At 42.8% G+C, this 211636-nt stretch overlaps 11 protein-coding genes across 12 annotated transcripts; 4 read left to right on the top strand and 7 right to left on the bottom strand.

The window, feature by feature from the left end:
- Positions 1–11492: 11492 nt before the first annotated feature.
- ZCCHC8 (zinc finger CCHC-type containing 8) lies at positions 11493–25242 on the bottom strand (the record flags this gene model as incomplete). The annotated part of the gene is made up of 14 exons (XM_082007519.1): positions 11493–12307; positions 13060–13174; positions 14025–14108; positions 15214–15329; positions 16082–16224; positions 17001–17143; positions 17614–17674; positions 19613–19678; positions 21455–21558; positions 21870–21947; positions 22658–22763; positions 23269–23343; positions 23956–23993; positions 25033–25242. The coding sequence occupies 14 exons, from the start codon at positions 25240–25242 to the stop codon at positions 11493–11495; spliced, it is 2154 nt and encodes a 717-aa protein (XP_081863645.1).
- A 1320-nt stretch (positions 25243–26562) lies between these two features.
- Positions 26563–41276, bottom strand: RSRC2 (arginine and serine rich coiled-coil 2; the record flags this gene model as incomplete). Its single annotated transcript, XM_082007482.1, has 10 exons — positions 40804–41276; positions 37981–38137; positions 37329–37372; positions 34530–34720; positions 33395–33538; positions 29572–29694; positions 29392–29471; positions 28554–28786; positions 27255–27344; positions 26563–26742 (listed from the first exon to the last, which is right to left on the bottom strand). The coding sequence occupies exons 1-10, from the start codon at positions 40807–40809 to the stop codon at positions 26563–26565; spliced, it is 1248 nt and encodes a 415-aa protein (XP_081863608.1). The 5' UTR covers positions 40810–41276.
- Positions 41277–41523: 247 nt separating this feature from the next.
- Positions 41524–81962, top strand: KNTC1 (kinetochore associated 1; the record flags this gene model as incomplete). The annotated part of the gene is made up of 63 exons (XM_082007635.1): positions 41524–41655; positions 41757–41877; positions 42261–42376; positions 42786–42858; positions 43485–43562; positions 44091–44125; positions 44373–44483; positions 45381–45474; positions 45825–45877; positions 46124–46236; positions 46954–47008; positions 47274–47372; positions 48527–48570; positions 48684–48749; positions 48846–48921; positions 49567–49692; positions 49786–49875; positions 50425–50490; positions 50975–51036; positions 51445–51556; positions 52280–52423; positions 52651–52707; positions 52790–52891; positions 53952–54068; positions 54565–54708; positions 55010–55108; positions 55533–55636; positions 55799–55904; positions 56630–56764; positions 58362–58481; positions 59279–59348; positions 59424–59491; positions 60068–60360; positions 61097–61269; positions 61463–61560; positions 62508–62649; positions 63577–63633; positions 64148–64311; positions 64855–64959; positions 65804–65932; positions 66663–66779; positions 67179–67288; positions 67562–67772; positions 68478–68567; positions 68892–69063; positions 69467–69525; positions 69681–69897; positions 70445–70518; positions 71472–71682; positions 71790–71899; positions 72559–72608; positions 73004–73082; positions 73733–73851; positions 74904–75039; positions 76033–76128; positions 76978–77034; positions 77508–77562; positions 77642–77705; positions 78763–78892; positions 79876–79965; positions 80493–80638; positions 81541–81631; positions 81903–81962. The coding sequence occupies 63 exons, from the start codon at positions 41524–41526 to the stop codon at positions 81960–81962; spliced, it is 6693 nt and encodes a 2230-aa protein (XP_081863761.1).
- Positions 81963–83741: 1779 nt separating this feature from the next.
- VPS29 (VPS29 retromer complex component) lies at positions 83742–87125 on the bottom strand (the record flags this gene model as incomplete). The annotated part of the gene is given in 5 exon segments (XM_082007777.1): positions 83742–83859; positions 84157–84392; positions 84869–85060; positions 87089–87109; positions 87111–87125. Coding segments are annotated over 5 exon segments (582 nt in total), but the record flags the coding sequence as incomplete, so codon positions are not given.
- On the top strand, positions 86314–96581 carry RAD9B (RAD9 checkpoint clamp component B; the record flags this gene model as incomplete). The annotated part of the gene is made up of 11 exons (XM_082007727.1): positions 86314–87973; positions 88883–88953; positions 89853–89999; positions 90528–90642; positions 91619–91718; positions 92645–92751; positions 94384–94490; positions 94966–95030; positions 95599–95700; positions 96109–96349; positions 96462–96581. The coding sequence occupies exons 1-11, from the start codon at positions 87940–87942 to the stop codon at positions 96579–96581; spliced, it is 1209 nt and encodes a 402-aa protein (XP_081863853.1). The 5' UTR covers positions 86314–87939.
- A 4459-nt stretch (positions 96582–101040) lies between these two features.
- PPTC7 (protein phosphatase targeting COQ7) lies at positions 101041–119945 on the bottom strand (the record flags this gene model as incomplete). Its single annotated transcript, XM_082007637.1, has 6 exons — positions 101041–101099; positions 102456–102585; positions 104598–104721; positions 106950–107148; positions 109869–110048; positions 119744–119945. The coding sequence occupies 6 exons, from the start codon at positions 119943–119945 to the stop codon at positions 101041–101043; spliced, it is 894 nt and encodes a 297-aa protein (XP_081863763.1).
- An 8177-nt stretch (positions 119946–128122) lies between these two features.
- TCTN1 (tectonic family member 1) lies at positions 128123–142510 on the top strand (the record flags this gene model as incomplete). The annotated part of the gene is made up of 14 exons (XM_082007726.1): positions 128123–128303; positions 130037–130157; positions 132235–132365; positions 133172–133338; positions 133718–133805; positions 134712–134821; positions 137795–137815; positions 138242–138367; positions 139391–139516; positions 139877–140002; positions 140310–140434; positions 140715–140871; positions 141901–142026; positions 142367–142510. The coding sequence occupies 14 exons, from the start codon at positions 128123–128125 to the stop codon at positions 142508–142510; spliced, it is 1749 nt and encodes a 582-aa protein (XP_081863852.1).
- Positions 142511–144105: 1595 nt separating this feature from the next.
- On the bottom strand, positions 144106–148392 carry HVCN1 (hydrogen voltage gated channel 1; the record flags this gene model as incomplete). The annotated part of the gene is made up of 5 exons (XM_082007725.1): positions 144106–144171; positions 144515–144627; positions 146798–147029; positions 147513–147617; positions 148192–148392. The coding sequence occupies 5 exons, from the start codon at positions 148390–148392 to the stop codon at positions 144106–144108; spliced, it is 717 nt and encodes a 238-aa protein (XP_081863851.1).
- An 8240-nt stretch (positions 148393–156632) lies between these two features.
- PPP1CC (protein phosphatase 1 catalytic subunit gamma) lies at positions 156633–171664 on the bottom strand (the record flags this gene model as incomplete). The annotated part of the gene is made up of 7 exons (XM_082007557.1): positions 156633–156722; positions 157170–157304; positions 157792–158015; positions 158984–159088; positions 160684–160914; positions 162163–162294; positions 171610–171664. 7 exons carry the CDS (start codon positions 171662–171664, stop codon positions 156633–156635), a joined length of 972 nt encoding a protein of 323 aa, XP_081863683.1.
- Positions 171665–182928: 11264 nt separating this feature from the next.
- On the top strand, positions 182929–199792 carry CCDC63 (coiled-coil domain containing 63; the record flags this gene model as incomplete). Its single annotated transcript, XM_082007724.1, has 11 exons — positions 182929–183170; positions 183943–184084; positions 193765–193928; positions 194080–194269; positions 195365–195484; positions 195973–196154; positions 197161–197342; positions 197786–198006; positions 198483–198557; positions 198895–199087; positions 199419–199792. 11 exons carry the CDS (start codon positions 182929–182931, stop codon positions 199760–199762), a joined length of 2055 nt encoding a protein of 684 aa, XP_081863850.1. The 3' UTR covers positions 199763–199792.
- A 548-nt stretch (positions 199793–200340) lies between these two features.
- On the bottom strand, positions 200341–204910 carry MYL2 (myosin light chain 2; the record flags this gene model as incomplete). Of its 2 annotated transcripts, XM_082007480.1 has the most annotated exons (7): positions 200341–200439; positions 200568–200616; positions 200699–200774; positions 201978–202082; positions 202983–203058; positions 203741–203830; positions 204797–204910. In XM_082007480.1, 7 exons carry the CDS (start codon positions 204908–204910, stop codon positions 200341–200343), a joined length of 609 nt encoding a protein of 202 aa, XP_081863606.1. The 2 variants fall into 2 exon arrangements, with proteins under 2 accessions (XP_081863606.1, XP_081863607.1); XM_082007481.1 differs by lacking the exons at positions 202983–203058; positions 204797–204910 and having other exon boundaries at positions 201978–202125; positions 203741–203824.
- Between the last annotated feature and the right edge of the window lie 6726 nt (positions 204911–211636).

Raw genomic sequence — 211636 nt, 5'->3', positions numbered from 1 at the left:
ATAAGCTAAAAATATAGACAGTAAGATTATAAAGATGAGGAGAGCTGATCAGCTTTTAATGGTGTTTCTCCTTGAAACAGCAGAGTGAAGACATGTCCTATAAATTAAAAGAACGTATGATACTATTCACCCCAAAGTCTTCTGTCTCAGTTCGTTCAAACAACTGATGAGACATTCCCGGTGGAAAACAGTTAGGTGGGTGCTAAGGTAGAAACTTGTACAGCCTGTTCTTAGATACATATTCCACAGCCTTCCCAGCCTTTCGGAGGCCAGGAGCTAGATATCACATTTGTCGGTATTTCTAAGGGTCAGTTGTACCACTGTAAGTCATGCGAGTGCAACGTCGCTCTGCAAAATTAAACATGTGTAGAGGACAGACACCTGGGCGAGCACAGACTTATTGGTAGATGTTTGAAATCATCAGGGACCATGCTGCTGACAGAGCTGGCTTCAGTTCTGCTGGTCCAGGAGAACGAAAAGGTTGCTCCAGCAGAAACTGGCATCTAGCTAGGGGCAGCTGAGATTACAGCTAACGCAGTATATAATTGCCTTTCATTGAATAACAAACCACCATCCATCTGAAGCACTTCTAAACATGCCAGTCCAATAAGGATTCCAGTGCATTACTTTTTATACATGCCAGCAGAGCCAGTAGTCCCTAAGGAATGCCAAAAGATTAAACAAGAGCTGCATTCATTCATGGTCATCATGTTCAAACATTAGAAAACTTGCATTCAACATACGGAGTTAACATTTGACCCGAGTGTTTTAGAGAGAGAAAGAAAAGCAGTTTTGAAAAATCTTATTGGCAAGACAGATCACTATTTCTTTTGAAGGAAGATCTATTTTGAAATACTCTCAGTCACTCCCAAGAAAAACTTTAACAGGGCTAAAAGGATAATGGGAGGAACACTAAAGGAATAAGCAAATCTGTACAAGCTAAGTAAATAAAGACTGCCCTGGATATTCATATTCAGAAGATGACAAGCAGACACAGCCCATAGCTCAGACAGGAAACCTACAGGAGCTCTAGCAGAAGCCATCAGCATATACAAGCACTCTTGTTCCTACAGTATAATCACATGAGGAAAGAAGGTGTTTATTTCCTACGGTACACCTCTGTGATGAGGATACAAAACAGCCGCTTTTCTGCCCCTCGCTAGAACGTTGAGATCTTCTCTTTAAAAGAAACCATACAAATTATATAAAACGAATCGTTTTTTGCCAAATAAAATCTCCCTCTTGATCCCTAAAGATATGGACGCTGGCAGTCACACATCCAAGCTCTTCTGCTTCAGGCAACGCATCCCTCTCTCTTCAATACACACAAAGCTTTAGCACAGGCAGAAAATCTTCTAGCACGTGTAAGGACTGGACAAGAAGAGAACCCTGAAGTCTCGCAGTTTTAAACCAAGAACTTTGCACATTTTTCAGTCATTCTACATTCAGCACGTAAATGAAGAAGTTTTGTACCTGAACAGTTATACATTCCTTAGACTAAGATACGTTGCTGTTGGGGCCGGAGCAGGGGGGGAGTTACTTATTTTTCCTTCACAGTATCCATTTTGCTCTCTCATTACATGTGGTAGCAGGTGCACGCAGACGCACACTTAAGAAAAATCACTCCAACATGGCTAGTTTCGGAATTACACGCATATTTCTGTTCTTTAAATAAAACTCTTTGCAAAGCGACAGGCACAAAGGCATTTCCTCTTTTATACATCTTTTCTTTCTTCTTCCTACATATCAATACAGGTATCATGTTTTAAAATCTTTCTGCTCAAAGATCTCAAAGCAACCTGTGAACTTCCATAAAACCCTACCCACGCAGCACACTCGGTAAGTAGGTGAAGGGGTGGGGAGGAAAAATTCTTCATTTCACAGTCATATTTTTAATCATGAACATATACAGTCACAAACTAAGTTTTCTCCCCCATGCTATGTTTTGGAAAAGATTTTTTTTCTGGTGTTGACTTTTGTTTAGGGTTTTTTTAATTATTATTCTTTAAAGCACATACACAAAGATGTTACAATGAAAGGGAAAACTAACTCCTGATTTAATGCAGCAGGAGCCACATTAACACGTGAGTAACAGCAACAATTACCTTGTGCCCCATGACAGCTGAGGCACAGAAAAAGAGAACACGGAATCGCCTTAGGTAGCAGCACGAGTGATACAGAACAAGGCAGGAGGGGCCTAGAGCACAGCCTTTGCCTGGGCATCCCACAGGTCTAACACTGGCCGTAAACATGGCAGTGAACTCTGGCAGAGCCACCCGGAACGGCGGGGCAAAATATGAGCAGCTCAGCTGCAAATCAGTAGCTTTGGAAACAACTCAGGCATAGGGAGCAGCCGGAAAACCAAGAAAAGCTATGGTAAATTACAAGGCAAATCATTAATAGGTAAAATCCCAGCAGGTAAGTGTGGGATGCTGAGAACCGCTGGTCAGCATTCACCATGAGACACTCGGACCCCTTCCCCAGGACCACCCACTCAAGCCACCAAGAAGCGCGGCGCTACATCTCCCAAGGGTAAGACAAGAGCAGAGAGCGCATTCACCACCTGCTCTTCACGAACCACCGAGACACCCGAGAGCCCTGCACGGCGGGAGAAGAGACCGGGGAGGCCCCCGGCGCCATCCAACCGGGGGCACGGAGGCGGCGGGGGAAGCCGTACAACAGCGGAATGAGCTCGGCAAGCCCAAGAACACGGCTCGGGAACCAGCCAAACCGGCTGCTGTCACCGCGGCCCCGGCAGGGAAACGCAGGCACGTGTGGCGGAGGCTAAACAGCTCCCCGCGGCGGGGGGTGGCCGCCCGCCCCGGCTGCCGGGACCTCGCCCCAGCCAGCCCAACATCGCCGCCCCACTGAGGGCCCCTCAGCTCCACGCGGGTCCCTCAGCTTAAGGGCCTCCAGCACCCCACAGCCCCCCCCCCCCCGCCCGCACCCTGCCGCCCCCGCGCCGCCTCGCCTCCTCACCGCCCTCCGCGGGCCCGAGCACGGGCACAGCGCGGCGCCCGCCCGGGCGCCCTGACGGGAAGCGGAGGCCCCAAGGCGGGAGGCGGCCGGCGGCTTCCCCCCCGCCCTCAGACGGCGCCGGCGCCGCCACCCTCCCCGCACGGGCCCCAAACGGCTGCCTCACCGCTGCCGCCCTCGGCTCCGCTCCGCCGCCTTCCCCGGCCGCCGCCAGCGCCGGGCGCAGCTCCTGCCGCCGCCGCCGCCTCCTCCCCCTCTGCAGCGGCGGCGGCGCCGCCCCGGCTGAGCAGGGGGCGGGGCAGGGCGGGCGGGCAACGTCTGCGGCCGGCCGGGCCCGCGGCAGCGCGAGGCGGAGACTGCAGCAGCGGGAACGGCGCCTCCCCCCGCGCCCCTGCCTCGCTCCCCGCGTTCTCTCCTCGGCCCCTTCTCCCTTTGTCTCCCCCCCTCCACCGCCCCGCTTTGTTCGCCCCGGGGCCGCCCGGGTGCCCGCCGCCGGGCTGAGGCGGAAGGAGCGGCTCTCCCCGGCTCCCGGTCGCTAGCCAGCCAGCCAGCCGCCGCGGGGAGGGCAGGCCCCGGGGCAGCCACCCGGCCCGACAGCCCGCAGGGAGCCGGCGGAGCGCGGCCGTGGCGGAGAGTCGGCCCCGTCCCCGCAGCGGGGAGTCGGCCCGAGGGCCGGTAACGCTGGCCCTGCGGGGAAGGCGCTGCGGCAGCAGGCAGGCGTGACTGGGGGGAAAGGGTGTGGGGAAGAGACGAGGCGGCATGAAGCACATCGCTCTTGGTGGACGAGTAACTTTGCTGCTTTTCTCCATTTTCCTTTCGTCCTGATGGCCGGAAATATATCGCTCCTCCAAAGTACTGAGTATTTTAATCTTCATAGTGTTCGTGAAGCAACACATTGGAACCCGGCGTTATCCCACTGCTAAAGTTTAAACAGCTGCAGCAGTAGCTCCATCATCAGCAATTTAATACCAATTTTCAAGGCTGAATGAAACAGCGCTGCTTCACTTCTTTACCTCTCACAAAGAGGAAGAGAACCCAGCCAGAGCTGGCCCATAACTGCTGAATTCATCACAAAGCAAACTGCCGTTCGCAGTCTCACAGATCATTTAGTTTCTGCATGATGCTATTCGAACAAAAGGGTGATGAGAAAGCAGTTCCATTGCTGGAGACTGATTGCAATTTGTGTTTCATTTTGGCTTCATTCTTTGGCATTAATCCAGCATGGTAAAGCACAAAATGGTGTGACGCAGTCCCCCAAATAATAGGTTTCAACTAGATCAGCATTTAGCAATGTTTGTAAGAATTTCACTTCCTAAATGTTAAATAGAATCTCTTAACATAGCCATCAGATGCTGAAACAGATACTCGAATCCATGTACAGCCACTCTTCTTTCTCCCTGCAGAATTTGATAAAAGTTTTGCTGAATAAGGACTTCAGGATTTAAATATTTGATTTTATTTAGAAGCACAGAGCCAGCAAATGATTGTTTAAAACAAAAAATTGACCCTGCAGCCCCAGGCTATGGAAATAATCCTTAACAAAAAAATTGCAATTAGGGTAAAAACTAGAGAGTCAGACTAACTTTACAGAACACTTGCCCAAAAGATCTGTTGGCTTGAGAGCTACAGTTGTGAGCCTTTGCACTGTTTCTGGTATCGTAGATGTGAGCTTTCTCTACCAATCTGATGCTAATATAGAAGGTGTTTTCCTTTTAATTATATTTTTTCCATTATTTTCCTTCATTAATTTGATTTTTTGGTCTCACAGTTAATTTGTTACCATGTAGGTAGATTTCAAGAGTATGCAGTTCAATGCACAACATTAAAAGTTTTTGTAAGCAGTATTAGACTGATGTCTCTAGTAAAGAGCAGAGCAACTAGAAGTCAGCTTACTACTAAAGACAGAAACTAAGAGTTGCAGCTTTGTGCTGTTCTTGTAGAACTTGTAATAAAGTACAAGCATCAAATAACAGCGGTGAAATAACAGACAAAATACGGTTCAAGTGTGTAAGTAGCTTTACTCCCTTGCAAGGCTAAAGCTAAAAGTGTCCTGCTACTAAAACAAGAATTGAGAAAGATGTCACATAGATCAAAAGCTTCTACCTATAAAGTGCATGTGCCATTGGTTTTTCATGTAATTTCCTAGTGAACAAAACCATAGTTTCAAGACCAAAGTAATCTTGTAGGAAACGAGGGAGTTCGTTATCCATCATTCAACCGGTATCAACCTTCATACCATGAAAAAGTGGCTTTAGAGAAACTCTACCTTACGTTCATCCCCATTAGAAATGGTTGGCTTAGCTTCTGTGTACCAGTCTACACTTAGATGGAGATACATGCAGACTGTGATAACAATAACATCTAGTATGTTCACATCCAATTTGTAGCAATTATTATAAAAAAAAATGCTGGTACTATAAATCACTGTACTATAAAGGACTGAATATGATTGAAAGCCAGAATATCTTTGATTCCAGTACCAGTGGCTCTCTTTTTTGAACTGCATGATCAGATCAGTCAACACATAATACATAGACATTTTCATAACTCTATGAAAACAGGAATTGCTGAATGCTCCAGGGAAATTCAGGATGCTGACATAACTACTGGCATACTGGCCACAAGTATAAGGCCTACTTAAGAATTAAAATTGTTTTCTTCAATAATGTGGGAACACCAGTTGAAATTGTTTCTGCCCTTTTTCAGATTTGTGAAGGGTCCAAAATTATTGAAGCTTTCAGAATAGCTAAAATGTTGTTCTTTAAAAACTGCACTTAAGGATATCCTGACTTAGGAGGATCCATTTTTATGTTCAATGGGACATATCCACACAACTATGAACATTTTGAGTATAGGATTTTTTTTTTTCCTCTGAATGATCTCTTCAACATGTACCTTCGGCAATTCCTATAGAGAACTGATGGCCACACCTGCTTCAGTAAGAGCAACTAATTGCTTTTGTGGTTTGTTTTTTTTTTTTAATCACAGAAGTGCTGCTTCAAAAATCCCAGCACAGAAACTTGCACTATTATTTTCTGTAGTTGTTTCTGGCTGTGCAAAAACAGAAACCCCTCTCCCCTTTTAATACTGAGTGGTACATTTTGCTCATCTATTTACAGATATACTGATCCTAAAGAGATTTAGTGTCCTGAAGCCTCATGCTTACTCTTATTATTTTTGTCTTTATGTCACTAAAACTGGCAGCTGTTGACTGATAGGTTACACTAGATGAAAACCTGCCCTTTTTACCCTTAATTACCATGTATACAACAGTTCCAAAAAAAATACTGCAGACTTGGTAGTTATTGTCACAGCTTAGTGGATTGAAAGGCGGCACGAAGTCTTTCCATTCTTAATGTACTTACCGTTTTCCTTCCCCAGGTCAGCCATAGTGCACAGCAGCAGTACAAAAAAAACCTCTGCAAGTTCATGTTCTTTGTTGGTATCCTACACAAGACAAACTTTCATCCAATTTACATTAATTACTATACCCAACATGGGTAAAATAACAGAGAACAGTCTTTAAACAGACAGTATTTAAAGAATCCTTTCTGCATGCTTGTTTAAACAAGGTGCTTAATTTAACAATAATGTTAATCTTGATTATGAGTGTTTCATTTCACAGGGAATCAAGAAACCATAGTCTATTAAAAAAGATGGACTACGCAAATCATTCTACCGCTTTTGTAAATACCACAAAAGCTGAATTCTCACCTACAGAGAAGCAAAGCAGTTTTTTTGTTCCTATTGAGACTGCCGAGTTCTAAAGAAAGGGTAAATAAATTTTTACTCAGTCATTCGTTGACAGCTAAATATATGCTGCAAAAAATCTTATGTCAAATCATTGTTGCTTGTAGTTAACTAACGTTTAGGAAGCGTCCAACTGTAACACATTAATTACCATGTTATTAAATCCATCCTGTTTGTACACTTCTCCAAGGATCAAGACCAATTCATACCTCTGCCTCATCCCCTCCCACCCCCCCAAAATGTAAGTATGACTCTACAACATATTCTTAGGAACAGCATCAATCTTCAATGGCATTTACTTACCAGAGGCAATATAGCCGTGTTACAAAATGAAGGTGCTATGGAGTTCCATGGCAACTACCAATGCATTTGAAACACTTCAATTATATTTGAGTTTCTTCCTCCTCTTCGTTTGTTTTTGTTTTTTTCCCAGCAATCCTCCCTTACAAAGTTTGTGGTAAAAATAATTCTTCTTAGCAGCTAACACATCTTTCAGATATCTTCTAGAATCTCAGCTATTTTTCTTTTCATGACATTTTAAGCACTCTGAATTAGGTTATAAAAATGTAAGTTAGAAATTCCAATCTTTTAAAGAGACAGCTAGCCACCTGACTGATACTCTGAATATCTGGCACAGATTAGGTATTTTTAGATGTGCATAAGCATTCTAAAATACTTTTGCTGTTCCAAATGCTGTAAACATGAGTACTATGCCAACAGGAATCTGTGGGAAAATCTGAGTGACGCCTGCTCCACACTGTTCCCACCTCATTACAAATTTTATTACTCATTCATTTTAGTAAACTCTAATCTAGGTTATTATGCCACACCCATCACCATGGGAATGTGACCTGAAAGTACCAGAAATACTTTGCTATTCAGCTTTCTCGGACCTTGTAGTGTGATCTGATTGCAGTTTCAATATACAAAACCAATTTGTGTAGTTACACCTGCCAGATTCAAGATATTCAATAATTACAAGCATCTTCAGTGCAGCAACAATATATAGCACTTGATAGGAAAAGTGAAGCTAGATAAATAGCTAAGAGATGAAGATGAATTACAAGTTCCTAACCATGAAAGAAAAAGCAGGATAACTCTCCATCCCTAATTAACTGTATGTCTTACAGCAGAGGTAAATACAAGGAAAAGTTTTACTCATTGGTTCTGCTTGGTCTTCTCAGAGCATTATCCATGCTGACCACGACCTCCATAGAAAGGACAATTTAAAAGATAAGATTTAAAAGAAAAGTTTAAAAAATACCTCTGAGTGGCCAGGATTTTGTATGATTACTCTTATTTCAAATCAATTACGGAAAGTTAAAAGCAAAAATTACAGTTCCTGCCACAGGCTGTCCACTTTCTGGAGATCTAAACATACACATTACAAACATCTTATTTTAGGAAAAAAAAGAAGTGTTACAGGAACTTATACAAAGTTTTCTTTATTCTTTTGCCTTTCAAATTGTAACAAATATAAGTATTCTATTCCCAGCAATGTTTTGCTTTACCAGTTAAGAAAATTTTAGGTTAACAGGGGCTAAGTTTTTTTATTTTAATATACGGGTTATACAGATCATTAGTGAAAAAACGTTTGGATTTTGGCACCCTCAGGCCTGAAACTAAACACCTACAGATGTTTAAGATGGATAGAATAAGAAAACAAGGAATAAGAGTTCTCAATATATGGTATAGGTGGTCTAAGTCTAATAGTTCATGCTCTAATTTATAACAGGATTCAGGAATAGCCTCTAAATACCATATCCAGACAGCCCAAATGCCAGGCAAGGCCTCGTAACCCAGTGCTTTCCACTGACTCCCTCCAAGCAGCTCCCAGCTCAGTGTTTTCTTAGTCCCTTGCCAGCAGTCTACTGCAGTGCCTGCCTTTGCCCATCAATATCCCACTTGTCATACAGATTTTGACTATACAGGAAAACATTCATACCACCTATTTATTAATTATATTGATATCGTTAGAAAAGAACGAGCACTGGTTATCAAATGACACTTGACTTACCCCACAAACATATTCAAGACAGACAGGGATAATACCAATAAAACTGAGGAAGTCTAAAACATCTGCCAATGGTTTTGCAAAAGCACAAAAGCAATATAAAAAAAAAACCAAGATAGTTAAATGGGAACAATCCCAATTGTAGGAATTTTAATTCAAGCATGTATGCAAGTGTGACAGCATGGGGGACATGCTTCCAATTGCAGCAGACTACAGGTGAAGGAAAAAAAAACATATGCTGACTTGAACAACTAGTCAGTCCAGTCACTTTGGACAAAAATTCCACTGAATATAGAATGTGGACCCAAACACAGTCCATTCCTGGCCCAAGCCCACCCCAATAATAGGTAACAGCAGACATCATCTTCCAAAAATGAAAAAAAAAAAAGATCTGTATCTCCAAGTACTTTGTGTGAAGCAAGTAGAAGAGTGGCCAAAGTGATAAGAATGCTGAACAATTTAAAATTCAAAGCATTATAAAACTAAGGATTTAATATATTTAAACTAGAATTTACCATTACATTAAAAGCTGTGTGCTGAAATGACTGTACCCTTACTCTAACACCTTCAGTATAAATCTTGGAAGCAATAAAGTTTAACAGCTACTTTAGTGAGAAGTCTGGGAATTAGTACAAACATTGAGGATTTATCTATTCTGATCAATTAGGTGGAAGGGTGATTTATTATGAATTTATTGTGAACACAGAGTGCTAAAGGGTACTAAGCATATAAAGATACTTTCAGCTTGTGGTTTCTGTAGGAACACAAGTACTCCTATGAAGTTTAGGCTACATGTCCTGCTAAAGCAGCATTTCATAAGAGCTATTAAAAAACGATCTTCTAAGGTGTGGAAGGAGAACTGCATGTTTAAAATATGAGCACCTCAACACACCCAAAGGGTGTGTACACTTGAAATCATTACCTCATGCCCTGCATCACATTGTTATCCACATGTGAACGAGGCAGCACACAGCACGTCATGGCTTGTGTAAGCTGTCATTACTAGCTCTTAACTCCATGGGAGGAAGAAACATGGAGAAAGTACAAGATCTCTGTATGCTTCCCAATAGAAATTTCTTTGTAAAGTGTGTAGAAACTGGAAGCAACTTACTATTTCATTATCCATTCCTGTTACAGAAAGTAATACTACTTCTCCTATAAAAGATGGATTTTTTTTTTTTAAGTGCCTTTCATTTTAGCACATACAGTGAACATTTACCTTGACCACTGCTTTCCAAGTGCAACCAGATAAACTGAACTTGTATATGCTGCAAAAAAATTTGTTCAGCCCCTCGGAAGACAAGCAGTTCATATATAAAGACACTTGGGGTTTCCCTTCCTGTAAAGTTTAGAGAAAAAAAGGAAATAAATATAAAAGCTTTAACTACAAAAAGCCCAAGGTTCTCTTAAGCGTTCAAATGCAGGGTGTACTAGTATCATACATTATAAGGACCTCTGGGAAATACCTACCATCTGTAAGGCTGAGAATTTTAAAGAGTAAGTTGTCTCTGAAGTTATCTTATCGAAAACACCTTTAAGCATCCCCACTTCACAAGTCTTTTCTTAGATACTTGAAAACACTTTATTTTACTATGCATCTTACTAGGCTAGGAAGACCTTTTTTTCCTGCATTTATGTAAGGACAAATGTTTTACCAGCTCCAACGAATACTGTTAGGTCAATCTAGTACTCCCTCTGTTGGCAACGCAAATAATGTACAGTCATTTCACCTACAGGTCCCTCTGAAGACAATTCAAAGCAGGGAAAAAGTGTTAGAACAATTAATTAGCAGAATTATAACACTGTTAAGCTTTCAGAAGTAGGCAATTCTTCAGATTATGAGAACTGAATGGTATGGCAAGCTTCTATTTAAGTAGCTAAAATAATTTTAACAGCTTCTTGATTTTGAAAACCTGAATCTATTAGTTGTGACCCTTCCTAAAATATTTACCTTTATTCATCCTCATTTTAATCAGCCTGTTTTTCTAATTATATTCAGCAGCTAATTTTCAAACATCAGCAGTTTGATGGTTTAGGTCTCAAATTAAAAAAAATTCTTTATATAAAAGCTCATTTATTAAACCTCTGTACACAACAATGAACATGTATGTACAGCAAGTTTACATGAAGGATGATGTTACAAAAGATACAGTGGTAATTAAAACTGACCCACATAAATAATTTATAAAAATATTTGAAATGGTGAAGATAATGTTGGTAATCCCTGATTATGTTCATCTGATTGCCAGGATTTTAATGTGGGAAATCTTAATGTTAGACCTTTTAAAAAACATTCAGAATATATTAAACTTATCTACAGGATAATTAGCAAAATGTATAAAGTATAGATTATTGTACAAAGGACAGATATTAAAAAAATCACCAATCCACCTGAAACTCAAGAACAATATAAATCTTAGCCAAAGTAATGAACAGCAAACCACAAACTCCTCTTTTTAGAGTTTCATGTATTGGCAAGTAAATTGCTCTTAACAAATCAGTAGTCCTGTTATTCCTTAGTGGAAGGATGCAGTTTGGGAAAATTATTCTGTGTTTTCTGGCTGCATTGGTGGTCCTGGTCAATACAGAAGCCCTGCGCTGACTTGAGTTCCAAGGAAGAACGGGGCAGAGCTGTATTTGTCAAGATTTTCTCCTTCCCACAAAAGGACGAGGAAGGTTGTCAGTTTGTAAAATTGGAGGAGGAGAGAGAAGGAAGCAGGGATTTGGACATAATGAAACAAAAGACGACCAGTTAAGATGAAATCTTTTTCTTTTGCTGGTTTCTTGGGGAATTTTTTAAAACGCTTCTTATTCGTAGATAAACACCTGTTGATTCTGCCATATTTTCAAATTCAAATGGTGTTATGCCTGCAGCAAACTTGCTCATATCAGGAACAAGACTGGAGTTTTTTGCAGATGATTCAATGCTTCTGACCACTTTATTACCACCTGTATTTTCTCCATCGTTAACCTCATGGCTGGGAGCAGGCATGGTGCCATCCAGCAAGCCTTCAGAATCTGTATTATCAGGATTTTCCTTTAAGGTAAGTAAACTATCTCCTGGATTAGGACTAGTTATAGAATGTTCATTTTCTGGTATCTGTTCACTGATGTCAGAAAACCTAGTTTCCACTGTAATCACCTTATCAGATGATCTTACTTCTGCAATGAGATCTACTTCGTTCCTAGATGGTGATGATGTAACAGAATTTCCAGTTAAAGGTGTATCAACAGGAATATCAGAGTCACTGTTTGTGCTTTCTGCCTGCTCTAGTGCTGCCCAGATTAATCGCTGCTGTTCCTCTAGCTCTTCCAAAGTCAGAGTATCCTCATCCATGATCGAGTCCACTATTTTTGGCTGAGGAACATCACCGGAAGGATTCAATGGTGGAGTAGTCCTAGGAAGAGGAGGGCGGGTGGGTGTCGAAGGTTGAGCTGATGTATGATTTAGTGGCGGTGTTCCTCGTGGTAAAGGAGGAGGAGTTGACATCGATGGACGTCCAGGTGGCAGTGGAGGTTGGAACTGAAAACTGTTATGAGTTTGAGATCTTTGTGACAATTCCAGATCTAGAAGCAGATTGAAAGACATCTATTAGAATCTGAAATCTGACTAGGAAAAGATTTGAAGTGCCAATGCTCTGATTAACTAGAAGACTTGTATCTCCTTATCCTTCGTTTTCAGCTAAGATAAACTTTTTGAAGGTTTTAATATCCACTGAAACTATGGTTTTGGGGATTTTAACTCTACTAGCCATTCAAACAAACAAAAAAGGAAGATAAAATACTCTTGAACGTATTGAGAACAAACTTATTCCACACTGAGACACACTGAAGGATTTCCTCATAGGAAATCCAAAAGGAAAGCCAGAAGTTTCTCCAGCTATTCCAGTATTTTAAACAACACTATAAGTCCTCCTCCTCATTTTTAAGAATTTGTGAGCTTGTAACATCCTACGTTATTTCATCCAAATATTTAAGGATTTGGAGGTCTTCAAAACAGAAGTTTCTTTAGGCCACACCTGAAGTAAAGAGATCAGAATTTGTAGCCTAACATTCCAATTGCTCTGAGCACACTTGAAACCTCCTGCCTGGTACTGAAAGACGTGACAGTCACAGCAACAGAGAATGCTTATTGTAGAGAGGCCCAAATGCAACTGTAATAGGACACTGCTAGCATATGTTAGCAGTTACATTAATTACCACCATAATGAATACTAATACATTAGTTTCTCTTTACAAACACTGACATTTCAATTCAGAGCAAGTTATTTTGAAAATAAAAATTGAAACTAGGAAAAAAAACTGCAGAATAACTATACCAGAATCTAGGTCCATGTCAGCTGCTGGTACCTCGAAAATGTCTTCTCTTGGTCGTTTTGAATGATGAGCGCTTGACTGAGATGCAGCCCTTTTATTGCTAGATTTGGGACTTGGCTGAAGAGAAATTATCCAGGAAAACAAAATAAATTAGTATTAAATTGTACAAGGTAACATTTCCAGCTGTAAGAACATACTTAAAGCGATTTCGTAACTATACAATCGTTTGGTGACCCAGTGAGTAAACTAGACTTCAATAAGTTTGAGATATTTAATGGAACTGAACAGAACTCTAGTCTTGTTTAAGTTTAAGCAGCAAAAGAAAAGACAGTCTTCATTCCCAACACAGGATTACCACCAAGTTTACACCTGGACACCTAGATCTTATGAAACGATCACAATGCAAGTATTGCACGTCCCTTTCTGGCAGGCTTAGAATTTACCATTTAATTCCATATAATATTATACTTTGGGACTGAGAGCACAGCATATATCTTCCATCCTTAACTGGAAGTATTCTGCAGTAGATAACACTAGGCTAGAGTCACATTAGAGAAGACCCAAGAATGATACAGGACAGGGCTACCATGTGTTTTCTCAAGTCATCATCATCATAATACTAATACTTTAAATCATGACTATGGCAAGTAAGCTTTTCAGTTATTCGGGAGGTCTGCAACGAAGACCATTTTCAGGCTGTAAAAGTTTATTGCAACCTTTCTTCACAACTTATCAAATATTGCACAATTGGGATCTGCTTATATTAATTGAAATAATGGAATTTGTTCTACAAATTAAGCTCCTTTTTGTTAGAACAGATAAGCCAAGCATCAGCATTTCACACCTAGTAGTGTCAATGAGAAAGTTTATATCTTCTTTTTTTCACAAGGGGATAAACAAGAGATCATTGGCTACATTAACTGTAAGACAATTTTTTTTTTTTTAAATGACAATGAGATATATTCACCGCATGAAAATTAGAAAGGTAGTTGGCAAAAACATCCTTCTGCTGAGATGGCTGCATGGGGATGGAACCAAATATCTGCCACTCCTACAGCAAAAAAGAAAGAGAGAACTAACATTGCATATGGTTGCCTAATAACGTGACAGAGAAACACAGAGATTTAACAAGCCAAGATGAATTCAAGTTCTCATCAAAAGCCTCATTTATCAGAGCAAACAGATCTTGGGTAACAACTTATGGCAAACCAAAGTACTCTCACCTGTGAATACAAACAACTGATACAATGCACTATGACTGGGTAGTAAGAATAATAAAAAAAAAAATCATCACTTTTACAAAATGTCGTTAACCATTTCATAGCAACTACTCTTCAACATTAGTAACACAACTATGAACTTCCCCTTGAACTAACTGTTCAGACAAAAAAGGCTTACTTTGAAAAACAGTTAATTTTTAGCGAAAACTGAAAAAAACTTGAGGACAGAACTTTGGTTAAGAATACTGAATAAAAAAACGTATTTGGAAGCCACTAAATGGGCAAATGTAAAGCTGCAAAAGAAAATGTACAAGTACTTCTTTTTAATGCATAGGCATTAACACCAGTGATGAAGTTCACTACTAACAGCAGGTTAACATGCTTCTGAAAATAAAAGTTCAGCAGCAGCAGCTACAGGAGATTACTTGTGCGCTTTATGCTTAAGACGGCACCCACTACATGGGTCTTCAGATACGACTTGTTTTGTTTAGCTGTTACAAGCTTCCCAGAGATTGCGCAGTGGTCTGATGTAGTTTTCTATAGTTGAAATTGTATTTATGGTAACATCCACAGTAATTTTCATATTCCAAGAACATTCAGAAAATTCAGATGTATGGAAGAAGCAGGCATTTGTGTGTCAAGTTTTGTGTTAAAAAAATAAAAAAAATTGAATCCTTCCAGGCTCCTGTTGGTCTCATAATGGAAATAATCACCATACACCACACTGTCAGACACTACCCACAAGAGCTGTGACAGGTATCAGATAGATGGATGTCATGCCAATTACTTCAACAGCCCCCAGCCCCAATCCAGGGCTTAAAAATAAGAGCCTGTTGAAAGAAAATTGCCAGATGCAGAATACAAAACATTAAAATTAGATAAAAGCAATTAGTGTTACTCAGCATGTTGTTTAGAAGGCAGAAGACAGCCACTTACATCTGGGATGCCACTTGGAGTGGATATATTAAAGCCTGGATAGTTTATCAACTTAGAGACATCATAAGTGATGCGTTTTGGTTGATGAGATCCTTCATCTTCTGTTCCACCATCATCTATAATGAAAAATAATTATTATTGATCCTAATTAAGGTTACTGAAAATCCACAAGATTTGAGAACAGGATTTTAGGTTTTCGAATGTAAGTATTGATAGAAGGCTTTGTAATCCACAAAGGCACTAACAGTGACCAAATCTATCAGATACATTCATGAAGCTTCCCCAGAAACCTCACTGGGTATTCATAATACTGCTACTTTCTGTGCACCATGACTAGCCTCAGAATTTGGCATCAAGACTGTTCTCTGAGATGCAGCACAAATGTTGGTCATTAGTAAAAAGCTGGTAAATTACTTGGTAAGTTGAATTTCAAGAAATGTATTCTTTGCTTGCTGGTGGTCTTCTTACTCTTTATTGTGTAAGTTACTGAACTTTAGAAAGTATTACAGTTTCTTTCATAAAACAGAAAAAGAGAGGCTTATTAAAAAAAGGAAGAGGGAATTTGACAATAGGCTATTTGCAAGTCCTCCATGTTCTAATAGCAAGGGTTGATTAAAGTGAAATCACACTGACAAAGACTCTTCATCTATGCAATCCAATCATTATAAAAGTTGTTTCATCTAGCTATGATGTGACAATGCAAGAGGAGTACATGACTTTAGAGAAGAAAACTTGATTTACAACTTTCTCACTCTTCCATGAGGAAGATGAAAGTTTACAAGCTACGTACTTTATTGTCTCCTGAAGAGGGTGAAGCCAGTAAATAGCCTGCATACGGAAAACCGCATTCCCACAGCACATTCCTTACCTTTCCCATCATAAAGCGCAAGTCCCGAGTGCTCCATTTCAGCCTCCTTGAGCCAACCTGGAGGATAACCCAGCTGACGCATGCGATATATAAATGGAGGAAGACTCTTATCTGTGACACCAAGCGCATCTTGAAGTTCCCCACTAAGTTAAGAAAACAAACAGAAAACAAAAAGTCCTCCAGTAAAATCCATAATTGAGTTTTGACAAAAGGAAGTTACTAACATTTTGCTGAATTTTAAACTATCAAGCTAAAGTAACTTAGTTTTACCTCAAATTATGTTGCCTGACAATCCCAGATAAAACAATTTTAGATCAAAACCAGCTCTGATGTTAAAGATACAATTTAACGCTTTCATTTCTCGCTACAAGTGTACACATGCCTAAACATTTTATGAGAATTAACTCTACGCTGAGAACAACTTACTCAACTTGATACTGGCCTTAACTGTAGCTATCATGATAAGGAGGGTGGAACTTAATACAACACTAAGTATACTAGTGATTTCTTTGGAGACTGCTACAGCCATATTATGATTTTTTAAAACATTTTGAGTAGAGAAAAAAAGTAAGGGACACTCAAAGCTCAACATTTTCAGAATCTTGTATGCAGTTTTAGTTTATTAGGGACATAAGGTATTTGCAATTTGAGTAAAAAGTAAAATTTGTCTCCCTACATTAGGGAAAGTGCCATGGGAAAGGGTAAGACTATTAAGCTAGCAAGAAGTTTTCATTTGAAAAATATCTGTGCAATTTATTCAACAAAGTTGTATTTAGCAAACAAATTTGAGCGTAATACACCCATAGTTAAGAATAGCACATGGACTTATAGAACTCTGGAAAGTGATGTCTGGCACTCCAAAGGCAGAAAAGGTATTCCAGAAATGTAGTGCAACAGCTAATGGAAGGAAAAGAGATACCTAATTATTCCCGGTTTAAATTTTCCAAACCTCTCTTCTACTTCTTCTGCATGGTAACGCTGCTGAAAATTCTGATTGCTCGCTTCACCACAAGCTTCCATAAACTCCTTTCTCTTCTCACTTATACGAGCTGCATTTCGTGGCTTAAAGATAATACAAGTAGGAAGTTTAGATTTGGACAATTTACAATTTATGCACTCCTTCACCCAACAAAAGCTGGTACTCCTTGCCCTCAGCATGCTTAATCGTTTATGATACAGCCATCTGATACAACTACAGTTGTAATGAAAACTACGTAGCGAAAACCCACGACTATTTGCATTGGATCTAGTGGAGCTCTAAACAGCAGCTTAAGACTTTTCAAACTGAAAAATGTCCCTCCATAAATTAAAGGAGACATTCAAAACATTATGGTACAAAGTTAATTTATGTTCTGATTTAGTATGTTAAAATTTATGTGTCAATTTAATAAGTATAATCTAATCAACAGAGATGAATAACCATTTGTACATCCTGACCCTGATGAATCTATTATTTTTGTAAGTGGTGCAGTTACACTGAAACATTTATTGGAGAGTAGCAGCAGTCTTTTGAATACTGATGTAGACTTTACCTTTGGACAGTCTTTCATTTGATGGTCTTCAGAACCACAATTGAAACAATGCGGTTTTGGCCTGCTTAAAAAATGCACAAGAAATTAAGCCTGAAAATAATTCTGCAACGTTAAATGCACTGAATTATTTTAAATCTTATTAGATTTTTAGCTTTAGACTCAGAAAGAAAAAAATGGAACCATTGCTTGCTGATTTCATATGCTCTCTTCTGCTTCTCTTAAATTGACTGCTTAATGTCAGTCTTTGAAATAGAGGAACAGAATACTGTTTATTTCACAGTCTAAGGAGAACACAAGAAATGAGAAAACACACAGACACAGCATTGGGGGGGAAGGGGAAGAGAATACATGACAGCATGTGCAGTGGAAAGAAAAAGAAAGAACTAAAATTACAGTGTAAAAGTGGTACTTCCAGGCAGAAATGGAGCTTTTATATCCCATATAATAGAGATCTATTCCTTTAAGAGGAAATAGAATAGTCATAGAATAATTCAGGCTGGATCTCAGGAGATCTCTAATCCAGACCCTTAATCAAAGCTGCATCAGCTGTGAGATATCAGACCAGGTTGCTCAGGGCTTTATTCAGTTGGGTCTTTAAAATCTCTCAGGATGGAGACTGCATAACCTCTCTAGGCAACTTGAGCCAGTAGTTTACTGTCCTAGAAGTGGAAAAGCTTTTCCTTATATCACGCTGCAGAGAGAAGAGTATTCACTGAAGGATTTCGCCTTCTGATCAAATATGTAAAAATTTTCCAAGATAATGCCAATAAACGAAACCAAAACCTACATGCTAAAGCTTATGCTATATCCAGAGGAAGGAAAGTGAAGATCTTAATACTTTTAACTCTAGAGTACAGATAAGGAACCCCTCAATTTAATATGCCTATAGTACATTAATACCTCTATTTCTCTTTTAATGCTTGTATCATTAGAGGTCTGATCCTTGTTACAATACTGAGAATCAGTTACTAATAGAAACAAGTAGGAGAGCATGACTACTGCTTTAGAAAATCCTGGTCCACAGTTTGAACAAGTTATGCACACTGTAAAATCGTGCACTGAAAAGCTTCAGTGAAACTGCAGCTGGCTTCAAGCTTAATTTTCCTTGTAAATTCATACCAAACATTCATGGCAAACATTTTCAACATTACAGGGGGGAAAACCCCAATCTCTTACAAGATTTTAGAGAACAATTTATTTTCTGAACATTCATTTTTACCAAATTAGGATGGAAACCAGGAGTGGAGACAAAAGGGTGACACAAGGATGAGTGCCCAGGGTAACACACACACATGCACACACTCCAACCTCTTGAAGCCTCTAATTAGAAAAAGTGAAGCACATCATCTACTTCATCTTGACATAGTATTCAAATAGAAAGCTTCTGCGGTGATCCAAGTATTTTATCACCATCCCGTATCATGAGCACAACCCTTACATCTGCTTTCCATTCAGACGGTACTATTTCTAATCAAACCACAGTTTAACTCAGCATGCCTCTCCACCTTTGAAATCCCCACTAAAAGCTTGCCTGGTTGTCATTACATCTGAAATCAGTGACTTTAGATGCTATGAAGACCACACAAGCTGTCAGCTGGAAACTCTATTTGCTTTACTTCTTACCTCCCATAAAAACTATACAATCAACTCTAAGATCAGTCTGTCTTAAAAGCCTGTAAAATACGTCAGACAGGAGTTGTTCCACAAAACAGTAAGAATGATAATAGTACACTAGTACATGGATGACAAAGCAATCACTGAAAAGGCGAGCAGCAGCAGAACTGAACATAAACTTCAGAAAGTTTTTACATGTTGATTTTGGGCCATTCCTAAAAAACGTCAATGAACAAGAGACCCACTGACTGTGAACCTCAGCACTGGTTTACTTAATTTAAACTCATTGCTCAAGTTTGTTCAAGGGTTTAGTATACTGGGGAATAATCACAGTGTACATCTGAACTTTTCAGCTCAAAACTTTATATTTAAGAGTAATACAAACCTTTTGGGTTTTACTTGTATTTCTTGTCCATCTAGGGAGAGAATCTGGCTGAAAACTTGCTGATATCTTTAGATTTCAATAAGGAACTGCTACTGGATGAAGCAAAATTTCAATCTTGTTTACAACATCAGTGAAAACCTAGTAGTGCTTTGAATAGAATACTGACTCTTCTGGATTAAGTTACAGATGGGTCCTTGATATGAAGTCCACGGTATAAACTACAAAATTGCATCTACTATAAACTATTTGCTAAGATGGGCTTACATTGTTTCCTCCTACACAATTTCTATCCAATTATCAATTTTGTTCTTTATCAGCACTTGCTAAAACTACAATCCTCTTGTCTATAGGCAGAAGTTTCAAATTAACAATTCTGATACGCTTCACAGCAATCTTATTAGTAACATATTTTGATAGAGTTTCAAAAAATACAACTCACTTCTCAAGTAGGTGGAGACAGGTCATATCATACTACTTGTGTTTGCTTCTGGACTGCAATGCGTCAGCTGCTCTGCCCATCTGTCTAAAAATGTATGAGAAGACAAGAGGGCCGCAAGCGAACTGGCATGGTAAAGACTAACAGGTTCAGCAGAGTTCAGAAGCACAGCAGTTTCCAGAATCCAGTAGTTGCTTTTAAAAAGAAAAGGAGATGCCAGATACTAGTTGAACTGAACTGTTAATTGAGTGCAGTACTTCAGTCATTTAGAAGCACGGTACCCGATATACCATTTCACTCAGTAGTGCTATTTTAGGCTTAATGTCATCTATGGGAGCTCTGAAGAAAGACGCAGGAAGTACATTTAAAGAACAATATCAAAGCTAAGCTGGCAGACATGAAAGTTTAGCCGCACTTAACTTTGCATTGTAAGAGAAATTCCCCTGTTAGGCATCTACTTCCTTCACCTAGAAGTTGAGAAATAGTACAAATATAATTTGGACAATCGATTGACTTAATGCACTGTAACAGAGACAGCTTTCCAAACATAAAATTACAGCACAGTGTACACACAGTCAAAGGCAGGCACAAGAAAATCCCAGTTAGCAGGCTTATAAATTTGCAATTTTTGTTCAGATAAGTGAGATTTTTTTTAACACTAGGAAATGACATTTATTACAAGCTTGATAACCAGATATTGCAGAAATGAACCGTGTCACTGGTTCCTGTCCTGACTCTTTCTGCGGCACAGCAATACTGGAAAACTGGAGATGAAATTAAGTGAGAAAACTGGAGAAATTTCTTGTCCAGTTTCTTTTTGTCATGGAGGATTACAATATTAAAAACCACTTTTTTCAGTATTTCTCTCAATCACACCTTTCAAATACTGGCTTTTAGAAACAGCAAAGAACCAACTTTAAAATGGATGCAGGTTAAGAGCATTCCATAACTAAATTTTATTAATTCGCACTGGCTCCCACATTTGGAAAAAAATCACTGTAGAGCATATTTGAGTTTGCCAAGCCCTTTTCTTCTCCCAAATAACAGATTTTATAGAGGGACAATGCTTATTCATATCTGGAATGAGCTGTTATTCCAAACTTGATTAAAGACTGGCCCAGGAAATTCCTAAAGTCACAAGATGTTATTTACGGGGATAAGGCATTCACTCTTCCCAAGCATAAGCCTTCTAAAAATCAGTGAGCCAATCATATCAAAATATGTGTATGTTTTGAGTAAAAAAACCGATTAATTACTCATTAAAAATTTTCATCTTTGATTCTGTGACTGCTATAGTTTTGATAGAAATGTACAATCTACTGAACAAAATTTGAGTTCAATTTACCAACTGGCATTCTTTGGATTTGACAAACTGAAAAAATCCCTTGTTTTAGTAAACAGGATACTTAGGTATTTCCCATCCTTCTGTCAGCTGTGGATTCTCATTTAATATAGGCTGTCCCAGTTTATCAAGACAAAAATTGGTAAAATACAGAACACTTCCTACAACCTGTAGAAAAAAAGTCAGAAAATTGTCAGAAATGTGTCAGTATTTAGGGCAGATCGGTAGCATTTGTATAAATTTACACTTTGAAATACTTCCAGGTTTTTTTTTCCCCACTCTGTAAGAATTTACCAATACTACACACCCACACCTGTCCAAGTATTTTCCCCATTGATGTGGCCAAAACATGCTGAACTTAACTGCTATTACACTGATAAATTAAATTTAACAAGATCGTATTTTAAAGGCAGTGTATATTGAATACATAGAATGAAGAGTCAGACCTACCATTGAAGAGTATATAGTCAAAAACTTACACTAAAAGCTTCTTTAATCTTTTTAACAGAATTCGAGCTTGCCGTTTTACAGTCCTCTTCCAAAAGAACACTGGAGGGCTGTAATGAAAAGCACAAATGCAAATAATTAATTTAAAATAACAGTAAAAAGAAGAGCTCATAAATTCCTAAAGTACTCTATTGTTCTATTCTAAAGCTTCTATTCTTTCATTAAAGATTAGTTAAACAGTAGGATAGAGATTTCTACATTAGTTATAACGCTTTCTGCAGTCAAAAGTATGACACAGGTAATTTCCAGTGTTTTCTCTGATGAGAAATATGCTGCGTAAGAACATCTTAGTATTCTTATCTCAAAAGCTAAGAGATATGTGTCATTTCACCCTTTTATTCAAATTGAATGCTAAGTCAAACTCAAAATTCTAAACTAAGAGAAGAAAGTGGAAATTTCCAGGTTCTGTTGTACTTCTATGCTCTTAGATATACTCAAAGTTGGGCCAAATACTGTCAGAAGAGGATACATTAAGTTTGTACCTTACAGTCTTTTTTCAAGAATTTAAACCAACTTATTACTTTCACTAGGAACAATTTTAAAGAAGCATTTTCATGGGCAGAAAGGATATTTTCTTTGCCCTGGTTCTTTATTTTGGAAAAAATAGTTATACAACATTTGTTTGATACAGTTACCTGATTTGCAATTAAGCAGGAAAAAACATCTAGAATTCGGCTATTTAGTAGTGTAGTATTTCAATATTCCCACTGTACGGATACAAGAACAGGAGCACCTAATAACACATTGAGGTTTAAAGTACCTGCGGCTTAACATTGAAGTGCGTTTTTTCTTGTTCACCTCTCTTCTGCTCTTCATATTTCTGAACTAAATTAAAAACAAAATCTTCAATTTCTTGATGATACTGCCTGTAACAGAATAAAGAGGTATACAGAGACAAAGACATGAGCAAGACTGAAACATATGCTAGACATCTTTCTTTTTAAGCACTTATAATTTACTACCTCTTAAGAACTTAGAAAAGGGGCAGTCAATTTCTCTCCTGTGCTCCTCCGAACCCCCACCAACAGGAATGCAATCTATTATTAGAGAGCACCCTTATATTAATGTGGCAAAAAATCAACTCAGAGGCAGGGAAAATTTATTTACTCACAACACTCATGAAACTCAAACTGCTATCCAGACTCCAAGTTCCTGGAAGTCACACTTCATTTCATAATAAAAACAGATACTGCTAAAGAAAGTAACAGACCTCCTGACATATTGCTCATTACCCTTTCTCTCCTTCAAGCTTAACAAGCTTATGCTATTGAATAAAACATATATCCATACTTTGGGCAAACAACTAACATATCCAAACAACAAAATAAGTCTGTTTTCAGTCAGGATTGCTTTTTCTTGGAAAGTACTTACTTAGAAATTACATTGTTCATAAATAAAATCTGTAATAAAGGTCCATCAAATTTGGAGTTGTCCACTGAAATTCCACTAGAAGAACAGAACAGACACACAGACAACAGTTACTGTACTAGCTTTAGTGTAAATATTCCCCATATGTTTTTATCACAGCAAAGAGTCTGTAGTCCACAGAGAGGGGAAGGATTGGTCAATACAAGTTCTGTCCTTTTAAGAAGTTCCTATTCACTTAAACAGAAATCATCCTCTTTCAAGTAAAGCAGGTTGTCTGGTGTGATATGGGAAGAAAATAAGAGAGAACACCAAACTACAGAAATTTTCTTCTAACTACTGTAAACTGTTATAAAATCTTATAAGATCTCTTATTTATTCAACCCTTTTAATGTACTTGTTCTCACTGCTGAACTTCACAAAAAATTGTTTCCCTAAAGGCCACATAAGTTTCATAAACAGATAAACACAAATAAAGTTACAGCAATACAAACTAAGTTCTTGATATTCAATTCTAAAAGACTTTTCAAGAATGATAACGGCATTTTAGAAACCCAACATGCAAGCAGGGACAGGGACATAGAAGCAAGGTTTCTAAAAGATGTGGCAGCTCAGGCAGCTATTCTCTCAGATAAACCCTTATTTCAAACATATATAGGTCATACAAATTATTTTAAGTCAGCATTAACATACCTAGGCCGAGTCAGAATATTCAGCTTCCTTTTAAGTTCCTGATGTTAATTTACTGTTAAGGAACATTACTTTCTTCAGAAGACACAAACCTATACCTTAACTAGTTAAAGAATCAAAACAAATAAGAAAACACCTAACAAGAATTCCACAGAATAACAAATGTTTTAGACTTTCCTTTTCACTGCAGAGGATTAGTTACAAATCGACCTGTTGCTGAAGAAACACAGCAAAATAAAAAAAAAAACCCAAACAAAAAACCTCCACATCCACAGATAGAAAAGAGGACTAGCTGTGACAATCCGAACAGCATAATTCATTACATGCACTATGGTTGAACCGCCAGATTTACAGGATTTCATTTTAAAAATACCTAAAACCATCACCAAAAAAAGTCAACAGTAAGACACACATACTTGTGAAAAGAAAATAAGCTATTAAAAAAGTATTTCAGATTTCACTCTGCTGGGGTATTGAACCCAAAAACCTTTTAGGGAACCAGTCACAATTTAACTGTTTAAAATTATTTCTATATATGTTAAAAATGGATTTTCGAAGTGAACGTACAGCTGGGTTTTTCTCCTAGAAAGCCAGAAAGAGGGGGTCCAGCGTCAAGTGTTTTAACAGTAGTCCCAGCACTGAAGAACTTAGCTACCTCCTTTGCTAACTGAAGGGAAGCTAGCACGGACCCGGACGCTCTGAGGATAAAAGGTTTCAGAGAAAACTTCCTCTTAAGTGACGGAAGCAGAAGGCAGGATAAACCAGCCACCACACCGAGACGCGGGCTCGCAGCGGCACAAGGAGGGGAGCCCCCGGGGGGAGGCTGCCCCCTCCCCACCAAGCTCAAGTCTCATCGTCCTTCAGGACGCGCCAGGGCCCCGGCGGCAAGGCGGAGACCGACAGGGCCTTCCCCCCAAAGGCACAGGGCCCCACCTCACGGAGGTCCCCGGGCGGCGGGAAAAGCCAGAGCCCCCTAAGCCGGAGGCAGCCGCCCGCCCTGGGAGACCAGGCGCCAAGGCTGGCCCGGAAGGGAACCGGCGGCAGGAGCGGCGCCCTGCTTTCCCCCGCCCCGCAGCAGGCCCTGCCTTCTCTCGTCAGGATATTCTCCGTCCGGAGCCGCCGCACCGTCTCCTCACGGTCCCGCAGCCGCGCATACAGCTCCTCCAGGGCTTTCTCGGGCCTCTCCTCCCGCTCCTGCTCGAAGCCGAGGCGAGGCGGTAGCGGCGGCCCGTCCTCTTCCTCGAGCTGCTCGAAGAGCTCGCGGTCCCCGAAGTCCACCTCAGCCGCCATCTTAAGCTGCAGCAGGATGGGAGGGGCTTGGGGGAAGGGGGAAGCTGCCGAGGGGGCAAAGGGCAGGAGCCGCCGCTCGCCGCGGGAAGCGCCGAGTGGGCGGGCCCTTGCCTCAGTTATGGAGACGGAGGACCACAACTCCCAGCATGCACTGGCCGCAGACCGCCCTGACAGCGCCCAGCTTAGGGCACTGTGCATACTGGGAGATGTGGTCTGCCGTCTGCGGGCGGGCGCAGTGCGTGCTGCGTTGTCAGTGGCGCACGGCACGCTGGGAGCTGTAGTTCTGCGGAGAACAAGTGCCCCCAAAATGGGGGACCAGCGTCGCGGACGGACTCCTGCCTCCAGCACCATCTGCTACGTTTGTTGTTTATTTTTTTCCCCTTCCTCCGGGTGAGGGCTGCAGAAAAATAGGGCAGCAGCAAGGAGTAGGACAAGAGTATTTTTAAGTACGCCCCATCCAAATGGCATCCTGCCCTCGACTGGAGTCACGTTCCTGGCTGGGCAACGCCTCGTGCACTTAATGCACATAGATACAGGCAGTCTGCTAAAACAAGCTTATGTAACCTACTACAAAAAGTTAACATGCTTTCCACTACTTTTAAGCACATAAGTATTAGCAAAGGGCTCTAACATCCCACCTTTCTCACCACTGGCTTTGCTATCCTTCTCTCTTTACTAAAATTTGCGAGTATCAAATTGACCCCCAAAAAATAAAGAGTTCAGTATTCATCACCATCCTACTTCAAGATAAGCAAGCCAAACCAAACACTCTATTTCTGACTTTAAGTTTTCCTGACATCTCTTAACTAGTTTCCTTAGAGTTCAGCCCAAAAGACAGCTTAATCAACATAAAATAAAACCTTAGAGAAAAAATGTCTTTATTATTAACCAGGTTTTTTGCACTGGATTATGTGCCTATTGGCCCAGACTGCTAAATAACATCTACACAATGTTTTCTTTCATGTTTCAAGAATTGAAAATAACTGTACAAGGTTAAAGTACAAAAGTACACAAGACAGTGGACATGAAATATCCATGTATGAGTTTATCCCATCTGCTGCTTGGTTTGAAAAGTAGAACTTTAACTAAAAAATACTGCCCTTCTATAGCTCTGTCAAGTTTAATGGAAGTGGGTATAACCTGATTACAACACTAACACCAGTATCACTGATCTGATATTTACAAAAAAATTGTATTTTTCAATAAATTAAAGTCAATGCAACACCCATGCAAGCTAGAATGCTAGCTTTTTGGTGAACAAGGACCCAACATTTGAACAAGAACCTTCCATAGTCCCAAACTTTAAAACTGATACTCTTTTCAAACTGCATCCATTCCTCGCATCGAAGATGTAAACCCCAATCCCATTCCTCTTTGCGTATGAGTCTGTGATCTTGCCATTTCATACTGTGCATCTAGATTTCTGAAAACCTCTTCCTGTTGTTTCAGCGTTTTGTAACTCTCTTCATCAACTGAACTACAGCCAGCTTCATCCTCACTCTAGAAACCAGACAGAAGAAAACAAACATTAGCTGTGTAGGAAGTGGTGTCTTCATATACTACAGGTGTCCTAAACATAACAATTTTGCTTTGTTGTTTTCAAAGGCTAGGAAGAGTTCAAGCATTTGGCTTCATTGCTGGAACACTCTAGTGTAGCTTTCCACTCACTGTCAAGAAACACGTAGAGGCCTTCACCCAGTTCCTTTTTCTAACTCATTCAAATAAATGTCTCCAATTAACTTATCTATACAAAATAATACTGTTTATCATATTATGAATATTAACAACAGTGGCAACTGTAACCACGGATCATAACAGCAGCCTTGTTAGCCAGAAACATAACAAAATACTAGAATTTGAATCAAATTCAGATTTAGATGCTGCTTGTGAACTTTAATGAGAAATACTTAAAAAGCTCTTAACTATATTGGGTATCAGCTTAACTTAAAATACAAAAAAATCACTATTCTACAATTAATGACAAATTTAAGTACACATTCGGAACTCTTTACCTTAATGCCCATCAGTTTTCTGAATTTGACATTTTGGTCCTTGTTTCCAAAATTTAATTTTTCCCATATTTCTGCAGACTGCGATTTATCCTGTACAAGTTAAAAAAAAAAAAGTATCACCTTTTTACCTACATTTCTGTTAATATTACAATACAGCAGCAAGCAAAAAAAGCAGCATTAAGAATGAGCCCATTGTGCAGCGCTAGCACAGCTGGAAGTAAAAGGTTTCCAAGTCACATCTGACATGCCTGCAGCATCCTCACAGAAACGCTTTGTGAGGGAAGTCTACTTAACCATAGGTTTCAAAAAGAAGCTCTACTTCTTACTTAGGTACATTGCACACATTTCCATACAGTTTGGAAACCGTGTTAGAATACACGCTTAACGTGAATTATGGAAAAAAGAATTTGTTTATTACAATAAAGCAATATACAGCCCAATTCAGGAAGAACTGCTTAAATAGCATCCAGGTTTCTCCTTCCGTCCATTTTGCCTCCCATCAATGCCACATGAACCAGTTTCAGCTTTTCACTGATGTGAAAAGCTAAGTGAGCTTTTTACGTAACAGACACCTGATGATAAATAATCCCATGTAACAAACACACTTCCATACTAGTATAGTGTTGAAAGAAAAACAATTTTTCCACAGTATCAGCAGGCAAAACCTGTACTCAAATCCAGCAACTTCCTGAAAAAGCAACTGCCACAGGAGGCTTTTTTCGTGGCCTACACTTTGCTAATTGCAAGAGCATTTATTTGACACAGCGTAAAAGTTTGAAAGCTTATTTGTATTTAAAGCTTTTGTTTGTGTTAGTAATGCATTACTCTACTCCTGAAAAGTTACTAACAAGGCTTGCAGATTTGTTTTTCAAGTCTGGAATAGGACAGGATACAACAATGGAATGAAAAATTTGTACAGTCCCAGAAAGGAGTAGTCAATTACAGTTTCTTTAGCTTAGCCATCACTTTTCAGTAAAAAGAGACCATCTGCATCCAGTATTTAGTTGCAAGTTGTAGGCAAACTGACAAAAGTAACATTAAAATTCAATTATACCTCTTAAGTTGTATGACATTAGGGGTTTTCCTAAGGCTTGTGTCACAACCATTTGTCACTTGAAGGTCTAGTTATCTTAGTCCTTTCACTCCTAAGGTTTTACCTTGGGCTGCTGTTAGTTGGGACACTTTGTAACAGGTATGACAGTAATTCTGCTGGAAATGATGTTAATAAGCATTCTTAAGCTGTCTGAGTGCAATATGTTTCCAAACAAGTTTTATGGAAGTAAGAAAGGACAACATTACCCCTTCCTTTTTGCCTTGCCAAAGCATCTTTCGCTTCTTCTCTTGCTCAGCAAATTTCATTGGATTCACTGCTGCTGGGTTATAATAGCTAGGTACAGCTATTCCAGTCTCTGCTAGTGCTTTTGCTTGTAGTGCTGCCATTTGAGCTGCCATTGCTATTTGAGGAGTTACTTGTGTTCCCGACGCCAGAAGAGCAGCAACATTAATAACAGAACCTCCAGTAGCTGCAGCAGCTGAAGAAGAAAGGTAAATTGCTATCAGACACTAAGTTCAGACTTTTTTGGAAAAGAACAAAAAAAAAAACCCACCAAGCAAAACCAAAAACCCCCAAACACCTCCCTTCAGAATTAAGTTGAAAATGTCTGAGTAACAAATGCATAATAAAATACATGTTATTTGTAAATTAAGAAACAAGTCCCAATAGTTTCATGAAATCAGAATTAAAAGTGAAACTAATGTACTTCATGCACTAAATACCCCTGAGCTGGTAACAGCTTTCAAACTCTTGCTTAATGATGCATAAAGGAAGGGTCCAATGACCATCACTATATCATTTACCAGCCTAACATACAACATTTTTGTTAAAAAGTCATCAATACTTGGTAAGTGGTAAGAAATCCTGATTGTTTTTGTTGGGAGGTTATGTTTGTTGTTGTTTTGGTTTTGTAAACATTACCTAGTTCTAGTTGTGGTTCTTATATATGGATCAAGTTAATGATTTTACAAAGACAGAAAACCCGAATGCCTGTTGCGCAGGACTGTAACATTCAGCACATAAGCTTACACTATCTTTCGCTCACGCTATTGTTTAGAAATTAATAGAATATACATGGACTACCTGCAGCCATTTCCTGTTGCTTCTGTTTTTCAACCATTTCTTTCTCTCTCTGTTCTTGCAGTTTCTTTGCTCTTTCCAGTCTAGAAGTAAGTACATGAGAATAAAAATATTTAGACATGCAAAATCAACACCAGGAGCTTATTTATGTCACATATCATTAAAATCCTAATAATTTCTCACCTTCTGGCTAATGCTTCCTGTGCATCCATAGCTGTATTTCGTCCCCGAAAAGGTGGCGGACTTGGACTCCGGCTATGACTCCTGCTGAACCTTCGGGGCTTTTCAATTCTTTTCTTTCGCTCTCTGTAACCAGATTTAACAGAGTTGCTAAAACAATGAAGCTACATATATACCTTAATATTTAATAAAGTATTTGATCACAACTCTGAAAAATCACTTAATGATTAATTTGGAGAGCTCTCAAGAGCAGCTTTCACAGAGATTATAGAACAACAGCGTAACAGTCACACTTGCCTGAAGATTTCCAACTGCAAGATGTAACAGAATGTGTAATTCTGGGTATTCATTTACCCTGTTATACTTAGTGTTTAGAACAAAGAGATCTGCTCTACAGATTCATACTAAAACCTGGCAAGAAAAAACATCATGTAACTTTTGGTAAAGTCAATCGCAAGAAAACTGTAAGATGGATCAAGTTACAAGAATATTGTAAAACCATGAAAGACCTCACAGCACTGTAATTATGTAAAAAATGAGCATTTTGAAGAGGCCAAATTTAAAAACTGGAACAGTACTCAGGGAAATTAGTATTTCTCTCCCCTCTCTATGCTCTTCACTGAACGTGCTTTGGACAACTGTTTGAGGGAGGCTATTGAGCTAAATGGGAGAGCGGGTTTTAACACGTGATTTGTCTCAGGTTTGCTCTTGAGCAGGACAGTACTGTGCACAGAACTATGAGGCATGATTATCTGTAGCCTGACAATTTGAAAAGAACCCAGATAAAATATGTTTTTAAGCAAAATATGAAAATATACAGTTCAATTCTCCTTTAGTAACTTTCTCCCCACATCCTCCCAAGAAGTTGCTCTTATGACATACACATCTAGTCCCATCTAAGCAACAGCCGCTCAAAATACACATATAAAGTACTATTAGCAGTATTTCTCCTTGCCATGATCATTAATATCTACATTACAAGAGATAAGGGTTTATCCCTGTTTAAGGCTCTGACACTGATGTTTTAAACAAAGTAGTTACAGATACTGGAAGTGTCCAACAAAGCTTAAATTACAGGAGCGATCACTCACATTTTTCCCAGATTTGCCATAAACAGTAATTTAAGATAGACAAAGATGTTTCTGCAATTTTATGCTTAAATGTTATTATCAACCATTTGAGATAATAGCTAACTTGACAACAGCCCCTTTAAATGGCGTTCAGATATTCTGTTTCTTCTGTTTGCAACTTGGGCAGCATCTACAGACATCATGAAACGTAGACTGAAGTTACAAAAAGAGATCCTTGTTTACATGACAAATCTGGTAGAATACAAAGGAGGCGAGACTTATCTTTTCATAGAAGATGACAAGATGCAGATTCAGGCACTGGGAAGTGACAGATCTGCATTCCTGAGATAAGATGTAATGCATGTTTCAAAGATACCTTCATTTTTCCCGTGCTGACTATTGTAGTTTGGTCTTGTCTTTGGTCTGATGCTTTATTGCACTGGTAAACATTAAGGAAATAAATATTTGAGCTTTTGTATTTAAGTATTTCCATTTGAAACAAGTAGATGGTGTCATGGTTTTTCACCTAGCATTTAAAAATCAGAGCAATGCCACAGAAGAACTGCCAGGAGGGTTTACACGCTCACAGAACAAAAAGATAGTTTAAATGCTAGTGAGGACTGATCACTTGAAGCTGTGAGCTTGAGATTATGCAAAGAACCATCAAGAGAATGTCAAGATCTACTATTTACAAATGCTTCTGTCATAGCTTGTTAACTGTAACAAAATAAATACTGTATTTCATGAACAAGGGAATTCATTTCACAGCTGCGTTTAAACATGGTGTCAAAACCTACCCTGTTCATCTGGCTTGTGAAGAGTTTTCCCCCAAGGCTTGCCCCCTAATTCTTTCCAAAGGCTTTACCTGAGCCCAGAACTTGATGAAGAGTTCTAGCTACTGTTAAAAAAAGACTTACACCTCACTTATTTTCCTCCTCTAGGATGTGCGAGACAAAACCAGTACTTAAATGGATTCTTGCAGTATGTCCATCACTATCCAACGAGGCACATTTCCAGTGGAAGAAATTCCTAAGCTATAACTATCCCTCACTTTTTCTTCCCTCATTTGCTGTTCAGGTAATTTGAATTCCACTATAGAAGCAAAACGCTATTCTGCAACGTGAAGTTTTCAGGGAGCCATTAAACACAAAATGTTCAAACCGACTTTTAAAAACAGTAAGTGCACAATAACGAGGAACTGAAGCCTTCCAAATCATGCTGAAGATGGCTTACATACCATGAAATGCAAGTAACACGTATACCAGTTGAAGACCCAGCTCTACTCACGACAGCTGAAAGTTTGGTAGAAAGCGCACGCCAAAATAAAATAGGACACAAACCATGTACTTCAACTAGTTCTTCAAAAAGGTAAGTCTTCTTAACCGTTTCACAAGGGATGTTGTAGCATTACACGAGCGTGCCAGATTCTTAAGTCTCCAATGATCCACTGTAAAGTTGAGTAGTCATAACCAACTTCTACACCCTTTAAATACGCAATTTAAAATACTCTAGTGAAAATACTACTAAATGAACTGGAACACTGGCAACACTTTCTTGGGAGCTCTGAAGGGACACCAATTTGCATTCAAACTACGCATTTTACTTTAAACAAGTAGGAGGGGAAAAACAGAACTGTAGTAGTTATTAAGTCATATTTCATCTTACTCATTCAGAAAACCCCACAGGGCATTAAGAATGCACGGGTGACGTATACAAATAGACTCATAACTCTACACCAAAATACTGAATGATTCATCAGTATTGGAAAACATTAACTTCTATACAGTGATGAAAACGTCAACTTTACCATATTCCAGGTAAAGGCATGGATCTCAACTCTGTCAGACAGACACAGAATAAGCCAGTATATGTCTAGCTAGAGTGTTTCAATCTGTGCTTCTAGAATTCAAGGAAGAAATGGAAGCACCCAAGATAGGAAGAAAAATCAACACAATAAATATTCTCATGTTGAACTTGACAAAAAGGAGTTGGTAACCACTAACACAGAATAGTACATTCAGATCAGAAATAGTCCATCTGACTCAAAATTCACCTTAACGCTACACTAACTGTGCTAGTTCACAGACGAGAAATTTTTAAGTAAACTTTGTGGAGCTGATCAGGATTAGCTTCTGACCAGTGTATCTGCTCTGACAGCCAGTTTCCACCTAAGCTACCCTTTTATGATATATACACAAATAAAAAGACATAAATACAATAGTATTTTTAAAGTTGTGCTTTGCCAACCACACTACTCTTGTATCAACACAAGAGGGTTAGTTGTATCCTGTCCTTCAGTCTTTCCCACTTAAGTATCATTTAAACAGCCCATTTAAAATAGTAAATTCAGTTGTGGTATAAGAAACCAAAAGAGAGCTTAAACTGTGGTAATCATTACTAGTTGAAATATTATTTACTTTCCTTCTACTTTATCAGTCAAAAGTTCTAAAATGGTCGTTTTGTAAGACACCCACAAAATAACTAGTTAAGCACTTTTAATTGCTAACAGGAAGTCATGCTATGAAGAGCTGAGAATCTGAGACACTTAAGCTGTCTAGGACAAATGTTTCTGTAAGTGTATGCAAACTACCCAGTCCTTAACCCACTGAATCAATACAGCTGAGAAAAAGCCAAAACACCCTTAGTTACACTGAACAGACATGAACTGGCAAACCCATCATTCTTCTATACATCAGCCCGCCACAGAACGTTCACCCAAACACCACTGCTAAGTGTACATGGAAGTTAACACTTACCTGCTTCTACTCCTAGTTCTGCTTTTACTTCTACTTCTATGTCTGTGTCTAGATCTTGATCTAGAACGAGATCTTATACGTCGTTTTCTCTCTCTGCTGCGAGATCGGGATTTTTTCCTATCACGACTTCTACTACGATGACGTCTGAAACACATGTCCCAAATTCTTACATATATTCCCATGTTTAAATTCACCTTCTACTTAAGGACTTACATACAGGTTCGTCACCACAGGGCAAAAAACATCAGGCAGGGTGGGGAGACTGCAAACTATACATGAAAAAGTTCACGCCTGGAACAGTTTAAGTTCTAAGACTAGGAGATGAAATGGGAAAGGAACCAAACACCATCACCATCCACAACAGACAAGTGAGTTACACAGAGTTTATGTAAACAATTGTACTCATCAATATAGCTATTTCTAGTTGTACATTAAAGTTTACACCTCAAAACAAACACACAGCCAAACTAATCTGATGCGGGAATCTTAAATTCAAGGCAATAAAACTCTCCTCCTCCCCATGGTATTCCAATACCTTAGGGAAGACATGCCCAAATTTCAGCTTGTGAGTCACACACAGTGCCTCAAGCTATTATCAGCAGAAGCTTGTTCCTTGCTGCCATGTTTACTACAGATCCCTCAGCTATGAGCAGAGCTGGCTGAAAAGTTCTGCTGGCAGCAACCTATTTGTCCCAAGCAATTCTCCTACATAAGAGTGTGCTAGGTGGCCTACTGTGCAAGGAGGCTTACACAGCACTGTGTCTGGGCAAGTTCTTGATTTAGGAGGTAAAAAGCCATGACATTGCTGAAGCCTATTTTCTTTCCTGTCACTGACAACAGAGAACATTTAATACACTCTGTTTGTAAATTTTCTATGCTAATTATAAACATGAGTCAGACTACCTATATTAAGCTGTGCACATATTTTGTACTTTTACACAGAACCAATCTGAAAAAACCCCCAAGTACCAGCAAATGCACTACCCAATGAAAACTGGAACATGCAATATAAATTAATGCTTTAGAGTTAAGTTAGGTCAGTAATATAATTGAGTTTTTACTTCAGATGTCTACACGAATTCCAAACATTGCTTTTGCAAATGCACTTTAAGAATAATCACGTAAAACAACTTACCTTTCACGAGACCTGGATCTTGAATGACTCCTCCCTCTTGATGATTTTCTCTCTTTGCGTTTATGTCTATCCTCACCATTTTCCGATGAATTTAAGCTATCTCTCCCTTTGTCAGAAGAATGTTCTTTGTCATTGTGGTCTTCAGATTTGTGCTTCTTGGAGGACTTCTCTTTGGATTCATGTCTTCTTGCCTGTTTTAAGAAGAAGTTGGTTCTTTCAGGAAAATAGTGCAACAAAGAGAGTTAGTATGGGTATCAGAAGATAAAAAATGATAAGTTGTGATGCAACATTAGTAACCTTAGGAGTGTGACTCAATCATGAGGGATGTCTATTTTACCTAATGCCACCAACTATGCAAAGTTGCAAATGCACGCTATAATTTTTCCCCCTTTTCCCTCCTCCCCACTGTCTAAAGGATTTCTAAAGCATCCATCAAGGTATCTTTACAGTGTTTCCACGTAAGAGTTTGCAGCATTTTAACAAAAAACCCATCATTCTCAGTTACTGTCTCAATTCCAAACACAAAATAAGTACCTAACTTTAAGTACTTGACACTTTATGAATATGCATATATATACACACTCACATTTGTAGTGAATATCTAGTATTTGCCTAAGCCTATCATGTAGAAAGTTACTAAAATCCATACACAGTTGCAGACATATACTATTTTGCTTTTAGAACTCCATTTTCTATCCACCATTAGATAATTAATTTTTAGAGCAAAACTCTCTTCAGTCAGTAACTTCCAACAGTTTTTAAAAAGCAAAGTAGTAAGTTACATGGTTGATATCCCATTTTTAGTATTTAAAACTAACATGCATCACTCTTGAGAACTCCCACAGTAGTTTTAAATTAAAGGTATGCTGCTCCACTATACCGCAATTTCTTCCTGCAGTGCCTCTTAAAAAAAGATTCCTTTTTATAGCTGCAGTGCCAAAAATACTTAGCAAGGTCAGGCTTGATTTTTGCCAGTGTTTTCCTTAGAGACTAAGTCATGACATCAACACCTTTTCTTAATATATCCAGTTTATTTTGAAATCTTTCTAGCACAAAAGCATAGCTCACTTACGTTTAAATCATGTTTTGTTTCAAGTCACAATTTAAGCGCTATACATTCATTTTAGACTAAACCCCAATTCTTCAGGTTTTTTTTTTGCTTATCTAAATCTGTTAACTACTCATAAAACCTCTCCTATAATCATAACTCTCTATCAAAATAAACAACTCTGGAGAACATGCTATAATTAGCTTATACCCACTTATCCAAGCCTTTCTAACTCCTTATTAATATATATCCATTTCTAAATATATTTGATTATAGTTCTTCAAGTATACAATGTTAGATATTTTCCTGCTTTTACAGTATTTCATTCTTAACTCCTTGAATCATCAGTTGTTACATAAAAACACATCTGAAGTTTGAGCTGTTACCTGTACACTAAGTATGTATTTACGTAAGTAGTTGTTCTGATATACATATTAAATAGAATCGCTTATATTCAGTATTTAGTCTACAACGAGCTTAATCTTGCAAATGAATGAAAACAGTAAATCTACTGTGGGACATTACTCCTCATCTGTTCACTCTGTGAAACTACACACTGCTAAATAAACTGTGTAAGATTAGATCCAACAGCATGGCAAAACACTAGACATAATTAAGCGAGGACTTTTTTTTTTAAAACATTAAAAAGATTTTTTTTTAAATCACGTCTTCCAGACACACACTCAGTAAGAAAACACCATTATATCCCATAACGGATTTAAGATATTTTTAAGGGAAATATGAGTTTGAATGACTAATAGTTACCTTATCATGAAGTAGGCTTATAATTTTGCTATCTGAGTCTGCAGCGTCTTCAGTTCAGTCTCTTCGCGCATTAGCACGCTGAGTATGATTTATTATAGAAATGTTATCATGTGAGCTAAACAATATATTCAATTTCACAAAAACTCTCCTAGATTATTTTTCTTTTCCTTTTTTTTTTTTTCCGTCTTTTTTTAAACAGAGCTTCCATTGGAATGGGGGAAGGAGAAGTTCCTGACCCAGGTTAAAAGTTAAAGTGTCCTTCATCTGACCCAGCCTGCTATTGCCCCACATGGCTTAAGCTTCTTTGTGACTATTTCGATGCTCCTGGTTTACTCATTTCATCTCTTCCCTGGTGTGTAAGCCAGTTATTTTCAAGGTATTATTGATGCTGTCTCTTCTCACTCCCCTATATACACACACACATATTTATTTATTTAAAAAAAAGAGACAGCCCTCTGAAATGTTTGCTGCTACTGTCATGTTTCCAGCTGACTCAGCTTGTTTGTCAAACTATGACAGTCTTTACAGTTAAAGGATGCAATAAACAGAGCTCAGTCAGATGGAGAAATATTTTTAATATACTTAAGTAGATGAGTATGTATAACTGAAAGTCCTGAACATTGGCCAGGAATAAAGCCACCCAAGGCTTTTGGTTAATGGAAGCTCTGTGAAAATCATCAAGAACACCATTCTAGTTCTCCACATGAATTCTTTCTTTTGGCTGTTTCCACCAAAAAAAAAAAAAAAGCAATTAAGTTACTAGTTTCTGAAAGCATTTTTCTATAAAACTATTACCTTGTCAACATGATGGCTGCAATCATGCTTCACTATGAAAGGATCTCCATATCCATTTTTAAGCTTAAAGTTTCCAATTTCTTGTACTTACCATAAAGTCATTTATATAGGTTTACACATATGTGCATTACTACAAGATACTTTTTAAGATGTATCGTACAATTACCTAAACGCTACAAAGTATTAATTACCTCTTTGCTTCTGCTCCGGCTTCTGTGTTTTCTTCCTTCAGTATCTGGAGAAGAAAACATTTATTGCTTTTTCACCAAGTTAAAGAGGAGATCAGCTGGCTATAATCTTTCTAGTTCCTTTCAGTTATTCCACCCCCCAAAGTCAAGAATAGAGATTTAGAAAACAAACAGCACTATTCAAATACCTACTGCAGAAAGCAAACTCTAGCTGTTATTCGCAGTTGTTTGCATGTATTTAAGCTCTGACAGTGAAAAAATAGCCCATGTCATATTCCAGTCACATTCTTCAGCCAGGTAACCTTATTTTTGTTACAACCATGCAAAAGTATCCCAGTCTAAGCATATGTTATCAAACTGATGACAAAGTTGTATGGTTTTCTGTTTGGTGTTGTACCCCCCCATCCCCTCAACACTGACAAGACCATTTTCCTTAGCATTTCTATTGTTAAAATGGCAAAGTTTCAATATAACACATTTAAGATACACAGACAAAATTAGTACCTTCATTTTTACTTAATTCTAACAAGTTACTAGAACTAAGTATATTTATTTCTTCCAAAACAGCTTTAAAGATCTTTCTTTAAAGAGATTTCAGTTCTAGAAACATACACCAGAACATAACTTGCCTACTTTGCTTATACGAAGACCATACCTGACTTCCGTCTTCTCTCCCTTGACCGTGAGCGTGATCTCGAATAATGATGCTTTGATGTTCTGGGAGAACTAGAGGCATCTGATTGTTCCTTTTTCTTCTCTCTTTCTGGAGAGGACTTTTCTGCGGCTACTCCATCGCGTTCTGTATCACTACCCTACACATGAAGGCAGAATGTTTAAAATGCAGAAACTTTGGACTGAAAAACAAGACAAACTATTTACATGACCAAGATTACTTAGGGCAATACTACCCCAACCCATTTAAGTCACCTCACAAGTCAGGGCATTACTGAGGCATAAGACAAAATCCTCATGGTATTATGAAGTACAGAATGAACTTTGAAGAGAAATGAAATTAGGTATATTTTATTAGACAGCTAACTTTTGAATAAGGAAAAGACTTCAAGAAATATCTCTGTGCAAAAACATGTATTTGTATGAGAATACATATAGGTCACATCCACCTGTCCCAACAATTTCTGTATCACATTTTTCTTAGATGACAAAAACCAAGACATTCCCTCCATCCCTTCCAAACCTTGACCTAAGAGGACTAAACACAGACACTTATCTTGTGTAGAGCAGTCAAGACTGCTTTGTGATTCAATGCTGGGAGAAGTAAATGTCTACAACTGGTGTACAATGCCATAAAAGGAACAGAATGGAAAAGGTGAATGCGCTTTCATTAATGCCTTTACAGATTCATTGGCCTCTCTTGTTCTGATCATGTAAATGGCAGTCATAATCACACCTTCCGAACATCGTGCGGCTACAGAAGATTTCACTAAGGTCATAATTTGGCCCAGAAATGCTATTCATGAAGACAATTTAGCGTAGCTGGGGACTCGAATCTGCAGGGTCTTCTACCAGCTGAAGTTTTACTCGCAAACTAAACAAGACACATGAAAACCTCTCAAATGCTGATTTATATATATTGCTTCGAAAACAAAGCAGCTAGTTCTTCTTAAACTACAACACAGACTGTCATTAATATACTGTGTATTAATGGTAGACTTTCTTCATAAAATGCTACAGGTAAACCCTTGGATTTATATTTCAGCTACTATTGTTCAGTCTTTACAATTCTTCAGTAGTTTGCATTTGTACAAAGACACATCTTTAGTAAAATCTCTTAAGGAGTGAGAAAGCAGCTTCTCCATTTGCATGCTATACCGATATCTAGTTCAAAACACACCAGCATATGGACAAGGGCACTGACCACTTAAGATTGCATTGGCAGCAGAGCTTTAGCTATAATCTCAGTGACACTTCTCAATATTACTGATACCCCACCCACATCCTGAAAACTTTAGAACATTATAAAGAGTAGGAACTGACTCCCCTATTTGTGGGAGCCATCACAATCCTTGGCACTCCATATCTATCATCTGCTTATCTATACTTCCACCCCCCCCCACCAGTCCCTCCCTTATTCATCTAATGTTTCCAAAAGACTCAGCTAGAAGATGTTTCACAGGAATTTTTAGATTTCTGTAAGTTTACATTTCCATGTTACTCGAGAAGGGTAAAGAGAATACCAGCTAACAGTCTAAGTTAACTGGGTTTTTAAACATAGTACCCCAATGAAATTGAGCCTACTAGTCTCATTATTTATACATATTGTTGCTCATTAATGCCTTTGTGCAATGCACCTTAGAGAAATCTCTCAGCTCTACAAAACCAAAAAAGGCTGATAGACTTGAAAGAGACTGTTCTCTGATCTCAAAAGGCTCCAGGTTCACAGTTTCATTGAACAATCCCCTCACCTACACTTTCAGGGGACCTTCAAAGATAGTGCCTCTAATCTAAATGCAAAACTACAAGTCCATAACTCTTCAAGTCCTTTTATAGAAAAAAAAAAAAATCTTATTCTTAACTAGTTAAGTTATATAAACAAAAAAAGCATCAGAAAAAAAGCAGGGGGGACACACTAATTTTCTCCAGAAGTTTATTGTCCTCTTGTTCTGTTTCACCACTGGTCAAACTTTCAAGATAAGAACTTAAAGTACCAGATTAAACACCACAGAGTACTTAAGTCAACTTGAAAAAGTTTTATCCCTTTAGAGTACGGTTTGTTTGTTGCTTTTTTTTCAATCAAGACTATTTAATAACTTTCGAAAAAAATTAACCACATCGGGTTCGGTAACTACTCTTACTGGTTCAACTCAATTATGGCAAACACCTTTACATGCTACCAGGCCACACAAATTTTAAAGAAGCTACACTCTTAGGCCATGTATGAACATAAAGGACAGTGATAACTACGGTAAAGGCGTTTCGATATTAACCATCAAAACAGGAGAACGCGGGCAAATAGTCACCAAGTTCAAGGAGACGCTGAAAATAGCAGGCCTGTGACGCAACACAAAGAAAAGTAATAGGAGAGGGAAAGCTACGTGAATGAAAAACTGAACATGGCCCAACCACCAAATCGATCCCCTTCCTCCTCTCTTCCCAGGCAACTTGCGCCCCTCAGCCCCTCCAAGAAACGCCTGCTCCTGTAGCCACAATACTTCTCTCCCCAGCCAGGAAACGACAGGGCCTCGATTACAAGGCCTCTTCGCTTCTCTCCAAGCCCTGAGAAATGAAACAGAAACTTCTGGAAACCGGGAGAGAAATAATGGGTGAAAAGCTGCCACCCCTCCCCGAGGCCCATCATGGCGCCGGCAAGCTAAGGAGCGGCGGGCGCCATTTTGTCTCTCCGCGCACACGGCTTCCCGACCCAGCCCTCTCTGTCTCACGCGCTCTTCCCTCCCGCCCCGTGGCAGCCCCCTCCCCAATTCGGCTCCCTCCAAAAACCCCGGCGGCGAACGCCACTTACTGCCATGACCGAGCGCCCGGGACGCCGCTTCCCCCCTCCCCGACAACTCCTCACAAGGCGCTCAACGTCCCTCAGCAGCCGCGGCCGTAGCGCTCGCGAACCGAGGCGACACGCCCCACCCTCCCTCTCCCTTCGGGCGCCCGGATGTAACCATGGGGCGGGGGAAGGCGGCAGGGAGCGAGAGAGCCGCGGTGCCTTCTGGGCGCAGAGAAGGATTAGATGGTGTCTTAGCAACGGTGGCGTTCGCGTTTGGAGGCTTTTGGCCTAAGCTGCGACCCGTAGCGGAGCCGGGGCTCCCGCCAATTTGAAAGCCTGAAGCTGCTGAGGGAGCGCGGTAGTGGTTTGTCAGCGGCCTCCGGGGCCGCGGTGAGGAGATGGGAGGACGGCTCGCGGTCTCTATGAGCAGGGGTGCCTGCTGCGTGGTGGGGAGGGCTCTGGTACTGGGTATCGTTCAGCCTCGGGCGCGAAACCTGTCCTCGCCACGCTGCGTTCAGTCGGGCCTGCTGCCGACGTCAGCTGGGAGCCACATTGCTCTGGCGACTTAACTTTGTCTTTTCTAAACACACAGTTTACCTTGAGGGGGCTTATTGTGCCACCCTTTCTCCTAGACGCAGAATCACGATAGAATAATACAATCAATAATTTGTGTGTGGTCATATAACTTTTTTTTAAGCTTTCTGCTTTACGGTATTGTTCCTTAAACGTCTGCCATAGGTAAACATGTGGAATGATATTGAACTTCTTGCAAATGATGACACAGGGAGTGAGCAGCTCCCTGTAGGTTTAGGACACGAATGTGGAACTGCATTGTACCAGGTGGATACGCTACTTCAAATCACATCTTCAGAAAAGGTAGAATTCATTAAATCTGTGTTGTTCTTTTCCTTAATAGTTACCAGAGCTGCTTTGTCATATTTTCTAAAGTGTTTCAGTAACAACCTTTTTGTTCTTAGGTCTCCGTTAATCCACAGTTGTATGCCTGCAATTCAAGGCATGGCAGTATTATTGTTGTTGACAGATCAGTGGCACTTCTTGACAGTACTGGACAGTCTCTTCAGATGCACATTCAGTTTGGTAAGCTTATCCCTTTGGAATTCCACTGGAAGTTAAAACTGACTTTTACTATACATACGTTGGTTTATATAGAAAAATATAGCAAGTATCTTGCATATCTAACTGCCCTATAAAGGGAAGTATTATAACAAATACCTATAATAAAAAACGATTGCTGTTTCTGTATACAATTAACTAGCATTTCTGTACAATTTAACTAGAATGCTCAACAACTTTTCACTGAAATGGCCTTGTATGCCCTTTCCTGTACTTATTGAAATCAAAATAAATAATTTGGAAGAAATCTGGGACACTGTATTGTCCAATTCCTGTGTTTCAAGTATGAATGTCTATTAATAAAAACCAAATTTTAATATTTGACATTTTGGCACGGAACGTTTCAGATACTAATGTGGATGTAGTTGGTATGTGTCAAGAAAAACAATTTCTTGTGGTCGGCGAGAGAAGTGGCAATTTCCATCTTATTCACATACCATCAAAACAAACCTTGCTAACCAAGGTACAGTAACTTTCCTATTCTAATTTTGCTGAAAACCTTTTGTTCTCAGAATTTCTTGAGTTGTTTTTTTCTTTCTTCCAAATATCAAAATACAAACATTCTTGTGTTTTAAACACATCTTCTAGTTTGGACAGAACAACAGATTAAAGGGACAATTTTGTTCCCATAAATTTTGTTCCAAAATAAGCAAAATATATTTAGGAATGGCATGTATAAACAAGAACCAATTCTGCATGAAAGAAAAAAGGTTGAAGTTTGAAATGATCAGTATTTCAAAGAATTTGGGGTTTTGGGTTTGGGTTTGTTTTTTTTGTTTTGTTTTGTTGGTTTGGGGGGGGCTTGTTTTTTTTGTTTTTCAGATAAAATACAGAATAGTATTTTAATAGCCTTTATGTTGATTCTATTTTAGCTTTTGGTTGAAAAACCTTCAAATGAAAAGACTTACTTAAATGTCTTTATTGAAAAAGATAATGTAGATGCAGGTAAGAGTTTGATTTTTTTATTGCTCCTTTGTCTTAATTTTTGTGGTTTTGTTCCTCTTTAACATCTCTCAGGGAAAGATACTACAAAATAAATATTCAGATACAGCTTTACTTTGCATTGTACACATTAAATGCACTTTTCTTAATGCTTTTCTGTAAAGATATTTAGCTCTCATTAATTATTTCATGAATGTCAGAGAAAACCACAAACATTCAGAACTCAATACCTCTTTCTTCTGAGACTGTGCTAAACATATGAAAACGCTCAAAAGTAAGAATTCCTTCTGTCTCCTTCTTCTATCAGACTTCACATTTTAGTAGTTACTGCCCTATAAGATCCCAGTCTTGTTCTATCACAATATAATGTAATTAAATGTAGTTTTGTCATGAAAACAAATTGCAGTCTGATGGATGCATACAAAAATCATAATTTCAAACAAAACTCTAAGATGTACAAACTTAATCTAGTTAAAGGCGGCAAAATTTTTCCTTAAAAATAGTCTAATCTATTGGTCAGATTAAATTTTTTTTTGACAGTTATTTCACTGTCCTATTTGTAAGCAAGTAGTCTCTTTACAGCTATTGAATACTTAAGTTTGAAATACTTGTATCGGGGGTTTTTTTAGGTGTTTGTCATATGTTCATTCTCACAAGCAATGGATTCTTCTGCATTATGTGTCTCCCACTTGCTAAAACGCAGGAAGGTAAGATGATCTACAAACCACCTGGGATTTCCATTTGACCAAGAAGAGCTGTATTAAAAGAGCTTGTCCATGCGGCTTTCTAATGGGAATAAGATATTGAGTTGGGATTTTCTGTGTAATCTTAGTTTGTTTTTAAAAAGAAACCAATATACAACTAGTTCTGTAATAGAATTATTTTTGTATTCTTCCAATAATTCCTTTAACTTATGTTTCTCTGCATCACTGCTTTAGGGAGAGTACTGAATACTGCGGAAGCAGGATTTTAAGCCATAAGCAGTCTTAGCTGTCTTGAAGAATATTGGGAATAATTTAAATTTGTAATGCTGTATGAGTATAGTTATTAGTTAACTTTCTGTAACCTAATACTGTGATCAATAGAAATAGACCCTATCAAAGATCCTTGCTAAAGTGTTTTTCAGCATAGTCAGATTAGGGTTAAACTATCCTGTGTGGTGTTTAGTGGCTTTTTTTCAATTTTGGAAAAGTTTATATAACACGATATTTTTTTTTTTCTTTCTTTTAATGTAGCAATTGACAAGATGGATATGATTATGGCAAAGAAGGTAAGAAATACCTGCTAACTCGTAACATATGCATTTAACATACGTATTAAGTGCAGAGTTTGTAACAAAACTTTGCTCTGTACATTTCATTGACTACTTACCAGTTTATTATTACAACTCATAATTGTGATTATTACTTTTTCTGTACGTAGAGAATTGAGCAGTTCAAGGTTTTATCCACTGATTGTATAAACTACTTTTTTCCTTCCCCTTTTGTTCGCTTTCCCTTCATCTTCCACCCCACAAGTTACAAGGACAGATAAAGACAGCTTTCATTTCCACAGAAGAGTATCACAGCCTCGGCTGTCATAATTTTGTGATAAGTAACTCAGTGAACAAAATCCATTTGATAATTGGGGTAAGTACTAAGAATATATTCGTAACAATTGCTATCTGATCAGTGATGACATTTTTTGATCTGCAACCAAATTTATCTCTAGCTGCTTGAAAAAGAAGATAATAAACTTTTTGCACTAAGACTTTTTATCTTTCGTTTCCTTCACTGTAAATTTAAAGATTATCAGTTATGCAGTCTGTCTGTAGTTTTTCTCGTAAGGAAGTAACTGTTGTCATTTCAGAAAAAAATATTTTCACCCTTGTTTCATGACCTTAGTAAATCACTGTGGTTCCTAGCCTGTGCAAGCTAGTCTATAAATAGCCTTGTCCTTGAGCTCAGAAACAATGCTAAAATTGGCAAGAGTCTTCCAATCAGGTTCACATTCAACAAAGGCTTGCCAAAGTAACGATTAAGGTCCCAACTGAACAAAGCCCTTAAGCCTGAATTAAGTACAGGAACTAATAAAAAAATAAAAATATAGACATATTTTGAAATATTATTCTGGACTAGAAACAAGTTTTCTGAGTTCATTGACTGAAACCTGTTGAATTCAGTGTAATTTTTCTCAGTAGGTTCAGTGTACATTTTATTCAGGTTTTATGTTCTGTGAGAATGGAAAGCAGCTGTTTTGAAATATAGTGTGTTTTTAAAAGAGCCAGAAATGTTTGGGGATGCTGACTGTAACAATTGCTGTAGTAAAGGCCAGTCCTGCACTGAGAAAAGAAGTAGTCTAAATTAAAAAAAAAAAAAAAAAAAAAAAGTATTTTTCCAAACATCAACAGTAACTGGAAATAAAGTTTAAGTTAGTTTTGCAGCTTTCCAAGTGTTTTTATAAGTTAAATATCAATTGAAAAAGCACACCTGTCAATAGCCAAATTTCTAACGTTTAATCCCATTTTACTTTGCTTTTACTAATAGGGTAAAGGCAATTATGTACTCTCCAAATGGGAAGTAGACACTACTAATAACCTGGTGTCTGTTCGAAGTTTTGCTGATTCAAGTCTGATCAAAGGTAAAGAGGAGGGTTTTCTTCTTTTATAGGCAAGTGTAGAATTCATGTTTAATTGCAGAAAATGCTAAGATGTTTTCAGTTATTTCATTGTTTTTAGTAAATACACATATACCGAATTGAACACTTCTTGTAAAGGTACAGCCAAAATGTATGCTTCAAAATCATTGAGTTTAACTTAGATATGTAAATCACAATTCTGTTTAAGCTAAAACCTTTACAGACCTAGGAAGTGCCATAAAGTTAAACATCTGTAGGTTTCCAATGCTTGGTTGTACATTTTAATACATTTTTGCTTCCAATACATTCTTCAAGAAAAATAATAAATTTATGTGACTATGGATATTTTTTAGATGCAGCAAAACTTCAAGTTCTTGACAATCTGCTGTTTGTTTTAGATACAGAGGTATGTGTAATGGTTTGGTTTAGTCTTTGTTTTACAGTGTTCTTGAACCAACTATATTTATTCTATAAAATAAAGTTACTTATATTTACAGAGGATCTTGACATTACTGTGGGATTTTTTTATTCTACTTCTAGTCATTTAAGCTATGGAATGTGTTCATATTCTGCTCAAAAAAAGACAGGCAATGGCTTCTATGAAGAAAACATGTATTTCATATCTTTTTTTGTTTGTTTGTTTTTAATCTAGAATATTTTAAGCATGTGGGATGTTTATTCTCTTACTCTAATTTGGGATTGGCCTTCAATACATATTGAAGAATTTCTTCTAAGTACAGAGTCAGATTCTTCTCCAGTCATACGGTAAGTAAAGCATTATAGCACCAATTCTGAAAAGTGAAAAGTTGGCTGTTGTTACAGCACATGTGCCACAAACACTTGAATTTCTGTGGTAGTGAATTTTAGAAACCTTTGAAATCTTTCTAGTCAGTAGGACAAAATAATTGGACTGTAGATATCCTTAGCTCTTGTGTTGTAGAAAAGAACACCTTGGCACTTTCTTCTTTTTCTTGGTTTATCTGTTGTTTCTGCTAAGGAATCTTGCATGTAACCTGTATCATTTAGGAAATGCTCATCTAAAATAAGGTGTATAATACTGCTTACAAGTTTGATGTTATAAAAAAGCTAGTCTGTCTTTCGGACAGATAGTCCAAATAGTAAGGTCTTCATTCTGCAGATGGGGAAGCCAAAATCTAAAGGTGCGTGTATTGGTTAAAATACAAAAGGAATTAATGGTAATTAAGATTAGAAGACAAGAGTCTTGGCTCTTTCCATTGCTCTATGCCAGTTTAAAAAAAGCAAGAATCGGATCCATTTGAAAAGCTTAAAAGTGTCAGGTTAAATATATGTCCTCTACATACTAAGACACTGTTATTTTTGGGTGCACTATAGGGTTTTAAAATGTACCAGCTTCCATGGAAAACTAAGTTTTTAAAACTCAGAAACCAGAATATTTCACACTTTTAAGATAAGATTTATACAGTATATTTTGCTTTCTTTTTTCTCTCTCTTGTTCTGTAGGCAAGGGCTTGCCAATGTTAAACTCATAGTCATGACAATACTGGATAACAAACAGGTATAATCTCTTTATCTGTGTTCTGTTCCTCAATTGTTATGCAGCCTAATTGTATATAATGGGCCTATATAGAGAGGCAACGTCTAAAACTTCATTAAACTTTCTTGAATTGTGGAGATCTGCTTTTTCATTAAAACTTATAAAATGGTGTCTTCCATCTAACTCCATAAGAATCCAGAAATGTTCCTGCAAACATCAGTCTGTCACCAGTGTATGAGGAGAAAAAATTCTGACTTGTTTGTTTCTTTTCCCCTTTTTTTTATAGATGAGAAGTCTAATGGTTTTTGCGTTGCCCACTATGCAACTGCTCTATTCTTTGGAAGTATCTATTGTTTCTTCACTTGTTCAAAGTGGGATTGGCACAGTATGTTTAGATTATTTTTGTTGTTGTTGCTGTTCTTTCAATAAATATAGTTGTCTCAATAGGTATAATTATTAAAGACAGCACTGGGTTATTCTTGTTAGATTAGAATGAATTTGTGCTAGAAACTGCAGGAACTATACAAAGAAAGATTAAATAATGTCCCCAAAGGATGGAGAAAAAGATACAATATATAGCACACTGAACAGTTGAATTCTAGGCCCAGGTCTATTGCAATGTTGAATACTGCTGCCAGTTCTTGCTGCCGTTACAGCAGCCGTATGAAGTTTCCAGTTCTCTTAGCATAAAAAAATAGTAGGGACTTATTTGGGATTTATTTAAGTTTAGATAAGAGAACTACTTATTTTACTGTCCAAACTGCTTCCTTATAAAGACTTTAACGAAAGAAGGTCAAAAAAGATGGTGAGAAATTTATGAATTAGGAATGTTATAAAAACTGGTGGAGTGGGTTGTGTGAGAGGGTACCAAGTCGGAAGTCTAAGCGGTGGCTCTTCTTGGGGAATCATGAAAGTGAATGTAGTAAGCTCTGGATCTGATATGCAATAAAATACAAAGCTGATGAAATTGCTTAACTTGTATGAAGCAATTGAAAGAAAAGATTATATATGCAACTACATAGCGGAGAAAATAGTGGCTAATAGATCCCTTTTCTTTGATCTGAGATGATAGTCAAGGTGGGAAATGCCAAGGCATATATTGCCTCTGTGGAATGTGGCACAGAGATCAGGTTCCAAAGGATGTGAAGATGGATACAGTGCAACCTGTTATGGCTTGGACAAAATGAAAGTGTGTAATTTTGAGAAGATGATTCACTCATGTGGAGGGTGTACTCATGGTGATCAAACTGGGGAAGCAGAGTGGTTTCAGTCTATTCAGTTAAGGCCCTCAGAAATTTTAGATGGCTGGAATAACATAATTTAAATATTATAATATCATGTTTAAAATGTAATTTAAAATAATTATAATAGCATTTAAAATATCATTATAATAAAATTTTTTAAAAACAACAAACTTATCTGAGAGAAAAGCAGTAGTAGTTTGTTTCTAGATTAGGAAACACTTAATGCATTATAGTTGTGCTTTCTTATGACTGACTTCCCTTTCCACCTAGTTATTTCTGTTATTGCATTCTACAGGATACAATATACTTCTTGGAAGGAATTCATGAAAAACATGAGATGTAAGATAGTGTTTTGTTTCTTACTAGATTGTTATTATATAAAAATGGCAGATTACTTCTACATATAGTTGTTTCACAGTTGATAAACTCACATAGTTCCCTCTCATCCTCAGACCCTCTGAAGGCCCAGTTTCTATCGTTGTGATGAGAAGTTTAACTGAAGCCTTGCCAGAAAATAGGTACTAGTTTCCATGAAACACTATTTTTTTTCTTTTTTTTTTTAAATCTGTGGTTTGGCACTTATATTGAAGTAGTACACTTTATTTCACCCCTAGACTAAGTCGCTTACTTCACAAACACAAATTCACTGAAGCAGAGAATTTTGCTATTCAGTTTGGACTAGATGTTGAGGTAAGTTGTCCACTCTTGATAAATACATTTGGAGATTAATTAGTATAACTGAACTTATGATTAATGTTCTTGCCCTATAGTCCAACAGAAAGTATTAAAAATATTACAAATGTAGCGGAATGTTACTTTACAAAGCAACTCGCTATACTTGAAAGCTGATTCAAAATTAGATGACTACGTGGTGAACAATGGTTTTATTTATAATAAGTATCAAACCTTGCAATGAGAAGTGGTGAAGAAGTACATCTTCTGATCAAAATAAGTGCTACTGGATCAGGAGAAGGGACATTTGTCCCTTTAAGTAGTAGGAAACAGTGTTGCTAAAAAAAAAAAAAAAATTAGTAACACATAGTCTGGCTTCATTAACTGATTTATTCAAATGATGCCATTTGAATGTTCTCTCTGCTTTTTTGTTTTGATTTTTAAAATAAAAAAAAACAGGCTTAGCTGGTGAGATAAAAAGATACCACAATTGTTAGAGACTAATTGGTAATCCATTTCTGTAATGAAATCATTCAATGTATGTGGACACACTTTATCTCAAAAATATTGTGAGCGAAGTATAAAGTTTTCAGTTGTTGAAGACTGTCTGCTTAAAACTTAATTGCATCAAACTGAAAACGACACTTTTTTTTTTTTAAATAGCTTGTATACAAAGTGAAAGCAAACACTATTTTAGAGAAACTAGCTTCAGCTTCTGTTGGGAGTTATGGTCATGAAAACTGGCTGGATCTTGTGAACGAAGCCAAAGAAAACTTGCAAAAAATTCAGGTATGTTTTTATTTCTACCCTCTTTCTCTAATAAGGTAATTCAAATTGTAAAGGAGCTTGGAATTAATTTCAGTTGTTTCCTTATGCAAACAGGATAGCCAATTTGTTGTGGATTATTGCATAAATGCTCCATGGCCACTATATGAAACCACTCAAGAAATGTTGAACTACGCTAAAGTCAGAGTAAGGGGTTTTATTTGTTTGAATTGCTTATACTTGTCCATTCCTATTACACGCTTCTGTACAACTTCAGAGGGGGGACATCTTCCAAACAGTTACAGTCTTTCAAAAAGTAAATGCATTATAAATGGTATGTTACCAAACGTGAAGAAGCAGCAAGGCTTCTTTCAACCTCGTTCTTGCTATTGCTTAAGGGCAAAAAAGAGCTCACAGTTTTCTTTTCTCATCAGAAGGCACGTTTTAGTTTTGAGTAGTAGTCTTTTTACATACCTTTTAAATATTAATTTCAAGACTAAAAACTCAAAATATGTCACCTTTCTTGTTTTCATTATTTTAGTCTTTTCTGCCTTATCATACAGAATCAGATACATATTATCTGACTGATCCTGCATACATGTAGAAATCCAATCAGAGTCTACCATTGTAAAATAAAGACTCCAGTTTACAGAGATACTAAGTTTTTGCTTGTGTCTTTATTAAATTCATAATACTGTCTGGCATGTTCTGCATGTACTGAGTTGTCAGCCAAACCATTTCATGTATTTGTTTCAGATCTTGAAGAAAGACGATAGAACCATTGCTCCACCATCTGATGGGGCTCCAGTATCCATAACTGAGGTAAGGACAAACTTCTTGGCCCCACAATACCATATGATAAACAAGTACGACATAGAGTTTTAAAAACTGCACTACTGTTGAACTTTTTAAAAGTCTAAACAAGGTTATATTTTATAGTATGAAAGAGAACCACAGTAATAACAGGTTTCAGAAATAAGCCATTCCTTCAGTCATAGAAAGATTAATTTTTAGATGCTCTAGATATTGAAGGAAGAAGCTTTCTTAAGTACTTTAATTTTGTTTCTTATTTAGTCCTATTGCATACTGGACAGGCCTCATCCGCCTTCAAGGAGAATCAGTGTAAAGTGTTTACACAGTTGAAGTTTTAGATTAATGCTCTATTAAACAAACTTACACATGTAATTAACTGAAATTCTTGAAAAGTCTTTATTTTCTTCCATTATTCTGTGATGGTTATTCTAACTACATACTATCACTGTTTGGTAAGCCAGCTATTGACCTTATATCTCTTGTCTGCATTCAGGTATTGAGAGCTCAGGCAAGGCTTACAACTTTCTATGGAGCTTTTGGACTAGAGAAATTCAGGTTTGTTTCTGTTTGTTCGTTAAGATTTCAAGTAAATTTAATTGTAATGGTTAAGTATGTGCCACTGAAATTAAGATTATTTTTATTTTGTTTGAGTTCATTAAACTTTAAATCCTGCCTTCTCTTCCTGAAGTTTCCCATTCTCTACTGTGGAGAAGGGAGAATGCAGAGAGGTTGAATCATCCTATATGTTGCAAACATATTATATATGTTGCACATGCACTATCTTGTATAGATTTTTTTCTTTATTTATTTAACATATATAGGAGGGGGATGATTTTATGCACACACATTCTATGTTGTCTCTTATAGCATATAGTATTAGCTGGAAAAGGTTTGAGGCTCCCCAACTTCTTTAATATTGACATATAACAATAACAGAGTTTCTTTTCCTCCTCTTGCTTCTAGTGGTATTGCTTGGACAGAATTCTTGAATAACGAAGACATTTTCAAGAATATCCTTTTTCAGTTAGAAGAAGGAAATTTATCTTGTGCACAGTACCTCTGGCTTAGGCATCAGGTGAGATGGCGTAGACATCTCTGAGATTTATGGCAGATGTAAAGTCTCTTAAAATTTGCAGCCTTATTTAACAGAATCAGACCAATGCAGTTATGGAACAGCTCTTCAAAGAAGCAAAGGTCTATGGCAGAATCTCATCTATTATCACAATGATTACCTGTTCACCTAGCTCCTTAAAAGGCTGAACTTCTTATTGATTTAAGAATAAACTGGTATTTCTGATGTCAGAACACATATTTCTATGCCTGAGGGATGACAATTCTTTGATTTATTCTGTGGTGGTTATAATCTTCCATTCACTTTCTTGCAAGCACAGCTCTCAGAATTTTTAAGTGGACATTTGCTGGCTACCTTAAAATATTTTTAAAATAATCACATAGACTCCTTACTCTGAATGACACATTCATAATAGTGGCTATGGTCTATTATATTCTTTAGTGCAGGACTTTCAGGTCCATGTCTGTTGTTTTCTTAATGACAGAACTACAGAGCAAGTCCTAAAGTAATAGGATATGATCCTGCCACTGTAATTTGCAGAGAAATAGCTTCAATTAGGTGTTGTTTAACGAGACAAAGTTCTAGTTTCTCTAAACAGGGCTATATTCTTTCTAAATTTTCTCTTTGTGAAATCTATTGCTTCTTCCTATTAGTGAAACAGTTTTACAAAGTATCAGATAAATATATACTCCATATATCTGTAATTGTTCTGCTTTAATATTTTAGGCAGATTTTGAAAGCAGCTTTGATGAGAAAATGCTGGAGAACTTGCTTAATGCCATCCATTTTGCCGTTCCTTTGAAGGAACTATGTTTGTGGCTTAAAAATGTTGTGATCCCTTTCTTAAGAAGAGTTGTGCCAAAGGGACAGGTAAGACTGACTTAATAAATGTAACATGTAATTTTCTCAGGCTAAGATAGTCAGACCTACAGACTTTAATTTTTGAATGTCAGAACCTTGTTCCTCTGTCTTTTTAAAGGAATTCATTTCCCTACAGTTTATATTTTAAATGATTTCTTTTAAAACCAATTTCTAATGTCCCATTTTACTTAGCATAACTCTACTTATAACTGTTTTTTGGTTTTTTTTTTTCCCAGAAAATATTAGCAAAGTGGCTGGAACAAGGTGCTCGAAACCTTGAATTAACTGATAAGGTAAGTTATACTGCAGAAACTTTGCATGTCTTGTATTTCTAGATGTATAATATAATTTGCTAATATCAATTATTTTGGACAGGCAAATTGGCCAGAAAATGGACTCCAAATGGCAGAGGTTTTTTTTACAAGTAAAAATCAAGGTGAAATGGGACTGACAACTTTCGGCTGGTGGACTCCTTTGGTAAGAAATGTAGCAAATATAAGGATTTGCTACTAAGAGACTTCAGAACATATGCTCTGTGCTAGAGTTGGAATGGATGATAATTAGGTCACTATTGTTTTGGTGAAGATTGACTTAATTCCATGAAAGGAAGGGAGTTCTGATCTTCTTAGGTTTAAAGATTTTTAAAAAAAGTCTAAATATGAATAATATTGTTGAATATTCTGTAGTTCACAAATAAGCCTGGTACTTCACTACACTGACATTTTAGTAAAGATACTCCTTATGAACTTAAATTAGAAACAAGTCTCATCTCTGTCAGAATTTTTGGACATTAATTGCATTCAACTATGTGTTATGGCCTGGAGAAAACAGGTATTAAAAATCAGCTAGCTGTAATGTTATGAATACTGAATTTGTGCAAACACAAATAAATTATGTATGTTAAATATCCTAGGTATACTAGCGTCTATGAGAGTGGTAGTGTGAAAGTGGAGAGAGATAAAACTCAAAGCTAACCAGCTGTGCATTTTGAAAACTGGAAACATTGACATTCTATGTTAGTTAGATCTGCTGTCTTAAACTTCTGAATCCTGCGTTTGAAGTGCATAATGGAAAGAAGAAAAGTTTACCTCTTAAGTTCCACTTTCAACATGTACTTGATTTTCTTGGTTGTATGCTATATAAAGATAACAGTTCAGCATGTATATTCATAAGAACTTCAAGACTGCAAGGCATCAAAAATTGTCTGAGAGGTTTCTTGGAAAATCACATGAAAAAATAGGGTTCTGACTCCAAAGAAAATGTCAACTGTAGCTACATTGTTCCCAGCCATTTGTCTTACCTGTCCTTAAGACTTTCAGTGAATGAAATGCTCATCCCTCTTCCCTGTGCAGGCTCTACTAGTGCATTGCTGTCTTTATCTTTAGAAAGAATCTTTTCTTAATATTTTATCAGAATCTTCCATGCTGCATTGTAAGACAACTTGTCTTATATCAGAGATATGGAGAATAATTTTTCTTTAATGGTCTTGAAGATTGTAGCAAGTCTTCTAAAGTTTCACTTCTAAACACTGTTTCAGAGATGCGGTGACTGTGAAGAGGCACGTAGGTTAAAGAAGCTGGTCAATGATTTACAAGAACTGATAAATCTGTACAGAAAATACAACTGCAGGCTGGCACTCTGTGATTTTGAAAAGGTAATTCTGCAGACATTTCAAAAAGTGCTTTTGAGTAGTGGATTGTTCTGAGAAAAAGAAAAATCCTGTAGCGTGCAATTTAAAGTCAGACGAAAGAGGAATCCTGATGGATTGGGTGGTTAATCTTGTGTTCAGAAGTTGCTAAGGCTATTTGATATGTTGTGTTTGTTATAAATTTTGTTTCAACTGTGGGTATAAATATATAATGTGATAAGATGCTATGAGAAGGTATGGCTTAAACTCCATGATTCGCAGTTCGTTACAGATTGTATATTGTGGAGCGAGCACTAGCAACAGAGAAATTAATGTACAACTGAACAATAAGGGACTTTGTAAAAGAAAGCTTTTGTTTGAGCTGAGGAGGGATGCTAGTTCTTGAAATCATTCTATTGATTTCAATGGACACTGGATGTTGAATTATTTATTAGAGATGTAAAGGATTATGTACTAACATGTGTGATGTTCTAACATGGCACTGTTCTGCTTGCTGCCCAAGGAAAATGCAACAACTATTGTGTTTCGCATGTTTGATAAAATTCTGGCACCAGAGCTTGTCCCATCCATTTTGGAGAAGTTTATAAAACCCTACCTGTGTGAACATAATCTACAAAAGGATGACCTGCTTCTACAGTATATAAAGGTATCCATATTTTCTTCCTTTTGAAGAAAGCTATTTAAACATGAATAAGCAGAAAACAAATCTGATGACCATTTTTATTTACACTTGAATTTTAGGACCAGCTTTCAGACTAGCTTACTCCTGAAAGGAAGGGAGTTCATGAACTCCTTGACAGTTACTATTTCAGTAATAAGGCATTAACAGATACAAGGCAAGATAGCCAAATCAGTCCCTTAATGTCAAAAAAACTTTTTGTTTTTATTATAAGATATTCCTAGCTTCTGAATTAGAATATCCTAATATTCTTTATCTAAATATACAGGATTTGCTAGAACGTTGTCGTACACGGTCTACTTCAGTATTTGAAACTGCGTGGGAGGTAAAGGCAATAGCTGTCATTGGCTGTATCTCTGATACAGATGTAAGTATCAAGTGGCTCTAACACATCAGTTCAGAATGAAACACGTAATTTTTACATAAGCATATGAGTACATTTTTACTTATATGAGCAGTATGAGGAAGAACAAATTGTATGCTGTCTTTTTATTCTATCTTAGTAATCTTCCATGTGATGTTCTTTGAGAATTTAATAGTGATTTTGATGGAAAACTCACCAACTTCAATATGTATGAAACTCAAGGTCTACAAGTGTCGTAAATTACTATAAGCATTTTCTAATCTAACTTAACACATCATATTATGATACTGAATGCCTTTTATGCAAGTGGAGATTGGGCCAGGAAATAAAACGCGTACCTAAATGATTCAGTCACATGTGAACAATACTTCAAGAGATTACCTTGAAACTTGTTCTGAAAAGTAAGCTCTTTATGTTCCTTTCATAGCTGAAATTTGATGCAGTTCTACAGATAATGCATGGTGCTATGGTACCGTGGAGTGCAGCAGTGGAGCAGCTGGTAAAACAGCATTTGGAAATGAATCATGTCAAGTAAGACAACATTCACAGTCTACACCTCAGTTTTGTATGTACTTTCAATTAGAATTCTGTTTTGGCCAGAGGGAGAAATACTGTGTATCTGATGTAGGATAATGATTAAATCACATAGCTATACGCAGCAAATAAATCAATAATAGTCTAATTTGTCCATAGAGTAAAGTTACTGCAGGAAAGTTACCGACTGATGGAGATGAAGAAGCTTTTGCGAGCTTATGGGATAAGAGATACTAATCTTTTAAAGGACAAGCAGATGATAATGGTAAGTGATCAGCATTACTCTTATTTCTGTTAAACAAAAAACCCTGCACTTACCTGCGTGTATGTTCATGGGGTATTAGAAGCCAGACTTTCAAAAAATCGTAGCAACCAGTAGCTTCCACTTGTTATCAATACCCATTTTATTTTTCTTGTCCTGTTGGGACACATTTTTTTCTTGAAAGCCCACTCATTTTTTAAGAATTAGCCGATTAGCTTAGCCTGACCTAATTAGCACAGCATTGATAATATAGTGCTTTCTGTATGGGAGGCGGGAAAAAAAGAGGAAACTAACAAAATGGAAGGCTAAGTCCTCTCAGGATTTCAGATCCAATTTCTCCTAAGGTCACAGTGAACAATACTTGGTGATTTTTTTTTTTTTTTTTTTTTTACACATATATATATGTGTGTGTGTGTGTGTGTGTATTTTTAGCACCTCCCCTTTATTAGGCTAAAACCATGAGTATTTCTGGAAAAGTTCCATCTCATCCTGTGGAGCCAGATGAGTCCCCTGAATTTTGAGAGTTCCCAGGATAGTTCTCTTCCCTAAGCCCAATCTTCTCCCAGTTATGCTTTAGTAAAGCTTTCTCTAGATAGAGGTTTTAAACTTCTAGGTAACTTTGCTTGGTACAAGCTGTACAATTACAAATGCAGAAGTAGTGTGTATAAATTACTCCCTTTGTTATCCTATACATTAACAAACTAAAGTCCGTATCTGTTTTCTTACAGAGGCTAGTGAAATACATTCTTAAACAAGATACACCTACTTCTTTGGAGGATGCTTTGAAAATTGTAGCAGCATATATGTTGCCCGCTGTGGAAGTCTACCTTCTGAGGATGATAGACCTGATTAACAAAGAAAGGGTACTAAAATACTTCATGTCAGTTGATCTCAGAATTTAAAGACACTGAGGCCTATTTTCAAAACAGGAGCAAGCTCTACTACTTTCTGAAATCTTATACACTGTTTACATATAATTTTTTTAATTATGGTTCTATTAATTGTACACACAACTGCCTATACTTAGCATTGAAAATGAGACTTTTGTCAGAGTTTTAAACACCATAAAAAAGAATAAAAATTATGACCCACAATACACAAGACAAGTTTGGAATTGAAGTCTCTACATATTTTCACTCACTGTTTTTGCTAGAGTTGTTTTTAGGCAAGTTGCTTTCTTGCTAACAAAAAGAAATAGAAGACTCTTTCTTCTGAGAAATGCTTTCTTCTAATGCACGATACCCCACGTGACTACAGACCTGCCCTTTAGCAGTGGGAGCACCTGAATGTTTGTCTTGTGATACAGGGTCTTGAACGTTTATCTATTAGGATGAAGTTTTCTTCCAAGTTAACTTCAAATCCCAGTTTAGCAAAAACACCTGAAGTTATCTTTAAATGACATTGATGACCTAACTAGAAACATTTTAACTTTGCTTGCTACATTATAGTAGGTGTGATTACCTTTATCCTCTGTGGTTGTCCCTGGTTATGTTACTGGGACCTCTTCAACCTGAAGAAAAGGAGGCTTTTTGATTGAAAGAATGAAATGAACTCCCCCGCAAATATTGTTCCTCATGTTAACATTTGTTACGCCTTATTTGCACATGGTATTCTTGATAATCATACTGTTTTAAAAATGTTGCATAATTGCCAACGAGCAAAACTGCATTTTAATTTGTCTATTATAACCCTTAGTGAATAAGCACATAGATTTTACTGAAAGCCTCATAGATTGTGTTCAGTTTTGGGCCCCTAACTACAAGAAGGATGTTGAGGTGCTGGAGCATGTCCAGAGAGGGGCAACAAAGCTGGTGAGGGGGCTGGAGCACAAGTCTTATGAGGAGTGGCTGAGGGAACTGGGGTTGTTTAGTCTGTGGAAGAGGAGGCTGAGAGGAGACCTTATCGCTCTCTACAACTACCTGAAAGGGGGGTGTGGTGACGAGGGTGTTGGCCTCTTCTCCCAAGTAACCAGCGATAGGACAAGAGGAAATGGCCTCAAGTTGCGCCAGGGGAGGTTTAGATTGGATATTAGGAAAAATTTCTTCACTGAGAGGGTGGTCAGGCATTGGAACAGGCTGCCCAGGGAGGTGGTGGAGTCGCCATCTCTGGAAGTGTTCAAAAAACGTGTGGATGTGGCACTGCAGGACATGGTTTAGGGAACATGGTGGCGCTGGATTAATGGTTGGACTTGATGATCTTGAAGGTCCTTTCCAACCTAGTGATTCTGTGATTCTGTGATTTTGTAAAAACTATTCAGGGAGTTTAAGGAAGTCATGTCATAGTAAATGTATTTTATAAAGAGATTTAAAGTTCATCAGCAGAAGATTAATTTTACTCAATTAGCCATCAAGCAACCATTGTACCAAAGCAAGGAAGTATATATAACTTAACTTTTCCAAAAGCAAATGTCCTCTTCTTTTGATTATTTCTGGTTTACTTTTTTTCTTTTTCCCCTTTCAGGGAGAGGAATCTCTGACTTTGTTAAAATCTCTGAGTCTTACTGAAGCTGAGAAAGTTGCAGAGAGATTGACTGTATGGGGAACACTGCTATTACAGAATAAAGCTGAGAATTCTGAAGAGGTACCAAGTCATTTCACATCGTAAAGTGTTTGCACAAATTATTCTAAATACTATTCTTACCCAGATGCTTAAAAAAGATAGGGGATGTAAATGTAAAACTGTGTCTTCCAGTAAAAAGGGATGATGAACTGGTCCTGCTTCGAGCAAGAGGTTAGACTAGGTAATCTCTTGAAGCCTCTTCCATCTTGAGTTTATTCTGATCCTGTATGCCATACAATTATTTTGTGTTATTTTTAAAGGCATCTCCACACAGTGGCATGGCTATCTAAATTCAATTAATAATTTATAAGTCCTGCTGCATTACTATACCTCTAGTCCTACATATTTGCCAGTTCTTTCTTGAGTTGCTTGGAAAACATCTATTTTAAAACTGTAGGTGTGGCTTTGCCACGCACCAAAGTGGGTTGAAGTTTCACAGTTGACAGTACACATTACTGTCTTGCAACTGCAGAAGATAATTTTTCCTAACAGTTGTTTTAGGGAGTTATTCCAGGCAAGGGAAGGAAGAACAAAGGGAGAAGGGTGGGTACTGTCAAAACTCCTGTGAGAGCTAACGGACTGTCTGGAGTACATACATATGATAACTATAAAATTTTTGCTATTTCTAAAAAGGATACATATTTACAATGACTTTCTGTTCCCTTGCTTTTCAACTGGTTGTATCTTAGACTTGGTAAGAGCTGCTTAAGTCATTTGTAGAGCATTGCATGCTATCTTAATAGAGTGGAAGCCTTAAGGGTCATGGTCCGTTGCTGGCAACATTTTGACCAAACGAAACATTCTCTTTTTTCCTGCAGCACAAAACACAAATGTTTATGACTAAGACACTCGTGGAAATCCTTAAATTCCTGTTCAGCATTCAAAAAGGTAAGCTATAGCTTAAAAACTTTACATTTTGTTTGTAAGTGGAGTCAGGAAGTAGTTGTTTTTCTCCTCCAACAGACAATCCTCTGAAGAAAGATGAATGTGAAGCAAACCTAAAAATGTTTGAAACACTTGCTACCCTGCAGGTAGGTATCTTTATAATTTCAAACAGCTTTTGTTTTACTGTAGTTATTCCAGTTGTTCTTATAACATGGATGATATTAAAAATTAATTGTATTTACAGCTTACATGCAAAGGTTGTTTTTATTATTGACTTCAAAGAGATTCTAAGGCTAATCTAGCAATTTAAACAGTGCCTGGGAAAGTTCCTAATTACTAGAACTCAGTTGTCCATTTAAACCAAAAAATTAGATACTCTCCCAAAAGTCCGAAGTTCTAACGCTTCAAAGATTTCATGATAGAGTACTCTAATATTTTATTAAGATCTTATTATAATTTTTAAACTTAAATTATTTAATACAGCATTTGAGCACACAGTATCCTTCAGGGTTTTTTATTTTTCTTACTCACTGCCTAGCAAAATTCTCTAATTTATTACATAAATCAGTTATTGGTAGAAACTAGTAAAGTCAATGTTGTACTGAAAGTATTCCTCTAAGAATGAAAGAAGAAATAAGAACTTTTTGACAAACAAAAAAACCCCAGTGTTTTTAGAGGGAGTTACATGAATACAAATATATAATGTTATGTTTTTGTTACAGGAAGATTTTGACATCTTTCTTTCAGTTGAAGAATTTAGGAATCCTTCACTGACATCGAGGCTTCTTGAGAAGCACATAAAAGCTTATGAAACTGTCAGATGTCTGTCAAAGTCTAAGAAAATGCAAATGATGAATTGTAATTTAGAAGATGGTAAAACCAAGAACTGTTCTACTGAATCAAGGTTGTATAGACTGGCTTGGCTCCTGCAAAGGTCAGAGCAAGAACTGGGAGAAAAACTGGCCTTGCGAGCACTAGATGCTGGAAAAGTTGAAGATGCTGTAAAAATATGCAGGTAAAACTGCAGAGGTTTTCAAGATGATAACTTTTAATGGGTTTTTCTGTACTATTTCCGATACTTTGCAGTAGTAAGTAGATGTAGAGCAAAGGAAAAGGTTTTTTTTGTTTGGTTTTGGGTGTTGGGATTTGGGGTTTTTTTTCTTAAAAATGAGTGTTTAAGCAATGTGCTTAAATTGCTTGTTTACAATATCGAGTGTAGAGTTAAGTTGTAGTCTCTGAAAATTGCCGTTGACTTTTGCCCTAACATGATTACTAAGTAAAAAGATTCCCTATGTTTTACAATGAGAGATAAGTAAGGCACAATAGCAAATAACCATTATGAGAGCTTCTGGGCTTACACAGATAGAAGAAAACTATTGTACGCTGACTGTACATACCATGTCATGGTTTCTAGCTGGTTTCTTCTCTCCTGATGCTTAGGTTGGCAGATAATTTAAACTCTTTAAACAAATTTGAATTATTTAAATAAAGAATTTACCACCTCCCCCCAAAAGAGATCAGATGAAAATGTTAAATATGTCTCATATTCTTAATGAGTTCTGTGTGCTTAAGTATGTCTCTCTAAGGTAAGGTCCATTATATTTTTCCATTTCAGTCACAGAAGTTTTAGTTGTGGTGAGTTATATAGGTGAAATAAGAAAAAGGGAATTAAATAATTAGAACAGAATGTGGCCTTAAGTAAAATCCCTAAGGACTATATTTTTTATTTTTAACTTCCTTTTTTTTAATAGGGAGTTTTATGAAAATCACTGTAATGAAGAAACGGGGAAGCTGCTGTTTTCAACATGTCAAAGACTTTGTCATATGTTGGGAGCTGATGTCCCAATGATCACTCCTAATGATATGAATCTTCCAGCAGTGATCTATGAAATGGCTTGCCAAGCAGCTACAGTATGTAGTCCAGGTAATTACTATTACAATTTGTTTGTGTTCATGTTGGGAATCCAACTTTCCAAACAATGTTTAATAAACATGAAAACAAAGTGAATTGCTATATATGCCCCTGTAAAAATAGGTGCTGCAAAAAATTGTTTCCTTTTAGTAGAACATATGAACCTTCCATTCATAGAATGATAATGATCTTAATATTTTTACAGATTTACTACTAGATTCTCTGGAACTATGTAAATATACTTTGGCTGCCAAGGAAATTTACAGACAGTGCCAAATAGAAAACTATGGATTTACAGCAAAGGTATTTTCTGCTAACTTAAATATATTTTTTTAACATATGTAATGTCTTAGTTGACTGAATAGTGTTCACTGTACATACTTCTTTTTTTCTCCCGTATCTCCAACAATATTTAATCAGCTTGCTTAAAAAGCAAACAACAACAACAAAAAAAACCCCACACAGGTCTACAAATAAAAATTTCCCTGAATATGTGTACTTCAGTGTAAAGAGTAAACTGATTTGAGTACTAAAAGCAGTGCAGCTGTGGCGCAAGCACAGGTAGCATTCTCCACTTAGCAGGATTTATTATACTGAAATCTAATGTGACTGAAAATAGCAGTGATTTTATTGAATAGCTGCTGCCAGGACTGCTAGAGAGCTGACTTTAAAAAAGCTTTTTTTAAAATTAAAATAGGTAAAAAATGGCAGGGAGGGTTTGATTTCTAATGCATGTATTTTGTGTAGGCATTCCCAACAGATTTGTAAAACTTTAGGATGGATCAAGTTCTTGAATAGCATCTTTTTTTTGTTGTTCTGGTCAAGCAGGGCTTTAAGCTACTTGAAATGAATGGGCTTTTACAGTTTGAGTGAAATAGATCAAAGTGGCTAGGCAAGCATATTTATGCACCAAATGTTATTTTTCTAAAAAATAATCCATTTGAAAAATGTTTGCTTATAATATTTGGCCAAGAATGTTCATGAAAGCCTCCATTAAATTAATTAAAAATACATTTTGGCTGTACAACTAAATAACTGCAACATTAAAGAGAAACGTGGCCACTCTAAGTAGGAAACATGTTTAATGCTGCTGGCCATTTAACAAAAAGTAGTATAGTAGAATCCATTTTCAAATAGAAGATCATATTCTATTCCTGTATTCAAAAACTGGACTCTCTTGCAACGCTTTGTTAGTAGACTTCTTAGCTGTTCTTTTTATTGTGTGTACTTTTGACAATGTTCTTATTTAGACAACATCTTTTGGAGGAGATAAAGATCCTTATGAAGAGTGGACTTATGATGACTTCTTTAAGGAAGATGGGATAGTTCTTGATCCACAGATAGCTCTTCCAGTTGCATATGAAACTATTTCTTCTCTTCTGCCTGTTTGTGGTAAGCTTGCTTTCCTGAACATTAAGTCAATCTACAATCTGTATTTCATACTGATTTTTGTCTAGGAATAGGAATAATTCAGGATGTGTGTGAAAATTGTCACCTTAGAAATCTCAATTAGACAAATTCATGGAAGAAATATCTGTTGGGGGGGTATAGAATATAAAGATGACCTTGTTTTTTGTTCCAGTTCAGGAAGAATCTGAATGACAAATACTTGAAGACATGGAGAATGCTCTGGAGAAGTGTTATTATAAACTTGCCCTGTTCTTCTCTTCTCTAAGCATCTTCTGGTAGTCACTAATGGAGACAGGATTTTATCAAGATTAATTTCAGATTATTCTAAAATCATTGTCCTTGTATTATACCATTGAAGATACACACAATTTTTTTAAAATTTCAAGTGTTATAAACAGAAGTCTACAATGTTGTGGGTGCTGAAAAAAGACACTTTCAGCTCTCTAAAAGAAGCACTGAATATTTTAGATTTGTTTCTAATACTTCTTGATGTAAATGCTTTCTTTCCTAATGTGTCATTGGTGTATTAAAAGGCATATAATTGCAAGCACTGTTGCACAGTGCTAAATCTACCTATAACAGATATACTTATTTGATTGATTTGAATAGATTTATTACCTTCACAGATTAAGTGTTTATGTTGACTGTCTCATCAAGACAAAGGGATTTAGACACAAAGTAGTTACTGAAAACTTCTGGTTTGTATTCCTTTGTGCTTTTGAAAAGGTATTTCCTCCTATAAAATAACTTATGTTTCGGCACAGTAAAAAATAGCAGTCCTGGCTCTTGGAGTTCATGTGTCTTTATTTTATGTACTGTGCCTCAAGTGTAGTATTTTAAGGTATATCCAGGCTTCATGGTGTTGCTGAGATCTTGGCACACTGCTGATGTGTATTGTCTGTCTTTCAGAGAACAAGCTGTATCCTTTGGACTCTACGAGCCTGGCAAACTGCGCATTTATTAAAGGTATCATGATGGCATATTCACCACGCTAAAAGAATAAACCAGACCACTAGAAAATGTGAGGTTTAAATTAAACCTACATAAGCATGACTAACTCATAGTTTTTTAAATAGGTGCCTATATGTTCCACTTAAAGCCATATTCTAGGGGGATAGCTTGGTTCAACACAGAAGACACTACTTTGGATGGGAATTACTACCATTCAGCCGTATGATTTTTGGGAATGTCAAAGCCTGTACTTCAGTACATAAGTTCTACCACTATGAGCTGGGATCCATTAGAGCCTTTACAAGAAGATGACCAACTTCTGGTTTTTGAACTAAAATGGGAGTCTGTATTAAATTAAAGCCCCTCAAAATTTATGGTTGCAGAGGAAACTAAGGCTGATACTATGTCATAAATTTAATGAAGAAAAAGAGAAACTGCTCTGATATTAATTCCAAGAACAATACACTTAATATAAATATAAGTATACTAATTATTTTCTGGGCTTATTTGTTTTGGAAATATATCACAGGACAGAACCTGCTGCTGCCAGCTAGAACCCCCATCTGTGCAGTGCTACAGAACCTCATGGAGTGCAGTCAGTGCGAGTTAGCTTTGCGGCTAATAGTCTGTTCATTTGGATCCTGCCTTCAGCATGGTATCTCAAATAACATGGATTTGTCCCTTAGTGAAAAGGTATGGCAAGGGTGATGCTGAATTTTACTGAGAGTAAATCTTTAGAAGTATGTCAACTATTAGCAAGTTTAGAGTAGTTATATAAAAATTTGATAGGTATGGGAGAGGCTATCACCATGACCTTTTAAAAATTACTACCACTTGATCAGATGTTGAGTCATTTTGTGAAAGGAGCTGGTAGTTTCTTCCCTGTTTTTCATGGTTCTCTATTTCTCTTTGAAAAGTATGTTCAGAACTAAACTTCCAGTCTCTGCAGGGAGGCCAGGAATAAAATGAATGTTAATAATGGCTTATTATGTTCTTTTACGTTGTTTTATCATCGGTTAGTATGGGAAAAGTTGCAAGCAGAATATTCAAGAAACACTCTGCATTTCAAAAGCACTTGGAAACAAATCCTTTTTCCATCTAGAAGAGATCTCTGTGAGACTTTAATTAAATCTGAAAATACAATTACTGTAGTACCTCCTATTATGCTATAAATGACAAGAGAAGTTGAAGGCTCAGAATTTATTTTTAACTGTGTGCTGTCTTTGTTTGTAATAGCTACATGATGGCAATATGCTAGCTGAAACCAAAAGCTTTCTCATTGCTATGAAACAGAAGTGTACTTCAGTAATCATGACCGCTATCCTGACCTTACTACACAAGGTAAGAATGCTCTGAAAAGGGTAAGAGCAAGCCCTTTTCTTCTGCCCTATCAAGAAAAGGGCTAACCTTCCTATTGCAAAAGCCCATTCTGAAATTGTCGTGTGGCCAAATGCTACAAAACCCACACATTCTGGAAAAATCATGCACCTTGGAAAACCATAGAGAAGGTGAAGGGGAGTAGTGACAGCATTGCAGTGGTGGGAAGGGATTGGGTTCCACAGCCTCATGTCTCAGTATCTCTGCAGTCCCAGCTGCCTTCCTTCCTGCCACAGCTGGAGCATGTGTTTCTGAACAGACACCACCTTGCTGGCAGCCATGTGTAGCCCTGGCATATTTGAGCCTCTTACGGACTATGGCTCTTTGATTGTACATTAGTTGCTCTGCCTGAAAGGTTATGTACAGTGGGAGCTTCATTTTTGTGAGATCCTTTAAGGACTCCTAAATTAAATAATGGCCTTTATGATCTGTAGGTATTCTCTATCTCATTTTCAATCCTGGTTTCATTTTAGATTTGTTGATGACTTCTGGTTGAGGAGAGTGTTTAAAAAAAAAAAAGCTATCTGCAAAACCTGCAATATATCATCTTATAAGGCAGTTTAGACCAAGGGAAGTTACTTTTAGACTGGCTTCAGTACATTTAGATTTTAAGTTCTAAAATTTGAAATTAATTTTTATTCTTTTTCCCCCCCCTCTAATTTAAAGGCCCAATACACCTGTAGATTACAGAGTACTTTTTATGTGTTATACTTTATGCAGAGAGACCTAGTAAAATAAAGTCCTAATAAATTCCTAAAGTTTATAACTTTTTTCCTTTTTTTTTTTTTCTCCCCCTGCTAAAATACAGGTGTTCAACTGTCGTCTCATAGATCAGAACCTGGCATTGGGATATTGCACAGTTTTGCCCAAGAAAGATATGTTCAATAAGCTGTGGAATGTCATAAACAATACATGGCAAAATTACAGAAAAGTTTTGGTAAATTCACAAGGCAATATATTTATTCAGCAAATAGAGAACGTTAAAGAGCTTCTTTAGAAAAGGCACATTAGCAATATCGTATGGAAATGCAATTATTTGCCACTATTAAGGGTATAGCTGTTTGAACAAGTTCCTCACTTAGGGTGCCACCGAGAGAGAAACTACCTGTCTCTACCACAGTGTAAGACCGTGCACGGGCAGTTGCCGTGAACAGTCAGCATGATCGAAGTCCAAGCATTGGGTTACCTCATCCTGACTTACTCCGAAGCTTGAAATTGTTTATTTCAGGTCCATTATAATTTATACCTACATTATATATTGGAGAAATTGTTCTCTGGCAGCAGTTGTGGAGAATGGAATGAATAAATAAATAGGTCTATTAAAATATAAAGGAAGCTGGGAAATAAAGTATAACAAAGAAATGGGGAGGGAGAGTGACATAAATTTGGAGAAAAGATGATGTCTAAAAAATATGTTTTGTATTAGTTTCACTAGTACAATACTAACAAAATCTTTTTTGAAAAAGAAACTCAGTTTTAAAGTAACTTTGAACTGCCAGTTCAGGAGGTGGGGTAATCCTGATACTACCTTCTATGAGGTTTGTTTTCATTTTACACAGTTGTATGATCATCTATGAATTGTTTAAGTTCCTCTGAGGATTTTTAAGATTCCCAATTTTCAGATTATTTATCATAATTGTATTTACTTCCCTTCTCATTCCTTTTAGGCAGTAGCTCTGGTTGGAGCACAGCTTGCTAACCAATGCGGTGAAGCAGAAGAAAAAAGGAAATTCCAAGAATTGGTTACTGATGCAGAATGGGGAATCAAACTTGGTAAATTTGGTGTAAGTTTGATTTTAAAAAAATTATTATTTGTTTACTTTAGGGTTTTTTTAACTGATTAAATGTCAGTATATTCTGAGATGTACTGTGATTTTTTAGACAGATTTCCCATTCAAATGTAAGGAAAGCTGAGGTTTTGGTTTGTTTTTAATTTTTAATTCCGCTTGTCTGATTAAATAAACCTCAGAAAGAGAAATGCAATAATTGAGGGTGCTATAATAGAACTTTTAAGTGCTTAAGTATTATTTGGTGCAGGGCATAGTAAGCAAATGCACTGCTTTTTCCTTCTCTGAAAATCTCTGGATTGAAACTAAAGAAAAGGTTAACTATATAAGGAATTAGTCTTGATATTGTCTAAAAGACTTCTTTGAGAAGGAGATAAAATGTTTATTTATCTGTAGATTTCTTTTGAGACTGTATTTAGACAACCAGCGATAAGGAAGAAGGAACTGATAAGAACACTGGTACAAAATCCAAAAGTAGACACAGCTCTCCTGTTGAATTACTGCAGGTAATAATTGAAGCAAATCAATTGTGTTTAATTGTTGCTGTAATAATAACCATGCCTACGGAAATGTATTTTAGTTTAAATAGAGTTCTAATTAGGAAATCTGTTTAGAATAATGTAATATGCAAATTGGTTTGGTGTGGTTTGGGTTGTTTGTTTTTTTTCTTAAGTATTAATCAGAATACATACTGGTCTCTAGTGGATTTATTCATAAGGAAATAAGCACCTTGACGACACCAAAAGTCACAGACAAAATAATATTCTGTCCTCTTCTAGTACTTTCATGCTGGACAGTGATGCCGCACTGCAGCTTTGCATTGAAACACTTCTTCTCCAGAATGCTAATACAAATCATGTTGAAGATGACTCTGCAGAATACAGTGAGAAGCAACCTCATTCCACATTACTAGCTAGAGCACTAGAAATAATTCCTCTACTGAAAAGCACGAAAGACCTGGTCACTAGCCTCAGTGGAATATTGTACAAGGTAAAAAAAAAGAAAACAAAAGAAAAAACCAACACACCAAAACAAGCTAAAAGAATCAAATCCCTGAATCTAGTCTCAAATGCTGCACATCATTTGAATGGCAGATTAATAATTCCACAGAAATTTGAAGAGGTTATTTTTTTTTCCAGTTTTGCTAAAGAACGTAAATGTTACGCCTCAGTTTTCTACTTCTCTAGAAAAAATAATAGAACAACATATTTTTAAAGACAGGTAGAGTATTTCTTCCCAACTCCCCTTAAAAAACAACCAGAAAATAATCAAACAAAAAAGTCACTTCTAAAAATCATAGCACACTGGAAATATTTCAAAGTGCTACATTAAAAATAGATAGGGGCAAAAAGTTTATTGGTGTTTTTGTTTTGATTGGTTTTTGTTTTGTTTTTTAGGGCGGGGTGGGAGGTTTTGGGTTTGTTGGATTTGTTGGGGGGGGATTGTGGGGTTTTTTTTTTTTTTCTTTTCATCATTTCACATTTGGTCTTTCTGCAATATCCTGACAATTTTTTTAGGATTTAGGACAATGAAGTGGAAGTCTTTAAAACAAAAGAAGTATGTCATGATGCTTATATGTTTCATCAGTGATATGTCAATATAGTTGATATTAAAATTAGAAAAATTAACTCAGTTCTATGTTTTTATAAGATAAATCATATAAGATCTTATAAAACAGATTGTTATTTTGAACAGCTTGATCCTTACGACTATGAAACTATTGAAATTGTCCTGAAAGTGATTCAAAATGCTGATGAAAAGAACACCAGTATCCAGGTGAATCAGGTATGTCCAAATACGTTGCTGTTACCTTGCTAATGGCATCTGTATTGTTTTGTCTATTTATTAGTGTAGTTATTCAAAAGTCTGTTGAAATTAATTGAATTATCCTATCTACACAGCTCATTCAGAAAATAGCATTCAGGAAATAGTGATCTCTAGCTGTTTCTCAGCAATGGGTCATAGCAGGGATAAAAACTCTATAGATATGTACCAACTCCGCCAGAAAAACATGTCTCCAGGACTTAGGCGTGTTTACTGGGAGGGCAGGGAGAAATGTGGCGTTTTTGCTTTTTTATTTATTTTTAAAAAATTTTTCTTTCCCCCTAGGCTTTGAGCCTTCTCAAACATCTGGAATCTTATAAAAGAATTTCTCCACCTGTAGACCTAGAACACCAATATGTTTTGGAGCATATGATTCCCTTATCTCCAGCTGCTCAAACCAGACTGCCCTTTCATCTGATATTCTGTAGAACTGCACAGTGTTTCTGGAACATTATATGTACGTTCAGTGTTTTTTATGGCTAGATATATGTATGATTCCCTTTCTCTGCTATTTGCGAACTTTTTTAAGTTCTATAGTATATATTTTATATTAATTGTATTTCTTTATTAATGCAGTTTTCATCCCAAGTACTTCTGAAAGCACTTGTGCTCCCAAATTGCTACTGGTGAGGTAACTGGCTTTCAGTGGAGCTAAGATGATATATACAATGCAGAATTCTGTCTTCAAATTCTTTTCTTAGGATGTCTCAAAGACCAAAATAATCCACATATCCCACTTCCTGGGCCAGTGTGGGTAATTAAGATTATATTCTTTCTCTCCCAATGGAGGTCTGCATCTAACAATAAACTGGAAGTGCTTCAGTGATATTTCATTGACAGCTGTCTTTTTTTCCTTTCAGCTGCAGAGCTCAGTGAGGAATCCTTCCCAACACTTCTGTTGATTTCCAAACTAATGAAGGTAAAGTAGCATCTTGAAAGATGCTACTTCTTATTCTTTATTACTATTATTCTTTTTCCACACACACAAAAAAGAGCTTTCATCTTTCTTTTGCATGATTTTGGCTTCGCTATAGAACTTCTGACAACTCCTAATCTACTTTAATGTTTTTCTAGGTTTCACTGGATACCTTACACATGTCTGCAGCTCGACATGTCTTTGAAAAAAAACTGAAACCAAAAATATTTGAAATGAGAAACACTGGATATATATCAGTTGTCAACAAGGAAACAACTAAAACTGTGCAGACGATTCAGTCATATCTGCTGTCTATAATTAACCCAGAGTGGGCTGTAGCTATTGCTCACAAGATTGCACAAGAATTTCCAACAGGTAAGGTGCATATGTGATGACTTGAGGGGTGAAGTAATGGAAGGAGGAGAATATGTTTGAGAAAAGAAAAGCTAGCCTGGCCTGTAACCAAACATTTGTTCAGTATTCTTGGATAAAACCCAGGGAAGTTTGAGAATAAAAACGCATGCGTCTCCTACTTCCAAGTTTGAACAGTAGGCTAGAACAACAGCCAATTTATAACACAGCATCACTATTAAATCCTTTCTTCTCTCTTTGAGCCATGTTGTCTTGCTTAAAGTTTCTGCATGTTCACACCATCTTCAGCCAAGTTTTCCAGCAAAAGCAAATATTTCAGCCAAATGTAAGCTAGCTTCTCTATTATCTGAATCCAAATAGATAATATTTTTTTCTCTTTCTTAGGTACAAGAGCTTTCCTCATATTTTAAATAGCTTCTAAAAGTGTTTTTTTTTTTTAATTTCTTTGAAATAAAATGGATATTCTCTACACTGTAGAAAGGATTCATGAAAACTTACTTTATTTACTTCTTTTCCCTCCCCCTTCTTTTTTTTTTTCTCCTTAAAAAAGGTCCTGATCAGATTCAGGCATTGAAATTCTGTCTCTATCTAGCTGAGAAATGGCTAAAGAATACTACAGCTAAGGTAATGGTAAATTGCTTGCAAAACTTCTGTTTTACAGTCAGATACTTATGTCAGTGTTTTGTGTTTTGGGTAGTGGTGTGTAAATCGCACCTTAACCAACTCTGATATGGGAAGTACTTTCTTTTGGGGAAGTGACTGTGCAGGTGACCCCTCAGAAGAACCCTCTCTGTCCAGTAACATTCTCCTGTTCACAACCTAGCACAAATTAGGCTTACAGTTCTTGGAGGCTGGACAAAAAATATTTTCAGTTTTTTCATAAAACAGTTTCAAGGAAGAATAATTTGTTCTTTCTCCCGTTGTGTGCATTTTTCCTGCTGCAGGAGAATGAGTTGGAATCTGTTCCAGCTGTTAGATCAATAGCATTATTAACTTTTGCTTTGAGTTCCAAGACTCTTTAGCTATTTGTAGTAGTATACATAAAGAAAGTCTGCTTTGACTTGATTCTCAGGCTCATTTTTACATGGTTGGTAGGGAAAGGTGAATAAGAATCTCACCCTTGCTTATAAATATCAAACTTGCTATGGAGTTCTTGAGACACAATGAACACTAAATAGTTCTCTGATTATATAGTCACATCTTTGAATAGAATTGTGCCAAAATTAAACTGTCATTCTAGCAGCAAGGGTTTAATAGTAAATCTTTTTTCTTCTCCATTTTACCTCAAGATGTCTTAATTTTACATACTGGTGTGTGTAGTACATATTTTATTTGGCTTTTTCTCATCATACCTTTTTTTACAATTTTTTCAAAATATGTTTTCTTGCTAGAGCAGCATGGTGAATACTGCCTGTTTACAGAAAAAATACTTGTAAATACAGGCATGGGGACACATCTGAAGAACTGATCTTGCTAGCTAGTTCACTGTTTTAGACTATAAAAAGTTAAAATGATTTTTCTAGTGCTTTTGAGTGAAAGGAGGTTGTTTCATATGAAACTGTGGTGTTTTGCTAAAGGATGATTCACATGAAAAAGCAGAAGTCCTACAGAAGAAATTATATATGCAGTATAAGCGATCAGCAACAGAAAATGTTCTAATAACACATAACTTGAACACTGGAGAGCATTTAAAGTCCATTGGGAAACCAGCAAATCTTATCATTTTACTATACGAACACCACAGTATAGACCAAAGAATCCTAAATCCAACTGGCAGAGATTATCCAGGTGAGTATCTGTAATCTAGTCTCAGAGGAGCAAAAATAAGTTCTTTTAAAAATGCTTAGCAAGATAATACTAGTTTGTAAATATATTGTCTCTACCTATTTATGTAGATATCCATATGGCAGCTAAGGAGATAGCTGAAATTAACAATTTGGATATGAACAAAATTTGGGATAAACTGCTGGATAAATGGCTGTGTCCAAGTATACTGCCCTCAGAAGTAAGTTCTCACGGGAGATTTGGCTTTGGAGAAAAATGGCCAATTACATAAAATATGTGTATTTTTATCACTTGTTCAAAAGACTAAGATTATTTTGCACAATTTGCCTTTAGTACTCATGAATCTATTTAAGATGCATCTGAATTCAGACCACCAACAATTTCAATACCTTTCTAATATTGTTGCACACCACTGTCTGTAGTGAGAATGATTTGAAATGCTTTCCCTTCTCTCCGTACAGAGATTAAAATCTTATCTTTGGTGCTACAGTAAGGTTGTGTAGACAGCCTAAAGGAGTTGTAAATATATAAGCTTCATCAAGCACTGATTCTAGAATCAGAAAGAGAATGAATCCTCTCCTGTTGCATCTTCGCTAACAGAGTTAGTCGCTGTCTATGCGGCGTGCAGCTGGGTGAGAAAGGGCAGGGAGCAGGCATTGCCTCTGCTTCAAAATGCCAGTTAGCAGGCTGAGGAATGGTGGTGACTGCCAAGCATACAGTTAAATAAAGAAAGGACTGATAAAACCAGAATTCCTTTCCTTGGCTGCATTAGCAGGGGTGCTCAGCTTTTAAGACAGGGTTTAAGCAAGGATATGACCCAGCTATTTACCCAAATAATGTAGAAAACTCTCACAACTAGATTTTCATGTCTTTTTAAAGAAATCTCAAGAAATCTTTGGAGATGTACAGGAAGATGAGGAACTCCGAAGGTATGTGTGTTGTCTTACATACAACATGGCAAATTATTGTTAATGTGCAAGTTTAACTATATCTTGCTTTTTCAAGAAACATAACAGTGTGTGTCATTCAGAACTCACTGTTGTGTTCTTAATTTTACTTTCTGGTGACATCAGTTTTGAATCATCAAATACTTATTTAAGCAATGAAATGCCATTTACAATAACTTAGAGGTGTAAGTGCGTGCTTAAGAGTAGTTATTTGAAGGTTTTCTCCTCGTTTCCTATGTCCTTGGAATCTCTTATCCTTAATATCTTTTTGGCAGAGAAATATATTTACATTTGAATGAATGCATTGAATACATTTGAATACATTGTATTTCAGTAGCTATGCTGTAATCTTATTAAAAACAAATGCATTTTTGCAGAGTTATATATCTACTTCAGTCACGCCCAATGGATTACAGTTCAAGAATGCTTTTTGCAATTACAACATCTGCCACATCTGTAAGTTTCTAAATTCTTCCTTTAGCTTGCTACTTATGAAATTTTTACCTCTTATTGAAGTCAAGTGTTGTCTGCTTAACTGTGTGGGTTTCAACCTAAGGCTTTTGTATCTGTGTTTTGGATAGTTTTTATACCTGTATGAGCTCTATGTTTCTCCCCTCCCCACCTCTGGGGTAAAACTGTGGTGTTCATTGAATTTTGCTATTGACTGTCAAGAGCAGCTCTTGAACTCTGGGTTTTCTATATTTATTGTTGATATTATCTGAAAATAACTTCATTAAATGCTTTCTAGAATGTGCTTTAAGCTGGTGTAATACATTAGCTCACTTTGGGTGAAAGAATCTTACATTCAGTAAGTGTGAAAGACTGAAGGTTATTTGTGATACTATATATCACAAATATTTTTCTTGCCTGCATTAGTAGTCCTCAATCTAGAAAACCACCTGGTTTAGCAGTGTTCTTTGAAGTTGACAAATACTTCAGCTGGTTAGTATAAAAGTTGAATGTGAACCAGTCTGTTACTTAGCATATATTTCCACCAAATTAATAAAAAAAATCTTAGAAAGGATCATACTAGACATATATAACCCTCTTTCTCGTTGTTCAGCCGATTGTTGTGACTTTTCACTGTGTTGTTTCCCTCCCTTCAGCCAATCGGTGTTACTCAACTGACATTTGCTCACAGGAGTAGAGCACTTAAGTGTCTGCTTTACTTGGCAGATACCAACACTGTGGAATCACTCTTCAAGAAACCCATTGAGAAAGTAAAGTAAGATGAATTTTCCTTAAGGTGTTCCTTAATAATGATGTTTTGTTGGTCTTTAGCAGCCATTGGAAAGAAATATATGGTATTTGGAGAATTGTTTTTTACTAATCTGTTTTTTGAGCTTTTAAAACCTATTTCTGAAGAGCATAATTAGGTCTTTTAACTTCACTGTAATGCAGTCCAGTACATCACAGTCCTAATTTGTAAACCTGAAAATAGCATGACATTACATGGGAAATATGTTGTTCCATTTTGCATAGATTGCAGTTACTTCTCCAGTAACTGAAGCATTTTCTCCTACCCAGATATATATATAGCATTCTGTTCATCAATGTTCAGAACTGGTCATCTTGCAAAGACATAGCCCTCTTCAGAAATAAGGAACCAAAATCCCAGCAGAACAGAACTGGTCATCTTGCAAAGACATAGCCCTCTTCAGAAATAAGGAACCAAAATCCCAGCAGAATAATGCTGTTTCTGTGAAATATCTGCAGAACTAGCTTCCTTAGAAAATATCTAGAATAGAATTTCTATGCTGGTAATCTGGAATTAGGGCCTTTTTAATGGAAAGTGATGTTTTCAGAGTACATCATGCCAAATAGCTACATACGGGTTTCTGTCTCTGTGTGCAGTCTCTGTGAATATGCAGTCTCTGTGCATGAATGAAATTTTATTTCATTTATTTATTTTTTATTATTATTATTTAGTTAGTTTTAATTTTTATTTATTTCATTTATTTCAGAATATGCAGTCGCTGTGCATGAATGAAATTTTATTTTTACAAGTTACTATAACTGGTTTCTCTTTAGAGATGATCCAAGCTAGCTATCATTCAGGTGAATGAGGTTTCCCTAAGCAATTACCAGAAAGTTTTTTACTTAATCAAGATCTCCTTCTTAAGTACAAATATAGTTTACATTATTTTTATCCTTTTTTTTTTAAAGCAACACAAGAACGTTTTTCCAATATTATCCTGAGATTAATTATGTGAGTTATAATATAATAATCACTGTAAATACTGTTAACTCCTGGGTTTGGGGGGACTTTTTTTACAGGTATTTTCTAAAATGCTGCATTTATCTGTCAGAGTTTGAAATCTTGAATATTCCATATACTTATGAATCCTTTCATAAGAGTCCTAAGGAAGGAATGATTAAGGGGCTATGGAAAAATCACAGCCATGAACCCACGGTATGATTTTTAAATCCTTTGTAATTTTTTGTTTGTTTGTTACACATTGTGTGAAATGTGCACTTTCTTATGTAGCACATGCATTTCTAAATGGATGTCATATTCATACACTTCTCAGTATATGCTACCCATAATTATATTTAAAAATACCAGCAAATATGCAGTTACCCCCAAAGACTCCTCTTTCAGAGGAAAATAAAACCAAAATTAAAAAAACCAAACTATTGATGAGCTGACTACTGCCCATCACATAATTATTCCCTAGTACTCGCCCACCTTTGTGTACCCATATCTTGTCTGTTGTCTGGGAAGCAAGATCTTTTAGCCTCGTTTGGTTTGGTTTGGTTTTTTGGGTTTGTTGGTGGTGGTTTTTTTTAAGTTGCTTCGACTCATACCTTATACTTTAATATGAATTAAATATGAACAGATATACATCTTTTGAATAGCTGTTAGTTACTTATCTGACATGCTAGGGATAGGTTTTAAGTTATCCTCTGCTTAGGAATTTAACAATTACATGTGTTACAAAGTACATTTTGTAAACAGCTAACTTAACACTGAATACAAAGGCAGGTAAATGAGATTTCCAGGAAGACAGTAGTGTATGACCAAAAAAGTATACTATTCTATTAAGTCTTCTATTCTATTAAGTCTTCAATAGTAATACTTCAGATTTATAGCCATAAAATGGAAGTGATTCGTTCTTTGGTTGAAATATACACATGCTAGACTAAGATTTGAAAATGACAGCTAAAAAAAGCTTTAGCTTTCCTACAATTAGAAAATGAAGTGACATTGCATATAGGTGGGTTTTTTGGTTTTGTTTTAATTCTCCTTACCTGTGTAAAATAATTTTGAAAGTGGCTCGATTGTGGCCTTTCAGGAGTTAAAGGTCCCAGTAACGCCGTAAAAATCTAAAATTATGCTGGCAAGCAGTAAAAGTTTGAATCATGAATGTGTATTAAAATACAGCGTCTCCTTGCTCTCCTTCAGGCTGTCAGACTGGTGACAGAACTTAGTCTAGAATACAAAGTTTACGATTCCCAACTGTGGAACGGCCTGCTACAGAAACTCCTTGGTTTCAATATGGTAAGGAATTTTTAAGCATGAAGTTCTGCAGCAAGGTGAGGAAAAAGGCTTTTTTTAGCCAATGATTTCTAAAGAATGGGATAGGTACATAAACTTACTGTGGACAATTATTGATAGTTTTCATGGTTACTTTGGGTTCTTAGGTACTGAACCTTTGATGGACGCTTTGAGGAATTTGTGTTTTAGCAGTTCTGCTTGAGAACTTTCATCTTAAGTTGTTCTACTCTTATTTTTTTAAAGGCACAAAGCCTTTCAGATGTCAAGAGTAAACCCTATGATAAATTTAAAAATTTCTTCATATTATTATACATACACATATATGCACAAACTGTGCATACATGTATCTACATCCATGTATACATATACATACACACAAAAATATTACTCCTAAAATATATTTATTCTAGTAATCCTGATTTTTGTCAGAGTCTTAATTACCTGTGACTATCAAACTTTATGTAATGTTGATACAGCCTAAGGAGGTAACAGATGTACCTGGCGATGTGGTTGTATCAGGAGCACGTATTCAAGCTAGTTTTAATCTAATGAGATTTTAGGTACTAATAGCAAAGAAAGTGGGATCACAAACTTTTCAGCATCATTTATACTAAGACATCTGAAAATCTTGGATTCTTGCTGAGACAACATATACTGTTACTGCTTGTGATAATTTAATTTACTAAACTATAAATCATATTTCCATACACATCAGTTATTCCTCCCAAAGGAACAGAGGTACCTTGAGGAACTGTAAGTTTACATCCTGCAGACAAGTGTAATGCAGTTCTGTAGATTATCGACAAATCTTCAAAAACACTGTAGCATTTTGTAATGATTTTTTTTTTCCAGATTCAATATCTAAGAAAAGTTTTGATAGCAATTACTGGGATTCATTCATTATGGGAGGTAAGCAAATATTCTGAGACTCCTAATATTTTTCTTCACTTAACAAGAGTTTAGCATCCTATTTGTGTGTGTGAATGGCAGCCATCTATGGCTAACATAACACTAACAGAAGTGTTATGCATGAAAAGATTCTTTTTGAACGATTATTTTTATGACAATGCAATATGCAGATGAGTATTGTTATTATTCACTGAAATAGCATATTTTGCACTTGTGGTTCCTTCAGTAAATACTTACTTGCAGGGTTTTGTAAAGTTGGGCAGAATAATTTTACCATCAGTCAAAATACAGCTAAATCTTAGACTATGATATGAGGAAAGCAATGTTAGGGAATAATTCATCCAGGATAAAAATAAAACAAGATTGACAGGTTTCTTCCACCTACAGTGGGTCAGGATGTCTGTCTGTCTGTGTTTACAAGTACACTTAGTTAAAACTGTTTGGCTATTACTTTAAAACTTTGTTGTCAACAGATTCCCAACTTCAGTCGAGCTTGGCGAAGTGTAATTCTGTCACCACTTCTCACAGGTAGGGTTGTTACTAGCTATCGTGCTTGTATAGTAATGTGGTTATATATTTACTTTATCATGTTTTTTTTATTTCTTAGCTTCATGTCCACCGAGTCCTAAACAGTTAGAGGAATGCTGTGAGTGTTTTGTGATTCTGCTCAAGTAAGTAGGTAGTATGTCTCACATGTGTGTGTTAGAGTGGGAATGCCCTTTTGTAATTTCTCATCCCACAACCTGCCGTGGAACAAGCAAAGGAGCTCTGAAAACTGAGGAACTTGAAGCATGAGGAAGAACTTTTTGCCTCTTGTGGACAAAGAACAGGACCAGGGCATATACCCAAACAGAACTTCTGTGCTTGCCTGGAGACTGTTAATAACGTGCTGTAACTCGGTACCTTGGCTGTTTGAACTGTACTGGGAACTGCTCTCTGAATTGGGACTCTGAATCAGCAGCACAGACTGCTGAAAACCAATTTACCTTCCCAGTTGCTGCCCCTATGAGGGGTATCTGTTTCTGTCACTGACGTTTGTATAGGACTCATAGTCGACCCTAAAAGTCCAGTGAAAAATAGCCCAAAATATAGCACATTTCCTAAAACATTAACATGGAGTATAAGAGAGAAAGAATTCACTTTCCGACAAACAATAAATCTGGTGTGATAAAAATCTAATAGCTGCACATCTGTAAACAAGATTAACCTATGGTGTTAATGTTCCAAAACATTCTATACATAAACCTGTTTTGCATTGCCTTTACAACATAAAAAAGCACAATAAATCATGATCTTTTTCACCACAATGCTCGGACTTGCTCAAGAGAAGAACCAGAGATCAGAGAGCCTGGCTTGAACCAAAAATTGGTTAGGAAATACTGGAAAGGGATCCAGCTGAAGAACCTACTTACACTACTGCTTATATATACATATGTACCAAAGCATTACTCTGGACAATTGGCCAACACTTTCCCCTCAAAATAGAGCCTTGGGTATTTAGAAAGAGATATTGGAGTTGGGCTGTTTTTTTCAAGCTAGAAAATTGTCATACATTTGTGTCCTGTGAAACTTCAACTCACATAGCTTGGCCGTTTCTGAAAATAAGATGATGTAAAAATGTATTGTTCGATCTGTCTTAAAAATCTCAATGCAGTTTTGTTGACAGTACTAAGCCATCCAGTTATACATATCATAATTGAGAACTTCACTCCTAATCTTCTTCTGAAGGTGTCCTGTGCTGGCTGACTTGGATGTCATTGGAATAGCTAAACAATATGCACAGTTGGATCTTCCAGCTTTTGCTTTGGGGTGCCTGTTGTTGATTCCTCAGTCTGAGAAGCGAGAGCAGCAAATTCAGGTAAATACCAAGTTTTGTGTTCTATCTGTGCAAGGGAAATGTCTTTAAGCATGTTATGTTCAAGAGAGACTGTGAAAGATGGTAACTTACAATCTCATCTTATTTAAATATGCCACTGCTGACAGCTGCTTGGCATTTCCCACCCACAAAGCCTATTGCCCTAAATTTGTCCTTCTGAAAGGGATCATATGAATGCTTTTTTTTTTTTTTTCTTTAAAGTAAAATCAGCTAGCTTCAAGTTGTCCTCAGCAGCTTTGTCATATGACTTTGCCTTTTGAGGATGTTTTATGGCATCCCACCCATAAAAGCCACGAATAAACCCTAACAAACGCCAAGCCATCACTATATACCTGCTCGAGCAGTGTGAAGTTATGATAACATATATAATTGCCGGGAAGCTACCAGTGGACTAGTTTCACAGCAAATTGTAAAAAAAATGTTGAGTTGAAAGCTCCTGGCCTCTTAGAATGGTGCTTGATATGCATCACAATTTCTGATATAAACCTTTTGCCTTAAAGCCATGTCCTCTTTATTCATGTATCTTGGCAGTTTTCTTTCTCTCCTCATTTGTTTCTATTAATTTATGCTCTGCATTGTTCTCCCAAATGAAGCATTATAGGCTGTCCTGTATTTGTTATGACACTAGTAAAGGCATCTTAAATTCTTAGACTTCCAGTCATTAAAGTTAAGCTCAGAAAGATTTTCCCAAATTACAGCATTAGTGCAAGACATTTAGCTTGCTGGCAATTAATCAAAAAAAAAAAAATCTACAACAGCTACAGCGAAATAAGTTTTGAGAGTTAAAAGCAATGAGTACTACTCCTTGAGTCAAACTGCACAGATCCCGGTTTGCTAATTTCATATTTGTACCAGAATTTCAAAATATTCATTGTTCCTAAATAAATCAAATGCTTGCTCTGAAAGGAGGGTTTCTACTTTAATCATTCACAGAATATTAATGTTTTGTAACTTATTTTTTCAAGGGTTTCTTATCTACATGTAACACAGAAACTGTGCTGCAACAAATAGATGAACACATGGACACCGGAGAAGTAGTGGCATTTGCTTCTCAGGTAAATAAATAAAATTCACTTGCCTTTGACTTAGAGACTTTTTGGATAGATAAGTGTACACAGAAGCTTTTTTTCCTCTCTCCTGATCTTGCCAAGCATTAGTTGACATAATGCACGCTTTTAAAATATAGCAACACTTGCAGGGATTTTTTCATTTTTATTAATGTTGTGCAACTGAAAAACTTCTTGTATATAAACACAGTGCTGTGTTGCAGGCTGCCCCCATTTGTAGGACAGCATTGTTTGCAGCAGCACTACTTTATTTTTCTGAACAAATGCTTTAAGCTAAAAGGCCAAAGGACTTATGAAACTGCACTTTTAAGGGCAAGTTTCTTAACTCATTCCCCTATCTGAATCTGAGATTAGTCTTCATAAAATCTGCCATTTTGCAACACTTAAAAACAAACAAAAAAAATCCTGCTCTATGGGAGTCCAGTAAGAAAACTCCGAGTTCTTTTCAGTCAACAGTGACATTTCTTATGTTTAAAATAGTAATACTTTTCCATTACTAAAACTTAAATCCACAGATTAGATCTTTGGTTTTGGACAGTATCATAAATGAGAAGCTATATGAAAAATTCTTGAAAACTAAATATTTTCCACTGTTGAAGCAACAACTGATTAATACTCACCGAATGAAAGAGCTGGTGGATTATTTTGCCAAAAAGAACTGGTAAGTTAATAAAAGGTAAAAAGGGTGATGCATGACTGATAGTAACTACAGAAATTGAATCTTTCCTTTATTTTATTTTCATCTATTTGAAGTCATGGACATTTTCTAGTACTTCATCTCCAAGAATTTTTGAAGTATTGCTAAGTTAAAAAAAGAAATAAAATAAAAATCTCACCTCACTACTTTGAATACGGATAGAGTTTTACAGTTTAATTCAAGCCAAAGTAACAGCTCATTGAGCCTGGACTGGCAAGCAGATCAAATGCAGTTAAAATAGCAGAAGTAACCTGACTGTAAAAACAAACACTCGTCCTTTGAATCACTTCACCGTACCTTCAGATGAGCTCAGCTTGGTGGCATCATGAAGTCACAGCTTCGGCAAGAAGAACACTCTGAAAAAATAAATGAACTGCCTGTACTCAAGACTTAGGAATTAGCAGCAAAACAACTAAGTTTTTCAAGAGTTAGAAATACCTCTTATGTTCCACTTAAATAAAACAAAGGGTCTTGCCACTGCACCTACTGAAGGGCAGTTCTCAATCAGGAATCTGCCAGTGACTCACAGCACTTGGGCTCGTTGTGCATAGCTGCCAACTTTCATTTCAGACCCCAAATACTTAGTATGGCAAGTCCCTTTGTTACCAGTTATCCTGCAGTCAAAATGGCACAGAAACCAGTAAGTAACCGCTTAAATTCTAGTATATATTGGGTTTATTAACAACCACAGGTTAAATGCTAGACTTATCAAGGCTTGCTTTCCTCTACTGGGAAATGATGGGACCTATCTGACTTCAAAAATGTGGGGTCATACCTTATTTTTCTACTTCAGTGTATATAATCTAAATTCTTGGCTTTTTAGAGAGCTTAAGTTGACAAAGTTGATAGACTTTTTCCCCCTGCAGCATTGATGATGCAACAGCCCTAATTCAAGAATATCAAGAGAAATGTGGAAATCCTACTCTGGTAGACATACCATCATCTGATCTTCTGAAGGTAAACCAAACCACTTTTGTACCTTATGCAGTATCTTCTCTTTTTTCTAAACTAAGACTTGCACTCAACTTTTAGCAAAAATACTTGTTAGAGGATTTATTTTAGTAAAATATATTGTATATGATAAAATATCCCTCTATTAATTCAAATAATTCATTTTACTTAAACCAATCTGTGCCAGGCTAAGCCTTATGCTTTCAAGTACTTTCACAGTTCTTCGATTATATCCCGTTTTCCCAAGCCCTGTTGATATTGTTCTCTTACCTTCCAGCTGTATCTGAACGGACCAGAAGAGACCTGTGTACTAGAACTGTCATCAATAAGGTCTTGATTTAGCCTTTTCTTTTCTCTCTCTACTGGGATGATGAGGGCCATGCATCAAGAATGCTCATACTGGTCAAGTGAACATTAAACTAAAACCTCAATGCTCTTTTACCAAAAGCTATGCTGGAGCTTTCCACATTTTTTTTTTTTAAACTGTTCTAGGCTGTTTCTTCTCCATACTCTATCCCCCTTGAAACAGGTTAGATTCACAGCAGAGTTTCCTGTTTCTATTCAACAGTAATGTTCCTATTCAGCACTTTTGATTTTAGGAAGGATTAAAGTTTATTATTATTTCCTTTACTTCTGTATTTCTCTGTGTTCAAGTCTGCTGTCAGGATCGTTCAAAGATTTCAGTCACACAAACATAACCTTGCATAACCGTAACAGACTTAGTTTTAAAAAAAGTTATGTACTTCATGTAAAATACACATTGTAGACAAATTGTTATTTTAACTACAGTAAGCACAAATAAACAGACTTACGTATCAATTTTGGCCTTAACAGTATTCTAGAAATCATTTTTTATTATGAAGGTGTCACTAAATAGATGTTCTGCTCAGTCACTAACCTTTCTTGAGTATTTGTTACGGTTTTCCTTTCAGCTTTGTTCTTTTTCTACATCTGCAGCAGGGTAAAGCAATAGGTATGTGTTTCACTGCATGAAGTAGCAGTTAGCCAGACATTCCCAAGGTACCAGGCTGAAATGCTTTGCCTTCTTCTAAGGTAAAGCAGGTTTATTGTGAATAGGAGTGAGTTATTTTGTCAGCTTATGACACAAAAGTAAGGGTTCTAACTGATGGGAAGTCATTAGTTTAACTCTGACAAATAAAGCACAGCTTTCTGCACAGATACTACACTGGAAAAAGCCATAATACAAAAGCCACTATCTGCAAAGGAAACAGGCCACCGTTCTACATGTTCTTCTGTAGAAGACAAAACTATTTTTATTGGAAAGTTAGCAGTCATGAGAAATGTGAGCTGCTAAAATAATACACTCATATCCCTGCAGTCATGAGAACAGGACAGACAGAAGGTCCGGTCATCTTGAACATGGTTTTAGTCTTCAGTGGTAGTACAAGTGCCACGTGGAATTACACTATTTAAAACCTTTGTACATGGAGCAAAGTGCACATATGTGTAGTGTCAGATAAAAGCCATAAATAAAGAAAAGCCCTCTTCACTGTTTATAGTTGAGACAATCACTCATTAAAGCACAGGGGTATCTGAATTTGATTATAAAAAGACTAACGTTAAACTTTCTACAGTGAAATTACTACTCTAAGTTAGGAATTAATTGTAATATTTTCAGAATTTATCAATCCATTTTATTATTTTACCTTTATTGGGAGTGTTGAATTGAGAAAATCAAATAACTGGATTCTTAAGCAAACATAACACAGCCCCAGAGCCCTCAATTTTTTTGTTCAAGCCCTTTACAAGTATCTTTTAGAAGTCAGTCACCAAACCAGAGCATTAGGTATTTTAGAAGCAACTACAACTGCTGCATTTTTCCAGCAACAGTTCATAAAGCTTAGGTTTTCTTCTACGAAGTAGAGTTTATTACAACATTAAGGAACAGTATTTAAACAGTTATTTTAATGGAATATTTTACAAATCAACTCATACAGAGAAAAGCAAACACAACCTTGTTTTAAAGTTTTTACCAATGAGCTACATTGTTAATCTGTTAGCAATTAAGTGTAGTACTGTAAACTAGCAATCAAGTATTGTAATAACTTGCAGTTCAGAATGAGATAGTAAAAATACCAGACAGGCAAAGACATTTTTAAGATTTTTTGTACTCAATTCTTTCTACTTTGACATCATCTCCAATTAGTTGATAGACATATGTAACTACTGTAGAAGCCTGGATATCCATCAGCACGAATGAAGGAATGATGTTGCTGGAAAGAGGAAAAAATTTGTATTAATTGTGCATATATAATCACCTTAGCAGTGTTTCACCACTACTTGACAGAAACCACTTTTAAGAAAAAGGGATAAAGATTTTGTAAGCACAGTACATCAGATACGAAGCTTTATTTCACTCTCATCTGTTTCAGTCAAGGAGGTTTAGTACTGTCAACCCTTCCTCTCCAAGACATTTAGAATGTAAACATTAACCTTCATAATGAGTTTTGCAGTTCAGTTTTGTCATCAAGAAGAAAACCCCCCATGGGTATTTCCCGTATTTCACTTACTTCTCTAAGGCATGATAAGCTCCTGTAGCTGATCCTGGATTGATATAGAACTTGTTCTCATGTTCAAATGCCTCAAATTTGTGTGTATGTCCTGAAATTAGGATGTCCACATCAAATTGCCTCTGTAGCAGTGCCAGGCTGGCCATATCACCCCAAGGAATAACCTGATGGCCATGAATCAGCCCAATTTTGAACTGTCCAACAGTTACAACTTTCTGTTCAGGATAATTCAGGTTCTAAAAATGGAAAAAAGAAACACCACAAAAAACACAGAGAGATTAGATGTACAGATTTATATTTAAAAACTCTGTGATCACAAACACCAAGAAGGGGCTGGGGGGAAGCTTATGGAAATAGTCAATGTAACTGGCCCTACTGCTACAAAGTAAGAGCTACAAAGCTGCTTTTATGAACTCTGTGGAGAAGCGTGGTAGGATGCAAGGCATTTCAAAGATCTGACAACTGCAGGTCTTGTTTGCTGGAGTCCTACACATAGCCAAGTACAAAAATTACTTCTATTCATACTTATGACAGATAAGAACTTACTGTACAGTTCACATTATTCATTTTAACCCCAACTCTTTTGCCCAATTTCCTTTTCACGTGCTCTTAAGCTCAGTTTGCCCGCTTTTACTTAAATTACAAATAACCCAAATGTTGCCTTTTATATAAAAGATGCACAAAAAATGTCATTATCAAGAGAGGATACTACCTCATCAAAGTCCCCTCTCACAACATGAACATCCCCAGCCAGCGTCTTGAGGTAGTCATAAGTGTCCTTGGTGCAGAGGTTTCCTGTGCAGAGGATGTGTTGGATCTTTCCTGGAACCAGCAGTTTTTTGAATTTGGCTGGGAGGCTGTTGCATCGATGTGGAATGTGAAGATCTCCTAATACTAACACCAACTTACCAGGTGTCATGACAGGAAAGAAAGATCATTACAGATACTTATTAAGACGAGAATCGCTGGCAAACAGAAAGCTTTGCAATGTTTTCTTCAGTTTCATAACTTTGCATTTTGATGTAAAATCTACTAAAATAAGAATGAAATGGTGATGGAATATTGCTATACTGAGGGAAAACAAGGGCCCCTACAAATGTAGAATGTTATCCAAAGGGGGCCTTACAAACACAATGGTCTACAGATTATTTTTTGTTGTTGTTGCTGAAAGCCATTGCAAGGTATAACAAAAGAAATCACAGAATCATAGAATTGTTTAGGTTGGAAAAGACCCTGAAGACCATAGAGTCCAACCATAAACCTACTACTTGATGTATTTTACACAACTTGGGGAACTACCATAGACTATCCCAATTTTTTTGTCCTTAGACATCAAAAGAAAAAAAAAAAGACATCTCTGGCACACGTTGTCAAGCAGACATGGCTAAACTGTGGCCACTTCCCTTTAAAACTCTTCATCCAAGTTTCTTTCTGGTTTAATTAACTTCTATTTTCTTCCTTATTAAAAACAAAAAAAAAGCAGCAAATTTGCAACATGTGTTAGTAGCTGACCAGAACAGGAAGCTTGCTCACGAGTCCATATCGTAGGAACCACTGAACAACAGAGTAAGACTAACAGTTTTACAAAAAATCAACAAAAAAAACCCCAAAACAGGGCACTGCAGAGAAGGTAAGCCAATTACCAGCTCTCTATATTCATAGTTTCAGTACAACAGATGCAAGGAGAATACAAATTTAATGGGGGCTTCAAAATTAAGGATTCAGATGAAGCAAGACCATAGTTTAAAATCCCAAGCTTTACATCTGCAAATAAAGAAATAATTAATGCAAGCAACTTAGCAATAAATTAATTATGCAAAAAGGGCATGAAAAGCTCTATAAGGCATGGGTTGTTATGCCACTACACTGTAAAAACACAGGATCTAGAGACAGTCATCCCTTGATAAATAGCTCCGTATTAAAAAGAGACAGTTTATTGTCCAACCATAATGCTTTGTTAGTAAAACAGTTCCTAAAATGACAGCCATCAAATGTGTTTGTGAAAGACATAGCCCAGATAAATATATATAAAAGCAGTAGTAAAAGTTATTCCTAAAATTTAGGAGTAACTATGCTAAGAAATTACCTTTTTTAATAGTTGCTTTTTAAATTTTTAGGCCATGCAGCTACCTTCATGCTAACAGTCATCAAAAAAGGCAAAGGGAAGCTCGGTGGGTTTTTTGTTTGGCTTTGGTTCTGTTTTCAGGTTTTTTTTATTAAGAACATCTCAGTGCCATCACCAAAGCCGTGCATCTTTGGAGAATAGATGGTTGAAAGTATTGGTAAGGCAATATAAGAGTTTTTTACTGAATAAGCTACCAATTTAAAACTAACCCAGGAGAGGAGAAAAAAAAAAAAAGACAGAGTTTTGATGGTTCCCAATGAAAAACACCCTTACTAGCATCAGTCTAGAGATGATATACTTGAATACAAGGAAAAAATGGATAACAAGTGATTTTGATTATTGAAGTGGCAACTGATAGATTCTCTTACTGATGCGACTTAGATGTGCAATACCAGTTATGTATTTAACATTTAATAAAATTATACTGCCACGTAAAACGGACAACCCCACTGAAGTCAGCAGAGTTTGTGCATTCAACAAAGACCATTTCCTTTGCTGATGAGCTGGCAGGCCCCACATTTCCACCCAAATCACATCTGAGCTCCCATGAATTAATGAAAAGCTCGTTGAGCTACAAGCAAATGAGAAGCACCGAAGTGTGTTTAATAATCAGTGATATCTGCAACATAAAATAGCATCAGAGAATGTGACAACAATCTGGCTTTAACTAGGAATTTAGGTGCAATCTTGAGCATGGTTGGAACAGCAGCCCCTAATTCATACGTACCATCTGACATTTGTATCACCTAGTGACATTAACCAGCCCTTACCACCGGTGTTAGCAACAGCCAAGAGGAGTAAACTTACTCTGTGCCCAGCCTTAGCGGAATGAAGAAGTTGATTGCAGACAGGGGGGAATGAAAAACAGGGTGAAACATGATCAATGTTAAACAAAAGAAAGCAACAGAAAAGAAAATATAGCCAAATGAATAGGCAAATAATAATTAATGAATCGTTGATGTTATGAAAGAAGCGTTAAAAAAAAAAAAATTAAAAATCAGGTCCTGGGCTCAGCCCCGGCAGCTCTCCCGCCGGTGACAGCCCCTCAGCACGGCCACCTTACCACGGCGGGCCCCCAGCGGGGCTTCACCTCCTCTCAGCGCTCCCCGCCCGCCCGCCCGCCCTCCATCTGCCTCAGCCCGGCACCAGGCGGATTTCTGGGCAGCGACTGACAGAACGCGTTCCGCGACCGCACGCTCAGCACGGCCGCCGGCGGGGCCCGCCCGCCGCACCGCGGGAACCCCGCGCCCACCGTGCCGCTGACCCAGGCCCAGCGGGCCGCGGCCGGAGGAAGCGAGCCTAGGCCTCCCCGCCCCCCCGGCGCCGCGGGGCGAACGCCGGCGGGGAGAGGGCCCCGGGGCGGGACGGGACACGGGGCGTCCCCGCCGCTCACCATCCTGCTCGGCGTCGCTCTCCCTCGCACCAGCCGCCGCGGCCCCTTCCCGGAAACCAGGCCGGCGCCAACCGCCCGCTACGGCGCCTCCGACGGGCCAAACTAGCGCGGAACGCGTTTCTCCGCAGCCACCCCACGTGCCTACATCCGGGTCTCTGAGGAGCGCTGAACCCCTCCCCTCGCCCGCAGGGGGCGTTTCCCGCCCTTTCTACGGCTGTCGTGTGAGGGGAAGGGTGTGGCGAAGGGCCGGGGTCTGCGGCGGGCCATGAAGTGCGTCATTGGGGGGGCTCAGCTCAGAGGTACCCGTGGCCCCAGGGGAGGCAGGAGAGCCTGGGACAGAGGGTGTACGTGGGAGAAACAGGCACCCCGGAGCGGGGCCACCTGAGGGAGCTACAGCTTGGCGGGGCCGGCAGCCGTGGGCATGCGTGACTGGCCTGCTGCCACCCTGGGGTCCCTGGCGCTGCTCTCGGTGGGCTTCCCCGTGGGGCCTTTCAGACGGTGCAAAGCGGGGTGCGAAGCGCTGGGAGCTGCGGCCGGCCCCGCCACGGTCGCAGCAGAGCTGAGGAGCTGCCTCTTCCTCGTCCCCAGGAGGACAAAGGCATTTTTGTGGGGCAACGTGCAGCCTCAGAAAGTTGCTCAGATCAGAGAGCAGAGCTGCATTTGTGGCGCTTTGGGGTGGAGAAGCCATTGCATACCTGGGTGCCTCTCTGTGCGCACTATTCTCTTTCCAGAGGCCCCCACACAGCGTTTTCCTGTAAAATGCTGCTCTGCCAGTGCCAGCATGGGCAGAGGCAAATTTTGAGACCCATGCCTGGTTTCTTCTGTGTTTCTTAGGGCTACATCTTTACAGATGTCCAGCTGCTTACTGCTTGCTCAAACTTGTTGCCATCTACAAAATGTAATTTCTAACTTCTAATTTCTGTTAGTTGGGGTGTTTTGTCCAATTAGAGTCAATTAACTTGTGGTGGCATCAGGTCATACCAGTTGCTGCAAAGGGACAGAGGACATTCGAGGTGCACCTGATTGGAGCCAGCTTTCAAAAACATCAAGGTGTTTATGCTACTAAAAAGGAAAGAGTAATGTCATCGGGGGTTTTTTGAAACACGTCGGAAATCTGTAATGTTTCCTCTTAAATTATTCTGGAGAAAATGCAGTGTAACATTTTTAACTTAGAACACATATTGCACTGTTTGTTTTTTTCCTGCTAGTGTTTGGAAGAGCGATACACGCCATAGCACGTATTAGTGATGAATTCTGGTTTGACCCCGTAGAAAAAGGTGTAAGTGAATTTGATTTATTGTAATTTAAAAATCTTTTTTGGAAGCATAGTATTTATGTTGTTGGATATTGTGTTGTTTTCCTGCAGTTTTTACCATTCACTCTCGAGTTACCTTCTCTCTCAGCTTCCTCCGCTTTCAACATGGACAAATGCCATATTTCTGTAATTGTAATTACGCAGATTACATCATGGAAGATTCATTCCTACTCTGCCCCTAATATTCTTCGATTTTTTGTTACCCAAGCTGAAGCTTGTCCAGGACATCCGGGTTAATATCAGGGGTTTTATTTCTATTGTCATGGGTCAAAAGGTTTATGTTTCGTACCACATCAGAAGCTGCCTCTAAACAACATGTTTTTGTACTGGTATGATTCAACAGGAAGAATGCAGCCATTAATATGCCTCCGATTAATCAAACACCATTTCCAGCAGAATTAGGGGTTTCTCCAGAGGTTTCTTAGTTAAAAGTGCTCAACTCTGCTTAACTTGCTGGGAAGCTGGAAAATCAGAAGTGGAGATCATTTCTTTTTATACCTGAAGAATTTTTGAGGTGCTAGTAATGTCTTTGCTCATCGGTGCATATCATGTGGATGGGTGTAGAGGAAGATTGTTTTAGAATAAACGCCAGTCCTTCAAATGCCTCAAATGCATGCTGAGCTTTAAGTGGTTAGGTAACTCACACTTCAAGACCACTTAAATGTCCGTAGATTGGATTCCTATGTCTGTATTATCCCAGTGACCTCTGACCACTGATAATGAAGGTGGTAAGTCTGAACACGTTTATATGCATGATGCATCCATATTTATTTTGAGATGTACACATTTAAAGGTTTTGTGGCTTAGGTACGGTACCAAAGCACAGAGATGGCTTTTATAAATCATTTTACTTACATTTTCAGCTTGCCTTAAGATCAGTGAATTCTTCAAGGTCAGCATATGCATATGTCTTCTCATCTATGTTTTTTCAACATTACTGCTGGACAGCCATGTCTCAACCACATCAGAAGGAAAAACAGTTATCCCTTCCATGTAAATTGATAATAAAGGTACATTTTAATGCATTGTTATGCACAGCTTTGGAAGCAGCAAATTAGCCCAATTTCCAAATGAAATTTTAGGGGGAGGCTCATACAGGTATGTGGATGGCTCTAAACTCAAGCACTTCTGAGCAATTCTGCAAAAGAGAGCGTTAGTATTAATTATGTTTCGAAGGTGTTCCTCCTGAGCTGTGCCCTGCGGTTCCCGAAGGCTGAACCAGCTTAATCTTGGGTTGAAGGAATACCACATTTCTGCCTCTGAAGTGTTTCTCCTGTAGCCTTCAAAGGCAGTCTGAGCCAGGAGAGCTTTGAGCAGTTGTTTAGCAAACAAGTCTGTTGGCCTTACATTGGAATAGTGGGTGAGGATGGCTAGGATCAGTATTGGCTCCCTGCATCTGCTTACAAAGCCGTTTGGGGAAGCCATAAAAGCAGGAGCTTGAGATAAACTGTACAAAACTGGGGAAGTACATTGCAAAATTGCTTGGTAAGTAACTTCTGCACTGATTTTTTTTAATTTTTTTTTTTTTTTTTTTACAGTCAGTTCTTCCTGTATTTAGATGTGTAAATGTGCTGGAAAGGAATGTAGAGAAATGCAGCATTTATACAAATATTAATGATCATCACATAACTTTTCAGCTCCTCTGCAAACATGGTAGGTTACAACTAAAGTGACTTTACAGAAACAGTTTAAAACAGTGGGGCAACATAATATTTAGTGTAATTATTAGCTGAATGTTGTTGATGGAACGTTATGCCAAACACTTTCAGCCTCTTCACATCATAATTCTACTTATCATGTGCATCACCTTGTAAAAATGAAGTTATAACAGGAGTTATCAGATGAACGTTCTTCAGTTCACTAGTTAATGCATGCTATGTATTAGTTGTCAGCCTACTGCTTAGAACATTTAGAAATAGGCTAGAGTAAATTCTGAAAAAATACACATTATGGAAAGGGAGGAAAATTCTGTTTTGCCAAGTGTTTGAACTAGAGGATTTACTGTGTCTTTCCACCGCTAATACCGTTCTTCAACACGGTCATGGGTCTGACATCCTCAGTCCAGCAGAACACAGGTATATTCATCGGCATTAATCTTTGCAAACTCATACAGAACCATCATCTGTCAGTATAGCTTGCTGAGCTGTGCTGTGTAATAGGCAGTGGATTACACTATCAAAAATCTAGCTTGTATTAAGAATAATGAGAGAATATATTGCATTAGGTCTCAAAGAGAATTAAGCTCTCTTAGCTCACGCTTATCTAGAAATACATAGAGATCTGTAGGGTTTGCCTTTTGTATTCCACCACCATTTATATTATTATACCAGTTAATATTGAAGCCTTTTTTTTTTCCCCCCTGCATTTGTTGCACTTGTTGCTATTCATTTATTTCTTGTGGATTCTTAAAAAACTCAGATGCTGGAGAGGCATAACTAATAGGATGAAGGAAGTCTTAGATGGCATGTTAATTCAGTTTTCTCTTTGTGGATGAGTTGTTTCCACATAGCTAGAGTAAGTTGCTTGGTTACTTTCTCTATTGAGACTTCCTAAAAAAACGATTAATACTGAAAAAACCATTTAAAATTACAAACTAGCATTGATTCCTGTTCATATGCTTTATACTTAGGTGTTGTAAAAACATACAATCTGACATTTCAAGAATGTGATCCATTGCAGGCTGTTTTTGCAAAGCACATGTGTCCAAACATACTTAAAGTCCACTCCAGGTAATGAATATAAAGATTTTTTTTTTCTGTGGGGGGAAAAATAAAATAATACAGGAAGCAATACAGTTCTCATAGTCATTAACATAACCAAAATCTGATTAGGGCACAGTCAAAAAATGGCAAACTCCTGAATCCTGTATCCTAGTGCTTCATTTTTCGCATTACAACTTCAGAAACTTGGAGCGCTCTACCATTAATCCTACTCGGTCTAACCTTGAGAAGTGTGTAGTGTACAATCTGAATTCACACCTTTGAGCAGCTTCCACCTATGACAAATGAAGTAGTGCTTTAATTTCACAGGCAAAGAATCCAGCGGTAAAAGTACATTTTTTAAAATGCAATAAGGCAAAGTTCTGCTTTGAAAAGCAGCCCCTGGAAAATTCCAGGATTTGACTTGTCATTGCAAGCAAAGGCAAAGAACAGTGAGACTACTTTTCCTGACAGCGTTTCTATTAGAAGTGTTCCTTGTGCACAGGGGCTCTTGTCACCATAATCAACTACTAAAGCATTAAAGGTGTATAAAGGTATCTCTGTATAGATACTATGTATTTGTGTGTTTAGAAAAAGATTATGCAACTTTTAAAACTGCATGCTTTCGAATAAAGAGTTTAGGATGCTGAAGTTTGCTCAAAATCATGATCATACAGCAAGGTAGCAGCAACATATATACATATGTAAGACTGTTTGGCAGCATACACAGGCATTAAACATAAACAAATTTGCTTTCATAATTACTAGTTGTATTTTTAATTCCTTATGTACCTATTGCAATATAAATCAATTAAAAAGACACAGCACGCTTTAAGGGGTGCACATTTCAAAGGCAGTTTTGCCAAGTAGCAATTTCCATTTCTAATGTGAGTAACAGATGCTAGCTAGTAATTTGTGGCACATAAATTATTTCAATGTTGAATGAAATTTTATAGGCTGCTGGCTGATATAATGATTCACTTTCCGACCAGTCAAGAGGAAGTAACCTTATCAGTTACTCCAATGAAAGTTTGTTTCAAGAGTTACACTGAGGAAGACACTGGTAAGGAAATTCAAAATACGAAACAATATTGGGACTTTAAAACAGGTGATCTAAAGGAATAATAACTACTGCATCTTATGGCTGAATGAGATTTTTAAGAGAGGGAATATATATAGAGAGATTTTAAGTCATATTGCTATGGTCTGGTTTTAATATATTTTAAGAAAGTATGTTTTTAATAACATTTTCCTGGTATCAGTGGCAGATAGCAGGCTGAGCAGCCAACTGAAATAAATTATGCCACTTGCTGTAGGCTTGAACAGAGGTAATTACTGTGCTGCAAGAGCAGAAGCATGGCAACAGACAGGAAAAAGGAGATAATTTTATGTTCTGCAAAGAACTATTTAAATCTGAATACCATAATTAAAGAATTGATATCATTATGGAGTATATTTTAGCATAAGGGCAATACAGTGCGTTAGCTGGCCTAACGCTGTTATGCAGCGCACTGCCATTTCCAGATCTCCGTCCGAGATGGAGAGCGATCTAGATGCTTGGTGTGTGACTCAAACTAATTTTAAAGATATAATTGTGTTCTTGAAGTATATGTTCTTGTATATCATATAATGAAGGGATGCTTTTCATACTTGCTTATGACTGAAGCTGAGGATAATGACCTAGAAAAAGATGACTGCCTAGAGCACAGGGGCGGGGATTGTGCTGAGAACAGGCTAACGCAGTGGAGAGCGAGAAGGATGAAGTGGTGGAAACTGGAGTGAAACAGGGAAGAAATTACGGAAAATAAAAAGACACTAAAAAGAGTACATTTTGAATGACAAGTTTTGTTATCTTAGAAACAACGCTTGCAAGTGTTATTGTAAGGAAAGAAAGTGAAAAAAATGGTAGGTACAAATGGAATGAGATACCAAAAAAACAAACGGTTAAGGAGAAAAAGGAGGCATTACAAGCATTGTTCTTGTTGTGTAGCATGTGATGCAATATACCACCTGCAGCAAATGTTCTGTATGCACTGAAACAAAACGTGTCCTTTGAACGTATCATCTGGTGATGCTTGGGTTTTTCCACATTCAGGTTTAATTTTCAAAGAAAGAAATTACACCTTCTGCCTAGACTTGTTTTCATTTGCATGTGGTAGGCTCTGCCTTGCAGAAGCTGGCAGGTGTGCTGTAAGTCTGCATTTCCACAGTTTTAAGGAACTTTACAAGAGTATATTTGAACACGCAACAGGGCCTTGTTGAAGGCCAAGATAAGTCCACCTTCATTGTCCTCAGAGGACTGTCAGCAATTATGATTAGTCTGTTAAAGTCATGTGGCATTTTGGTCTTCCCATCTATGCAACAATAAGCAGCCAGTAATACTAATTGTGATGAATGCCTGTTGACAAAGCAGATTTGCAAAAATGACAGCAGGTATCAGGTTAGATCACACAGTAGAACATAAAATAAGTTCTGTTAAAAGCCATTTAAATCTACATAATATACTGTAAATAAATTGAGGATTTTATTTTACTTAATTAAATTTAGATAAACAAACATTTATTGTTAGTTGCTATAAAAATACAATTATTTGTTCAAATGATGCTGATGTAAAAACCTCATGGTTACAATCACAGTTTTGTTAAGTTCAAGCTTCACTCCTTTGAGTCCTTGACTTTCTTGTTATTTTAAACAGATTTTTCAAAGACGATGCTTACTGAAATACAGCTAAACCCAGAGGAATTTGACGACTTGCAAGTCGGAGTGGATTCTGAAGTGACGTTTTGCCTTAAAGAATTAAGGGTAAAGCAAGAACTCGTCTTGAAAAGAAAACATTTCCCATTAATTTGCATGACTTGACCAGGACAACACAGACTGGTCCCTGCAGAATGGCCGGGGGAAGTCTTCCACCAGGCCTCCTGCCCAGCAGTAGTATTTACCAGCTGGTTGAGGATTAGCTTTAAAAACCAAGACACTGCAGAGTCCCTCACAGTAGCCTTTGAAAGGCAAGCGAAACATTTTTTAAAGAAAAAAAATATAGTTTCCGTGCTGGGCAGACACACTGTAACTGCACTGAAGAAAGCATCCTGGCCACAGCAGTTCCACACGCAGAAGCTTCTCTGGCAAAGCTCCAGGCAGCGAAGGCAAAAAATCTGTTCTAGAACCCGTAGACTTTTACCCTCTTTTTGCCAGTAAACAACAGCTGGGATAAACTTACATTCTAATATTGATCTTCTGTTTTTAAAACGGCGCTTAACCACCCACCCCTTCTTTTCAGGGCCTACTAGCGTTTTCAGAAGCTACCAGCGTCCCTGTCTCAATCCATTTTGACGTCTCTGGAAAGTAGGTTTCAGAAAACACCTGTCTAGAACTACTGCAGTTACAACTCTGCAGTCGGGTTTTGTCTGCAGGTTACTCAATGAATATTTAACTGGAACAGTACAAGAGATTTTCGTTTCGTACCAAAAGCTGTATCTCTGATCTGCAATACAGTGTTAAGTAGTTTGTTATTACGCATAAAGCATTTAACATGAGCACCAGTATTACTAAGCTAACTAATGAGCACCTACAAGTTACCTGGGCACTTCAGGTTCTCAGTCTAATGCATGCAATGATTTTATTTAGTAGTCTAAAGAAACAATACATTTTCTGTTTAAAATATTACTTTAACAGTTACATATTTAAAACTATAATTTGACTAAGTTTAATATTGTATAGCATTTGCTCACTGGAGCATTTAAATCTGCAACAGAAAGCCATCTCACATTCTTCCGCAGCAAATATATTAGATTTTCAGCTTTTCAGAGAAGGCACTTTTTAATCTGTATGTATAGAATTGCATAAGCTGGATTTCTTCTGACAACATGTGTAATTATGCATGCCAGTTTAGTCTCTGAATATTTGCATTTAGGCCAATTGCTTTCAGCATTGAAGATATGATGCTGGAAGCCAGCTTTATTTTGGCTACCTTGTCTGACATTGAAAACGAGACGGTTTCCCAGCGGCTGGAAAGGTAACGGTGGGCGTCAGGGCTGGGTGAGGGAGGCAGACTGCCTTAAGAGGATGGAAAATGGAAGTTTAAAGTTTTCCAGCCAAGTCAGGTTTAAGGTGGGAAGTGATTTGCTCATTCTTGCAGGGTATTGGTAAGCGTTGTACAGATCCTGGCGTCTTTGTTCATAGAAAAAACGCAAACTAGATGGGTTCAGGAACGTCTTAGCATCACACACAGCAGTAAAACTTGGTGCAATGGAGAGCACTCCGTGCTAGCTTCTGCTTTCCTTTATCTCCATGGGGTTCTGTTGCAGGAGGAGGGGAAGATGCTTGTTGTGAATCTAAAGCCATAATGTTTTTCATTAGGAGAAAATAAAGACGTTCTAACATAAAAGCCAGTTACTAACCTGACCTACTCTCTCCAACCCAGCTCAAAGTCACACATGGGTAAATCTGAAAAAACCTCCACGGATGAAGACAGCAACACCGCACCAGTTCCTTCCAAAAAGCCACAGTGGAATAGAAACGCACCGAACGCAGAGTCGGCAAAACCTGCGAGTCCGTTGGCAAAAGAAGAGATTAGAAGTATTCCCAGAGTCACAAAGACAGACACGAGTGGGGCAGAGCACCATGCAATGCCAGGAGAGGTGAGAGTGTCTCATTACCAGAAGGTAAGGAGGCTCCCAATCCTGATTTTAAAGTGGCAAAAGCTGCAGAAATAACCAACCCCCACATTCTGTATCACATGCAGTTTCTTACTTCTATAATTATTGCATTTTCCAGTTTCATTCCTTGTTTTTTGGAGCAGTTTCTTATAAGGAGAAGGATGCTGTCAGTCACACCTTCCATAGTTTAGCAACAGCTAGTGACACCGAAGAGGATTTTGGCTCCCAAGTTCTCTAGTAACATGAAGTGTTTGAATCCACCACCACTGGGGGTTGCCGTGAAAGATAAAGGTACTATTTGACTTGGTAATTGTGGAGCTGTTTCTAATTTTAGAAAGAGGTCTAATCGCAGTTCTTTAGCAAGTTAGAACTGGATGGAAACTATTTGTATTCTGAGCTTGTACGGTAAACTGTGTTTCACAAATACCTGTTCAGTCTGGAAAGTGGAAATCCTCCTCACATGGTGCCCGTTTCTTTTTTTGCAAGACAGACATACAAAAAGGAGTATTTTATCAAAATGTTGAGTCCTTCATTAGTTCCAGCTGTGCCAGGACAGGTTAAGCATTTATTCGCTGTTGACGCTGACCACCAGCGCGGGTCATTCTGACTGTTAGCTGCTGTTGTAACGCAATATAAACTTAGGTCATGACTGACTAGATTGAGATTGGTGATGGATGTATTCTCTGGGGACACTGCTTTGGAGGGTCAGCTCTCCACTACCTTCTCACTGGAGAGTTCAAACTGCGTTATCGCTTCAGGCAAATTAAGCTGCTGTTGTGAAGTTGAGTGCTGGAAAAATAAACCCACCCACCCTGGCATAGCCACACGCATCCTCGCTACAGGATAGCTGGTATTTTTACAGAAAGGTTGTAGAGCTAGCATTTACCTGAATAGCCAAAGCTGTCGTAGAAATGCATTTAAAAAAATAAAAGTGATACGCTTGAAAGTATGAGTTTAAGAGGCTTTTGTGTTTCAGACTTCCATTCTTCTCTTCCCTCTCCCCACCTCGTCATTTGGATGCAGGTTTGAGAAGACTGTGCAAGGGTCTGAGCAAGAGCCCGACACCGCAAGTGCTGGTGGCGGCGCATCTTGGCACCACCAGCGACATCACTGCGTTAACAAACAGAGGTTTTGCAGTCAACTTTACTTTAAAAAACACATTTTAGTATAAATACTATATTTATTAAATATCTTTACAATTCATTTAAATGTATTTACAGAACTATTCCTGCATAAGTTATACCTCAGACATGAAATTCACATAATTGCCTCTTAGGTAAGCATAGATGATAGTCTCATTTTAACAACAACAAAAAAAGCATCCTCATTAGATACAGACTCAGAGTTGCTCCATTATTTCAGCTATCTTTGTCAGAAACTACTTCATACAGTGAGTTTCTACACACACAATCTTTTTTTTTTTTTCCCTGGGGAAAGGGTATCTGTTACCGAGATGGAGATTCCATCACAAAACCCTTCACATCTTTGCCAGACCTTCGCCTCTCCCTTCTCCTTGACTCAGTCCTAACTGCCTGGTCCCAAAGGCTGATTTTTGTTTTGGTGTTTTTTTTTCGGCTGTACCTTCTTCAAACATAAAGAAAGCACACTGAGAGGGAAACTGTATGTTGCAGGTCTCCCAAAGATAGCCGTAAAAGTAGCAAGGAACCACAGAGTTTTACCACATCTGTGCCCTGTTTTACCCAGTAATGCTGCTGCAGAAATCCCAACTCCTGCCCCTCCTGTCACATGGTTACTGGTATACAAAACTCTTCCTTTTCCTTCAGCTCACCGCTCCCAAAAACACACAGACACACACAATCCCCCTCTGCAGCAGCCAAAAGTCAGCCTGTGCCCCGCTCACACACACTTCCATGCCACAGAACCCCTTTCTTGTACATTTCTCTCATGAATAGTCACAATAATCTAATTCCTAGGAAGTGTTACTGCTTCATGCATCATTTAAAATTATTGATAGTATGGGTCCTGTCATTTCCTTTTCCAAAAAATCTGTTGTGCGCAGACAGCTTAAGTTCATAGGAAGAAATTAGGTTTGATATGTTTAGAGTGCACATCTTTAAAAAAAAAAAAACAACCCCAAAAACAATCAAGCATGTGATAAAAATATCAATTCTTTATAATACAGTATTGCTTTATAAACAGATGGAAAAGCTATAAGCTTTACTGGTCTTTGGTGTGTCTGGTGAGGGATAAACTCATGATTTGTAAATCAAAAATCCAAATTTGTTCTTTATTAACAACAACAACAAAAAAACCACGATGCGATACGAGACCAATGGCTTTGCAGACACTGCTCAGCTAGGAGCGGCTCTAACCCAGAGCGCCAGGCAGCACAGCTCTGCTGCGGAGCAGGCGGCTGCGTCTCGCCACTCAGGTCTTACGGACCCCGGCCCAGCGCTCAGAACCTCGGGCAGGGAAAGCGGCCTCACCCCGCTCCTCTACCCGAGCCATGTACAGCTCCGAGCATGTAGTTCTAGAAAGTGGGGGGAAAAAAATAACAAGGGCTGGGGAATGAGTGTACTGAGAGCGAGGGGTCAGAGTGCAACGCAGCCCAGGTCTGCAGGGGCATCATTTTAAGGTTAAGTTCAAGGGAAAGAATAATTGATCAAATCTGCTCTAATCAAGAAGCATGATAGTAAATACTGGAGAATAAAATGTAAAGACACCCAGATTTCAGAGAGGAAGTCCCCTCCCAAATGCTGGAAACAAAGCCCTGTACTGCAGCGTGAATACATTCCTTCTAACGAGACAGCTAGATACAGCTTGTTCAGTTTTAAAAAACACCACGGACTGACAGTTTGTGCAAAGTTATCCACCACTGGCTGTTCCATGGATCGCAGAACTAATTGATTTTTCTTCATCAATATAATCCTCCCCATACCCTCACCAAAATAGTATTTTGGTCAAGTTAGGGTAGTTAAGGCATTTTGACAAGTAATTACAAGGTGATTTAAAATAGATAGCTAACATTATGCCAATTTAGGAATAGCAGATAAATTACCGAAGAGCTTCCAAATTAATCACTTATAATAAATGAAATGCCTGTTACAAGCATGATGCATTGAAATATAGTAAAATGACATGTACATGGTACATGTTAAATGATCTTAAATAAAAGCTTGACATAGTTACGCAAATATACAGTACAAGTCCACAAAAATTCTTTAAACAAGTTGAGGTAACCTCAAACTTAAACAGTTTTAATACAATAAACCAGGTAGTAAAAATCTCCTTCTGAGAGCAGGTAAGATTACTTACTGACCAAGTTTAACTGCACTCCCCTAAACAGCAACATTACCCGACTTTTTATATATAAAAACATGGCTTTAATTTATTTCTACATACTTTTCTACCAGCAAAAAAGTTAATGAAAAACTGACCAAAAATATATATATCTTTACAGCTATCAGCTTTTTGTATGAACCTCAGGAAAGGAAAAGGAAAGCTTGCTGGAACAGGGGGAACGAATGTGAGCTACTGTAATTCAAAAGTAAATGCGATATTGCAAAGTGGCTGTTAGGTAACTGTAAACATCATTAAGGTTCATTCCAAAACCCCTAAATTTTAGTTACTGAAATGTAAGTTTTGCTGATTATTCATTAAAAGTTTCCATTTACGTACTTCCTGCTGCTGCCACAGCACAAGCAAAGAGGTGCTCGTTTGAGTCGGAAAGGTAAGGATCGACTGGACTTAAACTGGTGCAGCATATTCTGTTCTACCCAAGTGAGAATGGCAATTATTAACACAAATTATGTTTCATTAACAACAGAATTATCTACCAAAAGTGAAGACGTTCAGAGTTGAGGATGATCTGCCCCTTGTGCAACCTCCCACTGCAGCATTTACAACCATATCATCCCATGCTGGTGAGATGGGTTAAAATGCTGAAAGGACCTCAACTTTGGCCAGTTCGGCTTTTTGAGACTGAGTTAAAATTGTTGATTTAAAAAAAAAAAAAAAAAATTTAAAAAAGTTATCCACAGCCAAAACATCCAGATACCAGGCCCATTATGGACGAATGATCTGCAGAACTTTTAAGATCACAGTTAAGCACCTGAAATCACAAAACACATTTGCATCCATATAACTTGAACTAAGTATGTTTTTTGAAATTTCATACTAGAAAAGGCTCCTAGGCTGACACCACGTATGGCAAGAGCAGAATGTTTACAGCAGTTATAAACCTCCTGAAAACTGGAGCTTAGAAACACGAAACCTCAGCTATCACTGGAACAAGACTATGCTTATGAAACTGTGTTCTCTAACATACCCCGTAATGAACAGTGAATGTTTCTAGTAGATAGAGTAATACGCCCTCTGCTAGAGGCTTTATCTATTGAATCTAGTCTGAAAGATGAGAAACCAATTCTATTCCTTCGAAAGTATGTCACATTTCCGTGGGATTGATCCTCCTCCCTTTAAGGACAATGACTAAGCTCTGCACGACCATGCTTCAAGCCTTGAGCTTCTTCGTTTCTCGCTGACGGACAAAGGCCAGCATACTACGCGTGGTTCTTCACAAGGACTTCGGTTGTGCCTCAAGACAGGCAACGAGCTCGAGAACGGGCTGCTGAGATCAGCAGCAAAGGAAGAAAGCAATCCTGCCAGCAGGAAACCGTACGTGTGAAGCTAGGAGCACGGGGCTAACAAAAACCTCAGAAGCTGACACTCTGGGCAGATCAGTCTGTGTACTCGGCTACAATAGAAAGAAGGACGGTGATGTCATCTGGTTTTCCCCCTGTAATATAAGAAAAGTAAAACTATGTCAAACCACAGTGGGTCATCTTCTTCTAATCTGTGACATTCCCCCAGGGAAAGCCCTTTTAAAAACAGTTTTGAATATTTACACTGTTTTATGTAGACACAACAACTCTGCTTCCTCCCCCTCCTTCCCAAAACACAATGGCATTTAACACAGCAAAAGAGCGCTCTCCTTTAAAGCTACACTGAGATCACAAACTGTCAGAGGAGCACAGAACCTTGAACATTGCTGTTAGCCAGCAGAGAAGAAAGCCTGTTTTCTAGCAGACTATTTATTTTATAAAAGTACAAAACCCCTGCCTGCTTTGTTACAAGCAAGCTGCAATAAAGTCAGCATCTTCTCAGGAATTTCTACTGTAAATCAAACACCTCTTAGCATCTTCTCCAGCACTGTATTACCACATATCTTTCTAAAAGGCACTTAACATTTTTAGTAGTCACTTTTCAAACCTCAACAGCTAAAGCAATACAGTGAAATCCTACAGAAATAGCTCAAAGGAGAGGTATTTGGGTACGCAGTCCTTTGGACTCGGGAGATCTGCAGTTTCATTACTGAGTGACTGAGCTCTGTAGCAGCACGGAGCCCAAGCTTTACAGCTACTGTCTCTACCTTTAGGAAAGACGCTTAAGGGTCCTGCAGGAAATCCTGCCCTTCTGATACAGAGATAACAAGAACATCTTGACGAGCAGAATTTTATTTATTTAAAAAAGAAAAAAAAAAAAAAAAGAAAGGTGTTTGACAAGACTCTGAACTCTGCCAGGTATCAGTATCTTTCTAGAGCATAGGAAATAGAACCGGCAGAGAGATCAGGACAGGGATGCTAATGGTACAAAGGTCAGAAAAACAAAAAAAACCCCCACAACATCAAAGAGTGGGCAGAACCTTGACCACAAAGCATCAATAATAGAAGACCTTAAAAAAAAAAAAAACACCACAACAAAAACCCAAACACCACCCACACACACAAATCTAGGGAACAAGTCAAGTACAGTTCCCTAAGAGCCTGGAGAACTTGTGTCAGGCAGAATTCCTGGGGCAGGAGTGTACATAATAGATTTAAAAAAATAAAATAAAAAAAAATCAGTGCACTGCGTTCTCTGCATTCCAGCTGCTTCCCCACAGGAGGCTTCTAATCAGCCGGGGGCTGGGATGACCTGCGTCAGGAGCTGGGGTCCTTGCCAAACCCAGCGCGCCTGCTTGGCACTCTACTGCCAACCACATTTCTTAATGCTCTGTTCTCCTATCAGATTTTGGAACAACAAAACTTCACTTTGCTTAGGATTTCTCAAAGACAGCAGGAGTGGGAGGAGGAGGAAAAAAGAAAAATCTTACCTCTCACATTCAATCCATTGTCACATGCAAACTGTGCGAACGGCGACATGTAAGTGGGATCATATGCCAGCTCGTGAGCTTGCTCAGCAATGCTTCTTGCAGTCTGCTGTATGCTCTCATAGTTGGAGTTCTAAATTAAAAAGGAAAAAAGTTTATTCTTACAAGAAAGTCTACCGGTAGTTGTTTTGCTGATGCGTGTCAGTTTTATAGATCCCTGACCTCTCTCTCACAGATTAGGGCATTAGTTATCACCTCCTCCTCCAAATGGAACCCTCACCACCTTTTGGGCTTTATAAATTTGGGTTAGAACTACAAATCTTCACAACTGAAGTCCAGACCTGTTCCCCACCAGCAGCTACAAGACTTGGTTTTGGAGGATTTGCAGAAATTAGAAACTTAGAAGGTGAATACTCAAAACAGACTGAACAGTAGAAGGGAAGCAGGACATCTGATAGCTATGCCAGCCCGTCACACTGGGAGAACCATCCTTTCTGCACAAAGTAGGCTCTGTTGAAGTAATTATGTTTTACCTTGAATGGGAAGTCTTACTTCTCTGACCCTCCTACCCAAATCGACAAGAGCACACATGGGGAGAAGGGGCACTTTAAAAGTTGGATGAGGAAAAAAAACCTTCTTGAGCATGCAAACTTTCTACAGACTGCATTTTAAGTGCCATTTTTTTCCCCCCGTTTCAGTAACTCTGCTGCTTTACTCCCAGACTTTTCTTCCTCAAGCCAACATGACACAACGACCGCCACTCTTTTTGTTTGTTACCATTTTAAAATGCCTTGTCATTTCAAGAGTCTTCCCTGCAGTTTGGGGAATTAACAGGCATTTACATGATTAACTTTCGGCTGAACCTCACGGGGAACTTCAACGCCTTTCCCAAACACGCCAAAAGGTGGAGCTCAACTTTCCTCCACGAGGGAATTCCCTCTCCAGTGTCCGCCCAGGCTAACCTTAGGTCCACGCAGCAGAAGGAAGGTGGAAGCAGAGCAGACAGAGGTAGGACCTGGCTATAGCGTAAGTAACAGCCGCGCAGGTTAGCGACCAGCCCGCCAGGCCCTTCCAAACCGTGACACATCTTCAGTGCTGTCACTGCCTTTGCTAGCCAGATAAACACCGCTGACGGCTTGTGCTGCAGTACGGTCACATTTTGCATTTCACAGCTATATGCCGCTCACTTTGAGACCCAAATATTGCACCGAGAAGAGAGGAGAGTCATCGGGGGGGACCGCAGAGAGGGGAAAGCTCAAGAATCTGCCTGCTGGGCAGAGAGAGGCACCTCAGACATTGTGGCTGAAAGGACCCATTCCCTGTCTGACACCACCTTTCAGTTATGTAGCTGCAGGATAAGAGCAGGCAAATTTTTTTTAAAACCGCACTATAATTCTACATGTTAACCTTATTTGCATTTCATAACATCAAAATAGTTTCCTCAGGGAGATTATACATATTGATACCTCCTAAGTATACTTTCCTTTCTGTAAGTAAATAGCCTTAAGCTAAATGTTCTCATCCGAATTAAAATATTTTAATGTATTTTTACTAGCTAAAGAGAACGTTTGTGGCCACTAACCTGGAAAAGCTGCCATGAAGTTTTTTTACAAAACATTAAAGAATTTCAAGCACATGCAACCCACAATTCAGACAGCCCATGCTACTTTACAATTACTGTTTTATAAGCCTTCAGAAAAGCTTCAAATTATTTTTAAGTATACAGCTCACTCCCTCAAATAACCCGTAAAAGAAAGCTGTATTTTCATGTATATCATCTACAAACTGCAAGTACGGATACAACACAATGTGTGAACAGCTGGCCAGGGGCAGTGCCTGCTAGTGAGCATCTCCCCCTTCCCCTCACCAGTCAGTGACACGGTACCAGCTGCTACAGGGGAAATTTATGCCCAAGCTGCTGCTTCTGGACTCAGGCTGGATGCAGATCCAAGAGATGGCGTTTTGGGCTCAACACCCCTTTCTGCTGCTCATATGCAGTATTAACTGCAAGGTCTCCAAACGATCGCACTTTGTGCTGGGTCTTTTATATACAATAGGGAAGTTAAGTGCATCAAAAGTAACGGCAGTAACTATGAGGGATAAGCAGCACAAAAGATGTGAGAGATTCAGAATACACACCCCTACCTTCAGCTTTTTTAACTCCTGCAGAATCATGTAGTCAGGCATGTTGTCAAACAGTCCGTCTGTTGCAGTCAAAATAATGTCTCCAAGTTGGACGTCGAAAGAAGTACTATCAGCAGCATCGGGGCTGTGAAGATGACAGATATGTTAAAGAAAAGGACTCCAGCTTTCACTAAGGCACCAAGCAATGTCAAACCAGCACGCCAACAGCTTTTGTAATTCACTACTGTTACATGTTTTTCTGCAAAAGAAAGATATAATCACTAACTGTGAAGCTTGTGCACCAGGACTGCTTGTCAAGAAAGCTACAACAGAAGAACTGTGATTGCAAACAGGTACTGTTCCAGCTATTCCACAAAGGATCTGCATTTAAAATTCCCAGATGAACAATCCTGCCATCTAATCTGCTTCACAAGTGTATCTCCATGGAAACCATTAAGTAGAATGGCAGCTCGGGGCTTCCTTCTCACTCATCTTAAATATGTAAGAGAGCTATACTTGAAAGGACAATTCATAACAGGAACGGCCAAAACACTCAGGGATCCTCAATCACTTTCTAGTGCAATGGAATATGAAACATGTCTAGAAATTGCTACCAGGAGACCACAGCCTATTTAGGTCTATTTATGTCTAATAAATTACACAATACCAAGAGGAGAAAATACCCATTTTGGCATTGAATATTGCTGCAAAATCCGATTCTCAGAAGCAGCATAATGACAAACCCTTCATTTTTAAAGATTCTTCAGGGGTCTTTAAAAGGGAGAAACTGCTGCATCCCATGCCATTTGGCTATGCCAAAAAGCAGAAAAGCTGCTTTGCTCAACTGATTTGTAGCTTCAGGCAGGTTAATGGAGTTAAGATTGCCTGCCTATTCCCATATATAGACAAATGTAACATTTAACTGGGACAACAAATTAAAGAAAAAAGTACTGGAGGAGCATTTAGACAACACAGGAGTACTAATTAACGTCAAGAACAGTGCAGAAACTAGCCAGAAAGCTATAATCATGATTCAGAACTGAAGTGTGGGAGCTTATTTATCTTGCGCTTTCCTTATTATGTGATGACTCAGATTGCTTTCCTGACTTGCGCTAGACATTATCAATTATCCTTGTGCTTTCAGTTTTTTGTCTTCCCACAGATGGCATAGAATCTCAGAAAAATTAAGATTTTTATAGTTCTGGAATTTCAAACAATCATTTAATTTTAGTCTAATAAAGAGGTTAGATTATTTAAAGTTTGGATTTCAGAGTTCTACCCTAGCTTCCTCTCTGCAGTCTTATGATGAAGTAATAAAAACACATGCAAGAATGCTCAGGAGTTCCAACAACTTAAACATTTTCAAAAAGACTATTTTGGCATTCAAAGTTATAACCTTTAGAATGCTTTCAGTATCAAGGCCGATGCAGTATCCAAAACTTAAAATGCCTATTGCATACTATGGTCACTCTTTGAAGAACCCTTTCTCATCCTCCTGTATTCAGAAGGGGTGTATTACTTTAATGAGTGTACAACCATTGATCTGAGAGATGTATTTTACATCATATTTGAAAGCTGATTTTTTTAAAAATATGTATTTTATTTTACTGGTGAGACTTCACGAAGTCAGAGGATGGATCAGCCTGACAGTCTTAGGGGAAAACACAAGTACAAGTCTACCTTTGAAACGACTCATTTCTGTGAACAGATTGTCCTTTCCTAACACTCTCATTTCCCAGCTTGGTGTTCCGCCAGTTTTGGGTTTGGTTTTTTTTTTGTTTTTTTTTGGTTTTTTTTGCTCGTTTTGATCAGCTACAATATGCTGCGGGAAACACTGCGATGTGGAAACACAAGTTACAGTCACATGTCCCTCTGCTCTATTCTTCAAGGACTTGCTACCTCCCTGCCAAGATATCTAAATTAGCGTGCTCCAAACCAGTCTCAAGAGAGTACAGACAGGGACTGGGGATGAAAGCCACTGATAAGACAAGCCACTCAAGCGGGATGACCGGTGCGTACACCCGCCGCAGTCTTGTTACAGTGGCTTTATTGAGTAACGTCTTTCCATGGGTCAGAACATGCCTACTGCACCCCACAGACTATGGAATATGCCACTGTGAATGAATAACCACTAGTCCAATAAATCTGGACTGTGCAACAGCACACAAAATTTGTTAAGCACAAGGTGAGAAATGTTTGCCTTACCTTATAGACAGCAGGGCTGGTATAAGACCCTTGGGCTGGATATATACTCAAATCCCACGTGCTACGCTGCAAAGCTCTATACAAAGAACACTGTAGCAGCAAAACTGCAACCTTTCAGGAGTTGATCACCTACACAGATTAAAAATTTAAGATCCTCCTCCATCTTACCTGTCACTTAAGACAACTCCTTCTGCTTCTGGTGGAGCTATCGACAGTTGGAACGGAGTGTTGAAGTAATGCTGCTGCTCATCAGATCGATGTACTACTTCTCCTCCTCTGACTACCAAAAATCCAGAATCTCCCAAGTTGGCTGTATGTAAACGATGACTCGTTCTGTCCAGAACTACTATACAAGCTGTACTGCTTCCTGGAAGCAAACACAGCATGGTACCTGGAGTTAGCGTTACAGAAATTGCTTATTCTTACACTGATTTGAATCATAGTCCAGTTATTCAAATGTTTTTCAAAGCTTAAAAATCAGAAGTGGAAATACTCAATAATGCCAAAATAAATATACATTTAAAATAGCAAAATGCTAAAAATCTTTGCAACACAAACTATGATTTTTGTGTAGAACTTACTTTTCCTGCTTTGATTTTGGTAAACACATTATGCTGACAAATACCTGTTTTGTTCCACTTTATTTACAGCTTTCCATCCCAACATATGTCAGCACATTCTGCTATAGGACTGGATTTACAGAAGTCACATAAAATACTGAAATTCCAAAATCATTGAGATAACAGAATTCTAGAAGCATCCATACAGTGCCAGGTGCTCTCCACACATTTTCACTCATCAGCTGTAAACAAACCATGCCAAGTAAATACCTAATTGCAAGCGGTTCTTAGGTATTGTTCCACTACTCAGAGCATTTAAACACTTTTCTTCATAGTACGGCTCCGTAGAGCTATCTTCATATTTAAAAAAAAGTAATTCTGTCATATCTTCAGGATACTAACTACACCATTTTAAAGAAAATATGCTTCAGAGACAAATACTATTCCAGATTAGAGTAAGACAGAACGGACACAGATCTACTTGTCAACCGTGCTCAGAACTATCCCAGCCATGCTTGAGGGCACTGAGGAATTCTTGATTCATTCACTGGGAAGTAGCCACCAACTGTGCCTGGTTGCAAGCCACAAAAATAACTGTATTGCAAAGATACCCATCCACAGACTAAGCCCTTCACAGCAAGCAGCAATCACTTAGTTTCTGCAAATCGGACAGCACATCCACCAACAGCTAAAGCATTTCTTCTTGACTCCTGCCTCTAACGTACAGGCTGGTGAATAGTCTTCATCTTCTATCCTAACGTCCTTCCAGCAGAAGTTTCCAAGCACAGCTACATGTTGGACAGACCATAAGCTTGCCATGAGCTAAACTTATAGTCAGGCCTGCTACTGCACAAGTCCAGCTGGCATCACCTATTCCAGAAGTTTCCCCTTCTAATCCAGGGAGTTCCCTGCAATACACTTGCACTTAATTTGTTCTCTAGTGAATATACAGGGCCTTCTCTGCTCTTGGTGGATGGCAAGTCAAAGCAGTATCTTAGGAAAAATTCAGATTTTATTTATGACAGTGTCCAAGATCGTTCTGCAGTACAAGAATAGTATTGAAATAAATGGCACAGTTTCCTCCCACTTGAGTTTTACTTTAAAATAATTGCTACATTAAATTCTGATGAACCAAGTATCAAGACTTAAAGCACAACAGCAAGGAAAAGTTATTGCCTAATGAATCCTCCTGAATGAAGTCCTCTCCCTTCCCTTTATTTTAAATAAACTCTAAATGCTAATTGCTGTGCTAATTCCAGCATTCCATTTCGACTTCCAGAAATACTGTTCTCTGTTAAAGGAGAAACACTAAGGATCATTAGTTTCAAATTCTGACTCTATTAGCAGAGCGTAACTAGGAGGCCATGTGTGGAATGCAGATCTTGTGACTCAGCATATGCTGCTTTTCAGAATTTGAAAGGTCAAGCCAAGCAGGACTGCCTCCGTCTACAAAGCCGCTATGAGAGCTCTCACCAGTGGCCCACTTTGTAGATCACTTACAGCTACATCTGCTTTGCACAAATAAGCACTATTAAACACACAAAATCCTAATGTAATTACTGACCACTGCTATTTTAGTGATACTTAAGGTCACTTCTGAGGTTCGAACCTATTCTTTAGGCATATAATGCAAGAAACATCTGTTCCGAAGCTCAGCAGACAAGTTAAATATAGCTTACACAGCACTCTTCTGGCACAGAAGTTTAAGGTCAGGTGAGAAGCATGCATATCATGCAGGGTAACACTTTCTTGGTGCATAAGAGGTCACATGCCCTTTAGAAAAGTATTCTGTTTTCAAGGTTGTCAGCTGAGGCCAAATGTTGCCTCTGTATCTGCTCACCATTCCCAAGGCAGCTGGATGCCCCGTCTAAAATCAACTTTGACACAGAATATGCTAAGCATCTACTCGAGTTTGCTTTCAAAAAAGATCTGTAATGATTCCCCCCCAAAGAATTACGAAAGTAATATAGGGTACCAGTAGTTGTATGATATAAACTACTTCAGTCAACCCATTAGGTTGTTCAGTGGACATAAAAGGCAACAGGAGCAGTAGGACAAGGAATGAGCAGAACTGCATCCAATTATCGTCAGAAAATATTTTTGCTTGCATAGCTTAAGCAAAGCGCCACAACCACCCATCAACGGAGAACAGTTATTTATACATACGTAACAGTGAGCGCACATGCCATAGCGTATTCTGCTGCAGAACTCATTTTGCAAATGCTCTGCAAGCACTGGTGTATTACCGCCCTTCACACACACAGGCTCTTTTGCCTTTTATTTTTATTGTATACATACACAAACATTGCCTGCCTTACTGAATGAATCAGGACAGTTTTTAAACACACAAGAGAAAATAAGGATGCTACCTACACAACTACATTTCTGTATTTTTTGGTTAATTACGAGAAGATAACTGTCTACAAATTTGTTGTAGAAGCTGACAATAGATTTAAGCAATCTTGACCAAGTATATGTCTAGATAACATACAACACAGATCTAATGTATGGTTTTTTGCTCTCTTACCAAGCAAAGGTACTTTGTTCTGCAGCAGCTCACAATAACCTGCGGTGAGAATCCCAACAGGATTACTTGGTACAAACCGTCCTTCTTTTACTAAACGTTCACATGTTCGCATTAGAGTCCCTGAGAACTGAGAAGGGTCAACCCCATAGTCTCTCCAGCCACCTACACCATCTGCTACCCCTATAAGAAAACAGAAAATGAGAGTTATACAAAAAGAAATGGTTTCCAAAGCAAGGTTTTTAATTCTCAACATCACTTACCATATTCAGCAACTAAAAAGTAGGACATAGCACCTGCTTGAAAAACATTTTTGATTAAGAGAAAAAAATTCTGAGCATTTTTAAGATAACTTCTGACATCAGCTCCTAGACAAATCTCTAAGTATTATAATTCATCTGAATTGTTGAAGAGAAGGCAAAAGTCCAATGCTGAGAACTCTGTGAGGAGGCTGACTTCACTAAAGAACAACTAATGGGGAATTTGGGGGGAAGCAGGAGGATTCAATCACATTAATCTTTGATTAGCCCATTAAAAATGAAGAAGAGTTTCTACTGGTTTTAAATATGAAGGTTAAGATTTTAAATAGGACAGAAGTGATAAATAAACTTCTTCACTACTCAGTGGCCCAAAGTTCTTTCTCAAGCTACTTGCTCATCTGAAGGATAATGCTTTCTAATTGGTAATATCAATTTCTGCAGAAACTAAACTTCTATTTTCAAAGCATGTTCAAAAAAACCATGGGAGCAACAGAATGCTGGGACCTAGCTCTGCAAGGATAGTGTGTTGCCTACAGCTTCAGCCCAGCAAGAGAATGGGAACTGCCTATGATCCAGTCATTTTTCATGCGGTTATTTAAAACAACCTAGATATCAGAAAATTAGACCAATTCTGCCAAAGCTTGGGAAGCTTCTGAGCAACTGCAGAGGCAAATAGCGAAGATGCACATAGAAAAGGGGGATGGTCAGAGGTGGATAAGCAGCAGATATGATATTCTACTGCCCATTTGGCTAAATTATTTTGAACTTTCTCAACTAGCTTTAACAACAAAAAGTAAAATACTGTCTGAAGGTATTATTTAAGGCATAAAAATATTTCTACTTGGAAGTTTTTCCAAAAATCTTTTTGATCCTCAGCAGGTAAGGGACTAAGCATTTCAAGCACAGGTTTCTGTAACATAATAAAGCTAAAATAGTATGTTCACGACAAAAGCACAGAGAGCCAATTTCAGAGCTCAGCTTGTGCTGAAGAACAACAGTCTCACAAAAATGCTGCTATTAGCAAAGGCATGAAAGTTTGACTGAGAAGGTAAAACTAAGTTTGACTCATCTACAAATGCCCTTCACATGGGACACCATCTGAAACTGAGACGGAAGGTTTAGAGCCGACCTTGGCATGAACTATAATCTGACAGGAGGTTATAGCCAGATTCTGAACAGCCTATCAACATTAATCAGATTTCTCCCAAAAATAGTGCACAACCTTTTAGACACCTGCTTTGTCCTTTCTTAGAAGAACGCTATAGGAAGGCAAATCCCTGTATTCACCTCTTCAGACTAGATCCTGGGAAGAAGTTCATGCAAAAGCAACCCTGGCATTCTCAGAAATGCCTTTTCTGATTTCTTCAAGAACAAATTAAACCTCTCTCTTTACAGGTCGCACAACTTCGGGTTAATACTGGATTAACCCTTTGTTTTCTGCTGCCACGCAGACAAGTCTAGAATAAGATATTATTAAGAAAAAGTTCTAGATCCAGAATTTGAAATAGAAACTAAGCTGCAGTTCAGATGATGATGCTTGCTTTACATGAAGTTATCAGATGAGGGACTTTTTTCCCTTTAAGATGAACACAATCCAGATGTACTTTTGCTAGCTGACTACAGCATCGCTTCACTGACAACAGGGTTAATGCAATGAAAAGATGATGTTTGACAAGTACTGTCCAAAGATTTTGGCTCCTAACGTGGTTACAAAACAAGCTTGTCACAAGTTACAGAGCTCTCTCAAGTCATCAGTCAACCATTTTTGCATTAGTCTTTTTGGGAAATATTTAAACAGAAACACTACAGCATTAGTATACAGTACAAGAAAGCCGTCCTAGCAAGCACCTGATAGGGTTCATTATTAAAACCCATTTAAATTTTTAAAGCAAAAATAAGAGTATGCCACCTGATCTTCTTTGCTCACTTCTCACTCCAGGCAGGAAATCTGAATCCGTAATCATGGCAGCACACTTCACGCTCTAACCTGAGCCATGAAATGGCTTTGTCTGTCTGCCTTCCTATCTGCTTTTTGCAAGCTATAAACAGCTTTAAGTACATTCTGCCTGTGCCTTCCAAAACAATCATCCTCTAGACAGTCCACAAGTAGGTCCTCTGACTTAGCTTTCTACCACACTGAAGGGAACAGATTGTCTGCTTAAGAATCAGCATTCCTTCCCCATCGCCAGCACAGAAGCATACGGGACCGTCACACTCACGGGCGGGCCGCGGCATACGCTTTCACTGTAACACCCCAGCTCACTAACTCATGTACCACCACTGGCATCTATTTCTTGTCCTTGCCAAAAATGGACAATGTGGGGGGTTTTTTGCAAAGGTTTGGTTCCCCCACCCCCCCCTTTTTTTTTTAAAAAACTGTATCTCTTAAAGATGACTGGCCAATTCATTTAATTTAAGCTAAATGACCCTGTTGGCTCCCAAAGCATGGTTCATGAACACTGCCAGAGCAGGCAAATGCTTCCTCCCGCTCCAGCAATTACTGCTGCCATTGATCTCGATGGCAGCACGCAGGCAAATCACATTCAAGAAGTCCTATACCACTCAGTGCCACCTAGAAGACATCCACCTTTATTGTTTTTGCCTTAAAAGAAGATTTTTTACATTCCTCAAGATCTTCAGCCATCCTGTCCTACCTTCAGCATGGTTTTAAAATAGAAACTGTCTTTACATTCTGCATTCTCAACATCAACTAAACAGTTTTATGGGACAGGAATATCTGATTTTAAAACAGATTGAATAAACTGCTACTGAAATATATGAAATGAAAATGAGAATAAAATTTAAGAAAACTTTGTGATATTTGATATACAGCAATCAAGGAGCAAAACTATTTGTGAGTTATTTCAAAATCCAGAAATAGCAAGAACCAAAAACTAAACTTATAAATGGACTAATTTTTATGTAATACCATGTCTTCCCTCTGTCATGAAAGGAAAATTCAAAAGGTACTGCTATTGGCACTATCACTGCCAAGGAATAACGCCAAACTCTATTCATTTAGATTATCTTGTTTTCATCAAACTCAAAAAAAAAGCATATATTCAAAATAACTACTGTTTTAACAAGTGAAAAAGATTACTCAGGTTTTCATTTTCTCATATTTCACCATAAAACATTAAATATTGTCTTCCAACAGCCACCATTTCACTTAAAATAACCGTCTAACAAATTAGTAATCACAGGACAGTTAAGAAACTGCATGGCTGAGAAGAATTGCTGCAATCAAACTGTACAGTCCTTGATTTTTTCCAAGCTATTCAGTAAATCAGAAAATAAATTGTATAGAAAGAATATTTCTTTGGATATTCCCTGTTCAAGCCTACACAGAAGTTACACAAATGTCCACGTGACATAGTGAAATGCCTGTGGCTAGATGAACAACCACTGCAAATAAAGCAATTGAAAATTTCACAATAAATTACTTCAAAAGAATAAATGCTTCTCAAGTATTTAACTATTTAACTAACCTTTCAGAATCTTTGAGAGTTGGCACTCCACTACACCACCTTCTGCTGGAAAGTACACAAATACTACTGCCAGATTAAATACTCGCTGCATGTGTCAGTCCAAAAACTGGCTCTTTCCAACTTAATGACTCCGTGTATCAAGATCTCTCACAGAGGGACAGTTGTAACTAAGTTTCAAGAGCAACCACAAGTGACTGATGCTGCGGCATTGAAACTGAGGAAGATACTGACACTGAAACTTGTTAAAATTTATTTCAAAATGCTAAAAGCACCTGGGATAAAATACTAGTTGAAATGCAAACGTAAAGTTGTTTTGACTGCCAACACGTCAGGTAAACTACAGAAGCTCAGGAACAGCCAGCCGGTGCTGAGACTAGTAATATGTGCTTTTCACCACACGCTTTTCTAAGTCAGATCCAGATGTTCCATCTAGTTCAGAGCAAATACAAAATCAACAGGCTTAAGTTCAGAACAAACCCACAATACTAATCAAACCCTGCTTAATATAAATAGCATTATGAGTGGAAGTTCTGGCTTGCTGGCAAACTAACCTACCCATGGTCAGAGTCCAAAAGTATTGCCCTGTCTCAAAAATCTCTTGAAAGATGGACACTTTCAAACGTTGCATCAGCTAAGAATAATAATCACACACAGAAGCACCAGGCAGGCACAAGTGTGCCAGGAGGAATTGCTTTTGCACACAACTAACTTTAAGGCATTCAACGCATCCTGCTGAACTTCAAATTTCTTGAGATCCTTACCCAAATTAGCCACGAATCCCTGATAAAAGGGGTATCAAAAGGATATACTTGTGATTGAATTTGTTTTGCATCAAATACAGAAGAAAGACTAAAACGGTAACAAAGCACAATCTGTTGCACTACACAAGTTTGAAATACAGCACGTAATATCTGTCAACATATCAGAATTGAGATAAACTGATAAGATTTCTTGTTTTATCAATGATGAGATAAATCACACACCTAGATAGGTTCTCCATCCAAAGCAAGTTACATGCTCAAAGCCAGCACTTGCTCTCCTAGCAGCTTCACTGGCAGTGTTTATGGGATCCCAATGTTACAGCCAAATGGTGTCTGCTCCCCCTCTGCCAGGTTTTGACAAAGAAATAACCTGGTTAAATACAAATCCCTGAAGGTAGATTGTGTGTGACTGATAACTAGTGACAAAAGGAAAGGTTACTTATTCACAATATGCATTTTAAAAGTTACAGTAGACCTTAAACTACCCTTGCATTAAATAGAAAGGTACTGGAAGAATAACTGGCTCAGCGATAGCGAGGAACAAAAGGCAAGAGGCAAAGTGAGAGATGATATTGAAGAACAGACTGAAGGAGAAACAAGGAACTGAAAACGTTAAATTGTGCATCTGCTTCCAGGAAAAAGCAGTAGTTCTTTATATATATTTTTTTTTCCCCCCTGGTTTTTACCAGGTAGATCTCCAACCTACTTTATTTAAACCAGAGAAATCACTCAGTGGATTTCGGGAGCTACAGGAGAACACTAAACTATTATTTATCTCTGAAAGTTCTGTAAAAACTTCCCTACACAGTTATAACTACTTAATCTCTCAAGGTGTTGAGCAACCCTGGAACATATTTTCTTAGCTGAACTGCTACTGGCGGTTGGCACTGAAATGATGAAGAGGGATCGGTCCTATAGACAGACATCAGCCAAGCTGTACTGGAATTACTTACAGCCTGAAGAATCTCAGGCTCACAGTGTTAATAGTGTGGATAAACCAAAGTAAACAGTGGGAGATTTTTGCAACATTTCCTGCGACATAGGTATGATTAACACCTCACCTACCGTATTGTGTTCAGCTTTTCTTATTTCCTTCTGTGATTTCTGACAGAACCTGCTTTTCCTTCAAGCTCAGATCTGCTTAAGAATGGAAAATTGTCTGCTACCAAAAAGAATCAATAGGACTTACAATTAAAATAAGTGCTCAATTGCAAATTCTCATCGGAATATGTTGCGTGCAATGCCCTTCCAGAAACTGTGATAAAGAAGAATAACTAGATTTTAGTTTCATTCTCAGAAAGAGAGCTACCGCATTTCTAAGAGGTTACATTCAATGCTACTGAAGAACAGCTCTGCTGACATTTGGATTAGCTGTATTGACAAGAATGTCAGTGAATATGATTGTTAATGGGGATGTTTCTCAATAATCTGAAGTTTCTCTACAAACGACAGTACTAACACTTCTATGTTAAAAAGAAAATTCCATTTGGTCTATTACAAACTAAGACACATACACAAGTTTTTTCAAATCACTGATTACTCCCTCCAAGATATCCTGAGTTCTCCCAACAGAGTAGGTGAAAGGCTACTATGAAGCAAGCAGACAATTTGCCTCCTTTAGTGTGGTAAGTTGTGATAAGACAGCAATCTCTTTAACAGGCATGATACCAAATAAACCACTTATCATACTCTTTTTTGACCTTCAGGCATCAGAGTAAGAATTGCTTCCTCTATAGTTGCCAGAAAACCTTGACATTTCATCGACAAATCCTTTTACGCTTTGTAGTTTGCTTTTCTCAATGACAGTGAGACTAACAATATTCCAGGGGCTTCGCCACTCTAGAGGTTTACATACCTCCTACACAGGCTGTCGACAAACTTCATTTTCAAATAAAGTGCAATTCCTTTCAGTTTAGAGTAGCTGCCCTACAGCTCTACAACATCCCCACAAAAAAAGTAAAATCAAGTTTTGCAGCAGATAAAACAGTTGCCAAATTTTAACTTTGAAGTGGACAAACTACCCTGCTGCCAGACAGTTTTTTCCTACTACTGCTTGGGGACAGAAATAGTTTGGAAGACTAGTCAAGTCACACTGGCTACACCCAAACTTCTACCCAGTACAGACATTGTATAAACGATGCTGTCACGGGATGCGCATTTGTTGCTGTAATGTTTCAATAATGAGTCACACAACAGCTTGGAAAACCCATAAAAAACTAGCAAAGACATCAGGAGCCCGATAAGGCAAGAATAAGCAAGAAAAGGCAGATCCCAACAATAGAAAAAATGATCACCAGCATGAGACATCTTAAAATTTACAAACAAGCTTCAATGTTTAGTTTTGTTAAATAAGTGAAATATTTAAATAAAGTTTTTAAGTTCATTTTATGCTTCCTGTGCACTAAAAATTCTCCCGCACGCCAGTTAGGAAAAACAGAGGTGTCAGTTTCTGTAGAGTTTTGTTTTTCAGCTTTGAAAAAACAGTATTTCTGTCCTCAAAAGTTATAAAGGCATGCCTTCAGGTGTGAAGAAGTACATAATGTTTACCAAGTCAAAAGAAGATATCTGAATATTCTGAGAATCTGAACAACCAAGATACTGACAGTGAACATGCAAAAAGGTACAATATGGTACAAGCAGCAGCAAAAAGGAAACATGGGCCTGAATCATAAAGTTCTAGAGATTAATATTAGTAGTAAAGCCATTTCCTTTTCTCAGAGTGATCCCAAAGGAAACACTCTTCTTTTGAGTTTCTTGTTTCTCCCTGTGCTCAGAATGGGAAGAAAACATGCAAATTTAACAGGTACATCCCAGACAAAAGTAAAAATACAAGATAGAAACCGTAAGGATTCAAGTACACCACTAACAGGCCTTACCAAGCTTTAACAACTATGGGAGGACTGGAAATAACATGAATCTTCATAAGCTTTCTGTTGATCTTACTATGAAAGGATAAAGCACGGACCAGAAGACACTGTTACATTTTCAGCCTTTAGACTATACAGTATACAGAAATGCTAAACACTTCTTTTGTTCTGTGTATCTGCTATAAACACACTGCCCAGTCAACTTTTGTTTGACCTAAGAAAATGAATCCCCAAGCACTCATGCCAAACGGCTGGGAGTAGCTCTTTCACTATTACACCACACCCATATCAATCCCACACAGGCATGCTTAGCACACATTGGTTCTAGAGAAGACTGGCACGGAAGAATTTTAATTTAATTATCTGGCATGGCTTTGTCACTGATGTCCACTAGGGCAGACTAACTCTAAGTGATACACTTGAAATTTACTGTTCTCTAAAAGCACTCTTACTGCGTTCACTTTGGCTAAACCCACGTGAGCCTCTTCATTAAGCTAACACTGAAAAATGAAGCTTGAAAAGCAACAGTGCAGCTCAGCCAGTTTTGTTGAAGTGCAGAGTTAGGCAGGTATTGAATTAGTACAAAATTTATGAGGCTCTTTAAAAAAATCATTAAGGAATCTCAGAGTTGTGATGAGAGTAAGAGGAATTGAGGGCAGGAAAACACTGGTGCTGAAATGCTTTTTGCAGCACTGTTGAAGAGCTGGTTGAGAAAGGGAGAGCAAAGAGATGATCATAGGAGCAGAAACAAGGAGAAAACTACTATGTCTGTAAACCTAAGAACTACAGGTGAAGAAAAAGCATGAAATTAGGCTACATCAAAACCTATCCTGAGCATTACTGTATGCAGAATGTACAGTGATCTTGGATTTTTGGTATGTATATTAGAAAAGCAATAAAGAACTAACATGAAAATAGCTTTACAGGAAAAAAAACCACACACACAACCAGAAACTAACAGCTTTTCTATTTAAATTATTTTCTTCTTGGTACTTAAGACATCCTGGTCTGAAGCTTTCTTTACTGGTTGATCCTTAAGTGGAGTTACAATTCTGTTTGTTTTCAAGTTACCATGAAAATTAAGGCAAAGACCAACTTAGAAATGCCATTTTCTGTTGATTCCAGCAGGAAGACAAGACAAGCTGTAGGTCCACATATGGTAATTACCAAATATGGCCAAAAAACCCTAAACATCAAAGTGGGTCTAAATCTACCTGCTTCCCCATGCAAAGAGTACACCTATAAGTAAAGGAGATTCTGCATTTATCCTATGGGCAAATACTGACCGCTCAGTTATTTATCAGTGCTGGCCTAGTATGAACTTTGAAGGCAGCCAGCCTTAGTCACATGTTAAAGTAAGGTTGTCCAACAGCTAATTCTAACAGAAAAAAGTTTCTCTGGAACAGGCACAACAGAAAAGCTGCAGAGTATGTAAAATGCATTAACCCATTTTCCACATCTCCTTGAAAGCTGTAGCATCACCCTTAGAGTAACAGCTCTCTTGAGAATAATCAGCAATACTGTTACCTAGCACCAAGTCAGAGCTTCCTGAAAAAATGTCTCAGCTATATTAAACAGCAACCAAGTTACAATGACAGCACCAAAGTGAGAAGGAGCATCAAGCACCGGCACAACATGAGACACTGCAGTGCAATCCCACCAGTTTTAAACTAAAAACAAGAAAAAAAGAAGGAGAGGGTGTCGGGGGGGGGAAGCTTTTTTTTTTTCATGTCAAAGTTTTGGTGAAAATTTACTCGTTTCAGTTGCCTGCAAAACTAACTTTTGCATAGCGTCAGTTTGCCAAATTCAACCGTGACTACACAGGAGAAAGGTCAAGCACTGTCAAAAGCAATGCTGCTCCTAAACTGAAGATTCCACTGATTATCTATAATTATTCACTACTTCTAAAATTTGAACGCTTAAGACCCGTTTTGCACGTGACTCCAAACCAGGGAGTGTAATCAGCCTAGAACAAATACTGAAATTGAAGTTTGACATTTGAAACCAGCTTCAATGTCACTTTGCTTCCACCTGACAAGGACACAGCACGCGCTAAAATCAGGAAGCGTCCGTTTCAACGAACCTTTACGCAGAAATGCAATATATACATATGGGGCTTGGTTAGGTTTTAAAGGCACACAGAAAGTGAAATGCACTACAAGGTGTTTCCCTGGCTCTCGAGGCCACTAGGCCTTGCGGGCACCTACAGGCGAAACGCCAAAGCTGGGCCCTGACGTCCGGCACCCAAACCACCCCATCCCAAAGGCTGAGCGAGGTGGGTGTCGTGCTGCAGCAAGGAGCACAAAAGCTTTCTTTTGAAAATTTAAAAAAATAAAAAAAGTAAAAAAGAGAACTCGCGCTGACATCTGCAGGCGGAACCGGCTCCTTTGTCTGTGACCGAAGACCGAGCCGCTTCGCCATGGGCGGCACAGGGAGGGGAAGTCACCACGCCGACGCCAAAGCCACCTCGGCACCCCCGAGCAGGGCCCCGCCAGCACTCACCGAGCACATCTGCCGACCGGTGCCGGGCCACGAAGCAGGCGTCATCCCCGTAGCACATGCCTTTCTTGAGGATGCCCTTGCGGAAATCTTTGCCAAAGCCACAGCTGGCTGTCACCAAGCTGTAGTCACGGGAGTCCGTCTGCGAGAGGCCGCCCAGGACTGCCCGGGCCACCAGCCTGCCATAGGAGAGCACCGAGAACATGGCGTGGGGCGCCCAGCAGCCGAGAGCCAGGAACGTGGGGAGCCACCGGCGCAGCCGCCTCCTGACCTGCGAGCGGCCGCCGCAGGGAGCCAGCCTTCCCCTGCCCGCCGGCCGGCCTGCCTCAGCCCCTGCCGGCCCGCGCTGCTCCTCCTCGGCCCGGCCCCTCGCCCTCCCCCGCGGCGGGCCGCCTCGCCCCTCCGGGCCGGCTCCCGCCCTCGCCGACCGCGCTGTCCCTCACGCCTCGCGCGCCGGCCCCTCACGGCCGGGCTGCCGGCAGCGCCCCCGCCTTCCACGCCACCCCCCCGAAGGGGGTTCTGCCTCCTCCCCAGCCGGCCGGCGTTGCCCAGCTGAGGCCTCCAGGCGCCCTCCCGCTGCGCCGTGGGGTGGCCCGGTCAGAGCCGGCGGAGCTCGCTGCGCCGCCCCCGCACACCGCCGGCCGCAGCCGCCATCTTCGCCTCGCGTGCTGAGGCCCCGGCGCTCGGCGAGCGGGCGGCGAGGTCAGCCCCGCCCCGCGCCGCGCCAGCGCGCTTGCACAGAAGCCAGCTGCCGCCCTCATTGGCTCCCTGCCGCACCTCATTTGCATGTTGCGGGACAATAACACCGGGCGGCTCCCGGCAGCCCCCGCGGCGGCGGCTGCGGCACGGCGGAGCAGAGCGTGGCTTTCCTCTCCGCCCCTCCCCGGTGCAAGCGGCCTACGGAGCTCTGCGGCGCCCAAACCCTAAACACGGGGATGTCGCCGGGGAGACGGTTCTCCGGGTCGCTGCGGTTTTTGCCTGTAGTTATTCCAATCGCGTTTTCAACACCGGGGCGAGCGAGGCTGCGCCTAACCCAGATACTTGCCCTCCACGCCTATATCAGGCCGCATGTCTCGCGTGCTCCAAATAACTTGAAGGGACTCGGTGGCCGTTTGTACTTTCTGGCTATTAAGGACGGTTATGTGAGTCACACCACGCAAAAATTTATTTTTAAAGGGCAAGTCCTCCTGTTTTCGCCGGCAGGGTGCAGTTAGGGATAGAGCCAGCTCACTACGGCACGTGATGTCTGTGTGGTTTCTGTGGAAATCCATGAAAGTGCGGAGCATTTTGGGTAAGGGACACAAAATGCCAAACAAAACCCTCACCAGAAGGCCACAGTATGCAGTCACCATGCAAAAAACACTAAAATTATTTTAATTGCAGGTGAGCGTGATACAAAGGCAGCAAGCTGGCTTTCAGGTGTCCCCCTGGACAACTTCAAAGACATTCAAAAAGACCCGATTCCTTATCTTTTTGCAGCTCGGTTTTCCATGCCGTTTTGTGGGCATGCAAAATGGTTTGTCCCTTTGGAAGCTCCTAGCAGGTAAGTCTGTACAACATGCACAAATTCGTTTAATGCCTCCACGTACACACACGTGAAGAGGCTGCTGCTGTGTTACAGAACCCAAGACATGTAAATAACAAAACAATAGACGGGTGTAAATAAAGCAGAGGTAGGTGTGAAACCTGAACCCCAAGCTGAGTCCAGTGAAAGGAAAAGCTGCACAGCATACTCCACGGGCCCAACCCACAGGGAACATTATTGAAGCACGTCACTATAATGATGCGAAGAGATGGTAGGCATTTCACTTGCTACGTACCTTGACGGAGACAATATTCTTCCCTTTTAAACTGCTAAAGGCTTAATCAGTGTATGAAAATTTACTGCCTAAAGCTGAAATTGTATCCAAACTCATTAAAAAATTAATCTGCCTCTTAGAACGGCGAGAAGGAAAGTGCAGAGAACACAAAGAGCAGCCCAGGACAAGCCTTGGTGAATTAGGAAACTGCTGCATAGCCGAATTTGCCAACATGCTGGAGATAAGGGTGTGCTGCTGCCCAGGCCTGTCAGGGTGTGTGAGGTGACAAACAGTACTTGCAAGGTGGCTCTCCGCCGCAGCAAACGCTGCCTCACCCCCTCCCATATCTCTGGCAGGAAAGGGAAGCACATATTTTCAGAGTTTCTCCCACAGAGTCATTCTTTCCCTCCCCTCATTCTCATTCTTCCTCCTTCTTGTCCCTTCTAGGCTAAGTCCAAGCTGGCTTAACCCCTTTTTCTTTACCGCAGCAGATTTCAATACTGTCTACAGTGCCAGGGTGCCCTGAGGCAGCTACGGTTAGTGCAAGGTGATCTGTCCCACACTGGCTGAGTGCTCATTGAATCTCAACCTGTGATCCCCCACCACACTTCCAACTAAACCTGAGTTCTCCATGCCTCATCACAACATGTTTCCCAGAGCTGGACAGGGCACTCTCCATACCACTTTGCCAATCAGCCATGGCTTGCAGATTGAAAAACTCAGTACAAGCGCTAGGCTGTCAAACGCACTTGGCAGAGCATGACTGCATGTTTTGGTAAGGGCTCCCAAGCCAAGGCACGCCGTGAGCAGTTCATACTCCCTCAATCCCTGGTCACCCACCCAGGTTTGCCCAGACAGCCAAGGAAGTCTACATCATGTACATGATAATTAGTAACCTTTGCTGAACTCCTTCACTCCTGCACGATGACGCTGTACTCAGATGAAAAATTGCTATTGGTTTTCATTCAGAGGATCATTCGGCTCCTGCGAGACAAAGAACAACCATTTTTAATGATGAAAACCAGAATTGGTTTTCCCCACTATTCAGTATCAGTACTGATAGATCTCCCTGTAAATCCCTCCCAGTACATGCCCTGCTGTCTCACTCAGCATTATTCCTGTACCCTGAGGGTCGATATCCTGCCAAGTGGTATTTGTTTAAAATTCTCGAATGCACAAGTTTGGCACAAAAACTGGGGCAAAGGGCATCCCCCTGGTTACTGCAGCTGGGTGGAATCTTCCCACCTCAAAGTCCAAGATCCGTTTACATCTGTTCATTTAAGCTGCAAAACAAAATGAACTCTTCCTGCTACGCTTACTCAGACAGACTAATAAATGCAACGGGGAGCGCTAAGCAGAAGTGCTGTACAATGTAATCAACTGTTGAAGGCACAAGCAGTTTTTCAGCTTCTATTAAGAGTGATTCACTTGTAGCTGACATCAATCCTCCCTCCCTACTGTCTTAGCCTTGGGATTGGAGTATGATAAATATTACCTGTAATGCCATCTGCTGTACAGAGACAGTCCAGGCTTCTCACTATTTATTTAAGGGCTAATGTTGTGCTAGACCAGAATGCAGTTTATTGCAGCCTTATTTGACTTTGTTTTGACTCTAACTAAAAATGCCTGTCCACTTGAATCTTTAACGTGATCTGTCATAAAGAAAAACCAATGTTTGCCTTGAAAAGTCAAAGAAGTTCAGACAGCATAGTTAGCATCAAACAGGAAACTAATGTGAAAAGGACAACGATACCAGAGTTCTGGAAGAAATAAGGAAGAAATTTTTCACGAGGGTGGTGAAACACTGGCACAGTTTGCCCAGAGAGATGGTAGATGCCCCATCCCTGGAAACATTCAAGGTCAGGTTGGACACGGCTCTGAGCAACCTGGTCTAGTTGAAGATGTCCCTGCTCATTGCAGGGTGTTGGACTAGATGACCTTAAAAAGTCCCTTCCAACCCAAAGATTCTATGATTCTCCACATGGAAGAGTCAAGAGAAGATGCAGAGTCAGAAGATCACCATCTCAGGATGGGAAACTAGGATCTCCCAAACCCTACCTGTCTGTGAAATCCTGGAGAGCTGATTTATTTTGTGTATCAGTTTCTCCCTCAATTCCTTTAGAACCTCACCCAAGTCACCCAGCTTCTCTATAAAATACAAACTATTGTAGTTTAATGGTGACTCTGACTTTTGGTCAGTGGTAAAATTGGTTTGAATGGCATCAAGCTGAAAATACATATTTAGATCAAGTAATGCAAATATAATACTGTTTCCTCTCGGGATTTTCTCCTAATTTTAAAAGTTTAAAGTAACAGGAATTATACCGCTTCCTAGAGAAGCTCCTTCATGATCATAACTCTGTTGAGCATTTTCCATTACTAAAAACTTCCTAACATTAAAACCTGAGTCAGTTAAAAGCCTTGTATATGGTGTGTTCAGAAAGAGCAGCACATGTTCAGCCAACAAATAGCTTACCTCATCCATCATAATTTAGGAAGACCATGGTTATTAAGTGGAGTTAGTTTAAATGTCCAAAAATAAAATTTAGCTGTTTAGTCAAAAGGGTATGTGTCCATGGGCAGAATTTCTGTCATTGACCCGCTGCACAGAAACATGTTGACTTTACCAGTTTACTCACTCAGATTTGCATATTTGTAGCAATGTTCAGGACAGATATTGGTGCGCTCTTCTGAAAACTCTAGTGTCTTTTGTTCTGACGAACAGCAATAATTTGGTATGTTTAAAAGTAAGTAAATTATTTAAAACTCAAATGATTTTAAAAGGGAAAGGCTGTGGTGAAAATTATATACTTAAAAATTTAACTCAATTATTAAAATACGCCGGGATGAGAGAAACTGAAATATAAGTAGTGCTTTTTGCTTAGTCTTAGCATTTCATAAAAGACATCTGTGTTAGTTTTATTTGTATTTATAATCAGTTACCTCCCCTGGTTTTACTGTACTTGGTGGGACTTAATCCTGCAATGTTTGGATTGCAAATGCCATGCTATAATGCTTAAATGCACATCAAAATCTTGCTGCTTAAAATATAATTAAAATAGTAATACAGTTAAATCCCTTAACATGTTTTTTAATAGAGGGCACTCTACTGCATCTTGAACTGCTTGAATTTTCATTTTATAGGACCTCCCACATGAGGATCACAGTGCCATTTTTAATTATTCATTAACTCATGTTGATAGGATAAATTAAAATCTCTGCGATGGAGAACACGCATTATTTATTAATGTTCTGATCTTGTCCTACACACTGTGGAGTTTGCTCTTTGGAACCTGTTTCAGAAGTCTAATACAAGGGTGTTTTTTGTGGTGGTGGGATTTTTCAAATGGTTTCTCTTATACTCAGCTTTTGTCTTGCCTTTCTTCTCTGTGTGACAAAGTGGGGTTTTTTTTCTTTTTTTTTTCATTTCTTTCGGCAGGGACTTACTGCATTCTGTTTGTGTGTACATATTGCTGGAGAGGCATCAAGACTTTACTGAACTATCACAACCTACAGTTAAAGAATTCAGAGTTAGTCACTTAAGCATTAATAAAGGGGAAACTGAAGTGACACAGCAGCTATACTCAGGCAGTAAAAGATGGGCTTAGGGGGATGGGCTTAGGTGAACCGTTGATCTAAGTAAGGCTCTAACTTAGTTCTGGGGGAAAAAAAAGGTGATGAGAAAAACAGATTAATTACATTACACTTTGCTATTGAACAGTTGCCCAGTTCTATTTCAATGGTAGATGCAGTAAGAAATAATACCTCCTTATTCATCCAGCTCCTGCCCACATGCATTCAGGGTGCAATCTGTGCTTGGGAATAGCTTGCAGATCTCAGCAAGGCTTGGTTTTCATTTAGGAGTCTAGTCCCCTGTGCACCATCAGCTTTGCAAAGTAGTTCTGGATACAAAAAGAATGTATTAAATTATATTTTCCCTTGTGCATTGTCAACAGCCCTTTTTACTCATTTCAAATCCACAAGTAGGGTGCTTTAATATTAATTATCTCATCTTCTGACACTGCAGTTGAACAAGTGATACCAAAGTCAGAATACGACCAATGATGATAAACAATAAACTAAGCACCACTCTCCCTCCAAGCCTGCAAACTGAATTCCAAGTTTCAAAATTTGCAGGACTTCTAGGTAGGACAAACATCTTCATCCTTGTTAACTGACCATATGTAGTATATGAGAGAAGATTAACCAAGGAATTTCGAGGGATTGTAAGCCCCTAAGTCATCTTCTCCCAGAGAGAGATCTGATCTCAAACAAATGGCAGCGAAGGAGAGAGCAGCCACGGGCTCAAACTGTTCCTTCCTGCAGGCTTGCATCTCCCAGCTGGGACAAGCACCACAACAATTAGAAGTAAAACTCCAAAATCTGTTTTACTTTCCCTCAAGCAAGAGGATGCAGAAACTTCACTCACTTAACAAAAGTAAAGAGCTTCACTTGCCTTTAAACAGGCAGGAAAATAAGCCTCCTTTACTTCGGGGACTGTTCCCTGCCTCTTTCTTGAAGCTGCAAGACTTCTAACTCTGCTAGCTGCAAACAGGTCCTCAGCTGACTTCTGCAATCTGTGCCTATCTGCTTTATTAAGTAGGGTCAAAGACACTAGAGTTTTCAGAATAGTGCACCAATATCTGTCCTGAATACAGCTACAAATATGCAAATCTAAGTGATTAAACTGGCAAAGTCAACATGTTCCTCTGCTGCGGGACAATTAAAGATACAATTTTTTAAATATGCCACAGCTTCCTCCAAATATAGGCACATATTTTGCCCTTTGGTTGCAGCCAGTCCTGGCACAGCCTCAGCAAGAAGCAAAAGGGAGGAGTCCTATGATGCTGTTTTTACAGCCACTTTTCAAAATGGAAGTGGACTTGAAGTTACTGTTACTCTTCAAACCTGAAAAAAAAACCCCAACACTAGATTTAGGAGACCTTACTGGAAGGCAATGCATGAATGTTTCCAGGTGAATCAAATTAATCTCAGAAAGAGCAAAGAAACTAAACACATCAGTGCTTCACCAAGGAAGGAGGCAAACACAGTAACCTTGGGTTATAGTTGTTTTAACAGAAGGAACGCAGAATGGAGACCCAGACTATTATTGCGTGTAAGGCATAGAGAGGTCTGAGATACAATGGAATACACTGGTTTCTCACCTTCGTGTCACCATGTCCTTAGAAGAATGAGGTATTTCCAAGGGGAAGGATGACGCCAAGATTTTGCCACATGATACGGAGCGATTTCAAATCCATCCTAAGTTACCAGCTCTTTCATAATATCAAATGACCTTGGTAGCCTTGTACTATGTGAGGCAGACAATAGTCTGTCTCGCATAACTCATCAATGCCTTTGTGAATAATTGGCTCTTGTGCAACAGAGGATAGTGCAAAGAAGTGATGAAGGTGCTGCATGCACTGTGGAATTATTTCAGTTTTCAACAGAAGAAGCTGGAACACCTTTTAACGTACTAAATTTGCATGCCAGCATGAAGTTGGGCTGTTCAGATGTTGTGACTGGCACAGGGACCAGTCAAGTAAAAGAGAACGTGTCCTCTTGTGGTCTTAAAAGCTTTTGCTGGGCTTCCCTTCAAGACAACAGGAACGAACCTGGTCAGAAAAAATAAGAAACACTGTGTAACAATGTGCTTGTCAGTTTGATGCAGGAACAAATGTTGTAAAGTTGCTTTTGATCAGATAATGCAGGAGACAAACTTCAGCAAGTTTTATTTTAAAGAGTCATCTCTCAGAACTCATGCCTGGATGTTAACATTACTAAGATAACTTTAAGGATCCTTGATCAGTTAGTCACCCTCTAGTTCAGTTTTTTCAAATTAGTATAAAAATACCTGCATATATCACAGGATTACTAACAAGATTAATAAATGAATATGGAGACTGAGTGTTAAGAATCCATGGTATTTTCAAAAGGAGTAAGAAATTGGTAAGACTTTAACAATTAGCCTAAGAAAAGCAGATTACTAAAAACAAAGCTGCAAAAATATGATAAACAGAGGATTTTATAGCTCACAAGCAGCCATGCCTTTTTTTTTTTTGGTATGGCCTTCCAATAGCATTATTGTTCAAACCACGTACATGGCTTACGCTTAGGTCGCTACACCTTAAACCTTTTCCAGCTGCACTTGGCTTGGTACTGCAGGACCAGTGACACCCGGATTACCACCACACTGGGCTGTTTCTGAAGGGGCTGGGTGGTGTGAGCAGACACCTGAGACCACCACAGTAGGGGCAGTTAGGCAAGTGAGGCAGCCTCACAGGAGGCCACGTCTAGCCAAAGGCCCAGCATGCTGCCTCGCAGCAAGCCTCCCTGCGCTGAGGAAGGCAGAGGGAGGCGGGAGATGGCGACCAGCCACAGCACTGCCTCGCCAAGGCCCACCCTCTCCTCACCGCCCACCATGGTACCCGAGGTGCCCGACCCCCTTCCCATCCTGCCCCGCGGCCGCAGACACCCTGTTTCCCGTGATGCTCCGGGGAAGGGCGGAACACGCCCTTCCCGTGATGCTCCGCGCTTCCTAGTAACCGCGCCGTTGCTAGGGGCGGTGCGGTGAGTGGTCGCCATGGCGGCGGTGCTGAGGCTCGGGGCCTTACTCCTCCTCTTGCCGCTGCTTCGGGCAGCAGAGCCGAGCGTGGAGCCCGCCCCCGAGCCCGGGGCCAGCGCGGCGGGCCCCGCGGCGCCACCAGAGATCCGCGCTGCCGCCCGGGCTCGGACCCGCAGTGGGCCGGCCCCGGTCACGGACGGTGGGTGCCCGCTGGGGCGGGGTCTGCGGGGCATCGGCGGCTCTTCCCGGGCTAAGGGAAGCCCCACCCATGGCCTCTCTCGGGCTTCCTGTCGTCGCTGGGTCCTTGGCCCCCCGTCGGCCCCTATTGCAGCCACCCGGGGCTGGGATAAGCCTGCGCGGCAGGTGCTCTGCTTCTCGCTGGGGCTCCCGGGCATTTACTGGGGCTGTGCTGCAGCGCTGCTCTGAACACCCCTCTAGCAGCACCCCACTCCAGCCAAGGCTCGGAGCCTCTTCAGAAAGGCAGGCTCAGCCAGCTTCTACACAGCCTTTGGGTACTGGGTAAGCTGATCCTAGCATGCACAGTCCCATGAGTTGGCGTTGACAGAGGGCAAGCTCTCCTGCCCATTCAGCACCCTGCCCTGAGTCCACAGGGCAGAGCCTGGCCCCGCAGAGGAGACCCAGAGCCCCCATGTACGTGCTTAGAGATCTCCACTTGCACAACGAGCTGGGGTGTGCACAGGATTTGCCCAAGACTCCTAATTCAGCCCCAGCTCTGTGGATATATAGTGGTGCTATAGCAATATAGATCACAATTTTTTGTTACTGTGCTGCCAGAGGGTGTTTCCCACTGTCTTCTAATCGGCAAATGTACTTTTATTTAACTTTTGATTTCCCAGTGTTGTTGCTATCGGTTCAGCTTCCCTATGTTACTTGCCAAATCAAACATGTTGTCCAAGTGTGTGCCTCCTTAGGGAAAAGAGACTTAAATCCCTGATCTCAGAGACATAGCTACGCAATCTAATCATCCATGTTTAAACTTCTCTTGTTTACAAGGTGAGCTAAGGATTCCAGTGCTAAACTCAGCTGACAGAACAGTCAGAACTTCAGAGATTCCAGGAAATAGCTGGATGCTGTTCAGATGGTCAGAGAGCATCCAGGAGGCCGTAGAGAAATGGGCAACAGTCAAGTTGAAGTAAAAGAAGCAATAGTTATGAAAATGAGTCTTCTTGCCTATGGAGCGCTGGTCTCAATTTCATTCTGTGCGATTCTTGCGTCTAGGTTTATTATAGAACAGCAACTCTCAAAAACAGTTCAGCAAAGTATTATCTGTTCTTTGAATTTATAAACTTAACCTGAGAATGTTTTAAGAAGTTGCCAAATATATTTTATCAATTTTATCAATTCTTTACAGCATTGCTAGCAATTACTTTCTGTATTATTACAGTATTTCACAGTATCTAAAGACAGAGAGAAAAAACAATTCCAAAGTAGTCAACTATGGTTGTGTTGGCACATCAGGAAAATCTAACTGGACCCTGGGACATGCTCAATAGTTGTAAACATCTTGCTGCTCTACCAAAATGTTCCTCCCCCCCGCCCCAATAAGCTGAAACAAGCAGACAGGCATACCTTGTTTGTATCTTCCCCCCCCCCCCCCCCGCCCCATTCAGGGCTGAGTATATTTTCATACCTTCAAAATTCCTATTAAATCAAGTTGCTTTTTTGATTTCACAAGGAACACACTATCAGATTTTAGTATGCCCTTGGTTTTATTATTGTGTTCCAAATAGATTTGCTAAGTAGGATAAAAGTTGGCTTTTAAAAATGACTTTAAAAAAAAAAAAAGGTGAATTTGATTATAGACTTTTGACCATTGTCAAAAATGAGGCGAGGTGAAAAATGAAAGTGTTAAGGAACATGCTGTAATGTGTAAAGTTCCAATTCTAATTCTAATTTAAATCTCTCCTCCAGTTGCCAAGCTGTGTGTTTGTGATCTCCTGGTGGCACAGTGTGATGTAAATTGCTGCTGTGACCCTGATTGCAGTGCAGCAGATTTCAGTCTTTTTACTACATGTTCAGTTCCTATTGTCACGTAAGTGGATAAACAACTATATGAAATACAAAATCTTGTTTCATTTGCTTCATGAGTTTGTAAGGGCTTTATCTTCTCCTTTTACCAATTCCTAGCCCCCCTCCTGCCTGCCATCCTAACTCCTACCTACCCTTTCACCAGTCCAACCTGCACTAGGCCTGTAAACTTTTGGCCCCAGCCAGGTCAAACAGCAAATCTGCCTCCCACCCCAGTTTCTCATTCACTTACTCCCTCTTTTCTAAACTCGTGCTCCTTGCTTTTCTCCTCTCTCACTGTGCTACTGTCTACGGGCACTTAGGTGGCAATGCCTTCTGTTGGGGGAAGCATAATGCATCTTTAGACTTTCATCAATACAATGCAGTGGCTGGAAAGCTGATACCATGGGACCATCTGGCCACCTCCGTAGGTCATCAGCAATTTATCAGTAACCACTTTCATTACCATTTATGATATCATCTAGAAACTTGATCAATTCAGGGCTTAATGAAGTAGCATGAGCATCGTTCAGATCCTAGCTTTACAAGTCAATGTCCCAACCTGCTGCCTCACTACTGGTCTGTCACTTTACAAACAGTAAATTGTAACCTTATAGCAATAAAGTAATGCCCATAGCTATTTCTTTGCTATTTACACTTTATCTGAAAACACCTTCACCCAATTTCATCTTCTCAAAAAGGAGTTACAAAGGCTCACTTTGAAATTGTAATGTAAAAAATCTCTTGGTGACTTCTCAGAACACTAAGTACAGCTCTTCAACCCACCTTCTGCATAAATTATTCTAATCTGAACACTGGGGTTTATTCTTGGTGCTTTGAAATTTGAATTAGCAGTCATCCCAGACTGCCTTTTCTTATTGTTCTTGCATACAATGACTACTGCTACCCATTTATAGGTATTTATAGATATCAGAAAGGTCTAATCAATGCTTTCCTGAGCGACAGTTTAATTGTCCCAGGTGACTAGTCTGTCTGTCAACTAGAAATGCATAAAATGAAGTTGTGTTTCTTTCCCCAAATTCTTTTGTGCAAAATGTTAATTTTGCATGAAAATCCATGGGGTTTCCAATGCCTACGAATATTGTGAATCTCATTATTTACACATTGAGATTTATATACATTTGCATAATTGTATTAGATACTGAAAGGGCTTGACTGATCACAAGTGAGAGGCTATGTGGTTTCTGAAACAGAGGGAAAAGGCTGTTTGATTTATGATGTGATCCTACTAACAAATGGTTCACTTCGTGGCAAGGTTTAACTCCATGCTTAAAAAGTCATTTCACTTCTTCAGTATCTGTCCTTGACTGCTTTAACTCTGCCTAAGTGCTAGTTTCCCAAGGATCATCATCTTGTATTTCTAGCATGTAGGACACACCAGTACTCTTCATGGTATGAACTGGCACATTCACTGTGCAGCCTACTGCAGTTCTGGGCTGTTGTTGATGAACCTGTGGCACATCTACAAATACTTTTCCTAAGTTGGATGGGTTGTGTCACCTCCCTCTTTCTCACTCCGCCATTTCTTTCACGTGCATCTCAAATAGGACTTTTTCCTGCTCCCCTCCCCCAAGTGAGTATTATTCCAATATTCATAAAACTGACCTTTTTTTCTGGTCTACATGCCATCACGTTACCCTAAAGGTCATACTTCCCACTTGTGTTGTATAAATAAAAGTGCTTCTGAGCTGTGTATAGCCTGTGGTGCACCCTGCATTTGTGGTCTCTCACACCGTCTGGATCCCATCCAACTTGTTATTTTAGCTCAAATATTATACTGTCAGGCTCTTCCCTTCCCCCTGGTCTGTTTCTTACCTTTCTTCGTGTTGCTGCTCAGTTTCCTCTGCTAGGTAAAACATGTTGAAGAATTCTTTTATTTGTTGCTAAGCATGAAACAATATAAACCTTCTAAGGAGGCAAAATTGCTATACAAATGGTGTTAAAAAGAGTCACAAATGGTGTTAAAAAGAGTAATTTCTCTAGTGCTTTTTCTGATGCTGCCTCAATACACGAAAAGAACTTTAAAATATGGTCAATACTAACTTCTAGTGGATTATTGATGTTATTATTATTGTTTGCAGAGGTGACAGCCGTCTTTGTAGTCAGAAAGCTGCTATATATTCACTTGATGTTAAAGCAAATCCACCAGAAAGGATATTTAAATTAATTGACCAAGTCAATCCCAGTGTTTTCTGCATTCATGCTACAAACTGTAAGTAGAGTTGTTGCCGATATTAGGCATTGTGCTGTTATTTTTATAAGCTCTTTAGGTACCAGAAACAGACTAAAATTAAAAGTAACTAAATCTGTCAGAAAACTGGTTATTCTGTATGCTCCCAGTCCTTATGTTGTAATCCTTTCACTTGTGAAACTATGGAGTTAAAACATCTCATACTCTAAGTCTTATTCTTCTCTGATGAAAAAAAAAAAGAGCTTTTTGTTTTTTTTTTTAATAAATAATTTAGCATCCACAATAAATCACATTAAAGTTGTCTCATGGGAAACTGACTCCTTCCCAATCTGTTACTGTAACTATGTAATAGACACCATGGATACAAATCCTTTACGATCGGCTTTGAAGTAACTTGAAGGGAAGTAAGAAGTGATCAGTGCTGTCTTCTCTTAATTTAACTAAGACAGTGCAGTAGTCATCTGAATACTTAGCATGGAAACAGTAGACACTAATTGGCATGTCTTTGTTTTGGAACGTCTGATGCTGTTAGAAACCATGATTTTGAAAGAAAGGAACTTACCTCTTTCCTTAAGTTTAAGTTTGTGCTTTCATGGATCTGGGTGAAATGATGAGTTAAGATACATTAATTAAGATACATTAATTAAGATTTTCTTAAAGAAAAGAGAAAGCTTTTCTTAAAAAAAAAAAAAAGCTGCATTAGTATTTTTCTTTTACTGAGTTTTAGCAACTCCAGAAGGAAAAAATGTTAAAAAAAAGTAAAAAATATTATCCTTTATGTATCTTTTATCCTAAAAGTTATCTTATTTTTTAAAATGTTTTGACAGATAAACAAGCACTCTCCTTCAGTTCCCCTGAAATGCCTACTTCTGAGAATTTTGATCAATTGCTTAGACGGTTTGGAAGTGCTGCTTTCAGTGCTGAGCCTGACAGCTGGAATATGAACACAGACACTCAAAATCCTTCTGATGCAAATGAAACTTATAGATACAAGGTAAATAATTATATGATTCAGTTAGTATTAGATTGTTCTACAAAAGAACAAGTAAACATTGTTCGCATCTGCTTTTAAAAAATTGCAGTTCTTCTAGAAAAGAAACTTTCATTTGGTCTTTAAATAAAGAAATGTAAAAATAAGAAGTGTAGCATTTTGTGTTTCCTTATTAAAAAGTGAACTACATTTTTGTTAAGATCTGTGAAAAATATGTAGCTGTTTCGCTATTGTAAACATAAAGCTGTTAGAATTGATGCATAAAGTAGTATACAGCATTGATAGAGATAGTGGGAATAAGTACTTCTATTACTAAATGCTCTAAAACTTTCTGTGGACTGAAACACACCTATATACTTGAATATATTGTTTTATTTGGCAGTATGGTGTTCCTATACAGACAGTGGATGCATTCCTAAGACTGCCTAGTCCTGTTGTCTCCTCTTGGTGCTCTGATGCGAATCCTGCAGGTTGGAAAATGCATTTGAATTCCAGTTTATTTGCTTTAGAGTATTCTTCTCTGACTTGAGCTTAATCAGTCAGTACATTGGCACACACACACAAATGTAAATACAGATAAAGATGCATGAACAAATATTTTTCAAATAGCTTCTGTTTCTCTGGGGGTTTTTTAGACATAGATTGGATGTTGTGTTGCATCTATGTTAAACATTCAAAGTTAGATATGTTAAGTCCTTGAGAGTCTTGTTAGTGGGGTGTTTATCCAACAACAAAACAGCCTATTTGGCATAATTGGTTTAACAAAATAGTACAAGGGTGACACCATGAGGGAAGAGGGTATTACACAAAGCAAGACCTAACTGGGCAACCTTTGTAAGATGTCCCTTTGGCACAATGAGGTTCCTTTCACAGCCTGAACACAAGTCAAGTCAGACTTGCAAGCTTGAGTTCTCCATTTTAACCTCTCACCCAGTTTCCTGAAAATCTGCAGGGGCGGGGCAGGGGGAGGGGAAAAAGAGAGAAGCCACAACCAAAACCACCCCCCCGCATTTTCCAAAACCCACTGTTATTAAATACGGCATAATAACAATCATGATGATGACCATAGGAAAACTGAAGTCTCTTGTGAAAGAAAAAAAAAAAATCTTATGACATCTCAAAAATGAAGTCATAAATCTTCTCCTAGCTTTTATTAAGCTTCCATTGTTAAAAGGTAATATTTTGTCTCATAGCATTTCTGGATAATCTAAGAAAGTATCATTCTTTATAGTTCATATAAAACCTTATCTGCAATAGGAATTACATTCACCTTCACTTTTGCTTATCCTTGAGGTTCTTATACTGTTTTATATTTCTGTTTTTCATAATTACTCTTTAATATCCTTGAGTAATACTTTGTGACATTTTTTCCCCAGGTTTTTTAGTAAACCAGGCTACAAAATGCACTAGATTAGTAAGTGTGGAAAAATGTGGCAACATTCCAGCAGTTAGTATGCTGTTCTATATCAACTCCAACATTTTAGCAGTAAGTATGATTTAAAACATTCATATAGCTGACCATTGATATTACATATCTTTTTGCATCTCCAGAATTAAGTAACTTCTATTTACTAAAGGATATGGTGTTTTATTTGGATTTTTAAATTGTGGGTTGGGGAAAAATATCTCCCTATGCAACAGACTTTTATACAGAAAGTCTTTGGAAATGTTTTTTACTTCAAGCTTCAGTAACAGAAGCATTTACTGTCCTCTGCTTAGCCAATAAAAATAATGTTCTTGAAGAGACAAGCTTGTGTCACTGAGCTAATGCTTACTGCAATGGCAGCAGTTTTATGCTTTTATGCATGTGCGAGCTTATTCCAAGAAGCCTATTACCAGAGTGCATAATTTTAAGAGGTCTGAGTTTTAAAGACTTGGTAAACCTTTGTACGTAAAGAAGAACCTGTAAGGTTTAATCCTTTACATATATACTTTTCTTACAAGACTCAGTTATTAATAGTGAGGTATCTCACACATGTGTGAAGCCTTCCTTATGCTCCTCAAAGAACATGATCTTTTACCCTGCTGAGAGCACATTTGTTTGTATCCAACCTACTACCAAACCCAATCTGTGGTTATTTTTCAGAGCTAAGCTTACTTCTTCATTCCTCTTTGCGGTGGAGGATGATGTCTTGAGTATAAATAAGTGCTCTTTAGAGATATTCAAGACGACAAAGAAATCATCCATGCAAAATTGAAACTGAAATACATGATACCTTAACCTGATAGCTCCTTCCAAAAGCTGAAGGTCACCAAGAAACAGCATACTCTCCATCATTAAAATGTTTTAAATTCATATATATATTTAAATTAATTTAATTAATACTCCATAGTGAGTCACTGCTTAAAGACCCCTTCCAGCCTCACAGATTACAAAGCTGTCAACAATAAAGGAAAGCACGCTAAGTAGTTCACACTCGCACAGGTGGAATCATTCCCCTGATCTTTGAGGACCTCATCGAAATCAGCAAAGGCTTGTTCACAAATGTTAGTTGTGGAAGAGGTGGAAAAAACTCTGCCTCAGAAGGGCTTTGAGTGTTTCCACGTGCACCCAAAATCAGAGTTCTTGCTGGCTGCAGAACCAGAAAATAAAAAGCATGTGTCACAGGCTCCAAGCAGATGAATGTTTTTGAATTATTAATTCCCTTTCCTCACTAGAACAGTAGATAACATGTTACCCACGTGCTGTTTGCCAGTTACAATGCCCCAGGTTAGGAGAGGTCAGACTTGTGTCCAAAGTACATTGGAGATTCAGGAAGGATCAGATGCAAGAACCGGAGAAGCCTGGATAGATACTGGAGGTGATCTGTAGGAAAATCCCCTTCCCAAAAGGAGCTGAAGACAGGATGTGACAATAGAGAAGTGACTTGGCATTGTGGACAGGGTGGTCACAGGGCAAAGCAGGGAGCCTTTCCAGTGCCAGCAGATGGAGCTGCCGGCAAAAGAAATGGCAAAACACATCAACCCAGGGAGGCTTGCTGGGAGCCCGGGTGAGAGGACTGGTACAGCAGTTCCTTCAGAAAATGCCATCGTTATGAGCCCATACTCACTGCCAGGCTGGGCAGCTTGAGTGATAGGAAGGTCTGCAGTTGTTGCAGTTCATCTCTGCTGCCTACCCTGGCCTGTCCAGCAGACCCAGGGCGCATTGGGGTACTTGGAACCCTCAACCAGGATAGATACTCGTAATGTTGTGATGCCTCATACTACGGTTAGTGTGTACTGTGCAGCTGCCAAAGCAACGTGCTGCTGCCTGCCCAGGGCTGGTGGGAAGATGAGTCAGTGGGAGGCAGGAGTGAGGCTGGCGTCCTATCTGCCAGTGACCTACAGAAACATAATCCATCACCCCAGTCACAGATAAATAGAATTTTAGGAGCTGTGATCATTCCCTCTACCCTAGTTGGAAAGAGCATGCTTCCCTAAAGGACAAGTCTAATCTTTACAAGCACTTTTATTCACACAGCTGATTCTGATGGTTAAGCTGTACCTCAAGATCTTGATATAAATATGTGACAGTGTGTGACAGACTTTACCTGCATCACCTTCAGGTCTCCAGCTCATAAGAATGTGTTCTCTACCATGACGTTAAATGAGCAGACTGATCTCTGTATCCTGTCATAATTCTGCAGAACTTGCTTCATGGTCAGAGTCCAGTTTTTGGTCCCTTCCCAAAGATGTGAAGCAAACACTCATTGGGAAGGCACAAAAATAAAAAATTTGACAAAATGGTGCTCTGTGGGAGTATTTTGCAGGCCTGATTGATGACCTTGGTCTGACATTTCTGCCTTTCCATAAAAATTCAGTGGAAATTTATAACAAGAGGGATACTTGTTTCTCATTTCTTTGTTTAGAGACTGTGAAACTATGGACTCATTACTGTCAGAATGGGTCAAAAGCTCTTCATTTCTTTGGGTATGAACAGCCTGGCAGACTTCCTAAACTGGCAGTGTATGATAGTTACAAGTGGTTTTGCAATAGGAACAGGGTTCTCTGACGCCCTCAATAGATCAAACGATATGATGCACAGTAACAGTCATGACAAACTGAGATGCCTGTCTCGGGTGATGTTTCTGATGCAAGTAAACTTTTGCAGTGTTTCTGGGTGCTCAGTTGCAAATAGAGTGTCCAAGGGAAAATGCACTGTGTATTTATTGGGAATGCAGTCAATGCTAGGCCTGATGGAAAACTGATGGAAGTCACTAAGAAATTTTCCAGTTACTGTCAAGGGAAGAAGAGGCTTGGACTATAAGATTTTGCCTACTAGCCACAAAGAACAGCAGTTATTTTCACACTGCCTGGATACTGTAGTGTATATCCAATCACTTCCACGATGTAAAAGTTACTGTAATGATAGAGAGTTAAATAAGCAAAGCAGTTAAGCCTTAAACGCTTTACTTAACTGCTACTTGTAATAGGTCATACCTTTGCTATTGTTTCAATTTGTTCTTTTATTCTCCTCTAGGTGCCCAAATCAAGTCAGATGGTAAGTATCCTTCTTAGTTGGAACAGCTAGGGGCAAAATTCTTACTCAATTACAGTCAGTGAGAGTTTTTCACTGACTTCATCAGAACAGGGACCTTATCCTTAATCTTTAAATTAAAAAATTTCTATCATTTGCTATCAGTAATGATGCTTAGCAACTTCAAGATAATATGCTACCTGCAAACATTTAAGCCTGATGCATTCCCCTCCTATAAAACTCTCTTGTTTTAAGTGACTCTCTCTAGTTACTTGAAAATAGAACCTTTTGTTGAACTTCAATAATACATGTAATATAGCAGTTGTTCAGAGGATTATTGACTGCTGTCTCTGTGGAACAGAACCCGGCAGGGTCGCAAATATAGTAATACAGGATAAACAAAAAATAATTATACACAGTATTCAGAAATTTCATGAATTTGTTTTTCAGGTTAATATTACTGTCCAGTCCATAGTTGTCCAGTCTCTGAATGGAATGCGGACTTTACTTAATGGTAACGATGTCCTCAGGCTTCCTATGATTTTGGGTGGACTGTGCATAAATATAGTTCTTGGGGTAGGTATGACAGTTGTTTTCCTCCTCATGTTTGATGGGAAGCATGTATGCATCAAGTAATTTCTGATTCACAAATTACAAAGATGTGAGAAAGGCCTTGCACAGTTTCCATATATTGTGACATCCCCAAAGCAAATGTGACAGGAGAAAACACTGACTTTGGGATAAAAAGAGAGTCTTTTGCAACAAAATAATTATATGCAACATAACATGGAGACAGGATGAAATCCTTTTCTATTATTACTGTGTGTCTACGACATAACAGACAATAACACGAGTTTAAAATCTACGTTATGCTTGGGTGAAGATGACTTCAGGCACAGTGGTGGCAGAGACAGAGGAATACACAGTGCAAATCATCTCATCTTTTAATCTCAAATAGATGAACATTGGGCTTATGCTTAGAAGAAGTTTATCAAGAAGTCAATTTTTAAGAGGCTCCAACCCTAGATCCGTTTCCAACCGTTGCTAATCAGTGGCTCGATTTGGTAACAGTCATGTCCTTTATATGTAAATCTGCTGACACACAGCTATTTTGTGAATGTCATGGTTTTGTCTGTCAGATCAGACCACAGCTTTTTTCTTGCTCTTCTCGCAACTCTCTCCCTTTGTAGACAGGAAATGAGTGACAAACTAGAATAAATAGGCAGTATTTCCAACACATGTGTCTTAATTTGTAGGAGAAAGCTAGATCAGCATCTGGAGGGGAAGTATCTAATCAGTCCCTAAGTATCAGTGCTTATAAAAGCACATGCTACCTTGGATATAGAGGCAGGTCTTTGTGTTTTAACGGGCAGTCATTGTAAAATGACTAGCCACCAACTGAGCAGCACTTCAGTTCCTCCTGTTTTCTGGGCCCATCCTTACTACAACTGAGGATATAGCATCTCTCTACCATGTAGCTGAATGTTTCTTAAGCAAGGAAGAAAGAAAACAATACTTACATAGTTTTAAATTCCTTTTTTCTAGTTTCATACTCTTAAGTATTTGTTCTAATTAATATCTAAAATGTTTAATTTTCAGGTGAGTTATCACATTACTTACACAGATGCAGGAGAAATAATAGAAGCAGCTGCTTCTTTTGTCTTGGGGGCAATTAACAAAGAAGCACTTTCAATACAGCAGAGCTTTGAAATCAGCTTTACTCAGGTAACTGCTAGAGATGTTACGGATGACTTGTTGAAAGACATTTAATTACAAAACTTATAAATGTGAATCAGAAAAATTGTTAGCAGCAAGGTAAAATGTAACTTGCCCTGGATACACAAATGAGGCAGCATTTCAGAACTGGGCAATAAAGCTCTCCAAAGTACGCTTTTCACATTTAGAAGAGTCATCTTGTGACTCTGTACAACTGTATCCAGTGAGAGCAAAGCCTGGCCCAGTGTTGAGAACTGTTACAACCTTACAGAGCAGTCTTACTACTATCATTGACTAAGTGAACTATTTCTGTGTTTTCCAACCATTTCAGTAGAGGATAAGACCTAATACTGTACATTTGCATTGCAGGTAAATACAAAGCCAGTTCCTCTCAGTGGTAATCCTGGTTATGTTGTTGGACTGCCTGTAAGAGCGGGCTTCCGGACACAAGGATATCCTTTCCCTGTTGAAATTTTGTTTGCAGCAGTTGTTCTGGTCCATCTTCACAAACACAAATATGTATAAAATGTATCTGTTCTTTAATAAAAGTGTGCTTTTTTTGGCTATGTTTTAGAAGTAGCAAATGACTCAGTCCTGACTGCAATCTCCTGGGACTTTTTAGTGAGGTAGATTTAGACCTTCATTGTACACTCTAGTGCTTCCTCACATTGTAAGAGGAGTCTTGAGCTATTATAGCATTTTCAGATATATTTTAATAATGTTATTAAGGATTCTTTCTTCATGATATACATCAAAGTATTGAATTTCCCTTTAACTGTGTGTTACATCTGGCATCATTCAGAATTCTAACAAATACGGTCAATTTACCATTTTGCAAAGTACATCCAGCAAGGACTGTCTGGCAGCACAGGGAGCCAGAACCCCGATATTATTTGGTTATAACATGATGTCAGGCTGTAATTTACGGTAAGAAGACTTTTTTTAATTTTTTTTTTTTTATTTAGTGCTTTTAACCCTCTGACAACCCTTTCCATTAGGATCTGTTCAGGTCCTGGGACATTTATACTGCTGTAGGAGTATTTAATTATAAAAAATGTCATTTAATTAACAATGGTCTTTCTTTTGAAAAGATAGTGTACATTAGCAACTGTAGCCAGAATGCTTGAACGGTGCATGAGAGCAAGGAGAAATTATTACTGGGCCAAACCAATGATTTTGCTCTAACTTTTTTTTTCTCTCCTGGAAGAATTACTGCATCTATGAGATGCCAGCCTTTGACTCAGACCCTCCTAGATTTACTGAAGGGACAAAGCTTTCCTGAATATGTGGCCTCATTCGGAAATTCTCAAGCCCAGGATGTGCTCGACTGGGTGCTGATAACTTACCTCCACACCTCAGAACAGGTGAAAGTTACACCTCCCCCCTTCACTCTTACAGTCCTCTCTCCCAAGATCTGTACCTGTACTGCAGCATCAGCTTAGGTTTCTCAGACCTATGGGGAAAAAAAAATGCGGAAACAAACTGGAGGAAAGTCCTCCTGGAATATTCACAGATGAGGAGTTTTACCCTTGCTGTAGAAGACAGGGTTTACTTTTAATCAAGCTGGTATCCAGGAACCTCAGTTATGGATCAGGACAACATGTTGGGGTACAAAATGAGTTCTAGCCACAGTTTAGAGTCTTGTTCTTCAGCTAGGATGAAGCACAAGAGATAAGGTTGAAAGAGTGAAGTAACAGAATCAGTTTCTCCTTGGTGCTCTTATGCCAGGTTAAAGTAAGATAGCAAGAATCCTTTAAAGCACAGAAGCAGTATACTTGAGTGACCCAAACACTACATTTATTCTTACCATCTTCTGTACTAGCTCTTTTCCTCCTGATGCAGTGCAGTCAATGTTAGTGGTGGTAGGCAGTGCTGCTTGGCATGTGCTGAATGACAGCATCCCCTCAGTGACAGCTTGCATATAGGTTTCTTGTATGCTTTTGCAACTAAACAGTGAATGATTTCTGTAACCAGAAACTTGACAGTACAAGAGGAAAAACCTAAAAATATTTAAGATTGTAGGTTTCAAAATCCTTAACTCTGCCAGGGCAGAATTTTCTACTGTCCCAGCAGTATCACTGAAATAAGTCTTCCTACTAAAAAGAGCCAGCTCAGCAGTATCACTAAGAGCCAAAGTCCTGCCCTGCTCGGGTAGAACACTCCTGCCTGAAGCGCAGTTACAGAGTCGGTTTGTCACCTATGGAGAAACTGCAGGGACACCCCTGAGCCAAGGCTGCACAAGCAGCAGTCCAGGGCACAGGCATGGCCTAGTTGCTCTGGTAACCTCCCGGAGCAAGCTTTCTGGGGGCATTCTGCCAGTTTAATAAGATGAATAATTAATGTGGTTGCTTCTGTACAAGTCAGACAATGAGAGAATTTATAATACTTTTCAGAGCTCGTGCCAAATACCAGTATCACTTGAAATAGAAGTGAAGTGGACTAAATATGGATCCCTAGTCAATCCGCAAGCCAGAATAGTGAACGTTACAGCAACGATCTCTACCTCCACATTTAAGCAGGTATGTAATTAAATTATAGGACTTAGGATAAAAAGAATAGCTTGATTTGCTTAGGTATCAGCTGTGTGACAGTGACCCAGTTAATCTCTTTATCTAAAGGTAGCACTTCATCTTAGAATGTATTACACCCAACAGCTTCTGTTCCAACTCAAACACAACTGTGGGCTGCTTGCCAAAACACACTGCAGTAAAAATCTATACATCATTCATGAAAAGAAACATGGAACTGTTTATGAAAAAAGCTTTTTATGAATAGCAGCTGAATATATAACCAAGTCCAAACAAAGCAGTTGTACAAAGAGAATTCTGAAGCTAATGACCATTTATCTTTTCATTGCAGCTTCCCTGGGGAAGGGAAAGGACTATTCCTATAACAAGTTCTGTTTTTTTCACTGATATTTCTTCACCTGCAGAGCCAGGCTATAAAGCTCGGCCCACCATTAATGCCAAGTTACCCTTTGATTTTTTCTTTCCATTTGTCTAAGGTAAGTATGCATCAAAAAAACCAAAAAAGCCACCATATTTCTGCTTTTTCTCATTTTTAGTCCATTTCCTAAAGAAGCGAGGTTTATCCAGTCACTGTGATGGGCCATCAATTTCTTCTAAATTGTAGACACACTGGGTTAAAATTGGCCAAGAGAGAAAGGAGGAGCCTTGTGAGGGTTCTCGGAAGCTTTAGGGCAGAAAAAAACCCCACATTAAGTGGAAAGTTCCCAGTTATACCTCTGCCCAGAAGAGGTTGCAGTATGAACATGATGGTGGCTCTAGCCAGTCAGCACATGCACAGCCACCAGCCTTCCAGCACATCGGCTGCTCCAAAGTAGCGCTTGTCCGAGCTGCCTGCCTAGCAGTGTGGAGGCTCCAAAGGAAAGTAGGCTTCATTATTCTGTGAACAGCAGAGCTAAATTGTTAATTAAAGTAGTCATGTGCTATTAGATAAGGCCTCTGCTTTATCTGTTTTCATAGATGACTAAGCCATGTATTTCTAGCTATTTTTCCCAAGCCACTAATTAATTACCTTTCCTGCAAAAATGCGAACAGTTAAGTGATGCTTTCAGAAAAGCTCAGTGACCCTTCCAGCTGAATCAATTGGAGACGCCTGCTACAGTCAACACCTTTCACAGTTCCCACTTATTGAATCTTACTCTTCAACTGTAAAATAGTCTCTCCACAGGGACCTTCTAGTACCTGAAAAAGTTCATGTTGTATTCAAACACCGGCCTGGTCCTTTAGAATATGCTTTCTAATGGCTTTTCTGGAGTCTAACTGTTCCCAGCAGTGCACTCACCTACATCTGTTCTTACATATTCTAATTCTTTTAACGTGTTGATGTATGAGCTGTGGAAGCAGAAAGAACTTTGTAGCCCAGCGGGCCGCAAAACGAACACTTAAAATGGAAGAAGAGACCAGAGAACACTGTATCAGAACTCACATCTGCTGCTGAGAACAAGGCATTGTTTGACGTAAAATGGCACGTGCTTGCCTCTATTTTGGTGCTGATTTGATTGTCAACTAAAGGAGTGGAATGTTGGTATTTTTGACATGAACGTTATATAAATAACAAAGTGGCACAAGCAGCAACAGAAATGAGGAAACTATCAACAAGATGAAAAGAATGGTTGGCAAAGAAGAGATGTACTAATGATGAACGGTCAGCTTGTAGAGAAGAAACGACCTTTTCAGCCTGGACTGTACCATTTGTACTGCAAGTTTCTACAAGATGTTGCAAACAAAGAATGTTATCACGAAAAACTCAATTATTTAAAATAAGTGGTATTTTTGTGGATGTATAGCTTGTAAAGATGTGTTTTTATTAAATTATTTTGCAGTTTTGACTGTACAACTGTACAAAAAACATCTTATGAAATCACTGTTTACAGGGAGTACACGTGATTAATTTTCCAGCAAAACTATTTTTGCAATCCCAAGATCTAATCAAAGTATGGACAAATAGAAAATGTTTATAGACAACACTACACAAGAGAAAGCAAAGAGAAAGGAAAACCTTTCGGGTCAATCTGGTGGGTTTCAACACTGCACTCTCCAGGGCAGACTTCCCCACCTCAGCAAACCAGTCTCCTAGTTTTGCTCGCTGATGAGTCCGTGCTCTTTCAGTATCTTGTTAAGCCTCTCAATTTCTTGCTCCTGTTGGAGACAAAAGTCAAATCATTAATATAGCTCTTGCCTTAAAATAGTTTCACCAGATTCCCACAGATTTTTCCACTGCTGAAACATAGCTCGTGCTGCAGGAAAACAGGACAACCTGGCTAAAGTAGGACAGAGGTAGCTGTCATCCCTTTGCAGCAAGTAGCTAAGGGAAGCGCAGGCAGGACAGGCAGGGTTGTGGTTCTTCAGCCCAGCTTACCCCATGACTTTCTGATGAAGAAACCAAGCTGACAGTGGCAACCTTGCAAAAGGATCCCAAGCCAGCTTGTCCTGGGGAGTAGCCAGCAGGTAAACCCTCTTTAATTTAAAAGTGTTTTCTTACTTTCTCTATGCAGCTGTGTTCCAGTTGTTCAACCTTTGTTGCAAGTTTCAGGTTTGCTTGCTTTAGCTTGGACACTTGTTGTTCAGAGCGGGTCTTCACCGATAAAATTATTCCTGTGAAACAATTCACAGCGGATTCGTTTTATAGTGTAAAACAGCCACTAGCAGGAGCTTAACAGTACACAGGGTCTGTACGCAAGGAGTTAAACGTGTTCCTCTCAAGCTCTGACTCTGTCATCTTCAAACCACCCTTCCCAAGTGCTTTTTTTAATGAGGAGGGTTTTAAATTAGCCACCCCAGGGATTCAGATACCGATACTCTGCTGGGAAGAGGCAGTCTGGCCCCTGAGCTGAATTAATCAGTCAGACTGTCATTCAAATTCTGAATTTGAATTCGCTTCCTCAGCAGAGCCTGGGGGGGATGTAACTGGCAGCTTTGTTGTAACGAGGGGCTGAGTTTTAGCAGGTTTCATGTAGTCTGGACCCTTGCAGCACCCAGCACAGCCCGGGGCACAAGGCTCGTCCGCCCCCAGGGCCGATGGCTCCTGCCCAGTGTTACAGGACACGGCACATTGTCAAGTCCTTCGGGTTTTGGCTTTGCCTCGCGCAGCTGCAGTAAAGGCACACAGTTTCTCATGACAGCGGAGGTGTCAATTCTCTACTGAAATATTGTTAGGTTATTACATGTGAATACAGCCCCCACAGCAAAGGCATTTTCTTCCCACCCTTTTCTGACGGGGAGAAAAAAAAGAAAAAAGTTTGAGCATCAAGAACATCACATTCTTCCTACCCGACGGAGCTCTACCTCCAGCTGTTGACGGAACAATGTGCGCAAAGGCAGGCACCGATGCGTGCCTGTGTTTCTAGTGCTACAGGCAGCAGGCTTGGGGTTTGGGGGTTCATTTCTCTGAAGACAAAGCAGCAGTGCTGCTTATTTGCATTGATAACATCAAACAGTTCCCCACCTGCCTGTAACCCAGTCCCTTATTAATCAGCAGCAATTGAAGGCAGTGAACCGTGCCAAGACTTGGACACACAACACCCGAAGCTTGGGGTAGATTCTGTTTATCCCCTCCATTGCTCCAAGCGGGCGTGCACGGCAAGAATCTTGGCAGGGGCAAAAACAGAAGCACCCAAGGATAAGGAGATTTACTTGTAAATGCAATACTTGTTTTCTGCTGTGAAACAGCGTGTTAAGAGATGCCGAGGCTGTTGTGGCTGACGCAGCTGCACACGAATCCGGTTTCTCTCATGACTTCCACTCCAAACTAAAAAGAGCTGCAAGCTGCTCTCGCACTCTCGCACCTTCTCTTCTCCCAGCCGCTGCCACCGATCGGGCACGTTCTCCCCATCAAAATGGCAGCTGGGGCTGCAGGTGACGGGCAAGGCCCCAGCCATCCTTTTCTTTTATTCCAGCTAACAACGCTTCCAGCTGCATCAAGTACAGAGCACTCACCAAACCTGCATTCGTGGGCACAGGACAGCACTTGGGCTGAGGTTTCATGCAGGAATTAGGCATAATCTCATTGCCACTTTTTTTTTTTTTGAATCCCAAAATTCATTCTCTGAGAAGGAAGAAAATGTTTCCAGCTACACTTTTTTCAGGAGTGTCTGAATTTACATGTTTGCAACAACTTACAGTTACAACAGCAGAGTCAGTAAAGTCTGATTTGGGGACATTTTATATTCCTCTTTTAATGGTAAACCCTTTGAATCCAAGCAAGAAAGATCCAGACTGAGATTAGGACGTTCCCTGCAGCATCCCTGGAGGGGATGACAGATTCACAGCAGAACATCAGAGCAGTAAAACCTACTCTGCTACAAAAGTAGATTCAGGAAGGCAGGGTTTTACCCTGCTGCGCTGTTAAAACGTTGCCAAAAGGTTCCTACAACGCAAACCTAAGACGTGAGCCATCGCCCTCCAGGAGGGAGGGATGCAAAACAGATTACAGGTTGGTTTTAGGGGCACGTGCCTGATGCTGCTGTGCTAGAGCTGGGCAGCTCCGCTAGCCCGGGCCAGCTGCCGTGCCCCCATCACTGAGGCATCGCACCAACACAGGCAGCAGATTATTGCTGCTCCAAAGAAATTACAGCCTAATTAAGGCCACACTCCAGCAACGAAAACCACACAGGCAAAACTCTAAGTTTGCTGGGAGAGCAAGACCCCAGGGTCTCGCAGGTGGCTTTGAGAAGGGAACAAAGACGTGAGCCCAGATAATTCAGGTAAGGTCAGCAAATCCAGCCCACGTACCAGGGGAAGCTCCCAACCGGCCGCACACACCTACCGTTGATAATCCTGGCCACCCGCCACAGCCGCAGGAGTATCAGGAGCCCGACAGCTTCAAACTCGTGCTCCCGGAAGATGAGGACGACGTCGAGGATGAACGACACGATGACGACTATCCCGTCCAGCACTTCAAACTTGTGGTGGAAGAACTCCCAGCGGTAGACGAAGACCTTAAACCCCACCTCAACCAGGAAGATGGTTAAAATGGAAAGAGAGAGGTAGTGGAAAACCTGGGAAAAGACAGCACAGGTTTAAGGCCAGGAACTCCTCCTGCATGCACGCGAGCAGGGCAGGCTGGAAAACATCCACCACTTGAGGGCATGTCTGATTTGGCTCTACAAGGAAGGCTGGAGACTTCTCTTCTGCTTTAAGGGACAACCAGGGCAAGCACAGCTGAGCAGCCAGCGGCTTTGGGTAAGCCAGACCAGGAGGTGTGAAGGCAACCAGGAGAAGAGCGACAAGAGCTGTTCAGCTCTGCTGCAGCCTAAAGAAACATGAAGCCACGGCATAGACCAGCGTGAGCCGAGCCGTGTCAGGCCCGGACTCTGCAGCGCTGTCACACAAGTCCCTGCGAGACCTTCGTCCCTGTGCCTGTGACTGCTGGCTTGGCAAGGCTGAAGGTCGAGGTCCTGCCTGCCTGGTTGTCCTATCTAGTGGGACAACACCAAAGAGGGGGAAGTTATGGTTCACGGTGACACTTCCCTGCATTTTACCTTTGGGGTTATATTGTATTTGTCCGGATGGATGATTTTCAAGTCCATAAGCAATTCCCCGAGGACCAACAAGGCATCCAGGATGACCAAGCAGACAACCAGGATCTGTCGGAGGAGAAGAACTGATGTGAAACTCTCTCCTAACGCCAATGGATCAGCAAGAGGAGCCGCCACAGCCTTCAGCTAAACATGCCCCAGCGCTCACGCAGCGTGCCCGGCCAGACCCTGCCCTGTGTCCTCAATTCAGCTGGTCGCATTTCATGGAGCTTTCTGCTGCTCCTACCCAGGACTCCCACTTCTGCAGCCCCCGGTCAGTGGGTTATTCCTGCAAAGTCTCACCTGCACAAAACCGCTTGGCTCCCCACCAAACTCAGCCGTTTCCCACCGCTCGGCATGGGGGGGTCTCGGGGAGCTTGAACGGGGGAGAGCACACGCTGCTGCCGGCACTGTGACGAGCGTGCACCGAGGCTTGTCGCCGCTCAGGAAACATCTGCACCGGCTGTGGAGCGGCTTGTTTCCGACAGGACGGCCCAGCTCGGAAGCAGCAGCCGCTCTCGCAGGCACCATGAGTGCTCACAAGCTTGGAGCTGCTCCCAGCCCACATCGGGTCTGCTGCCACAGGTGCCTTTGGCCAAATCTCATCCTCATCCCCCTTTGGCCTGGGTTTGTTCTGCCTCACCTGAAACCTGCGGGAGCTGAAGATCTTTTTCATCATGTCCTGGAAGGAGACACGGCTCCTGGTGGGTTCCAGCTTGATTTCCGAATCTGGCTGCTTCTCCCCAGCCTCCTCCTCCTCCTCCTCCTCCCATTTCTGATAGTCATTGCTCCACTGCACAGGGTCGTCGCCCACCACCGTGAAGTGCTTCAGGTACCTGGACATGGCTCTGGATCAAGCTGGCATCACCCTGCCCAACGTCTGGGGGACAAGAGCGGAGCGTCACCTCCCTGCTCGGGGCTGACCAAGGGTGCCAAATCGCCCTCGTTTCACCACCGAGAGCGTGACAAGAACGTGATGCTTCGTTCAGACACAGCCGGCCGGGTGGTGTGGACGGGCCCTACTGACGGGAAATTGCTTAATGGTGGTGCCACTTGTTTTGCATCACCTCCCACGGCGCGATGTGGAGCCCCCGCCACCCTCCCCAGTGCTGTTTGCACCCTGTCGTGCTGCTCTACAATGAGGAACTTCCTCGTGAGGTATTTCCCACATCTCAAAACAAATCATCGATTACAGGAGAAAAAACCACCAGCACTTCTCTCGTATCTCATGGTGCAAGAGCCAGCAGCTGCCGATTTCCCATTGGAAAGGGCCGTTGTGTTTCTATCAGACACTGATCGATGGAGGTTATTGGTCAGAAGCTGGAAGCAGGCGATTTTCTCCCCTTTATTTGCTCTCTCATCCCCTACATGCTGGGGCGGGCTGCTGTTAGCATTGGGCCCGAGGCAAACCCTCTGCTGCGCTCCCACAGCTGCCATCGTCCCTTCAGGTGGCCGCGGTTGCAGCCCAGTGGCCCCTGGGCTAACCGGAGCCTCCTCACTCTCCAGCCACACCACTAAGCTGAAGAACAGCCATCATTTCCCTTCATTAACATCAAGGGCCACTATTATTTCAGCCTTTGCAGCCAAAATAAGCAGGTGATCCCCACATTTCAGCCTGGCCGGTGGGCGATGCTGTCCTCCCCCATCTCCTCTCTCTGCATCCCCCAGTGCCAGCCTCACTCCCAGGCATCCCGGCTTCAGCCCATCCCAGTTGGACTTGATGATCTTGGAGGTCTTTTCCAACCTTAACGATTCTGTGATTCTATTCTATTCTACGTGGGCAGCCAGCGAGGGGCAGGACCAACCCCAAACCCGCAGACGATCCCGGCTGCAGCTTGGCGCTGAGGATGGCTGCTCTCATGTTCTGCTGTCGCAGCCCCACCAGCTCACCCTTCCACTTGGGGCAACCTGGCGAGACCGCTCGGCCCACAAACCCCACGGAAAGCCGCTCCTGCTGCCAGCGGACAACCAGGTCCCCATCCCCGGCGGGACTCTCCGTGCAGCCGCCCTCGGCCAAAGCCGAGCAGCGCCGGACACGAGCCGCTCTTGGCCCCCTGGAGCTGCCGTGGGTCTGCCCGTGCCCCCGGGCTGCTCTCCCTTCCCTCCCGTCCCCCCCCCGGGGGGCCACGGTGGGACCCGCTCGCCGCGGCGGTGGCCTGTTGGAGGGCACGTGGGCTCGGGGCCACCTGGTCACCCGCCGGAGGGGACGGGGATGGCCCCGCGCTGCCCTCACAGCGGCAGCACCCTCCTTCCCCGCCGCCGGGCGCGGAGCGGAGCCCACCGGCCCCCTGCGGAGAGCCGCCCCGGCCGTCCAGCCGCCCCCGCCCGGCTCCCGTGCGGGGCGGCCTCCGGGCTGGCCCGGGCCGCGGGGCCTGCAGCCGCCGCCGGCGGATAGAGCGGCCCGGAGCGGGGCTGCGGCCGGGGCGTCCCACTGTCCCCGCCCCGCAGCGCCGGCCGCCCGCTCCCGCGGCAGGAGGGAGCCCCGGGACCCGGCGGGACCCCCGAGGGGACGGACGTGGCGGCCCCGCTGCAAACCCCCGCGCCGCCCCGGTCAGGCACTCACCGGACCAAGCCCTGGCAGCGCCCCGGCCCCGCTCCCCTCCCCGCCCCCCCAAGGCCCCGGTACCCGGTACCGTGCGCGTCCCCGCTGCGCCCGCCGCCGCCCTGCGCCTCCCCGGCGCTGCGGGGCCGCCCCCGGCCCGGCCCCGCCTCCCCCCCCCCCCCCGGAAAGGCTCCGAGTGGGTCCCGGGGCCCCGGGCTCCCCAGCCCCGAGGTCCCCGCTCCGGCATTCCTCGTTTTCTCAGCTTTTCCCCCCAGGCTCGCTGCGGGACCTCCCGGCCAGCGGAGCAGAAACTTTTTTGGTTTGTTGTTTTTAACCTTTTTTTGTTTTTTCCCCACTCAGCGCCCCCCCCCCTCCCGGTGCGGACACCCAGAAGCGGCGTGAAATGAAACCGTGAGCCCGTGCGGAGATCTGAGCTTGGGCGGGGGCACAGGTTAGTCCCACGGGGTAGGTGGAGGCTCAGGGGTCAAACGGATTACAAAAGTGTAAAACCTCGAAATTAGGCCTGGATTAACCTGCCTCCGTTTCTAGGCTTGTGTTTCATCAGGTGGCCTCTTCTCATTTAGGGTTCCCCTCCATCTTTCAAACACACGCTGGCTTTGGAAGTGCCCTGACTAAACTCAGCGGCAAGAGGGATCAGGGATGCATCTCTACTGCACCTCTGCTGGGACAAACCTGAAATACGCCCAGTTCTCCCCTAAGAAAGAAACATCTCCCCATTTCTGCACTTCTAAAGCCTAAAGACATTTGTTTCTTGGAAAGCCTTTCCTCCCAAGAGCACCTAAAACTTTTCCTGGAACTTAAAAGATTTTCCAACACCTCATTCACCCCCAAGGGCACAGGCCAGTCCCTGTCCTCCTCCCCAGGGAATCAGCACAAAGTAATGCCCTCCTGGAGCTCCGAACCCCTCGGCCGTCACCCCAAAACCACCTACTTGCAGAGAGCAGCTAAGCACCCAGGAGCAGGACAGCAAAGGCAGAACCCTGGAGCAGCAGCAGGAAGGGGTTTTATCCTGGGAGTTTCCAGCTCATTCAGGCATTTTGCTCTCAGCTGTAAATAGCAACACAATCAGCTCAGGACTGAACTGCAGATGGCAGATCTTCTCCTGAAAGCTCAACAGACAAGTAAGGAGTGCGGGTTTTAAGGAGAAAACAGCCAGCTTCTGCTTCCCTGTGAGCTGCGTTGTCCATGCTGCATGGGCTCACCTGGCCCCTGAGTGGAGCTACCAGGCTGGTCACAAACGTGAGGCCTCCTTGTCAAGACTTAATAAAATCCCAAGGATCAGTACATGCGCACGGAGCTCCGAGGGGCTGCACGTTCACCACGTCCACAAGGCACCTTGGCAGTTTAGCGGGAAGAGATGCCGCCAGCAGAGCCGCGAAGCTCTCGGCGAGGACCAGGTTTAAGGGTGAATCCAGCGTTACAGGACTGGAGTAGGGGAAGCTCAGCTGCCTCACCCCAGGCTTTCACCTCAAGCCTCTTCCCCACCTGCCGGCGGGTTAAACTCCGGATTTCTACACTTCTTTTTACAGTAACAGCATGCTTTTTCACAAGCCAAGCCTGTTAATCTCAGTCTGACCTCTCTGCTCTGGGAGGATGGGGGTCAGGACCGTAGGCCCGAGCTGCAGAGGGTGAAGCCCACAGACCCCTCAAAGCACCGAGGCGGGACCCGGAGCCTGGTGCCACCCTCAGCACCGCCAGCAGCTACTGCTCCCCCATGGCAAGACATCGGTACCAGCCTCAGGGCAGAGCTGGCCCCTGGCCGTGAATTCCAGCATACAAGGGACCGACGTTGCCAGGTGTCAGTTCCCCACCTGCAAGGGGGAACAGGGACAGAAGATGGCCAGTGGAAGGAAGAAGGGATTGGACTGCATCTGATAAAGAACTTTTTTTTTTTACCTTAAAAACAAATGCCCGTGGAAACAAGAGACCAGAAAGATGTTTTCTAGCACTGACATCCCTGAGGCTCACGACCCTCTATTCAATAGAAGTGGGAAGGTAGAAAACATGACTGCCTGGAAAGAGCTCGACCTCAGGAACCCCACAGCTGCCTGAAATCCCCAAGGAGAGCGCGCATTGTGTCACACCTTGACAGGCCACAACTTGGAAGAAGAACTGCTTTATGTGGCAGCTCGGGGGCCTACGGTGCAGCGCGCGGGTAGCTCTGCCCACCTCGAGCACCCCGCATCGGCCCCTCGCCCCCTCCAACGCCTCGGGCGCTTTGGCTGTGGGGGTCCCAATGCTTTGCAACGCACAGGGGCCTGAGGCTGCTGCACCCCAAAATGTTCGTTTCTAGATCCAGCTCCCATTCAACAATTTAATACCGTTCAGAGGTTAAACTTGGGTCTAAAGTACATTGTGCCCATCAGGGACTCGTGTGCCCAAAACACCGGTATCCTCCCATGGAGACCGTTGGGGATCAGGTCATAATGCCGCAAGCAAAATTGTTTTGTTGTTGGTTTTAAAGTACCGCAGCTTCACTGAACAAGTCAGGACTGAAAGCCACGATAGCAGTGACACATCCTAAAGCAAACCAGGAACAAAGATGACCTATGCTGAAAAATAGCCTTTCGCCAGTTGGATGGCAAAGAGGACTCCTTCCATTTCAGAGGAACTGAAGAGAAACGCACCGCTGGCTACAGCAACATCCAAGTCGACAGGTAGTGCCTCAGATTTTACCAGTCTCTTCCACCATAATCCATTCCCGTTAGACTTGGGCATGCCGCAAAAGGCACAAGGCGAGGACTGGAGAGAACTTGGGTTTATCACAACTTTCCCGCTACCTTCTGTGGAGATCTTCAGCGAGGCCTGGTTTAACTGTGGCAGCTTCTGGCGAGCCGCTGCTTTGAGCCAGTGGGAAGGGGCTGCGGGGAGAAGGGCTGAGGGAGGCTCATCTCCTGTCTTGTCCCTTCCCTGCGTACGCTAGATGTTCACATCGGCCGGTCACAAGCGGTGTTCCCCAGGGCTCGGTTCTGGGGCCGGTCTTGTTCAATATGTTTATCGATGATCTGGATGAGGGGATCAAGTGCTCCCTCAGTAAGTTTGCAGATGACACCAAGCTGGGTGGGAGTGTTGATCTGCTGGAGGGCAGGAGGGCTCTGCAGAGGGATCTGGACAGGCTGGATCGATGGGCTGAGGTCAACTGTATGAGGTTTAACAAGGCCAAGTGCCAGGTCCTGCACTTCGGCCACAACAACCCCATGCAACGCTACAGGCTTGGGGAGGAGTGGCTGGAGAGCTGCCCGGCGGAAAGGGACCTGGGGGTGCTGATTGACACCCGGCTGAACATGAGCCGGCAGTGTGCCCAGGTGGCCAAGGTGGCCAACAGCGTCTTGGCCTGTATCAGCAATAGTGTGGCCAGCAGGAGTAGGGAAGTGATCGTGCCCCTGTACTCGGCACTGGTGAGGCTGCACCTCGAATCCTGTGTTCAGTGTTGGGCCCCTCTCTACAAGAAGGACGTTGAGGTGCTGGAGCGTGTCCAGAGAAGGGCAGCAAAGCTGGGGAGGGGTCTGGAGCACAAGTCTTATGAGGAGCGGCTGAGGGAACTGGGGTTGTTTAGTCTGGAGAAGAGGAGGCTGAGGGAGCCCTCATCGCTCTCTACAACTACCTGAAAAGGGGTTGTGGTGAGGTGGGTGTTGGTCTCTTCTCCCAACTAGTGATAGGACAAGAGGAAATGGCCTCAAGTTGCGCCAGGGGAGGTTTAGATTGCATATTAGGAAAAATTTCTTCACCGAGAGGGTGGTCAAGCATTGGAACAGGCTGCCAAGGGAGGTGGTGGAGTTGCCATCTCTGGAAGTGTTCAAAAAAACGTGTGGATGTGGCGCTTCAGGACATGGTTTAGGGGACATAGTGGTGCTGGATTAATGGTTGGACTTGATGATCTTGAAGGTCCTTTCCAACCTTAGTCATTCTGTGATTCACACCAGCTTACGGAAAAACAACAGGCAATTAGCAGCTTTTCTCCTGCCTGTTGCTCCTTCTCCCTCTCTCCAATGACCAAACAACAGAGACAAAACCTGCCTCTGAACTTTTGATCGCCACCCGTAGCGAGATCAGCAGACCTGCGGCAGAACAGGAACCTTTCCACCTCCACCATGGTGCCGTGGGACTTCCTTCCCCCCTGAGCAGCCCGAGGTATGTGAACCAGCGCTGGGGAATGCAGCCAAGCAGAAAACGCAGCCCAGAATAGGCACATGTGTCACTAAAGCTGCATTTGAGGACAGAAAAAACAAGTCACAGAGGAAAAAGGTGTGACAGCGACAGGCGGAATAGTCGGCAAGCTAATGGTTGCAGAGATGGGTTAATGCATTCCTTCGGATACAAGTCAAATAAAAACTGGTCCTGCATGCACTCTGTTATTCACCAGATCAATAAAAGACATGCAGGTGACTATTTTACAAGGAGGGAGAAAAATTATAGGGCTATAAGGAAAACCACAAATGTGATTTAAAGGGTGAAAGTAGGCTTGCGAGAAAACCTTTAACAGGCAATCTCTGACACCTAATCTAATGAGCTCATCAAAAGTTACCAAGAGGTAGTTTGATCAATTAGCTTTGGGGGGGGGGGGGGGAAGTCTTCGGAGTAGGAAAAAGGCTCTTTGATTTGGCAGAGAAATACACTAACAAGTAAAATCAATGGCTGGGGACTGCCCAGAAAGCACGTTCTTGTCAAAAAAGGTCAGCTCGCTCCAGAAGTGAAGGGAATCTCCTCCGCTAAGCAGGACGCCAGGACAGCACCGGTGCTCTCAGAGCTGGGCATTTCCACGACAGAGACTCCCTCCTCACAAGCAGATTCCACCAAGCACCAGCAGCTCATCGCCGCAGCCGGTTAGGACAGGCTGCTGATACCGAACAAGCCACCTCACTGGGCTTCTAAAAATCTTGCTGTATTTTCCACAAGTCACAGGGAGGAGGCGGCAGATGAAAGAATACAGACCAACACCATGTTCCTGTTAAGGGCAAGAGAGCAGATTCCTTATCCGTCACCTTCAGGGCAACCTGCCCTAGCTGGCGTACACCAAGCCTTGCTAACAGGACAGCCAGCTCCCGCCAGGTTTACTCGATTTTCCTTCTTTGTCAAGAATTTAGTTCTTTAGTTAAGAACTAGAGGAAATGGGTCTTGTCCTCAGCTACGACCCTCTGAGACTGCAGTCCCAAAAAGCAGTACTTTTATTCAAGGCAAACCCCACTGAAAACACCAAACGATAAACAGGAGCAGAGACGAGCATGTCCTCCCGAGCCTGGGAAGCTCCAGACACAGATCTAAATCCAGTGCTCCTGTTTAAAAAACATACCTCTAGTGCCTGTAGCTTAGAGAAATCCATACCAAGAATTTGTGGTTTTTCAGAACAATTTATTTCTAAGTCAGGTCCTCTGATAGCAGTAGTGTATTTTGTGATAAACTGACACTGAGAAGATTTAACAATTTCCTCATTTAATAAGTGATTTTCACTACATGTATTGTACACTGTTATCTGTTCAAAAAAGATCAACAGTTTTTAAAAAACAAGATTCTGTGAGAGATTTATATAAACTGGTGATCAAGATCAACACCTCTGGCTGGCTCATCAAGCTCTTTTCTAGGCTGCTTTGTAGAACAAAGTCTTTAGGTTAAAACGCACAGAACCACTCAGGCAGATCTAGCAGCACGGCCGTACCTTCCAGCTTTCTGACACTGGCTGCCGCAGGACTGGTGCCACTGTACAACGGTCGACTTGATCAAACATACGGAAACTGTACAAAAATGTGTTTACTTTTGCCGTGACCAGAATAAACAGCACAGCATTTCTACGTACTATTTCAAGCCAGGACTTCCTTTTATCTCCAAGAGGAAGGTGTGAATGGGAAGTCCTGCCAACTCAGTGTGGTGGGTTGTGTACGAACAGTTTTCTAAGCGAACTTTGGCTTCAGGAAAGAGACACAAACACTTAAAATAATGGCTTTAATTGTCATTTGAAGTATACGGAGAGAGGTGTGTGTCTGTATTAAATATACATCATACCAGTGATGCTGGCAAGGTGGAAGGTTATCTCTAATGTTGACAGCAATAAAACTAACGTGTACATGACAAGACATTAAACGAAAAGCAATCCCTTTAAAACAAAATTTAACGTAAAAAAAGTTCACAGTGGTTTGTATAAACAGTATGTAATTCCTGACAGTAACAAACTTCTACTCTCACAGCACACTAGTGCCCTCTTTAGATCCTAAAGAAGAAATCAAGCATTTACACTACTCATTGTACAGATTCAGGAAGTCAGTTGTACAATTACCCATAACGACAGGATAGGATGCTGTGGAGTGTACAGCTGTAACACCAACAAAAGGAAAGTTTAAAACTCTTTTCCTGGGAGGGAGGAAAGTCTTTCATTTGCTGTTACAACCAGCAAATGCCATTCATCAAATCAAAAGGAAAACCACAAACACGTTATCTATTTTGAGCAAGCTGAACAGTAACACGGTACAGTTTTAAAAATGGAGGTTATATTCTATAATACAAGTCCCAACAAGGCAGCGCCAAAATGACTATTTCTTTGCTTGTTTTGTGATCATACCCCTGGGAGGCGTTACAGGTCTGCTGGAATTGGGTTTCTTTTTCTCTGCAGGTTTCAAAATCTGAAAAGATAGTTCAGGCGTTTAGCAGAGAGTTTTAGCTTTCCTACAGTCAAACAATTAATTCACTAGTAGAGGCATTATACAGGTCATCTGGAGAAGTCATAAATGTGCCAAGCAATGAATGCGCTTCCCACTGGGAGCTAGGACAGGGCTTAGGGCAGCTATCTGAGAGCCCCTGCCAGTGGAAGCAGGCTGACAGCAGATAGCTTTGCTTGGATTATTTAATTCCAGGGTAGAAAAATTCATCTACTGACACTGGCAAGGGCTTATCACATTTTTGAAGACATGAGTGCAGACACAGCCCTGTCTGCATGTGGTATCTGTAAAGATCTATTTGAAACAAGCATTATGGTTTTGTAACAGTGAAGTATCAATTCAAAACAGCAAACATTCAAATTTAAAGTGTGACTACACTAACTAGGAGGTAAAAATCTTCCCATACTATACCTGAAAAGAGCACATTAGAGTTTCATCCACACTCATCATGGCACCCGCATTATCAAATTCTCCACAGTAATTTGGGGCAGAAAAGAGAGTTACCAACTGCCTTTTTGCAAAGAACTCATATCCATCTTCAACAACCTTTAGAAAGAAAAGCAGAAATATTAAACTGGACAACTTTCTTCCCGCCAAGGTGCAAAGCAGCTTTAACAGAGCCAGCAGCTGAAAAACCAGTTACATCTAAGAAGCATGAGTTCCAAACTTTTACACCAAAACAAGACGACCATTGCAGGATCCCGTTCAGCAACAAAGTTTATTAGTAATGAGAAAAACAGGACTCTCATAGGCCCAAAACAATCTTGTTCAGGAATCAGAGCCACAGTTCACATGTATTAAGAAAAAAATGTTCATTACAAGGGTTGTTAAAGATTGGGACAAGTTGTTCAGAGACAGTGGAATCTCAATCCTTGCAGATATTTAAAATTTTGCTGGACAAGATCCTCAGCAACTTGGGCTGACGCTGGTTTGTCCTGTGTTGAGCACACGTGTGTAAGGTTGGACCAGATGACCACCTCAGGTCCCTCTGAACCTGAACTATTCTATGGTTCAATGTACAAAATTAAAATACCTGATGAGCTCTACATATGAGATCCAAATCATGTTTATGGAGAAACTTAGCAACCACTTCAGCACCAAATGTGAAGGACACTCCTCTGTCATTTTCACCCCATCCTAAGACGTCCTTGTCGGGGTCAGACCACAATAAATCACAAAGTAGACCTTGATCTGGTACATCAGTGGGGCGCATAATTCGCCTTATCTGCTCCATTGACTGAAGGTCTGGTGACAAACCTGTTCAGAGTTAAGACACATGCAGTTCACAGTTCCAACTTTGCTCTGCAAGACTGAGGTATTAATTCAAGACAAAAATAATTTGCATTCAAACTGATGCACCATTGCAATTTTACATAGTTCAATGGCAATGTTAACTAACATTTTTTTAACCCAATGTTTGTTTTAAAGCCTTTGTAACAGAAGATAAGTCACTTTCTGGAAGATTTACTGGAAGCAAGGTAAGTAAAGCCACTTCCACATTTTACAGGATTACAATAATCTCACTGTAATATTTTGCAAGTGTCTGTTAAAAGAGCTGTTAAGTAAGAGAGGCATTAATACTAGAAATCACAGGGTATGTTTATTTTAACAATCAGGCCTAGTAAGATGAAATACAGTATCAAACAGACCTCATATCACTGATATGTCTCCCTGGGTAACTGTAATTACTTGCAAGTGATAAAACATTTAAGGTGCAATATTTTATTACTTTGAAAAGTTGCATGAAGCAGGTAGCACACAGCATAACAGAACCCATTTCTACAAATGAAACTCCACCCATCAGGCTGGACACGGCTTTGAGCAACCTAGTGAAACATGTCCCTGCTCATGGCAGGGTGGATTCTACTAAGCTATCTTTAAAGGTGCCTTCCAATCCAAACCATTCCATGATTCTCTGAAAACGTATGTTTTCAGAATGCACATCAAACTCCTAGTCACTTAAGTCTGGAAAAAACCCTACAAGGATTCTTTACTCAAAAGGAGAGGCTATTAAAGATGCCTTCTGGTATAAAAGCAAAAGCAGATCATTGCGTATGAAGTTACAAAACTACCAGCTCAAAGATTCACAAAACTGACACTAATCAAGCTCAACCCTACGCCTCACAGATGAGCCAAGGCAGAGAAAAATCCCTAAAGTTTTGAAGCTTCAGCGACACAAACATGAAATTGCCATGATTGATACCAACTGAGGAACTGTTACTTACCCCCATGACAGCAGAATATTTTCTCATCCACAATAGCTGCAATTGGTAAACAGTTAAAACAGTCTGTGAAGGTTTTCCACAGCTTAATATTGTATCTTCTCTTACCTAGAAGACATTTTGAACAAAAAACCAGTCAGTATGCTTTTCTAACACAACTACAGTGAACCTAACATGGCTGCCTTAAGTTTATCAAAACTTGCAGAAAGTCACCATTAAAGCCTATACACAATTTATCTTCTCTGATACCCACTGACATATTTTATTACTTATAAGAAAGTTGCAAAGGTCTCTTTCGGTGTGGCAGAGCGCTCTGAAGCAGCTCCGAGGATAGCACTAGTCTGTTCAACAGAGTGACATTCTACTGTTGGCAGCCAGACTCTCCAGTCCCAACTTTGCTTTGGAAAATTATCCCTTGGAGAATTTGATCCATTTCAAAAAATCTTGCCATTTGCTGTTTTCTTCAAGGGAAGACAGCAATTCTTGGAAAGCAGATTTTCTTCAAACTTCTGCTAGCACTTTACCACATAAAGTCTCTCTATGCAATGAAACAAGACTGAAAAATTAAACCTCTAGTTTTACTTTCAAAGGGACTCTTCCCAACAGACAGGAACTCTGAACATATTTGTGATATATGACTAAGCCTGTGATTAACCTCCGAGGAGTCAACTCTGAAATACCACACATCTTTGTTTCCTCATCAAAGGAGAACAAGACATGGAGAGTACATTTTGTAAGCTACAAGTCAAGTATGTCTCACAAGTTGTGAGAACACTTCAGTGCACAATTAATTTAGCAGTTTAGCCTCCTCTACATTATCTCGATTTATTAAGTCACATCCTTTGAAATGTGAATGTACACTTCTACTTCACAGCAAAATTACTTTTCTGTTAGGGTATGGTCTACAGATAGTCTCCATCACAACAGACCTTAATGCACTCCGCAGCGACAGAGCTGGTACATCAACTGCACAGCAACATCGCGCTTGTTCAAAGGGAGTGCTCATGATGCCAAATACAAGCACGTTTCTTCATTAAGAGGCTGACGCACTGGTTCAAGTAACAACTTCTGCAGTTGAAGCCACCTACTGAAAGACCAAGTATCTTGTGCTCAATCAAAGCATGCATCACACTGAAGGCTTCACACACGCTTTGTTCCATTTGTGAGAGGGAATACTGGTTTTGGCCGAAGCAAGAGCACACGGTACAGCAGGACTGCATCCAGAGGAGAGCAAAGTCTTTTTTTTTTTTTTTACATTACAAAGTTACAGGTCTTGCACACACTGTAACAGAACAGCAGTAAAGACCAGCCCATTCTCCAAGTGAAGTTATAGCACAAGTATACGTCATCACCCCTCAGATGAAAGCAACAGAGGTGAACTTTTGTAAAGCACGTCAAGTAAAATTCTTTCATCTCTCATTAGATGACCTTAAGAACTTTAACAATATGTACCAGTGAGAACTGTTAGTGAACATAGCGGCCAATAAATAAAATTACCCTCTTGTATGCTGCTTTGTACGGTGAGGATCGGACTCCCAAGAGGATCAGGGAAAGGACATACCTCCCTTCCTAAAATAGGCCAAGGGTGCCCCTGAAGTGCGCAAAGGGAACTGCAAGCCAGGAAAGAATCATCTACCACTGCAACACTAGCACCTCCTACCCTGATTTCCCAAGTCAAAGATGCAAACATCTGTGTTACTTACATTCATCATAAAACCCATAAATTCTATTGATGCTGGCACATTCATGGTTCCCTCGGAGGAGGAAAAAATTCTCTGGATATTTAATTTTGTAGGCCAGTAGAAGACAAATTGTTTCTAAAGATTGTTTTCCTCTGTCAACATAATCACCAAGGAACAGGTAGTTGCTTTCTGGTGGAAAACCTCCATACTCAAAGAGTCGAAGCAAGTCATAGTACTGTCCATGGATGTCACCTGTAAAGAGTATTTGGTAAGTGACCCTTTGCTACATTCTTTGGTTCTAGAGAAAGAGCAAATGAATGACGCTTCAGAAAAAAAAGCTTACAGTTAGATACTGCCTACAACATACTTAATAATAAGTTTACCTTAATGTATATAAAATTATCACATTCTGAAGTTTGACATCGATGTAATGCAATGGTTAACTGCACTAAGATGAAGTATGTAGCTACTTAAAAATATTCACACATGTGTAAAACAAAATCAAGATTCCAAGAAACTGGCTGAATGTTCACATGAAAACCTGACATCCAGTTAAATCCTTTACTTGACTAGTGGCTGTGAGATCAGGAACTTTTACCTCATTCTTGGTATTTCCACACAGCATTAGTAATATTCATGGACAACTGACCACTTGGGGAATTTGCTTTCCTTTGTACCATTCTCTGGCGTTTTCTTGAAACACTCGGTAATTCAAATTCTAGCAGTGAAGTTGCATGGAAAACAAAATTGGTATTTCTGCCTTTCGTTTAAATCAGGGTTTTCTTTCTGACAAGTAGAACACTAAATCGTGGTTTTAGACTACCAATGTTATCAATATTGAACATGCTACTTCAATTTGAAGTAGATTCTCAATGTTACAGTAGCATAAAATACTGTTTGCTGGAAGCTTTTAAAAGTGCATTTATTGAGGGGTTTATTTTGACATTTGTCCTTCTTTTAGTGTAACTAGGTATGTACGTGTGTGCAAAATGAGCACCACTCTGTACAAGTATGGTGAAACCAAACTAGAAAGTAATCCCAAGAAACACTACAGAAATTTAAGTTTCCAGCAGGATCTTAAAATATTGTCAAACCACTGTTCAACTCTCAATAGCAACTACAAGAAACTACTGTAGTTCTCCTTTGTTTCCCCTCATTCAGTGATGACTAGGCCAAACATTATTACATTGATACAAAACTCCTTTCCAAAACTTCATGTGAATCCATTCCACAAGAGACCTGGTGAAACTGGGCCAAGTTACTTTCTGGGTTTGGATTATTTTGGTCCCCACTCCAATTCCCATGTTTGCTACCTCCTCCCCACTCCTCCACCCTAACCATCCAGCAGGGTTTTATTTTCCCTTTTGCTACAGTCATTTATTAGTTCCACTGTTAATAATTGAAAGTAGCAGCTGGCACTTGTTCTCTGCTTAAGGTCTGCATTTACCTGACAGCCCCCTGCCCTCCCTTCAAGCATCAAATCAAAATTGCAAAACTCACCACATATTTTCAGTGGAGCTTCAAGTTCTAGTAGAATAGGCTGACTCAGAAAGATTTCTCTGGATTTCAAGCACAGTCCTCTAATTTCATTCTCTTGAAGCTGGACATTTTTGCCTGGTTTTGATCCTCGCACTGTCAGAAAGAGTCAGAAAGTTATGAAAATCAACAATATCCCTAGTGTTATTTTAAGAGCCTGACTAAATGCCACTGTCATACAGAATGAGAAGATAACAGGGTACTATCAGTCTGCTGAGGTGAAACCACACTGCCGTGTTACCAGAGAAAGGGTAGTGTGCTCTGTTTCAGTTGTATGTTACTGTTATTTAACAGAATTCATGGCTCAACACTTCCCCCATTAAATGTCGCATTTTAAATAGCATCAGTTTTAGCTCTGTTTAGTTATAAACCCCATCTTGGACAATATGACTATATATTTTTTTTTTAAATGAAGCAGTTATGCACTCGTTCTCTGGAAAGCTGTCTGAACTTGAGAAAAGGAAGTCTCCCATTTAGTCATCAGCATCATAACTCAAATGTGCAAGTTTCCCTAAACCATCATATAACCTTGCCCAAGACAGTATCTAAACAAACAAGACTACAGTACCAAGAAAAACTGGACTGCCCCATTCTACACTGCAGTTAGCAAATGTGGAAGAAAAATAAGCATATGATTGGAAGGCCAGAACTATACCTAAGGAAACACTTTTGGATCACAATGACAAAAGAGCTCTTCTTATCGCTGCCTTAGAGCACAGTAAAAGGCAAGCTAGCAGGAGATCTATCTCCCAGCCTCAGACCACTTCCCCCCCTCCATTACTGCTTCAATCTCCCCCCGCAACAATTCACAATAGTTGTTTCCCTTTAATATCCATCAAAGCTTTCTCTCTCAGTCTGGACAACAAGGACACCAGCTTGCCCTGAGTAAGTTTCTACAGCCACCAGCACAACTTTCCCTCCAGTTATCTATCACCACCACCCCCACTTCTGTTGCCCAGAAATACAAAGGACACTTCTATGACAGCAATGCTGTAACTATGGCTAAATTGCATGCAACAGCATTTATCAGGGTTAGGCTAAGACTAAATAAAAAAATTGTGATTATGCTGTTACTGGTGAAGCTTATTATAGTTTTATTTGGTGTCAAAACCAGTGACAACACGGAGCACTGATAAGGCTGAAGCAAAAAACAACCACCCTGTAGCAAATTCCAGTAAGATTATGGAATAAAAGCAGTCATCTACAACATAACCCATTGGTTTAGCCGCATCAAAGCCAAATGACCTCAGCACTTTAGCCTCAGATGCCTGGAAGCTCTCAGGCAACACCTCCAGAAACAAAATCACTACACTGGTAATGCTGCCTAGCCAGGCGACTTACTGTGTACATCTCATATGGCATTGAGACTGAAGAATCTATGCTCTTATCCAAAAAGGCTTGGTCTTTAGTCGCAAAAAAAAGCAAGCAACACGCCCTGAACCCTTTCAAATACAAGAACCTATGCAGTATTATCTTCCTGAATTCCTAAATGACCTTTTAGATACCGTTTCAGTCTAATTCCCTCAATACTATTTAACCTCCAAGTGAGCAACCTGGAAGCCACAGATGACTCAAATCTCTTACTGTCACTGTGGGCCTTTGCACTGTATGAAATCAGGAAGTGAGAACTGCAGTAGGAAAGGCTGGGGGACATGTTTTAGGAAGAGTAAGAACAAACCAGTTGTGTTCCAAAGGTATTAGAATTTCTTCCCAGCACAGAGGTTTCCTACTTTTGTGCAAGCCTCTGATCAAGAATAGAGAACACTGTTCAGTCAGCACGCATCTTATCTGGACCAAGAATAAAATAATGATCGTGTCATATCCATCCATGAAATCTAGTGGCATTGGACCCAATCTCTACCAGCACTTACAGTGTTACACCAAAAAAACTCTACCTTGAATACTGACTCCCAGAGACTTTGGTCATGGTGGCACAGGCTACTCTATGGAACCAGAATCACTGACAATACTCTAAAACACACAATCTTTCCTCAAACAAGCTTCAAAATTAAACTTTAGTTCAAATTACAACGTACACTGACAGTGACATTAAGTTAATTGTAGGTCAAAAGTCATGGCTTTAATAATGGTACCTTTCAAGTAATACGTGCTTCTTTATTATTCACTGCCTATGTATTATCACTCAACACTGATATTACATGGCAACACTGGGATTACCACTAAACTTCACGTCTTCCATTAAAATATTTGAAGTAATGAAGCATATAAATGCAAGTTAAATCTTTGTCACAGCAGTTTATCATGCATGAGGCTTTTCATCCACACAGTAATTTTTTCATCCATACAGTAATTTTCCAAACACTCCTGAGTAATGAGCGAGTTTCTCGAAATGCCAAATATCCAGAAGCAATAAAGAATAGAATTTTATAGAATAAAGTGATCAGCTGGCTGAATTATAAATGTTAATATTTCCCCTACTCTTAAATTTTACAATTCACCTTTGTTTTGGATAATAAAAATATACCTGTATTTCATTTTCCGAGAAGCCAAACATCTACCTTTCCATGATTTGGTCTTGTTTTAATTGCTAAAAATCAAACCCTGTATCTTACACCCATAAATTAAAAAGTATAAAATATTATACAGCCTATGTAATGCACTGAGTCACTAAAGCTCATGAATAAAGCATATGCATTCATTTTTGCTGAAGATTAAATGAAAATCTGAAAACCGACTGTTTCAGATACAAGTTTCCTATGTTTCTCCAATATATTTTCATTGAACCAGTATGATCTTCATGCAGTTTCAGTCATCTGCTTGTAGAACCTTGACAAGATAAAATGTTGCTTTGTTGCAGTTCACAAACTCACTAACACAGACACCAGAACGGTGAAAGAACATGACAATTTGATTCAGTTCTGTAGCATGCTGCCTGACAATGACATTCTGACCACTTTCGTCCAACATGGAATTGGCACAGAAGAAACAAGAGTGTTCAATTTCTTCTAACATTGACCTATATAACCTGAAAATCTGGAAAAAAAAAATTTTTGGCTTCAGAAGAATCAAATATGCAGAAGTGCACATTAGTTTGAGAAATCTGTATTTTTAGTGCAAGGATTTTCTCATCCACAATCAAAGAGCTGGCAAGGAAACACAGGCTTTCAGTCTGAACAACTTAAAAGGTTTCTCTGAGTCTTCAAGTTATATAGTCTTACTAAGGAAGGCAAAAAAAAAAAAACCCCTATGAAAAATACTTTGTGTTTACAGTTTCTTTTCTCTGCTTGGACCAGAACAAGGCAGCTTGTAGAGATCAGACAGTACGATACTAATTGGCAGCTTGGTCATTAAGTCAAAAGAGCAGCTCAATAGTACTGTACATGCACATTTGTTCTTTCAAGGCATTAAAAACCCCTCTCTTAGAAATGACAGTCTGGAACTGACAGTGGAACAAGATAAAGATTAATCAGTTGAGGAAAAAAGTCAGCCCATTTCAAATAATATTTTATTTATGTGTTGTCTCAACATACTGCTGTACTATTTCCAGACAGTAATATATTCCCATCCTCTTTTAAGCAGAGATGCTCCTGCTCTCAGGCAGTCTTCTAACAAGTAAAATCATCTCCACCGTACAAGTATGAGAAGTTTTGGAAAAACAAGCTCTCCACTAGACGGAAGACTACAGAAGAGATCCCTCCCTGGAGCCTGGATGATCTCTGCAGAGGTACCGACTGGAACGTAGGTTCCAACTATTAAAATTAACGTTGCTTTCCAAGACAAGGAGGAAAACTGCTGGAAAGCAACAACAGATATACCAACTCTAAAAGGCAGGTGTACTATAGACAGAGGGGAGTGCAGTACAACAGCAGACCAGCAGAGGGGGAAAATTAAGTAAAAGGAAGAAGAGCAAGAACTTAACAGCACCCTGGCACAAAGCACAGCTGGAGCTACCAGGAGTTAAAACACGGCTTGACATCCAGGATCATTTTAATACACTTCTTTGTGAAGGACAAATGGGTCAAGATCTGTGGGATCTAGAATCACAACAGTCAGAAAACTGTTCTCACATACACTCGGAGTACAGACTTCTACACCACATTGCATCGCTAGCATTTTCCAACATTCAGTTTGGTGCCGCACAACCCTTTAATGAAGACAAATGCTATTATAAAACTGAGTATATTACCTCATTCAATTTAGTATTTCATTTAATATGAAAGGGACGGATACTTAGGAAAGTATTCAAAAATATTAGAACATTCAGTGATCCAAACACCTTGTTTTCCTTCAGTACTACATTAAAAGAAGCAGTTGAAATGCTGTCAACTAAAGTGCTACAATAAAGTTCTTTGTACAAAAAATGTTTTAAAGAAAATAAGTCTATCAGCAGGTCAGTTCATTTTTTGGCTTGTTAAACAAGCCCCCCAGTTTAACCAAATTTTATGTTAAGATGTCTGCAATCCTAGAGACACTTCCAAAAATACTGCAGGTTGTTTTTAATCTTGTTTTTAGCAGTTCCTGATGACAGTTTCACATTCAGTTTTGCACCATAGGCACAAAGGGAATAAATAACTTGAAAGTAGTTGATGTAAAAAAGGTTTTACTTTACTGCAGGCGCTACCAACTTTGATCAGATCGTTTCAAATTAAAAACTGAACCTAAAAGCAACTCCTTCTCTCTAAAAAGTTCTAGTGTACTTTCTAGTATGACAAAAGTTCACAGCAGCATTATCGAACAGTTGATTCTGCGTGACTGCAAAATTTTCACCTTGTACCATACAGCACGCTAGACAGAGATTTGTAGCAACAGGTACTCATGCTAATCACACACACTCAGATGACAAATTCCTCCACTGACTGGGCAACAAACAGAATTTAACTGACTTATTTGAATCCACAGCAGTAACAGGAATCTAATCCCTGCCTTCCAAATGCAGAGCTCCTATTTCCCATTATTAGAAACTGCTGCAACACAGCAGGAAACAATTAACATTAAGCTACACAAACTATGGAAAATTATATGGTTTGAAGTCAACAAGTACTGCTTGTCTATTAGAGACTCCATCACAGTATCCCCACTCATCAACAAGTGCAATCTGACCACATTTCAGATTAAGATCTATGAGACTCATAGAGATTTATCTCAGTATATGAAGCTAAACAGAAAGCAAACCTTCAGACCCAATCAATGCTGTATTTAGCAGAAAGGTGGAAAAAAAAAAAAAAATCAGAGTACTGCATTTGTAAGAAATAGTCTTCTCTGTTGTCAGCAAAAGTTGATCCATACTCTCTGACTCAACTATTTTTAATAACTGGATGATCCTCTTTCCCCATTTAAAGCAAATTAGAGAGAATAACTCCTTGACAGCTACACAACAGGCTTTACCAGGAATAGAAATCTGTGGGTGTATAAACAGGAAAATTTGAGGACTTTACTGCACTAACCAGGATTTCAGCTTTTGGAATGGCTACCACCATTCTAGCCTTGCATGGCTTTATCCAAAGTACTCTCCATTCATTACTTAGTTTGCAGAGCCTGCAGCACAGAAGATTTTCAGGAACATAGTTCAACTTGGGTTCCACTTACAAATTGTGTTATTTTACCCTGTTATTTATTGTTACCATGGTAAGACTAGTACATTTCACTCTTGTTTCCTAGACAAGTTACTATGAGCTCCCTGGTACTAGGAGCTCCATTTTCAGACCAGACCCCACTTATCTGTGAAAAGCTGCCAACACACGAGATGAAGGAAACGGATAAGGGGCTCAAGTTATAGAAACAACATCTGACACGACACGGAAAGGAAGCCATGCTCACACTCGTGGAATCTCGGGATTTGTCACTCATTCTTTGCCTGGAGCTGAGCAGGAATTCTGCCATTTCCTGCAACCCTTTGCATGACCATACAGATGCCGCTGACTTGTCATCTTGCAGGGAGCTTTTCTCGCATCTTCTTGTCTGCTGGCAGTTTGACTTAGCAGACATGCACAGCCACAAGCTCAGAACCATGAAGAGACTGCCTACAATACTCCTCCTTAGGAGAGTAATTTGCTCGCATGTTTGCCCCTTCTTATTCCTCGGTAAAGTGAGTTAGTTCCATAAATATTTGAGCCTTTATCCACTATCAAGGACACTTAGGAAACATTTCAGTACTCAGTGCAGGATACCGTCATTTACTGTACTTTAGAAGCCTTACTCTTGTAAAAATTGTTGTTAGTACAGGTACTAAAAATGACAAAATTAGACAACCTGTACTCATGAAATTGTTCTTAGAACACAACCCTCCTTAGTAAAGAGGCTAACAAATTCAATCAAATTGTAAATTCAATTACAGCAAAAGAGATCAGTATGTTCAATGTTTTCATTGAACAGTCTTCCAAGGTTGAGAATAATGTTACTGAAAAATGGTTTTTGTGACATTTCAGTGCCAAATGGCTCTGTGCTATAAGTTTTTTGAGCAAGAAAGACTCTTCAAATATTTACCTTAAAACGAGAAGCTAAATATATACGTCCAGGCCTTTTAAAGAACAAACTAGTAATTTCAGCTAACTAGCCTAATGTGGGTGGGAGAATATCAACTATTTGGGGGAAAAGTAAGAATAATGTCATTTGATCAGACAAGTCAGGATACAAAGCAAGTAACCCCCCTCACAAATACATTATTAATACCCTATATTAAGAACAAAAGCAAGAGGAATTTATTATTCGCCCTTTAACCACTTCACTTTACCTCGACCATTAGACTAGATTCACTACTGACATAACTCTCTTTGTCTCTTCCAAGAGTGCAATACTAAGGCATATTATAAAACGCAAATAGCTGCTTAACTGTATTTTCTCATGGATCTGAAATATTTCATCAAGTATCTCCTTAACACTTGGGTTTGTTACCCTTAAAAAGGAAGGCGTAATGCCCCCTGTTCATATCCTCTGCATTTTACTAGCAAAAATCACCTAAAGTTAACTGTTATAAAAATATATAAGCGTACAGTTTAAAGACAGCTGTAAGGAAATTGCTTTAAAAATTAAAGCTTGCACATGGATCTGGGCAACTCAGTTTGTCAGCTGATTACTAACACAGATTTTGCAGTGTTTTCGTACTTGAGTATGATTTTAATCTGTGCGTAACCTTGTCTGAAAAGGGTATCACTTGAAACAGAGTTCTGATACAGGCACACCAGACTTTATATAACTAATGTTATGCAGTTATTCTACCTGAACCACACTGAAAAAGAATTTCTTGTTTGCTCCAAATCTAAATAGGATCAGAATCTTTACACATGCTTGAGATATTTTTTTCCCTCCATTTAATACCATGCAGATCTCCACCTTGGAAGTTCAGTCCTGTCACCTACCTAGCCAGACCTTAATAATTTCAGGGAAAAGATGAGTCAAGTAATTTTAAACAACTGAAGAGAACGGCGTTTGCACAGTAATTCACACAACTTAGCACTCTATCAAAAATGCAGTGTTTGCTAAAATGCAGTAGAATTTTGCCCTTTCTGGGAAAAAAAGGTACAAAAATGACAGACTGACACAAAGGTCAATCATTACTCTGTCTGGCAAAGACTTCTGTAATAGTCATTTAATAAGCAACAAAAAAAGCACTAGCACAGGTTACTAACATTGGCAAATTTTTAAATATTGAAAGACAATCATTGCCTCAAGGAATCCAAAACCCCATCTGAAATGTCAATAAAGGAAAAAATTTAATTTCAGTTCTGGCAGCTGATGCAACCTCAGGTAACATCTTTAGTTGCATGAACCATCTCTTAAAAGATCTTGTCAGTAAACCTTCTGAAGCCTGATTTATGAACTCTCCTCTCCTCCAAACATATAATACTGATAATAAGTTGGGTAAGAACACCCCATATGGACATAGTACCTCTTACTACTTTTTGAAACTTTAAACAAGAGAAAGCATTCAGATCTCTTTCTAGGATTATCTTATTCCATGTGTTTCATATTAAGAACTTATACTTTGAGAAAATTGCTCTAGTTACACTAGGGGAAATTGAGTAAGAATTGTTAACACCTGCAGTAAAATTGCATGTGTATTAATATATCACCAAACATATGACATACAGGACCTGGCATCTACAAGTCGTACTACTAGTTTCAGGAAAATCCTGGTCTAAATTTATGAAGGGAAACCTTTAAATAATTTAAACCAGGGCAGTTTAAATTGGTAACAGGCAAACCCCAAAACAGATCAGAGGAAAAGCCCTATTTACTTTTACTTGTTCTAGTTTAATAATCCCATAATAGATCTATAGGACTTTTAACTCCAAATAATTTCTATTGTTCCTCTGCCGGACCTTTTGCTATCCAAGCCATTACACAAGCAAAATCTTACAAGAAGGAAAGGGTGCAATATAGCTGAAAGACATTTCTTCACCATTTGTCTCGGCAACATCTCAGATGACTTTGTGCCAAATGGAAAAAAGTTAAATCCCTGACCAAGCTCTTCAAGTGTAAGTCCAGATGAGAAGCTTGCCCTGACATACACGGAAAGGGGCTGGATCAGCCTAGCTTCCTTCTCTAATTATGATTTTCCTTGATGCCTGGAAGAAAATTTGTCATTGGCTACTTCTCAGCCTTTTGCCCTAAGAAAGATCAGTCGATTCTAGTCCGGTGCTGACCCCTGCAACCGACAGGATGATGCTGAAGACACCCCCTGCAACTTCTAGGTTTCCCTTTGATTCAGAAACTCCCATGCAACTCTTTTCAACCCAAAGCACTAACAGTACAAGACAATAACCTCTTCCACAGACTGAAACACCAAAACTCAACCCTCTATTCACACCTAAAAAGCCACCATATGTTACGAATTAAGAGCCAAAGTCCTATGGCAGCATTAATGCGAGCAGCTAACCAAAGCTAAAATCACGACATCCTGAAACCCACACAAGTCTCCTCCTGACTTTCTGAAAAGCTGCCTCAACAGACTCTTTAAACACGCTAGGTCTTATTTCCAGAGCCCGGCGACTATCTAGCCAAGCACTGACCCTACGTCCACATCTGGAAGGCAAGAGAAAAATCCAGGTTTTTTTAAATACTTTCCTACGAAAATAATACTAAATTAAGCATCTCCTTAGAGCTGCAGCGGAGGAGAAGGGGGATAGCCTGCTGGTCCCAACACTGCACTGGGAGCGCAGAAGGGATCAGCGGGCAGGAACAGCTCGGAAACACAAGGACTGAGAGAAAACTTGGGGCTGAAGGGCAGAGCCGCCCGGGGCGGCGGCGGAGGCGAGCCCCGGGAAGACAAAGCGCCTCGGCGCCCCTCCATTTTGGTCCCCCCGATCCCACCGGCCGGGCAGGACACGGTGCATCACTCGCGGCGGTGGCTGAGGTGGGACCACGGAGGCGCCGCACGGGCGGGCTCCCGGGCACCGGCCCGGCCGCCACCCAACCCACGGCCACCCGCCCCTTGCCTTCCCCGACCCTCACCCTCCAGCAGCCGTTGGATGATGCTGTCGATGTTGAGCTTGTCTATATCCGCCATCGCCTCTCAGCGGCCGGGCGGACCCCTCCCCGCGGCTCCCCTCCCTCTGCTCGCTGCTTGGCCGGCCCGACTTCTCTCCTCGTTCTGTCTCGTTTTTCCCCCTTCCTCCTCTCCTCCCCGCTCTCCTTCTTCCCTCTCTCTCCCTCTTCCCCCCCCCCCCGCCCCCCCTCGACCGCCTGTCTCAGCAGACACCCAACACTGAACAAAATGGCCGCCGTCTCCTCAGCGAGCTCGGCTGGCGCACGGATACTACGAGCGCGGGCGGATCACCGGAAACCCTTTATAGGCCAAGCGAAACAGTGGGGCGGGAAACGCGGCGTGAAACGCACCGCGCTCATCTCGCGCTTGCGGAATCCTTCCGCTTACGGGTGGTGAAATAGTGCGGCGCGGCTGCCTCCCGGTGTTGGGGTTGCCGTAGGGCCCGACCCGGCCTCGGCCTATTGAAACCTGGCCGTGAGCTGGACCAGCAAGGCGTTTGGCATGGCGGGAGGCGGTGGCAGGGGTCGGTCTTGTGTCAGTGCTGTCTCCTCATGGCACCCGCTTAGAGGCTACCTTGCCTTGAGCCGTGAGGCAGTGGCGGCTTGGCATGAGGAGGCTGGTGTGAGAGGTGCACTCCCTCTCTGGGGAATGGCTGCATCCCCAGCCCTAAAACAGGGCGAACAACACCAAAATCACACCTGCAGCTGCCATCCCCCCTCACGGGGTGCAGCGGCCTGCGGGGGGAAGGTGTGTGGCGAACACGGGGCCATCTTGCTCGTTCACGGGCGTTTCTGCAGCCTGAGCAAACCCTTCAGCTCCTGAGCAACTGCAGACATGTGGCTCTCCCCCTGTAAGTAATTTAAGTAACAAACGTACAGCGCTTTGAAATCCTTATGGATGGAGAAATTAAGACTACTCTTTCAAGAGCATCTCAGTATTTTATTTCACAGTTCTGCTGTTATTTTATTCTATGTGTAGCTATGGCTTGGCTATAAGCAATTAAATGAAGTTCTGCCTGTAAATCGGATTGCATTTGCAAGGGTGATGGGCTGCGCGGGTCTTTCCCACTGTTCAGTTTGCATCTCTGATTGAGTTTTGTTTAGTCGTAGAGTCACAGAATCTTAGAAGAGTCTGAGTTGGAAGGGACCTTTTCAGGTCATCTTGTCCAACCCCCCTGCCATGAGCAGGGACATCTTCAACTAGACCAGGCTGCTCTGACCCCCGTCCAGCCTGACCTGGGATGTTCCCAGGGATGGGGCATCCACCTCTCTGGGCAACCTGGGCCAGCGTTTCACCACCCTCATTGTGAAAAATGTTTTCCTTATATCTAGTCTAAATCTACCCTCTTTTAGTTTAAAACCGTTACCCCTTGTCCTATCGCTACAGGCCCTGCTAAAAAGTCTGTCCCCATCTTTCTTAGAAGCCCCCTTTAGGGCTTATAAGAGCCCCAAAGCTAGGCTATTGCAGCGGGGAAAGGCTGCAGTAAGGTCTCCCCGGAGCTTTCTCTGTTCCAGGCTGAGCCCCCCCAGCTCTCCCAGCCTGTCCTCCCAGCAGAGCTGTTCCAGCCCTGGAGCATTGCTGGGGCCTCCTCTGGCCCTGCTCCAGCAGGTCCATGTCTCTCCTGTGCCGAGGGCTCCAGAGCTGGACGCAGCACTGCAGGGGGGTCTCCCCAGAGTGGGGCAGAGGGGCAGAATCCCCTCCCTCGCCCTGCTGGCCACGCAGCTTTGGGGGCAGCCCAGGACATGGTTGACCTTCTGGGCTGCGAGTGCACGTTGCCAGCTCACGTCCAGCTTTTTGTCCGCCAGGACCGCCAAGTCCCTCTCAGCAGGGCTGCTCTCCATCCCTTCACCCCCAGCCCGTGCTGATACCGGGGGTTGCCCCGACTCAGGTGCAGGACTCTGCACTTGGCCTTGTGGAACCTCATGAGGTTCACACAGACCCGTTCCTCGAGCTTGTACAGGGCTCTCTGGATGGCATCCCGTCCCTCAGGCGTGTCAACTGCCCACTCGGCTTGGTGTTGTCTGCAAACTTGCTGAGGGTGCCCTCAATCCCACTGTCTGTGTCATGGAAGAAGATATTAAAAAGTACTGGTCCCAGTACGGACCCCTGAGGGACACCTCTCGTCACCGATCTCCACCTGGACATTGAGCCGTTGACCACTACCCTCTGGATGCGACCATCCAGCCCATTCCTCATCCACCCGACAGTCCACCCATCAAATCCATATCTCTCCAATTTAGAGAGAAGGATGTTGTGGGGGACCGTGTCAAAGGCCTTACAGAAGTCCTGGTAGACTCCTACTCCTACTTTAATTTGCAGGGATGGCTGTGTCAACTTCTTTCCTACTCCCCTCCCTTCCCGGCCTGAATTGCTCCCGCTATGCATGCCGGATTCCTCTTGCCGACAGTTATACAATATTCGTAACGGTTTATTACCATGGTGGGGCCGGAGCAGAATTTGGGTTCATGAGGGCGATAAAGCGAAGGACTCGCAGTCTCAGCACACCTTAGATCTGGCGGGAGAAAGGAGATAAGTGGATGCAGACAGAGCCTACCCGAAACGCAGGCGCTTGCCCGTTGCAAAACGCCGCTTCAACACTTGACCTCCCTGAGCGAGTGCTTATCGTAATGAGCACGCCCAAGCTGATATGCTAATCTTAGTCACACTGGTGTAAGCCCAAAGTAACCCCGTTGAAGACAATAGAGTTACTTCAGATTTACCTCAACGTGACAGCGTTTACAGATTTACATCTATTTTTGTGCTGCACCTTCCTGGGGAACGGCTCTTAGGCACCGAATGCTTGCTTTCTCTTTCAAATCCTCTTTAATTCTGCGGGGCAAGTTGCTGTCTTGGACTTAGCTGAATTATTTAGAAAGGGAAATCGGCCCTGTGTTTCCAGAAAAACCTTCCTGGCCTTGTTTTCCTTGCTGGAAACATCTCCATGTTACCTCATCCTTCAGCTGTTACCCCTTCCCCAGGGATGAGTCCTGCAAGGATCTGAGCACCTTTGGTGAGGTGCTGAGTCCCTTTCGCTCTGGGAAACAGGTGGAGGGGGATAGCTCAGCACCTTCCGGAGTGCGGCCCAGGAGATGTACTTGGGAATTCACTGGAAACCCCGTACTTCTGGAAGGAAGGATCTGCCACTTCAGAAGAGACCGGTGAGGGCAAAGAACATATGTCTCACGTGCCGAACCATATCAGGCAAGGTCCAAAGCAGCGTCAACTCTTGTTAAAAGAGGCGTAGCCAAGGGGAAGGGAAAGAAGTGACAGATAAAGGCGAATCTGTCCAGGCCCCGCCATTACCTTGATAACCAACGCTCCTCGCTCCAGCTCCGTGTCTCCACAGCGGCCGCCGGTGCTTGGTGTCCTGTTCAGAGGGGGCTGTGTTTTTGCTCAGGGTCTTTCGCATTTACATTTTTGCTACGTGAAGATAAAAAAATAAGGACCCTTACTTAACAGCAGTAAATTCTGTGATGAGCCAGGGATATTAAAATGCCACTGCAAAATTATCTTTTTAATAAGCTAACTTTGCTGGAAATAACAAGCCCTGCCCCACAGCAGCCCCTCTGATTAGAACAGGGACCCAGCCAAGGTGTTATAAATATCCTGAAACTCTTTTGTTCTCTGGTGTTGCTCACAACAATGATTTATTTCTAGAGGGGGAACGATCAGGGAAATCCCTTTGTCCTCAAACTCTGCACGCGGGCTTGAAGCATTCCATAATTTTGAAGCTTGTGGTTCATATATTTCCCTTCTTCTTTCTATTTGTCTACAATTTGTGTTCTAGTTTGTTAAATACTTGATGATGTACAGTTGATTTCGCTCGCAGCTCTGAGACCTTTGTGTCTTTTTCTCCTTCCCCCCTTGAAATTCCACAAATAAATCACTGCTTCGGTAACATTCCTTGGAAGCCTCCGTGTAAAATATCTTTCCCCACTGATTTATCCTCACTGTCTCATGCGCATGCCACTTTGTTTATTCTTTGGTTGCTCATAATCTGGCTATGTTTAAAAATATATCTATTATATATAATACCCACCTACATCCAGGAGCAAAATAAGGAGCGTTTCATTACTGTTCTGTACATGTATATAACATAATATATGCACACACATACACATGCAGTGTGTATAATGTAATATGTGTATACACTACATATACACACATATGTGTGTGTATATATATATGCAGATAATAATGAAACGCTCCTTATTTTATCCCTGGGTGTAGGTGGATCCTAAGAAATGCGAGGCACCCACGCTTCCCCTTGCCTTAGATTACATATTTGCTAAGTCCGTGAAATTCAGTGTGTTTGTGTACGTTTCAAACAAAGATCTACACGGACCGTTCAAACACTGCAAAAACACGAACTGGTGACTTGTGGGTCAAATCTTATTTTTCCTCACTCAATACACAGCCAGGATTTAGATGTTTTCATAACTCCGACTGTTTGCATCCAGATTTCCTTGCGTTACAATCAAGATAAAGCTTTTACGCATGCTTCTTGATTCTGATGTCTAAAATATTTTGCTGACCCCCAAGTTTCAGATGCTGCAGAGTTTTGGGGGTAGATGGGGCAATTTGTCAGGCAAAAGAAGAGCAGCTGGAACATGCCGGCGAGGTTGATCTGGAGACGCAGGGGTCCGTTCTTGGGAAGGGAGTTGATGACGCACAGGCAAGTGTTTTCTTAGTCTTTTCTTTTATTTACAAAACATACAGTGCAACGATCTCCCTCCAGCAGCGAAACCTGCCAACTGCAGGCAGGCGGCTGCCCCACGCGGCACCCGGCGAGGAGCTCGGGGCTGGCTGCTGCCCCGGAGCCCCTGGCTTCGCCCTGGGGCTCGCCAAGGACTCAAACCCCCGGCAGAAGCCGAATGAAAGCCCATGCCCAGACGTCCAGCAGCAGGACGCCTGCCGGAGACTTCGTTACACTCTCCCTTCTCGCTGGTGTCCCCTGCGCGCCAGAGCCAGGCCTTGATTTCCACCGAGCAGAACGCTTCCCGGTCTCAACAGCTGGTTTCCATCTGAAATCTCCCACCAAGAGAAGCCGTCAACAACGACAAGTCCATCTCAAGTTTGTTACAATCACATTTTTGATAAAAAATGTTAAAAGATTCTGCCCGGAAAATTTGGAGACAAGCTGTTTTGACATAGGAGAAATGTGATTTGCCATTCCTCCCCTCCTACCTTTTTTTTTTTTTGGTAAAAGTTGATGTACTTCGGGGGTTTCTGATGAAAGGTATTTTTGAGTGGAAAAATGTTCTATTGGTGAGTTTTGGAAGGTTCATACTGGCAAAAATACTACCAATAAAACCCTTCTCATATAAAAATGTCAGAAGTCGCTTTTTTTTCTAATACAGCAGTGACCACAATAGGATTTTTCCCGCTATAGCTATTTGGATTATGAAAACACAGCACATTCCACCTTCTTGGCGAATTTCTTATATGAATCCAACTGTGAAGGCTAGACCAGGCACAAGAGGCTTTTTGGTGTGTCCTGTCCGTGGTCGAGCATCCCTGGGCAAGCGTGACGGTCGTCCGCTCCGTCGCTTAGAAAAAGAGGAGAAGCAGCGCCAAAGGAGGCTTTGTCCGACTTTAAGCGGAGAACAGCCCTGGTGGATCAGTTGACGCTGCCTTGGCGAGGAGTGGAGCCCCCGTCTTCCCCTCTTCCATCAGGAATCTCTACGCTCTGCCAAGGCCTGAGTTTCATAACCAGCTAGAAAGTGCTTGCGGGTTTCCATGGGGCTCAGCTGAGCTGTTCACAGAGGGGGAAAGGGAAAAATGTACACGGCAGTCAGTGCTATACATCCAGAAAAGAGCTTTTCAGCCCTTCTTCAGCTGGTTTATGGTGGGACAAGCAGAACTTGCCTTTTCTCTTTGCTGGGCGAGGCGCACGGCTCGCCTCGCTCTGCCTGGATGCGGTTACAGAGGGATGTGAATCGTCCCGTGGTGTAGAGCAGACCTTGCAAGGTGGGGAGAGGCAACTGCTCATCAGAAGGATTTAGCAGGACATTTTTGTGTAGCTTCAGCTTCACGTGGCTTGAAGAAGGCACTTCGTGGATGTTCCTCATTGCATTGGCCAGAAATGCACGTTAGCAGCCTGGGACACAGCTGGTGTCTTTTGCTTCCTCTGATTCTACCCCAGCATAACTCTGCTTCATGGATGAGCTGCTTCTCTAATTAAAACTGATGAAAAAGGAGGACCAGGAGGGCTGCCAGAGGAGTGGGAAAGTGGAAATAAGATGAAGGGCCGTTGATTTGCCGTTGGTCAAACGACTGCTGTGCCTCTTGCGGACCCCGGTGGGAGATGCATCACTGAACACAAGATACCGGAGCGAGAAAGAGATCTTCCATACACCCTGGGGATCCCTAAATCTGCTGGGGGTTTTGAAATGCAGGTTAAATGTGTGGGAAATACCACTTGCAGGTGCCTGCAGGCTTCCCAAAGGCTGGTGCACCAAAGCCTTCCCAGGCTGGGAAGGTATTCAGCGTTCAGAGGGTAGTGGCTTTGTTTTCCCTCATGCTCCTGAGAATCCAGAACAATCCCACTGACGGCTCTCGGAGTCTCTTCTTTAAGTCTCTGCTTACATGCAGCGTTTGAAAACGTGGTTCACTGTGCAGGTAGCTGCCACGTGTGCTTATTTATTTGTTTCTCTTCTCACCTCCTCCTTGCTGCTCGCGAGCCTGGCAGATTTTCAGGAGCCAGCCTGCTCTTACATAACATTGCGCCAAAATCGGTACGAAAGGCTTCGGAGGAATCCGTGGCTGGAGTCACCTTTGATCCCTGGATTCCATTCTGGTTTGTCCGCACAGCTCGCGTGTTGTGAGCTGCTGCATTGCCCTGGGGCATCCTCTCCCGGTCGGCATCCCTCCGGACCGGCTGTAACGTAGAGGATGAGGTCTCCAGCCACGCAGCTCGGCGAGGGCTGCCTTTGCCGCAGCCGCCTTCAGCTTCGGGTCCTGCGCCGGCTCTTACAGAAGCAGCATCTCCCAGATCCCCGTGAGACCGTGGCCGGAGTTCAAGTCTGTATAATTAATGGTAATTATCCGGCTGAGGGAGTGGGTACGAAAGCGATGTAACTCCTCCGAAATCCTCAGCCTGCATCACGCTGAGCCGTGTCCTCGGCTCGTCGGACCCACTCCCGTGTCCAGAGGACGCTGCGGGGTGCACCCAACAGGAAGGTGGGCAGGGTTCACCGCAGCACCCACAGCGCTTTGGGTGCTGGTGTCAGCTGGTTTAAAACGAACGTGACCCGGGTAGCTGCAATCCCACCTCTGGGTCGCAGCACAGACAGACCTGAAGCGATGGAGCCGGGCTCTGTCCCATGCCGGGCTCCAGCCGGGTGCCTTTGGTGATAAATCGTGAGCGTTTCAGTTCGGGTGCAGTGATAAATCTAAGGGCTGTGAACGATAGTGCACGCAATAGTGTTTTTTAGCCAATAAATTGGGCTTTTATGTAAATGCTTCCATATGCACGTATGCTGTCAGGCTGCAGGTGAGACAGGAGAGTCAGAAACATTAATCTGCAGAGAAAAGGAAGCATTGGAAATTTGCCACTTTTGTTCCTGTCTCTGCTCTCCGGGAACTCGATTTTCCCTTTCTTTCCCTCCATGTTTTATTTCATGTGATTTTTTGCCTTTTAAAAATACACGCCTCATTTGCAGTAAGAATACCCTGCGCGTGTTTGCGCAGCGGGGGAGATTCAGCCCAACGCAAGACTGGGATCGGGTGAGACTTCAGCATCGCATCGGCTCCGAGTCAGCCAGCCAGACGTGGGAGCTGACGTTAAACTTCTGCCTTGGAGCGAATGGCTGTGGGCACGGGCAGTCTGTTTTTTCCATTTAAAAAGAAAAAAAAAAAAAAAAAATTATAGGAGCTGATCACCCTGCAGCCAGAGGAGTTTTGGTTATTCAACGATGCGTTTAGGGTTCAAAAGTATCATTACATCTTGTTATCCAATTCCCGTCCTGCCCTCCTATTCCCTTCCAGGGGATGCTCACCACCGAGTTTAGTGGGTTTGGGTTTGTTGTAAAGGGGAGGTTGCAGAAATTAATGTGCCGTGTGGGAAAGGGAGAGGAGTACAAGGGCAAACTACGGGCAGGCAGTGAAACCTGAGGGTATGTTGCCTTGGACGATCACGGCACATACGAAAAGGGAACAAGCGCTGTAAAGCGGAGAGGACTGTACCAGTCCTTTCAGCTCGAGTCCTCGGCGCTGTTCTGTTGGACCCGGCTGCGGCAGACGGACAGGTCTTGTGTTTCCATCCAGACATGTCAGGCAGGACTCTCAGCTGGCCGCCGGGAGCCACCCCAGCTCAGCCCGTTGCTGCCGAGCCAGAACAAGCCAGGATGTGCCCGGTGACAGAAGCCATCAATCAAAGCTGGAGCAGGGAAGTGACACCCTCGCAAGGCTCTATACACCTGGTGAGGGTCAGACCGAACCTCCTCGCGGCACCTCCCAACACTCTCATTGATTCAGCACATGCAACGTGCCCAAACCTGCTGCAGGGACAAGTCCCCTCTGTTGCGCATGAGGAGAAAAAGTGGATTTTGAGGCCAAAAGGCAGTATTTTAGAAGGAAAGTAGTTTGTGAAACTTTATGCACACCTGAAGGCTTGTCTGGTGATAACCTGAACCATCTCATCTTCTCCTTTGTACCTCATGGTACACTCTTCCCAACACAACCAACTCTTCCCAGGTAGCTCAGCCTGAAACACAAGCATCCAGAGACGAAGCAGGCCAGGAACATCTGCAGACATGGAGAAACCCCTCCTGGGGTCAGAGGAGCCCCATGCACCTGCACAGCCTACTTCTCCACAGCCTCCACTGAAAGCGAAAGCCTTGGTGGCCTCCAGCTCTTGGGCTCGACTTTCGCTCCTTTTCCGATACCATTTGACTTCTCTGCAAAGAGTTCCCTCCATGCTAAGGTTGCTGTGAATTTAACTTTTCTAACATGGGACGAGGAAGGGACTAGCGAGACCTTCCTCCATGCATGGATGGATTTACACCACAAGCTCCCCAGGAGAGGGGGTTTGTTCTGGGCAGTGCACGGGGGACGTTTCACCCCAGGTCCGGGCTTGGTGACCCTCCTCTGCTGAGCCGTCCTACCTTTGCCACTTCTCCCAATGCAACCTCAAAGAAGTGTTGGGTATTTTTTTTCTCGGTAGCATGTAGGTCACTGGAGAGCCTTGGGGACCTGACAGCTGACATTCATCCTTGATTTTGAATCCATGTGTCAAGCTTTCTGGAGGCGATAGAAGTGCAGTTGCTGATGAGACCGACTGCCTTTTGTGTGGCTTCAATTAAATGTCTTTCTTGGTGTGGGATAGTTGCCAGAACTCTTTTTTTTTTTTTAAATAAAAGAAATGGTTTTATTTAGATATATATAGAAAAAGTCCCACCTGGCTTTTTGGAATGGTTTCAGCTGGAATGTATCAGATCCCATATTCTTCTATAAAAAGGTGAGCTGTATTTTTCAGCTGAACTTTTCTCCCTTTTATGGCTGTGATTTGGCACACACGAGGCGTAAGCAGCGGCGAGGTCGCTGCCCTTCCCCAGCCAAGGAAGGAAAGCCACGGCACGTGCCGGGGCCGGTGACACGGGAACAGCTGCCAAGGACAAGCCCAGGGCGGGGGCGCGGGCTGTGGGCTGACCCCCAAGACCTGCTCCCCATTCGGGTCTGCGCAGGAGCCCTGGGGCAGCTCGGAGACCCCAGGAGGTGCGTGTCCTGGCCCCTGCGGAGCCTGCCCTGCTGATGAGATGCCTTCACAACCTCTGGAGAGGACCCATGGGGACGGTCATGGCAGAGCTGCTTCTCCCAGCCTTTATTTGCTTTGTCTTCGCTGCTCTTTCAACGCAGGTTAACACCAGCTCTCTGTATTTTAACAACAGCGTAAGCATGGGCAACGGGCTAAAACAAGGCAAGCAGCTGCCGTTGCTTCTGTTTTCTTTCTTCCTGCACCCTTTTAAATTTCGGTGGCCCAAACGACGTTTTCCTGGGTGTCCTCCTCCCTCGTGAGCCATGCTGCCTGGTGTCCCTTGCACCGTGACCGGGTGCTTCGGTCCCTGCTGCCATCTGCGGAGGACGAGGTGGTACAAGCCAGCAGCTCTTCGCTGCGGTGTTACATTGCTTGACCGCAGAAGCATTTTAATTAATTTAATTAATTATTTTTTTACCAGGATTGCACTTATTTTTATTATGCATTTACTCATTATCAAGCATGCCTATTGCAATCTCTTCCCAGCCCCAGCTAGTGGAGCGACCTGCCCCGTCTCATCCAGACTTGCTCCTTCCAGCAGCAAGAGGCGATGCCGGGAATGCTCCAGCAGCCGCAGCACCTCGGCCCAGGCGAAACATTTGCATGAGAAGACGGGGAGCGGTGGGGGAATAAAATCCCAAGGCGAAGAGGTGTGAGTCACCTGGTGAAACTGCCGTACCGCTGCTGAATTCCCCGGGGCTTAAACCCAGGCTGCAAGGAGGGATTGGAAATCCCAGGACTGCAAGCGGTCGGGATGACAAGAACACGTTCGATCCTCGTGTGCCAGGAGCTCGGCCACTTGTTTCACGAGGATATTTAGTGTTGTGACTGAAAACTTGCCTCCCAGGGCGGAGAAGGTCTGGAGGATGCGCTGGACGTTGTGTTTTTAGTAAAACAGTATTTTCAGGTCAGGATTTGAAGTTTCTGGGAATTTCCTTGTCCTTCTCGGAGTCACACACCAAGTCCTTGCTGTTGTTTATCGCAGAAGTTGACGGTCACGATAATCCAGCAGTTAAGTGCTTGGCTTTCGGAGGGAGAAGGAAACCAGCAGCAGGACGGCACCAGGCTCAACGGCACCAGGCACCCGAGCTGGTGGCAAAACTTCCAGGCAGCTCCAGTTTATATATATTATTGTAGAAATAAGGTATGGGAAAAGGCATGCAGCAGGGTTTAAGGCCATTCCACGTTACTGCTCAGCTTAGCCGAAAGATCAGCCCTGTTGTCCTGGCCTGGAGATGAGTGCAGCAGGGCTGTCTGTCCGTCTGTCCGTCCACCCAGGGCTCCTGCTGGCTAGTCCTAGGTTTTAGAAGCAGCAGGCTCGTGGCACCAGAGGGGCTGGGGGGCTGCAGCACTGGGTGGTGACCCAGGGTACCCTCCTCTACTGCCACTTCAGCAAATATTCCTTAATGTGGCTTCTCGCCTCTGCCTGCAGGCAAGGATTTAAGCCAGAAACGCTGTCAGTCGTGTTTGCTCTGCCAGTGTCAGCTCAGCTCGGCGGTGTCAGCCCTGCAACGGCGCTTAACCCGCAATGCACCTCCGCAGCCTCCCCAGCCGGATGCCGGGCACCCGTCGGGGCTGGATCCTAAAAAAGCTGGTACCCTGGTGTTTCCCTCCTCGCCCTTACACCCCAGGTTTGCAAACTCTTCATCAGTCGATAGACATTCAGAGCACCGAGAAGCTTCAATACATGGATGGGGCAGAGGTCTGCGGGCTGCCGGCGCACCGGGCTTGTGCTGCAGTACCAGAAAGGAGCGATGCAGTTGTGGTCTGGTATTCGCCTGCTCTGTGCCAGGGCAGACTCGGGGTCCCTGGCAGGACCGGCTGTGTCCAGGGAGGATGGAGCTGCTGGCAAATCTCTCCCCCAGGCCCAGCAGCACCAGTTTTCTGCAGGTGGAGGGAGCAGGGTGAGCTCTCACCATGAGGCAACGTGTTCTTCCCGCTCCACTGGGTCCGCGAAGCACGGACTCACCAGTGAGAGAAAGAGGAGACATGTGGGGACGAGCGTGTGTGGCAATGCGGCGCCTTCCCAAAGCGTCGGGCTCTTGCGCTGGGCTGGAGAGGCGGATGCGGAGAGGACCAGACAGGCTGTCGGGAGCGCTGAGCATCAAAGATGCCATGCGGCCGCCAGAGCCTTAGGGCTGGATTTCTTCTCCCTGGGAGTGCACCCCAGGGGGTAAAGCCCCCCGTTTCGGATGCACAGGGGTCCGCAGCCCTCCTGGCATGCCCGGGGGTGGGAGCGGCAGGGACACGGGGACCGTATGGCAGCGGGGCCACCTCTGCCCGGTGCTGACTGCCAGGCTGCATCGCCTCACTCATCCTCAGCTTTGGGGACACCAGTTTTTGTCAGAGGGATGGGTGGGATTCCCCACAGAGCCCGGCTGCACAGGGTTGCCTGGGTGCTCTCCCTCCCCACCTCCCCCCAGGGATTTCAGAGCCCGTGGGACCACTGTGCAACCCAAACGAGGATTTCCCACCGGCGAGGGCTGCGCTTGCCCTCTGAGAGCGGCACATCCAGTGACCTCCTTTCTTCCTCTTGCGGCAGCAAAAAATTTCCTGATGAAAATGGAGCTGACGACAACGCTAATTGCTTGAGAGACGACATGGCGGCCTGGGGCCTGGAGGATGGCGTGCTGCAGGGTTTTAAAACCGCAGATGAGTGCCCGGTGGGATATTTTGCCAGCTCAGTAGGAGATGGGAGAGGGCTCTGCGCTGAGCTGGGAATGCACTGCACAGGCGGGTTTCTAGAAGCAGCACGAGTTGAGCTGGTAAATTATAAAATGCCACACTTGAGGTCTGTTATGTAACGTCCCTTTACAGAACCTGGGAGCTAAATATAAAAGAGAGTTACATTTTGGGCTGGTGTAAAATGATGCTCCAGAATGGGTTTGTGTGGGAAGGAGCGCTCTGCAGCACTGCGAGAATCGGAAAGGCTTTCAGGACCCTGGGTTCGCTCCCAGCCTCCGTCGCTTGTTTTCTCTGCAACCTTGCAAAAAGCATTTACTCCCCGGGTCTCAGTTTCCCTCTCTTTAAATCAGGAACAATAAAACCTCCATTTCCTTGCAGCTGCGTTGTCAAGATTAATTCATGTTTGCAAAGTGACCTGAGGATCTATAGAAACCCGAACAGTATATCATTACCCTGATCTAAACTTGGCATATAATATCAGCGGGCCAAATTATCCTCCCATACTGGAGGAGAAGGGGTTATGTCAGCGTAGCCGGGAGGAAAATTCCAGCCACTGTTCCTAACCACAAAATCCAGAAGAGAAAAGCTTTTACAGGCTGAGACCATTTTGTTTTCCTTGAGGAAATTCCCCCCCTTCATCAGCTCCGAGCAGAAGGACCAGCTCCCACACAAATCGGCTCACGCTGAGGCATGGAAGGGGTTAACGGGACTTTTGGATGGCTCATCCTTCCTCTCCGGGATGATAACGGTGACACTGGGCTCCCGCAGGACCTGCTGCCTCCGTCACCGGCTCCTGCCGCTCGCAGGTGACAAAGCCAGGAGCATCTCCCATGGGAAACACAAGCGGCAGAGGAGCAAAGTAGAAATGCAGAGAGATGCTGTATGTGCCGGGATCCAGCCTGCTTGGCAATGATTTGGGGGCACGTTGCACTCCCTCGGCTCCTGCCCGTTTTCTCTTCAGCTGGATTTCCACCACCAAGCCCAACGTGGCCCCGTGTCCTGCTTTGCTCGGAGGGTGCTCCCTCCTGTCCCTGTTCTCCATGAAAAGCTGGGAACAACCTGGCTCATCTTCTTTCTCCCGCCTCTCTGCACGTGGAGTGAAGAGTGCAGACGCTGGGCAGTCACGGAAGAGCGAGGTGGATCTTCACGTCAGGTTTGGCCGCCCAGTTTGGGGGCCGCTGGGTACAGACTGAAGGAGAGCTGAAGCATGGGACCTCGGAGGAAAGCCTGGCTGGGACGGGCAGGGGATGGTGCTGCCGCAGCCTTGCTCCTGTGGTGGTGGAGGGATGCAAAGGCTGAGCTGGGAGCAGCCTAGTTCAGCATCCCTCTCAGCCTAGAGAGACCAAGGGACAGCTAATGGAGGGCTCCCCGGCTAGCTGGACCAGGGAGCAGCTCTCCTTGGGCTCATGTCAGCTGCTCATTTCCCCCTTGGAGCGGCTCGTGCCCCGTTCGGGGCTTGCCTGCAGATGGGAGAGGGGAGGCCGTTGCATTCCCTGTCTTTTGCTAGGACGCGGGTGATGCAGAGCGTCGTGGTCCCCAAGCAGAAGCCGAAATGCGGATGTAGGAGCCCCAGGAAGCCCCGTCACCTGCCTTGCAGCCCTCCCCGCCGTGCAGTGCCCATCAGGAGCCCAGTTTCGCAGCCCGTGCCAGGCTGCACGGCCAGAACCTGGCCAAAGCGGATGCGCAGCCCCTCCAGGTTTGGTGTGTGGTTTCTTAAAACCACCTGATCAGCCAGGCCTGATCCTGCGCCTGCGAAACCCATCCGGAGGGCTGGGGAAAATGTTTTCTGATGGGGTGGAGGTTTGCAGGGGTGTTGCCAAGCAACTGGCACAGCTCCGAGCCTCCTGGTCCTCTCCGCGCTCTGAGCAGAGCCGGCAGGGGATGGCCGCATCCCCGCATCCCTCTGCCCCGGCCAGCCCAGCGCTCCGGGGCCGTGCCACCCTGCCTCCGGGGAGGTACGGCTGCCAAAGGCAGGGACCGCTCGCGGCGAGTGGGACGGGATGCTCCTGGCCGGGGGGATGACTGCTCCCGCGTGCCCGACCCGTGGCAGGTCGCCGTCAGCAGCAGGCGCTCCCTCTTCCAACCCATCTCCGAGCTGTGCAGCTTCCTTTTGAACTAGTACCAGAAATGTGCGCTAACACACCGAGCGAAACACCCAGGAAGACTCATTATAACCCGCCTTTGATTAGTGTCACCTCTGCACTTCCTTGGGAGTCGCTTCAGATTTACGCTAAGAGAAATACGCAGCCCAAGCCCTTGGGATTTTCTTTTTTAAGGCTTTTAAATTTAAATCAACTCTTGAGTAACAACTGCCTGTTACAAAAACCAGCTGATGTCCCTCCTAAAGCCTTGGACCTGCAGCGAGGGGCATGAAGCAACGGCTGACGGGAGGGGAGGCAGCTGATAGCTGGGATCTTGCAAAAGATGAGTTGCTGAGTGAGTGGCAATAAAGAGCAAATCCAGCCAGCTTGTAGAAATGGCAAATGGACCAGACTGTTCAGAACAATCTGTTCCTTCTCCAGAGAAGGGCTGCGGTGCTGGCGGAAGGCTGGGAAAGCGGCTATTCTCGGCGTGAGCTGGTCTGAAATTCTGCTTCAGAAAAATGGCAGGGCCAAGACAGGGTAATTACTAGGAGACATGTCCTAAATCAAATAAAAAGGCTGCCAGTGGCTTTGCTGGGCTCTTTTCCAGGGAGGTTTGTGCTGAAGGAGCCCTGCTTTGCCCCGGCCCAGGGACCTGCTCGCTGCCGTGGCCCCACTGCTCCGGCAGCGCAGCCGCCGGGCTGGTGCTCGGGCAGGGACACCCTGCTGGTCCACCTCGGGCCCTTTGCCTGCGTTTAGCCGTGCACTTTACTGTCTCATACCGTCGCCTGCTTAATCGGGCGTTAACGTCATGGACCCAGAGGGAAAGCAGTTGGTGCACCCAGTTTCTTTGCCGGTGCAGCAATTGCTGCTGTCAGGGGACACCCCAGAGTGCCCAAGCCTCTCCCTTAAAGCCAAAACTGGAGAGACAGAAAGGTCTGGGACTGACCATACCAACATCACGCCGGGCTGGACCTGGGGTGCAGTTCCTCCAGGCGGATTTATTTCGGTTGTCCTGCTTTCCTTGGCGCTTGTGGGCTCCCCCAGGATCCTTTCCTCCTGTGCCCAACCCAGAGATCAAGTGGCCTTCATTTGATTTGGAAAAGAAAAATAGAAGAAAATAAACTGAATGCAGATTGTGTAGAACACCCGTACAGCAGTTTAATTAATTGCCTTTAAATACTAATTCAAAATAGTTTCCCTGAGTGATATTATATAGGCGAATCCTCAGTTGCCTTAAGCCGCTTCCAGAGCGTGTTCAACTGATAAGGTATTCTTAGTCCTGACCAAGAGCATTGCACGGGATGGTAATCAGGAATGATTAATTGGAAATAGCTCTTCTAAAGCAGGCTGTACCTGCTGCGCTCTCCCGTGCTGCCCAGCTCTGCCCAGAGCTGACGGGGAGCCGCTGAGGGGCACGGGGAAGGGACTCCCCCTGTGACGTGCCGCTTTCTCAGCCACAAATCACCCTCCCACCCCTCTTCCCAGCGCTCTCCAGCGAGACCTGGCACGGAGGCTTTCCAGCACAGCATTTAGATCCGCCAACAGACTTCCCTGGGGAAGAACGGGATCTGGGAGGTCACAGTGGGAATTTATTAGCTGGGCTTAGCCGTAACCAAGCGCTCCGTCAGCCCTTCAGACCTATTGCATCGCGTATCGCGCCCCTGAGCAACCACCCTGCCTCCTGCTTGGGTTTTGTGCTGTGGCATGGCGATGTCCCTCCAAAACTGCTGAGGGATCAGCAGCCCTGCTACAGGCGTTGCTTTGTGCAGCTTTGCCTAAATCACAGGCAAAAAACCCAAAACCCTTTTCACAGAGAACCCCGATCGTCAGGCAAGACCCCGTGTGGCAGCAGCTTCCGCGACGGCTGTGTCCTTGAGTTCTCTGTTCTCTTCTCTTGCTTTAGCTAAAATCTTCCCGCGGCGTATGAGTGCTTGCTATGTGCCGGGTTTGTCCTCAGGCCAGTGAAATTTTTGGAGGTCTTTTCTTGCTTTCCGATGGCGGCGCGTCTTCAGCTATTTTCCTTCTGTGTTTTCCCACCCGCAGCGGCAGCCTTTGAGCAGTAATTCAGCACGGTGTGCCTGCTGCGGTCGAAGGCGCCTGTAAGTTAGCGCAGAGGGACGAAGCAAATCCACGTTATTAGGCTCTGCCGGAGGGGCTGAGCCTGCAATAGAAAAGAGTTTTACTTTCCCAAAATCAAGGCCTAGGGAACTTGCTCCTAAAATGACCCTTTAAAAAACACCAAGTAATGCCATGAAGGAGTCAATTCACTGCTGGAAATCACATTTTGCCTGGTGTCAGCAGTTCAGAAGAAACCCGTCTGCAGGAAATGGCGACGACATTTTCCTCTTTGAGTGAAGAGGAATTACAGCTGTAATCGAGGAGGCAGCGAACGGCCTCCTCTCCCCTTGCTTAATACTGATTACTCTTAAAACTTGGAGCCGTGTGGCCAGAGACGTCTCTACCCCATCCTGCTACCTAGAGGCCATTGCTGCTGCCCTCGCAGCTGCCAGGAAAAACATACCCAGAGCTGAAAACCGGCTACTTTTGTGCTATTTGGTTGCCTCCAATGACGGTTACGCGCTTGATATTTTTACACTGTAAATTTTCAGTGCGAGAAGGGTGTCCCGCTGCATGCTTGGAGAGTGTCTGGCATATTTGGCTCTCATTTTGTTGAGATTTTAAGTGTTAAATCAGGAAAATAGCATCAGATGTTTGCAGTGTTGTTTCAGATGCTGGGCATGAGAGCCTTGTCACGCGGAAGGGTGTGTGCCGAGGAAGGGAGGCAAGAAGAAGTGGTATCGTGCAGGGGAGAATGCCTTGGCGTTTGAGGACTAGATGGCATCTATTTTGAAAGAATCTTTTTCTGTGAGAAACACAGGGAGCAAAATTCAGGCCAGTTGCAAAAGGCTGCAGGTCTACAACTCTCAATGCGTTTGCAATGCTTTTAGGACCAAAATTGGTCTTGCCTGTTGAAGGCTGTTACAGTTCATGCACATATGAAGATAACCGTTCATTGGAGGAAAGAAATAAAAAACTGGATAGAAAATGTGCTCATGGGAGGCCATTTGTAAGCCAAGCCTTGGTAAGGTGACACCATGAGGACAAGGTATGGCTTCAGGTCCATGGGACGACGTTTCAGCAAAGATGGACCTAGCGTGTGTCTGAATTCAGGACCTCTTCTGTAAGGTTTTGCCTTCGGACTGCTGGCTGAGAAGATCTTTCCCCATCACCAGCTGCCTTAGCAGTTGTCAGCATCTTCCTGCTCCTCCCAGCGCTGCTGCTGGAGCTGACGGGAGTTTGGTTATGATTTAATCCAGGCTTTTAGAGCAGGGAAAAAAGAAAGTTTTGACAGTTCCATATATAGTCCTCTGACTCACAGAATTCATGTGTCAAACACCGAAGATGGGTTAAGTAGAATTAAGTTCTGGATTTGTTATAAATAGGCATTAAGTAACATGAATGTATTACATTTGCATGAAAATATGGGCCTGATTCTCTTGCTTACCCCAGAGATTTTCTTTGATGTTGCTGGGAAGCTCCCAGGTAGGCGAGCTCGGATCAGAGCCAGCCCAGCGCTGACCGTCCCCTGCAGCCACCATTCAGCTGGACCCGGTGGAACGGGGAAATCGTTGCTGAAATCAGGCAGGATTTACGTTGCTCGCACAGATCAGAATTTGGCCCTTAAAATAGTACAAGTAGTTTTAATTAGACCCCAAATCTGCAGCTGAAGGAATAATTTTTCCATGTCAATCAGTTCTAAATGTACCTATTAAGTCAAGGAATATGGGTAAAGATGAAAATTACATAGAAAGTCACTTTTCTTCTGTTTCTCCCAGAAGATGGAGAGAATTCTGGGAGAACTGTGTTCGTTGGATTCAGATGGTACAGACAATCTCACCCCGTTCCGATTACCGTTCTGCTCAGCCACAGCTTAAAGGTCCACCCAGACAATGAAGTCGCCCTCGCTCAGAGCAAGTCTGACAGTCGAGCATTGTTCGGGTGAAAACAGTCCTCTTTAGTAAAATAAATGCTTCTGCAGTGAGTGTGACAGATACAGACTCTACCAAATCAGATCCCTCCTCAATAGTTTAATTTACTGACTTGTTCGTTGCTAAACAATTGAGAATTGGTCCATGGAGAAGGAACACAAAAAAGACAGACAATATGGGCTGTATTTTGAGGCTGGACTAGTCCAAGCCAAGGGAAACCAGGCTTTTGAGCCACCCAGTGGCATTGTTTCTGGAAATATAGAGTCCACCCCTGCAGCTCTACCTTTATTCTGAGCTGGAGGTTTGGCCCTGAGCGTGAAGAGAAGCAAACCGGAGAGAAGGGATCTGCAGTGTGACACAACCAGGGCCACCGAGACACAGTGGCAACCTCACCTCTGGAGAGGTTGTCATTATTATGCCACGGAGCTGTCGATCACGCAGGAGCAGCATGAAAAGCTCCGGGAGCTTCCCCCGGCCCCGGTGGGACCCTCAAGCTCCGGTGCCTTCCCAGCATCGCTCTGCCCTCAGTTGCGATTTTTCTTATCTAACGCCACATTCTGCTTTCTGCCATGAAAATCAGTTCCAATTAAATGCATCCTCAGAGCCTATCTGGCTGTGAATTAGCCTGGAACTTGATGGCTGGCTTGTTAGCTCATCAAAGTCTGCAGGATAACGGGGATGCGCCGCTTCAAGCACGATGTGCTGGTGGGGATTTTGCTCATCGCCTTGAACTCGCCGCAGCCCTGCAAACTGGGACACGGATGCCCTGTGCTCACCTTCAGCACTTCTCCATTCCCCTTCATCCCAGAGCTGAGTAAGCTACAAAACGCAGCCCTGCCGCAGCCTCCAGCGCTGTTTCGTGCTTCTGCGCTCCGGGGATCTCAGGGTTTGCTGAACCCCTGGGAAGGAGTCGGCCACGCGCTCCAGCTTACGGGGAATCACAGAATCACAGAATCACAGAATCACTAGGTTGGAAAGGACCTTTAAGATCATCAAGTCCAACCATTAATCCAGAACCACCATGTCCCCTAAACCATGTCCTGAAGTGCCACATCCACGCGTTTTTTGAACACTTCCAGGGATGGCGACTCCACCACCTCCCTGGGCAGCCTGTTCCAATGCCTGACCACCCTCTCAGTGAAGAAATTTTTCCTAATATCCAATCTAAACCTCCCCTGGCGCAACTTGAGGCCATTTCCTCTTGTCCTATCACTAGTTACTTGGGAGAAGAGACCAACACCCTCATCGCCACAACCCCCTTTCAGGTAGTTGTAGAGAGCGATAAGGTCTCCCCTCAGCCTCCTCTTCTCCAGACTGAACACCCCCAGTTCCCTCAGCCGCTCCTCATAAGACTTGTGCTCCAGACCCCTCACCAGCTTCGTTGCCCTTCTCTGGGAAGGGATTATCGTGGCTCTTGTGACTCAGCCCACGGTTCCCATGTGCTTCCCTGCACGGAAAGGAGAGAAACAGGCGTGAATCCTCCGTTTGTCCCCTATAGTGGCTGCCTAAACAGTCTCTGTCCCCAGGGACCTTCCCAAGGTTGGCAGTGCCAACCGTTGCTGCTCTCCTGATGGTGGGCACCTCGAGGGTGTCTGGATGCCGAGGGCAGTGGCAGTGAGCAAAACAGATAGAAACCAGGTAGGAAGCCCAGGGAGCTGGCTGCTGGGCCGGCAAGGAAGGGGAGGGAGCGGCAGCTCTGTGGCCCCAAAGCGCTGCTGGGGATGGCGAAGCCCCGGGGGCTGCTTTCTGCTCGGAGCAAAAGGCTTCAAAGTCCCCGGTTATGGGACGACTGCAACACTGCCAAGGGAAGCAAGAACCGGTAACATGAAGGTTTCTGCTTGCTGTGGACACGCAGCCATCGGAGCGCATGCTTCAGGGCTGGTTTTGGAGCACGGAAACCCCTTTGGTCCACGTAGCGTGGGCTGCCAGCACTCCCCACGGGGCGGGTGGGGGTGCCCCGGCCACCCCCTCGCTCCATCCTCCTTGGTGACGGTCCCCACGGAGAACCCGTCCCCGCGCCGGCGTGATGACGCTGTTGTGGCAACCAGGCCAGTGCCTGTTCCACAGAGCCTGGGGCAGTGCAGGGCGCGGGACTGGAGCAGGAGCAGCTCCCTGCCCGGCTCTCGCCTCTCCTGCGCTTCCCTCTAGAAACAGCGGCTGTTCCTCGGGAACCCCCGACTGCCGCCGCGGTCCCGTCCCCTGGCTGGCGAGGAACCGCAGCACCCTGCGGTGGGGTGAGCGGCGTCGAGGCGGGGACGGGGCAGCCCGCGCGGCTGCAGTGGGGCTGGGGGCGACCAGCTTCGGGGCTGAGGGCTGCGGGGTCAGCGCCAGCGCCCTCCCTGGCTGCAGCGGGCCGGGGGCGGGATGCAGGCGATGTCCCCCACCCGTGCTCCCCAGGGGCTCTGCCCGCCGGCACGGGGGGGCCTGGCCTCGCCGGGATTTCTATGGAAACCCAGGTACCGAACGGGGCGAAACAGCTCAAACCATCTGTTCTTCCCCTACTTATAAACTCAGCAAGAGGAGCGTGTTTCGCGGTGACATCACTACAAATGCTCTCCTTTTATTCATCGCGCAGCCATCTGTGACGGTTTCCTCATGTGCCAAACACGCGAGCGGGTGCTGAGGGACGGGCAGGGGGTCACAACCACCCCCTTACCCGGCTTCTATTTCTCCCTTCGGAAAGCAGGCCTGGCCCCGCGGAGGCTTCCTTGTGCCCTTCCCGAGGCGTTTGCGGAGCAACCGGTGGCGTCAGCTGGAAGAAATGAGGGGCTTAAAGGTAAAAACCGAAGCACGATCCAAAGCTGAGGTTCTCCACAGGCACTGTGGAGGACCTGCCGTGGGGACAGGCGGTGGGGAGCCAGGCTTTCTTTTGCCAGCAAGGTGTTGGGTTGCGGTGGGGCTGATTCTGCCTGCCCTCCTGTGCCAGGGATGAGGCTGTGGCCTGACATTTGGGTCTTGGGGGAAGCAGGGTTGGGGAATATGGGTCAGCTGAGGACACAGGTAGCGGTGGGTCTAACTGCCGCAGCTTCAGTGCTTACCGGTTAGGCAGTTTCTCAGCTAGAAGTCGCCTTATCGCGGCCAGGGATGTGAGCACTCCTGCTCCACTCCTGGGCAACATCAGCGGCCTTCATCCATGTCCCCAGCATGGGAAGGTTTGCTTTTGACTCACGTGGTCCTCGCAGTCGTGCTGGGTAATAAAAGAGGTGACAACCTGCCTTCACCTGCCCTCCCTGCTGCTGGAGGTCTGCACGCCTGGAATCGAGGTGCTGGCTGCGGCTCAGCCGCCGTGGTCAGCGGACGCTGATTTTGGTTGCTGTTGACACCTCTTTGCCCTGGGGAGTGAGGTAGCATGGGGGTGGGTTACCCAAGAGCAAAGCACCCGATGGACTTTGCTCTGAAGTAGGTCAGAAGTGCTCATGGAGTCGGCTTGTATGGCTCAGTGTTTCGGGTGGTAATGAGTATCTCTGGTGGCAGAGAAGAGCTGAAGGCGGTGATGAACAGCTGGAGGTGGTGATGCCGTTAACCTCCTCCCCGGTGTCCGGCTCCGCTGTCTACCACTGCTGGTCGTGTTGGCCCAAGTGACCAACCTCTCCTTCTCTGTGGCAGCGAGGAGGGCCCTCTTTGAGGCGGAAGCTTTCGGACTTCCCTGTGAAGGAGGAAGAGAAGCTGGCTGAAGCTGAGATCAGGAGACTGCAGAAACAGTTCCAGATAGCAGCGGAGAAGAGGAAATCGTATGGTGCCAACGTGAGGCAGCAGATGCAGGCTCAGGAGTGAGTGCAGCTCCACTCGCTGCATTGCGCTTGGAAAGTTCCTCCACGCCGAGATCTGGGGATCCCGGTGCTGAGATGGGGAGGGCCAAGGACCTGCTCCGGCATTGCAGGTGGGATGTGCTAAATGTCATCTGTCATTCTGTTTTTACAGAAAAGAAATAGAGTCGCTGACTCAAGAACACGAAGAGGTGTCATTAACACTGAGCCAGATCACCTCCCAGAGAAACGCGATGCTGGATGACAGAAACTGCATGGAGCTCCAATGCCTTTTGCAGACTAAATATCAGTATGATTCTCTGATTAGAGACAGAAAAGCCCTGTTAGCTGACCTGGACAACCAGGTAAGAGCATCTGGACTGTTCCCTGGCTGAGCATGGTAGAGCAGAGCACAGCCAGCATGAGCCCTGTGGCTGAAACTCCTCCACGTAAAATGCATTTAATTCAGGCCTTGGAAGATAATGTTGCCTCCTGGCAAAAAGACACGTGACAATGACAAATGGATAGAGCCAGGCTCCCATTCAAGTCGGCTAAACTGGCTAGAAAAGTAAGGTCTGACTCTCAGCCTTGTTGTCCCACTGGTCTCTGCAGCTCCTCCTTGATGGCACACACCTGCCTGGGGCTTTTCCCTTGACTTTTTTTCCTCATGAAAAAGAGGCAAGAATGGAACATTTAGTTGTGCCGCCTGAGACAAGGCAAATAGAGGAACAGCAACATCTGGGGGATGTCCTATCACTTCTCCTGAGGACAGCCTGGGTGGATTTGGTCAACGGTGGGGTGGGAGGCCAAGGGAAACCCAGCACTACAGAAGTGACAGGTCCCTGCAGCTTTCTACTCTGAACAAGCCATCCATGACAGAAGTCAGTGCTCGGGTAGTTTACAGTTGCTAGAGGTGCTGCAGAGCTTTCCACACCAGGGTTAGCTTTCAATCGCGGATCTCTTGGCTGAGTCATAGCTCTCCCACCTGCCCCCTCCTTCGCTGTTCTCCAACTACTTCATTCTTCTCGTGGACTTATTTCCTCTGGCAGCTCCCCACTTCCGGCAAAACTTTTCCTCTGCTCATTCCCGGGGAGGGCTGCACAGATCCCTGTCTGGCCAGCACAGTACCACTACCAGAAAACCATCCTCGTTGCCTCTTCCACTCTACACAGAGTGCTGCTGTGCCTTGTTCAACACCTGCTGAATTTCCCTCCAGAGGCAGCTGTGTTTCCTCCATGGCATGAAAATAAAACCATTCCTAGTTACAGCTTATGTTTCTGCATGTGCAGGATGGGACCCTTTGGGGTTAAAGCTGCTTCTATAACTGTGAGCTCATTAATGACATGGTTGCTGTAGTTCAGGTCAACAGGGGGTATTTTCTTTGGCTAAGTGTCCTGACAAGAGTCCAGAATGTAGCGGTGGAGATTATACTTTTTTTTTTCCCTCTCTCCTCTGTGCAGATACTAGAGCTGGAAAAAAAGATTGTGAGGCAAGATCAGATAGCAGTGAAGGTGAAGCAAGCGAACAGTAGCAAACGGCTGCAAAAGCAGATTGAGACACTGGAGATGCGTCTAAACAACGTAAGCAAACATTTCGCAGTCCTTTGGAGACCATGTGCGGGGCCACACGGGGGCCCACGTGCAAAACGTTTTTTAGTCAGGACACAGGGTAATGGTGCAAATGCATTTGGTTGACACAAGCTGCACAAAGGACCTGGCTCGTTCCCCTGGCCTGGTTGCTCCCAGAATATCTCAAAGGCTCCTTCAAGCTTGGTGACCCAAATGCAGCACTTGTACCATGCCAAGAAGCCTGAAGGTCTGCACCTGTTTATCGGTGATAAAACAGAGCTGCCTGAAGCCACCTTGCCTTGGACAACGCCAGCTCCAGGTCTCTGCCGTGATCGGCTTGGCCTACTGCTGCCTCCCCCATCTTGGGGAGGAGGATAGTGCAGGGCCAACTCAAAATCTCTTGGGCTGTGTTTGTCCCAGACTTGGTCAAGGTCTTTCAGCAGAGACCTGAGCGTCCCAGTCCCGCACCAACTTCAAACCTTTTGCTTCCCTCTCCCCAGGTCACCGTCCATTTCAATACCATCATGACCAGAAATAACAAGCTTCGCGAAGAGCTTGAAAACCTGCGAATCCACAAAGACATTTTGGACAACTTCTACTTGAAGCTGCATAAGAAGCTGGATCAGCAGAGGAGAAGGATGAACACTGCTGTTGAGCAATCCGCACAAGCCTACGAGCAGCGGTATGTGGCCTTGCGAACCCTCTGGGGCAAAGTTGGCACCGATGGGCCATGCCAGTGATGAATATCGATGTAAAGAGAGACCAACTGCAACTTCAGAAGGGCAACAAAGCTGGTGAGGGGTCTGGAGCACAAGTCTTATGAAGAGCGGCTGAGGGAACTGGGGGTGTTCAGTCTGGAGAAGAGGAGGCTGAGGGGACCCCTCATCGCTCCCTACAGCTACCTGAAAGGGGGTTGTGGCGATGAGGGTGTTGATCTCTTCTCCCAAGTAACTAGTGATAGAATGAGAGGAAACGGCCTCAAGTTACACCAGGGGAGGTTTAGACTGGATAGTAGGAAAAATTTCTTCACTGTGAGAGTGGTCAAGCATTGGAACAGGCTGCCCAGGGAGGTGGTGGAGTCGCCATCTCTGGAAGTGTTCAAAAAACATGTGGATGTGGCGCTTCGGGACATGGTTTAGGGATCATGATGGCGCTGGATTAATGGTTGGACTTGATGATCTTGAAGGTCCTTTCCAACCTTAGTGATTCTGTGATTCTGATTCTGTGATTCAGAGAGAGAATTCAGCGATTTTGTCTAGAGCTGGGTGCTAAGGGTTAGGTGCCTGGTCAGTGCAGGGAGACTGGTACCTCCAGGGTGATTTACTCCACCTATCCCAGACGTTTCTTGGGATGAGGTGAATTGCCCGATGGAGCAGTCTCTTTCCTCTGAGTCCCACCTGAGCCTGCATGGGGAGATGCAGCAGACCTGGAGCAGAGGCCAATCAGCTCCAGTCAAAGTGGGCCTGGCTGCCCCAGCTGGGTGCTGTGTCCGAGTACAAAACCCCACCAAGAGTGGTGTTAGCTTGCTGCTGGCCTTGGGCTAACGCAGCCACACCTGGATGAGAGCTGGGCAACGTGCACAGCATCGTGGGGGCTTTGCTAGGTCAGGCACAGGGATGCATGGGGATGGCCAGGAATACAAATCCTTATACCTACGTACGGTGTAACCTGCTGCTCTCTGCGTGCAGGATGGAGGCTCTGGCAAGGATTTCAGCCATGAATGAAAGGCACAGCAAAGACACTGTCCACTACAATGTCGAGCTGCAGGAGCAGGACCGTGTCCTTGACCAGGAGACCAAACTGAAAACCTTCATGCTCGCCAAATTTACAGATCGCTCTGAATTGGAGGAACAGGCCAAAAAGAAAAAAGGTATCAGATGAGAGAAACTGTGTGCAACTGGGACCGCAAACCAGGAGTCTGCAGGGTTGTCGAGGGGGCTGCTTATAGCACTGCACCCCAAAGGCAGGACCTCTCCCCCACCTGCAGGCTCCTTCACCCCCCCTTTGCCCTATGGAAGAAAAGAATGAACAGTGATAACCAAGTGAGGCCACCCAAAACCATGTGTCTTGGGGTGCCCTTGGGGGAGAGGGAGGGATGGGGAGGCAGGGAGCTGCCTCCATGTGCAGCCATGGCTCCTTTTATCCTCCCACGCAGACTGTAAGCTCCTTGCCTAATTTTGAGTGAAACAAAGACACCTTCTGCCCCTCCTTCCCCCAGCACTCCACCAAATCCCACAGCGCCCGCAGGGGAAGGCTCTGCAAAGGCCAGTCCGTGGGGACACACAGAGCCCAGGTTCTCCATCTCTCCCTCAGCCTTGAAGGCAGCCCAGCGGGCCAAGCGGAGCCAAGGGGAGAGCTTCGAGAGCCGGGAGGTGGCTTACAAGCGCCTGCTGGAGCTGGCGGAGGATGAGGACATCGACCAGCTGGTGAATGGCTTCATCGAAAAGGAAGAGAAGAACTTTGCCTGCTTCAGCTATGCCGCTGAGCTGAATGACGAGATGGAGAAGATGCAACAGAGGATCAAGGACCTCCAGGTCTGTTCCAGGCTCTTCATGTCTCCCCTTTATCAGCTGGTTCTTTGGGGCTGAGGTGGGTTTTTCCTCTCCCACGTGTCCAGCATCACTGCCCACACCAGAGCCCAGCTCACAGCTTGCCACATGGATGGGACTAGGGGAATGCAAAGGGGTAGCCAAAAATAGAACTCCAACAGACAGAACGCTGTGTTCTCAGAGCTAAAAGTGTCTCAATGCTGCCACCGTGTACCCAGCAAAAATACTGCAGTACCCAGGAGGGCCAAGAGCTGCCTCCGCCGTGTGTGGGGCTGGCTGGAGTGAGAAGTGCTGCCTGTTGTGGGGTCATCACCTGCCCTCCTGGCCTGAGGACAGTGGTCCCCAGAGAGGTCAAGAGGGATGTCCCTGCTCCCAGGGTGGAAGAATGGTCCCCAGCCTCTGTTAGGCACGGCCGGTGGGCATTCAGCCAGTATCCCCGCCTCATGCTTGTGTTTACACAGAGTGAAATTACGACCCTCATGATGGACCAGGAGTATGCAGAGAGCAGCAGCCTTCAAGTCCTGCAGGAAGCGGAGGTATAGTGGCTGGGATTTCCCTCTGCAAGCGCAGCAGACCCCTGCCTGTCCTGGCACGTGTCCCGGGGAGTCTGGTCCAGCTTTGGCAGCCCTGTCTCCCAGTGCATGGAGAGAGGGTGACTGCGGGGCTCCTGCCAGCCCTGGTCCTCCAGCACCTGGGGTCTCGTGCGGCATGGGGAGGTTGGGATCCGCATCATGGAGCCTTTCCCCTTCAGGGATGGGAGCATCCCACAGCCTCTGCTGGGATGTCTCCAGTGTCCAGACTGGACCTGGCCAGCACCGGGGCTTTGGGGAGAGCGGGGGCTTGATGTGACACCTAGCAAAACCTTTGCTGTAGGAAAAACTAATGGAAACCACTGAGGAAGCCAACTGGTATGAAGACAGATGCAAAGAGAGCAGCAAAGTCCTTGGCCAGCTCAAATTTGGCATGGAGGCCCTGTTCAAAGAAATCAGCTGTGACGCTACGAAAATAATGAAGCAGCTCGGAGAAAACAAGCAGATCACGGATCTGAACCTGATGCAGTTTTTTGGTGGGTCAGGGCTGCCCACCTTCCCCCACCACATGTCCTGGACCTTGTATGTCCACCACCCACTTGCACTGTGTTTTAATTGAGCTGGTTTTTTTCCCCTGCCCTGTCATGCACGGGTGCCCCTAATGTGAGTTTGGGGTGCCAAATTCCCAGGAAATTCAGGAGCTAACCTAGCTGTATAAACATCCCAGCAGACCCCCAACCCCTCATCTTGGCTCTGGGGAGACAGGCTGCCCGACCACTGCCTCGGGGAAATCAATGGACCCCAGGGGTGGATTTGGGCAGGGACTCGGTGCAGGGGCCCTGTGGGACGGCGCTCCCTCCCGCCCAGGTCTCGTGGAGAGGAAGACCAACGAGCTCCTGCTGATGGAGTCCGTCCTGCGCTACATATCAGCTGATGGCTCGCATCCGGCCCAGCCCTTCGCCAACCCACTGCTGGGCGGCACCGGGCTCCTCCACGTGATGGATCGGGCCCAGCTCTGCCCGCCGGCCCCCGCCCTGGACGGCACCGCCGACGCCATCGACACCTGTGAGTATGTGAGGTGGGAGGGAGGGGCTGTGGCCACGCAGCCAGCCAATCCACAGTTCTCCCATGGCCGCCCGGCCAATCCCCTGCTGTCACCTGTCCTCCCCAGCCAATCCCAACCAGCCTGTCCCGCCCCACCGGGTATATAAGGCCTGTGATGGTGTGCGAGCCAGGGTGGCCATTTTCTTGGGCAGTGGACGTGCCGCTGGACCACGGCCAGCTGCGCCAGCTGATTCTCCAGAGCTGTGAGAAGGAGTGGGGCAACGCCACCGGCGCGGGCAAGAAGGGCAGGAATGGCGCTAAGGTGTGAGAGCCCGGTGGGGATGAATTAAATAAACAGTTTCACTCTTGAGCTCCCCCTCTGCTTCTGCACCCTGGACGTCGTTCCATCTCCCTTCTCCTCTGGAAGGAGCCCAAGGCCTTCTGCAGGCCCCAAATCTCGCCGGGGGCAGAGGGACTCGAGGGCACGTGAGGGTGACGTGCAGCGGGGCCGGGAGGATGAGGGCAGCGGGGTCTGGGAGGGGTCTGGGAGCTGCTGCTGGGCACAGGAGCACCGTGCAGACACACCACGCAAGCCCAAGCGCCGCTCACACCGGTGGCTGGATTTCCTCTCGCCAAAAGGCAGTTTAATGTGGATGCCATTCACGTGTTCCCTGAGGGGAAAGGCAAAGGGACCCCCCCGTGCGACCTAGAGAGAGGTGATGCCAGCCCCAGTGCCGAGCATGGACTAGTCCTTCTCTTCGCCATGAGTAATGACGTGGACAAGGTTTTTGTAATCCAGGTTGCCAGACATGTCTGGAGGGAAGGCTGCGAACATCTGATCGACCTGCCAGGAAAGAGCCAGGGTGAAAAGGCAGCACAGAAGGGGTTTGGGGCTGGGGCTGGGAGGAGGGCTGGGGATCTGTCGGGATGGAGGGCTCGGGAGGCTGGCAGAGGGTGGGAAGGAGCTCATACCTCTTCCTGGGAAAACCTCTCACCCTGCGTCATCAGCATTTCTTTGATGCTGCAAACAAGAGAGCACAGTGAGCACCGGGGAGGGCTCGGTGGGGATGCCCACTCTCCCCCCCAGGCACCCCTGCACTCACTAGGCAGATTTCAAGCCTTTCCCCTCTGGATCAAACACCTTGAACGCATTCAGGATCGTCTCCTCCGGGTCGGCACCTGTGGATGACATGGCCACGGCCATTGGAGGTGGAGGAGGAAGCCAGCTGCAGCCTCCTGCTTCCCCCATCCTTTGAGGGGAAGGGGGGGGCAGGCTGGGAAGCAGGGGGCCCTGCAGGAATGCCGCCCCTGCAGCTGGGGCCTCAAGCGCGGGTGGTGGCATGGGGAGGAGCAGACGTAGGGTCGTGGTGTGCCCACAGAGCAGGCCCTGTCACCACCGCCCGGCCATCCGGCATCTATCTAATCTTTGGGTGTATTTATAGAGCTCCAGGCACAGGCCCTTGGGGCCGCGTAGCCTCCTGGAGAGCTGCGGAGAGGCTGCATGCCTCCAGTTGCGTAAGTGATACAGGGTGCAGCCGGCTGGGGCCGTTGGGTCAAAGTCATGCTGTAGCCCTGGCAGTGCCCTGGCCAGGGTGGCCATTGGTGCCACCATTGGTGTCAGCAGGTACAGAGGTGCTGCAAGAACTCTCCTTCTACTGGGACAGCAGCATCACAGCCCATTGTTTTTTTAAATGGCTGGGGAAACTGAGGCACAGAGACCTGCTCATACCTCCCAACAGGCTGGAGAGACACAGGATGAGATCCAGGTCTCTGGACAGGCAGCCCCAGCCCTGTCTTTCGGACCATTGGTATGGCAAGTCAGCATGAGTTTTGGGGCACAGGGACCTCCCTGGGGACAGTTGCTCAGGGTACATGACGCTGAGTTTGTCCAATCTGCAGTGTCTGGGGACGGGGCGGCAGGGAGAGCACCCAAGTCCAGGATTTGGAGGTCGAGGACTGGAGCTCTTTGGGAGAGAGGTTGTTGCCAGTGGTGGTCCCACCAAAGCCTCTATCTTTGGGGGCATTCCTGTGCTGCCACTGGGAGAAGGTGGCACTAAGGGATGCAGGAGGGATGGGTGAGGGAGATCATCTCACAAGTATCCCGTGGCTGTCCCCAGGTGTCACCTCTTGACCATGACGTGGGAGGTATCTTTGTTCTGACCCACCTCCCAGGCTCCGCGCACTGCAGTATGGCAGTTGGTGCCACCTGGCTTTCCTTTAGTAGCTCCCACCTGAAGCCTCCAAGGAGCCTCTGACGGGTCTCACCTTCAAGGGTGACGGACGCCCCAGGAGTTGGGCGGCTTCCCCAGGTGGGACAGGATATTGGTGATGGTGTGGGTGCCCACTGACCCCCTGCCCCCAGCTCCCTGGGTCCCCTCTCACCCTTGAGTTTCTCCCCAAACATGGTGAGGAACACGGTGAAGTTGATTGGGCCGGGTGCCTCCTTTATCATCTCATCGATCTCCTCGTTTTTCACGTTCAGACGCCCTAGGGGAGAGCAGCGTTGGGTGAATTGCATGTCCATGTCCACCTGCAAGTGCATGCAGACCTCTGAGCTCTGCTCGAAGTGCCGGGGGCTACAAGACACACCACGGGACCCTTCCCCTGGAGGTTTTTTCCCCACCCGAGGGCAGCAGCTCAGCCCTGGGGAGCCGTCTCTGACAAGGAGCGGCAGTAGCAGAAGTGAGGATGGAAGAATCACGTGCTGGTAGAGGATGGGTGAGCTGGGCACCTCCAGCTCTGGTTTCTTGGGCTCCCAGATCGCAGAAAAGAGGGCTGCAAAGGACTGGGCGGTGCTGCTTCCTTCCCTCACTGCCCCACAGATCAGCTTGCTTCAACCCTCCTCAGAAGGTGTTTTTGGTCAAAACCAGTGGTTCTCCTGGTTGCCAGCATCAGAAACGAACGGGACCGAATGCCTCCATCCTTTCACCTGAGGCTGCGTGGTCTTTGGGACTCCTTGGAGCCGTCGCTGGTTCGTGCCGGCCTCCGTGATGAGACCGCCAAGCTCACAGCTTCGCGGCTTCCCACAAACCCCACAAATCCCCCTAATGCCCAAACACCCAGGGATGCTGTGGGATGGGCACAGCCAGGGGCTTCTTAGCATGCGAGGAGGCGGGGAGCACTTGGCTGCGGATAATCCAGGAGCCGGCTCCTCTCTAGTACCTACAGGATTAAACACCCGCTGCTGCGGGGGCTGCTCTGAGTCACCCCCCGAGGCACCTCACCAGCTAACAGAAGCGATTTTGGATCAGGAGGTTTTCAGCAAAACAGGGGATCTGGGGAACTGCTGGTGCTTGGCTGAATGGGGGCTCACAGGTGGTTTCTCACTTAATAGGTCTAATGTCGTCGAAGCTGTTGGGGAGGGGAGGGTCCCAAAAAGGGGCTCACCGAGCGCAGCAAACGTGTCTCTCAGGTCCGCCTTGTCAATGAAGCCATCCCGGTTCTGATCCATGATGGTGAATGCCTGAAAGAACAGGAGGAGGGCAGGGAGCACAGGGAGAGCTGTCGGCCTTTGCAAAGGCCTTAGTACCCTCCTCCTCCTCCTTCCTTTGACTTGGAGGGACAAGAGCACTTTGAGCCCAGCCCAGGATGGGGCTTTGGGGGTCCTCATCCAGTGAGGGAGCAACAACTTAATCCAGCAGCAATCCTGGCTCCTGCACCCTTGGGCAGTGCAGGGTGATGGCTTCCTACGGCAGCCCAAGCCCTAATTCCCTCCAGACCCTCTGCCTGGGACAAAGCCCTCTTGCCTTGGGATGAGATCAGCTGGGGAAGACAGGCTGAGCCATCAGCTCCCCCAACTGGGACCAGTAACTGGGATCTACACAGGACCGTGTGCCAGCCATGCAGGGGGTAAGTCGTGAAGAGGTCCTGGCACCGCAGGCGGGAGCTGGCTGGGAGATGTGCTCCTGCTCTCCTGGGTGCTGCCGGTTCCTCCGCGGGGTGTGGGCTCCTAGGAAGCTGTGAGGCGATGCCGTGTTTCACGATGTCACCAAGTTGTTATTCGCGCTTTTAAAATAAAATGACTCAAAACCGGGCATGCTGCCTCTCGTTGCAAGCCAGCTGTCACCGCTCTGAAAGCGCTGAGGAAAGAGTTGAAGGTCACATCTCATCAAGGACCCTCGGTCATTTCTACCAAACCCACCTACCTCTTTGAATTCCTGGATCTGGGCCTGCTCGAACATGGAGAAGACATTGGAATTAGCACCTTCAATCCTCTTCTTGGCTTTCTTGGGTGCCTGCAGGGGTTCAAGTATGTATCACTAACTCACTGGCTTTTTATGGTATGGAATAAAAGCATGAAACTACCCTATTCTTAGTCGTGAGTCCTTCACGGTAGCTCTGGGCTGCTGCTGCCGCTGCACTTGGGTGCTTGGTGATTTTCCCGTGCATTGCTCAGGAGCTCTGGGCACACGCGACCCTCCAAGATACTGAGGGACGTTAAGATTCCTGCTTAAATCACAGCTCCATCTTTGCCTGATGAATTTAGGCAAATAGGTCTGAGGAAAGATGAGTTGGGAAATCACTTCCCCACCAAAGGCTATGGCAGATAAAAGGATCGGCACTGGAAATGAGATCTTCCCTGGTGGAAACACGTGTTTGGGAGCGCGCTGCTGAGGCGGCATGCAAGGGCTGTGGTTGTTAGGCGCTTCCTTACCCCGCTAAGAGCACAGCACTTACTAAAATGTTTGCTTATTAAAAAAAATCTGCCTCCTCCTCCACTGAGGCTTGAAACAACCAGACATGGCTCCATGCGTCTTTTAAACAGGAGCGGAGGGCAGAGCTGCTCACCATCCCACCCTGCCTGCCATCCCTCGTTCCAGCTGCGCGCTCCGGCAGCCGTCCCCTCTGATCGTGGGGGTCTGCCGGGAGGAGGCAGAGCAGGAGGGTTTCGGGGGACGCAACGGCCCTTCCTCTCACTGCATGGAGGAAGGGAAAGCAGAAAGACGGCATCTGGACCCCGAAACGGTCTGCCCCAGTTAGAAAGCGCTGCTAGCATGGGAGACACCTCTCTGTCCCGCACGGGATGCTGCTGATGCAGCCAGGTACTCCCTGATTTGCTCATCCCCTTTCCAGGGCAGGAGGAACCTTGGCTGTCAGATCCCTGTCGCCTCCATCACTCTCTGCCCATTAAAGCCACCCTGGTGAAAAAGCTAACGGATTTTTGCCTCTTCTCCCTGGAGCTTGGGGCTCTCGGTACTCACCATGGCTCCGCACAGCCGCCGCCGTTGCTGCGAGAGGCGTCTCAGAGGCAGTCCCTTGCTTCCCCCGGGCTGAAACAATAAATACATCCCACTCTGGGTTAAAAATAACCCCATGTCCACTTTTGGCTGTAATAGGTAAGTTAGCCACCCCCAGCCCTGTTGTCTCCGACTTTCTCTGTCCCTCTCTCTCTAATCTGGAATAGCAGCTTGTTGTTGTCACCGGCTGACATGACATGTGAGCCAGAGCGGGTTTCAAGGTTAACGAAGAGCCAGGCGGCCCCGCAGCTCCCACGCTGGAGATGCGGACCCGAGGCGCGGACTGCACCCGAGCAATCCCACCTGCGTTTGTCAGTCGGGCTGGGGCCGGGCTTTTCCCCTTCGCCGGGACGTGCAGGAAGGACTTGGCTTGGGGGGACCCGTGGCTACAGTCCCCCAAGCCTTGGGACGTGGATGTTTCGCCACGGTCCCGCCAGGCATCTTTGAGAACCTCCACGCCCCACGGCAGCGTTGGCACGGCAAAGCCGGGCGCTGCTCGGCTGCTGGAGCCCCGCTGTCCGGGGAGCGACGGGGTCCTATCGTCTGTAGCGCCCAAGGAGCCGAAGAGGCTGCCGGCGGCCCCGTCTCTGGACGAAGGGGACCGCTCCGCTGCAGCGGCAGCTCGGACCAGCACCCTGCCCCAGAGCGCCGGGACGAGGCCGGAGGCGGATGCTGAGCTCCCGCAAAGCCGGGCAGGCACGCGGGGCTCCTCTCTCATGTGTCACCCCCCACCGAGGCACCTGTCGCCCAGTTAAGCCGAACACTTGCTTGCCCTGGTCCCGGCGAGACGCACACGATTAACTCTCCCCGTCCCGGGCGCCGGCAGCCGGCGCGGGGACACATCCTGCAGCACCCAGGAGCACCGGCGCTCACGCAGCCCGGCCGCCGCGGCTCACCAGCCCGGGCACAGCACGCCCGCCCTGGCCGCAGGCCGCGTTTCTGCGGCGGGAGCCCCCGAACCCGTGGGCAGGCGGGCAGGAACCCTGCGAAACCACTGCCGGGGTCTGAGACCTGTCCCCGGCACCCGCGTGGAGCAGAGCTGCTGGCCAGCGCGGCGGTTCTGTTTTGTCTTCGGTATTTTTAGCCTGTTAATTTTATCCCCCCTCCCTCTCGCCTTGGCCCGGGAGCGTGGGCGTGCTGGCGTGGGAATGGCGCGGGGGGCCCAACGATGCCCGTCAGCCACCGCGGCGGCAACCCCCTCAAGCTCTGCCGCGCCCAGCGCGGCCCTGACCCGGTGGCCGGGGTGTGGGAGGCCGCCGGCCTCGCTGCCCGCACCGCTGCCCGCCATCGTCCCCTCCGCACGCGGAGCAGGCTGATGGGCGAGCGGGGAGGACTGGGACGCGGCTGGGAACAAAAGGCAGCGTGAAATGGGATCCCCAGAGCTCCGGGCTCTGCCCAGACGCTGCCCTTGTTTCCCCAGAGGACACAGATACCGTGTTTAATCCCTGGCACTTGCCGCGCGGTTGCACCTCGAGGCCCGGCTGCCGGGTGGCATCACGGGGAGGATTTAAGTAGGCAGCAGGGAAACATGTAGGGAAAAGTGTCCGGAGAGGAGAAATCTCCTGATCCAGGAATGACTGCCTTGTCTGGATGGAGCTGCTGCTGCAGGAAGGAATCTCGGGATGGGTTTTGGGGTGTGCCTGAGCGAAAGGGCAGGCGGGAGCGCTGAGGGGCAGAGCTGGGGTAAGCACCAGCCCCGGGCCCGCGGGCACAGCCGGGGATGAGTGGGATCGATCTCGGCGCCAACGCTCCCTCCTCCTGCCCAGTCCAGCTGGATTCATCGGCCAGCCGAGCCCAATTACCTTAATTTGTGGCATTAAGGAAAAATCCATAAGCATCAGGGAAGTGATGTGTAGCGGTTTAACGGGACCGGTCGGCCATGGAGCCGCCGGCACCGCCCGGGTGCAGCCCATCCCTGGCTCCGTGTCCCTGCCGGGGCATGGCTGGCGGCATGGGAGCCCTGGAGCCACGGAGATTTCCCAGGATGTTTTTTTTGAGGGGGAAAGCACCGTTTCTGCCTGCCTAGCCTGGAAGAGGCCAGACCTCGGTCTCTCCCCGGTGTTGCCCACATTGTAGTTGGGGGTAAGATGGCGGCTGGGGACTTCGAGGGGCCGGCTGCGCTGGGCGCGGCACAGAAATCCTGGCCAGGGATGGGGTGCAGATGGCTGCCTGCGTTTCTGTCGTAATTTGTAAGACGGTGCATCTGCTCTGCTGCTCACTTCTCACTGTCAGACGTAATCCTCTGTGCTGCACGGGCCGCATCCTGCCGCCCCGGTGAGGATCCTGCTCCAGCCTGGGGATGGAGGTGGTTCCCAGCACCTTTTCCTTCTCCTGTTGTGGATATTGGGGCACATATTGGCATCCAGGAAAAAAATGAGTGCTTTAAATATATATGTATGTACATACATGCCTATAGAGCCCTGTAGCGAACAAAAGAGCTGCCGGCAAGCGGCTGCAGCCTGTGAATGGATGTCAGGGAGTAACACACGTATCTGCGCCATGGCAAAATCAAGCATCGTCCCTTCTTATCTGCAAAAGAGCCTGTGTTTTACATGAAAAAGCCTTTCTAATTAATAGGACAGCCCCTCTCGAGCTCGATAAAAAATGGAGTCAAAAGGATTTGATTAACCCCCGCTCTTTCCAAGGCGCGTGCTCTGCCCGAGCGAGACGCGTGCCTGCGCCCCAGCCAAGCCCTGCCGGGGCGATAACGGGCTCCCTTCGTCCCGGGGAGCCTGGCAGCACTGCGCGCACGGCTGGCCCCGAGCCTGGACGTCAGCGGAGCCGATTTAGGGCTGTGCCAGCCCCAGGGCTGGCCGAGCACAGCCGCGCCGGCGTGCCGGGATGCTCCAGAGCCAGCCCGCACAGCCGCTCGCTCCACGCCGTTGCAGTTTCCTTATGAATATCTTTTGCTCCAACCGATATTTTTTTCTGTGATCAGATACATTTGACTAAACTAATACATATGTATACACGCCGGTACATTCCCATTCAAACCAATGTAAATTACCTTTGACCAATACATTTTCCCGGGAAATCAATGCATTTTAACACTGGATAATATTTATGAAATTGAATTTTTTATTGAAGCTAATGCAATTCTCTTCTATTTTACGCATTTTTATTAAACTAATGCATTTTAAATTAAACTGTTGTATATTAGCTGCAATGGCTGTTGGTACTTACAGTAAAATAATATATGTTTGCTGAAATCAATACATATTCCAAACCTAGGAATTTCCAGTTAACAAGGCTATATCAAGTATAACAAATGCATGTAGCTACTTAATTTGATGCTTATATACACTGGCTGGTATATTTGTTTATTGGTAATGATTATTTTTAAAGAGAGAAAGCTTATTAAAGGTAGAAAGATGGATTCGTGCAGCTCAGAGCTGCAGTTTGAAGCCGGTGGCCGTGGCCACCCCATCCCCGGTGCTCACACCGAGGGGGTCCATGGGGGTGTCCCGTGTGGCCCAGTGCTGGCTGGTGGCCGAAGCTCATCTCCTCTGCCATGGATGGCCTCGGCGCCCTCAGCCACATCCCTGCGCCTTCGTTCCCATTGCTGGGGGTTTGGGGGCATCCTTCCCTTTCCCTGGGCTCGCCCTTGCTCGGCATGCTCCCCCTCGCATCCCCTCTCTGCTGGCAGCGTCTTCAGGAGCTTTTAAAGGGTTTTATCCATCTCCCCTTGGTGTTCAGAAGATTTCAGTGTTTAACAGCTGATTCCAGACAGACTTAATTTAGCAGCTTTGCCTGATTCAGCTCCATTTTCCCTCGAAAGGATATATCACTGCAGTAATGGCCAGGAGGACTTGCCCAGCTCAGGGGCCTGGGGAAGAGCTGCTGCCCACAAAACAGAGCTCGGAGCCGGCTGGCCTGAGGATGGGGCAGGTATTGGGGACAAGGGTGCACGATACCCCCATCCCTGAGCTGCTGGCCATCCCAGGGGTGTGCCCGGTGCTCTGCACAGGATGCGGCCCCACGAGGAGGCGGCTGTCCTGGCCTCCCGAGCTGCGGCACTGACAGGGGAAAGCCATAAATAGCAGCATTATCCACCGCGCGCACCCGAATGGCGCCATAGTTGAGATAATTTGGGCAAAGCTATGAAAGAGGAAAATTAATTAAAGAGCGTGTGCTAATTGTAGGGGGAATGTGCCTGGAAATAAGTAGCCGTGGCAGAAACGTGGCCAGTGGAGGGGCCCGGGCAGCCTCACGGCACATCGTGAGGCACCCAGGCGGCACCGAGGGCTGAGGCCGGGCACGGCTCAGTGCACGCCGTGCGGGAGCCGCGGTGGGCACCGAGGGGAGATGGAGGGGTGCTATGCCCCCCCCGCGGTGTCTCAACCTGCACTCTTGGGGCTCCATGCACCCTCCATGTCCCTTAGTGTCCCACTCGGGGTGTCCCCCCGCGGTGAGCCTCTCCCCAGGCCCGCCCTGTGCCCCCCGTGTCCCCCCGTGCGCCCCCGCCCCGGCCCGGGGGGGGACGCGCTGCAGCTACCACGACGGCCGCCAGGTGGCGCCGTTGTAGCGGGCGCTGCCCGGTCCCGGAGGGGCGGGGGGAGAGGGACGGGAGAGCGGCAGGGAGAGGGGCGGGGGAGGGCAGGGAGAGGGGCAGGAGGGAGGGGGACAGCGAGAGGGGCAGGAGGGAGAGGGGCAGGACGGAGATGGGCAGGGAAAGGGGCAGGAGGGAGAGAGGCAGGAGGGAGGTGGGCAGGGAGAGGGGCAGGAGGGAGAGGGGCAGGACGGAGATGGGCAGGGAGAGGGGCAGGAGGGAGAGGGGCAGAGAGGGGCAGGAGGGAGATGGGCAAAGAGAGTGGCAGGAGGGAGAGGGGCAGGAGGGAGGTGGGCAGGGAGAGGGGCAGGAGGGAGAGAGGCAGGACGGAGATGGGCAGGGAGAGGGGCAGGAGGGAGAGGGGCAGAGAGGGGCAGGAGGGAGATGGGCAGGGAGAGGGGCAGGAGGGAGAGGGGAGCTGGCCATGAAGCTGCATCACCCGCGGTATCGGTCTTGCACGCGGTCAAACACTTCAAATCGTGTGTGCGAATGTGGGGAAGGGACTAGAGCAGCGCCATGCTGGGGCTGCGGGGATGCCCGGGCCTCTCCGGCCGGAGGAGGCAGAGACCCTGCGGTGGGGGGCACGAGGGAGGTGGCAGGACCCCTGCCAGGGTTGCCCGGAGCCCGGGACGCAGCTCCGCTGGGTGACAGCTGGCAGGGGCTGCGCTGCCTTCCCCGGCACGGGACGGGGACGAGCCCCGGGTGCGGCCGCCCGTGTCTCCGCCAGGGTCTTTCAGCTCTGCGCCCAGGGCCGAAGCTAGGCCTGAGCTCCTGGGACCCCCAGGGCCTGACTCGTCCCCCTCGCCCTTGCTGGCATTGCTGTCCCTCGGTGCAGCTCCTGGCGTCCCCCTGCCCGTCCTCGGGACACGGTGGCCAAGCCAGGCCACCATCGCCGCTGGCACGTGGCTCTGGCTGCCAGCATCGCTCCTCGGCCACCTAATGGGGCCGGATCACCGCACAAAGGATTTATCGTGCGGATCACAAACGGCAGGAAGGCGAGAATAAATTAACGCCTGAAATGGGAGTGTCTTGAAACCCAACTATTATTTTTTTTTAAATTACACAGAAAAGCCCCTTCCATATTTTAATTAAAAGCCTTTCAGAAGAGGAGGCAAGGGGCTGCCATTTACAACGGGCTATTGTCAGGTGCACAAAGCAAACCGTTCTGGAGACAAACTGATTTATTAACCCACGCCTCGCAGCGCTCCCCGGGGCGGGTGAGCCTTGGGGGCGGGGGGGGCGGCAGGACCGGGCTCCCCCCGCCCTCCCCGGGGTGTCCCGGGGCCAGTGGGGCGGTGCTGGAGGGGACACGGGGAGCGGGCAGGGAGCGTGCCACCCCATGGCTCTCCATCCCTCTGTGCAGCACGGGGCACAGCCCCTCTCCTCTTCCTTATGGCTCCCATTGAATTATTAATGATTTGGCCAAACAGAAGCATTCCTGCAAAGCCCACAATTTAATTTGCTCACCAAAGACGCCAAGTTAGTTTTATTTCTGATTTATGAGCGGGCTCCTCTGTTCCCTTGGCGGCAGAGCAGGGCAGTGATTTATGGGGGTGAGATCAGCTTTGTGGGAGCAAGGAGAAGGTCCCCTTGCTGGGACCTGTCTCTGATGGTGTCCAACAGCAGATGCCTGGAGCATCTTGGTCATGAGCAGACTGAGCCATCCCCACCGCTGGCGTGGAGAGGACATCTTGGTATCAAACAGCAGAAACCAACTCTCACCCCCAGCAAAGACCATCCAGCCCACTTGGGTCTATTGACCCGTCCTGTAAACAAACCTTCCCTGCACAGGGTCCTGAGAGGGGCGGAAACGAATCCCCATGGGGACATTCCCCCCTTGCGCAGCCTGTGCTCTCACCCCTGGCTAATTACAGCCTCATTAAGCCAAAGGTGAAGCACCTGCCTGGCACCACCAGCAGACCCAACCCCATTACAAATCTCAGTGCCTCCCAGTGGCATGGGCTCTCAGATTTTTGTGGCTGTGGGGTTAAAAAGGGATCTATTTATAGCACTTGGGTTCCCAGAGCAAGCCTGGGTGCTTGAGCTGGGTGCACCCAAGCAGGGGCAGTGCAGAGGCACCCGATGGTCAGGGTCTCAGAGCCTGCACAGAGTTTGACAGTGATGCCAACGGGGTCAAAGATTTCAGCTCAGCGTTTGCAATTGCATCTGGAGTTCACTGGTTCCCGGTGGATTCTCTTGCTGCAGCACCCCGAGGAGGATCTGCCGTGGGAGCCCCTCTCTGCAGCCAGCTCTGG

The sequence above is a fragment of the Phaethon aethereus genome (genome assembly GCF_964289735.1).
Source record: "Phaethon aethereus genome assembly, chromosome: 17".
NCBI lineage: Eukaryota > Metazoa > Chordata > Aves > Phaethontiformes > Phaethontidae > Phaethon > Phaethon aethereus.
This window is presented reverse-complemented; position numbering and strand designations above follow the sequence as displayed.